Below are 279406 nucleotides of genomic sequence, written 5' to 3'. Positions count from 1 at the left end.
AATATGTACTATGTTTGTTTTTTTCAAAAAAAAATAAATTGCCAATCCTAATATACGAATATTTCGTCTTCATGTTTTATTGATAAATCATGTTTAGTCTTGAATTTTCATGCCTGATGGCAGTTTTGATTAACAAAATATGGGAAGCTCTAAGTGTTTTTTAGTAAGTAAGAACAACCATGCTATATTCCTCTCCATAATTGGCATTTCATTTAAACCAGATAATTCCAATGTTACATGCAATGTTACAGCGTCAGAAACCTCGGCTAACCCACCACTAGTACATGTAGAACTACAGAATCATTTTAAACATAAAATACATTCTCCAACATATAATTAACTGCCAAGATATAATTAAAAATAGGAATGCTAAGTTGACATTTTCATTGAATTGGCATGCCTCTGAGAATTACAAATTGTCTCAAGATGGTAATTAATAATTTTATGGTATGTAAATTCCAATTAAGTCTTAACGGTTTCTCATTGCAATAGCTATAGTGCAAAAATTATGTAATTTATTGAAAACATCATTGAACTAATCCCTTGTTAAAAAGGACACTTCTCTGCTGATGCCAATTGAGGGGAAGGTGTCTTAAGAGTGTGACTTGGCAAGTTACTACTGAAATTTGAAACAAATATTAAGAGAAGTTTTTGAAAAATATGTAGGTTATTCTGTTTAATATGTTATAAATTGTCAATCACATCTGGTTCTTTTATTAGATTCTATTGGATTCCTTATGAATATAAATTGTTAACTTAATGAAAGTATTTTATTAATATCTAAACCCATTTCTTTTCTGAGAAGATACTAAATGCATTCATTCATTCATTCATTTACTCCTTGACAACTTCATTCTTGTTCCACCAATAAGCAAGAAACAGGATGATTCAGGGGTGATTGTAGAGAAAGGTTTTCAGAAAGAGACTAGAGATTTGTCAAGAATGATATAGATTTCCTACCCAAACTGGAGGTTGAACGTGTTCTAGTCCCTTCTATATTTATTACTGCATGTTCTATATTCTGTGCACTACAGAATAGATTCTATATGCACTATAGTTTATTTCTATTGCTATTTTTACTGTTTTAAAGACAGCCCTATATTATCAAAGTTGACAATTTGTTCTTTCCAAATAGCCTGGGAGTCATCTTTGAACTTAGCCTTTTTATATAATTTTTTTAAATGATTTTTTTCTTTAACATCCCTAAGTGCTTGGTGAACAGTGTATTATCTGGGTTGATAAATTTTGCATTCAAATCTGATAATAATACTACCATTTAAGTATACATAATTGTAAATTTTCAACTTCTAACATTTGTATATATAGAGTAATTATAATATGTTATATTATATTTCAGTATGGATAATACTATTTTCCCAATTTCTATTTTCTACTTATTTTTTCTAATGCTTAATAAAATAACCACCATGTTAAAAATTATTCTATATCTATCTTCTCTTGCCCTTTTTAGAATTTCAACTCTTACTTTTTGGTGAATTTTTCCTGCTTCTCCACTGGTATCTTGTAACTCCTTTTATCATGTTTATTTAATCTAAATATTTCCTCTGCCATAACATCTATCTCTTGCTGTTGAATCTCTAGAGCACTCATCTCCAGTTCTCCCATTTTAAGGGATCTTTCTCTTTATTCTCTTTTCTCTTTTGAATTTTTAAAAAAATATTCTGTTTGTTCTGGGTTACAGGTTATTGCTATTTCTTCCATCTCTTTGTCTGCTTGTTTTTGGAATTGTCTCTTCTATTCTCTCTTTGTCTCTTTCTGGTTTCTCCTCTATTTTCTGAGATTTTTATTTATTCTTTATTGTCATTTGCTTGGGTTTTCCTAATCTCACAGTATCTTGCATCAATTCCATCATTTCCCTATGTTTCCTTGTTATATCTTCCTTAATACATTGAAATATCAATGATATTTATTTATAAACTGCATTTGTTTTCCCCTGCTGAGACATTTTGTGCTGATATACTACACTAATAACTGTTCAATATTCCGCAAAAATTTCAATATTCCAATTGTCCAGAGACTCCAAAAACACAAGTATTAATAAAATTTAACCATCCTGGAACTGTTCCTCAAAATCCCCTACATTTATAGTCCTTAAAATTTTCCAATTTGCACCCTCTAAATTTTCCAAATGTTTATGTCTTATTCAATTTTTCTTCTTTTGCCTCATAGAATGTTCTGTCATTTGTATCTTAATAATCCAGATTGGCTCATCAAATTTCCCCAAATATATTTAGCCCATAAAGTTAGATATTCAGTTTCAAGAATGTTTCTTGTTAATTGTAATTCACCTTGCCTTAAAAATCTTCAAACAGCTCACTAAGCAGCCAAAATTCCAGTAGATACGAAACCAAAATAAAAAGGTCTTCCAGGTGTTGTTTGCCTTTTACTATTTTCTTTCTTTTCTCTTGTTATTTTTGTATTATCCAATAATATTCAAATAATTAGTACTTTCCAAGGTTATTCTCATGAAGCACTAATATAATATCATCTTTGACCAGTAGATGGCACCCCCCGCTCTAAAATCCAGCTTTAAACACAGCAAAGCTCAGTGAAAAAATATAAGAAAATAAAATACAGAGTTCCTCTTTCTTTATACAAATTCTTACAACAATCAAGCAATATTATCCACAAATTAAATCACTTGTCATGCTAATAGGTGCAGTCTAGTTCTTTTCTATTTTAAAACTTCACAGTCTTTCCTTGCCAGTTAGTTTCACTTTTAGGTCTGTAATCTTTCTCTATGTAATAAATTGCCACTTTCTTAACATTTTGGACAATCTTTTTTAAAGATTTTTTTATTTGGCTTAAATCTCTAATATACAACTTGAAAATTGTCTCACCCAGTTTCAATCCCTTGCCCACAAATTGCTCCAGCACATTTTCTTCTTGTCCTGGTTGTCACAGCTTTGGTCTTGCCAAAATGGCCATCTCTGCTGCTGATCAGGAGGGTTTTCTTTGGATCAAATGAGGAAATTGCTGTTTCCTCATGATCTAAAAAGCATCCCTCCTTTCTTCACCACCCCTCCGGGTGGTTTTAGCCCCATAAGGTCTCCTGACAAGCAGGTATCAGCTGGGTATTGTGGTGATCACGAAGCGCCACTATCCATAACCATCCTGCTGTGTCCTGTTGTGATACCAACCAGTCAATCCCCATAGCTCTTGAAGGAAGGTGTTAATGTTCGAGCCGACCGAGCTGCTGCCACTGGAGCCGGACTGTAGTGGGGTTGGAATATCAGTTTAGGTTGGCTCAGGATCGCACTGGGCAGTTCAAATCTACACTCTTGTAGCATCCTCTTGATGCTCATCTGATCAAATCTCTCCCACAGGTTCTCCATAGTCTGACTGGAAAAAGCTGTCAGGTATCTCCATTCTCCAGATTTGTCTAGTTCAGAGGTGTCAAATTCAAGGGCTGGGGGCCAGATCCAGCACACAGAGTGCTTAGGTCTGACCTGCAGGGCCACCCTGGAAACAGCCCATTTTCGCTGTCAGAGCTCTTGGGCTACCCCGGGCATCCCTGACATGAGTGATGTATCCCCACCCCGCCTTCCGAGGTCAAACCCAATGCTCATGCAGCCCTTTATGAAATTGAGTTTGATGCAATTGATCTAGCTCAAGAGGCCCCCTTGCCTTTCACTTCGTCATTATGCGGTACTGAGTCTACCCATTAATGAGGGGAAAAATGAATTTCAACAATTTGTAGACTCAGGCCGCAGCAAAATTGACAAAAGTGAAGGGGCTGTGAATTTTTCTGAGTGCATTGTATAGATAGTGGGTGGCAGCCCTTCACTCACTTCCACTGAGACATTTGAGGTAGCAACAGATGTTTCCTTCCTAGGACGCAAAGAAAAAACATCTTCAAATTCTATGTGGTGTTTGTTGTACACACAAACACATGTACACACGCATACACCTTTTTAAATAACTCAAGGTGGAGAGCATATCTAATACTCCCTCTTCTAATTTTCCCATAACAATAGCCCTGTGAGGTGAAGCGGGCTGAGAGAGACTAGGCCAAAGTCACCTATCTGGCTTTCATGGTTAAGGTAAGACTAGAACTCATTCTCTTCCATTTTCTAGCCTGACACCTTAAGAGACTACACGTTTATTTTTCTAATGCTGCAATACCAGTCTTTTGGCTGTAGTGAGGATGCAGAAAAATGGTTTTATGTTGTCCATCATCAAATTCCATGTACTAGATATGAAGTTCAAGAGAATATTACCATCTGAAATGTTTAACTTTTATCATAAAACCATAAGTACATAGTCCACTATTTTCTCCCAAACTTTAGTAAGTATAGGAAATTGTAGAAATATGTCTTTATTACACCTCCAATAAAATGCTATTCTAGGCAATCTTGTTTATTCAAGTGTAATGAAGTCCAATGTTATTTTTGTGGTAAAAGTCAGCTGAAGATTCATCGGCACTGTCAGTATACAAGTTAAAGCACTCTTTCATTGTTTAGGCAATATAAGAACTATAGCAATATAGAATTATTTCAGACATACAGCCTTAGTGATGTATAGTGTATAGAATAGGTGGAACATGAGTCAATATCAATAATTTCAAGAAGGATCTTGGAGTCCTAGTGGACAAGTACTTAAATATGAGCCAGCAGTGTGCTGTAGTTGCCAAAAAGCCAATGCAATCCTCTGTATTAACAGAGTGATAGAATCAAAATCACATGAAGTGTTAATACTATTTTATAATGTCTTGGTAAGGTCACACTTGGAATACTGTATCCAGTTTTGGTTCCCACAATATAAAAATGATGTTGAGACTTTAGAAAAGAGTGCAGACAGAAGCAACAAAGATGTTTAGGGGTTGGAGGCTAAAACATCAAGTTTAGTGAAAAGAAAGATTACGGGTGACATGATAGCAGTTCCAGTATTTGAGGTACTGCCACAAAGAAGCTCAATCTATTTTCCAAAGCACCAGAAGCCAGGGCAAGAAGCAATAGTTGGAAACTAATTAAACTAATTAAGAACTAAGGATAAATTTCCTGGCAGTGAGAACAGATTGCCTTCAGAAATGTGGAGGTTTTAAAGAAGAGATTGGACAGCCATTTGTCCAGACTTGTGTAAGGTCTCCTGCTTGTGCAGGAGGTTGGACTAGAGGACCTCCAAGGTCCCTTCCAACTCTCTTATTCTGTTATTCTGCTATGGCAGCACATCCCCAGAAGGCCTTTTATCATCAAGCTGGAGAATTGGGATTCTCAGTGTAGAAAATTCTGCCTTTCCCTGAATGATAAGAGGGAAGATTCTGATAAATAAAGACAAAAGGCACCAACACCTACAACACCATCATCCCTGCTGACCTCCTAATAATAAGAGTTTAAACCATTTACCCAAGGATTGGGCTCCTTCGTGCTGAATTTCAAGCATCTGTTGGGAATGCTTTAATATGGATTTTGCACTGAGCAGGGGAAACGGGTTTGTTGACCTAAATGGCTTTTCTCAGCTCTACGGGAAAAGCCATTGAGACAGAGAGCCCCTGACTATGAAAATAACTCACTTCATACCAGTTGCCTCAAATTGGGTCATAACAAAGCTCTTTTCCTCCCAACCTTTTACCCAACAACTAATTGTTTCAGTCTGTATGGTTTCTGGTAGTATTTCCTCAAGCAAGACCAGTCCTTCCTGGGAAAGCAGACAAAGCCTTTCCTGCATGGAGTTTTTCATCAGTTCTCACTATAGCAGGCACTCAGCAAAACATTTCTTATCCTCTGAGCAAAGGGGCTTTTTTGGATTTCTAATGAGGCCTGAAAAAAGTTCTAAGCATTTTTCAAGTAAAATATTCTGATAGCAGGATGTCTGACTGGAGTGACTGTGAGAAGGCTGTGGAGGCAATCTATTCTTTTCATCCAGCAAAGGAGCAGGCCTACTGTCCCGATCATTTCATCCTTCCAACATTTTTCTTCTTTTGGTTCAAAGCCAAATTGGACTAACAGCAGGTTTTACCTTTCCTTTTCTATAGAACCAAATATGATAGCCTAGAGATAATTGGAATAAAAATTAAAAGGATAGCCTTTAGTATAAAGTAAAATCACCCTCAAATCAAATTCAACAACTAGTTGAATTCCTATGCAGTTATCTGGGCAATGTTATGGAAGTTATTTGCCATTGCCTTCTTAAAAGATTATTTTTAAGTTCTGTCTACAGCCTGGGACTCTAACTCAAAACTGGCCAGGGGTTGCCAGCTGCTGAGATGATAGGAGTGTTCAGTACACTGAAATTCCAAAATTTTGAAATACATTGTTCATGCATTTTAACATTTGTACAAGAAAAGTAGAGAAAAATAAGACATGTAAAACTACATCTCTCCATCTCTACTTATTATTGCAAACATTTCAGGTCTATTATTAGAAATTGCTCCATCCTGCTGAAGTAGAAGCTCCTTCCTAGCAATTTTTGAAGTCTCTTTAAAGGAAATGTAGTAGGGTGTACTCACTCTGCCATGATACCAAATGCAGAAATACATGTTTTCCACTTTCTTGAAAGTAATTTCACATGCCTTTCTTTATCTTTCCAAAGTAGATACATGCAGTTTATTGATGCTAAGAATAACTTTTCAAGTGGACAGCATGTTTACTTCTTTCAAAACCTACTTCCAAATTTAAATTATGATTAAGCTTCCTGGAAATGTAATTCTGAGCAATATCTAATTACTCAATGAGCCTGGCTAGGTCTGATTGGACAGCTGAGACAGATCTTATAATCTGCACCATCATCATGGGTGTTAATGAATTCTACCATTTTTTCTTTCTCGGAATTTCAAGAATCACAGTATTCTGAGAATATTTCTTAGGTAATAAATATTGAGGAATTCATGGAAACTATAGGAACCTTCTATGGGCCAACTACAAATATACTACTAAATGCTTTCTCATCTTGGGTAACAATGATAGAAACATTACAATGGAATGCTGATATGAGAAAAAAAAACAGTTTAATGTATTTATAGCATTTGTAGTTCATATCTTCATTAATAATTGGTTACCGCTTGTTATTTGTTTAAATAATATTTGTTTATGTTGTATAAATATGGAAAATCTCTCTCTAGAGTGTTAATAAAAAATTCATTTTGCATGATTTTGAAAATTAGAATAATAAAGCCTGATCTTAGTAATTTATCTATCAAAGTTATCTTGTGCTATCCAGATCCAAAATTTTCTTTAACTTGCAACAAAACTTTGGGTAAAAAGTGTATTTTCTTATGCTTGCTTATGCTTTAAAATAATTAAAAAAAACAATATACTTACTCTTAACATTCATAAATAGACAAATTTCAAACAGAAAGCAAGCATAAAACAAAAACAAAACAGAAAAATACAAGAATCACCTTGTGGAGAGATGGGCAGCCAAACAAATTATTATTATTATTATTATTATTATTATTATTATTATTATTATTAATAATAATAATAATAATAATAATAATAATAATAATAACTCCGCCGTTGCTGGTCCCAAGGAGGAGGGTTGGGGTCAGGTTGGCAACTGGCCCCATAAAAAACCCCGCCAACCCATACAATATGGTGAAAGAAACGAATAAAAATTTTATACCGCATCGGTCGTCGCACGGGTTAACAAGGGCCGCGGCGGATGTTGGGGTCCCTGGACATCCGTCGACAAGTGGGCTACAAGTGGACCAGCCAACAAAACGACAAAAATATAGTGCAGATGAAAACCGTGCCATAATGGCCTGTTACTACAACTCAGAGCTAGAAAAAAGAGGTTATTTAAAGCGAATGTATGAATTATGGAAAGAACAATATCCAGATTCAAATGTTAGTGAACAACGACTAGCAGATCAAAGGCGATTTATTATACGGAATAAAGTGTTTAGTGAAGTTGAACTAGAGGAAATTCAGGCAAATTGCAAAACCAAAAAAACAATATCACAAGCAGAAATAACTGATATTCAAGACACAACTAAAGACATTATAGTAGAACTCCCAGAAGAAGCTCTCGGGGAGGAAATAACACCACCACCACTAGAACCAGTTATCACTGAACCAACTGATGAACTAACTCAAAAACAAAAAGAATTGAAGGATAAGATCACGGAGCATTTTCTGCTTAATGAGGAAAGGCAATGTTTACCATCACTAAAAACTTTGCCTAAAAATTTTTTGGCCCCTATCATGAAAATGGTTAATGCAGTGTTTTCAACAATTGAATCGGGATCCATCTTGGAAACGAACCAGTTAATGTACAGCGCAGCTGTAATAGTCACTAATGAACTAAGCATTAAAATCAGAGTACCTAGTCACACAACAGAAAAAGCATCAAAGCCAAAGTGGAAAATCCGATTAGAACAAAAAGTCAAAAAATTAAGGGCAGATGCTAGTAACTTAAAGAACATGCATGAGCAACGGCTTAAAAACAACAAAACCATAGATCGGCTAATCAGAAGTTATAGATTGGATACAAGAAACACCAATGAAGCTGTAGAGATTGTAAAACAGCGGATAACAGCAACAGCTAGAAAAATTGAAAGATATGAGGCATGAATCATCCAATATAAACAAAACCAGCAATTTCAATCAGACCAAGGGCGTTTTTTATCAAAGTCTTAATGTAAATGGTGACACCAAAAGTGAAAAACCAGAAAAGCAGGCCACAGTTGAATTCTGGAAAGAATTGTGGGAAAATGCAAATGACTACAATAAGGAAGCAAAGTGGATACATGACTTTGAGAAAAGCATTGGCAACAAACAAATGCAAGTATTAGAAATAACAACTGAGATGGTCAAAAATCGAGTTAAAAAGGTAAAGAATTGGACATCACCTGGAAAGGACGAATTACATGGTTTCTGGCTCAAATATCTGACCAGTTTACATGCAATATTGGCCAGGCAACTGAATGAAATTTTACAAAAGGGCCAAACTGATGAATGGTTGACAACTGGAAAAACATACTTGATTCGAAAAGATGCAACTAAAGGAACAACACCTGAAAACTACAGACCAATAACATGCTTGCCAACAACCTTCAAATTACCTATAGGCATTATTGCAGATAACATGATGGATTATTTGGAAACAAACAACATCTTGCCAGTAGAGCAAAAAGGCAACAAAAGAAGGAGCAGGGGCACAAAAGATCAGCTCCTAATTGATAAAATGATATTAGAAAATTGTAAGAACAGAAAAATGAACTTGAATATGGTCTGGATTGATTACAAAAAAGCATTTGACTCACTGCCACATAGCTGGATCATAAAATGCTTAGAAACAACTGGCATTAGCAAAAATATTACATCCTTTACTGAAAAGGCGATGAAACAATGGAGAACTGAGTTGGCAGTAGGGAATGAGATCTACGGAATGGTTAATATCAAGTGAGGAATTTTCCAGGGTGATTCACTTTCACCTCTTCTCTTCATCATCACAATGATCCCACTATCAGTAATCTTAAAAAAAATGAAATTAGGCTACCAAACAGCCAAAGAAGCTGAAAAAAAATCGCATTTACTATATATGGATGATTTGAAACTCTATGGAAAGTCAGAAATAGAAATCCAATCATTGACAAACACAGTCCGAGTATTCAGCACCGATATTTCAATGCAGTTTGGCATGGAAAAATGTGCCACTGTATCCATAAAAAGAGGCAAAATCACTGCATGTGAGGGAATTGAAATGCCCAATGGCCAACTAATTAAATGAAGCCTACAAATACTTAGGCATTCTGCAGTTGGATAATATCAAGCATGGAGAAGTAAAAAACTATTGTCAGGGGAGAGTACACCAACAGAGTTAGGGAAATTTTGAAATCTAAATTGAATGGTGGAAATACAATCAAGGCCATAAATACCTGGGCAATACCAGTTATAAGATACACAGCTGATATAGTTAACTGGACACAAGCTGATTTGGACCTTTTGGACCGAAAAACCAGGAAACTAATGACAATGCACTACAGTTTACATCCACGTGGTGATACTGATAGACTATATCTGCCCCGAAAATCAGGTGGCAGAGGATTATTACAAGTGAAGCAAACAGTTGAAGAAGAAAAACATGCACTGGCTGATTATTTAAAAGAAAGTCAAGAACATCTATTAATCGAAGTAAAGAACAAAAATCTACTGAAGGCCCAACAGACGAAACAAGAATACAGAAAAGATGTGATAAAATCAAGAATGGAGAGTTGGCAGAACAAAGCACTGCATGGCCAATTTCTGGAAAAAATAAAAGATAAAGTGGACAGTGAACAAACTTGGATATGGTTAACAACAGGTACATTAAAGAAAGAAACAGAGTCACTAATCCTGGCTGCGCAAGAACAAGCTATCCGCACAAATGCCATTAAGGCCAAAATCGAAAAATCCTCTGATGATGCCAAATGCAGACTTTGCAAAGAAGCTGACTGATTATAAATTACGGCACAATTCAGTAGCACAAATGATCCATTGGAATTTGTGCAAAAATAATAATATTAAAACAGCAACAAACTGGTGGGAACATCAGCCTGAAAAAGTCACCGAAAATCAGATGGTCAAGATCTTGTGGGATTTCCGTATACAAACGGACAAAATACTGGCGCATAATACACCAGACATCACACTGGTTGAGAAAAATAAGGTCACAATCATAGACATCGCAATACCAGCAGTGGTAATTCCAGTGGTAATTGGCACACTGGGTGCTATTCCAAAAGCACTGGAATTACATTTAAAACAGTTAAAAATTGACAAAATCACCATCAGTCAAATGCAAAAAGCCGCACTGCTTGGATCTGCACGCATATTACGAAAATACGTTACAACGTCCTAGGCCCCTGGGTGGGGCCCGACTAGTAACCAATGCCAAATCCGGCGAAACAACTGGCCGCTGTGATACAATTGTATAATAATAATAATAATAATAATAATAATAATAATAATAATAATAATAATAATAATAATAAATAATAAATAATAAATAATAATAATAATAAACCCTTCAATATCCATTATTTATAAAAAATCAAAGCAATTAGTTAAAAAGACCCTAATTTTAATAACATTTAATTACTGATTATTTCAATTAATCATCAATATTAAATTTTTGCTTCAATCATTTTAGACATTGAATGTTTAATTCATTTTAAGGACCATTGAAAACCACATTTTTAAAAAGTTGCTTTTGCTCAAATTGATGTTATTAAAGAAGAGAACAAACATTTCATTTTAGTTTTACAGAAATGTAATTTTTTTTAGAAAACTTTTCCGATGTGTCTCTGCATTCTTCAAAAGTATTCAACATTTTGAAAAACACACAAGAAAAGGTAATTACACAAGTAATTTAGACAGAAATGAATCTTTTCTATCATTCATATTTTTACTACATCTTTTACTTCAAATATAATGAATTATCTATTAACATCAATAGAGAGGTGGTCTACATCTATGCTTGAAGCTAAGAAAACAGTATTATGAATTTTTGAAAGTGAAATGTGGCTATTTAATTACTCAGCATTCTTTTAGTATTATGTATATACTGATCCTTGAACAAAGGTTCTTGCTGAATACAAATCTTAAAAACACCATGAAGCAGCATCAGGTGAATGGGGAATCAGGCTTCAGATCAAAACTTTTTGCAAAACTTTTTAAGAACCAAAGCATTGGTGCATAATCAGAACTCTACCTCCTCCCCCCTCAAGAATTAAATGAAATAAAAAGAGCTGTGATGTCAGACCTGTTCCAGTCTGATCTCTTAGGGAAGGAAAACTCTCAACTCTATTTGGTTGAAGTGAAAAGTACTTTTACTAAGAGAGGGTGATTGCAGTAAAGCCAGACAGAATCTAAGATTGCCATGCAATAATACAGAACTATGCCCCTTGGTTCCCCATTACTCCCCCCTCCCCAAGACAAGTCTGTCTTTAGCCAATCTGACATCACCGAGATGTTTTGGGAAACACCAAAATGTTGAGGCTGGTGAAATTCCATTGATGATGACTGGCATGAACCAGATTCCGAAATGTTCTGCTTTTCTTCAACTGTTCCCCTCTCTCAAATTCCCACCATAGGCAGATACAGATTTATTGCCCTTTTGTTCCCCCTCCCTTCCCCAGTACTTTGATGGTAGGACACCAGTGAGGCACCAAGTCGAAGCTGGTGGACCTGACATCCATAGGTGGGTTCCTTCCAGTTCGCACCTATTCGGTAGAACTGGTTCGTCAAATCTACCGAACCGGTTAGAAGAGGTTTCACCAGTGGCCCCGGAAAGCAGTCCACACCTATAGAAGAGGTTCCAAAATTTTTTGAAACCCACCACTGGTCCTTGGATATGATTATTCTACACTATCATGCTCATATTTATAAAACTCAGTGCCTCTGTGAAAGGTAAGGATGACTACTGCGTTTGTGGTGCAATCAGAACATTGTGTGTTTTGAAGTTGCTTTAATGCAAACCAAAGATGCCTTTTAAAAAATAAGTTTACATCATATTCTTATGCATGCCACTGCTGTGTGTGAGGTAATTTAAGGTGGTTCTGACAAATGTCATCAGCATCTTCATATCCGATCACATAGGCAGCAAGCCACTCCCATCCGGTCATATGGGTGGCAAGCCACTCCCACAAAGGAGGCCACACCCACAGAGTAGGTTTGAACAATTTTTGAAACCCACCACTGCTGACATCTGATTAGTTTTGTACTGTGCATTAAATAGCACTAATGGCATAGACTGAAAATAATGCATGGTCAACTTAAATCAAAATATATTTACAGTTCAAGGCTAGACATAATAAAAGACCCACATGGAGTACAATATCTATTAAATAAAAATTTAAAAATTTCAAGAAAATTATAAAACATGTAAGAACAAATAGTTAATAACACCGAGGTAGAACAAGACAGTTTCTGACAGCTGTAGCTATTGATAAAAAAATTTGTAACTTTCTTAAGAGGTTTCAGAAGATTACCCTGAAGAAGAATAACAGCCTTCTAGTCGCAATGGCCATTGGAATAATTAACAATTGAGAATATTAAGTTTGATTGGGGTTGAGTATACAGCTGGCATTTTAACAGCACAGCTGAGACAGATTCTACCACCAAGTCTGAACAGAAACAAGTTCAGTTTTCATATTGGAAATTTATGTATCTACCAGTTGTTGCTCTGGTAGTACCAAATGCATAGCGAAGTAAGCAGTCTTATATGTGGAGCATATATTATATGAATATCTAGAGATAAGATCATGAAGATGAATAGTGGTGTTATAGAGATACTGGCAGTCTGTGGCTCTGTTGTTTATATGTAGGTCCCAAATCCTCTCCTTTACTTCAGCTGGAGTTTTATCAAGTTCTAAAAGAGGTAGTGCTGATAAAATAAGACTTCAATAACTGGACTACTGCAACGTGCTCTACATGGGGCAGCCCTTGAAGAGCATTCGGAGACTTCAGCTTGTCCAGAATGCAGCCGCGCGAGCGATTGTGGGTGCACCTCGGTACACCCACGTCACACCTATCCTCCGCGAGCTGCACTGGCTGCCTATTGGTCTTTGGATACGCTTCAAGGTGCTAGTCGTCACTTATAAAGCCCTTCATGGTATTGGACCTGAGTACTTGAGAGATCGCCTGCTGCCAATTACCTCCAACAGACCGATTAGATCCCACAGATTAGGCCTCCTCCAAATTCCATCCATTGGCCAATGCCGATTGGCTACCACCCGGAGGAGGGCCTTCTCTGTGGCTGCTCTGGCCCTCTGGAACGAGCTCCCCGTGGAGATTCGGACCCTCACCACCCTCCAGGCTTTCCGCAAAGCCCTTAAAACCTGGCTGTTCCAACAGGCCTGGGGCTGATGAGTTCTTGTCCCCGCTTGAATGGTGTGGCTGTTGATTGTTTTTAAATTGTGGTATTGTTTGTCCATGTATTTTTTTTTCTTGTTTGTCCCCCCCCCCCCCTGACTTGGTTTGTGAGCCGCCCTGAGTCCCTCTGGGAATAGGGCAGCATAGAAATACAATAAAATCGAAATCGAAATCGAATAAGACAAATCCTTGTTGGATTGCTTTAGATTGGAAGGGAACCTACCCAATAAGGTGGTGAGACTTTGTCATCTTAAGATTCTGGCTGAGGCAAGTCTAATGGGTAACTTCCTTAATTCAACTCACAAGAGAATTTTGCTTTTTGAATGTAATTCCGTTCTGATTAAAGCATTCTATCTACTTTTTCTGGAGAATATTGTGTACAAAGTATTGCTGATAATGCAATAATGCAGTGGTGAAATTCAATTTTTTTACTATCGGTTCTGTGGGCATGGCTTGGTGGATGTGATGTGGCTTGGTGGGCGTGGCAGGGGAAGGATACTGTAATATCTCCATACCCACCCCATTCCAGGAGAAGGATACTGCAAAATCTCCATTCCCACACCACACTGGGGCCAGCCAGAGGTGACATTTGCCAGTTAACTGAACCACTCAAAATTTCTGCTACCGGCTCTCCAGAACCTGTCAGAACCTGCTGGATTTCACCCCTGCTGATATGTGATATCTGCAGCCTTTGCTTTAGATAGACAATTCATAATGTAACAAGGCCCATGTTTCTGCATAAAACTATTTCTTCTCTGGTGGCAGATCTTGATTTTAATATGCTATCTGATTATTATTGAGGGGGATGGGTCTCCTCTGAGGGATTTTCCACTTCCTCAAAATAATACTTTATTTCCAGGACATTTCCTTGACCATATGAACAGATAGAGACTACTGTTAACAACTAAATATTGCTATTGCTTTCTTAAATGTATCTTCAGCTAACTTCTCTACCTTCACAGCTTATTTTGATGAATTATAATGGCCTAAAGCAGTCTGAAGCTTATTGGACCAAACAAACAATCATGGTGGCTTCCTGTGAAAAAAGTTTTATCTTTATAAAATTTTGGATAATAAACTGGAGAATTCCGTGTTCTTCTTTATTTTTGTACCTTTCTAGCTTATGGCAGAATAGTATTTGGTCATCTAGACATGCAATTTCTTTACAACAAAAAAAAGGGAAGCAGTGACTACCCTGGTTTTGGTAAGTGGTGTGTGTGTGTGTGTATGTGTGTGTGTGTGTGTGTGTGTGTAACAAAATCTTCCTGTCTGCTTATCTTCCTTTTTATTCTGAAAGTTTTATGGAAATAACTTCACTTTATGTCCATAGAAGTTAACTCTTGCACGAGCATATCCCAATTCCTTCACTGTACCTTCATCTCCTGCTGACCTTAGAAATAAAATGTCCCAATTGCTTCTCATTTAAAAAGGCTACTTATATCAGTGGTTAAATATAGATCACTGCATTCTTATATAGGAAACCTCAGTATTATATGTCAACAACCACAGGGAAGCTGTTCTCTTCATAGAATACTTTTAGACATTTCAGCAGCTATTGGCATATTTTGTTCTTCTGTGTCTATCCAGGCTAAGAATTTCTCTTTTTTTTTTTCCTAGTGAAGCTTTCTATAATTCCATGGACATTGACTTATATTAATAGTAATTGTAATGTCAGGGGAAACCTAGCAACTGCATATCATGTGAAAAAACAATATGTGTGTTCCAAAAAGTGAACATTTTTATGTTTTACCTCAAGATAAAAGTTAGTGAAAAACAAACAAACAAAAAACTCTCAAAGTACCAAAGCAATTAAGGTAAGGAACAAAATAAAAAGTGGATTTGGCTGAGATTAACATCATAAAATAAGAGAGAAATAATTTATTTTCCTCTTTCATACACATACAAAAATAAAATAGCAAAACAGGGGGTTTGAAATAAATCATCAGTTTTATGTGGTCGACTATAAATGGATAGTCATTGTTATGCTTAACTACAAAAGCATAACAGTACAAAGTACAAAAACAGTACAAAGTACAAAAATACAAAAAAAAAAAAACCATCCTCTCTCTGGTTTAAATTTTCATTTTCTGCTTCTCATCATATTACACTTAAAGTGCTGAAGAAAATATTATAAATTATTTTTTTTAAAAATGAAGTTACAAGCCTGCTAAGGATTATGGCCTAGTAACTGCCTCACAACTTTTCATTTCAGCTATAATCCTTTTATTTATTTATTCCACTCAACACCTTTGACTACATTTCACATCATCATTTACTTGTATAATTGCCATTTTTTATTCAGTTATTTCTATCCAATTGTGTGCCTAGGAATATTTTCATTTTCTACTCATGTGATTGACTTTCCTCACATGTTTTACAGAGTATTATTAGACAAAAGTGGAGTCCTGCTTTTGGACCACTGATGATAAAGAATATCTTAACTATGGGTTGGCAATTTTGAAATATGTCAATATTTCCTCATCCTTTCTGCGGATATGAATGTCTGTTTCAGAGTATTAGCTCACTCTAGAATTGACCAGCAGCACAAACAAACAAACAAACAAGCAAACAAACAAACAAAAGGCAAACAGATAATTTGTTGTGAGCCACCCAGAGTTGCTTAAATGGGTGGACATGTATATCTTTTCAATCAATCAATTGATCAATCAATCTATCAATTTTAGAATCTAAATCCTATTACTAATTTCAGTTCAATGAAAGGAGAGGAAAACACAGAAAAAGGCACCTCAGATTAATTTTAGATGCATTTTTATATTGAAAACTGAAGAACTATGATGGCAAGATTGTTGATCTGGAAGTACATTAGACAAGCAATGCAGAGTCCTTGTGAAGTGTATTGACATACAGTGCTGGCAGAATCTTTTACAATATTCCAACTGGCATATGGGCCACAAGTGAAACAGCATTAAATATGTTGGTATAAAATATGTAGAAACAGTAATGTTTCTATGTGAGCAAATATTTTTGCTTAGTTCAAGGATAAGGGGGAAGTAGAACTGTAGTACTTGCTGAGCTTGTCGATCGGAAGGTCAGCAGTTTAGCGGTTCCAATCCGTGCACCGTGTAATGGAGTGAGCTCCCGTTACTTGTCCCAGCTTCTGCCAACCTAGCAGTTCAAAACATGTTAAAAATAGGGGTCACAGATTCTTTTCAAATTGAAAAAGTACAAGGCAGGGTTGTCCCTTGTCCCCATTATTGTTTATCATAACTTTGGAATTACTGTTGAATAAAATACGGGGTTCGGAGGATTTACAGGGAATTAAGATTAGGCAGCAAGAATATAGAGTGCGTGCTTTTGCGGATGATTTGGTTATAATATTAACCCAACCGCAGGAATCTAGTAAGGTCTTAATGAATATGATTAATCAATATGGTCAAGTGTCAGGATTTAAAATAAATTTAGGGAAAACAAAGATATTAGCTACAAATATGAATACTAAACAAAAGGAAGAAGGAATGACAGGATGTGAAATAGTTAAAAAGGTCAAATATTTAGGAGTTCATATTTCAACTTCAAATGGGAAGCTATACAAATATAATTATGAACCACTTTGGCATAGTATACAGACAGAGATGAAAAAATGGGAGAAACTACAGTTATCTTTGCTGGGAAGAATAGCAGCAGTGAAAATGAATATGTTACCTAAATTTTTATTTCTTTTCCAAATGTTACCAATACTTAAAAAAGATGTGAACCTGTTAGAATGGCAGAAGGGTATTAATAAATTTGTATGGGCAGGGAAGAAACCGAGAGTAAAACTAAAAATAATGCAAGATGTGCGCGAGAGGGGAGGTTTGAAATTACCCAATTTAAAATTATATTATGACGCAGTAGTTATATCTGTAATTAGTGATTGGATTAATTTAACAAATGATAGAATACTTAATATCGAGGGGCATGATTTGGTATATGGGTGGCATGCTTACCTGTTATATAACAAAGAAGTGGACAAGAATTTTAAAAGTCATATTTTAAGGAATGCTCTACTGCGGGTCTGGAAAAAATATCAATACAAATTAAATGATAAGATAGCCATGTGGGCAATTCCCAGACATGCAATAGAAAATATTAACATAGTACAAAACCAGGATGTAATTACTTACAGGCAGCTTCTTACCCTAGAAAGAGGTGTACTACAACTAAAACCCTTGGATGAATTAAAAGAGGAAAAGGTAATCTAGACATGGTTTCAGTACAGGCAGCTACAGGCCAGATGGAAAATAGATCACAAAATTGGTTTTATGGAAGTCGAGGATAATTTACTTAAACAAATAAGAGATCAATGTCCAATGCATATAAAGAGATTATATAATGTATTAATAGAGATGGACTCGGAAACAGAATTAGTTAAAGACTGTATGATAAAGTGGGCCCAAAATATTGAAGAACCAATAATGTTGGATACATGGTAAAGGATTTGGGTAAGAAATGTAAAATTTACACAAGCCCAAAACTTGAGAGAAAACTTTTATAAGATGTTTTATAGATGGCATTTAGATCCTAAAAAGTTGGCTTCTATGTATCCGAATTTACAACCTAAATGCTTGAGATGTGACTCTGTGGACGCTACATATTTCCATATATATTGGACTTGCAAAAAAGTTAAGGCATTTTGGATAAAAATATGGCGGATTATGCAAAATGTTCTTTAAAAAAGGATAAAGTTTACCCCTCAGTTATTTTTGTTAGGTATAATTACTGATTGTACAGCTGTAGAGGTTAATTTGATTTTGCACTTAATAACTGCAGCTAGATTGTTGGTGGCGCAATACTGGAAGAAGGAAGATTTGCCTACTATCCAAGAATGGACATTGAAAGTCACAAACCTAGCCGAGATGGCTAAAATATCTGCATACCCTAAGGACTATTCAAACGAGACATATAAACAAGACTGGAAAAAATGGATTGATTATACTCAAAATAAATATGGGACTAAGAAATTCCAGATAGCTTGTGATTAAGATAAGGAATGATATAAATTGTTTAGAGTTAGCCTAGCAAGGAGGAGCTAAGTTCAATTTAAAGATGTTATTAATTTTCTACTCTCTTTTCAAATATATTTTAGACTGTTTTTGTTAAAGACTTATACCGTGTATTGGTTCTGGGAAGTCAGGGGAGGGAAGGTTGGGGGGGGGGTCGGGGGGTCGGGTGGGAGGGAGGGAAGTATATTAGGCTTGAGGAGGGGTGTTAGGTTTTAAAGTAATATGATTGTACATGTATACTGTCTTCTCTTATTTTTTTAAAACAAAGATATGTTATGTATATTGAAATGGAAGTATAAATACCATCAACACAGAATGGAGTTTGCTCAGAAGCTGAAATACACCAAGTGAATGAGAGGAAGAGTGGGAAGCAGAGGAGAGAAGATAGGAAGAGAGGGATAGGAGAGAGGGCACGGGGGGGGGGAGAATAAGGGGGAGTGGAAAGGGGAGAGAGGAGAAGGAGAAAGGAAGGGGAAGTAGAGTAGAAAAGGATGATGGAGGGAAGAAAAGAAGTAGGGAGGGGGAGGAGAGAGGCAGAAGAAAGTGTTGGATAAGGCATAAATATGGTGTATGGAGAGCGGAAGAGCCAATAATTGGTTTTTCTTTTTATTTATTTATTTTTTTCCGGGAGTTGATGGCAAGATGAACTGATGTAATTATTAATTAACACAACATATTGGCTATGTAATAGTATACATGTGATTATATGTTATGAAAATGGAAAAATAAAAAAAAATATTTTAAAAAAATAGGGGCCACTTGGTGGGAAGGTAACAGTGCTCCATGCTCCTTCGATATTTAATCATGCTGGCCATATGACCACAAAGAAGTCTTTGGACAATGCTGGCTCTTCAGCTTGGAAACAGAGATGAGCACCACCCTTAGAGCTGGAAACAACTAACACGCATGTGCGGGGGAACCTATATAGGATTGTTTTTTTTACAGAAGTTGTTTGTTCCCTATTGTGTTCAATTTGGTATTGTTCTTTATGCTCATATAGTTTTATAGCCATTTGTTTTAGAAGCTGTTTGCTCCCTATTGTATTTTATTTTGGTGGAGTCTTCTTCTTTAGATTTCTCACTTTGTTCATTGAATTTCAGAGTGACTAGAGTTACCTTTAACACTTTACCTTTTTCTTCTAATAATTCAAGTGGCGCTCTCTCTCTCTCTCCCTCCCTCCCTCCCTCCCTCCCTCCCTACACACACACACACACACACACACACACACACACACACACATACACACACACACACTTATGTGGGCATAAGCTGAAACATATGACATTAATAATTAATTAATAATTAATATTTTCTCTGTTGCAAAATGTCAGTTGTGAAGTGTTTACAAGAGTTCTTGGCTTTTGTTCTCTGTCTTGAAAAAAAATCCTTATCTTCACTGTTTTGGAATGCCTGCTCTTTTTCCATGGTTTATTATTATTTTTGTTTTAGATTGTTAAGTATTTAAACATTTCTAAAGAATTAAAATAAGTTAACTGGGTTTTTTTTCAATTGAAAAAAGAATTAAAAAATGAAAAAAGATTTTTTTTTGAAAAATTGGAAAAAAAATAAAATCGAAAAAGATTTAAAAATAAGAAACAATTTAAACTTAAAAAGGATATTTAGGAGTTGAAAAAAGAATAGAAAATTTTGAAAAAAGATTTATAAAAAGGAATTTAGAGATTTAAAAAATGTAAGGGTTTACAAAAGTTCTTGGCACTTTATAAAGTAAGATGCATGCCTTTTTTGTTGGAAATCCAGGGGTATTTTCTAGGCGATGATTTGCTCTATTCCCTGGCTTGAAAGTTAATTACTTTCTTGCCCTTCGGTTGCCTGGCTACTGCCAGGGTTTTCAGGTACAATGTACTGATGTGGACACTATACTCTGCTTAGCTGGTCTGCCACACTGCTTTCAGCCGCTGCTGGTCCACCATGCTGCTCTTTTTTTTTTAAAATAAAAATTTAAAAAAAATTTAATTTAAAACAAATACAACATCTTTCTTTACATGCTATAGGAAGTGTGTCAGTTGGTCACAAATAAACTTTCGTGCATCTCCTCCACAGTCAACAAACATAGCTCATGTTAACTCGAACATTTTAACTCAAATATTCATACATATCACCATCATCATATATCCATTTTCATTTGACTGTAATTATTATTTAAAAATATTGGTAAAAATAATAATCTTAAACATACATGCCCACACCAGTGGGAAAAGAAAAAATCAAAAAAAGAAAAAAAAAAGACAAAAAGAACAAAAGACAAGGCAGGGAAGAAAAAAACAAAACAAAAAACAAAAACAAAAACAAAAACAAAAATAAAGAGCACAGGTATATATTATATATAAAAAAAGTATATCAGCTGGTTACAACATGTTTTGGTGCATCTCTTCCATTAATTCATATTAATTCAAATATCTTAACTCAAATGTTTACCATATTAACATCATTGTACCTCCACTTTTAGTTGACTACAGTTATTTAAACATCCTTCATCCTTAACTATGCCAAAGAATTAATCCATAACACCTGCTGACATTTCATTTACTTGTTTATAAAATCCTCTATTAACATCAAATCCTCATATCCTATTTTAGCTGAACATCCATAGTATTTAATACCAAAAATTCCATCTTCCATGCAATATAGTTTATTATCATTCTCCCTTCTTTATGTAGTTATATCATATATCATAACATTTTCCCCATATTAATTAACATTTAACTGTATATATTTTATTTTATTTTTTGATAGTGATAATTATTGTGATTAATACCCTTTGTATATAATCCAAAAATATTTCCAACCTTCCTTTCTCATATCCAATTATTATTTATCATATCAACTCCACATTATATACATTACTATCAATATCAATTATTATTCAGCTATATCTATTACAAATAAGAGTAATTAGCTTTAGCTAATTTTCAATTGTATTCTTCAATCTGTCAGCCTATGTCTCTCCAATAGCAACACTTCCTTAGTCCTATTGCCATTCTTAAAACAAATTCCCCAAATGTTTTTATAAGCAAGTCCAAACAGAAATATCTTCGCACCTTTTTGCTTAGGGTGCCTCTGGTATAATAACATTGTCCTTGGCTTGTTCCACTCAATTTGTCTTTGATTTTCAAGGGTGGTATCGAAAATTCTGCAAATAATGTTTCATAAAGTATAGATTCTTTAATGCTTCTCATTCCTCCTGCAATCTGTCTTTTGAGATAAATTTTCTGTATGGCTTCCCCTCTTTCAAGCATTGTATCTCTTTCTCTTTCTGCCTCCGAAGTAGACCAGACGCCCGACGTGTCAGCAAGTTGAGAAACTTCCTTTCTGACATTCTTCATTTGAATTTCAGGAGCACTCAAACAATCAATGTTCTCACTCTTTCCTTCATATTTTAACATTAAAAACAATAGATAGTCCAGTTTTTTTTCAGATTTTTCATATGTATCAAACAACTTTTGAAAAGCGGAAAAAATCAGTTGAAACAAATCACTTGAAACAAGTAAAGACGCCATGATGTGACGCAGAAGATATTTGCAAGTAAGGACACGCTGGGAGCTATGCAATCTTATCTGATCTTAGACCAACACAGCCAAGCAGTAAAAGTGTCAAGTTATAAGAAGCCAAATTATAGTAAATTGGTTTACAGCCCACTTAAGGAGAGCCTGAGGGAGTGTTGAAGTAAAGTAAACTTTCCTTTATCCACGTAAACAGCATTCAAAACATTTAAGAAATAGGGTAACCACCAGCCATAAATCCATTAAAAAAAAACCAGTTCGCCGCTAGATTCTTCTGTTCTTTGGTTTCAATTAGCTTAGATTTTAATGCGGACCATCTCTCTTTGAGTAATAAAATCAGCTTACCAGTTGAAATCACTTCTACCATTCTTAGGGGCTACCTGCAGTTTCGGTTAGCATACAGAAATCCAGAATCCAGAAAGGGTTGGCAAAAGGGGTTGAATTCCGACCCCCCCCCCGAGACCTGCGAACGTCTCTGAGGTCACTGGATCTCCCCAAGGTCACTGGATCTCTTCAGGACAGCTAGGATCGTTTCAGTTTCAGTTTCAGTTTCACTTTATTTGTATGCTGCCTTTTCCCTGAGGGGACTCAGGGCGGCTCACAACTCAGGGGGGAGGGGAAGGACAAACAAATTACAACATGAAGACAGTACATCATTTAAAAACACACCAGTCATACCATTCAAGTGGGGGTTGGAGTCGTTAACCCCAGGCCAGCCGGGACAGCCAGATTTTAAGGGCGGCGCGGAAGGTCTGGAGGGTGGTGAGGGTCCGAATCTCCATGGGGAGTTCGTTCCAGAGGGTCGGAGCAGCCACCGAGAAGGCTCTCCTCCGGGTAGTTGCCAGTCGACACTGGGTGGCTGATGGAATTCGGAGGAGGCCTAATCTATGCGATCGTAAACGACCCGTCCAATTCCTCCGGAGTAGGGGAATTTCAGGAATGGCCTGAAACTCCGTCTTCTCACTGCTAAGCCCCGCCTTCTTCCCACCACGCTGCTCTTTGTCACTACTCTGGTTGCTTTACTTCTCTGCCACTTAGCTCTATACTGTTGCTGCTCAAGGTCTGCCGTGCTACTCACAGTCCCTGATCTGCTGCCATCTAGCTCCATTTCACCACTGCTTAATGGTCTCCATTTGCATTCCACTAGTTCCACTCAGGTGTCAGGCTGGGTCGCTGGAGTGCCTTTCCATTTCTCAGTTCAGCTGTCTCTCCTTCTCTCAGTTGGGTTGCCAGGCCACCTCTCAGTTGGGACACTGGGCTGCCTCTCAGCTGGGACACCTCTCAGCTGGGTCACCTTTCAATTGGGCCAGAAGGCAACCCCTCAGCTAGGCCATATCTCAGTTGGGCCAATTCTCATCTGGACCACATGTCACCACATTAAAAGTATCCCCCGCAAAAAAACGTTAAACATTCCAGAAGTTTATTTTCAAAGTATCCAAAATTTGGAAGATTAAAAAAAAATTAAAGTGAAGTTTCTATTCTTAAATGTCAGTCTTCCAGAATAATAGAATAACAGTGCTGAAGGGACCTATGCCATCCTGGACAAATTTCAGATTCCAATCTCCTCTCAGAATCTTCCAATGATAGGCTCCCACATCTTTTGAAGTCAAGCTGTTCCAAGCTGGTCAAATGGCTACACTGTCAGGAAATTTTACCTTTGTTCTAGAAGTTCAAATTCTCTTTTTGTTCCTTCCTGTAGTTAATCTTGATATTGCTCTCTTGAAAATAGTGATACTTTATAAATACTATTTATAGGTGAATGTTGTAAGTAGTATCAGTAAAGATAATGTCTACAGATAAATAGCATTTTTAAAGTATCACTGTTTTCTAATATGCATATTTTCTTTTTAAAGACAACAAATAGGCTGTTTGATAGTGATTCATACTCAGATGTGGTATTCAGCAGGTTCTGACCAGTTCTGGAGAACTGGTAGTGGAAATTTTGAGTAGTTCAGAAAACCGATAAATATCACTTCTGACTGGCCTCGCCCCATCTATTCTCTGCCTCTTGAGTCTCAGCTGATTGGGAGGAAATGGAGATTTTACAGTATCCTTCCCCTGACATGCCCAGCAAGCCATGCTTACCAAGCCATGCCATGTCTACCAAGCCACGTCCACAGAACTGGTAATAATTTTTTTTAATCCCACCACTGTTCGTATTATAAAAACTTCAACAATACAACAATACATAAATTATATCTAAAGTGAGATGTGTGTGTGTCTGTGTGTGTCTGTCTGTCTCTCTCTCTCTCTGTGTGTGTGTATGTGTATCGGTAAGTAAGGAAATTAATAAAAGGAAAGCCACAAGAAATAATAGTAATTCAGACAATAATAATTACTTGTCTACAACATAGTTGTTTGCATTATTGAGATTTATAACCTATCTATTCTAATACAAATGCATTACATCAATTTATTCTATAGGAAATACATCTCCAAATAAATTTTTGGTCCATTTACTTCTGTTAGTTACTTCTGTCAGGGATGTTCATCTTGAAATCAGTGACACACTGTATTAGGAAACAGAAATACTCAATTTCTAGTGACCACTTTGATTCTATTGGTCTGTATCCTCCCCCCTTCTTTTTCTGTCTGTCTGTCGATCTAATCTAATGTGCTGCAAAATAAAATACACAAGAAAAATATTATTAATGCAGGTTGTATTCTGATTGATGCAGGTTATGTGTTCAGATTGTCCATTGGCTGACATATGAATAATTTGAATGGCTACTTGCCTAGGAGTAAATAATACTGAAATTAGTGAAATGAATGAATCCATGTTGGATTAGACTAGATACACCTTTTGGCAACTGGCACATGTTGACCATAGTAATACCATTATGACTTATTGGCCAATGTTTTTTCATTAATGTTTTAGAATTCCAAGCCAACAAAACTTGTTCCAAGTGATCTTGTTCTCCTGAAGGACCAGCTATAAATCCAGAAGAGTTCATTCACTTATTCCACAGGAAACAGTCTTCTTTAGCCTTCATTTTTGTTACTAGATATAACAAGGCAAAAATAGAATTTGTCTGAGATAAGCATTAAAGGGGAAAGAAACGAGCTTGATAACTGGCAAAGTTGCAAGCAAATAATGTGATATTCCTGAAAATAACACAATATATTATCATTCCTGTTTGTGCTGGGTGAGATTTTAAAAAATTATTTATTTGCAGTTTTTGTGGGTTATAATCTAAATTGGTTTCAGGCCCTTGTCAGTTTACAGCAGGTTTTGGGGCAGGTTTATTTTTTCTTGTACCCTATTAGAATTATATAAAATATAAATCCAAAATATTCAAATAAGCAGATTAAGCTTTCATTACTGTGGAAGAGAAGGGACGCGGTGGCTCAGTGGGTAAGATGCTGAGCTTGTCGATCAGAAAGGTTGGCAACTTGGCGGTTTGAATCCCTAGCGCCTCATAATGGAGTGAGCTCCTGTTACTTGTCCCAGCTTCTGCCAACCTAGCAGTTTGATAGCATGAAAAAATGCAAGTAGAAAAATAGGAAACCACCTTTGGTGGGAAGGTAACAATGTTCTGTGTGCCTTCGGCATTGAGTCATGCCGGCCACATGACCATGGAGACATCTTTGGACAGCGCTGGTTCTTTGGCTTTAAAACAGAGATGAACACCCTCCCCACAAGAATCAGGGATGACTAGCACATATGTCCAAGGGGAACCTTTACCTTTACCTTACCACCTCCCTTCTTGGCTTCACTTGTGGGAGCATAGGAGTAGACTTCTTACAGTCCTTCTCCCATCCCTCTTCATAGCTGGCACACTGGATCTTTAGCAACCCCCTCCTTTAGTGCACATATGGGTTCCACTTCAAAAACCAAGACAGTCCTAATACAGGGGGAGGGCTGTCCAGGTCAGAGGCCACAATAAAGCCCAGAGTCTCTGCTGCCATGGGACTGGCTGCTGCTGCAGAGGTGGTTGCTCTATTGTTTGGCATGGCTGGAGTTGACTGGTCAGCAGGGTGTGCCAGCCGGGTTAGGGTTTCTTGTGCTTTGAGGTTACCAAAAGTCCCCCTCAGGAATTTATGGCTTGCTCCAGTATCCACTCTTCTCACTCCATTTGTGATCAGTTCTTTCTCCAGCTTCACTTGCATGTCCTCCCAGCAGCTGCTGCAGCTCCAATGAGTGAATGTAACTCCATTGGCTTCTTCTCCCACTCTTTATTTTCCCCAATCCTGAGGGACAATTGGGGTCTTGGTGGATCGTCCTCTCCTAGCCATTCAGATGGATCCAGCCCTCCAGGAGATTTTGAGGAAACTTCCCACCAAGCTTTAATCTCCTCCTGGTCGCTTTCTTGAACCAACATCATTTGCATGTCCTCACAGTAGAGGTGACTTCCTCTTCGGGTTGACTGCAACTGCAGTTCTAGCCTAATGAAAGATCTAATGTCAGTCCCAGTCCAATCCCTTATGAAAGAAAGACTCTCGACTCCATTTGGTTGAAGTGATGGGTTCTTTTATTAAAAAATGCTGGCTACAGTAAAGTCAGACTAGAACTAAATTTCCCATTACCAAAAGATAACAAAGGTTTTCCCCTATCCGAGCCCTCCCCCCATATGACCAATCCTACTTCAGCCAACAAGAGTCTGCCTGATTGTTTTGAGAAAACTGAATTGTTTAGGGTAATTCACCTTCTTTCTCAGGGTGCATAGCCTTGGGTACTGGCACAAACTGGTTCTGATCTTCATCAAACTGACATCCCCCCTTCCCCATTTCCAATAATGTATACAAGCAGGTTGATTGCCTATTTGTCTCCCCCCCCCCCGTGTCCTCCCCATGCCCCCTTCACCCTCTTAGCCTTTGATGGCAGGATACCAAAGATGGCAGACCTGAGACATTTGCTCAGTTGAACAATTTGATTTCTCTCTATTTAGCAACAGCACATCCACTGGGAATGTGCTGCTTAAATGCTAGCTGTTTTGCTCAGCACTCTTCCTTCTAGCTCTCCCATATATAATAAGTAAACTGCAGGAGTGGCATGGTCAATGTTTACTGACCAGTGTTTACTTCTATAGAAACTGTTGTAAAATATAACTACTATAATTACTACTACTATAAGCCAGACCTTGCACAAACAATGGCCCCACAAACATCACAGAACACTCAAACAATGCTGTTTGAAGCAGCTGAGTTTTGTCCTTTAGGCAGAAGAGAACAGCATGTTCAGTGCTTCATTGAAAGCAAAATTCCTGGAATACGTACTTCATGTCAGACTCAAAATACGTACTCATAATTGGCTTCATGAGTGCAAACAGGCTGACATATTTTTATACCCATGGTCATTAAAGGCAGAAGTTAATCATGTTCAGTTGCAGTGGAGTGCATGCTTGCACATGCATAGGAATATGGTGTTGCCTATAGCTTTCTGAAGCAGAGGTTTCTTAGGCCATTTCTCCCATTTCTTAATGCTGCTTTGTCTACATTCCCAGGAACAGCTGATTACTCCCTACCACTACCCATTCATTTACAGATAAATTCCTCAGTATTCATTGAAAAAATGGGAGAGGGGCGGGGGTTGCTATTGATTCTACCACTATTACTGCCTCTTTTCAATAGCTGGCAAAATGGCAAAGTTGTGTTTGAGCTAAATACTCTTTCAGAACAAGACTAATACCAGAAAAAATTCAAGTTGTTTTTATTATTCAATTAAGGGTTGCAGACCATGAGAGAAAGATAACTTTTTCTCTAAACAGGCTTTAACTTTCAGCTAAACGTTCATTAGGATTCATACCCAAACACTCCCCTGTGCAGCTAGGACAAAACAGGGCTATAGATAGATAGAAAGAACTCAACATCATTTCAAAAAGGGTTTTATTTTGCAACTAACTCTATATTTCCCTATTTGGCCATTTCTTTAATATTCTCTAACTCCTGTCTTAAGTAGAATATATTTTCATACTTGGTACATGCCATTCTGAAAAGAAAGACCTCTTTTTCAGTATGTCCTCAAAGTTTGTTTCCTGGGTTTTATTAATATCTATCTCCTGTCAAATTGACAGGTTTATTTTTGATTGATCGACTCTGTAGTATATTTTTAACATTTTGGGGTCTGCATTTTTCCTTCTTTCTTACACTAGATAAGTGTATTCTACCATTCTCAAGGCGTAAGAGAAATTATGGTCCCCAAAGTTTTCATCTTTTACATAAAAACATTAATCTTTTTGATGACCTTACATTAATATAAAAGCTGAAGAAAAATGTGAGAAAAAGGTTTCAGGAAACATATTTACTTCTCAAAATCCTCTAGTTAATTTGACATATTGATATTTTTTTGTTATATGAGTCCAAGAGATAAGCTTCCAAATCATTTGTAGGCTCATATATAATGATATATTACAATTTATTTTAAGGTTTATGGAATAAACTACAGTGGCTGTATTCTCCTATTCAATTAAGAATATTATAGATTTAGGGTGACATGTAAACTCAGTCAACATTTCTAGGTCCAGGTCACATTCAACTGGATTGAAAGACTGATGACAATTTCTGTAGAAACTGAGAAGTTTTAAGAAGTACAGCTAAAAACAACAGCAATAGTTTTCAAATTCAGCATTTTCCATTGTCCCATTAATTTAACCATGTTAATTGAGTAAATGAGAGAGGATGGTCTAGCCAATGCCTTTACCTATATCAAGACCTGCTGTTCAAAGACACTATCTATGTAGAAACATCAAGTAGCTACAAGACAAACCTCAATGTCATAGAATTGGAGACTGCTAGTATTTGTCTCTATATGAAATTCAGTTTTTACTGCAGCTGTGACTATTGGAACTAGAAATAAAATTGAATTACAGCATCCCATCTGAAATATGTAGAACATGATTGGCACCTCTAATGTTTATCTGCTGGAGGAAAGGATGTAAGTTTTTTGCAAATATCTAGCAAAGGATAAACTAGATTGAAAGTGTTAGATAATGTATTGTAGGTGACTGAGAGATCATTTTCATCAACCAAACGTTTTTGGCATGATCTTGTTTTAGCATTCATGACATCTGGCCTTAAAATAAAACCATTAATGAAAGATGGGGATAGGTAAGGTGCAAAAGATAGTAACTGCAACTATTTTCACCACTGAATTGCATTTTATTGGATAGGACTCATTATTCAAACCTGACAACATCTTTCTTGATTTTGATCTTATCTTTTAAAAGATGGCTAACCCTCCTGGCTTGGTGCCATTTGCTACCATATGGGGCAAATTTGATGAGATACCCTTGTATTCCTTCATCTAAATCATTTATTTGGATATTGAAAAGTACTGGGCCTAAGGATCCTTACGTTATCCCACTGCATGCTTACCTCAATATAGGTTGAAGGTTACACATTGAGTGAGGTTTTTCAGCTAGTTTTAAATCCATTGGGTTGTGATGCTATTTATCTCACATTTTTTTATTGTACCAAGAGGTAGATAGTGGTCTAATCTGTCAAATGTTCTACCCAAAACCAAGTATACTAGGTCCACACAAAATGGAACTTTTAGGCATGGACCTTGGGTGGTGCCTCCTTCACCTCCAATCACCCGCCTTGATCCATTTACAGCCAGCTTTCCTCCTCAACTGGTTCTCCACTAGCCATTCTTCATGGCCAATAGGCCTCTGGTCCTCATCCTTCATCACTGCCCATTTGTCCAGACACTGTTTGACCCAGGCTTTTGTCTGCCTGAGACAAATAATAGCCAACCAACTGGTGACAGGCAGAAGCAATGGTGCTGCAAGGGTAGTATACAATTGGCAGTGGTGAAAACCATAAAAGCATATGCATTTTTGCAACTCAAATGACCTGAGCTTTATATTTCACCCTATAAACTGGCCATCCAACTGTATGCCATAGGTGGCATGTAGTGGGCGGTAGTCAAACTTCCTGCTAGAGGTCAGGCTGGAGTGGCAATGGTGGTCTGTCCCACCGCCCCCCCCCCAGCTGCATACCATCACTGCTTGCCTGGGGTTTTGCAAAGATGGCTTCGTTCGCAATTCAGTCAGCTTTAATGAAAGGGGAGAGGAGGAACAAGGCCAGTGTGGGTTCTAGTGTTGCGAAGTGGTGGTGGCGGCAGGCAAGCAGTGGTGGCACGCAGCTTGGGGGGGGGGGGGAACCACCAAGATCTACCAAGCCCAAGCAGCTCAGGTCTTTTGAATTGCAAAAATTCAAATGCTTTTATGATTTTCATCTGGTTCATGATTAAACATGTCCCTTTCATATTTGAAAACATTTTTGATTGTTAGGACCTTTCCAAATAACAACATCCCCACTCCTCCCCTGGAGTCACACCTGGTACTGCATTCCAAATCTAAGAGGGCATATTTCCAGCAGAGGCTCCTCCTGTACCCAAGCAGGTTTCAGAGATACATATCAGATCAGCCCTCTCTTCCTGATCTGATTGATGAGGTAGGCTTTCAGTAACAACAGCCAGAGACCAAGGGGCTCCAAGGTTTCAGGTATTTGTATTACAGACTCGTGTAGTGGATTCTCTTGTAAATGATCTTGTCAGAAGAAACTATTTTGAAATTTTGGGCTTAGTAGATCTTGGCTGGCCTGTTGCTTTTGGCTTACAGGTGGAATGGAGGTGTGAGTCCTGCTTATCAAGCCTGGTGAACATGGGATTTTCCCCTGAAACCTGAGTGGGATAGATTCAGTGGGTGACATTGGAGATGTTGGTGAGAGAATAGGTACTGACATAGTCCAGGCAGTAATGCAAAGGGTCTGGGTTTAGTAAATCTTTCTGCATTGGGTAGCTAAGTATTTGAAACTTTGGAGCCCCTGATCTCTATTGTTACTGAAAGTCTATCTCATCAATTAGATCAGGAAGAGATGGCTGATCTGATATGTATCTCTGAAACCTGTTGGATACAGGAGGAGCCTCTGCTGGAAATGTGCCCTCTTGTATTTTGAATGCAGTATCAAGTGTGACTCCAGGGGAGGAGTGGAGATGTTGTTATTTGGAAATCTGCAGCGATATTTAAGGCTACTCTTTGCCCTAGAATTCTTTATAGTTGCCCCCACTACATGGAGGAGGCATGTTCATTCAGCCTGGTCCAAACAACTGGTGGATCCAGTTACATTTCAGAGACACTTTAGGGTTATTCCACTGATTTTCTATCTTGAAATCATTCTTTCTGCCTTTTTTTTAAAGTGGTCTGGCTTCTCTCTCCATGTCAAATTTGGTTCTTATCTATCCAATTTTCAGAGGCTGATGAATATGAAGACAAATTCTCAAGCCCTTTTATCTAATTTATTTTCAACACTGCTAGGGTGGGAAGAATGGCAAATGTGTTTCATGATTTGGCTGGATGAACCATGGAAAATACCAGAGGGTCCAGCAATGAAGGATCAAATGCAATGTATTTGTTTGCTGACAGGAGAAATGGGAAGAGTCAGATAAGTAATTTGGTGTATGCTTGAATAGATTTACCAGCACAAAGAGCAAGGGACAAATGGGGAAAGAAGAGTGAGATTTGTGTGCTTGAGTTTTCTGAAACTCTAAGAGAAAACATGAAGCATACTCAGGAATTGAGATTTGAAGTGAGCAGTCCTCTTAATACTTGGAATTAAGCCAAAATAGCAGTGGAGCAAGCTGAGGTCAAGGAATGGAACAGAAACTGAACCCAGGAATATACAGGACAGCTGAATGCCAAAGTTCCTTCTAGCAATTGCAGAATGACAGTTGGTTTTAAATGCTCTTCTGACTAGGGCAGTGTTTCTCAACCTTGACGACTTTAAGTCCTGTGGACTTCAACTCCCAGAATCCCCCAGCCAGCAGAGGAATTCTGGGAGTTGAAGTCCACAGGACTTAAAGTCGCCAAGGTTGAGAAACACTGGACTAGGGTAATATAACTGTGAAGCCTTTTCTTCAGCTATTGCTGTTAGCAAGGCTACGAATTATGTCAAGTCCTTGGAACACTTAGCATGTACTCAGTTGGCTATATTGGCTTAATGTGGGATCTCTCAAGAATGGTCTGTTAACATGACCAAATAATACCTTTCCAAGACCCGGAGAAAACGAGGATGCAATAGTGCCCAATCTGCTGGTGCCTCCTTCTGCTAAGATGCTGATATTATTCCTTAAGGCATGACAGTATGAGCTTTCATGATTGGAGGTAAATAACTTTGTATCAAATTTAGATGTTAGCAAAGTTAAGTAAACTTTCTGCTCACAACAAAAGGGCAAACAGCCACTATTACTTAATGGACATGCTTGAATTCTTATATTTTAATCCTGTCTACCAGTCTAAACTTGTTAGTCAGTTTAGTAACATTTTACTCCCTCTATAATGGAGATCAACTTAGTTTAAGTTTCTAGATTCAGACCATGGCATCTAAATTATTAATTAATGCCTTGTTCTAGTATAAATTTACTTTAGAACTAGAAAGATAACTAGATTAATTTGCTATACTGTCAAGGGACTTGGACTGTAAGGTTCAGCAGATGGCAAATCTTTCTTTCTCATGAACATATATAGTAGAAGAACACAGTACACAATATATGGAAGTTGTTTTTTTTTTTAAATCAGGTTGTCCCCAAGGCAAAAAAAATACCCCCCCCCCAAAGAGAACCAATAGTTGGCTTCACCTCTTTGCCCCACTGGGTGAGATGGGAAATTGTTATAGGGATTCAAGAATAATGGCGTTTCTGATGAACATGACCTTAAAGGGGGAAATATGGAAGAAGTGGAGTCAGAGCCATTTGGTAATAGCTGATCTGATGCTGGAAACTTCTGAAGTGCTGGAGCCATCCACCCCATTCTAGTATTTAGAGAATCAGCAAGCTGTCAGAATTCCTTGTCTACAGCCATCAAGACTCTCTGGATTCTAGGCAAAAGTCAAAATTCAGAAGCAGAATGCAGAATTTAATAGATCTGAGAAAAGCCTGGAAGTACTAACTGGAGTACTAACTGGAGAAAAGACTCTGCAAGCCCATGAGTAATTTATTGCATGGCACGACATAACTGCGGTAGACTAAAGCGCGCCGACAACACCGCGGCGATAAAACCGCGATGTCAAAAGCACGCCCACAACAGCGCGCCGACAACAGTGCGCCAACAGAAGAACGATTTAACTTAAGGTAAGGTTTAGGGTTAGGTTTTGGGTTAGGTTTAGGGTTAGGTTTAGGGTTAGGTTTAGGGTAGGTTTAGGGTAGGTTTAGCGTTAGGTTTAGGGTTAGGTTTAGGGTTATTTTTAGGGTTATGTTACAGCGCACTTCTGTCAGCGCGCTGTTGTCGGCGCGCTGTTGTCACGCGGTTTTGACGGTGCGGTTTTGTCACCGCGCTTTAGTCACACGCGCTTTAATCTACCGCGATTTTGTGGTGGAACCATTTATTGTACTCTCTCTCTGGGAAGAGAGCTAAGAACAACTGATCAAAACTCAGTTCTGACTTGCATGCTTTCTGATTTGTTGTGTCTGGAATCCTGAATTTTCTGCACCTTGTAGTTTACCTTTCCTCTAGATTCACTCCTGGATTAATTTAGTTGAAGAACAACACATATGATAAAAGCTCCACAGACTAAATTGTATGATGAAAAGTGGAGAAAACTAGGTATAGCTAGCCTATCAAAGAGAAGGGTTGGCGGGGGGGGGGGAGCATGTTAGCTGTCTTCCAGTACTTGAAGGGCACTCACAAAAAAGAGAGGATTTATTCTCTAAGGCACCAGCGGGCAGAACAAGAAGTAATGGATGAAAGCTTATTATAGAGAAATCCAATCTAAAAGTAAGGATAAATTTTCTGACAGTGAACTACTAATCAGTGGAATAATTGCTTCCTGGGATTGTGGTGCTCCATCACTGCAGATTTGCAAAAATAAATTGGACAACTATTTGACTGGGATTGTATGAGGATCCTTCCACCCTATGATTCTATGATTTATTTGTTTATTTGACCAGTGCCTGATCATAAGCACAGTTTAGTCCTAAGATTCTCTTTCAAAGGCTGATTAGTTTCTACTAATGGGAACTGCCTGAGCAAACTTATATTTGACTGTGTCAGATTTATAACATGCTAACTTGATTATAAATTTGACAGCCAACTGAGCCAAAAAAAGTAGAGCCAAGGTATATCAGTGATTATCATTTCAGGATGCTGAAAAGAGAGCCAACTTCTCTGGTGTGAGCAAATCTGAGAATAACATTACTCCAATAAGGTTGATAGGGTCCTTGAAGATCCTCTAGTCCAACCCCCTATCCATGGCACAAGATCATATATCATTCCAGGCTCCTTGGAATTTGATGGGATAGATACACATGATCCTAGAAAGAATAACAGAATTACAGAACAGAATGATACAGTTAGAAGACATCAGAGGCCCTCCATTTCAATCTTCTATTCAAGCAGGAGACCCTATATCATTTCAGAAAAATGGCTCTCCAATCTCTTCTTTAAAACCTCATGATGGAGCACCCGCAAATTTTGCAGACAACCTGGTTCATTGTTTTCACTATCAGGAAGTTTCTCCTTAGTTCTAGATAGTTTCTCTCCCTGATTGGTTTCCATCCATTGCTTGCTTTGTACTGCCCTTTGGTGCTTTGGAAAATAGGTTGACCTCCTCATCTTTGTGACAGCCCCTCAAATAATGGAACACTGCTATCATATCACCCCTGATCCTTCTTATCACTACACTAGATATATCAAATTCTAACTACCTTTGTTGCTCTTCTTTGCACTCTTTCCAAAATATTTAAAAAGGAGAAAAGAATAAAAAACACAATAAAAAAGACTTTAAAAAGAAAATTTGTCTTTTAAAAAAAGACTAACACATATACACGTTACATCCTCCCTTTTTGAATACTGATTAATATAATACAGCAATGTTGGTTTCCCATCTTTTGTAAAATAGGCCAAAAGAATTTTAATTTTTTAAATTACTAAATTTACTTTTAAAGGTTAATTAGATGGCTGATTTATTTCAACCCATCTGGATTCTTTTTTGCTTTCTTTATTTGTCTGCTCTTATCAATTTCTATTTTCTGTTTGTTCTTATCAATTTCTATTTTCCATATGGAAACAAGGCATGTGACTCTGGATTTGTCTTCTATTAACATGAAAAAACTTTTCTGATCAAAATAGTCAGAAAATATCTTCTATGTCTTCTTTGCATGCTCCTTGCTTTGAACAAACAACAAATGAGATTATAGACGAGGAGGCTGACATTCAAGGTGGAAAACGACTGCTTAGCAATAAGCATCTTTAGCTGGTTTTCTTCTAAAAGATACAATGAGGTTATAAAGACTGTAAAAAATATTTTGAAAAAAAACAAACACTAAATACTTAAAACCCACAATAAGAATTTGTTTTCAAAGTAGCAGATTTGTTGTGAAGAAATATAGATATAGAAATTACATAGATTATGAGACATTGAGAAGAAATGTGATTTCCCAGCTGTAAATTGGCCAAGAAGAAATACAGATTCAAAAATGCCATTCATTTTTGGGGAGCCTAACACTCTGCTTTTATATAATGGCAGAAAACTGGATGGACAAGTGGCAAATGGGATTTTTAAGGGTTTTGAAGGAGACTGGGAAATGGACTTAATACATCTAATTGAAGAATGATCTTATCTGGGTTTTTTTCAGAAAAACCTCCTAGAAAATGAAATATTCTAGGAAATATTAAAAAGTTAGAATATTATATTTGCCTGGATGAGAAAAGGAGAAACATGTTTTAAAGACAAAGCAGCTCCCTGCAGCTCCCTACCCCCCTTCAGCTTCAGGGTTAAGACACGGCCTCAGGACATGATAGGATTGGCCCTCTACCCATCTAACAACAGAACTCACCACATGGTACCCGGAGAGATTTCATCACTCAGCAAGATTCAATCAAGCATGGGAGTCTGACAACCAATCAGAATATATTTCTTACACAAAAACAGGAAGCTCCAAGGCGAGGCCCAAGAGAGGGTATAAATCTCTCTCTCTCTCTCTCTCTCTCTCTCTCTCTCTCTCTCTCTCTCTCTCTCTCTCTCTCTCTCTCTCTCTCCTCCCTCCCTCCCTCCCTCCCTCCCTCCCTCCCTCCCTCCCTCCCTCCCTCCCTCCCCCTTTCCCCATGTGCTTATTTTGCCCAGGACTCCTGTCCACCATTAAATTATCTTTCCAAAAAGCCTCCATGTTTCCAATGTCTTTCTCTCCACTTGGAACTGAACCCAGATGGACATTTCTTCCAACAATAGATTGATTTTGGAGATTATACTTATTGTATTCAATCCATCAGCAATTCATAAGAGATGGTATAAAGAAACATAGATATTTGATCTCAAATTGATTAGGGTTAATATTTGGGATGATTTGGTAAACTTTCTTTAAGTAAATTATAAGAATTTGTTAACAGGGTTCTGAAATTTCAATTGTGCCTTTGTCATTATTGTTCAAATTTTTATTACTTTTATACTTTTATAATGTTTATTATTATTGTTTTTTCTATTAACTATTTTGTTATTAATATAGTTTATAGATGACAGGCCAACAAGCAGGGACGTGCAGTCACTGGAGGCAGGGGAGGCGGGGCCTCACCAGTCTCATGAGGAAAAGGAAAGAATTTTTAAAATAATTAAAAAGGCCAAGGTAGTTGCTGCCAGACTCCAAGTCACAGTGACTCTGAGCCTGCTTAGTGCTAACTGTAGGGAGAGGTGAGAGAACTATGGGCCTCCTTTGCATAAGGAATTTTTCGCCTTTTAAGAGTTAAGCAAGGGTTAAAAACCAAAAAAATCCTTATGCAAATGAGACACGTGATTCTCTCGCCTCCTCCTGTAGAGGGCACTTTGTTTAGAAGCTTTTAAAAAACATTTAAGCAGAGTCATCCACGTGGTGACTCTAGCAGCAACTATCCTAGCCTGCCTGGCCCTGGCTAGACCAAATCTTGCATTTTTGACACAGCTGGAAGGTATGTGGGTTAGAGGGAGGGGGCAGGTGGGAGGAATTCAAAATTATTTGTAATGTAACTAATTGTAATTTATTTTTATTGTTTGTGTGTGTGTGTGTGTGTGTGTGTGTGTGTGTGTTTTATCCACCTTTGCTGATGCGCAGGCTGGCACATTAATTTTTATTTTTTTTATTTTTTTATTTTTTAAAGCCATGCTGCCTCGGCCCGCGATAGAGCAAAACATGTCCTGGTTTGTGGCCCGGAGGCACACTGGCACTTTAAAGTGCATGCTGCCACCCCATTGTATGGCCAGGGTGGCGGCATGCACTTTAAAGTGCCAGTGTACCTCCCGGCCACAAACCAGGACATGTTTCACTCTATGGTGGGCCGAGGCGGCATGCACTTTAAAGTGCCGGCATGCCTTCTGGGCTGGCCATTCAGCGGGACATGCTTGATGTGCTCCATCCCGGTGGGCAGAGATGGTGAGGGAGGACTGGAGGCGACGGGCAGGCAGGCGGGCTCAGCAGCACCGCTGCACCAGCAGAGCCAGCCTGAGGGACGAGGGGTGGCTGAGCCTCCGTGGCAGCAGTGCCCCGGCAGCAGGGCTTTAAAGCTCTATGGCAGATGGCACCGGGACTTTAAACTCCTGCCACCAGGGCCCTGCCACCACTTTAAAGCCATGCCCCCGGGCACCGACTGCTCCAGTGAGGCTTCCAGCTCCATCACAGCGGGTGGAGAGGGCGAGGGAGGACTGGAGTCGATGGGCGGGCAGGCGGCGAAGTGAGGCTGCTCGGGTGGTTGAGGCTTGGCTGCCCCTCATCCCTTATGATGGCTCTGCTGGTGCAGCGGCACTGCTGAGCCCGCCTGCCCGCCCGCCCACTGCCTGCAGTCCTCCCTCGCCCTCTCCGCCCGCCGGGATGGAGCTGGAAGTCTCGTTGGAGCAGTTGGTGCCGGGGGCATGGCTTTAAAGTGGTGGCAGGGCGGGCACCGACTGCTCCAAGAAGGCTTCCAGCTCCATCCTGGCGGGTGGAGAGGGCGAGGGAGGACTGGAGGCCATGGGTGGGTGGGCGGCGAAGTGAGGCTGCTCGGGCAGCTGAGGCTCAGCTGCCCCTCGTCCCTCAGGCTGGCTCTGCCGGTGCAGCGGCATTGCTGAGCCCGCCCGCCTGCCCATTGCCTACAGTCCTCCCTCGCCCTCTCTGTCCACCGGGATGGAGCTGGAAGCCTCGCTGGAGCAGTCGGTGCCCGGGGGGCATGGCTTTAAAGTGGCGGCAGGGCCCCAGCGGCAGGACTTTAAAGTCCCGGTGCTATCCGCCATAGAGCGGGTCCTGGTCCGGCTCTATAGCGGATGCGGCGCCGGGGCTTCAGCGGAGCTTTCGCGCTTGCCTCACCGGCCATGAAGCTCACTGCACGTCATTGCTAACAAGACTGAAGTTATTGAAGAGAATTGACCCCAAGAATTTTCTTTCCTGGTAGATTATTTCTGAAATTGCATCTGCCAAGTCCTTTAGAATTCTGGGATGTAATGCATCTGAAACTGATTATTTGAACTGGTCTAGAGTGGCCAGGTGTTTTCTTATCATTTTCTTGCCTGTTTTAATCTGAATTCCTATTCTGTCTTTTTTTATTCTGTTTTAGGTAAGTTGGGCTATTTTTTTCCTTTTGTGCAAAGAAAGAATTAAACAGCTCTGCCTTTTCCTTGCTGCCAGTCACTTCCTTGCCATCTTCTCTCACTGTTTCCTTGAATTTTTCTTGTTTTTTTACATGTCGAAAAAAAACTTTAAAAAAATATTTTTGACATTTGTTGCAAGTCTTAGTTCATTATGAGCCTTAGCTTTCCTGATTTTATCTTTGCAGGTTCAGGCTGTATGCTGGGTTTCTGCCTTTCCTCTTTAAATTTTTCATATTTATCTTTTTTGCCTTTCAGTTTATCAGAAATTTCTTTATGCAACTATGCTGGTTTCTTTTTGAATTTCTTATTTTTCTTTTTCAGCAGTATTGTGGTGGACTGGGTTTTTATAATCACATTTTTCAGAGTTTTCCAAGCTTCTTGAGTTGTTTTAGGTTTTCATCCATGGAATCTTTCCCAAGCTCTCTCTAAATTTGTTGAAGTCAGCTCTTTTAAAGTCTAAGACACTAATTTGATTTTCTTCTATTGATTGTATCTGCATTATATTGAATTCCAATATGATATGGTTGCTCGCTCCCCAGCTTCAATCCTCTCTATCATTTCATCTCTGTTAATAAGAATTAAGTCCAATGTAGCTGACTCTCTAGTTTTTTTCTCTACCTTTTGGATGACAAATAGCAATACTAATAGCAGTTAGACTTATATACCGCTTCATAGGGCTTTCAGCCCTCTCTAAGCAGTTTACAGAGTCAGCATATCGCCCCCACAGTCTGGGTCCTCATTTCACCCACCTTGGAAGGATGGAAGGCTGAGTCAACCTTGAGCCGGTGAGATTAGAACTGCTGAACTGCAGATAACAGTCAGCTGAAGTGGCCTGCAGTACTGCACCCTAACCACTGCGCCACCTCGGCTCTATAAAAGTTTTTAGCTAGCCTGCTTGATCTTCCACTTGATGCAGAGTCTGTTTCCAAGTTGATGTAAGGGAGTTAAAGTTCACCCTTACTACTTTGGTGTGTTTCCTATATACATTTGTTAACTGGTTAGCAATAGCAATAGACTTATATACCACTTCACAGTGCTTTACATCCCTCTCTAAGTGGCTTAGAGAGTCAGCATATTGCCCCCAACAATTCTGGTTCCTCATTTCACTGACCTTGGAAGGATGGAAGTCTTATTCAACCTTGAGCCAGTGAGACTCAAATTGCTGGCAGCCGGCAATCAGCAGAAGTAGCTTAATCACTGTGCTACCAGTGTGCTACCACTTTGCTTCATTGGGTGACCTGTAGTGTAGTATGCACCTATGGCAATGTCATTCTTTTTTCCTTTTATATTATCTAATAAGCATTCAAGGAAGCTTTTATCGTTGGCTTTATGCATTTCTGTAGGGATGTAATGATTTTTTTTTACATTTAATGCAACTCTACCTCCTCTTTTGGTAAGTCTGTTTATATAATCCCATCAGTGCATTCCAGTCATGAGTTTTATCTCACTAACTTTCAGTAATGGCAACAATATCATACTTGTCCTGTTCACCCTTATTCACCCTGTTTGTTCACTATCTGAGGGCTTTATGGTTGACCTTTGGTATGCTTCCTACTTCTCCTGCTTTACATTTGAGGTTTTTTTTTCTTCCCATCACTCCCTACCTCCTTGTTTGATTGTCTTGGAATTTATGCTTGGGGTTAGATCCTAAAGATTGGTCACTCCCCTCAGTTTTAGTTTAAAGCTTTTTGGATAAGCTCTGCTAGTCATTTTCTAAATAATTTCTTCCCAGTTCTTATGAAGCGCAGTTCATCCCTTGTCAGAAGCCCTTCATGTAGTGTAATGCACATTGTGATCTAGGAATCTGAAGTGCTCTTGGTAGCAGCATTCCTTAAGCAGTGGTTTATTTCTAAAATCCTTTGTTCTATCATTCGATGCTGACTTTCATTGGAAGTATAGATGAAATCACCATCTCTGTGCTCTTAACTCCTTAACTTTCTTGCCTAATTTATCACAATATCTTGATATTGACTATTTATTGGTATTATTTATTGGCTATTTATTGGTCCACCATCAGTGTTTGATAGTCTCTGATGGGTTCCAGAGGAAACTGGTGGATGTCCCAGAGGAGTTGCTGCATGGTCCTGCTGAAGCTGTGGCGGCAGACTGAAATTTAAGGGCAGCCATGCTTTGGACAGGATTTCACCTTTGTAGCCTCTCTTGACTCATCATTTCCGACCCTCCCCATAGTTTACTGAGGAGCCGCAAGTTCTGAAAACGGCCAAGAGATGCCTAGAGTACCACTGGAGGAAGACAAGAGATGACTCCGACTGGATATGACTTAGAGCCGCTATTAAGGCCTACATCATAGCAGTAAGAGTCTCAAAACAGCAGTAGTTCTCCACTCTTATTGCATTCTCAGAGAGCCACCCAGAGGTCCTGTTTCTGGTCACCTGTTCCCTCTTATATCAGAGGAGTTTGGGCAATCTTTTTCAGGGCTAGGCAGAGGAGTTTATTCAGCCTCTGATGGACCAAGTCACTTGGATTTGTTTCCAGTTGGACTCTGTGCATGGAGATACTCTATGTGAGATGGCAGGGGAGAAGTCTTACCCTGTTATCTGGGAACAGTTTGATCTGGATGGCCCAGATGAAGTGGAAGGGCTCTTGCTGCTGTAAGTGCTACCACATGTCAGTTAGATCCTTGTCTCCACTGGATGGTGGGTCCAGTAAGTGATTAATATATCACTAGAGGAGGGTACATTTCTGGATGCTTTTTAGCCCTGGTTTGCCACCTCCTTATAAAACCATGACTGGATCCTACCACCCTGGACAATTTTCATCCAGTTTTCAACCTCCTGATCTTAGGGAAGATTGTGGAAAAGGTGATGGTGTGGCAGCTGCAGAGGACCATGTATGAAACAGATTATCTGGACTCTTTTCAGTCACGATTCAGGCATGGTTAAGGGATGGAGATGGCATTGGTCACCCTTGTTGATGCTCTCTGGTGAGAGAAGATGGAGCTAGTGCAACCATCCTCACACTTCTTGACCTCTTTCGAAGCCATTGACCATGATATCCTTTTGGACTGGCTTCTGGGGCTGGGTGGCACAGTTCTTTGCTGGTTTGGCTTTTTTTCTGTGGCAGGTCCCAGTCAGTATTGAGAGGGAGTGAGAAATTCAGCCTTCCACCATTATTCTGTGGTGTACCACAGGACTCAGTTCTTTCTCCACTCCTTTTCAACATCTAAATGAAACCATTCAGTGAGATCATCCATGATTGGAAGTATATATTGAATGTTGAAGATGCCCAACTACATACTCTTGGTGACCTGAATGATTCTGTGGCCACACTTTTGTGGTACCTGGATGCTGGAGGGGGGAAACAGGCTTCAACTGAATCCTGGCACCCAATGGCTTTGGGTGCACAGGACTCCAGGATCCAGGACTTCGTTATTTTTGACTCTGGATGGAACTGCCCCAGAAACATCCAATCCACAACTTGGAGGTTCCTCTGGACTCACAACTCCTGTTCAAGAAACAGATGACAGTTGCAGGTAGGAGAGCCTTTGCATAACTTTGTGTTGTGTGCCAGTTGTGGCCTTTCTTGGACCAAGATTCCCTGTGCCAAGTTATTCAGTCCCTAGTCATTTCACAACTGGACAACTATAATGCACTCTACATGGGGTTATCCTTGAAGAGAATTTGGAATCAAATTCAAGAATCCCCCCTGTAATACCATTGCTCCATGAGCTGCATTGATTACCAATCTGCTTCTGGGTGCGATTAAAGGTGTTGATGATCACCTTAAAAGACCTTCATGGTATGGGTCAAGGTTATTTGAGGGTCCACCTCAACCCACTGGGATTGACCCACACCACTCATGCCAGCAGAAGAGGCATACTGCGGGATCCAGGAGGGCAGATCCTGTCCTCTGAAACACCTTGTCCCGATGTGAAGTTTGCCCCTCTCATTTTTTTGAAGGGCCTAAAGACATGGCTCTATCAACCACCTTGGTGCCCCAAAGCAGGAACAGCACAATGGTGGTTGATTGTGACAATCAAGTATTGGAAGACTGCTATCATGTCACCCCAAATTTTTCTCTTTGTTAGGCTAGACCAGTGATGGCAAACCTTTTCAGCACCGAGTGCCCAAACCAGAATGTTTGTGTATGCTTGTGCATGCACCGGAAACCTGAAGACTAGGTGGCTAGCATGCATATGCACACTGGCCAACTGGTCTTTGGGTTTCCAGCGCTATGGCGCACGTGAAGACCTGCTGCATGCTCATGCCAGAAACCAGAAAAGCAGATGGCAACTGCCCACATGCCCACAGAGAGGGCTTTGTTTGCCTCCTCTGGCACATGTGCCATAGATTCACCATCACGGGGTTAGATAGTCCCAGTTTCAATGACAATTCATGGTATGGTTTAGCTTCCAAACTCATAATCATCTTTGTGGTTCTTCTCTGTACTCTTTCTAGCATCTCAACATCTTTTTTTTATATCATGTTGATCAAAATTGGATGCAGTATTCCAAGTGTGGTCTTACCAATGTGGTATAAAACAATACAATCACTTCATGTGATCTTGATACTATCCCTCTGTTGATGGGAGGGCTGCATTGACTTTTTTGGCAGCTTCAGCACACTGTTCGCTCACAAGTGATTGTCCACTAGAACACCTAGAGTGCATTCAGAAAACATTCTTTTGACAATTTTGTTATGCTGCAGCCTGATTCTACAGTTGTTGAAATTCATTTTCTTCTCATTAATCTACACTCAGTAATGACAAAGTGAAAACAGAATTTTAGAAATGTTTTTAAATTTATTAAAAAGAAACAAAACTGAAATTCTTCTCACAGCTGCTGCTGTTGAGTAATTATTTACCCTCTATTCATTTTTGAATGATTTCTGATTTATTGACTGATTTCAGTCTGGTTATGCAAATTTTGTGAGAAAAACCATGAGGAGATCAAAGTACTTTCCATTGTTGTGAACGAAGGTATGAAGACTATAGCTCTCTGGGTTCTCATGTATCCTAGAAGCTTTTCAATACTATCAACTCTATCCTTCTAAATTGGATTTCATAGTAGGCCTTGCCTACTTGGTTCTGTTTCTATACAAATTGTTTGACTCCAAAGGAATAACTTTTGAATGCAACTGCTTGAACATACACAGATCTTTGCAGCCTTTTTTTTTTTTTTTACTGAACTGAGCAGCGCTTATAAAGGATATTGTATAGTTTTTTTAGTTGGAGGACTAATAATTATGAACATGCTCTCTGGGAAGACATGCCCAATATTCTATATGGCTGTTCTTTAACATAATGAGAAGACTCACAACTACAGCACTGAGAACTGGGAAAAAGACAATTGTAAACTCAGCGACAAATCCAGCGACAAAGGTATTGATTGCTTCTCCAGCATCCCAAAGATCAACAGAAGAAATGACTACAATGAAAAAACCAAATTCTGGATCGAATATTGAAAATGTGCAGACAGCACTGCTAACTATCCAAGAAACTATGATTAAGCTTCAAGAGGCAGTAGCTAAAAACCACAGTGAACTGAAAACGGATATGAATGAAATGAAAATAGAGATGAGTGAAATGAAAAATGAAGTTAAAAATGACATACAGAGATTAGATGACAAAATGGGAATTATACAACAAACACTGGAAAAAATGAACAGTCAATAAAAGCGGTAGAAAAAAGAACAGAACAAACAGAGAAGAAACTAGACTTAGTTGAACAGCAGATGAAAACATTAAGCAAAAACTTAGAAGTCTATCTCATCCACCTGGAAATGGACCATGCAGCATTTTACCTTCAATTCCAGAATGTAACAGAGACAAAAGAGGAAGATTTACCAATGATAATGTTGGGATTAATAGCAGAGATATTAAAGAGACAGACATGAGATTCTAAATGAGTTGGACGATATATACAGGGTAAGCACCAATTATGCCAGGAAACACCAATTGCCCAGAGAAGAACACATCAGATTCGCGAGCAAAAAAGTAAGAGATATAATTTATAAAATAACAAGAGATGAGCCAATGATGTACAAAGGGAAAGAGATACAAATCCTGAAACAACTCCTGCGAAGAATGAGGGAGCAAAGGAGAGAATATCGATTCCTGGCGACCCAACTGATTAAACGAGATATACTATTTAGGTGGTTGGTACCTGAAGGGATGCTGGTAACCTGGCAGGAGAAAAGGATTAAAGTTGACAATCTGGAGAAGGCACAGGATTTATATGAGCAACTAGTAGGCCTGGAAGAGGAACAGAGCAGTAAAGAGGAGATGGAATATAGAAGCCAGGAAAAACGACAATAGAGAATAATGGAAGGAGAACAGGGAGGAGGAAGAACAACAGAGAGAGGAGGAAGTGAGACCAACAAGAGCCAAAAAAGAAATGAGAAGTTAATAAAAAACAGACAGGTAGAGATTTAGGAAGATGGAAGAAGAAATTCAATTATTGTCAGTAAATATTAAGGGTTTAAATTCGCCAACAAAAAGAAAGCATATCTGGGCAAAATTAACAAAACAATAGGCAGATATAATATGCTTACAGGAAACACACCTTCAAAAACAAGATATAAAATACTTGGAATGTCCTAAATTAGGAAAATTATATACAGCATCAGCAGAAGAAAAGAGAAAAGGGATAGCAATATATGTTAAAGATGGGATAAAGAGAACTTTAATTTATGCAGACCCAAAGGGAAGAATAGTAATGATAGTGATATGGATAAATCAAAAAATCAATACTACCGGTAGCAATATATGCCCCAATCGAAAATCAAAAGGACTTTTATAAAAAATTAAAAGAAAAAATTAGAGAAATTGGAGTGAGGAATATATGCATAATAGGAGATTATAATGCCATAGTAGACAGTAAAAAAGATTATGTAAGTGACAAAAAACTAAAAATAAAAAAAAGTATTGCCCACAACCTGTTTTGAGATGATGGAGGAGCTAAACTTGATAGATATTTGGAGAAAAACGGGACCAGAAAAAAACAATTTACTTTTTATTCCAACCCACACCAATTTTGGTCACGGATTGTTATGGCATGGATGAATGGGGAAATTGGGGCAGATATACATACAATTGAAATATTAGCAAATACTTGGGCAGATCACAGCCCCATTAAAATAATCTGGAAAGGGAGAAACAAACTAGACGAAGATGGATGTTAAATCTACAAATATTAAAAGAAAAAGAATTTATTCAAAAAAGTAGAAACAAATTGGAGTTATTCCTTAAGGAAAAAACAAAAGAACAGACATCTATACAAATTGTATGGGACACCATGAAAGCTTATTCCCATGGAATTATTATAGCGTATTCAGCAAAAAGAAACAAAGAAAAATGGGCACAACAGAAGATATTAGAGGAGGAAATTAAAAATTTAGAAATAGAATTACAAAATAAGCCACAAAGTGACAAAATTAGAAAGGATTGGATATTAGCAAAACAAAGGGCCTAAAACTACCAAAACTTCTTTGAGCAAGCAAATAAATCAGAGAGGTGGCTGTCATATAAAGATTGAGAAAAGAAAGAGAAAAAAGATTAATATATCAACTTCAAGAGGAAACTGGTGAACTACAACATACAATAGAAGGGAAGAAAAAGATTGCATACAAGTACTTTGAGAATCTGTATAAAGGGGAACAAGTAGATGGAAAACAAATAAAAGAATATCTAAATGGAGAAGAAACCCCGTCAATAACAGAAGATATGAAAGAAATATTGTAAAAAAAATAAAACTAGAATTGAAACAGGCGATTCAGAAACAGAAAAATTATAAAACGCCAGGCCCAGGTGGATTCTCAGCAGAATGGTACAAAATAATAGATGAATTGAACGAATTGATAGAACCCTTGATGTTGGAGATGTATAATGAGGCACTGATGAAAGCAAAAATATTGGATTCATGGAGGGAAGCACATATTACATTAATATTTAAAGAAAGTGCAGATAAAAAAGATTCAAAACTATAGATCAATCTCGTTGTTAAATGCTGACTATAAAATATTCACAACAATAATAGCGGAGAGATTGAATGACTATATACATCCAGACCAAAATGGATTTCTCCCAACAAAACAAATCAGGAATAACACTAGAATAATAGCAAATATTTTAGAGTACTCTGAGGCACATCCAGAGAAACAAGTGGCACTTGTCTTTCTGGATGCATGGAAGGCATTTGACAATTTAAATTGGGAACTCATGATACAACAAATTAAGAATATGAAATTAGGGGACCAATTTGAAAGATTAATAGAAACGATATACTCCACCCAAAGGGCAAATATATTATTAAAGGTGGAAAGTACAGAGACCTTTAAAATAATGAAAGGAGTAAGGCAGGGTTGCCCACTATCACCTCGTTCTTTATCCTGACGATTGAAAGTCTTTTAATAAGAATTGGACAAAATTCAGAGATAGGAGGAACTAAAATTAAAAAAGAGAAGTATAAAATTCAGGCCTTTGCAGATGATTTGGTATTCATTATAGAAACCTGCTAGAAACAGGAAATAGCTTAATGTGAGAATTAGGAAAATATGGAGATGTAGCATGGTTAAAGATTAATAGAGAAAAGACTAAAGTGATAACTAAAAATTTGAAGGAAGAACAAAATAAAGAATTAGAAAGAATAATAGGACTGCAAGTGACAAAGAAAGTTAAATATCTTGGAATATGGCTAATTGTAAAGTGCTCAACTATAAAAGAAAATAATTATACAAAATTAGTGCAACAAATAAAAAAAATCTAGAATTATGGGGGAAACTACAACTATCATTATTGGGAAAAATAGCAGCGATAAAAATGAATGTACTACCCAGACTATTATACTTATTTCGAACAATCCCCATAAAATTAGGAATTTTTTTTTTACTGAATTGAATAAGATTATATTAAAATTTATATGGCAAGGGAAGAAAGCCAGGATAAAGTTGAAAGCTCTACAGGATGACAGAAGCAGAGGTGGTATGGCACTCCCTGACTGGGAGCTTTATTACAAAGCATCACTAAAATGGATCAGGGATTGGATAAATTTTAAAAATAAAAGAATAGTAACATTAGAGGGCCACGATTTTGCAAACAGGATGGCATTTTTTCCTATGGGAAGAGGGTAAAAAGAAACAAAAATACTTTCACAGACACTATATTGGAGATGCACTGATACAGGTCTGGAATAAAATTAGAGAAAAACATTACATGAAAATACTGACATGGATTTCTACTATGGAAGCCATGACACATCCTAATACATTAGATCTATCGAAAATGGTTAGATATAGTGAAATTTTAGACAGCCAAGGGAATTTGAAAACAAATCCAGAATTAAAGGAGAAAAATATAAATATAGATTGGTGGCCATATCTCCAACTACAATCGAGATACAAAAAAGATGTAAAAGAATTTGGAATATACACAGAATTACAACAAATAGATAAAATTTTAATTGGCCCGGAAGATAAATTCATAACAAAAATTTACAAATATTTATTAGAAGTAACATTAGAAGAAGAAAAAGTTAAAGATTGCATGATAGTGTGGGCCAAAAACTTTGGTTACAACATAGATCTAGTGGATTGGGAAAGAATTTGGAACACAAATTATAAACTAACATGATCAGCAGCACTTAAAGAAAATATGTACAAAATGTTTTATCGTTGGCATTTACCACCAACAAGATTGGCTAAAATGTACCCAAACATGAAGCCGACCTGCTGGAAGTGTAAAAAGGTACAAGGGACTTTTTATCACATATGGTGGACCTGCCCGGAAACACAAAAATATTGGACAAAAATTTGGAAATGGGTGCAAGAATTTACAGGAGAACAGATAAAATACAAACCCAAAATCTTTCTGCTGGGAATAATTAAAGGGAAATATACAAAGAAAATTAAGTACATATTAACACATCTGCTAACTACAGCTAGAATAGCATTTGCCCAATTCTGGAAACAAAATAATACTCCCTCAGACGAATTAGTGATAAAAAAAACTTTGGATTGTGCAGAGAGATGGACAAATTAACATTGAAATTAAAAGATAAAGAAGAGTCGGAATATTATGAAACTTGGAAAAATTGGTACAAATAGCTGCAAAACAAGAATAAAAGTAATTAAGCCGAAAAACAATATATAAATATATATAGAAATGTGTATAAAGGTGTGTAAATATAGAAGCGAAATATTATATACATGTACAGGTATGATGACATAACAATGTTGATATAATGACTGTAAGGTGTTGTAGAAGGGAAAAATAATAAAAAATCTGCTAAAAAATGATAAGACTTCCTTTTCTCAATGATTTAATTTAGCTTGAATTTTCAGATTAGCTGTAATAGATTCAGCAACATTAATGAGATGTTTTTTATTCCTCCATGTTATCTGCTTCTGCTTTTAGGAGCGTGTCTCTCTCTCTCTCTCTCTCTGTGTGTGTGTGTGTGTGTGTGTGTGTGTTGGGAAGTGATTTCCGCCTCGCACAAGGAGGCTTCAGATTTGCTTGCAAAACATTCCAAATTTAACGAAATGAGGCTAAGTTCAGATTCCAGTCCAAACCCAACCATATTAAGGAAGCCTATAATGTCCTGCGTGCTCGGTTACACTTCCAATGCCGATGCGTGCGCGCGCGTCAGCACGCGCTCCTTGGCTACGTGGGAAAACGGCACAAGCTCTTCAGTCTCAGAAAAAGTTACAGGCTCCTAGAATCCGCTGGGAGAACTCCCGAAGCATACATGGCCGAGGAGCTATCGCTTGCGACTGCGTAAAGCAGACAGAGGGAGGCGCGGTGATGGGAGGGCTTAAGGCCCAGTTAAGGGGAGAGGGAGGGGAATGTCTGTGAGTTAGGAAGAGTCAGCTGAGCAACCAAGTAAGTGTTAGCGGGCGGCGGCGGCGGCTCGGACAAATAGTCCCGATTTAATACAAGGAACTTTGAGGAGGAAAGCCAATAAACAACGGTAAATATATGTTTGCGAAAGAACAAGAAGACTTAAACTCTTCTCACTCCTACCGGACTTGCTAGGTTATTTGTACGTGGGTTTTTGTGTACGTGTGGAAGCCAGAAGTTTCTTTTTTGTTTCCCCTCGCCTCCAAGAAAGTTCCGGGTGCTGATGCAAGAGGATCTCCTCCTTGCTTGCCCCAGTTCTTTTTCTTCTTGCACGCCGTTCTTAGTCCGCCCTAAACTTGATCCGATCTGCACGGTCAGAAGAGAGTGTGGAAGGAGAGGGGGCGGGGGCGCCCAGCTCGCTCGAGTTCTCCGTCTCCCAGGAGGAAAGGGAGGCGACAGGATAAAAAGAGGGGCTATTGGAGCAGAGCTTGGAACCTGGCAGGTAAGTCTTGCCTGAAAAAGTGAGGGGCTGGGTCGTGCCTCGCTTTCCGTTTGCTGTGGTTGAGGAGCGGGCTAGCAACTGAATACAAGGCGCCTTCTCGTGTGGAGGAGCGGGGGTTGTGTAAGAAAAGCGGGGGTCTTTTTGCAGTAATTCGAGGCCCTTTGCTTATGGTTGGGTAGCTGGGAGGCTTGAGCTGTCTTTTGAGAAGTAAATTCCCTTAGTTTAATAAAGCACGCCTTCTCCTTTCTTCCTCTCTTTTTGGCACGCGCACCGCTGGTGTAGTGGGGAGGGACTATTGGAAATGCCCAAAAACGTGCTGTGTTTCTTAACTGGTGACACAAATCTTCGCTCATTTTACTAAAAAAAGAAAAAAAAAGACAAACTTTGGGGCTAGAAACTTTGTTTCTCAGCACTGGATCTCTGTCTTTTCCACATTGCATCATAAAATAAGGGTGGAGTTCATATTTCTCCTCCTATTCTCCACCTCCCCTCCTAAATAACTAGATTTGAGGGGCTTGTCCGGTTATGCCAATCACTTGTGGTTGGTAGTGCGGTCTATTCTTTTCCCCGCCCATTTTGGGGAGTCGATCAATCCAGAGATTGGATGGGAGTGGGTGGGGCTGGGAAGAGAGGATGCATCTGAAGATTTAAGAGGGAAGTGAAAGAATTGTGAAGCTAATTCAGCAACAATCTGGTAAAACGTAGTCTTTGAACTATAATTCAGAAAGATATAAATGAAGGCCTTACAAATGCCTTGTCTCCTCCGTGATATAATTCGATTTGGCAACTATTTCTTCAAAATTGCAGAAGAGTGTTATTTTCTATTCTCTTTCCCCTAAATAAGCATCATAGAACCTGCAAACAGTTAGTTCCTTTAGACCCAGAGAAAGGGACGGAATCTGTTTAAATTCAAAGTCTTCTCACGAAGGAAGGCAAATATACCTATCCCAGGATAATGTTACAGGATCCAATCTGGGTCTGTTACTGGGACCAGGCTTTTGAAGTCTCATGCAGGAATCTTGACAACTTCTCTGAAGGTGAATGTTTGGAACATTGTATTGTGTTCTTTTCTGGTTTAGGGTACCCTTAAAGTGTACTAGATACCACACAAAATTAATGCTATTTATTTATGTTTCATAAGATTTTATAAAAATATAGTCATTTACTTGGCAGTTGTATCCATAAAGGTGGTGTTGGAATACATTCTTGTGACTTTCTGGCTGCTTATTATTAGGTAAAGGAAAACTCTGGTGCCTTTTTCTTTTTGTAATAAAACTAAAGGCATAACGAATTATTTTCATATAATAAGAGTTATCGTTTCAGCAATATTATAATGGATGCAAGCCCCCCCCCCTTTATTCCCATAGGCAAATGCAGTGAGCTGTGTGTGTGTGTGTGTGTGTGTGTATTTCTTAATCTGAAGTATGCCAGACTTCTTTTGTTCCAGTTTTGATTCATAATGATTCATAATCTTATTTGGAATTTTGGTCTGGATTCTATAACTTAAGACCTTGCGGATTCAACTGTTAGACCACTGTTGTATGCATTTGGAATGGTTGGTCATTAATTATCTTGACTGGAGAAAGTATGTGGTTGCCAAAAATGAATTAAAGCTAGGAGCAGATAAAGCTATTCTTTCTAATATCAACTTTATAATGCCTTGAGGAGATCACACTTGAAATATTGTATCATGCATTGAGCATTCTGGAAAGAATGCAGAGAAAAACAAGAAAGATCATGGAGTCTTATGAAGAATGGTTGGAAAATTGTTGTGAAAATAAGGACTGGGATGACATGATAGCAGTGTTCTAATATTTGAAGAGATGCCACAAAGATGAGGGGGGTCAACCTATTCTCCAAAACAACTGAAAACCGGACAAGAAACAGTGGGTGGAAACTAGTCAAGAAGAGAAGCAACCTAGAACTATGGAGAAGTTTCCTGACACAGAGAACAATTAACCAATGGAACAGCTTCATCACTGAAAGTTTTTAAGAAGACATTGGACAGCCATTTGGTTGAAATGATATCGGGCAGCGATAGTGAACCTTTTTGGTTCATGTGGCATAAGTGGGGGGAGCGCAGGGGGGTTGTGTGCAGGCGTGCCGGACCCATAATGCAACGTGAATGCACTACAGGCGCGACCCCCCCATTTTTTGCGTGCTTTTTTTGCTCTCCCCAGGCTCCAGAGATTTTATAGGAGCCTGGGGAGGGTGAAAACACCCTCCCCCATCCCCTCCCCCAAAGCCCTCTGGAGCTTCGGAGCAGTCAAAATGACCCTCCGAGCAAACCGGAAGTCCGTTCCTGAATTTCCGGTTTGCCCATAAGGCCAGTTTTTTGCGCTCTGGAGGCTTTAGGAAAGTTCATGAAGCCTCCGGAGGGCCTCTGGGTAGGCGGGGGAGGCTCCTTTCGTTTCCCCCAGACTCCTATAAAGCCTCTGGAGCCTGGGGAGTGGGAAAAATGGCTTTAAAAAAGGGTGAACTCAGCTGGCCAGCACACACATGCACGCTGGCCAGCTGACAGGGCAGCACTTTGCGTGCCCTGACAAATGGCTCCGCGTGCCACAGGTGGCACACGTGCCATAGGTTCGCCATCACTGATACAGGGTCTCTTGCTTGAATAGAGGATTGAAATGGAGGACCTCTGATGTCCCTTCCAACTTTATTATTCTGTTTGGTTATTCTGTTATTCTTTCTGTGATTATGTGTATCTATCCCATCAAGCCAAAAGAAAGCCCAGAATGGTATAGGACTGTGATCGCGTACCTATAGCACGTGGAGCATTGCCCATTCCTCTTCCGGGTTTTTTGGTGCGCATGCACATGTGACGATCAGCTGGCCTTTGTGCATGCGGTAGTGCTGGAAACCAGAAGAGCTGGTCTTCTGTTTTCTGGTTTGAGCATGCGACCACTGACTGGCATGTTCATATGTGTGGCAGTAACCGGATGACTTGCATGCATGTGCTGGAAACCAGAAGTTCATTTTCCGGCGAGCACATCTCCCCTGGGCAGCTCCTTTTCCTGGTTGTGGCCCAGATGCGCGCGAAGTGCTCCCTTTTTGGCACTCTGTGCCAAAACGATTTGCTATCACTGATATAGGATCTCCTGCCATGGGCAGGGTGTTGGACTAGAAGACTTACAAAGTAAACTAACAGGTTTCATATATATGAGAATTGGTCATGTCATATATATGTAGTCCTCAACTTACAACAGTTCCTTTAGTGACCATTCAAAGTTATAAAGGCATTGAAAAAAGTGACTTATGACTATTTTTCACGCTTATGACCATTGCAGCATCCCCATGGTCACGCGATTTACATTGGATGCTTGACAACTGGTTCATATTTATGACGGTTGCAGTGTCCTGCAGTCTTGTGATCATCTTTTGTGATGTTCTGACAAGCAAAATCAGCAAAATCAGTGGGGAAGCCAGATTCACTTAACAACTGTGTTACTTATTTACCAACTGCAGTGATCCACTTAACAAATGGGGCAAGAAAATGGGGCAAGAAAACGAGGAAAAACTCACTTAATAATTTTCTCACTTAGCAATATAAATTCTGGGCTCAGTTGTAAGTAGAGGACTAGGATTACCGTATATATAAATGTACATATTCTCTCTCCCCCCCCCTCCTTCCCTCTCATCTCTCTCTCTCTCCCTCCCTCCCTCCCTCCCTCCCTCCATGACTATGAGGTGAAGGGTAGAGCTGCCCCATGTACCTCACACCGGCTTACTTTAGGGCCCTGCAGCCAGCTGATCCACACCATGAAACCTGCCTCACCTCATCGCCACAGCATCAATATGCTGCTTGGCCTCCATTGCAGCCACAAGCAAGCAGAAGACGTGAGCTCCTGCTGCACATGGCTGCTGGTGCTGCTGCCACAAGGCAAGTGTCAGGGCATGGATGGCATGGCTATAGGGGCTCTGAGTCAAGCTCTACCTACCTACCTACCTACCTACCTACCTACCTACCTACCTATCATTTTAAAAAGTAACTTTGTAACTTCCAACTCCCAAAAGTGGACAACAGCAAAAGTATATGTACACTACAGGTAGTCTCAACTTACAGCTACTCATTTAGCAACCATCAGATATTACAATGGCAATGAAAAAAGTGACTTGTGGTCATTTACAATCGTGACAGCATACCCATGGTCACATGACCAAAATTCAGATGCTTGACAACTGATATATATGTATGATGGTTGCAGTGTCCTTGGGTCATGTGATTGCCATTTTCAACCTTCCCAGCTGGCATCCAACAAGCAAAGTCAATAGGGGAAGCCAGATTGACTTAACTAAAACATTATAAAATGAAGCACAATTTAATAACTATCTTGCTTAGCAATTGGAATTTTGGGCCCAGCTGTTGTCATAAGTCAAGGACTACCTATATTAGAAGTACTTCCTCTATTCCATTATTGTAAATGTGTTAAAATTCTAGGTTGGGTGCATGAATTCATTAATATGAGAATTCCCTTTTCATGCATCATGTACTATCATTTAATTTATTACATAAACTGAAGGGCTTCTGATATTCTCCTGAGCGACTTAATTGATATTTTAACTGTATTAAGAATTACAGCAAGGCTAATCCCAGAATTAGGGGCAGGATTAGCCGATGTGGTTGCAGTTAAGGAGGCAGAGATTTTGTGTGAATGAAAGGAGTGCAGAGGTGAACAAGCTACCATAAATAATTTGAACTATTTATTACTTCTAAGCAAAGGATAATAGAAAGGTAAACTCCAAATAGATAATAAGGACATTCAGAGTTGTCACTTGAGGCACACACATGGCTCGAACTATACTACTTTGAATACATTCTGCAAAACCTAGCTCCAAGGAGAAAGGACTAGTGCTGGGAAAGATGAAAGGAAAGAGTAGAGGATGATCAACAACAAGGTGTGCATATTCAATTACAACGGCAATTAATCTGCCATAATCTGCAAAAGACCAAATTTGGGATGGATCATCGTAGAGATCACTAGGAATAACAAAATAACATGATGGTGCATGATAAATCAATATGTGGCTAACTTAGTGTCTCATAATAAATGTCAAGCTTTCAAAATCACAGGCTTCCTTATGAAAAGTTCATAAGAAAGATGGCAAAGAAAGTGTACATGTTTTTTTAATTAAAAATGGGAGTAAAGTAATCATGATTCGCTTTTTGCAGTTGTAATAGAATACGAGATAAGGTTGCAGATATTTTAATTAACCTCCTTAAAAATACTGTATGAAAGGGAGGGGGGAAATGGTTGACTTTGGTATTTTCATGCAACACCTGTGTAACTTTATTGGAAGGTATATGGAACAGACTGCTACTATTTTTTTAATTTACTTTTTATAGCTCTGATAGTTCTCATCCAAGCAGAGATCTTTAGTGTTTGCAGATAGGTTTGTTTACTGTATCTAACTGATAAATGACCATTTATTTCCAGGACTTCTTTAAAGAATACAACTGACAGAGCTGCTTGAAAATTAAAGTGGAGAGGTAATGTGGGTTGATGTTCAGGTTACTCGGATTTTAAGTCCATTTTCAGAAGCTCACTGGGTGACTTTGAGCCAATAGCTGCCTCTCTACCCAGCAACATTGTGTTATGGGGGGAAAATGAGAGAAGAAAAATCCAGGTACCTGTGATATATCCTTTTACCTACAGATCCTCTTCCCCCAATGAACTCTTGTCTGTCTTGTGTATGTAAGTTTACAAGATATATTTTGGTTTGGGATGGGAACAAAGTATGGATCTTCCTAATTGCCAGTGCAGATTGGTCAGATCAACTTCTTCTCAATTATCTTAAAGGTTCTTTTTGACAGATTTTGATGCTGGCCGTAGTGTTGCTTTTATAGTTTGTACATATGTGCTTAGATACTGAAAGTTTATAGATAATGTTTTTTTTGTGTGATATTTTGTCCTGAATGACTTGTGGGCTGCAGATAAACAAATAAATACACCTGAGTAATAAATAGAAGTTTGCATCTTTTCACATCTGAAATATCTAATAGCACAAACAAACCCAAGTATACATAGGAATGTTTTATAAAGTATTGATGGTAATATTTAATAATGTATATATAATATTATATAAATGTTCTTTGGTGTTTTCATAATATGTGATCTGGGCTGATGTCTGAAAGCCTCATAAAAGCTTTTGAAATTACTTTTATTGAAATTGAAATTACTATAAGGCAGGGGTCCTCAACCAGGCTGCGGCCAATTGGGAACCAGCCTGCACAAGTGATGAGCGTATGAAATTTGTGCCAGTAGTGCATGTGAAACCATGCACTTCTCCTGCTGCTATCGCTAGTCTGCAGAGCTGGAAAAATTGTGGACTGCTGCTCTAGGTTTATGGATTTTTTCATAGAACAGAAAAAATGAGCTCATGATTTGCAGTTTTAATGATTAAATAGGGTGTCTTATAACAAGAAGAAAATCATAAAGAGATTAACATCAGAGAAAGAATAAATTTATAATTGTACTTAAAACTGTACATATAAGAAATTACTTCTTTGTATTTTTTCTTTCCTATTTTTCTTTATTGCATTTTTATCTCTCACTGATTTATTTTTCTTTTTGCTTTCCTACTCTAGAATATGTTTATATTATTATCCTTGTTTTTAAAACTTTTAAAACTATAAAAACTTTTATCGTTTTTAAAACTATATGAAAGATGGTTCCATATTATACCTATTTTTTCAAGTATTAAAAGAACCTTATTCAAGAGATCATAACGTGGACAAAGCATTTATTTAGTTTCAATTATTAGTGGACAGCAAATGTTTCTCTCTCTCTCTCTTTCTCTCTCATTCACACACACACACACACACACACACACACTTACGAGAGACTTTTTCACAGCAGAGTCTAGTATTAGGACAGCCTAAATACTATCTTCTAAGCATTTTATAAAATAGATTAGGTTTGCAGCAGCATCGAGTGGGGTGTCAGCGTCATTTCACTTGGCACGAAGCGGATCTCACACTAGCCTTCCCTGTTGGGTCCGGTCTACCAGGATGATAGCTTCTGCCGAAATTGGAACCGTGCAGCAGCAAGGCCCATTAGGCTAATTCAGTCTGGTGCTACAGAGATTACCATTGGGACTGCTGAGACCCCCCTTCAGCCACCAGTCCTCAGATTGCCTCCTGCTGACCAGATCTTCCCTGGCTGGGCCTTCTGTTTTGGCCAGTGATGGGTTCAGTACCAATGGACACCAGCACTGGTCCTACTGCAAGTAGCAGCCCCACAACCAACCCTGCCAGCCCCTCCTCTACAATTTACAGTTTACAGTTTACACACAGATCATAGTGCCAGAAATAGGACCTTACAGAGAGGTAAAGGCCATCATAGACACTTCCCGTAGCCCAACAGCTAGGAATAGGCACGAAACCGCTAACATACCCCATCTATTTTGAGCAGGTCAATGGGATGCTGATAGGCGGAGCCCCTGCCATCTTAGTCACAAAGCTTGTTAGAGATGGGGCACCACCAAGAGCCATCTGATTCTTCGTAACTCCCAAAATGACAGACTCAGTCATATTGGGCCTCACCTGGCTAGACAAATGGGGACTGACTATCATGTGGGAAGACGGCTACCGAAGGCTAAAAATGGGCATTTGCCCACTGCTGCTCATCAAACCAGATAGTTGCCAAAAGGTGGTGAGCCCCAGCAAGTGGGAAACAGTGGCACCTGCCATGGAGAAGCTTCCTGGTAGCCCAGAGGTGCCAAGAGAATACTGAGACTTGTCAGTTATATTTAGGGAGCAAAATTGCAGCTTTCTCTCTCTCATTGCCCAACCAATTGTGTGATTGAGTTTGTTCCTGGAGCAAAGCTGCCTAAGTATTCTATGACTCCAAAAGAAATGGCCAAGCTAAGGAAATACATAGACACCAACCTAGAGTGTGGTTTTATCCAGCCTGCCATGTCCAGAGTGACAGCCTCCATATCATTTAAAGAGAAAAAATATAGAGGGGGGTGGAATGAGGCTTTGTGTAGATTTTCACTGAATTAATGCGTGTGAGAGGAGTACATCTCACCTTCCCGCTCATGAAGAACATGCTACGTCATTTGGCCAAGGGCATGGTGTTCACCAAACTAGACCTGAGAGAAGCCTATTATCGCACACAGATTAGAGAAGGAGACAAACAGAAGACCGCTTTTAACTGTCTGCTTGGCAGCTTCCAATTCAAAGTCATGCCATTTGACCTACAAGAGTCCCCCGTAGTCTTCATGCAACTGATAAACAAGGTGCTGCATGAGCATCTATACAAAGGAGTCCTAGTTTACATAGATGACATTCTCATATTCACTGAGACACTAGAGGAGCATGTAAAGCTAGTGCAAAAGTGCTGAAAAAACTCCTAGCCACAAAGCTTTACCCAAAGCTGTCAAAATGTGAATTAAATAAAACCTCTCTAGATTACCTGGGCTACAGAGTGTCAAGCAGAGTGGAAATAAACCCAGGGAAAGTGAAAGCTATGCACACGCATAAACAGCTCCAATGGAACTTTGAGAAACTTCAAGCCTTGGAGTCTTCTTTCATTGGAGGTGTTACTTGGAACCCTGTGACTGCAGTGCCCATGTGACTGCTTTTCTCAATCACTGTAATCCCAATATTCTAGATTGCGATCATTGGGCAATTTGTTGGGATGTTTATCAGTTGCAGCAAAACAATTACCTCTCTCAAATTCAGATCCTATATCCTCCCCCATGCACAAAAACGAAAAGGCAGCAGTTGCAATCTTCCCTGTCAGCTTCCCCATTGACTTTCTGAGAAAATTGCAAATGGCAATCAAACAGTAGTGGGATACGACTGGTACGTCCCGGTATGAATGTACCGATGCCTGCTGTTAGCCCCAGGTACCAATGCACCAGAGGGCCCATCTGTCTGCCCACTCTCCCTATCTGTATTTGAGCCGATCTGAGCTTATGCACATGCGCACGGAGTGTATGTCGCCTGCGCGACGTTCCGCCAAGCAGCTGGAATGTCACATAGAGTCACGGGCGGTAAGTACGCATGTGCGTACTGTGCATCCATGTGGTGGACGCCAGGCCCCATTGCACCATACCGGTTGCAACGGGATCTGGAACCCACCACTGCAATCAAATGCTGGGGTGCTGGACAACTGGTTTAAGTGTGAACAGGTTAACAATAACCTTGATTGCAATCGGTGGCTGCTCCGACACTTTGGAACCAGCTCCCCCCGGAAATCTGGACCATACCCACTCTGATGGCCTTCAGGAAAGCCATAAAAACCTGGCTGTTCCGGCAGGCCTGGAGCTGTTGACCTCACTGTTGAGGTCCAGCCCCAACTAGAATGAATTTATGAGGGATGACTGTTGTTTTAAATTGTATTGTTGTTATGTTTTTAATATTTTCTTGTAATCCGCCCGGAGTCCTTTGGGATTGGACAGCATATAAAAGCTTTAAATAAAACAAAATAAGTAAGTAAGTAAGTAAATAAATAAATCACCTGATTTAAGGGGTCAGGATGTAAGTTTTTTCAGTGGCCAAAAATGTTAACTGTTCATAAAGCATCCTTTCCAAAGCTGCTGTCATTTCAGATTGTTGCTAAATGAACAGTTGTAAATCAAGTTCTACATGTAATGTTAAAATTTTCAGATGTACTGGGTAGAGTTAACTCACACAGGAAATCAGATATGCTGGAATGATTGAATAGGAAATAAAAATTCCACATTATGTTTTCCTCGTATTTTTGTGCCTTCAGGAATCTGAGAACATAGAAGGATGAATGAAATTCACCCTTTCTTTGAATCTCAGACATCAGTACAGGTAGTCTTTAATGAACAACCACAACTGGGAATCTCAGTTGTTAGGGAGTACAGTGAGAAGCCCATGTGACTGTTTACCTCAATGGCTACAATTGCAACGCTTCTAGATGCAGTCGTTAAGTGATCTCCCAGGTTGTTAAATAGATGGAAGGATACTATTCCAGAAGGCTGCAGTAATGGTGCTAGTATTGTTGGGATCTGTCCTCCTGTTCTGAAGCCTTTCAGAAGAGTTCCTTTTCCCTTTGTTAATTGAGGGGAACTTTGTTGACGGGCTGCAGAAACACAACTCAGATCTTCAGGATCTGACTTCCATTTCTTCAGCACATTGAAGAATGCGCAAATCTGGAAAAAAAAATCCATTGATTTAAGTTGGAGCTGAAGTTTCTTTGGAGGACTGACTATTCTCCATGTTGTGACACTGGATACATTTCCAATTTCCAATTGTCGTTTTTTAAAATCTCCAGTTTTTAAGTCATTATTTGCTTGTTTGATGTAGTGTCCTTGGCATTATAATAATCAAAATTTATTTTTCTCAGGGGACTATGGCTTGATTCATTTTTTTCTATCATTCTGTCCTACCCATTTCCTTTCTTCCAATCTTGCATTATGATAAGAAACTATGAATTTTCAAGTTGTTAGTTTATAGGATTTTCCTCTTTTTTCTTGCTGGTATTTGCAGTATTATTAATAATTATATTAATACTACAATAAGAAGGAAAATATAATTGTAACCAGTTAATAAATGCATACAAGCCTATTCCATTTACTCCAAGACTTTGCAGTAGCATGAACAAGGATTTGTAGCCTTGTAAGCACAAGCATTATATCCATGTTTTTAAAGGAACAGAATTGCAGTTTTATAGAAAATTTATATATATACATACATACATACATACATGTATGTACCGTATTTTCACGACCATAAGGCGCACCGGATTATAAGCCGCAGTATCAGTTAACGTTAATTTTTCAAACTTTTTTCATATATAAAGCGCACCGGGTTATAAGCCGCACGGTTTTTTTGCAACATTTCCCCCCCCTGCCTGCATTCCGTTTCCTAGCCTGCCTGGCCACTCGTTCATTTCATTTCCCCCCCCTGCCTGCATTCCGTTTCCTAGCCTGCCTGGCCACTCGTTCACTTCGTTCCCCCCCCTGCCTACATTCCGTTTCCTAGCCTGCCTGGCCACTCTTTCATTTCGTTTCCCCCCCTGCCTGCATTCCGTTTCCTAGCCTGCCTGGCCACTCGTTCATTTCGTTTCCCCCCCTGCCTGCATTCCTTTCCTAGCCTGCCTGGCCACTCATTCATTTCGTTCCCCCCCCCGCCTGCATTCCGTTTCCTAGCCTGCCTGGCCACTCGTTCATTTCGTTTCCCCCCCTGCCTGCATTCCTTTCCTAGCCTGCCTGGCCACTCATTCATTTCGTTTCCCCCCCCCCACCTGCATTCCGTTTCCTAGCCTGCCTGGCCACTCGTTCATTTCGTTTCCCCCCCTGCCTGCATTCCGTTTCCTACCCTGCCTGGCCACTCGTTCATTCCGTTTCCTAGCCTGCCTGCCTGTAAGATAATAAATGACAGTAAAAATATAAAGCATAATTATTCTTTTTCTTTGCCATTCTTATATTATTATTATTCCATTTGGAAGGTTATAAGGTATAGTTTAAAATGCTTTGAAATCCCCATTCCCTCCCCACTCCAGGGGAAGGATACTATGAAATCCCCATTTCCTCCCCACTCCAGGGGAAGGATACTATGAAATCCCCATTCCCTCCCCACTCCAGGGGAAGGATACTATGAAATCCCCATTCCCTCCCCACTCCAGGGGAAGGATACTATGAAATCCACATTTCCTCCCCACTTCAGGGGAAGGATACTATGAAATCCCCATTCCCTCCCCATTCCAGGGGAAGGATACTATGAAATCCCCAAATCCTCCCCACTCCAGGGGAAGGATACTATGAAATCCACATTTCCTCCCTACTCCAGGGGAAGGATACTATGAAATCCCCATTTCCTCCCCACTCCAGGGGAAGGATACTATGAAATCCCCATTCCCTCCCCACTCCAGGGGAAGGATACTATGAAATCCCCATTTCCTCCCCACTCCAGGGGAAGGATACTATGAAATCCCCATTCCCTCCCCACTCCAGGGGAAGGATACTATGAAATCCCCATTTCCTCCCCACTCCAGGGGTAGGATACTGCAAAATCCCCAATTCCTCCCCATTCCAGGGGAAGGATACAATGAAATCCCCAAATCCTCCCCACTCCAGGGGAAGGATACTATGAAATCCACATTTCCTCCCCACTCCAGGGGTAGGATACTGCATACGACGTGTGCGTGCTTCAAGTTTGAGCATAAGTAAAATCGGGAGGGAGAGACCCAAGGGACGTGTGCGTCCTTCAAGTTTGAGCATAAGTAAAATCGGGAGGGAGAGACCCAAGGGACGTGTGCGTGCCTGCTCGCGGTCATTCGCTTGCGAGCTTCAAGTTTGAGCGTAAAATCGGGAGGGAGAGATTTTCTATCTTTTTCCATATATAAAGCGCACTGGGTTATAAGCCGCACTGGCGGTTTTTAATCAAATTTTAGGATTTTCAGTGCGGCTTATAGTCGTGAAAATACGGTATGTATGTATGTATGTATGTATGTATGTATGTATGTATGTATGTATGTATGTATGTTGTGTTTGTGATGATAAATAAATAAAGGCACAAACACAACACAAATGTAACAAAGGCAACAGTAAAAATATTGGGTTTCTGTCTGGATGGTCTCTTATGATGAGCTGATGGACAGAGAATGGAAGTAGTGACCTTCCTCCCATATTTGGGCATACCAGGGGTTGTGACTTTATATATATATATATATATATATATATATATATATATATATATGTATGTATGTATGTATGTATGTATGTATGTATGTATGTATGTATGTATGTATGTATGTATGTATATATGTATATATGTATGTATGTGTGTGTATATATATATATATATATATATATATGTATGTGTGTGTGTGTGTGTGTGTGTATGTATGTATGTATGTATGTATGTATGTATGTATATATATATATATATATATATATATATATATATATATATATATATATATATATATATATATATGTTTTTTATTTGTGCTGATAAATAAATAAAGGGAGACTAGTATAGATCTATTTCAAGCTATTTAGCTCTCATCAGCTAGCCATACCCTTACTGGGATTTGAACCTGGGCTATATTACATACTAGGCAGACTTCTTAGCCATTAGGCCACAGGCTCTTATCCGTTATCAGCGAAGCCAGGGTGAAAGGTATCTATTAGATTTTACAACCCCTGGTAAGCCCCAATTATGGGAGGAAGCTAACTGCTTCCATCATCTGTCAATCGGCTCGTCACAAGAGTCCATCACGACAGAAACCCAATATTTTTTACTGTTGCCTTTGTTATATTTGTGTTTTTTATTTGTGCTGATAAATAAATATATATGTGTGTGTGTGTGTGTGTGTGTGTGTGTGTATGTATGTATGTATGTATGTATGTATGTATATATATATATAGTTGTATTTGTGCTGATAAAATTTGTGCTGATAAAAATCTAATATATATATTAGAATATATATGAATGGAAGCAATTAGCTTCCTCCCATAATTGGGGCTGTGACACTAAATATATACCTACCTCCCTGGACTCAGCTGATAAGGAGGAGGACCTGTGGCTTAATGGTTAAGACCTTTGCCTAAGATGTAATACAACACAGGTTCGAATCCCAGTAAGGGTATGGCTAGCTGATGAGAGCTAAATAGCTTGAAATAGATCTATACTAGTCTCCCTTTATTTATTTATCAGCACAAACACAACACAAAATGTAACAAAGGCAACAGTAAAATATTGGGCTTTCTGTCTGGATGGTCTCTTGTGACGAGCCGATGGACAGAGAATGGAAGCAATTAGCTTCCTCCCATAATTGGGGCATACCAGGGGTTGTGACACTATATATATTATATATATATATATATATATAATAAAAAAAATATAAATATAAAAGGCACACTTGTTACATAAAACATAGATACGGTCAGAACCACCAGCTATGGCTTGGCACCTTGCCGGCATTCTGTTATCAAAGGGAGAGGGAGGGAAAACAAATGGACAATTTGCTGTATGCCTTTATGGTGGGAAAGTAGGTGGGGGGGGGATTAACAGTTGAAGAAGAACAGAGGCAATTGGAATCTGGTTCGTGCTTGCCTTGGCATCTTCAAAGCTGTTTGCTCTGAGTGTGGCATTTCACCAGCCTAAACACTGCAGCATTTCTTACAATACGTCGGTGCCAGATTGGCAACACATGGACGGACTGCAGGGGGAAAGACTTGGGGAAAGTGGGATTAGTTCTGTATTAGAAATGAATGTAAGTGTTTAAGAAATTTAGAAAATTTTCAGAGTTCATATTTGAAGCAAAAGATAAATAAGATAATTATAAATGATTGTAAGAGTGGTGTTATAATTAATGAATCTATATAATTCAGAATAAGTACATAATTGTTTTCAAATCTGTATATTAAGAATAGGTAATAGTTGGAGAGAATCTGAAACAAACCTTTCTATACTATGTGGCCATGTGTACTGTTTTTCTGAATTTGCAGCTATTTTATCATTATATGTACAAATGAATTTAGAAATATATTGATTTTTCTGAACCGGGAAGGAGGAACATATCTTCCTTTTTGTAATACATAGAATATATATTTTGTGTTGAAGGACAGAGATCTATTGAAGAGGTAGACTCAGAGATGGTATGGTCTTGGACTTTGTTTCATCCCAATGTATGGGATGGTGAATTATAAATGCTTATTTGATGTACTGCCAGTTCATATGCAGTTCATAAAAGGAGCAAAAAGGATTTAAAATTAAATTCCCTGATGCAAAGTTTATGCAGAAGTAACTACTCTTACTGCTTTTGAGAAGTATAGATATCTGCTAAAAATGAATGCAACCCTTTTTGCATCAATGTTTTTTTTTTTTTACTATAAGGCCCCAAAGTATTGGCAAAGGGGAGAAAATTGTGTCACAGGCTTATATATTTAAACAATGTTAGCAATATGGTACTATTTGATTTACATATAAAATATTGATTCTAATTATATTAATGTATAAACTTTGAAAATGTCTGTAGTTTTGATTTCTTATCAACAGATTTGATCATGATCCCTAACAGTTACTTTCTTTCATTGTAAATGCAGTTAATCTAATGAAATTGGGGAAAGTTCCTACCTATATGATTTTCTAGCTCACTGATACAAAAAATATAATGGTATTCTTTCTCTGTAGTGATGAAACTATTTCAACTAAATTCGTACTGCCCCCTCTGCTCCTTAGCTTCATTGAGACAAATAGGTTAGGAATTCAGTGTGTTCCAATTATAGACCTACTTCCTTAATAAATGTAGATGCCAAGAATGTACATTTCTTGGGCCTGCAGATTACATTTTGTTCTTCCGACTATTGTGCATGCAACTTGGGCTGGATTTATACAAGACTGTGAAGGATCTGATAGTATGAGGTTTCTGATTGATGTACTTGGTTTAACTCAATATATAAAAAATCCAACAGCTGAAGTTTTTAGATGCTGACAAAGCTGTTAGTATGTTCTTTTGAAAGTTTCTAAAAGATTGTAGTTGATTTAAGTTTTCTCAATTGTTTTTTAGAATGAGCTATTTTCTTTATCTTTTAATTATGATTTAGTTGTGCAATTGTTAATTATGGCAGGGATGGCTAGATATAATGCAGTTATATATTTCATTGTTCAGCTTAAAATGCTTCATTTCTTGCCTAATTTCTAATACTTTAACTTGACATGTAGGTTTAACGAAAGCTTAAAATGAGAGCTTCATTTTTAAATAACTCTATTGAAGTTTATTTATTAAATTGATTAAATTTACAAATACAAATATAAAATACTAATGCAAACCAAGAAAAATACAAAAAGAAATGAAATATGGGAAAAAACCCACAACATATAAAAGATCTCTCCCTTCCTTCCTCTAGTATGAACAATGTCAGTAATATAACATCATTTCTGGTATTCAATAAAAAAAAATCTCATATCTCATTCCTTATGAATAATCAAATTTTAAAAATGCATCATTTATCCTTATCAGCAAAAATCTATTAAGAGCTATTTTTAATCCTGACAAACAATGTCCACAAGTTGATTTCTTATCATTTTCTCTTTGTCTCCTTTCAGGAACAATTTCAAGTTTAATTTTATAAAGCTAAGTTAAGCAGGCTTTCCAAATCAGTTTTTTGATTTTTTATTTGTTTGTCCCCTTTAGTTGTTAAGACAGCAATTTTCACATGGAAATCCATTATGTTTTCAATATCACATTTGTAATCTGTCATTTTAAAATCCATTTTCAGATTAATACCATCTTTCATATTCCTCTTATAACCTGGCTTCCTTTAAAAAAAAACATTTTCAAATCCATATTCAAATCAGCTCAGTCTTATTCAGTTTTATTCAGTAAAATCTTTTTCTTTTTTGCATCCTCTAATATAGGGATGTTGAACTTGATTTCATTGAGGGACACATCAAGGTTGTGTTTGACCTCGGGGGGCCAGGGCTGGCATGGCCAGCTCAATGTCACTCGTGTCAGGGAACCCTGTGGTGGGCAGAGCTCTCTGCCAGCAAAAACTGGCTCCTGGGCTCTGTTTTCAGCTGTGATGGTCTCCTGCAACCCTCTGCCAGCGAAAATGAAGCTGGGGAGGGCCGCATGTGGTTCCCCCAGCTCCATTTTTGCTGGCACAGGCACTGAGGGCTGGTCCTTTGCTGTTTCCAGGGCGGCCCTATGGGCCAGTTCTAAGCACCCCATGGGCCGGATCCAGCCCCCAAGCCTTGAGATTGACACTCCTGCTCTAATGGATCCATTTTTATAGTGTCAGACAAACTTGAAAGTGATCTGAGTACATTGATCCTAAACTGCCTTAATTTCTTCTATAGTCAAATAGTATTGCTCCATTGCAGTAATGGGTACTTCTCCTCTATAATTATAATCTTTAGTTCTCTCTGATTTCCTTAGGTCAACTTTCCAAACTCCATCATATAATATGTTTATTTTTCAATCAGCAAAACTTTCCATAGGAGGATTTCTTGTAGTTGATTTCAAAATCTTCATGCATTCATTTATAAAAATGTAAACATCCCACTGGAATTTCAAGTTCAGGTAGCCCCTTAGTGTTCCAAAAATCAACATCGTAGTCCCCATTTTGCTGTTTTTCAAAAATAAAAGTTTTTCTTTTTAACCGTTAAGCTTATATGAACTTTTTTCATCCGGGATAGAAGAAAACTCTCCTTGCAAGATGAAATTTGCCATTCAGAAGGTTCTTACCATCAGAAAATCAATAACAAGCAGATTTCTATAGTAGTATTGGGCAAACCCAGCTCCAAATTTTAACTTCTTGAATCCCACTTGACACTATAGTGGCATTCCAACTTTAAGGGTTGCCTGGGTCTGGGCTTGTTTACCCCTTTTGCTCTTAGTAAGTTAATGATGGGCAAGGCAATCTCAGCAAATATAGGGATGAACTGCTGGTAAAAGTTGGCAAATCCGAGGAGTCCCTCCCTCTATGATTCCCTTGGGGTCCATTTCTATGCTGTTCTGTAAGCTTCAATCCACTCTAGTCCTATGGAAACTCCGCCTCTTGAACTTCTTGAAGGACCACCTTGACCAATTTTACATGCTCCTTCATCATTTCAGTATAGATCAAAATGTTATCCAAGAATACGAGGACTCCTTTATATAGATGTTCATGCAGGAGCTCAGTTGCATGAAGACGGCCATGTCTCCATGCAGTTGAAACAGCATCACTTGGAATCGGTAACAGCCCAGTGGGCAGTGGATGCCATCTTTCATTAATCACCCTTCCTGATCCTCACTTGTTAATATGCCTCTCTCAATTTTGTAAATATCCTCCTCTTTTGAAAATGTCTTAACATGTCCATCAAGGAGAAGGGGTACATATTCTCTGTGGAAATACTGTTTATTGAAACCTAAAGGACCCATCTTTCTTTTCTTTGAAGAGTACTTCGCTGGCTGAATAAAATCTTATCTACAAAGGTTCTTATCCACAAAAAACTCAGAGTTCTTCCATTTCCCTGGTCATCAGTGAATACAATTTTGGCTTTGGCAGTTTGGCCCTGGGCACAATTTCATAGCACAGTCTGTGGAGTGATGGGGCAGGACCACATCGGATTTAATCTCACTGAACACCTCCACCAAATTGTGATTTTCTTTGGGAATCTCTTTCCTCTTAAGTTTTTGCTTTCACTTTCTCAACTGCAGGCTCATGGTGGCTCTTTTATCATTTTCATTATTGCCTTTCAGCTTATTTTGCGCAGCATCTGCTATCCACTTCCATCCCAATTAATGGAGGGGTTCCACTACCTCTACCATGCTAAGCCTAAATGATGAATTGAATGGTTTCTATATGAGTCAGACATAATTGGCATTTGACCAATCTAGGTAGGAAAAAGAAGTTTTTCAACTTCTCTGCCCCATCCCTAGCTTCTCCACCACTTGATGGTTGATTGGCACCTGGTATATCCCAAGTCCAATAGGGCCATTAAGATCTCTTTACTGCCTGAAGAAACTACAGTGACCTTGATCCTAGCAGTAATGGGGATGATGGGGCTACTTACATTGGGTCCTCTTCTCTCTAACTGTTGCTCTTGTACATGACAAGACCTGTCTTGGTAGGGGTTAGATTTCCCTTCTTGCTGTATGGAGGGATGAACTCTATGACTTGTCCCATGTGGGTCCACTCTTTTGTCTTTGGGAGATTCTTATGCTTCTTTGGTTGGCTATGAGGTTGGTGGCAGACATTGGGCATGGCACAAGACACTTGGCTGCCCTGTGGTCCTTTTTGCCACAGTGGTAACTTCCAGTAGGGCTTGGATGTGGTTTTCTCATTTTGATAGAAGGCACCCTCTCTCTTCCCCCTCTCTGAGTTCCTCATTTATCAGCTGGGCAGCAGCTGCGACTCTCCTGTGTGATGACCTGGAACATGGCATGAAAGCAACACAGCCAGAGAACAAGTCTAACTTCCTTTTGTTTCTCCAACTTTCCCCCAAACATCCCCACATTTACTACAAGTACTGGCGCAAAGCTCTCACACGCAGTAGCCTCTGGCTGTGAGTAGTCCAGTAAAAGCAAAGTTAGCCAACCAGCAAGAAGTTCAGTGAAGCAGGCAAACTCTGCAAGCCCCACAAGACAGAGCACAGGCATTGGCAGGTGCACACAAGGCTCCACAGATTCAACTTGTTCCCAATAAACGCCCCTCCCACCGGCACCTCCTTACTTCTCAGTCCCCAGGTGTGCCTTGCTTCAAGGTATGGATGTGGGAATCTGTACATAGGATTACCAAGGGATTCTTGAAGGACTCCCGTAAGGCCCACATAAAGGCATCAAGGTAGATCAGCTCTGGAGCATCCTCATCATGCAGCAACACCAGTTATTCTGAGGTGGCCTCCTGCATGTTGGCGGCAGTGGCATGGACCTGAGTCACATCATCTGGGTACATTGTTCCATAGTTCCATAGTGCTCCATGTGGTGCCAAGCTTGAATTGAGAAGTGGGCTGGGTGATTCAAGTGTCCATCAAAGCGAGCCATGAAAGGGGGTTGGCTGACACTCCTCATGACATTGCTTTGGGAGCTTGATATGATGTGATTTTCCAGATTGAGGCCAAATTTGATTGCTTGAATGAGTTGTATCGACTGGCTTGCACTAAAATACAGGTTAATTTCCTGGAGCTGTTTCCTTCTAAATAATGAAAGGAAAGAATTTGTAAAGTAGGTTTTATCTACAAATTATTCCATAATTTCTAAACCTATGTTCTCTGCTGAAAGAAAAAGTAATTTTGCTTTGTGAGTTTTTTGGGTGCAAGGAACTGGTTCCATGGAGGGCAGTTTTTCCATGGACTGTGGATGTGTGGTTTTGCATGTTGCCTGGGTACGCAGATGGGGCTTCGCTCACTTGCATGGCCCGGTTCCTGACAGGATGCAGAGCATTGATTCACATGCCATTTCAAAAACAAGCTTAAAATGTTTCAGATGGAAAACTCTTTTACTTTTGGACATCTGCATTAATCTTCTTGGATATCTCTCATTTGGAAGGAAGAATTTTGGCATTTGGAGATCTGTCAGTTATATAATTTATAACAATTATAGTTCTCGTTTAATTTGTTTATACATTTTTTGGTTGTGATTCATTGATAATAAAGTCCAGTAGAGGCTGGAATAATATATTTCTGGGGGGATAATATAAGGTTAATATAAATATAAAACTTTAGCAGTGGTCTTCCACCACCTACTATTCTCTTATAGTTTCATAAATTAATATGAGGCAACCTGGTGTGTTCAGAACTGTGCCCCGTAGCTTTATTCTGAAAGATTCTTAGTTAGTAGGTCAAATGAATTGCCTAAACTGAAATCAAATTTGTGGTCAAATACTGTTTTTTTGTGCTAGCAGCTGCACTGCTGTAATTTGAGCACAGCCTGTTCACAGTCTTGCAGCATGAGATCTTGAACAGGAAATGCCAGGGATTGAACATGGGAATTGAGCCATAATCTTTCTCCTAACTACACAGAATTGATGGCTTTGCTTTTTCTGCATTTGCTTTTTCTCAACATATTAGTGACTTTTCAGGAAATTTTCTATTGGAGATACATGTAGCTATTGTGTCCTCTTGCTTTGATCTGAGTCCCCAATAGCAATAATCCTAATTTTACTGTTAATTAAGTTGTCTTAATGAGAATAGAGAATGAACTTAACTTTCCTGATAAGCACGATGGGGTGGTCACTGACCTCAAGCCAGACATCCTAGAATGTGAAGTCAAATGGGCTTTAGGAAATCTGAGCAACAACAGCTAGTATTCCAGCTAAGCTATTCAAAATCTTAAAAGACGATGCAGTAAAAGTGCTACACTCAATTTGCCAGCAAATTTGGAAAACCCAACAGTGCCCACAGGATTGGAAAAGGTCAGTTTACATTCGGATTCCAAAGAAAGGCAATGCCAAAGAATGTTCAAATGATTGCACCATTGCCCTCATTTCACATGCTAGTAAAGTTATGCTCAAAATCCTACAAGCTAGTCTCCAGCAGTATGTGGATCGAGAACTACTATAAGTACAGACAGGATTTCAAAGAGGCAGAGAAACTAGAGATCAAATTGCCAATATATGCTGGATCATGGAAAAAGCTAAGAGTTCCAGAAAAACATCTAATTCTGTTCATTGACTATGCTAAAGCCTTTGATTGTGTGGATCACAACAAATTGTGGCAAGTTCTTAGAGAGATGGGAGTAGCAGACCATCTTATTTGTCTCTTGAGAAACCTATATGTGAGCAAGAAGCAATAGTGAGAATTGGACATGGAATCACTGATTGGTTCAAAATTGGGAAAGGAGCCTGGCACGGCTGTCATCCTGCCTATTTAACTTATATGCAGAGCACATCATGAGAAAGGCGGGGCTAGAGGAATCAAAAGTTGGAATTAAGATTGCCTGGAGAAATATCAACATCCTCAGATATGCAGATGATACCACTCTAATGGCAGAAAGTGAAGAGGGACTAAAGAACCTCTTGATGTGGATGAAGGAGGAGAGTGCAAAAGTTGGCTTGAAACTCAACATTAAGAAAACTAAGAAAACATCCGGCCTCTCAATTCCTGGCAAATAGATGGGGAAGCAATGTATGGTTGTGAAAGTTGGACCATAAGAAAGGCTGAGCACCAAAAAATTGAGGCCATTAAACTATGGTGCTGGAGAAGACTCCCACAAGTCCCTTGGATTGCAAGGCGATTAAACCGGTTAGTCCTAGAGGAGATCAATCATGACTGCTCTTTAGAAGGCCAGATCCTGAAGATGAAACTCAAATATTTTGGCCATCTAATGAGAAGAAAGGACCCACTGGAGAAGAGCCTATTAATTCTGGGAAAGATTGAGGGCAAAAGAAGAAAGGGACCACAGAGAATGAGGTGGCTGGATGGAGTTACCGAAGCAGTAGGTGTGAACTTAAATGGATTCCAGATGATAGTGGAGGACAGGAAGGCATGGAGGAACATTGTCCATGGGGTCGCAATGGGTTGGACACGACTTTGCAATTAACAACAACAATGAGAATAGAAACTTTCCAAGATTATGTAATTTTGAAATTTGACAGATTATTTTATTAGAAAGAATGGATTATTATTGAATTTGTAAAAAGCATGCCTTTAGCTTCAGCACCTCCATGACTACCATTTAAGACAAGTGATTTGGAGCTATTGTGTGGAGTCTTTAGTGTCAGCTGTCCAATTGGTAAACACAGCAAAAGAAACTCCTGGGACATTATTTTACCAAGAGTATAACTTTACTGGTAATTCCATATAAGCATAGAAGTAGCAAAACTAATTCTAAAGTTTTCGTGTGAAAACCAGCATAGCTAAAATTCCCTTTCCCTCCTGGACCTCCACACAGTTTATTGTCCACCAATCAATTATATTCATTTTGTCTTGGGAACATTATGAGCAGCTCGGAATTTCCCCAACATTTGATCTTGGGATGTTTGGACTGTTCCGGGCTGCTTCATCAAGGCACAGATGGGACAACTGGCCAGTTAAGCTTCTATATGCTTTTTCATACTTGGCCACCAAAACTGCCTCTTTATGAGATGAAGGGTCTTTACAAATCCAAAATGCCCTGCTGCCCTAGCATCATGGCTCTTCTGTAAAACTAGCGTTCTCTGGCCAGCTGAAATGTATAGTTTGCTCCCCATCCATGCCAGCCTGTTCCTTAATGACAGATCATCTTTATGTTGCTGGAACCAGTCATCTCCCGCCAGAGCATCTTTTAGTGGTTGCATTAGAGCTTCAGCTAACAGCAGTGCCAATGTTCTTTGCTGTCTCATAAGGGCTGGTGGTGCAAATTGTCTGGATGGAATGATGGAGTTAATGACTTCCTCTCAGGCACTGTTGTACTATGGCATTGGGAGAAAATTTCCACCAAGAAATTTTCCCATTCTAGTAGGCAGCAGAGGGTGAAATTCAAGTGGTTGAAGTATTGGCCCATGAAACCTATTTAGGAGACAGTTTTCAGGGAACTTTCAATGCTTCTAGGTTCTTGTGCTCCGTCCACATTTCAAAAGGAATCTTACTGCCTCCAAGAATTGTCTCCAGGTTTGGAGAGCCCAGCAGACCACGCAGGCTTCTTTCCCCCAAATAAGCCATTGCCTGTCAGTTTTGGAAAGCTTGTGGGATGTATAGGTGCATGGCTGCAGCTCTCCCTAGGCATTCCTCTAAAGTAGTACTGCTGCTACAGCTGCATCAGCTGCATCACTAGCACCTGCCTGTATCACAAAAAGCTCATCCAGGTCTTTTTAGGACCAGTTCCATAGTGAAAATGTGCTTGACTTTCTCAAACATGGCTTGGCACTCATGTGACCAGTTCAAGGGCTGTCTGGGCTTGGACTTAGTTTCTTCTTTCATTTTCAGCAGGTTGATCTATCAGGTAGGGCTATCTAGGCAAACATGGGGATGAATTGATGATAGAAGTTTGCAAATCTGAGAAAAATCTTCAGTTACCTTCTTGTTCAATGGAGTTCCCTCCCTTATATTGCCAGAACCCTACCAGGGTTCATCTCCATGTCCATTTTCAAATTCAAGTACCCCAGATAGTTTAGGCTCATGGAAGTTGCACTTGGATAGCGTTGCATAAAGTTGAGTCTTCTGCAATTTCTCGACCAGTTTCACATGTTCCTCCTTTGTCTTGGCTAACCTGTTTGTTGTTGGGTGCCAAAAATGTGATGGCACATGCTCAATAGCATGCATGTGTGCCAGCACCCATAATGCAAAGCGTGCCCCCACATGTGTATGCATGCACAACCTCCCCATGCTTCCCCCCACACATGCCACGCTACTTGCCTCCAAGCTGAGCTTGGTATTTCTTCCAGAGGAAAGCTTCTGGAGTCTGGGGAGGATAAAAAACGGGGCCAACAGGTCAACCGTAAGTTCAGAAATGATCTGTTACAGGCTTTTGGAGGGCCTTGGGGCGGGGGAGTGAGGCAAGTTTCATCCTCCCCAGGCTTCAGGAAAGCCTCTGGAACCTGGGGAGGGTGAAAAATGGGCCAACCCAAAGCTGAAAACAGATTGTTTCTGATCTTCCAGTTGGCCTGTTGGGCCTGTTTTTCATTCTCCTCAGGCTTCGGAGGCTTTCCTGAAGTCTGGGGAGGGCAAAAACGGCCCCCTTCAGCCCTCTGGAAGGCCGAAAATCAACTGGCTGGCATGTGCATGTGCACTGGAGTTGACAGCTTGCGTGCCAGCAAATATGGCTCCATGTGCCACCTGTGGCACACATGCCATAGGTTTGCCATCACAGGATTCAGCTCTACCAAGACCTCTTTGTACAGACGCTCATATAAGACCTAATTTTCTCAGTTGCATGAACACTGCAGATGATCCTTATAATGCAAACGGCATCAAGTAGCCCAGGGAATAATTAAACATTGTCTTCCATTGTCCCTTCTGTAATTCTCACTCAGTAATATGCCTCCCTTGTCCAATTCGGTGAAAATTCTCCTTTTAGCAAATGCCCCAGCATGTCATTCATTAATGGGAGAGGACAAATATTTTCTATGCAGTTATAGTTCAGCCCCCTATAGTCCATGGACAATCTAAGACACCTATCCATATTTTTCTTGAAGAGCAGAGAGGTTGCCTTGCTCAATTTTGCCAGTTGAATGAAACCCCTAGTTAGATTTCTGCCTTAAACCTGTGAAACTCCCCCATGTCCCTGGGTGTTATCAAGTACATCTTCAGCTTTGGCAGTTTAGCTCCTGGCACAATCTCAAATCGCACACTCTGTGGGTTGATGGCGTGTGCCCAATTCCTTCTCACTAAAGTTGTGGTATTCCTTTGCAGTCGTAGCTCTAAATCATTGCTTCCCTCCAGTGTACCAGCTTTTTCCTCTCCAACTGCTGGTGCATGGTACACTGTACACTCTGCACTTTCACTAGCTCTTGCTGGTTGGCGGCTTTTCTCTGCATCCAGCACTTATTTTTGCCACCATCCATGCAGGAGTTCAAGTTTCTTCCAACTATGCTAGCCCTACGACCACTGCTTCTGTCATTGCAGGAGCTATGATAAGTCTAATAGTCTCTACATGGATCCCAGCCCTGAGCTTGACATGTTCAGTCAGGCAGATCTCTGGCAGCCCTTTAATCAAACCATCCACTGGGAAAACACCATAGGCTGCCTTAATTTTCTCAGCATCACCCCTAACTTCTCTACTACTTGGGAGCTAACCAGGCAGTGGGCAAATCCAATAGGGCAATAAAGATCCATCCTACTCCCGAAGATGACACCTTTCTACCTTAGCTATCGTATGGATGGTGGTGCTACTTACCATTGGATTGTCTTCTCCTTCACTGTCACTTTTGTAAAAGACAGGTCCTGTCTTGGTGGGAGTTGGAGTTCACTCCTCCCCATAGACTGCGGGAGAGAGAACTCCATGACCTACTGCCCTACATGAATGTTCTCCTTCAGCTGGCCTAGTAATGGGAGATCATTTACTGAACATGGTGTGAGGCATTTGGCAGCTTAGTCTCCCTCCTTTCCACAGTGGAAGCAAACTCCTGGACTTCCCTCCTCTGATTGGAGGCACTTGCACATTCCTTCTTCTGGAGGTCACTTGCTTCTCCGCCACCCACTGGGGCCAACTCTCCTGCCTGGTGTGTTCATGGTATTCCATCAGGTCAATCTCTACTTCACTAGTCACCTGTGGTATAGCTTTTTGTTTAGTTCTTCTCTTAATTGGTAGACTAGCATATGCTCATGCCAGTCTCCCAAATAATTGTGTCAAAAGTCCAACTGCAGCCACTGGCATCATTGATTCCAGAAGGGGAGGAGAAGGGGTAGACAGAGTCACCAATGGCTTTACACCATCTGACCTGGTTATTGCGGCCATGATTTCCATGTTGCAGTTGCATACATCTCCATTCCCCTGAACTTCTCTTTCAGCGGCTCCAAGGAATGGGCTGTGGTGATCTAGAACTTCCACTCAGCAGGATTGTCCCACTCAGCCAGGTATCTGGCTTTCCACTTCCATCAACAGACGGATGAGGGGTTCTTCAGCCTATGCTACCTTGCCCACATTTGTAGCCCAGCAGGTCTTTGGTTCTAGGTATGCCCCCTCTCTCAGGGCTGCACATTGTTGCTTGGACCTCTCAGCCTTTAGTTTTAGGCATGCACCAAGTGACTACTCCAGTTTGCAGTGATGCCAGAGCTTCTTATCCAGGACCTCTCCCTGGCTTTTCCACCTCCTCCAAATCTTTGCCTGCTTTCAACATCTTGGGGTTGTTGACCTCCTAGTGGGATCTATGCAGGTTACTATTATGGGAATTGAATTAATGTCAACTGTCCCTTTGGTAAATGAATCAAAAGAAACTCATGGGACATTATTTTATCAAGAGTATAACTTTACTGATAATTACTCATAGACATAGAAGTAGCAAAGCCAATTCTAAAGTTCCTGCATGAAAATCAGTTTAAGTAAAATTCCCTTTTTACCCTGGACCTCTACACAATTCATTTTCCACTAATCAATTGTATTCATTTTGTTTTGGGAACATTGTGAGCAGCTTGGAGTTTTCCCAGTGTTTGACCTTGGGGTGTTTGGACTGTCCCAGGCTGTGTCAGTTCACTTGAATTCCTCAACTCCCTTCCAAGTCTCCCTGCATTACAATACTTCCCCATCCCTGTTTCTGTTGTCTGGTTGCAAGTAGGGGTGAATGGCACCTCAGTGTATGACTTTTATTGCTGCTTTTGAGAAAGATCGTAGGCCTTTTCCTCAGAGCCAAATTATCTTCACAGTAATCAAAGCATGTGTTTGACAGTCATGAAATAATGGAATAAAACTCTGGAATGGGGATGCCCTTTTTCATCTCAGTCAAGAGGCAGTCACAGACAGAACATTAGAGTTTAGGGGAAGTAATTGCACAATTGAATAGACTACTTTTCTCCTGCCTCTTTTTCGGTCCCATATCTTTCATATCTCTCATATCTTTGCCTATACTTTGATTTCCATGGTAAGTAAAATAATATTTATTAAGAAACATTTATATAGACACTTTTTCTATTCTCAAAAGCTGTTTTCCTCAGATAATCCACTATAATTGGATATGTAGAGAAAATGTCATGATACAAATTAGATACACAATTATACTCCAGTCCCAGGAAATGGAAACGAAAATGTCATGCCTTGATGCATTATTAAAATTGCTAAGACTGTTGTCTCCTATTATCATCAGACTGGAAGAAGCTGCTTATTCCCTCTTCATGAATCTCAGAAGATTAATGACACATGATGAAGCTAAACAGAACCCTGCTGTAAATGTTGAGTAGGTGTTTCTTGTTCTCAGAGCCAAAAATAGTCCAATTTCCATTGACGGAAAAAGTTGAGATCGAAAAGTCTAGAATTTAAAACCTGGAGCAGAATTTATACAGACTAATAGAATAACAGAGTTGGAAGGAACCTTGGAGGTCTTCTAATACAAGGGTCCCTCAACCCCTGGGCTATGGCCCACTACTGAGCCACAGCCCATTAAGAATCAGGCCATACCAGTGCAGGTGAGTGCATGTGCAGCTCCATTAGTGCAAGTGGAGGTGGCAAACACTTGCACCCCACTTGCGTGAATGGCAGACTCTGGCATTCATGGACCCATTTGTGCGAACAGTTGACCCTGATGCTTGCAGCCTCACTTGTGTGAGCAGTGTGCACACCTCCTGCTGACACAAATGAAACCACCCTTGCACATGCTTGCTCCTCTCACAAAACCATGCCCTCTGCCGCACTGTGCCAGGCTGGAAATGTTGGGGAATGTTGTTCCAATACAGCCCCCTGCTCAAGCAGGAGGCCCTATATCATTCCAAACAAGTGGCTGTCCAATCTCCTCTTAAAAGCCTTCAGTGATGAAGCACCCACAGCTTCTAGAGGGAAGCCAGTCCACTGTTCTCCCAGTCAGGAAATTTCTGCTTAATTTTAGGTTGGTTCTCTTCTTGGTTAGTTTCCATTTATTGTTTCTTGTCTTGCCTTCTGGTACTTCAGAGAATAGGTTGAGCTCTTCTTCTTTGTGGCAACCATTCAGATATTGGAACACTGTTATAATGTCACCCCTAGTCTTTCTTTTCACTAGACTAGACAAACCCAATTCCTGCAACCATCCTTCATATGATTTAGCCTCCAGCTCCCTAATCAATGTTGCTTTTTTCTGTACTCTTTCCAGAGCCTCTACATTTTTTTTATAATATGGTGACCAATACTGAATATAATAGTCTTAAGTGTGGTTTTAATAAGGCTTTATAAAGCAGTATTAATACTTCACATGATCTTGATTCTAGTCCTCTGTTATTGCAACCTAGGATTGTATTGGCTATTTTGGCTGCTACCTCACACTGCTGGTTCATATTTAAATGATTGTTCACTAGAACTCCCAAGATCCCTTTCACAGTTACTGCTGTTGAGCCAGGTTTCACTTAATCTATACCTGTATATTTGATTTTTCTTCTAAATGTAAAACATTAGTTTTCTTACCATTAAATTCATTTTGTTTGATGCGCATGTGCGAGAATCAGGATGGCGGCCAGGGCTCCTTCGTCGCAGAAGCCTTGACGAGAAAAGTTCCAGGAGCCCGTGAAATCAGCTTTTTGCCGCCCTTGCCAGGGTCCTCCGGGATGATAGGAACTCGGAGGACCTGCACGGACCGTGAACGGAGGGAAACCAACGCCCTTCGCCGATCCGGGGCCTTAGACCTTGCCGGCGAGCGCAGCGGCCGCAGCGGCAGCGGCCGCATGGACATGGTGGAAGTGGAGGTGACGGAGGGCGTTCCGCGGCGGCCCCGGCGGCTCCGGCAGCCTCAGCAGCGGCTGGGCACCTTCGGCGGCAAGTACAGCAGCCCCACGGGGGCACTGGGAGCGGAGACGATAGTGGGTGTTTTGCGGCGGCTTCAGCAACGGCGGGGCCTTTCGGCTCCTTCTTTACAATCTCTGAAGCCTGGCAAACAGCTTGATGGACAGCTTGGAGACTTTGGGGAAACTAAGGTGACTCTGACGAGGCTGACTATCTATCATCGTTGTCTGGAGTTGGGGAATTCGAACGGGGGCTTGGTCCGGTCTAGGCGAAGCGGGCGGCTAACTGGGTGTGCCGTAGCTGGAGCCTCTTCCGGATGCCCCCCCCATCCCTCCATATTGAACTCAGCTTTACAGCGACACCATTGTTTCCAACAACATTGCTCCCCTTACCAAGACTGCCCCTTTTACCAACGCTGCTACTGGCATTGTTACTATTCTTCCCAGCAACATAACCTTCTGTTCCAACATTGTTTCCTCTACCAATGCTGCCCTATTTTTCGACGCTGCCTCTTCATCAACGCTGCCTTTTCTACCAGCATTGGTTCCCTGCCGCTCCGGATTTCGCTTATCAGACTTCCCTCACTTATAGACCTGGGCCCTATGTTCCTGTTTGTCTTCGCCCTAACTATCACCATCATTACCACTGGTGCCTATCCCAAAAAGGAAACTTTGGTCTGGGCTGTGGATGGACAGTTGATGGCAACAAACTGAACTCGCACTTTAAAAACTTTTAACTAATTGCGCAACTAATTTTAACTCTTATTCTCCCTTTTCTTTCATCTTTTTCTTCTCCTTCTTTGTATGGGCTATGCATGAGGTACGTATGAGATGAATGAATGTCCCACTTTTATGATTATATTGTTGTAAATTTGTGTTTTTTAACTATTACGTGGGGATTGTTTGGGGGAGTGTATGAGTATGTGTGATTCGGAGGACCTGCCGGGAGTTGCGGGGGCTGTGGGGGTGGGTGAGGGGACCAGAGACACGGGAGAGGGTCGGGGTATTGCGGTCGTAACAGGGAGGGGCAGATACGGCGGGGACTTCAGGGCAGGCCATTACCGGGGAAGGAGGGTTCGCTACATTACAGAGATCCCTCCTTCCGGCCCTGGGAGTCCCACTCCAAGACCAGATGGCGTGAGTAGTCAGGACCCTGGTCTCAGGCTGTTGTTGCTAAATGCCAGGTCTGTTGTTCATAAAGCTCCTCTCGTCCGGGACTTAATTATAGACGAGAGGGCAGACCTGGCATGTATTACTGAAACCTGGCTGGGCCCAGAGGGAGGAGTCCCCCTTGTAGAGCTGTGCCCAGAGGGATTTCAGGTGCTGCATCAGCCGAGAGCCCAGGGAAGGGGTGGGGGTGTGGCCGCTGTTATCCGGGAGTCGTTAGTTCCTCGCAGGGTCCCTGCTCCGGAGATTGTCGGGTGTGAGTCTTTGCTGCTAAAGTTGGACCTCAAGGGTCAAGTGGGTTTGCTGCTAACGTACCTGCCTCCCAACAGCGTTGCAGCAGCCCTCCCCTCGCTCCTCGAGTCGGTAGCCGAGCTGGCGATTGAGTTCCCTAGGCTGATGGTCCTGGGGGACTTTAATCTGCCATCGCTCGGTGAAAACTCTGATGGGACGAGGGAGTTCATGGCTTCCATGACAGCCATGGGCTTGACCCAAGTAATTCGAGGCCCAACCCATACAGCGGGACACATGCTTGACCTTGTATTTCTCTCGGAGCAGTGGATTTATGATCTTGGTCTGAGGGGGAGTGACATCATACCCCTGTCGTGGTCAGACCATTGCCTGCTGAGGCTCGACTTCCGGAGGCCAAACCCCCACTGTAGGGAGGAGGAACCGACCAGGTGGTTCCGCCCCAGGCGTCTTATGGAGCCATCAAGGTTCCAGACAGAGCTTGGGGTTATTCCTGACACTTTCTCCCACAGTCCGGTGGAGACTCTGGCTGCTGCGTGGCACTCGGCAGCATCAGAGGCCCTCGACCGGATTGCGCCACTGCGGCCCCTCCGAGGCGGCGGATCCCGGAGGCCTCCTTGGTTCACCGAGGAGCTCCGGGAAATGAAGCGCCGGAGGAGATGCCTAGAGCACCGTTGGAGGTCCGATAAGTCCGAATCGAACCGAGCAATGGTAACCACCTGCACCAGGGAATATACTAGGGCACTTAGGACAGCTAAAAGATCACACATAGCCTCCCTGGTTGCATCCGCTGAGTCCCGTCCAGCCGCCCTGTTCAGGATAACCCGCTCCCTATTAAACAAAAGGGAGACGGGGGAACCCCTGCAGGGCAGAGCGGAAGAATATGCCCAATTCTTAGCGGACAAAATTGCTCGGTTTCGGTCGGACTTGGACTCCACACCCGCAGTTCCAGCCGAGGCACAGGGGGACCAAGTAGAACAGCTCTGGGTTGAGTTTCAGGACGTTATCCCCGGGGATGTGGACAAGGCCATGAGAGCTGTAAGTTCCTCCACCTGTGTTCTGGATCCGTGTCCCTCATGGCTGGTTGCTAACTGCAGTGAGGTGACACGAGGCTGGATCCAGGCGGTTGTAACCGCCTCCCTTCGGGAGGGGAACTTCCCCGCCTCATTGAAAGAGGCGGTGGTGAGACCCCTCCTGAAGAAACCATCCTTGGATCCAGCTGTTCTTAACAGCTATCGCCCGGTCTCCAACCTCCCCTTTCTGGGGAAGGTTGTTGAGAAGGTGGTGGCCTTTCAGCTCCAACGGTCCTTGGAGGAAGCAAACTATCTAGACCCCTTCCAGTCTGGCTTCAGACCCGGTTACAGCACAGAAACCGCTTTGGTCGCATTGATGGATGATCTTTGGAGAGCCAGAGATGAAGGACATCCCTCCATCCTGGTCCTCCTTGACCTCTCAGCGGCTTTCGATACCATCGACCATGGTATCCTTCTGCGAAGACTGCGGGAGGTGGGAGTGGGAGGCACCGTGCTACGGTGGTTCTCCTCCTACCTCTCGGACAGGTCGCAGTCGGTGTTAGTGGGAGGGCAGAGATCGTCCCCAAGGCCCCTAAATTATGGGGTGCCGCAGGGTTCGGTCTTATCCCCCCTGCTATTCAACATCTACATGAAACCGCTGGGAGAGATCATCCGCAGGCACGGGATTAGATACCATCAATATGCGGACGATACTCAATTGTATCTGTCCGCCCCGTGCCAAATCAATGAAGCGGTTGACGTGATGGGCCGGGGTCTTGAGGCCGTTATGGACTGGATGAGGATTAACAAGCTTGTGCTCAACCCAGAAAAGACCGAGTGGCTGTTGTGTTTCCCTCCCAAAGATTTGGCCAACATTCCAACACTCAGGCTGGGGGGTCAAATTTTATACCCCTCAGAGAGGGTTCGCAATCTGGGAGTCCTCCTGGATTCACAGCTGTCATTCGACCACCATTTAGCGGCTGTGACCAGGGGGGCATTCGCCCAGGTACGCCTGGTGCGCCAGTTGCGACCCTACCTGAACCGGGAGGCACTCACAACAGTCACTCGGGCCCTTGTGCTCTCTAGGCTGGAATACTGCAATGTGCTCTACATGGGGCTGCCCTTGAGGAGCATCCGGCGACTTCAGTTAGTACAGAACGCGGCCGCGCGAGTGATCGCGGGTGCACCCCGATTCACCCGCATAACACCTATCCTCCGCGAGCTGCGCTGGCTACCTGTCGATCTCCGGATGCGCTTCAAGGTGCTTTTACTCACCCATAAAGCCCTACATGGCAGTGGATCTGGATACTTGAGAGACCGCCTTCTGCCGATTACCTCCCTACGACCTATAAGATCGCATAGACTGGGCCTCCTCCGCATTCCATCGGCCAGCCAGTGTCGGCTGGCAACTACAAGGAGGAGGGCCTTTTCAGCAGTCGCCCCGACCCTTTGGAACGAGCTCCCCGTGGAGATTCGTGCCCTCTCCACCGTCCAAGCCTTCCGCACAGCCTTGAAGAACTGGCTCGCCTGTCAGGCCTGGGGATAAGGACCGTTACCCCCCCCGAATATTGAATGCATGGTGTTGATTTTATTATATGTTGTCGTCTTAATGTTGTATTCCCCCTCCCTTGGTTTTCTGTGAGCCGCCCTGAGTCCCCTCAGGGAAAAGGGCGGCCTACAAATGTCAATAAAACCAAAACCAAAACCAATAAGGCCCAGAGTTCAAGGCTGTTGAAATCCATCTGGATATTGACCCTATTTTCTCAGGTGTTGGCTATTCCTGCCAATTTAGTGTTGTCTTTAATTTTGATGAGTCCTCCTTGTATCCCCTCATCTAAATCATTTATGAAGTTTTTGAAAAGTACTGGGACTAAACAGAACCTTGGTTTACCACACTACTTTCTTCTTTCACGTAGATATAGTTCCATTGTGGACTAGGTATTGACTGATTTGTCAACCAATTACAAATCCATCTGGTGGTGATGATACACGTTATGTTTTGGCTTACTAAGAAATAGGTTATGGTCTACCTGTCAAAAACCTTACTGAAATCCAAGTATACTATGTCCATAGCATTTAGCTCATCTTCTAATTTACTTTGTCCAAAAATGAAATGTCAAAGAATGAAATAAGATTTGTTTGGCATGATCTGTTTTTGGTATATCCATGTTGGTTCTGGTTATTACTTTGCTTAATAATAATAATAATAATAATAATAATAATAATAATAATAATAATAATTATTATTATTATTATTATTATTATTATTATTATTATTATTATTATTATTTAATAAATTTATATGCAGCCCAATTCCGTAGGACTCTGGGCGGCTTACAAATACAAGAATAAAATAAAAACTAAAATATAGGGAAAAGAGAAAAACAGATTTAAAAACAACACACCATGCACTCAAACCTAGATGGGGCTGGACCTCATTTATGGGGTCAACAGCCCCAGGCGTGCCGGAACAGCCAGGTTTTAGTGGCTTTTTGGAAGGCCGAGAGAGTGGGAAGGGTCTGGATCTCTGTGGGTAGATTGTTCCACAGGGCCGGAGCAGCTACAGAGAAGGCCCTCCCCCAGGGGGTTGCCAGCTGGCATTGCCTGGTCGACGGTACCCGGAGGAGGCTCAGCCTATAAGATCTTATTGGCCGTTGGGAGGTATGTGGCAGGAAGCGGTCTCGCAGACAGCCAGGTCCTAGGCCATGTAGGGCTTTAAAGGTAATAACCAGCACCTTGAAGCGCATCCGGAGACCAATAGGAAGCCAGTGCAGCTCGTGGAGGATAGGTGTAACATGGGTGTATCTAGCTCGCGCGACTGCATTCTGGACCAACTGTAGTTTCCGAACACTCTTCAGGGGCAGCCCCATGTAGAGCGCATTGCAGTAATCGAGCCTTGAGGTGACGAGGGCATGAGTGACTGTTCAAAATGCCTCCTGGTCCAGGTAGGCCGCAACTGGTGCACCAGGCGAACCTGGGCAAAAGCCCCCCTGGTCACAACCGACAGATGGTGTTCTAATGTCAGCTGCGAATCCAGGAGGACACCCAAGTTGCGGACCCTCTCTGAGGGGTGTAAATTTTCACCCCCCAGGCTAAGGGATGGAATATCTGGACTATCCTTGGGGGGCAACTTCAATAGCCACTCGGTCTTGTCTGGATTGAGTGCCAGCTTGTTTACTCCCATCCAGACCCTGACAGCCTCCAGGCACTGGCACATCACTTCTACTGCTTCGCTGAGTTGGCACGGGGCGGACAGATACAACTGGGTATCGTCCGGATATTGGTGGTATTTAATCCCGTGCCGGCGAATGATCTCACCCAGCGGCTTCATGTAGATGTTAAATAGGAGGGAGGACAGGAACGAGCCTGTGGTACCCCATATTTAAGTGGCTAGGGGTCGACCTCTGTCCTCCAACCAACACCGACTGCGACCTGTCCGAGAGGTAAGAGGAGAACCACCGTAAAACGGTGCCTCCCACTCCCACTTCCCCCAGTCATCACAGAAGGATACCATGGTCGATGGTATCGAAGGCCACTGAGAGGTCAAGAAGCACCAGGATAGAGGAATGTCCTCTATCCCTGGCCCGCCAGAGATCATCGGTCAGCGCGACCAAAGCAGTTGCTTGCTTTTAGATGGTCACAGATCTGTTGCTTGATTGTCTTTTCCAGGAACTTTCCAGCTTCTCAACTAATGCAGAGTTGACCAAGCATCTGTCCAAGTCCAAGAGGGCAATCAGGCTTTCCTTATACCAAGAGGAATGTACTATTTTTTCTAAGTGGATGGTCACCGGAATTACAGGGTGACTTACCAAGAGGTCATCATTCATATCCATTTTGCTCCCCAGTGGTTCTTGGATCGGAGTAGTCAGAATTCTTGTACAATCATTGGGGGATGGAGTGAGCTCGGTGATTTTTTACTCCCCCCAAGGACTGTTTTGCTGGTTCTTGGTTGGCCCTGAGATGGCGTCTTGAGTTTGGCATGCAGTTCGGTAGTCAGAGGCTTGGTATCCTCCCTTCATGCACTTGAAACAGCCAGTGGAGTGTCTTTGTGGGCTGTGGCATGGGCTGTGGCTTGGAACTTCTTTCTTTCTTTTCTGAGAAGGAACTCTGCAATTCATGGATTGGTAACAGGATTGGGTTAGATCAATCTCAATCTCTTTGGCCATGATATACCATCCACAAAGAGTGTGCAGGGCATCTCTGGAGATACCCTGTGTTGTAGACATCATTATTCAGCCTATCCTAGAAGCATTAGATCAACATGTATTGTGGCCAGTCAGTTAGCAAGCAGTCACAGGTTGATGACCCTGGTTTATGGTCTTGATCCTTGTCTTTTGCAGATGGCTAAAGGGTTTGGCCATCTGCAAAATGCTTGGTGAAATGCTTTCTGGGCGCTGGCATAAAGCAGTAAGAGTTTTGCAGCTCTGGGGCATAGTTGTGGAGAATCGCCATCCACTCCACTGCAGTTCCATCCAACACCATGAGTATGTTGGGCCCCTCAGTTGGTAGGTCCAGACTTGGGCCAATTGTTTAGTCAACTTCATTCTGAGGGCCAGTAGCCTCCAGTTTCTCCTTGATTCCGTAGCCTAAGCTGGTGGTGCTGGTTGGATTGCTGAGGTGGCTGCTGGTTGTGGTGCTAGGGCATTGCCGATGCCAAGGGAGCAGGCATGGACATGGTGGCAACTATGGCCAAGTCATTGTCAGCTGGGACCTGCCTTGGTTGATTAGCTGGCAGGCCCCTTCGAGCCAGGGCCTTGCATAACTTGAGGTTATTAAATGCTCCTCTTAGGCACTCTATGGCTTGCTCTAACATCATGTCTTCACCACCCACTTCCCCCAGAGTTGCTTCCTTTTCAATTTCTAAATGCAGTTCCCTCTGGCGGCTCCCTTGGCTTCCATGTGTGAAAGTCATCTTGGAGGGCTGCTCATCCCAGTCTTCTTTGTTCCTGGACCTCAGTGACCATCAGGGTCTTGGCTGATAATCACAGGTTTCTGCCTATCCCAGTCATTCAGGGAGGTCACTCTGCCATGGGAGCTCACTGTCGCCACTTCCCCTCAAGTTTTGATCTGGTTGCTCTTTCGCACGGTCCCCATGGTAGAGGTATCTGTCAGGATTGACCACTATAGCTCTTTTAGCCTAATATCAGGCTTACCCCAACTAGGCCCCAAAGAAAGAAAGAAAGCCCTTTGACTCCATTTGGTTGAAGTGATAAATTCTTTTACTAAGGATTAGTGTCTGCAGCAAAACCAGGCTTGTCTTCATCCCTTGGTGTGCCATATAGGTGTTTTAGAAACTGCTCAGGTGTTTGGAGCCACGTGGTGCAATTCTCATTCTTTTTCCAGACTCTGCAGCTTTGAAAATTGGAACAAGTTGGTCTCACACCTGTGGCTTCCGCCAAGCCTGTCAGTCCCCCCACCCCCTTAGGCCATCTCTACTCTCTCTATACCAATTGCCTACATCTGATGGCAGGATGCCAGTGAAGCACCAAACTGAAGATGGCAGACCTGACAGAAGGTGATGCTGGGAATTATTCCTTTATTGGGAACTTTTCACATGTAATTTATTAAGGTATACCTAAGTCTTACTAAATAGTCCTTTTTATTCAAAACATGTCACATAAACAATATTTATTTCCTCTTCCTTCTTTAAATCATGAAATCATCATCTATGTGCATAGTCTTCAATGGGGAACATAGCACTCTACATGTGAAAGATTCTGTGTTGTAGAAGTCACATTGTATGGATGTCACAATGGATGGCAAGCACAGCATAATTTTACATTGCTCATAATTATTTATGTGGCCAGTTTCCTATGCAAATTTATTACCCGAACTGGCCATTAATAGTGAAGTAGAAGTAATGTATAATACTACTCTAGCTTTATCTCCTTCATTTGTTGTCATTCTCTATAAGAAAACACAAATCACAATTGTCATATATGAGCAACTCTTCACATATAGGATGCTTTTACAGGTGATGGATCGTACATGCAGCTAGCCTCAGTTTGTGACAATGTGTATGTGGAATCTGAGTGGCCTCATTTGGGTTTCAAACAATTGGTATCCTAAATGAAAGTAATATGTGAAAAGGAGCTTTTGTATATGTTTCTATTTTCATCCTCTCCTAATTAAGAATATCTTCAGCTATGAATAGGATAGAATCTAGGGATAAGAATTTAACTAGAAAAACATTTCCTTTGATCTGAATAAATCTTCTCTAAAACTTCAAATGGACCAAAGTCATAAAAGCTCAAGGGTAGGATCTACTACACAATTGAACTTCATGTTTCAGTTCTCTTTCATCTATTCATTCCACCCCCTGCCCCTTAACAGGAATAATGAATTTAGCTGAAAAGGTCCACTTCTAAATGCATTTCTGGAAGTGTGCTCCTTTGTATTGTATAGCTGGATATTCAGAATAGTTTAACGTCTCTGTTGACATATTGCATACTATTCTCTCAGCTTCAGCTGAGAGTGGGGCAGCGTCTGTAATTAGTGGAAGAAAAGTTGTGCTCAATCCAATTAAAAGTTCTTGAAAAGCTTATCAGTGAAACTTGAGGTCTTTCTCATGTTTCTACTATATAAAGTTAAGAATAAGACTTCAAGGGAGAAGCTTTCTCCCCCCCCCCCCCCCCCCGGCATGTCTTGTGCAACAAAATATGCTTTCCTTTGGGACACACCTATAACATTTTATTTTTTGGATCCATCCTAGGACATTTATCCTTTTATCTTAGGCAAAGGTCTTCTGCCTTGGGCAGGGGAGACTAGAAGATCTTTAAGATCCCTTCTAGACCTATAATTGTGTGATTTTTCCCAGGAATATCAGACTTATAATTTGTTACTGTTTTATAAACAAAGAAGTAGCATTAAGGGAATTATCTAGCCTGTATTCAAATCATTAAAAACCTTCTAAATTGTCATTGCGTAAGCAAAACTAGAATTGCAGCAATTTTCTCGTAGTGCTTCATAACAAAAATGAACTATCAAAACAACAGCTGTGTTTTTTAAAAGTTCTGTCCTACAATATGTACCCCAATTATATAGTCTCTCTGTAAAAAAGAGACAAATATCTAGATGGCTATCAAAGGGGAACTGTTTTGCTGAAATAATGTCCCTAATTATGTCTATTCAGTGCCACTGACTTCCAGGTAAACCATACTTCAGTGGCATCAGCCATCTCCTAAGCTTGCATGACAGGAGTTGTCCAGTTTAGTTAGCGCTTCCGCTTTGTATTTAGGAGGAATATCTTTCTTGGTTAACATTCCACACTGGAACATTCTGAACATTTTTTATATACCACAAATTTCCTGCTTCTTTCTCCATGTGGAAGGCCACAATTTAAAGAAGTACACTACAATCAAGAATTGAATTTTCCTTTCGTGCTAAATTTGAGCTAACTATATGTATTGACACCCCTTTACCCCGGAGATCTAGAAGACTGCAGTACTTTTGTCTTGTTCTGCTTTTGGGCGGAGGGCCACTGGGTACCAGGAGATAGGGAGGATACAATATAATACAACACACATTTTTGAACAATAAAGATTTTGATCTTAAGTTGATTATAGTTTTAACCTGACTAAGGTCTCTGCTGCATTATCATTGAATATTTGTCCATGTTGAAAAAAAAAGATAAAGCAAATTTGACAATGATTAAAACATTGGGGGGAGTAAAAGAAAAGGGTTAAGGAAGAAGAAAAATATTCAGTTTATAAGCTCTCTTTTTCTCCTTTTGCTAATATACAATTTTTATAAACATTTGGGCATCCTTCGAAGCTAGACCCTAAATGTTTGTTTTTGCCATGTTGCATGAGAATTCTTATGCATATGAGAATTATGATATCATTATACTTAACCAAATTCCTATTGTGAATATATACTGTTAATTTTGGCATTGCTGCATATTTTCCCAATTTAAGTTCCCAATCAAATATTGCCAGCATTGTAGCTTGCTTCTGGTATTGGATGGATAAAATATCTTCTCTCTGTGAGGATGGATCTAATTACCATACATTATGATGATTTTTCACCCCTCCTCCCCCAGGATTAATTGTAGTAAAAAGATATAATGTTGCATTAATTTTTCTAGACTCAGAAAAAACCCTTATATCATAAGTGGATGTTTTCTGGCTGTATTGAATACAATAAATTCGAGAAGCGATTTTCAAGCATGGGTTAAAAATATATAGCAACAGCAAAAAGCAAAGATTATAGCTAATATAATGCTTTCTGCAGATGTTCAAGTCAGAAAAAGTACAATGCAAGGTGTCTACTCTCACTTTATTATTCATCATCATGTGAAAACGGCAGAAAAAGTTTGAGGCAAATATCAAGTAATAAAGAAATAGTAAGTCTCAAAATTAATGGAGACAAATATAAGCTGAAATGTTATGCATGTGATGTGGTACTAATCACTACAGAACCAGAAAAGGCAATAGAAGAATACATGAAAATAGTTAATAGTTTTGCAGAATTCTCTGAATATAAAATCAATGTTGAAAAAAATAATTACAATATATTTAACACTAGGAGAAATCAATCATTGGGAGGAGGAATTTGGAGCTCAGATAACTCATTCACTGAATTACTTTGATTTCATCCGACAGCAACAGTCAAGAAATATATTTAATAACACTTAAATTATTGTAAGACCTCAAAAGGGCCTTGAAAAGGAAGGAATCTATGATCAATTCAATTATCCAATGAATGTGTTATCCAAACTATTCCCCATGTGCCAATCAGAATTTCAGAAATGAAAAAAGAAATTGTCTGTAAATAGACATATAGAATCAGTATGGGAAAAGACCCAGAGTTAAATTAGAAAATTTACAAAATTCAAAAGAGCACCTCTGCTGCCCTTCTCAACTTTATGTTGCATGACAAAGCAATTTGTTTGGCATGGATATAACTGAATAATTGAATGGCAGTACTATAAATAGCCATCTTATCCAATGGATTTGGATAAGTATTTATGTTATCAAATGTAAGGGAATAATAAAACAAACAATTTCATCTCTAGCTTTTCCACAAATGCTTTCCATGCTGGAGATCATTATAATTAGAAAACTATAGTTGCATATGCAGACATGATTCATTTAGATTCTACTAATAGATTAATAGAACACTCTATCTGGTTATGGAAATATAGATTCTGCTTTGTCTTAATACTATTTGTTTCAATTCATTCATCAACATAGTAATTTGTTTTAATATGACTTTCTTTGTGGTTGATGCCAAACAGTGGGTTCCAGATTCTGTTCCAACCGGTATGGTTGGAACAGCCCCAGAGTCACCCACATGCATGCGCGTGGCGCACACACGCACAGCGCATGGTTGTAGCATCAAATGACGCTTCTGCAAGCCTCTGCAATGCTCCAGCTGCTCAGCAGAGTGTTGCGCAGGTGGGGTACACGCCATGCACATGCGCAGAAGCACCAAAAGCTTTAAAACATGGTAAGGAACATGGGCGGGCGGGTGGACCCTCTGAAGCACCGTACCGGAACGGTACTCGGTTCTCTGGGCAGGCTCCAGTACGCCCATACTGGGGCATACTTCCTGCAACCCACCACTGATGCCAAAGAAATAAACTGTGTGAAATATTTTTTCTTGAATTCCATATTGCAAATAAAGGAAAATCAGTAGTTAGATTGTTTAGAGGAAATTGCTTAGTTTGTGTTAATATCTCAAGTAAATAATATAGTTCCGCTCTCGCTGACCCAGCCTCAGGATGCATGGCCCAGCTCTCATTACGGAGCCAGGGCACCTCCGCCGCCATCCCAGCCTGGCTTTTCCCATGGCTCCAACCCGAGTCTTTCGACAGTGGCCGCTCTGGGCACATGCTCTATGGTTGTGGGCCAGCTGCCTGCAGAGCATACAACCATGGAGCGTGCACCCAGAGCGGCCGCTGCCGAAAGATTCGGGTTGGAAGCCGTGGAAAAAGCCAGGCTGGGATGGCGGTGGCGGTGGCTGAGGTGCCCTGGCTCTGTAATGAGAGCTGGGCCATGCATCGTGAGGCTGGGAGATGGGTGAGCGAGAGTGGAACAGCTGCTCGTGCAACCCCCTCTCCAGCTGTGCAGAGCGCCATTCACTGGCATTTGGAAGGCGCCAAGCTGCGGGAGCTGGGCGGCGGCGAACATGCGCTCATGTGGCTTGGCAATACCCCTAGGTCAGTGAATGGTGCTGTGCCCAGCTGCAAAGGGGTTTGCCGGGTGGCTGCTCATGAGCTTGGTCCCTTCATGGCTGTTGTGTTGTACTGCTGCAACAGCGCAACACAGCCATTCACCCATGAGATTGTGTCCAGCTCTTTGGGAACCCGCTCGCAAGACAGCAGCCACCCGGCAACCCCCTTCTTCAGCTGGGCACAGCATTGCTCACCAACCTAGCGGTATCCCGAAAGCACCAAGCAACACAATCACCTTTGCCTCCCCCCATGTTCCTGCGGCTTGGCACCTTTGTGATATTTCTAGGTTGGTGAGCGGCGCTCTGCCTGGCCGGAGATGGGGGGTTGTCCAGGGAGCTTATATGTGGGAGCGGGCTTATATTTTTGCCCACCAGAAAAATGTGGCATCGCTATATTATGAGAACATGTCGAATTTTCGAGAAAACACGGTATTACAGCAATGATAACTTCCTCTCCTTGTAAATCAGACCCAAGATTTATAAACTTTTATAAGTTTATAAGATTTCTAAAAAATTATAAACATCTATTTTAAACTAGTTTACCTTGGCATTGCGCATACACACACACACACACACACACACATGAAAATTAAGTTAATGACACATCAATTTCATTATCTCTGAATTTCTTGTATTCATGCCCCTTTTTGACCCAGCATGAAATGAAGTTCAACTGTTACTTGTTGGCTCTGAATAAGTTCTAGGATTGATTCATAATGTTTGCTAACTTAATAAAAATGCTTTAGTAAAGTTTTCAAATAAGACTTGTAAGTTACAGGGCATTTTTTTCCTAAAGTTTTCCCAGAGAACTATTTCTTTTTAGAAACATTTTAAAAACAATATTTCTTTCTTTAAAGCACAAGAAAAGTAGATATAGCATAACAAAATGTCCACAAAGTTGAGATAAAATTTCCTAGAATGAAAAGTAATGATAAGAAAAGGAATTTTCCCATCAAAAGTTTTAAAAAAGATTTAACTTTTGAAAAACTAATAAAACCAAAGTCCTTGTAGTAGAATCCAGTAGAGGTAGTTCTCAGCTTATGACCGCAACTGAGCCCAGAATTTCTGATGTTAAGTAAGACATTTGTTGAGTGAGTTTTGCCTCATTTTATGACTTTTCTTGCCACAGTTTTTAAGTGAATCACCACAGTTGATAAGTTAGTAACATGGTCAAAAGAGTGCAAAAGGTGATCACAGGATTTTGGAATGGCAATGGTCATGAGTCAGTTGCCAACCATCTGAATTTTGATCACATGATCATGGGGATGCTACAAAGGTCATAAATGTGAAAAACGATCATAAGTCATAAAAATCCAGCAAGGATACATCAGCCTTCAAGTAGTTGGGTCAAATGAGATAAAAAAATAAGAAAAACTTTATAAATAATTGAATTAAAATTTAGTAATGCTTAAAAAAAGAAGCATGCGGAAGGATCATTAACCAGCATCTGGAAATCTAACATCATTGAACAAGTTTCATGAACAGATTAATAAATTACTTTTTAAAAAGGTTTTCTGTCACACCATGTGTCTGAGAGGATTCAATAGCAATGATTGCTCTAGAACATTTTTAGAAATTTACTAGAAATTCTTTTGGATAATCCAAATTTGTCTACATTTGGGGTCATTGTTACTCATATCTCCGCGGGCCTCCCCCCGCCCCCTTGCAGGCTGAAATAAAGCTTCTGGGGGCAGATCCGCCCCCCCCCCAATGCTACATTTGTCCCTCCGGGAGCCTCCCCCAGCCCATTACAGGCAAAATGGAGCTTCCAAGGGTCAGATCCATCCCTCTGATGCTCTATTCAGGCCTCTGTGGACCTCCCCCAGCCCGTTGCAGGCTGAAATGGAGTTTCTGAGGGCTGGATCTGGAAACTCCATTTTGGCCTGCAATGGGTCAGATGAGGCCTCTGGAGGCCGGAACAGAGTGTTGGAGGGGCATTACCTGTAGTAGTTGCTATACAGTGATAAAACAGTTTAGCTTTTTAAATTTATTCTTGTAATTTAAGATATTTTGTATGCAGAGGTTGTGATAACACGAATACATTACATATTTTTATTAAATTATCCCAATGCTCTGGGTTAACTTCTGAATTACTAGCTATACAAAGAAATAGTAATAAATTCCTCTAAGATTATTTTCTCATAGTCTTGTTTTTGTATTGCAGGTACTGAGAAACAGTAGATGTAATTTTGGAGAAGCACTGTCGGTAAAATGGCTTTAGCTGGCTGCCCAGATTCCTTTTTGCATCATCCTTATCGGATAGTAAGTTATAGTTTAAATAAATTGTCTATACTCTGATTGAATGTTCTCTCAGCAGATTGCTTTGTTTGATACAGTGTTTCTCAGTATGGGCTAGTTTAAAGTGTTTCAGCTTCAATTCCCAGAATATACAAGAAGAATTTAACACTGGATAATATGAACTTTAAAATTGCAGTCTAAAATGAAAATACTGTACATATAAATATACATACACGTGTGTGCACGCACGCACGCGCGCGCGCACACACACACACACACACACACACACACACACACAAAGGTACTCCTTCATTTACAAAAGCAATTTAACCAAAAATTTCTCTTAGGTAAGACATTTTATTAATATTTTACTACCTTTTATGTCTCAGTTTTAAGTGAATTATTGCAGTTGTTTTAAGTTAGTAACAGGTCATACTCATGCTCAAAGTGAGATGTGCTAAAGGGAGAGCATTATATTGGGCTAAGGTAAAACTCATCCTCTGATTTGGGAAGTTAAGTTGTGCAAGATACATAACTGTTGCCAGAGATATTTTGTCTAAGATACACAGCTGGTGTAGTTTCTGCTATCTGCTGTAGAAACCTGAGTTATATCACTAGCATCCAAGTGTCAGCCTGTGTCAAATAGACATTGCTTAAGTGTGACTCTTTTTGCTCATAATCCAAAAATAATAAATGGGCAGAAATCCTAGTCAGTGAGCTTGTCGTAAAGTGCTTGTTTGCTTGTTTATGTCCACTTGAAATCTGTCTTATAATATCAATGGAGCTAAACTTATAGGGAAGTGTCAGCTTCTAACAGTAGTGTAACATTCTAGCGTCATATTCTAGTTTCTACTACTCTCACATTTTCAATCACATGCATAGTGAAGCATTAGAAACACAATCCTAGATTTGTACTTGTGATGAAATTTGGAAGTAACTCTTTAAATGTTTTTTTTGTTATTTTTATTTTTTCTTGTTTTTTCCTTTCCTCCTTTCTCTTATATTTTCTATTCTGTCTTACTTTATTCTTTACTTTCTGAGATTATTTTTCAGTCTTTTATTGTTATTTGAAAATGATAAAGATGTCACAAAAAATAAAAAAATGATAAGCTGTTAGAGGAGAACAGCAATTTTGAGATTAATCTGTCAGATTGCTTTGCTCTATTGTAAAATTTGGAAGAGATGAACATTATGGACCAAAATGAACAAATAGTCAAAAACATCCTTAAATTTTCTATATGTATAGCCTCACCAGAAAAACACTTGGTACAGTAAAAAGTCTTTGATGAAAGTATTGATGTAATAAAAAATGATGGACAATGAAAAGTACTGGAAGTTTCACTAATAAATTCGAATACATTGAACTTTGCAAGACCATAAGAAGATGTATCCAACAAGAAATCTGTCAGCTTAATGTGAAGCTTGTGTAAATGGTAATTGAAGATAACAAAGGGATTGATAGAGCAAAATGGAAACTTATAAATACAAGAAAGAAGGGTTTTCCATTAAAACATACAGATGGCTCTGTTTGTAGAACAAGACAGGAAATGTTATAAATAATTGGTAATTCTATTCAGAGCTATACAAAGATTAAGATCACTCAAAAGTAACAACATCCATAAGAGAGGAAATGCCAGACATTCTAGTGGAGGAAGTATAAAAGTATGAAAGCTGATGGTCACAGTTACCACAAAATACTAGCAAAACTATAACTCAGATGCCTCAGAAAAGAAAAGAAAAATTTGATACATGGAAAATGCTGAAGTGGTTCTTATATATAAAAAAGGGGCTAGATGATTTAAAGAACTATTATCCAGTAAACCTTCTTTCATTCATCTACAAGGTTTTCACCAAGATAATTGCAAGAAGAATATGGAGAACATTAAATGATGCACAGCCAAAGGAGCAGGCAGGGTTCAGAAGTGGCTACAGCACAATGGATCACATCCAAGTTGTTCTGCAAATCATTGAAAGGCATAACGTGTACATGTGCATGGCTTTTATTGTCTGCGAAATGGAATTGTGGCTCAGTATTCCAGCAAGCAATAATTAGGACATTGTTCAACCAACGCTTACATATACATACTGCAATCAATATGTGAAAAAACAAAGGTGACAATTTGCCAAAATATGCAGGGGCATCATGAAAAAGAGATGGGTTACATTTAATGAATTCACCAAAGAAAGAAAAAACAATATATTTGGAGAAGAAATAGACGTAGTAGGCCACTACTTATATCTTGGCCAATGGATCTTAATCAAAGGTGATGCAATAAAGGAAATTGAATTGCATGTTAAATGTGGCTGGCAGGCATTCAGCAAGCTAAGCATAATTTTAAAAAACAACTTCCTCCTATGTCTGAAGATAAATGTTTTCGATCAGTGTGTGCTACCTGCTCTAACATTTGCTTGTGAAACATGGACATTAACCTTACAATTGATACAAAAGCTACGAGTGGTGCAAAGGACCATGGAAAGATATGTGCTTGGAATTACAAGACAAAATAGAAAAACCCATGTGTGGATTAGAGAACAAACTAAAATATACAATATCATCAAGAGAGTAAAAGAATTGAAATGGAAATGGGCTAGTCAGGTGAGAAGAACTACTGATGGCAGGTGGACCAAGGTAGTCATAGAATAGATCCCACTTGATAAAAAGGATCCATGAAAGAGATCTAAAACAAGGTGGATCAACATCGACAACATCAGCAAGTACTGTGAGCCCAGTTGGCAAAAGAAAACTCAGGACTATATTGGTTGGAAACATGCAGAAAAGGATGGCATCCAGCAGGGGTTAAACAGTAGCTAAAATGATGTATTTTTCAATAAAAATTAGAAAGCAAAATAAGAAAACAAAATGTGTGTGACAATTTCTTAATATATAAGGAGTGTATGCATGTATATATGCATGTATATATGTAGGTATGTATGTATCATCCATCCATCTATGAATGTGTTCCACTCTGATATGATATTATCATATATATTAATTGTTGTGGAATAATTGTTTGGATGAAGCAAAGGTGTAATGTTGAACCTAAAATATCATAGGGAAATATCAATCTATGTATTAATCTACGTATTGGAAGTATTAATCTATATATTAGAACACATACAGAAATTGCAGTACTCCAGTGCTAGGTCTGAATGTTAGTTCTTCCTCTCCATCAGGCTAAAACACACTTTAACAAAATTCGCGGTGATTAGGATAAAGCAACATTATTCATTTTGGACCTCTGGGATCCTCTGGATATCTGCAGTAGCAGTCACTACTGGCACAACTGCGCAATTAGACTCCATGTTTGTGCAATACACATTAAAAAAGGTTTAGTTGTCCACTTTTTTTTGAAGGGAGAAATTCGTATTGTGGTGGTCCCTACTTTAGACAATGATCTGGTCAAATTGTTTTACATTTTGTGAAGCTAAATTTCATTTTGTGCTGTATCTCAGGATCAAGAAGATGAGAAGATATTTGCTAAAGAATATTTGCTTGTAAAATGCTACTATATTTCTATCAGTGTATTCACTCTTTAGCCATTGCTCATTCCACATTCCGTAACTCTGGTATCAGTTGAGTACAACACAAGCGCTCTTAAATTAATTAAATGTTTATGTTGTGTATGCCATATTCTTTCCTTCAGGTGAAGGAATGCATTACCTCCTTTGTCCTTAAACAAATCAGCAATGTCTATGCCTAGAAACATGGAATCATGTGGCTTGAAGGGACCTTGGAATCTTGTAGTCCAATATCCAACGCAAGACTGCTTATTCCATCCCAGACAAATGGCTATCCAATATTTCCTTGAAAAACACCAGCAACGAAGCATCCACAACTCTGGGAGACAAGCTGTTCCATTGGTTAATTGTTCTCACTATCCATTAGTGATAGTGGTTGCATCTCTAGCTCCTACCCATTGCTTCTTATCCTCAGGTGCTTTGGAGACTAAATCAACCCCTGTGCCCTGTGAAAGCTCTTCAAGTATTGGAAGGCTATCATGTCACCCCTAATCCTTCTCTTTGTTAGGCTAGTTTCTTTAACCATGCATTGTATGATTTACTTCCAGTGCCCTTATCATCTTAGATGCTCTTCTCTGCATTTTTCCTAGGGCTTCAGCATCTTTGTATTGTGAGGACTAGAATTGGATACAGTATTCTAAGTGTGGCCTCACTAGTCCAGTACAGTAGTACTTTCACTTTTTGTGTTCTTGATGCTATCCCTCTAGACTGCATTGGCATGGGGGGGGGCAGTTGCAGCAGACAGTTAGTTCATGCTTAAGCAGTGGTCCACCAGGACACCCAGATTCCTCTCACATGTAATACTATTGAGCCAGATACTGCCTTTATCTGTATGTTTGTTCCTAAGTGCAGGGCCTTACTTTTCTCACTTTTGAATTGCATCTCTTTGGAAAGGGCCGAAATCAGCCTATCTAGTTTGATATCTGCTGTTTGGATTGTAGCTCTTAAATTATTGGCTAATGCTTCGCAATACCTTTCATGTGTTGGTGGATAAGGTACAAGTGATAAACTTTGAAATGATTTGGAGTCAGGTCACCTAGGATTGTATTTGTACTCTGTTGTTCTTCAGAGATACTTACAACTCCATAGTCTCACCATGGAATGTGTAATTTCATTGTAACTACTCTTGTAATAAATTTATGGGATAGATTATTCTGAGACAGAGAATGGCCCTGTGAATGTACCTCTCTGAACTGCTTCTTCATAGGCATTGAAAGCAGATCTCTGTATATCTTGTATAATGTTATACTATAATCATTGCACTATCCTAGTCCTCACTCAAATTTTAGAAGCTAGCAAAGTTGCAATTTCCAGTACTTGACCTAATTATCCAATTTCTATTACTTGGGTAATCATAGGCTTCTTTCATTAGTTCTGATTTGTGCATGTCTTTCTGTAGCTAAATTTTGTTTTAAATCTTCAGCATATAATGTAGATGTTAAAAGGTTGGTCCAATTTCTGCTTAATTTTTTTGTTTCACTGCCTAAATTTAAGGCCTATATGAAATTTTTATTTTTTCATATTGAAGAATTATATCTTTCCCCAGAAAGGTTTAATTTCTTTGTCATTCTGTTTTACATTTCATGTTAGATAAAATGTAACTTAGTTGGAGCAAAGAATTTTAAATGTTGATGTTGAAAGAAATAATAATATTTTAATGTCTTTAACATTCAAATGCATCCCTTGGAAACTATCCCATATCTTGCAGTGCCTCATACTACAGATGCTTCCAGGAAACTATTCTAAACTTCTGTCTTTCTCTGGTTTTAAAAAAAATACAACAGTGAGAATTGGCAGTGCTTACTTATGTTCCTGGAAGTTCAGATTGTAGTTCCAAAATTTCTCAGAAAAATAAGATGACTAACTGCATGCACTTCTATTCTTACGCAATCAGGAGTCACAGCAGTAATCTGGCACAGTCACTTGAACACTTTATTATGTAGTGACATAGTCACTGGTATTTATTCCAATAGAACAATTAATCACGAAGAAACTGATAGAAATCTATGGAAATAATCCACTTGAATTGATCAAAATTGACTTTCTGCTGTCATTCTAATTATATAAATAACAAAATAAATGCACTGGATTCTCTCTTTTCTTAATGTTAGACAAAATACATGTACCTGTGAATAGTTAAAATATCTTGTATACAGGGCGGGGCATAACCTTTTCCTAGGGGGTCACAGCAACACTTGTAATAACAACACAAATAATTCATACACCATTCGAAAGCCCATCAAAAACTGAGTTTATTGACACGATTTAATAGTCAGTATGACCACCATTAGCCCTTCGAACAGCATTCAAACGAGGTGGATAAGAATACAACAAATCTTCAAACAGTTCCGTTCGATTTTCCAGATTTTTCAACACAGTTTCCAAATTCATTCTCAAAGTTTCAACCGAAACAAATTTAACATTTAATAGCTCATTCAATTCAGTTTTTTATGGGCTTTAAAATGAGGTGTCGCGGAAGTTGTAAACTGCTGTCGATCTTGCTGTGACCCCCTAGGAAAAGGTTATGCCCCGCCCTCTGGAAAATCTGGAAAATCGAACGGAACTGTTTGAAGATTTGTTGTGTTCTTATCCACCTCGTTTGAATGCTGTTCGAAGGGCTAATGGTGGTCATACTGACTATTAAATCGTGTCAATAAACTCAGTTTTTGATGGGCTTTCGAATGGTGTATGAATTATTTGTGTTGTTATTACAAGTGTTGCTGTGACCCCCTAGGAAAAGGTTATGCCCCGCCCTGTAGATAGGAAATGCTTATTTAAAAATAAACGTGATATTTAAAAAGTTACTGCTTTTAAGACAAAAAGACCAACTCTTCACAAATGTTTACATTCCCATTCTATAACACATGCTGCAGAAATTGTAAGCTTTATGTATATACACTATAATGACCATTTTGTCAGGAGAACCCACTACTTACATTGTATCACTCTGCAGCAACACTATCAATAGTCCTTGAGGTACAACAGGCCTTTTAATAACTGTTCAAAGTTATATCCCCCCCACTCCTTAAAGCTACATATGGTTTCAAAGTTACAATGCTGCAGTGCTCCCATGATCATTTGCCTGACAACCAACTACAGAGACTCTGCAACACACCCACCCACTCACCCACCTATCCCCCCCCCTTCCTCTTCTTGCCCTGCTAGATCCCCAGAGGCACTGGGATTGCTTTGCCATTCTATCAGCTTCTACACATTCCTCCCCATCACCAGATACCTGTTGTGGCGGAGCTGGCAGCAGATTCGGACAGTGAGGAGGTTGGTGAATATGGGCCAGTCCTGGAGTCTGGGGAAGGCACTGACGAGTGTTCTGCATCGGAGGCAGAGATGGGGCCAGGCCCGTCTGACAATTATCAGCTGATATCGGAGTCAGACATCAGTGAGGCAGATGAACAGCTTGAGCCTTTTCCCAGTGTGCGCATGCACAGAGTTGCCAGATGAAGGGAACAGCTAAGGAACATGGGTCGACTTGAGAGTAAGGCCACAGGTAAATGGCCCCTCCCATAGAGAATAGAAGAGGAGTGAAAGGGGAGGGATATTTGCAGGAGACAATTAGTTCATTCCTGCGTTCTTGCCAAGTATTGTGGTGTCTGAAAGATATCAGCCTGGCTACTCTCCAAGCCTAATAAAGGTTGGTCATTGTGAACTATTTTGAAAGACAGTGGGAGATGAAAGACTTTGTTGAAGAGGAATTCACTGTAAATTAAATAAAAGGGATTTATTGGGACGAGGACTCGGCTTCATGCTGCTGGGGAAGCCTAGGTCAGTTACCCTTCGAAGATATCCAGAGCTCAAGAAGTTGGGGTAGGAGGGCCACACTGAGTTGGACTGTTGCTGGGCCACATGGCACAATCGAAAAGCAGTCTTCTGATTTGCTTTCCTCACTATGCTTTTCTCCTCAGAACCAGAACCACTCACTTTACACTAGTGTGCTGGCTCTGGGGAGCAAAGAATTTCAGGGAAGCAAAACCACAGGAATTCTCCTCGATTGTGCTACATGTCTCAACTATAGAGCAGCCTCCCCTACCTTGACTTCCCAAGCTCTGGATATCTTTGAAATGTAAGCGTGCAATTGTGACAGGGTGGGGAGTGATGAAATCCAGAGAACTATAAAGAATTCCCTACTTTGAGGTTGATTTTATCAAAAGCCTTATTGAAATCCAACCACATTATATCCTCAGCATTTCACTGATCCAGTAATATAGTTAGTTTGTTAAAAAATAAGACTTGTCTGGCATGGTCTGGTTTTGACAAAGCCATGTTAGCTTCCAGTTATAACTTTGCTTGCCTCACAGTTTAGTTGTTTGATTGTCTTTTTCAGGATCTTCTCAGGTATTGATGTCAGGCTGATTGTTCTGTAGTTTCTTTGGGTCCATTTCTTTCCTTCTTTGAAGATGGAAACTATATCATCCCTTTTCCAATCATCTGGTAGTTATCTGATGCTTTAGGATCTTTGAAAGATATGGTTCACTGGTTCTGAGATAATGCCTGACAGCTTCTTCAGAACTCTGGGATATAGTCCCACCCGGATCTGGGAATTTGAATTCGTCTAGAGTAGTTGGGTGTTCTCTTACCATTTTCTTGCCTATTTTGATTTGTATTTGTAATCTGTTCTTTATGATACTGTTTCTAATAGGTTGGGCTATTTTTTCCTCTTGTTTAAAGATAAATGCAAAAGCAGTTCCACTTCTCCCTGCTGCTTGTCACCTCCTTGCCATCTTCTCCCATTAGTGAACAGTAATGGCCATTAGTATTTTACCAGTTAAGGATAATGCTGTCTGCATTTCTGATCCTTTCCAGTATGTGTGCTGCACTGATATCCAGGCTATTTATAATAATGCGTGACCCGTCAAAAGCGCGGACGGCAAAAGCGCGATCGACAAAATCGCGCCTTTGACGTCATCACAGCGCGACGAAAAAGATCGAAAAATTCAAATAAAAATTAATAAAAATTAAATTAAAGCAAGCCGATTCACATAAAGGTAAGGGTTAGGTTTAGGGTTAGGGTTAGGGTTAGGTTAAGGGTTAGGGTTAGCTTTAGAGCGTTAGCGTTAGCGTTACGGTTAGGTTAAGGGTTAGCGTTAGGTTTTTCGTTACTTTAACGGTTAGGTTTAGGGTTAGGTTTAGGGTTAGGTTAAGAGTTAGGTTTAGGGTTAGGTTTAGGGTTAGATTTGGGGGGCTTAGGGTAAGGTTTTCGCTTTATTTTTACATTTTTCGAACTTTTTCGTCGCGCTGTGATGACGTCACAGCGCGCTTTTGTCGAGCGCGATTTTGTCCTACGCGCTTTTGTGGTGGAACCATAATAATGCACTATATGCAACATTGCCTTTAAAGATAGTTTGGGAACCTCAGCTACTGCAGACGAGGCTGTCAGAGTTTGGTCATGTGATATCTATGTTGGTTTCTAGTTATTTCTGAATCCAATTTTTAAGTAGTTTTGGGAAAAGTGTTTTCACCCATATCAGCCTGCTTATTACCAGCCTGCTGATAGCGGTGGAAAGCTAAACAGTTCTTCAATTCTGGCACCCTTTTACAGACCTTCAGGGAAGATCTTAATTCTGCTTAACTTTCTTTTCAATAAACAACGTCTGTTAAGTTGGTTTAGTATCAGCACTTATTTATACACTATATGTCAGTGATAGCGAACCTTTTTTGGCTCAAAAGTGGGGAGAGGCAGGGGGGTTGTGTGCCACACCCATAATGCAATGTGTGACCCCCAGTGCACATGCGTGCATGACCAGCGTGACCCCCATTTTTAACATGCTTTTTTCACCCCCCTAGCTCCAGAGGATTTATAGGAGCCTGGGGAACACGAAAACACCCTTTCCCACCTCCCCCTGGAGGCCCTCTGGGGGCTTCAGGAGCTTCCCTGAAACCTCCGGAGTGCAAAAAACCAGCCCTATGGGCAAACTGGAAGTTTAGGAACAGACTTCCGATTTGCTCATAGGGCCGGTTTTAGCCCTCCGGAGCCTTCAGGGGCCTTCCAGAGGCTTTCCTGAAGGCTCTGGAGGGCAAAAAAATGACCCTACGAGCAAACCAGAAGTTACTTCCGGTTTGTCTGTAGGGTTGTTTTTAGACCTCCAGAGGGTGCCGGAGGTTGTTTTTGGTCAAGGCCAACCATTTCGCATACCAACCTGATGAGGCTGTTTGAAGATGCACCCCACATGACACCTTAGGGAGTTGCAGATTGGACACTGGGTTGGGGAATGGGGGGGAGGGTGCTGGGTAAACGTTTGATATGTATATGTTCCTGCCTTGCTGGCTCAAATCTTACTTTCCTTTTTGCTGTTTTCACATCATAGCTAGTAAAAGTACTTTATCTCTATTAAAATGGAGTTGAGGTTTTTCATTCTTGGATATTGAAGGAGGCATGACTGACACCAGGCTCCTATAAAGCCTCTGTAACCTGGTGAGGCCGAAAAATGGCCTCGAAAAAAAGGCATGCGCGCTGGCCAGCTGACAGGGCAATGCCTCACAGGTGTGTGGCACATCTGCCATAGGTGTGTGGCACACCAACAGGCATGTGGCACACGTGCCATAGGTTCCCATCCCGACTACATGTAATATAGTTGTGTTTTCTATTTGTTGAAAGCCGCCCGGGATTAACTTTATATTTATCATTAGAACATATAGCTTTTAAATAATATTTTAAAATATTTATAAAATGAAATGGACCATTTCATTGGGCACATATATAGAACACAGTGCTCATTTTTATGGAGTATTGCTTTTGAATTTGCTTATAAATGATCTGGTGTCAGTAATGAGGAAGTTTTACTGCTGATATTTTACTGATATATATATCTTGAACTAATTGCTTTGTAAAAAATCGAGAAATCTTATATAATAAAAATTCACTTTCAACTTTTGAATACTGTGATAACCGTGAATGGCAATGATCAGTAATATTTTTCTTCTTTTTTGATGTTTATTTCTAGGACCCTGTTGATCAGACTTCGGCACATACAGGTCGAGATCTAGTGGAACCTGGATACCAAAAACAATCAAGTCACATTTCATTAAATCACCAAGGAGGTAAGGGAAATAAGATACAGACATTTTTATTAGGCATATAAGGAAAAGAAAAAAAACAGCAACATAACAACAGCATACAATTTTAAACATTATAACATTTTCCTGTTGGCAAACCAGAAGGGTTCAAAATACTTCGTAGTTGAAATGTCCTGTTTTTGTAGTTCAGAACAGTTGCTCTGTCTTTATTCAAAAGGTTTGAAGTTGAACAATCCAGGTTTAAGCTTGAAACTTTTCTGGCCATGTTCAGAACAAATCAATATCAAGTTTGAATTTGTAACATTTCATTCTGCATCCTTCTAGGGCTGACTGGGTTTTATCCATTTCTTTGAATATATGTTAAAAGAAAATATGCACGAAGAGATGTTAGGATTTTTAAAACTCCCAAAGTGCTATATGGTTCAAATAAATGAGATGAAATGAAATGGAATTGAAGTAATTTCATGAAATACAACAGAATAGATTGTCACATAGTGGTAGCTGACTATGTCAATAGGACAATGTGATAATTATAGTATTTTTATTCTCCTTGTTGAAATTTTGATTATCTTTAGCAGAAAGATAATTCTCTTCCCAAATATGTCAAATCAATTATTAGTTCTCTAATAATCTCTATACCTCTTCCACAATCCATTTAGAAAGCTTCAGTATTTGAAGCCTCCCTGGATCCCTGGTTATTATTATCATCACAGCGGTCATCATTTCCTTCCTTTGGCTGATGTTTTTGGATTCCAACTGGGAATAGCCATTTGTTGCAAAGCAATAAGCTAATAGCAGAACAGCATCAAAAGGAAAGGCAGGTCTCATGATTTCCCCAGTTAATGGTTTACACCATTTGTCCCAGTTTGCCACGAATAGATTACCAAGCAGGAAAAGAAAGAATTAAGAAAACTTCTGAATTGCTTTTACCTGATTAAAGTTTCTCTTCAACCTTTGGCAAAGGTAGTAGAGATGTAACTAGCTTTCAAAATTTTAGAATGTATTCTACAAATCAATATATGTGGGCATTAAAAGGATGGCTGTTCCTTAGGTATGGGAACTAGTTGACTGCCTGTAGCCTACATTTTTTCAGCCCTAGATTGGAAAACCAACAAATCTCTCCCCCTCCCTCTCTTTGTCTCTGTCTCTGTCTGTCTGTCTCTCTGTCTCTCCCATCTCCCTCCCCGTCTCTCTTTCTTCCATCTCCCTCCCTCCCTTCCCCCCTCCTTCTCTCTCTTCATCTGTTTTTTAAATATATTATTATTTTTAAATGTAATTTAACTAAAGGTTTTTAAATAGAAATATATATGTAAATATGGTTTATCTGTATGTGTTTATAATGGCTGATTTGTCCAAGTGCCAAACTTCCAAGATTTCCACAGTGGTTTTGGAAAACAATATCCTAATGAAAGAACTACCAAAGAGAAACCCATACCAACTCTAGGAGGGCCAAGAAGGGCCAGCCTTATGTTACCTAGTCAGATAATGCATTGTTTGTAAGCAAGCAAGATTAGAGACCATCAAGCAGCCCAGTTCAACCCTGAGCTATATAGATTCTCTTTCATTGTTTTTTCCAACTGTTGTCCATCAAATATATTTTTAAAAATCCTCTGGATTCAACAGTATATTAATCTTTTAAATTCATCAGAATCAATGCATGAATTTGGACTCAAAATTTTCTAGGAAAATGGAAACCAAACATAAAATTTCCCTTATTCAAATTTCTAATACAAATTTGAAGTGCCTTTCTAGATTCTAGATAAGTTTTCTGGTAACATATACCAAGAGTACATCATCTTATAAAAATTCTCCTTAAGATAATATAAATTTCAGTCCTTTCAAGTAGATAACTTCTCATTCTTCTATCTGTATATTATAACCAATATTTTAACTCACTTCATCATATATTATTTCATTTATTCCTCTTCTGTTTCAAATTTCAATTAAAAATTATACATTTTGGCAATTACATGTTCATCATTTGTGCACAGTTCTATTCCAGACCCAGACTTAAAATGTTTAAAAGCTTAATTCTTTTATTTACTTTAAATCTTTTTATTAATTTTAAATAAGAAAACCATTGGCAATTATATTCCTCTGCCACTAGTTCTTCTCTTGATTTTATTTTACATTCCCCTTGATTCTAGTATTTAACCATATGTTATCTATTTGTGTGCTTGCCTATTACATCTCATCTGTAAACTGCTTCCTGTGCCAAGTACTACAGAAGTGTTTTCAGGCACAGCCTGAAAAGAGCTGGGTTGGTTTTTATTCCATATTCTCAACAGAATAGAGCTAACATAATAATTTATAAAATCCAGATTAATCTTGTTATTTGCCTTAGGACATAGTCTAACTACAAATGCCATTTGTTTCTCAGGATCCCGTTTTCATCCAAAAGAAACACCAAGCTGCAAAATACAGTTTCAAGTCAGATAAACTCAATCCTCCTCTTTTTTTGCATCTTGTAGCACCTTATATTTAATTTGTGATTTCCCCCCCTTCACACAAACTTCGATAAATGCTTCTGCTGTTATTTAAATGGTGCATGAGTCATCAAAACAGATAAAAGAAAATTTGATTCTTTAAATTTTAAATTTTATCACAGCAATTCTCACAATGACAATTGTAATTTCTCCCATCTTAAAATATCTTTTTAAAATTTCATTCCTTATCTTAATTAATTATTAATAAATAATTATTATGAAATAACATACCATATCTCTCTCTCAGTGATACCCAAGCACTATGCCTTCTTTTCATTCCTAAAACCTGTTTCAATCATCAGTTCTGTTTAATCTATTTTCATTTTTTGGTGAACATCTGTTTCTTGTTTATTAATCATTAATTGCAAATGGAACAAATTCTTTTAATTTCCCCATTAATATTCCTTTAAAAGATCTTCCAGAATAAACACCAAGTCATCTGCAAAAGGCCTTAATTTCTAAATTTCTTTTTTTTATCTTTACTCCTAAATCTTGTCTTATAACTCTAATTCAGTATTTTCAGAATCAAAATAAACAAGAGAATGGACAGTGGGCATCCCTTCATTTTTGTATCTCACAGTTTTAAAGATATTCCTTAACCATTATGTATGCTTTTTGTAAAGCAGAGATAGATCTCATTCATTTTATGAAGTTTTCCCCCTGAAATTTTGTATGTTTCAGAACCTGAAAAAAGAAAACCAAATATCAAAGGCATTATCTGTATCTATTAAGATCTCATTTCCTTTAAGTAAAGAAATATATAGTCTTTTACTGTATATTACCCAGTCCTTCTGTGAGGGAGATTAAAATATGATAAATAAATAAATAAATAAATAAAATAAAGATTTAGAAATCAGTCTTAAGCATATCACTGAAGCAAAAAGGCCCTACCCATATATAGGGAGTGATCCAATAACTTTTGCATATATTAGTAGCATTCTTAGCTAACACTCAGTTGTTTATGGGCACTAAATCATCTAACTAATAGACAGCATATGATCTTTATATGAAAATATAATAAGGATCTTATGCTGTATGTTTACTTTTTATGTTAATTTCTTTTTTTCTAAAAAAAGGCATTGACAATCAGTAAGTATTGGCTGCTTGTGCTTACAAAGAAAGGAAAATGGAATACAAAGTATAAAACACTATTATGGAAATGGGCATATGAACTTAATAAATAAATTAAAATACATCAATATTTTGCAGAACATTTTACTTCAGTTTTTCAAAAAAGTGTGTATTTTATTTTTCATTCTTTTTCTTCATTTATTTTCACCAGTGTCTTAAAAATAATAAAAATAGATTAAAAACAATATGTCTATACACACACACACAAACACAAAGACACACACATATATATGTAAGTTTATTATACGTTTTACAAATAATAATATTTAATATATTTTAATATATTTTATTAGGATTTATAGGCCGCCCTTTTCCCTGAGGGGACTCAGGGCGGCTTACAATCATAGGGAAGGGGGTGAAATGCAAAAACAAACAATATGTGAATAAAATAAAATGATAAAAACACAACTTGCATTCAACACTCAACACTCAACACTCGGGCGGGGTGAAATTGGAGACCTATCCCCAGGCCTGTTGGGATAGCCAGGTCTTAAGGGCTGTGCGGAAGGCCTGGACGGTGGTGAGGGTGCGTATCTCGACGGGGAGGTCGTTCCACAGGGTCGGAGCTGCAACAGAAAAGGCTCTCCTCCGTGTAGTCGCCAGTCGGCATTGACTGGCGGATGGAATTCGGAGGAGGCCCAGTCTGTGCGATCTAATCGGTCGAATAAAAATTTACAGTACTTTTTAATTGTAAAATTCCACTTACAACATGATTTAATTATATATCAAATATATAATTATGTGTTTGTATATTTGTATATACAAATATACAAATTTGTATACACAAATACACAATATATTTAAATACACAAATATTTAAATATTAATGTAATTGCATTTAGACACAATTATATTTACAATCCTTTGGCATGAAAAACCTCAAAATATAGTATAGTACTTTGTGAATGATTACTGTGCTGATTTCAACATTAATTCTAGTTAAACAGCCTCAGAATCGCTAAACAGAATTCTAAAAAACAAAGGCCACTGAACTAAGGATTCATTGATAAAAACACAGTTTTTCAAGAGTTCAAGAGTTATTTTAAAATTATTTTCCACCTGCAAACAGTGATTCTTAAGTGCAGAAAAGAAAAGCAGACTAACCTGAAGTGAGATTGGCAGATTTAAGGTCATAGATGAGGTGGTGGTGAGAAGAATTAATCAATTAACAATGAAAGCCTTGCCTGTCATCAAGAAGACTTATTTTTTTGAGCTACTCTGACAACATAAATGGCCCATGTGATGTTGTATACACACCTCCTCTTACTTTTCCCTTCCCCATTTCATTCTCTTGAAGTTGACAAGCCTTGAAGGAAGATGATTGAGATGTATATTTCAATGGCTGTATGTAGTATTAAGTTTTAATAGTGTCTGTTTTTAACAACTGATTGCAACATTGCGGAAAGTTTAACAATTGCTTCTTATGATCAAAACGAGCTTCTCCAAGACATCAATTATTTCTGATATTCTCTACCCAAATACTCCCCACATATAAGACTTTGCTCTGAACAGATTTAGATGACACATGTGTTTTAATGGCACATCTAAGGATAGAATTCTTTACAATGGATTATTGTATCGTAAAGTTCACCAGTCTACATTTGAACTGAAGAACCTAGAAACCATTTTTCTGTAGTTTGTAGGAAATTTAGTTGAATGACAATCAGCTGATAGTACTTGAATTTCAGGACCTTTCCTCTTCTGCAAGCTATTTCTGCTAATGGTTACATTGGGTATATTTGAGTTAGCCATGAATTAATAATACAGGTAAGTATAGGTAAAACATTCTAAATATCACTTTTATAAATTTTTCAAAAATTCCCAGGTTTATTTTTTTTACTTGAAGTATGTAATTTTACTTATCTTGCACAGCTTAGCTTTGGACAGTAAATTTTACTATATTGTACAGAGTTTCAGTAACTTAGTTTCTCTTATCTTTTGGTAAATGCAAGACAGATTAAATAATTTTCAGTATAGTGCCCCCAAGTTAATTTATAGTATTTAATGAAGATTAGTTTCAACATAACCTTAGCTAATTACGAAAAGTTAATTGAAAATTGCTTGGTTTTTAATTATAGATAGTATGGAGAGGGGTGCAGTCTTTTTGTTCTAAAGGAACCGGTGCCATCTGGTGGTTTTAGGTTATGATCTAGCCAAATAGTGTCATGATAAAGATTAATCATTACAACATACTTTTTAGTGTTGGAAGAAATATACAGGATTGCAACTTTATATATAAATAATTTGCAAATTACAAATGGTAAAATCAGTGGGAAGGGAAAGTGCAAATATTTACTTTACACAAAGAGGGGGAGGGTCAATCTATTTTCCAACTCACCAGAGGGTAAGGCAAGAAACAATGGGTAGAAACTATGGGGCAGAATTCGTTCCTGTCTTCAGAGACTGGTTCTGGTATTTGTATCTAGTTGATACTGGGTGTATGTTCTGGTTTGAGGACCTATCTTATCTCCCTGATCCTGTCCAGGGTGGGCTTTAAATTATTGTAATTGGCAACAGAAAGCCTATGTAGACGCATCAAGATTGGAGTGCGGAGTTTTCCAGACAATGAACAAAGGCAATTGAAACAATTAACAATGGTACATGGTTCCAATATCCTGTAGGTCAGCTATATATTAAAACTGTTGGCTTTCAGTTTGAACACAGTTGAATCTGCAGTGTCCTTTGGCCAGCAGGAGTACTAAAAAAAATCCACTGTGGATGCTCTGATTGGAAAAAAGTGTTAATAGTTAACTTTTGCCATTCTCTTTTCATCACAATATTCTATTATGAGCTGATGTATTTCAGACAAAGAAGTCTGTTTGAGAAGAGCATTGAATTAAAAAAGTAAATAAATCAGTTAGGGTTAATACTGAGAAAGCTGAAAGAATCTAAATGTCAGTAGTGAGAAGTGACTGTCCCTGAAAAGGAAACAGACTTAGAGATCTGATTACAGAACATATCAGACGTGACTGAAATAGCAATTCTGGCTTGGGGTTTTTGTGATATTGAAGGGAGTTCCTTTGTTTAAAAGCAATATTGACATTACTTATAAATTACGATATAGATTTTAGAATACTTTGGGATCTGCCACAATATACTTGTGAAGTTTGAACTGGCAAATGTCTATGTCAACCACAAGTGTTATTTAGTTGTTTTTTTTTAACTGGAGTCTGTTCTGTAGCAGATTATTTTTAGATAGGTATCTAGTTCTGTTGATTTGATTTTTCACTTCTTAATGGGCATTGTAGATTGAGAAATACCTCATAAAATCTTTAAAATAGCTTGTTATTGCCCTGATATCTGTTTATACATATAGACATTATTAATAATAATAATATACTTACAATACAAGAAAATAGATTTTAATTTTAGCTTTTAAAGTTTTTTTTATTGTGAGATAGTGGTGGTAACCAGAAAGAAAGCAGATGGAGAAGATAATACCACATGTTCTTTTTTCTAAAACAATGCATTGAAACAGCAACAATAGTCCATTATGTGCCTGCTGTTGCTATTATTTTAGAATGAATGGAGTAATTTAAAAAGTCCTAATACAGTTAAAATTGTAAATCATACATGGAAGGACAATGACTGGTATTTTGTTCATTCTCTGTACATGCTCTTACGAGTTGTCATCTTAAACTTGTGTCCTACCCATCCTATTAGATGTGGCAGGAGAGGAATGTTCAATTTTAAATTGTAGGAGCCAGATAATTGGTAACAGTAGCAAGATCAGATTGATCCTGACTGGGCTGGCTTTCTGGAAAGCGCTGAAGACTTAGTAGTTTGGCTGGGCATGGGGACGAGTGATTAGATATTATCTTGTGTTTTTTTTTATTCTTGGCTACTGTCATTTTTGGATTGTATGTTATAAGTTTGTTATAAGATGTATGTATGTATGTATGTATGTATGTATGTATGTATGTATGTATGTATGTATGTACGCTTTTATTTTTATATCTTATCCAACCAGATGTCAACATGGGTTTGTCAAAAAAAAATCATGCCAGACAAATGTTATTATAGTCTTTGACAATGTGACAAAGTGGAGATGCTGTGGACATAATTTACTTGGACCTCAGTAAAATATTTGATAAAGTAGACCATAGTCCCGGGATGGCAAACCTATGGCACCCGTGCCACAGGTGGCACATGGAGCCATTTGTCAGGGCGCGCAAGGTGTTGCCCTGTCAGCTGGCCAGCGCGCATGTGCATGCTGGCCAGCTGAATTCAACCTTTTTAAAAGGCATTTTTTGACCTCCCCAGGCTCCAGAGGCTTTATAGGAGCCTGGGGAGCGCGAAAAGAGCCTCCCTTGCCCCACCGGAGGCCCTCCGGAGGCTTCAACAGCTTCCCTGAAGCCTCTGGAGTGCAAAAAACCCCGGCCCTATGGGCAAACCGGAAGTTCAGGAATTGACTTCCAGTTTGCTCGTAGGGTCGGTTTAAGTCCTCCGGAGGCTTCAGGGACCTTCAGGAGGTTTCTCTAAAGCCTCCAGAGGACTAAAAAGGACCCTATGAGCAAACCGGAAGTGACTTCCAGTTTGCTTGTAGGATCTTTTTTAATCCTCCAGATGCTTCAGGGAAGCCTCCTGAAGGTCCCTGAAGCCTCCAGAGGGCTTAAAACGACCCTACAAGCAAACATGATTATATAGACATATATAAGTTACCTCCGGTTTGCTTGTAGGGTCATTTTTAATCCTCCAGAGCTTTCAGGGACTTTGCTCATAGGGCTGTTTTTAGTCCTCCAGAGGCTTCAGGGGTGCAACTGAGGTGCATGTAGCACCAACAAAGGCCAGAAGAAAAGGCAAGTACAGGGGTGCTTCTCTCCTGCTCTGGAATATGGAGCAAGTCTTCATCCCCTTCCACCGCCCTTATCTTCTCAGGTGAGGAGTCACTGGGAGGGGAGGGCAAGGGGTGGCGCCAGCCAATGGTGAGTTCAACAGGAAGCCAAAACAGGAAGAGCTTCATTTATCTGGGAACCTGAAGTGACTCTTGATTTAAATCATATGATAAAAAGCAACCAAAGAAGAAAAAAGAACATCAGCAAAAAAAACCCAAGACTCTGTTTTTGGAAATGGTTCAAGAAGGAACACACACACACAAACACACACACACGAGACAGAGGGGGGGACAGAGGAGAAAGAGAGAGATGAGAGGGAGAGAGAGGTGTGTGTGTGAGAGAGAGAGATGAGAGAGAGAGAAAGAGAGACACAGAGAGAGCGAGAGATACCTGTTTCCCAGAGAAAAGAAAATACTTAGAGCCTAAGAATGCGTGACTGGATGAGTCATGTGACTGGGTGGGAGTGAGTGATGTCAAGTTGGCCACGCCATGCCACCCCAGTTTTGTGGCTCCCTGTGTTTTCTGTTCTGGGAAACAGGTCCAAATGGCTCTTTGAGTGATTAAGGTTGAAGATCTCTGGACTAAGAGATGTCCAAGGTCCCTTTCAATTCAGTTATTAAGTTATTCTATTATTCATCATACTGTGTTCACCACCAAAAGTTGTTTTAGCAAGTGAGGAAGCTGTAAAAATATAAACAAATGAATATTTCTATATCTCTGAACAACAGTCCTCATCTGCATAATCCAGTAAATCTGGGGAAATGAATGCCAAATGGTAGATAATTGTTATATTAGAACTGTCCAAATATGTGTAGCTCTTTATATAAAATGAATGTATATTTTGCTTCTGATCTTCAGCGTTCATCTCTTTCTGTCTTTCAGATGATGATGTGGATTTGGAAGCTTTAGTTAACAATATGAATTCCTCATTTGAAAATCTATGTTCCACCTTCTGTGTGCATTCAGAAACTACACCACTTCTTCAGAATGGCAGCCAGGTTTTAGCTTCAGGAACTAGTTCTCTGCATCCAGTGTCTCCAAGACAGAAAATACAGAGGTCTCAACCAGTTCGCATCATGGCAGTCAGGTATATAACCAGTACAATAATTCAGAATGCAATTGTAACAATAAAATTTGGGATCTGATAAGAACTTGGCAGGATGCTGTTATATCTCTGTTTGAGTGGCACTCAACAGTGGCACTGTTGCCACTGGTCATATTTGAATTCTTTAGGGTGCTAGGGTTCATCATATATAAACACACTTGTTTAATACAGCTGTTCCTTGAGCCTATTGGTTACAGTATGCATTTTCCTCTGAAAACTTGTTTTTTTTAATGTTAAGTTTTTTAAATTTCAAGCATTGACAACTTTATTATTTCTTTAAATAAAAATTTATTTTAAACAAACATAAACAAACAAAACATATAACATAAAAACAACTTCAATTACATACAGTGTGTCAATTGGTTACAAGGTTTTTGTGCGTCCTTTCCATAATCATCAGCTTAAACTTTATTTAAAGTCACGTATCATCAATCAAATATATTTGTATACATTATTATTATAGTACTCCATTTGTTTGATTATCACTATTGTTTCTTCATTTTAAACAAGGCATTCTAAATATAAATTCATTTATATAATAATAATTCATTATATCATCTTCAATATATCCAATAATAAAGTATTTTTTATATCCTATTCTAAGTTATTCTATTATTTTAGTATTGGTAACATTCTCTAATAATTTCCAATTCCATGTTTTTCCCTTTATTAATATCATCAATCTAATATATATGTATACAGTTATAATTATTAAACATTAATTGAGTAATAGCTGCTATTAAATTCTTTTTATGTGAAGCATAACTACACTTAAGTAAATTTATATTATGGCGTTTCATTACATCGTCCTAAAATCATCCAATGATATTACAGTATTTTTCGGAATATAAGACGCACCTGAGTATAAGACACACCTAGATTTTAGAGGAGGAAAACAAGAAAAAAAGTATTCTGAACCAAATGGTGTAGGAATAAATTATTTAATAAAATGCCACTATAGCAGAACTTTTACAACGTGTATCCCATTTTACAACCATGTATACTTTTTACAGCAATGTATACTTTTTACAGCAATGTATACTTTTTACAGCAATGTATACTTTTTACAATTCTGTAAAACCAACAGCAGTATTAAGAACCATCATCACTGTCATTAACAAAAGAGGAGAGACTTGAAGGTTCAAGCACTCCTATAATTTTCTGGAAACCCCAAGAACTCATCATTGCCACTTATGTCAGAATTAGGAAGCTCAGTTGCTCATAATCACTTTCTCTTCGCTACCTTCATAAATGATATCATCTTCAGTTCCATCTAAGGCATTGCTAATGCCACATTTTTGAAGGATTGAGTAACAGTTTCATCCTTCAGTGAGTTCCATGAGGTTTTCATCCATTCATAGACTTGAGTGATAGTGGGCCTCCTCCTTAATCCAGAGGGTGTCAGAGCATGATTACCAGCAGCCATTCATTTGTTCCACTCTTCTTGCATGTAAACTTTGAATGGCTTGTTGATGGAAACATCAAGAGGTTGTAACTGGCTGGTAAGACCTCCAGGAAATATAGCTAGATTGGTCTTCACTTCTTTGAATCTTTTCTTAGTGTTGTCAGTAATATGTGCTCTAAACTGGTCAAGCACTAATAAAACTGTTTTTTTCAGAAGCCCTCCAGGACGTTTGGACCACACTTTTTCAATCCATACTTTCATACCATGCTCATCCATCCATCCTTTTTCATGGACATGCACAACAACACCTCCTGGAATTACTTCTTTTGGGAAGGTTTTCCTTTTAAATATTAACATTGGTGCCAATTTGGTGCCATCTGCACAGCAGGACAACACAATTGTGTAATGGGTCTTCTCATGTCCTGTATTTTTTACAGTTATGCTTTTGACATCTTTGATATCAACAGTCCTGTTTGATAGCACATCAAAAGTTAGCGGGACTTCATCCATATTCCGGTTCTGGCCAGTCTCAAAGTTATTTTTCCTCCTGGAATCTATCACAAAAGTATGAAAAGACCTTAGCCTCATACTCTTTTGGCATTCTTTGCGCAATTCTAGTTTTGGTGCACATAGCAAGGCCACATCGCCTCATAAATCTGAAGCACCACGATGGTGTTCCACTAAAATTATGAATGCCTTTCTTATAGCAATATGTTTGGCTTCATACATCACTGTTTTTGTGGTGACTGCGAAGCCTCTGTTCCAGTGACCTGTGATCCAGTCTCTCATTTCCTCCTCTAACTGGCCACTTTGCAGGAAGCCCACAAAAGTTGTGCTTGCTTTTATTTTTTACCTTTTGCAGTTTATCCACCTGTTTCTTCCACTCTCTCATCATCTTTTCAGTTGTAGGTGGTCCAAAATATTCCTCTGCTGCTCTATTTCCATGTTCCTCAGCATATTTCAAGATTTCCAACTTGAAAGAGATTGTATATGCCTGCCTTTTTGGCTTTGGCATTTTTCTGCAAGAAAGAACAATAATGTGTCATTTATAACAATACAGTGCACTGTAGCTGAAAACACATTCATACACACACATTAGATCATTACACCCTCCCCCTAAATAATATGCCTTAGCCTTAACCCTAACCCCAACCTGCAAACAGGCAATAAGCCTTAAACCTTAACACAATAACCAAACCCATAGCAAAAGTGCTGACAGCTTTAAGACCTGTGGACTTCAACTCCCAGAATTCCTCCTCCAGTTATGTTACCTTAGGTTTTCTGGAACTTACTGGTAAAGTCCACAGGTCTTACAGCTGCCATGTTTGAAGACCCTTGCCATCCCTAACCAGTGCTTACCTATGTGGTGTCTCAGGAGCAGGTAGTAGGCTTCTCCAGGCAGCGTTGTGTAGGATGTCGGCCAGGAAGCAGGTGAGGCAGGCGGCTTATCCAGGCAGTGGTGGGGCTGTGGCTTTAAATTTTGCCCGGGAGCAGGTCAGGCTCCTTGGGCAGTAGCAAGGCAGTGGCAGTGGCAGCTGTGGCTTTAAATTTTGTCCGGGAGCAGATCAGGCTCCTCGGGCAGAAGAGAGGTGACAGCAGGGCTCCTGGGGCAGCAGAGAGGTGGTGGCAGCAGCAGCAGTGGCTTTAAATTTTGCCTGGGAGCAGGTCAGGCTCCTTAGGCAGCAGCGAGGCGGCAGTGGTGTGGCAGCAGTGGCTTTTGCCCAGGAGCAGCGGGGCAGCTCGTGTGGTAGGTCAAATTCCTTTGTGGCAGGGGTCTCCACTAACAGCTCAACTAGAGGTTCGCTTCAATTTATAGAAACTGGTTTGCTAGAAAGTTTGAATTTTACACCTCTGATTGGCGGTTGGATTAGCTTTCCAGAATGCTGCCAATCAGCTGCCACGTTTGAAGACCCTTGCCACCCCAAACCAGTGCTTACCCATGTGGTGTCTCAGGAGCAATGTTCCCTCTAATTTTTTTTCAGGGTGAGCGGAAAAGTATAGTGTTTGAGCGGCACAGTTTCATGCCTGAGCACCTAAGAGAGCAACAGTTTGAACTTCTGTCTCGTCTGCTGGACATTTGCGCAACATTCCAAGCGCCAAGCACCAATTGTGAGTGAGGTTTCAGCCTGATGAATGCCAGGCATGAAAAGTGCCACTCAAACACTATACTTTTCCGCTCACCCTGAAAAAAAAAAGACTTCTGCTCAGCTTTTAGATCATTAGACTGGCTAGAGAGAGACATGGCACCAACAGGTCCTGGATCCTGGCATTTTGCAGGCAACCTGTCCTCTCACATTCCTTTGGAATGCAACCCATCACATTTGAATTAGATTTTGCCAATTATCCTATTAAAAGATAATCCTATTATTCTAAAATATGACTAACTCGATATTAAAAATGTAAATATTTAATGCTGATAAATAATAGCAGTAATTGTTATTTAGTATGATTAAAATCAGTATTGATATATCAATATATCTATCAAAATTGACAATAAACACTAAAATAACAATACAAATATATAATGTGGAATATAAATGTAATAAATATAATATATAAATACAACATAAATGTAATAAAATAATTTATCATGAAACTCTCCCCCTTTAAAGTAGTAAGATCAATTAAATAGTCTAGCAAGTTTGGACAATATGCTATATGTTATGTTACTTAAGAATATATATGCCTCAGAATCAGATACAACATCCACATCATTTCCAACTGAGTCAATAAAATCATATGCCATGCCAAAACTATTTTAAATAAAGATATGAAATTAATCAAGTATTGCATTTATTTTTCAAAATGAATGTAGAATTTTTTTTATTATTTAAGTTTTGTACCCTATCTTTTCTAACTAACGTTAACTTTAAAAAGATGTTACATCAGACTACAATACAAGTAATTAAATGAAGACTAAAATAAGTGTTTTGGCATATTGAGCTTTTTATATTTCTTTCTAATATTGCTTCCTTAGTTGAGAACTTGCTCCTCAGCTTACTTACGCATTAACTGTTTGTTGCTTTTATGGCTTATTCATTCACTGCTCCATCTTCAGTTTTTTTCACAGGGGGCAGGGCTTCCTTCCTTCCTTCCTTCCTTCCTTCCTTCCCTCCACTCCTTTGGCCACCAATTTTGATCCAACTCTCTCTCTCTCTCTCTCTCTCTCTCTCTCTCTCTCTCTCTCTCTCTCTCTCTCTCTCTCTCACACACACACACACACACACACACACACACACACACACACACACAGAGACACGTGTTCTTTGGGGGGGTTGAATTACTCCGCCTCACTGCGCAAAGTCGGCTCAGCATGTGTTCGGCCCCTGCTTACGCTGAATCAAATCTGCAGCCGGCGGGACCATTTCAAAGCCGCCAGTCCTCTTGCTCCTTCTCCTTCACCGGCAAAGCAGCGGGTGGTGCCTCCCCCTTCGCTCGGAGCACCTCAGCTGGGCTCTGGGTTATCCCTGCCATCGCCTCCACCTCCGCCGCTTTCCTACTAGCTCCCGCGGCCTCAAGCACGGCAGAGGAGGAAGGGGGAGGGATAACGCGGGGGCCAGCTCAGGTGCTCCGCGTGGAGAGAGAGGCACCACTGCGGGAGCTTTGCTGGTGAAGGAGAAGAAGCAAGAGGACATCAAAAGAAGTCTGGGGAGGTCCTTTGCGGGAGGCCAGTTCTAGCTGCCTGCAAAGGACTTCCCCACGTTTGCTTTGGTAGAAAGCTCTGCGCGGCAGTTAGAAACCTCTGCGCGGAGCTTTCTAGCGACGTGCGCGGCCGCGCACGCGCGCACCTTAGAGGGAACAGTGCTCAGGAGCAGGTAACAGGCTTCTCTAGGCAGCGTTGTCTGGGGTGTTGGCCAGGAAGCAGGTGAGGCAGGCGGTTTATCCAGGCAGCGATGGGGCAATGGCTTTGAGTTTGCCCAGGAGCAGGTCAGGCTCCTCGGGCAGTAGACAGGCACTCCCTCCATTTTTTGCATGTTTTTTTTTGCCTTCCCCAGGTTTTAGATGCTTTATAGGAGCCTGGAGATGGCGAAAACAGGACCCTCCCCCCTGGAAGTTCTCTGGAGGTTTCAGGGACCTTCAGGAGGCCTTCAGCCCTACGAGCAAACTCTCTGAAGGCTCCAGAGGACTAAAAACAACCCTGTGAAGTCACTTCTGGTTTGTTCATAGGGTTATTTTTAATCCTCTGGAGCCTTCAGGGAAGTCTCCTGAAGGTCCCTGAACCTCTGGAGGACTTAAACTGACCCTACGAGCAAACCGGAAGTCCGTTCCCGAACTTCCGGTTTGCCCATAGGGCTGTTTTATTGCACTCCGGAGGCTTCAGGGAAGCTACTGAAACCTCCAGAGGGCCTCAAGTAAGGAGCCTGGGGAGGGCGAAAAATGGCTTTAAAATAGGCTGAACTCACCTGGCCAGCACGCACATGTGTGCTGTCCAGCTGACAGGGCAATGCCTCGTGTGCCCTAACAAATGGCTCTGTGTGCCATCCATGGCACGTGTGCCATAGGTTTACCATCCCAGGCATAGATTATTTCAGTTTCCAGAACAAGTCTAGGTTCTTTTCTTATATAACAGCTCTTTTCGTAAATAACTATTTGCCCCAGCATTCTATTTAGAAATGATAAAATATAATTGGTAGGAAATAAATCTCATGGAACTCAAACCAGAGGTGGGTTTTTACCAGTTCGCATAGGTTCAGTGGTACCGGTATAGAAATGGTGACTGGGTTTCCAAACTGGTAGGGACAACTTGCTCGCTACGCCCCTGAACCGGTTCCCTGGTCGCTGTGACATCTTTTTTTGACCTTTTTAAATGTTCTGCACATGTGCAGACCTATTCACAGGGAACTGTGCACGTGCGCAGAACATGTGTCAGGTACATGAGCGAAGCAGGAGTGCATGTGCAAAATCATGCCCGCACCGAACCATCAGGAATGCCAGGAAAAATCCACCCCTGACTCAGATGGCTTTGTTTCTAAAGAAATGTTAATATTGCAGCATTACAGATGTTGAGAATTTTTAAAAATTAATATCCATTGTATCAGATTAGAAATAGATTTGGGTCTAAGTAAATTAAATTCAAGGGCAAAACATAGGTAATTTAAAAATAAAAGAATAGTATAGTTCAAAATACCTTAGTTATGAGCAAAGTTAAAATAATAAGTAGAATATGAAGGGGAAAAATAGCTATTCTGATGCTGATGAAAAACCTTTAAAAACACAAGTTTAAATAATTTTATTCTGTGAGAGGCTAAATCACTATTTATAAATTTCTAGAAATTGCTATTTTTTCTATATAGATAAATGCTTAGAAATCATGAAAAAATATTTTTTTACATTTCTTCCAAAATTGTATATCCATAGCTTAAATACAGTTATTGAATTAGCTGTCATTATGATGCTGCTAAACAGAATTAGCAAGACATTAGAAAATACACCGGACCTAATTAGATATTTAAAAATAAGAATTAAAATATGTGTCTGTTGTTCCTAGGTCACAAATGGATTTCTTTTGCATTGGTAAACTTTACCATGTTTATTTGAATTTTATTTTATTTTATTCAGAAAGTTAAGAGAAAATACAGTACAAAAAAGAGAAATTTTACAAGAACAAAAGAAAATTAGACAAAACATTAAAAATGAAAAAAATGTGTATTAAAAAGGACAAAAGGCAGAAACATATACATATATTACCTCCCTTGTTGAATATTGACAAATATTTTGCAACAATATTTGTCACCTCCCACCCCCGCTGTTGAGAAGCAGACCCCAAATAAGTATAAACTTCTACATCTATTTGCAACCAATTTGACCTGACATCTATCTACTATACATAAAACCAAAGTAGTTAACAGAGGAATCAAAAGCAAAGTTGAACTTCAAAGCCCTCTGTTAACAATCTATTATTGTATTTAACATGGAAAGTTTACTGCAGCTTCTTATTTATCACAAATGATCACTATCATTATCTCTGATAAATATCTTCATTTGATCTTAATAATAAAACTTTTCCTTAAAATTTTGGTTGAAAACTTTCCCAGAATCATAAACTTCTATGGTCAATCCATCTTCCCAAAAAAATCCAATCCGAATTGTTTTTGAGATAGATACAGTAAGTCCATTCCCCGATTGCCATCAATCTTCTTAAAAAAATGTGTTTCATCCCTCATCAATTCCGTTAATCTGTAGACTTCATCTCCCTTTCAGCCCAACAACCAGCAGTTTCTAAATCAAGTTCCTTCTCCTTTAAATCTGCCAATAGCAGTTTCCAGATCCAATCCAACCAATTGTGAGTTTTATTTGACCATAATTCCTAGTGTGTGGATATCCTCTTTAGGTTGATTTAAAATCATTGTTATTTTATCTAACTTTTTACCAAAGTTTCCTATTTGAACTTGTAAGTTAAAAAGTATTTTTTGAAGGCTTCGCAGAGGGCTCTACCCTTAAACTAATGGCTTGTTGCATTGCCTGGGCATTCACCAGACATAAATAGTTCCTTTCAAGTAAAGGGGAGTCAGATAAAGTTGCCACAGACAATGTTGAGATAATATTTCCCACAATAAAGTAGGCTGGGAAAAAAATTTCCATCAAAAATTTCCGCTCAGCAAAGAATCTTGGAAAATGGCCCCATAACCATGGTTTTTATTTTGTCCCACTTTAAACCCAAATCCACTGCTGAGGTGGTGCAGTGGTTAGAGTGCAGTACTGCAAGCTACTTCATCTGACTGCAAGCTGCAGTTCGGCAGTTCAAATCTCACCAGTTCAAGGTTGACTCAGCCTTCCAGCCTTCCGAGGTGGGGAAAATGAAGACCCAGATTGTTGGGGGAAATATGCTGATTCTGTAAACTGCTTAGAGAGGGCTGTAAAGGCACTATAAAGCTATATATAAGTGCTATTGCTACTACTATTAACTACTAACTATCCTAATCAAAGTTCTATTTGAAAATATCTGTATGTTTTATATCTGTATGTTTAAAGTCCTTTTAGACTTTTGTTTTATATATACTTTATACTTCGAATTTTTTAGCTTTTTATCATTACACTGATGTACAGGTAGTCCTTGACTACAATTGAACCCAAAATTTCTGTTGATACAGGAGACAGTTGTTAAGTGAATTTTGCCCCAATGTATGACGTTTTAAGTGAATCACTGCAGTTGTTAAGTTAATAGCACATGTTATGCGTATCAACTCCCCCATTGACTTTGCTTGTTGGAAGGTCACAAAATTTGTTCGCATAACTCTGGGATACTTCAATTGGCATAAATATGAGTCAGTTACCAAGCATCTGAATTGTGATCACGTGACCATGGGGATGTTGCCATGGTTATAAGTGTGAAAAATTGTTGTTTTTTCAGGACTCTTGTGACTTCGAATAGTCACTAAATCAACTGTTGTAAATTGAGGACTACCTGTATTTTAATGCTTTTAAAATTGATTGTATCTCACTCTCCTTATGTTGGACTTTGATTATAATAAAGATTTGATTTGACTATAGACGTCTGCAAGAGGAAGAGCAACAATTCAGAACATCCTCTTTGCCTGCCATTCCAAATCCTTTCCCTGAACTTTGCAGCCCCACAAATTCACCTGTGTTGGCACCGGGATCTCTACCTCAGAGTCAACCTATGAATAAACAAGTGAGTGAGACTTCCTTTGTGTTTTTGAAAGTGGTTGGTTTTAATATGGATATTTTGCAAAATTTCTTGAGATCACTGATCACAAAGAAGAATCATGATACTCTGTAGTTGATCAAAGGGTGCCTTATTTTTAGCTTAAGTATCTTAGTATATCTGCATGCATTATAATTGCTATTGCTCAGGATTATGAAGTAAAGAAGTTATTGCTTCTGAATTGGTTTTATATTCATAATTAATTACCAAAATCAGAGTGTAATCAGAACTGGACTTTTCAGTCCAGTGCTTTCAATTTTAATGGGCAGTAGCACTCAAATGCCTAATAAAGAACTATCCTTAAATTTTTTTGATTATTTTATTTTATTTTTATTGATTATTACTTTTGTAAGTAAGTAATATTAAAACAGGAATTATGAAAGCTTTTGCCTCCCCCAAATCCCTGTCTCCAGTTGGATTTGTACCAATGGAATGAGTGGGAAGCAATTTTGTTAAAAATATTTTTCTCTCTTGCTGTGATCATTGAAGAGCTATATATTTATGCTAGCACTTGAAAGTAGCATGAATATTTGTCTTGCTTTTAGCATATGACAGTGGGATAGTTGCAACCCAGTTCCTTATGAGAATTCTCCTCCATCTATTGATAGAAAAAATGTTTTGGTAGCTTTAAAAATGCACCCTTGGAATATTTCATAACATTCTGATTTTCTACTAGATTGGATAAACATAGCACCATTATAGGCAATTATCTTAATGTTGTTAAAGTTCCCAAGATTGAGAAAGACTGCCATAAAATGTATACATTTCTGACAAATAGGTCTTTGCAATCTCCCACTTCACTGTGGGCCATTTATTGTCAACTGGCTCTCCGCTGGTGTTTTTCCTCTGCTACTGGTCGCTCACCACTGGTCCCCCACACCCTCATCCTGGCCAATTTTCAAAGAGACACTTGTCCCAGGACAATAGGCTGCATAGAATAAATAGCTACATACTGGCTGCACCTCATGGTATCTGCCATTGCCACCTATTGAGTTCCTACTTGATTCTGCTCTGCACCCAGATCTGAGATGCTCCAACATTTCGAGGAGGGGCGTGGTGCAGATTGGGTCCAGGCAAGGCATAATAAGTGGCAATGGTTGTTGCCTCCTGAAAAACATGGTCAACTTTATGTTCTACCAACCCAGCACAGATGATTTTAAGGGGACAGGGCACCAGCATCACAGCCAGCTTCCAGTCTGGCTAGCTTCAAGCAAGAACTTGACCTTGCTTACTGAGCTAGATCCCAATTTGTCAAACTGATGGGTTTGGTGGCCTTGTGACAATGCTTCTGGGTTTGATGTTTTTCTGATCTTTTGTTTATGAAATACGCATCACACATCTTTTTCTAAGTCACCAGAGATGTGGGAGCCAAAAGGGATGGAGATAGATGTAGGAGATTTAGCTATCATTGATGTGAATGGGGAGGGTAGTGATATTTGACAGTGATCTCTCAAACCTAGATAACACATTCGTCTGCCATTTGCTGATTCTATTCAGAAAGGAAACGAGGTCTCCTGTAGCCAATGATATTCTTCAGGCTTTTCCATTCATTTGCTGGCCTCCCAGTTGTCTAAATGTCTATACCTACAGAGCGTTTATTAATAGCTCCAATTCAGTTTTGAGAGTAGTGCTGAGTGGAGTACCGCACTATACACTGGTTCTAGTGCTGTTCAACAATGATTCAGAAATTGGATGAAGTAATTGAAGAGTGGCTTTTAAGAGGTGACATAAAACTAGAATGAGTTGCTTTAGTTGAAAGATAATTTTTTTAGAAACAAAGTAACAGAAAACTCTAGATAGACTCACGTCTCTTTTGGGAATCATAGTTCAAAACAGTTTGCTAAATGGTTTATGACACAAATTTAGGGAACTATCAAGAAAAAGGAACTGAAACTAAACCACATGAAAAACGGTTACAAGATATGTTTAGCCTACAGCAACACAGTTGAAAAGAATTATTTTAAGAGTTTTCAAATATCTAAATATTTGTCATACAGAAAGACTTACTCCCATCATCAGAATTTAAAAGTTAAAATTACAAGAAAGGAAGAGAAGGCTAGCTGTTACAAAGAACATCTTATCTGTATTAGCTGTCAGACAGACAAGTTGCCACATGAACCTGTGAGTTCTCCTTTACTTCAAGAGGCTAGGTAGTCATCTGTTTGATGACTTCTGTATTAAGTAGGGCTGGACTATATTATCCAGTTTCTTCCAATGTTATGATTATATGAAAACTAATACATACACACTGAAATGCAGAAATATTTAAATCAATTAAGTTAAATTCCTGTATGTAAAATTGTAAGATTATAATTTGAACATAAGGATTATTGTAATTAAAAAAAAAGATGTAATGTTTGGTTTGTCCAATTTACTTATTATATGATGTAGTGTAAATATTCTCTCTTTCTTCCTCTCAACAATAAATGTAGATAAAAATAGTATTTCTTTAAAAAACACAACCCTGAGACATAAAATTAATTTTAAAGACTGATCTCCTGATATAGCTGAATGTATTAAAATAGTCACATTAATTGGGCATTTTTTAATCAGCTTTGAAGATTACCAACTAGGTTAGTATTGTATTTGGAGTACAGTATTTTGTATTTGGAGTTGTCAGTTATATGTATATATCCTTAACCAGGTTTTCTGTAAAAGCTTTTGATAGAACTCTTGCTTTCTATTAAAAAGAAAAAACAATTTTAGATCACATTTTCTTAAGGGAGACAGTATTTATTAGCTTGATAGGAAGTTTAGTTCCTCGTAGTTTCACATTATGAAGAATATTAAAATAGAGTGCAATATAGATGTAAGATAGAAAAACAGATACCAAAAAATCCCACAAATCAACAAGAAAAAAACCAACTAAAATTAAATATAAATGGGAGGGAGAAAATTCTGTACTTTCAATAATAAAATTTAATTTATCCCTGTATTCTCAAATAACATTTTTTATTTAATTTAGGTAAAAAAATTGAAAGAAGAAAAAATGAATTGATATATCTGCAGTGACCAAGTGATTTGTAGTACCAAGAATAATTTCAAGATGCAAATAATTATACAGTGACAGGCAAGACTATAATTGGCCAGAATGGAACCAAAACAATCAAACAGTTCAGCATAATTGAATTTAGGAAAGCAATGCACAAAAATAAAGTTTCATTTAAAGACAAATGTGACTAAAATATTACAAATAAAATATGTAAATTTTTACTCCCTAATCAGCTTCACTATATAGAAACACTTTATACTTCTGCCACCTTAATTTTTTACTATGCTTTGAAACTAATTTGATGTGAAAATGATCTTCATTCTATATAATCACATCTTCGTTATATATGTGCCACGTTAGTTTTCCTTATCTTCCATTTACAGTGAATGGCTGAGGGCTTTTGATAGGATTGCTTTAATGTGAATTCTTCTAATCTTTAAGTGGATAAAAAATATCTGAGAATAATCTGTACAGCTCTGATGATCCAATTCTAATCTGCTTTAGTAAGAAGAGTTGTGAGTGGCCCTATCCTCATAGGGTTATACCATTGGGCAATTCAATGGTAATGATTGGTAGATTCTCCTGCTTTTTTCCCTTCTGTCCAGCAGAGTTACTGATGGGAAAAGTGCCATCAATCCAGTGGTGGGTTGTAGGCAGTACATCCGGATACAGGCGTACCGGAGTCAGCCTGGAGCACTGGATACCATTCCGGTACGGTGCTCCGGAAGGCCTACCTGCCCGCCCAAGCTTCTTGCCTGTGTTTTAAAGCTTCTGAGCTGCCGTGCACGTGCATGGCGTATATAGTGCCTGCTTGATGGTCCGTGGAGAAGCTGGAGCGTCACGGAGGCACTAAGATGCATGCGCGTGCTGCGTGCATCCATGACGCTGCCCTCTGCCCCAAATAACCCAGATACCAAATTGGAAGGAGGGAGGAGCAGAATGGGGTGAAGCAGGAGACAGCTCATATGGTGTATTGAAAGAGCTCCTTACTTCATCCTGTTCCAATGGTCTGTGATGCATTCCATTGATCCTTCTGCTGGATTTGAGGTTCTAGAAGATTTATTGGCCTTCCTGTCACTAGGACCAGAAGATGAAACTAGCAGAACCTTTGTCAATTTTACCACCTTCCAAATATTTCAGTAATCACTCCCATCATGAAATAAATGCAGCATGCAGAAGTATCTTGTGGATAATGCAAAATGGCATTGCCTGTTTCCTAAAGAAATAACATATTGGAAAGCATAGCCATGACTTGTTAGCAGGAACCTCACAAAACTATCATCAGTGCACTTAACACAGGACAGAATCCTGTATGACTAACACATTCATAGTTTAAATTGATCAGGAGCCTTTTTAAAAAAAGACCTACCAATGCAAAGATTGACATACTAAAAGTGAAATTGTAGTCATTAATTAACTAACAAGAGGCCTAGTGGTGCAATGGTTAGAATGCAGTAGTGCAGACTAATTCTGCCCACAGTTTAGAATTCAATTCTTGACAAGTTCAAAATTCAAAGATTCAATCTTCCATCCTTCTGAGATAGATAAAATGAGGACCCAGATTGTTGGGGCAATATGCTGAGATTGTAAATTGCCCATTGTAAAGCACTGCAATGTGGTATATAGGTGTTATTGCTATTGCTAATCATGACTGTAATTTCTGTGTAGCTTGGTAGGTATGTGGTTTTCAATTTTTCCCTATATAACTAAGAAACAGTGATTATCCCAAGGTTCCCCAGCCTTTGTGTTTAAGGGTGAAGGGGACTATACCTTGTGTCTTGCTACTCTTGAGTTCAGCATCACAACCATATTGCAGTGGACCTCAATGTGTTTGTTTGTGAAATTATATTTGTGCTGTCTGAGTCACCAAAGAAAAACATAAGATGTTTTCAATGGACTAATAGTTGGTAATGTCATAGAAATAACTAGTAGAAGGGAAATAGAAATATTGTAGATGAAGAAAGGTAAATATACAGTATAACTGAAAAATAGTAGATAGTGGTAAATAGAAGCAGGCCACCCCTGCTTTTCCACAGCAGTTTCTCCTGATGGGGTGGAAGGAAGAAATTCTCTAGAGGACGAGAAAGGACAATTAATATAATCCAACGAAAGGAGAAGGCGTAAATATTTTGACAAAAAATTTTCCTCCCTCTCTCTCCCTCTCCCCCCTTCAATAGTGGATCCTGTGCTCCTTCTTCACAGCCCACATCTGCGGGCGCCTGTAAAGCCAGGCAGGAAAGGAGGAGAAAGGGGGGGACTCTCCTGAGGATGAGCAAATAAAAGGACATGCTGAAACATCTGCATCTCTCTCCCTCTCCCCCCCTCTCCCTCTTCCTGTCCCTCCCTCCCTCCATCCCTCCCCCCTCTCTCCACCCCAATGGCTCAGCATGAAGAACTGGGAGGAGCCATGCAGATGAAAAGGAAGGGGAAAGAAATGGGGGAGAAAGAGAAAGGAGGGGAGAGAAAGAGTGACACGCAAAGGGGAGAAGTTGGGAGACTCTCCTTCTAAATACTAACCTCCTCTGCTTTTTTGGGGAAAGGGGCAATCCCAGGAGGGGAAAGGAGAGGGGAGTCCTTGGGGAAGCTCTACCCTCTATTCCCCCCCATCCCAGTTAAGCCAGCTCAGTTTGGGACCCTGCCTTTCTAACTTCATTTGGGATCTTTTGACATAGGATCTTCCTTTACCCTCCTCGCCCCTTTGCTGGCACTTTCAGAACTTCTCTTTGTTGGGTGGGCGATTGGGGGTGGGGGTCAACCTTGTTGTATAGCTAAAGAAAGTCCTCGCTCTTGCGAATGACAGCTCGGTAGCAGCCAGGCACGTCTTAGCCAATCAGACGCGCCTGTCAGTTGCCGAGCTGTCAAGCGCGAGTCTGCTGGAATATAAAAGGCAGGCTCTTTCCAACCGCCACCCGATCTACTTCGCAGCAGCCGAACATACCGGTCTACTCGGAGCTGCCGAAGGCATCGGTCTACCACACAGACCTTCCTATCTACTTCACAGACTACCCGGTCTACTGTTATATTCATTTCCAGCCGAACATACCGGTCTACTCGGAGCTGCCGAAGACACCGGTCTACCACACAGACCTTCCTATCTACTTCACAGACTACCCGGTCTACTGTTATATTCATTTCTGTTTACCGCGCGTCCAGCCTGGTCTACTTGCGTTACTAGTTACAAAGTTAATAGTGAATTAAAGTGGTTACAGTGTTACCGTTACAACGAGCCTCTGTCTTCATTCTGAAGTTACAATACTGGCGATGAGGACTGGGGACCTGTAACCAGAAGATAATCAACACTAGACTTTCTTCAATTTTATTACAGATCTAAAATTAACTGTGATGGCTGGCATGCCCATTTTTGCCCCTTTTGGGGTTGGAGGTGAGACTTGGGAAGCATTCCTAGAGAGATTTGAATGCTTCCTGATTGCGAACAACCGCCAGGGCTACTCACAAGCAAGAAAATGTGGCTTCTTTTTAACTGCTTGTGGACCAGAGATGTTTGCCATCGCAAGGTCCTTTGCCGCCCCAAGAGCAGTCTACGACCTCTCCTGGCAGGAGCTAACGGACGGCCTCCAAGCATATTATGCACCGACTCCCTCACAAATTGCCAGACGTTTTGCTTACCGCAGGCGGGTGCAGAAGCCCGCAGAGACAGTTAATCAGTTTCTGCAGGCTCTGCGAGTCGCCGCGGCGCAATGCGAGTTCCCTGATTTAGAGGCAAACCTCGCAGAACAGTTTGTCTGTGGCCTGAAAGATATCTTCCTTAGGTGTAGATTATTAGGTAAGCCTAAGGTCACTTTGGTGTACGCTATAGATGAGGCTCGTGCCGCTGAGTTAGCAGACTCCTCATCAACGGAAATAGAACGTTACCTGGCACAAATGACCGTTACCGGCGGTTTACCCGCCGTGGAAGCCTCAACCGCCATGGCACCTCCTCCGCTCCAACAACCATCGTATATAACTAATCTTATTGATGAACTCGCCCCTCTGCCAGAACATTTAATGCAATTCCAAGTGGACAGACTTGGGGCACAACCCCGCTGACAGCAACCTCGTCCAACTCAAGCCATCAGCCGCCCTCCTGCAAGTTCATCTATCTGCATTGGCTGCGGCGGAGCGCACGCCCGAGCTACCTGTCCCTTTAAGGCAGCCATTTGCCGCCGCTGCGGAAAGAAGGGACATCTAGCCCAAGTCTGCAGAGCCTCCCTGCCTGTTCCTGCCGCATCTTACGAACCACCGCCTCCATATGGACCTCCACCTCCGCCGAAAAGCTCTCAGCCCCGCAAGCCTACACAGCGACAAGAAGAATGCTACAGCATCAACCAAGCTTCCTCTCCTCTTCCAGAGATCTCCATCAACCTGGCCTCAGAGGGTATGGACAAAATTAATATCACCCTGCTGATTGAAGGGAAACCGTGCAAGATGGAAGTTGACTCCGGCTCCTCGAAATCTCTTCTTTCCTGGGACAAATTTTCCTTTCTGTGCCCCAATGTAAAACGTTCCCATCTGTCACCCCCTGATGCCATCCTGAAAGATTATCAAGGCTCCCATATTTCTATCCTGGGTTCTTACAACTTGAGGGTCTCCTATGGCAAGCATTGTGCCATTTTACCTGCCCTAATTGTTCTGAAACCATTACCCTCAATTTTAGGGTTAGAGTGGTTTACTCCATTAGGGCTTTCCCTGCAGGGAATTCATTTCACTGCGGACACGCCCCCTCCCGATGTGGCAGCAGTCTTGTCAGACTACGCTGACATATTCGATGGCCAGCTGGGCCACTACAAGGGCAGCCCCATTTCCCTTAACTTGGATCCCCAGGTTGCCCCAATCAGACTGAAGGCCCGCAGGGTGCCTTTTGCCTTAAGGCCAAAGGTTGAAGCCGAGCTTGACAAGCTCGTGGCGCAGGGAATACTGGAGCCTGTTGACCACTCATGTTGGGAAACCCCCATTGTCATTCCGGTGAAGGCCGACGGCTCCATTAGGATCTGCGCCGACTATAAGTCGACGATCAACCTTGGCCTTCAGGCAAACCCCTATCCAGTCCCTGTAGTACAGCACCTGCTCCATTCATTGGGGCAGGGCTGTATTTTCGCCAAACTGGATATGGCGCAGGCCTACCAGCAGCTTCCTGTGGATGACGATGCGGCGGCTGCCCAAACCATCGTCACCCACCGGGGGGCTTTCCGTTGTCGCCGCCTCCAATTCGGCGTATCCGTTGCCCCGGGGATCTTCCAGAGCCTCATGGAGCGATTGCTCCATGGGCTCCCTGGTGTTGTACCGTACTTTGATAACGTCCTGATCACTGCAAACAGCCGCTCAGACCTCATCAAAGTCTTACGGAAGGTCCTTGACCGTTTCAGGGGCGCGGGACTTAAATTAAAACGCAGCAAATGTTTCTTTGCTGTACCTCAAGTGGACTTCCTGGGCTTCACAATTGATGCCCAGGGAATCCACCCCACCCCTTCAAAATTAGCAGCCATCAGGAACGCTCCAACTCCTACATCGAAGGCGCAGCTACAATCGTTCCTGGGGCTTTTAAATTTTTACGCGCCATTCATTCCCCACAAGGCATCACTAGCCGAGCTGCTACATCGGTTGCTCGACCGATCTGCGGCCTGGCAATGGGGCAGCCACGAAGCGCATGCGTTCGCAGTTGTCAAATCCCTGCTGACGTCAGAGGCAGTCTTAGTGCCCCGTGGGTTTGGGGGCTGTTCTGAGCCACGTTCTGCCCAATGGCTCAGAAGCTCCCATAGCTTTTTATTCCCGGACACTGTCCTCTGCTGAGAGGAACTACAGCCAGATTGACAAGGAGGCTCTGGCTGCAGTGTCAGGAATTAAAAAGTTCCACGATTACCTATACGGGCGGCATTTCACCATATTCACGGACCATAAGCCACTCCTTGGGCTTCTGGCTGGTGATAGGCCGACCCCTCCTATCCTATCCCCAAGGATGACCCGCTGGATGGAGTTCTTAGCGGCATACTCATACGCCTTGTGCTACTGTCCGGACAAGCAAATAGGGCATGCAGATGCCCTTAGTCACTGCCCACTTCCGGACAAGGAAGTTCAAGCGGTTCCTTGCCATTCAGTCTTGGCAATCGCACAACTGGAATTGCCATTGACGGCTACAGATGTGGCCGCTCACTCTCGGTCTGACCCACTACTGTCACAACTAATGAATTGGGTCCTGAGAGGCTGGCCTACGGATGCCTTGCCTCCGCAGTTCAAACATTTCAAAAATAGACAGCTAGAGCTATCAATTCATTCAGGCTGTCTGTTGTGGGGAGACCGTGTGGTCATCCCAACGGTCCTCCGACAACAGATTTTGCAACGCCTTCATGAAAATCATCCTGGAGTCAGCAGAATGAAAGCTCTAGCTCGCAGTTTCGTTTGGTGGCCAAGATTAGATACAGAGATCGAAGCCTGGGTTGCCAAATGCGAAACATGCCAGCAATCCCGGCCATCTCCCCCTTCCTCTCCCTCCCGGGAATGGGAAATGCCCCGTGGACCCTGGTCAAGAATTCATATAGACTTTGCGGGCCCCTTCCACGGACAGGTTTTCCTCATAGTTGTGGACGCGTACTCTCGATGGGTGGAAGTATTGCTCATGCACTCCACCACATCTGACAGTACTGTGCGAGCCTTGCGACGTTTGTTCGCAACCCACGGGTTGCCGGACACAGTAGTGTCCGACAACGGCCCGCAATTCACTTCCACAACATTCCAAACCTTCCTGGCCGAGCAAGGGGTCCGCCACGCGCTGGTTGCCCCTTACCATCCGGCCAGCAATGGCCGGGCGGAAAGGGCGGTTAGATCGGCCAAGGAGGCTTTGGGCCGTTTAAACCGAGGGGACTGGCAGGCAAGGGTGGATGTGTACTTAATGGCACAGCACTCCACACTTTGCCCCCTAACACAGAAAAGCCCCGCGGAGCTGCTGATGGGCAGGTGCCTGCGGACCACCCTGGATAGATTGCATCCCATCTATTCAGGAATTCAGTCTGGCAACCTGGGGCCTCTAACTCCCTCCCGAGCTTTCCAACCTGGTAACCTGGTGTGGGCTAGGAATTACGGTGGGGAAACTAGATGGGTTCCTGCAGTCATAACTGAAGTAACAGGACCCGTTTCCTACAGGGCAAGAATACCCGATGGATCCATCTGGAGGAGACACTTGGATCAGCTAAGGCACAGGCAGCCATCCGGAACTACTCCTCAAGCCAACACGCAAGGGTCTGGCATAGGCGCAGCTCAGCCAGCCCTGAACCCGCAACCGCTTTTAAATGTTCAAAATCCTCCAGCCTTCCCGAGTTCAGGCCAGCCTAGCCCATCATCAAGGGTAGAAAACCCTGATGTGTCCGTCACTGCTCCTCAATCCGTGATCGCAAACCCCCGCCCAGTTAGTTTAGGTAAATGTAGACCTAACCATCTCCACTCGCAGGCCGCCTACCGGCCTAATCACATTCCATCAACATCCTCGGCCGCGCTCCCTTCGCCCAGCTAACATTCAGTTGCAGTCTTCCATTCAGAAATTCAGGGCCTTCAGACGTCACCTGGAGCTCTACTCCCCGTAGGGAGGAGCTCAGACAGGGACATCCTTCCGAAGATCCGCCTGCAATGCAATTGCGGCGGTCGGGGCGTGTCCGCCGTTCTCCTGCGTACTTAGATGACTACGCGTGCGCAAATCTCACGCATGCGCACCGCTGGGGGGGAAGAAGTGTTGTATAGCTAAAGAAAGTCCTCGCTCTTGCAAATGACAGCTCGGTAGCAGCCAGGAGCGTCTTAGCCAATCAGACGCGCCTGTCAGTTGCCGAGCTGTCAAGCGCGAGTCTGCTGGAATATAAAAGGCAGGCTCTTTCCAACCGCCACCCAATCTACTTTGCAGCAGCCGAACATACCGGTCTACTCGGAGCTGCCGAAGACACCGGTCTACCACACAGACCTTCCTATCTACTTCACAGACTACCCGGTCTACTGTTATATTCATTTCTGTTTACCGCGCGTAAAGAGAAGATGGTGGGAGGGGAAGGGGAGAGAGAGGGAGGGGAGTAAGGCATTTTGGCAAAATCTTTTACATCTCTCTCCTTTCGTTGGATTATATTAATTGTCCTTTCTCGTCCTCTAAAGAATTCTTTCCTTCCATCCCCTCAAGAGAAAGTGCTGTGGAGAAGCAGGGGTGGCCAAGAGTAGGAGACAAAAAGTCCTAGAACCCCTCCTGAAGTCTCCAGAAGGAGAAAAATGGCCTAACGTGCAAACCGGAAGTCTGTTCCGGTTTGCGTATTGGGTTGTTTTTCGCCCTATGGATGCTTCAGGGAAGCCTCTAGAGGGAAAAAATGGCCAAAACCGAAGGCTGAAATCAGTTAGCCAGCGGGTGCATGTGCACTGGATCTGAGACAGGGCAATGCCTTGCGTGCCCTAAGAAATGGCTCTGTGTGCCATCTGTGGCATGCGTGCTATAGGTTCGCACTAGGTTAGGGAGCTTCTAACCCGACAAGACAGATAACTATACTTCTATATTTACAGGAAATAAGGATGGTGTTAAACTGCTGAAAAGAAGCAGTATTAGCTTTTGTCTAATGCTATAAGTGGTTCATAATTGCTGTTGATAAAAGGATGAAGACAACTATCTCATATTTGTTTAATGTTAGTTTCTGGTTGGGATTAATTTAGTCACAAATTCCTTGGCTCCCTGCAGTGAAAATATGCTCTGGTGAACTGTGGGTTTTCTGCTTCCATCCTGTATACCTGGAGAGGAAGAGGGTTTTAAAAGTTATCATTTGGAACAAACTGTAATTACTTGTAAAACAGATTGCAACTTGTTTAAATGGATCTGGCATTAATAACCTATATGATGTAAGAAACTCTAGGATTTTTTGAAATAAAATCTGGATGCTTGGCATTTCTTTCTTCACAGTTCCTCTTTTCCTCCAATAAACCTAAGCTTTTCCATGATGAGAATTATGATTAAATCTGATCACTTGTAAATTCCTAACATGTAATACCTGCATTCTATAAATAACAATGACATACAGTTACCTTTCTTATATGAGAGGTGAATAATCTTTTTTAAGCCTCTGGAACCTATATATTGTTGTTTTTATCCTGCTTTTATTATTTTTACAAATAACATATCCAACACACCTTTCTCCTATTTTTCTCACTACAACCATCCTGAGAGGCAGTGACTGGCAAGTGTAACTTGGTGCCTTAACCACTACAATAAACTGCCACAAAAGGTGGGGACAAATGCCAAAGATGAGTGCCTCATATAAGCAAAAAAAAAAAGAAAAGAGTTCAAGGGATACCCTACCCCCATTTTTTCTTTTATCCTTTTGTTTCTGCCACATATTCATATATAATCCCATAATGCACAATTTAGTCATTCTTCCTCACATATGCTTTATGTCTGAATCCTCATTCCTGTATAATAAGGAACTGGTAAGGAAAGAAGCTTCTACATTGCTGGATGGGATGAGATGTTAATCTGGAAAATGGCAATGAACATTAACCTCCATTCCTCACCCTCTTTGCCTTGTTATGATGCAGTTTAAGATTCTGAACTGATGGTCTCTTCTTTGATGCCATTAAGCCTGAATGTGAGCTTCATGTACTGCCTACTTACTGTGCAACAAATGAAGCACAACCTGCAGTTCAGTTAAGGAAATTTCTTGTGCTACTTACTGTTCATCTATATTAACTGCTACAGTTCTCACAAAGATGGCAGGTTTCCAACAATGTTTTAGCTCTGAAGCAGTTGCAGCTAAAGTCTTCTACAAAAGTTCACATTATTTCTTTGAGATTGGTGAATGAATGAGTGTACTGTGAGTCCCTGAGTTCAAACCTTTCTCAGATGTGACCTCAATAGATAGCCACTGTCTATCATTCTCAGCCTAGTAATTGTGATAGAGCACTGGTGTCACACTAGAGTGCATCACGTGACATCACATGCCATATCGCGAGGTTTTTTGCTTTTGCGGAGCTGGGGTAGCATGGCCTGCAGGTGATGCATTCAGCCTGTGGACCACCAGTTTGACATCCCTGTGACAGAGATATAATATTTGCAAGTGGCTTGCAGTAACATAAGGATTAGGAAACAGTAGGTATAACATGTTTGGTACTTTTGGAATCTATTTTTCATCTCTCGGGCTTCCTGTGGTAGAAACCTTTATTCATATGTAATTTATGATGGAAAATTTGAGAAGCAATTGATTTTATTAGGTTATATCTAGATGCATGGCATAATCTGTTGGTTACTTGAAAGTTCTGTAAAACATTGGAGTTTTTTCCTGCATTAAGTTTATTTGGTCACTCTTCTGAAATGAATTCACATAAGGGAAAGAAGGGGACTAAAAAGGAGGCTACTGATGTTTGCTACTGCTGCTAATGAATAGATTTTTTAGGAAACACAATTGTTCTTTAGCTGCCCACAGCAATGACAATTGAAGTAGTTGAACCTGTCTTAGTTGGGTTGTAACCAGTTGAATATGAAATATTCTACCATTAGACTTTGGAAAATAATATACACAAAACTTTGAGATCCACTTTTATTTGTAAGCTAGGATTTTTTGGGGGGGGTGGTGTCAGGATATGTAGGAATTTTATGAAACTAGATCACTTTTTAGAGTTTCTTTAATAAGGACTCCCCTTCCCCCTTCTTCTGAAAGAGCTAGCTCATTCTGCTTGTCAAAAGATGCTGTTTTCCTGAATGCACCAGCTTTGAGATGTGTTTTTTTCCTTCATATTTAAATTTTAACTCCTCCCTAATCATGCCTTTCCATGCTATTCTGTGCTGCTGATTCAAAAGTGAGCGGAGAATTGGTATTACACTAATATGACACTGTGGAGTCCCTTTCTTAAATATACAGCATAATACAAGAATGGACAGATGAAGCTTTTGAATTTATGATAATTCCTCAGCTCTCTTTGAAAGCCTTTATTAAGCTTCGGAGAAGCAGAGAGGGAGGGAACGATCCTTGCTGGTGTGTGTGTGTGTGTGTGGAGGGGGAGAGAAGTAGTAGCATTAAAAGCTTTGGAGAAGTTCAAGGGTTTAACTTGCAAACAAATGACATCAGCTGCTTCCACAAGGTGGGGAAAGGAAACGGATTTGGCAAACAGACCAACAGTTCAAGGAGCCAGTCGGATTTGGGCTGCAGAGTTTGGCTCTTTTAAACTTTGGTGATCCTGGTGAATGATTTCTGGGCTGTGTGCTATTCTCTTTTAAAATGCATGCGGGGGGTCATAAAGGAAGAAAATTCTTCCTGGGGTCATAATTTGGATGTCTGCGAGTTCTGTGGAAATGATTACATCAGTCACAAAAAGGGCTAGGATTGGTCTGTACAGTGTGGTTTGATTCACTACCTAAAAGATTGTGTGTAACCCTTTGAGGGAAGTTCTGCTTCCTCCAGAAAATGGTGCACACACCACCAGGACTTGCTGACACTGAAATAACCATTGAAATAACCTGAGTTGCTTGAGCTTGGAATTTCAAAGGGCTGGAAGGGGCAGAGAACAATCTTTCTGAACAAGAAATCTATATTTTAAAATGCCTTCTTATTCTCCTGATTGCTGCTTTGTGCACACTGGTGAGGTAAAATGCTTTCTTTTTCTCTCTCCTTCCCCAAATCAGAATATAAAGTTAACATAGGCTTAACTCTGTATTAAATCTTATTCTAAGGTTAAACTTGTGAATGGGATACTTTTTGCAGGATTAATACTATTTATTATTACTGATTAAGACAATAGTAATTGGTAATGGGAATATTTTTTAATATTCACAGGTTGCCAGGAGACTACAGTCTCATCTTAATTAATGATTAAAGATAATAATTTGTTTATTCTATTTTTATTCTTGTCAATTATTAGTATATTTTGTGACAAGAAAGGATGAGATTTTATGATACAAGCATGGAAGAAGTGTAACTAGTGCTTGCAACTGTTTTAAATTCAGTTCTAAATTAGACAAACTTAATACTAATCAAGAGAGTTGTAAAAAATATTGCTTTTTTATTTCATGTTTTTGAGTGTTAAAACACTCCAGAGCAAAAAAAAAATCCTGAAGTGGAGAATATGTGATTAATATTGCTGTCTCTTTACCTCTGCCAATTGTTTAGACCCCTTGTATTAGGGATTTAATATTTATATTAACATTTAATATTCATATTAACATAGTTGTAAGATTTTTCTGAGAATCCTAGCTTGTTGGTTTTCTAGAAAAGATGCAAAGATACATTGTATGTAATGTGTGTTGTTTATAGCTTTCCTTTCTATGGCCCCAAAATTAGATAAATTATTCAAATAGACTTAATCTGAACAGTGCCTAGGAGGCAGCATTTTATTGCATTAGGGTATATATAGGTTCATTATCATATGCCACAATGTGCCAAATATCAATTATTTATATTATTTGGTGTTTTTTTCTTTTAATGTTTTTTGGAATATAGTGCTGCTATCAATAAAGTGTATCATTTTTTTGTATTGCAGGATATAAAAGTTTTTAGTGAAGATGGGACTTGCAAGGTAGTTGAGATCTTAGCAGATACAACAGCCCGGGACCTCTGCCAGTTGCTCGTTTACAAAAGTCATTGTGTGGATGACAACAGCTGGGCCTTAGTGGAGCATCACCCTCTCATAGGATTAGGTATGAAGGAATACAGAAAGGAAATTATATTAAAAACCTGAATTTCAATAATAATGAAAGATTAGCTTTATTGGGGCAATCTGCTTATTATATGAATTATCATCATTATATAATATAATTAAACACATTTATATATACTTACATATGATTATATGAAAAGAATTCCTACCAGTAAAATAAAAATATAAACATTTAACAGGCATTTAAGTTACTTAGGAGATGTGTGTTTCATAAATAACAAGACTGCTACAATATAATCATATTGATACATGCATGACAGTTCTAACGTGCACATTTTATCAACATGTGTATATGCAGTTAAATATTTGATTTGTATGCTGCCAATCTTTTATAAGCACTATATATCTGACTTCTTCCATGACATTAATGGAAATTTGATCATATATTGTAATATATATGATCTTGATGATTTATTGGGGGAGGGGTGGATTTTGCAGCAGTGTACGTGTTTCTATTTAGAGTCAGATTTCCATGTAAACCAATAACTAGTGGAAATAATTTGCCTGTTTCAGCATACCACATATTTAACATCCACTTAAGACTAGTCCGACACTAGCTAGGATTGTGCTTCCTTAAAATTAATTTTATGGAAGTGGAAATGGTGGTAGATTTCATGTTGCGTTATATGGGGATTATGCATAGATTTGGAATCTGCTTTTAAGCAGCTGTGCCTGCGTGTAGTGAAATTAAGGTACCATGGTTACAAGAAGAAATCAAGAATTAAGAATATTTTTAATCCCCTAATAGTTGAAAAATACCTTAGATTGTGATTTCTTTCTTTCTTTCTTTCTTTCTTTCTTTCTTTCTTTCTTTCTTTCTTTCTTTCTTTCTTTCTTTTTTCCATTCTTTCAAATACAGCGGTGATGACATATTATTCAACCAGCTTCTCAAATTCTATTTGATAAAAATGCATAGTAGGACTTTTAGAAAGATCCTATAAACTGGATGTACCCTGCACCAGATCCTCATAAAATGAATATGAGGATAATTGTTGCACTTAGTATTTTTCTCTCTCATTCTCTCTCAAATTAAAATTGGTCTTAAAATTCAAATTTTCTTTTACAAGTTTTTCCCATTCAAAATTACCAAGACAGTGTTGAAACTGAAGTTTTGATCCTTTGTATTCAATATTTTTTTCCAGATTCATCCAGTGATGCACTAATTCAATTTCTGTGACATCACAGTTGTTTCCATGGTGATTAATAGTATCAGATTCTATAGTGTGATATTTTGAATTAATCCTAGAAATAGTTGATTAGGAAATCAAAAGCTTTTGTTCATTCAACAATTGTATTTAGCAATGATTGGTATTTTAGTCACTGTCAACTGCATCCTCAATTTTTTTTAAAGTCTCTGATCATAGCAAAGCTGTACAAATTCAACTTCCATTTTCCATTTAATCATAGTTTGAGTTATTGTGAATTATTGAGTCAGGCATAATAATCTATGGTTTGAAGTTGGATGCTTTAATAAACCATACTTAAACTCACTCTCGGTTTTTCAAAATTTGTGCATGCTACTTACTAATTTGCAGTTAGGGTTAGCTAAACAATGTTTGTGAAAGCTTCTGGTCTCCCTATAAGAAAGTAAAAAGTCAATTTGACAACATGTTTGGTTGTAATGACAAACACCAATTTAGTACTGTATATGTTAACATCCAAGCCGTTTGTTTTCTGTTGCCCTAAGATCATTTTGATAAGATTTGCATACATCTAATAATTTAACATGTTCAACGAACATAAAACATTTATCTGGGGAAATCCTATACCTAAAATATAACTGAACATTACTAGGTTTCTGTTACAGACGGGAAATTTAGGGCTAAAATACAATGACTTGCTTGTGTCCATTTAATGAATCCACTAGAGTCAAGTTTTGAACTGAGGATTTCCTTAATTGCTATTCTGCATTACTGTCATACATTTTAAAAAGATATATAATTTGTGTCCCAGTTGTAAAAGAATGAAATTCAAATTGTCCTTATTCTGGCATAAGAATCCAATAGTTCAAATTCCAGAAATCTGCAGGCAGCATAGATATTGCTGTGAATTCTGGAAAACTTGAATTAATTTGGCTGTGGGATTCATTTCCTTCCCTAAGGGAAGACATATTAATTCGCTTTCTTTTGCCTTCCACCACAATTAGTTTATTTTGTTTTTAGATGCCACTTTACCAACCTAAGTTGTCTTCCACTTCATCTCACACTAGTTTTATTCAGCCTCTGGGAAGGAATGGGTTTAAAAAGTAGTTTCCAACGCCAAAGATACAGAAATTATTGCGCTCTTTTGAGTACTAACCTCACATATTTTTCATAATACATCTGGAACGCTTGCATATGTTCTAGAACAGTGTTTCTCAACCTTGGCAACTTGAAGATGTCTGGACTTCAACTCCCAGAATTTCCCAGCCAGCTATTTGCAGTGGTAGCAGGTGGTGAGGGATTCAGTCCCTGGTCTACAACTGACTTGCAAGGGCTCCACCAGAGTAAGACGACAGAGCAAGATCCTCAGGGGTTAGAGCAGCCGGGCCCATCTACCAGGCAAGCTGGCAGGGCAGCTGTTTCACCTTAAGGCAAACTTGACCTCTTCCAGACAGGGCAGAAAGCAAGCCCAGAGTCAGGATAAGGATGCCATCCATTGCCAGAGGGTGCTGGAGAAGCAGTTTTCTAAGGCCCAGTGTCAGGCTGCAACCCCTTCTCAGGAGTCTGACAGAGAGGCCTCTCTAGTGGCTCAAACTAGACCCTCTCCACCTATCTCTGACAGTGAGGATGGGGAACAGGAATTTTCCCCTGGGGCTTCCTTGGTCACAGCAGGTTCCCCCAGGCCCTCGGTGACTGAGCATGCAGACCTTTTTGATTGCCATCAGGGGTGGAGGAGGAGGTAGCACCAACAGGTCTCTTAGCCCCTCAACAGGCCTTACCCCCACCACCGAAAAGGGCCCACCCTGCAGAGGATTGGGGCCCCGAGCTCTCCATAGAGATGCAGGAGGTCATTACCGGGGCCATTTCTCAGGGAATTGAGGCTGGCATGCAGCGCAAGGCCACGCGTGCACAGAGGCCTAGGTCTACCCCTGGCCCCTCGGACCTGCAGAGGGCAGACCAGGATCAGATACCAGTATCTCCGCACTCCTTGATGGACAGTGGGAAGTCGGATTGGGAGGAGGACGTCCTCCCGGGCCCGGAACCTGAATTTTCGGGGGATAAGGGGACTTGTCCCTGATAAAAACCTGTGTTTGCTGGTTTGTTTAAACATGCCAACTTCAAGACTATCTTAAGTAAGGCTAAAGCCTTGACATGCTTGGGTTCTTCCACCCCTGATCAGGCAGCTCCGGATCCCCCAGATCTCAGTGAGGGCCTTTTTAAGGAACCGGTTCAACCGCAGGAAATAGTGCCTGTTCCCAAATTGTTCCTCAATGTAGTGCAGAAGCAGTGGGCACAACCGGGCACCCTTGCCACCCCCAATGGTAGTGACAGGAAGCTGTACACTGTAGATGCTAGTTTGGGGGATCTATTAAGGTTGCCTCCTGTGGATGCGCCAGTGGCCATGCTCACTTCCTCTTCTGTCCTTCCTCCTGATCTCCTTGAGGGGCTCAGGGTGGAGGGCAAGAGAGCAGAGAAGGCCTGCCGCAAAATGCATCAGGCGGCTCAGTCCACTTCTGCGTCTTTTCTCTCCAGAGTCTCTCTTCTCTGGCTGAGACAGTTCCGGCTGGGGACAACAGGCTTAGGCAGGATGTCAACAAGATCATTGCGGTGACAGAATACATGATGGATGCCACGTTGAAAGCTGCCAAGTTTGGGTCCAGGGCCTTAGCCTTCAACGTCACCACCCATCGCCTTTTTTGGCTCAGACACTGGAATGTGGACATGAGGTCCAACTGGAAGATTGCTTCCTCTCCCTTTAAAGGGGACAAACTCTTTGGGGAAGCCTTGGACCCTGTTCTTATAGAAAACAAGGACAAGAAGAAGGTCATGCCTTCAGTCATTAAAAAGTCAGAGCATAAGGGTTCCCACTTTTATAGGAAGCAGTCTTTCGCTCCTCAGAGCAACCCTCTACATTAGGCTCCTTCCAGCACCCCTATTCCCAGGGTGCTGACGGGCCCCAGGACCGTCAGTCCTTTCGGGACAAAGGCCATCAACAGAATTTTTCCAAGCACCCCTTTCACGGGGGTCTGGGTCCAGACCCTTCCGGCATTATAAGTGACCACCAATGGACAGCTCCCATCGGAGGGTGTCTTCAACTGTTCCATGCCCAATGGGAGCGAATCAAATCAGACCAGTGGGTTCTACAAATTGTTCGCATAGGTCTGACACTAGAATTCATTTCACCTCCAGCTCGTCATTTCATCTGATGCCCAACCCCTACCTGCCCAGTCAAGAAGGCTCTCATGGAAAAGGAGATCATTCATCTCAGGGAAATCAGGGCCATAGCACCTGGTTCTGCCCAGTCAAGAGGGGACAGGGTTTTATTCCATTCTATTCCTTGTCCCAAAGAACTCAGGGGGTGGGTGGGTGGAGGGGAATACTGGACCTAAAAAAGCTAAATTACCATCTAGCATACAAAAGGTTCAAGATGCAGTCCCTCCAGTCAATTCTAGGCTGCATCAGACCAGGAGATCTACTAACATCAATATATCTCTAGGACGCATACCTCCAAGTCCCAATTGGCAGGGCTCACCACAGGTTTTTGAGGTTCTTTTACGCAGGCCAGTACAGGGCTCTGCCGTTCGGCCTGCCATCGGCCCCCAGAACGTTCACATAGATCCTCGCAGCAGTAGCAGTGTTCCTCAGATCCTGTCCAGTATGGTTCCAAGCCTACCTGGACCACATTCTCATCCAGTCATCATCCCGCCAACAAGCGACACAAGACCTGCACTACACAATGAGAATCCTCTGAAACCACGGGTTCTCTGTCAACCTGGAGAAAAGCCATCTCGAGCCGACCACCAGGTTGCAGCACCTCGGTGCCATCGTAGACACTGTGACCTGTCAGGTCTCTCTCTCTCTGGAGTGGATGGCGAGCATCAGGACTCTTGAGCAACAAGTACAACAATCACATCAGGCTTTGATAGTGCAGTTGTCCCAGCTCTTAGACAAAATAATACACTGCCTATCCATCATACCTTGGGCAAGTCTTCATTCTTGACAGTTCCAGTGGCATCTATTACTGCACCAACGTGCCAACAACAGCAACTCTCCAGCGCTCATTCCGGTCCTCCCTCGAGTGTGTCGCTCCCTCCAATGGTGGCTGTCCCCCGCCCTGGCAAAGGCCACCCTTTTCAAGGAGCCGGACTGTCTGACCATCACAATGGACGCCAGCCTCTTTGGCTGGGGGGGGGGGGGCTCATTTCCACAACCAAATAGCTCAGGGCTGGTGGTTGGCAGCCAAGGCAGCACACAGCATCACTTGGCTGGAATTGAGGGTGGCGAGACTTGCTCTACTCCACTTCCACAGCAGCATACAGGGGCATCACGTGACATTACTCACGGACAATGTGGCTACCAAAGAGCACATAAATTGCCAGGGGGGCACTCGCTCCAGGTCCCTGATGGCAGAGGCCAACTCCCTGGGAAGGTGGGCAGAAAGGCACCTGTGCTCGATTCAGGTGGAGCACATCTCTGGGGTGAATAACATCCAGGTGGATTGGCTAAGCAGGGCCACTGTCGATCACTCAAGAGTGGCATCTGCATCTGGACCTATTCCACTAACTGTCACTGAGGTTCAGCCGACCGCTAATCGACCTGTTCACCACCCCAGACAACACGTACCTTCCCAGGTTCTTCACCAGATTCTATTCCCCGCAAGCAGAAGGGATCAACACTCTTCACTGCCCCTGGCCACCAGGTCTGCTATTTGCGTTTCCACCATTACCTCTTCTGTGTGATTCGGAAGATCCTGACGGAAGAAGCGGAGGTCCTGCTCATGGCTCCACCATGGTAGATTCCCCAGCACGAGGTGTCTCTCAGGGGGCTCTACAACATCCGGAGCCCCAGTGGCTACAACTGGCCATCTGGCACTTGAGAAGGACCTCATGACCGGGGGCAGCCTTTCCACCAAGGTCATCCGGACCATTCAGGCATCCATCAACGACCAGGATATATGATGCAACCTGGAGGGTCTTCGACAAGTGGTGCACAACAAATGGAGTGTGTGCAGCTGCCACTACCATCCCGCAGGTACTGGACTATTTACAAGATGGACTCGACCAGGAACTGGCATCTGATATCCTCAAGTGCAAGGTAGCTGCCTTGTCCACGATCCTGGCATCTGCAGAACACTCATCTCTTGGTCTCCATCCCATCATTCACAGTTTTCTCCGGGGTGCCACCAACCTGAGGCCCCCGGTCATGCATAGATACCCTTCTTGGGAGCTCGAGGTTGTATTATGGGCCCTGGTGGGTCCACCATTTGAACCACTATGGTGCGCCAGTCTGAAACATCTGACATCCAAGACCACCTTCTTAATTGCCATCACTTCTGCACAGCAAATCTCAGAGCTGGCAGCCTTGTCGGTAAGGAAGGACTTGTGCCTAGTTTATTCTGACAGTGTTGTCCTTCGGTTGGACCTGGTATTCATTCCCAAGATCAATTCTTGGTTTCACCGGGCCCAGGAGGTCATCCTACCAAACTTTTGCCCGCATCCCAAACATCCAAAGGAAAAAAGATGGCTCGATGTTCGGAGAACTTTACGCAAATACATCAAATGCATGGAAGTGTTCAGATGTTCTGAGTTGCTCTTTATGTCTTTTCAACCAGCATCCCAAGGCTGCAAGGTTTCTTTATCTACTATCAGGCATTGGCTATGCACATGCATTGCCTTTGCTCGTGTCCTGCAATCCAAACCGGTGCCATGCCATATCACTGCATATTCTACAAGAAGCGCCGCTACCACCATAGCCTGGGCAACCCAGGCACGAATAGAGGAGATCTGCAGGGTGGCTACTTGAACTTCCTTGTCTCCGTTTGTTCAGAATTATAAATTGGATAAATTTGCTTCTGCAGACGGGGTTTTGGGGAGGCGAGTTTTCAGGGCATTCATACCAGTGGAGAGATCCTGGACTCATCATTTCCCCACCCTAGTGAAATTTAGCTTGGGTATGTCCTATGGTTGGACTCTACAAGCAGCGCACAGGAAAATGACCATTGGCTTACCTGAAGGGTAGTTTTCTGTGAACTGCGAGGAGAGTCCAACTCCACCCTGGGGTCTTTCTCCACTATTACTTACAGATCATGTTGTTTGGCACCTTTTTGTTTTTATAGACTTGGTTGGTCTACATTTCAATGCGCAATGGTTCCATGCCTTCATTGAAACAACTGGCAGTCAAGGCAACACTAGAGACATGGCTAACATTTCAATTCAGTCCTGGGCAGATTGGCTGAGTTTAACCCATGCTTGGAGACTCCTCGCAGTGCACAGAAAATGACCCTTCAGGTAAGCCAATGGTCCATCTCTTTCTGAAAGCCTCCATTGATGGAGCATCCACAACTTCTGAAGGCAAGATATTCCATTGGTTGACTGCTTGGAACATACATAGCTGGTGCACTTCCGGTTTGCTCGTAGGGCCGGTTTTTGCCCTCCGGAGGACTCTAGAGCTTCCCTGAAGGCTTCGGAGGGCAAAAACTGGTCCTACGAGCAAACTAGAAGTCACTATTCCCGAACTTCCAAGTTTCCCTAGGTCTGTTTTTTGCCCTCTGGTGCCTTCAGGGAAGCTCCAGAGGCCTCCGGTGGGCATCCGGGGGGGCAGTTTTTGCCCTCCCCAGGCTCCTAGAAAGCTTTTGGAGCCTGAGGAGGGTGAAAAAAATACAGCAAAAGCAGACAGGGTCACTGGTCGCATGCGTGCGTCATGTTCATGCCAGCGCATGACCCCCCTCTGTGCTCCCCCCGCTTTTGGCATGGCAGCCAAAAAAGGTTTGCCATCTAGTGTCTACTCTCACATTTCCAACCCCCATGCATAGTGAAGAATTGTTTCCTTGTCTCCCAGTAAGATACATCTAACTATGCTTCCACTCTTCTTTTTTTTCTTACTGGGAATTGATTGTGGGAAAGGACCTGAAATAAAAAGGAATTATTAGCAAGCAACATTATACCAATTTTGGTATAATGGAAAAAATACTCTATCTATCCAGGTTCAGAGGACATGGTGATTTCTGCCAGTGGCAGCCATTTGTACAAGTATGGTATGTGTTTAATGTAAACTTTTTGACATGACTATTTCTTAAACTATATGCATTTAGTTTGTTCTTCTATAAATTGCCTAGATATCTGGTAAGGCATAATATTAGTTTGAATAAATGAAGAAAGGTTAAATAGGGTTAATTAAACCTCAGCTTTTTATTTATGACTATTCCTCAGACATCTCAATATTGCATAATAATTATATGCTGCTGATTATTTTATTTATATATTGGTAGATTTTCACGGGTGTAGCTATGCTGGTCTTGTTGTATTCGGGTCTTTTTCCGGGTAAGATTGAGATTGTCTTGGCAACGTTTCGACCACCCTTTAAGCCGAAAACATCAGCCTGAAGATGGCGAGTGAGACTTCGCCGAAGTGATGCCAAGACAATCTCAATCTTACATGGGAAAAGATCCAAATACAACAAGACCTGTGTGTGTGTGTGTGTGTGTGTGTGTGTGTGTGTGTGTGTGTGTGTGTGAGAGAGAGAGAGAGAGAGAGAGAGAGAGAGAGGGAGGGGGAGAGAGAGAGAGAGAGAATTCATAGGAGTGAATTGCGTAACTTGACCATGATTACTCCCTCGTGTTGCCCACACATTTGCTATCGAATGTGCAGATCGTTAAGGTATCTGAAAGTGAGGAAGGCCATGGGGGTGGGCCTGGTGATGGGACAGACCATCTGCTTAAGCTGACCCAAGGCCTCCCCGGACCCACTGAGATACATACCTCTTGTTCCCACAATTGCTTTCCCCACCAATCCTGCCAGACTGGGTGTCCATAGGCAAGCCTGTGAAGACACATCTTTCTAAGATCTAGTGAGCTGTCTCCTCTCCAGCCTCTTTCCACTTCTGCAGAGAATGGGTGCCTGAAGTACCGCAAGATCGGGGCACTCAGAAGTTTCCAGTCTGCATAAGAAAGTTGTTTGCATGCCAATGAGAGGCTTGAAGCTACACGATTTCCCTGCCCAAAGTCTCCCAACAGTATGGAAATGCTTTTCCGTGCCAAGATTGGAGGCCTTTGGAGGAGACTCACCGAGACTATTGCCTGCCGCTCTAGAAGTGACAGGCAACCTCAGGGAGTCAAGGAAGCAGAACAGAGCACACTCTCGCTCTGCTCTTACCATTGGCACTGAGGCTGGAGAGGAGACAGTTTGCTAGATATTCGAAAGGTAAGTGAGTCTCCACAGGCAGGGGAAGGGAATAGGCAGGGCAAATGTTGCAGTCATTTGTAAGATGAATAACTGTCGTGGTGCTGCAACATTTGTAATCTTGGAACTGTTTTGTAAGTACTTGGGGAAGGGTTATGCCACAACTCTGAATGGTCGCTAAGTGAACTGTTGCAATTCGGGGATTACCTGTAAATTATCCATGCCCAGCCACACTGATAGGGCAAACTAATGTATATAGTAATCTTCAACTTATGACCACAATTGAGTTCATATTTTCTCATTTTGCTAAATGAGTCATTTTTAAGTGAGTTTTATCCCATTTCTTGTGGCTGTTGTTAAGTTAATTACATGGTTGTTAAGTGAATCTGGCTTCCCCATTGACTTTGCTTATCAGAAGGTCGCAAAAGGTGATCATGCAACCATCGTAAATATGAGGCAGTTATCAGGCATTTGAATTTTGATCATGTGACCATGGGTTGCTGCTGGTCATAAGTGTGAAAAATGATCATAAGTCACTTTCTGGGACCATTAACTTTGAATGGTCACTAAATGAATGGTTGTAAGTCGAGGACTACCTGTATAAACAAAGAGCAATCCTCACTGTCTTCTAGTGCTGGCAATGTTACCTAGTCAGATGACAAAACATTAGCAAGCAAACAACCAAGCTTAGAAAGCTCTAAGGTCTCTACAATTCAATCCTGAGCTGCATATATCCTTTTCCTTTGAAGTGTAAAGATCATTTAATGAGGGTTTTTGATAAGTACCAAAATAATTAGTTTTATTATAGACTTGTAAGTTTTGGAATATAAAGCCAGTTTGGTGCAATATTAAGACACCAGGCTGGAAACTAGGAGACTATGAATTCTTTTTCCAATTTAGGCATGAAGCCAATTAGGTGACCTTGGGCCAGTCATGTTTTCTGAGCCCTATGAAGGAGGCAATGGCAAGCCATTTTTGAAATCTTGATAAGAAAACTGCAGGGACTAGTCTAGGCAGTAATCAGGACATGAATGAAACACACACACAAATTTGGAATATGTTCTATGAATGTTCTAGCATGTGAGTGAAGATGGTGGCGATGGCAGCAGCACTCCATCACAGCAGATAAAAACAGCAACCCACCATGGGACAAAGAGGTGGAGAAGGTATAGAGTTAAAGTTCAAACAAAGTTAAGTGAAATTAAAGAAGTAAATGAAGGAGAAGGGGAAAGAAGTGGGGCTGGAGAAATGTTGCACAGAGGAAGAAAACAGCTGCATAGTACAGTTCTTCAGAAGAGGGGAAGGAGAATAAATAGAAGAAATCTTAAATAAAATTTAAAAAAGTAAAGGAAAGAGAAGAAAAAGGAGGAGGACAGGAGAAGGAAAAGGAAGATGGGTGCAAAGATGGCACTAAGTGCAATCAATAGCATCGGTGCTGGACACACCAATGGGTACAGCATGCTCAGTCAGCAGTAGTGATGGCAGCAACAGCCAGCAGCGGTAGCAGCTGACTGGTAGCAGCAGTGGCGGTGGATACAACAAAGCCCTTAGAGTAGAGAAGAAAGAAGAGGAAAAGTAGAATTTAAAAAGTTTAACAAGCAGAGGAAAAAGAAGGAATGCCATCAGTATGGCAGTGAGATATGCAGCACTATGGCTGAGAATGACAGAAACTGCATCAGTGCAATAGAAAGCAGCACAATATAAGCCCACAATGCAAACGTTAAAATAAATCAGTGGAACAATTGAGAGAAGAAAGGGAGAAGGAGGTTGGCAATGCAGGAAGGAGAATAGAAGGACATATTTTTTTTTACAATGTTACATTAAATGCAATCTATTTTTTTATTTTTTTCATCTGTGGTTTACAGATTTTTTTATTTCAAAACTAGCCACAAGAGGGAGCAGAAGATTATTTTTTAAAGTATTATTTCATCATTGGTCTCAAGAGGGAGCAAAAGATCAATTTCCAAAAGATGGAAGGAAGTAAAATATTGTTAAAAAATAAAATCCTGCATAAACCCAATTTTATAAATAAATAAATAAATAAATTTTAAAAAATTAAGTACTTTAATTTTTAGAATCATTAAAATCTTTAAAAGAAAAGACTCCAAAGACTAAAAATCAGATTGACCAATGTATTGTCTTAAAATGTCTTAAAACAAAATCCTTCATAAACCATTTTTAAAAATATTTAAATTTTTATTTTTTAAAAATAATTGAAATCTTTCATATTTTAAAAAACTTTAAAAAAGAAGGCATCCAAAGAGCACTAAATTATACTAAATTAGACAATATTAGAAATACTACTAAAAACAAGATTCTGCTTTTGAACTGCTCAAAACAGTTGAGAACTTACTATTTGTATATATCCTTTTACTATAACTATGGGCTGTCAGACTTTTTTTCTTTGATTTCTTCTTAAACATTGTCTAAATCTTTTAAAATTTTTAAAAGAAATAAGGGACATAAAGGCCACTAAATTAGAATTAGAAATACTGCTAAGAACAAGAAATGGCTTTGCAACTGCTCAAAGCAATTGATAACTTACTATTTTGATAGATCCAGGTAAATACAGACCAATCAGTCTGACAATATCTGGAAAATCCTGGAAAAGATAATCAAGCAGCAGATTTGCACCTAGAAATGAACAAATCAATTACTTGAAGCCAAAATGGATTGGTTAAAAACAGATCACCCCAAACAAACTTTATTGTCTTCTTTGACAAAGTGTTTAAAGCAGTGAATCAGAGAAATGCTGTAGGCATAATTTAGATTTTAGTAAGGTGTTTAAAAGTAGGGATGCGGCGGTGGCTCAATGGCTAAGACATTGAGCTTGTGGATCAGAAAGGTCGGCAGATTGACAATTCAAATCCCTAGCGCTGCATAACAAAATAAGTTCCCGTTACTTGTCCCAGCTTTTGCCAACCTACAGTAGCAGTTTGAAAGCACGTAAAAAATGCAAATAGAAATATAGGGACCACCTTTGGTGGGAAGGTAACACCGTTCCGTGTATCTTCACTGTTTAGTCATGCTGGCCAAATGACCAGGGAGACATCTTCAGACAGTGCTGGCTCTTTGGCTTTGAAATGGAGATGAGCACTGCCCCCTAGAGTCAGGAACGTCTGGCACATATGTACGTAGGGAATCTTTACCTTTATCTTTAAGGTATTTAATAAGGAGACCACAGCCTACTTCTTGGTAAGATAGAGTAATGTGGGGTAGATAGCAGTACCACCAGATGGTTTCACAACTTGCTGACTCAAGATGTAATCCTCAATGGAACTACCTTATTCTGTTGTTAGTTCCTCTAACCCCCATACCTTTTACTTAGTCTACCATGGACCATACACATTTCTTAAAAGGTCCCTAAGGGGGTGTGCGTAAGCGCACTAGCATGCCAACCGTCCCTGTCCTCCTGTCCCATTTATATGTACTCTTTTTATGTGTTTATGGCTATGTTTTGCAAATTTATATCCCTTTATTGTGCATTTTTCCATGTATTTTCATGCATGTTTCCTTGAACTTGTTGACAGATAAAAAAAGAAATACATGTAAATGAAGGGAAGCATGCAATGCAGTACCTCCAGCCTCTGTCTTAGGGCCAGGACTCTTCATAGAAATGAGACATCTTCATAAATGATGGGGATGGAAGGAAAACAGATCAGATTTCCTGGCAACACTAAGCTGGGGGAATTGCTAACCTTAGATACCTAGGAAGGTAGGTAGGTAGGTAAGTAGGTAGGTAGGTAGGTAGGTAGGTAGTCGGTCCTATCTATCTTCAGCAGAGGGATAGTGTTAAGATCATGTGAAGTATTAGTACCACTTAATACTGTACTGATGAGATCACACTTGGAATACTGTATCCAGTTCTGGCACCATGATAGAAAAAAGTTGCTGAAACTCTAGAAAGAGTACAGAGAACAGCAACAAAGAGTCTAGAGGATAAACTGGGAAGGAGATATGTCACGTCTAATGAAGAAAAGGACAGGTGACTTGATAGTGTTCTAATATTTGAGAATCTGTCAAAGAGAAAAGGGTCAATCTATTCTCCAAGGATAAGGATAAGAAGTAACAGCTGGAAAATCATTAACAAGTGATCCAACCTAGAACTAAGGAGAAATTTCTTAACAACAAGAACAATTAATCAGTGGAATGATTTACTTCCAGAAGTTATGTGTGCTTCATCGCTGGAGGTTTTTAAGAAGAGATTGGACAGCCATTTATCCAGAATAGGAAAGAGTCTCTGCCTGAATAGGGAGTTAGATCAGAAGATCTCCAAGGTTCTTTCCAATCCTATTATCCTATATTCAATGTATTTATATATGGAATATACATTATATATGGAAAGGATTTTGTAGGACAGCGGTTCTCAACCTGTGGGTCGTGACCCCTTTGGGGATCAAATGACCCTTTTACAGAGGTCGCCTAAGACCATTGGAAAATTGCAAAATTACAGTTATGAAATAGCAATGAAAAGAATTTTATGTTTGGGGGTCACTACAATATGAGGAACTGTATTAAAAGGTCGCGGCATTGGGAAGGTTGAGAACCACTGCTGCAAGAGATAATGAAAAATATCTGTTTTATCTTCTGTCTACAGAGAGATGCCTGGAAGATCATGAACTGCTTGCTCAAGTTGAGTCTACCATGGGAAATGGAAGTAAATTTTTATTCAGGAAGAACTATGCAAAATATGAATTCTTTAAGAATCCTGTGGTAAGCATTCTATAATTATCCTTTATGTAATCATAATTGTTGACCTGAAAAGATTTCCTTTCCTTTTGTAAATGATGCAGTATCGATTCTTATAAATATTGTGGCACTAGTATGAAATAATTTTACTATATATGATTGGAACAATTCTCAGTAGAAAACAATATAACAATTCTTTTTTACTTTATGAAAAGATAATTACTTTCTATTTTTTGCAGAAATCTTTTGCCTGCAGCTGATACTTATTTATAAGCCAGTCTTGCCAACAAGTATCCATTTGGAGAAGAGATCATTACTATTTTGTGGAGCTGTATACTCCTAGATTGTACATCTTGAGTTTAATTTAGAAACACTTAACCATATTTTTCAGAGTATAAGACACACCAGAGTGTAAGATGTAAGAGGCAAATTAAAAAAAAAGTTTTTTGCAACCTGCAGATCTCCCCAAAATGGCCCATTTTTTGCAAAATGACCCCCCCCCCAAATGGCATGAATAGCCTTTAGGAGGCTTGTAGAGTGCTCCTGCGGGGAGGGGTGGGCAAAACAAGCCCATTTTTTCACTCATTTCTCCCCTCCCCAGCACCCAGGAGCACTTCTGAAAGCCTCCTAAAGGCTACGCACGACCATTTTGATGAAGGGGCGGGGTTTCGGGAGGCAAAAAAATGCTGTATTCAGATGCATCCAGATTTTCAGCCTCTTTTCTGAGGGAAAAAGGTGCATACTCCAAAGCATACAGTAAATAACCTTAGCAATTAGAACATACACCATAAGACAGCTATGCAAGAAACTTAGATATTTGCACCAGATATCTAAGAATGGACAGTACAGATGTTTTTTTTTTAAGTATGTCGTTATTCACAGTGATTGATGTGTGTTAAAAGGTGCAGTAAAATTCCCCTGAATAAAATGAAAAGAAATAGAACCTCATCTTTAGAAAACACTCAGTATTCTCCAGCTGATGGCGCAGGACGTTCCAGAACTGGTTTGTTCAATCCTTATTTGCCCAAGAGACTGAGTCATAGTTGAAGCCTCTAGCTCCTTCCTGCTTGGCTCCATTCCGACTTAGTCTTGCCTGAATAGAGATGTAATTTTAACTAGCTCATGAGTTGGATTGTTTGTTTAGGTTATCTTTTTACTTGTTTTTTTTCCTTTTATTTATTTTTGGTGTTGGTTTTTTTGTCTTGCTCTTTGGGGTTTTTGCATGGCTCCCTTTGGCATGGGGGGAGCACCGTTGGCAGTGCCGGCTATCGGGGCTCTTTTGTGGCTGGCTAACTGTTGCTGGGCTGCTTTATTGCTGGACTCTCATCTGGGGATGAGCTGATGATGCCTAATGTTGCCGCTGGTGCTCGGGCAGGGGCAGGCTGTCGGCGGTGTTGCAGTTGAAGAGTGTTGGTACTTCCATGTGGCAACAACAATGATCAGTGCGGGGCAGGCAGTGATGTTCAACCTTTCTGAGTGGTCTCAGGGCTCTCTGACTGTCCTACTGATCAGCAGGTGGCTGGCTGCTTTCCGTGAGTATTGTGGGTGGCCATTTTGGTGAGATCCACCAGAGGGTGGCCATTTTGGTGAGTTCCCTGAGGCTGCGGCCATTTTGGTGAGGTCCCCTAGGTGGCTGCCATTTTGAGAAGGTCCTTGTGGTGGCAGCCATTTTGTTTAGTGCCACGAGGTGGTGGCCATTTTGGTTTCCCCTGTTTGGTGAGTCACATGGGGGGTGGCCATTTTGTTTGCCCTTGTTGCTGGCAGGAGGCTCATTGCAGCTGCTGGGTTCTGGCCGTGCAGTTGCATTCGGTGTGAGCAGCAGCTGGGCCATGTTTCTTCCCAATTGGGACCATTTCTGTGACCTAGTGTGGATGTGCCTGTGGTGGGTGTAGCAGGATGGCTGATTCCCCTGGTGAAGGGACCTCCAAGGCTGCCTCGTTCTCCTCTTCCAACAGGAGTTCAAAGAAGAGCAAAGCTTCCTCGGCTGACCCTCCATCCATTTCAAACCAAGGTACCTCCAAACCTAAGGTGAAAGAGTGACCCGATTGGGGGGGGGACTGAGAAACCCAGCTTGGTGGTGATGTTCCCTTGTCCCTCCCAAGGTCCCCACCGCTCTTGAGGGCGGCACAACTGTCCCCCTCCCCCTGCCCCCAGGCTCTCTGATTCTCCGAGGGCTAGTTCTATTTCCCCTCCTCTTTCGGAGGTGGAAGGGGAGGAGGGAGCTGAACATCCTTTTGCATGCTTGGAACATGATGCAAGGTTTGCAGAAAAGCAAAGACCGGCTCCTAGACCTGGTCCCAGCCATTTTGCAAGTGAATTTGATGATTTGCCTGATAACATCCAATCTCTTATTCATTGGGCCATTGCCCATGGCATAGCTCTTCAGGGACAGTCTCCTGACCTGACTGATGTGGAACTGATGATGGCCTAGCATAAGACAGCCCAGCAGCAGGCCGCTCCCTCTGTCAGGGCACAGAGGGCTGTGTCCCCCTCACTGAGGAATGGGATGTCTATCCAGGAGGAGGAAGAACAAAAGGAGATGGAGCTCTCTGTTGATGAGGGTTTGGAACTTTATATTCCTGTGTTTGTGGGCCTGTTTCCCCCGGATTTGTTTCGTTCCTTGCTGTTCAAGGCCAGGATCACAGCGGTGGTTGAAATGGAGGCTGAGAGGCAGAAGGAGAAGGAGCCGTCGGTCGTGGCCTCGACTTCCATGAAGGTCCTACGCAAATGGAGATTCTTCGCAGAATCTGCCAAAAAGGAGGAGATTCCTTCGCAGAATCTGCCAAAAAGGAGGAGATTCCTTCGCCCAAATTGTTCCTGGATGTAGTCCAAAAACAGTGGGCCAAACCAGTTACTTTCCCCACAACAGGTGGGAACAATTGGCATTTCTTTAATATGGAGCCTGATTTCTCTCAAGCTCTGCAGATCCTGGCAGTGGATGCTCCTGTAGTGGCCTTGGCCTCTCCGGCTTCCCTAGTCGCAAATGGTGTGCTGACAACTTGAAGGCAGAGGATAAAAGGACTAAACTGGCTTTACGCAACACCTTTCTAGCTGCCCCATGGGCGATTTAGGCTGCCTCCTCGGCATCTTTCTTTAACCATGCAATGTTGATGTGGCTGAACAGATGCAGGAGTGCATGCCATCGCACAATGTGAGGTTGTTGCAAGACATCAGCAAAATCATGGCTGTGACCCAATTTTCATCAGACGCCACCTTGAATGCTGCTAAGTTTGCCTCCAGGACTCTTTCTTCCTCTGTTTCAGCAAGGAGGATGATGTGACTGAAATTGCCAGGTGGATGCTAAGGCGAAGTGGCAGTTGGCGGCAGCCCCGTACATGGGGAAGAACCTTTTGGGCGAGGTCATGGACCTGATTCTTATTGAGGATAAGAACAAACTTAAGGTTTTGCCTGCCACGGCTAAGAAACAGGAGCACCGTTTTACAGCTTATACCCATAGGCCTAACTATAGGGGTTCAGATAATGATTATCAGTACCAGCCCAGGGGTTTTCAGCTGCGCCAGGACAGGGGGCAGGATAGATCTTCCTACAGGGACAGGTCCTGATTTCAGCCTGAGACTAAGCGCCCCTTTCAGGGGGGCGAGTGGATGCCCTTTCCGCAGAAACAAATAAATTGGCACCGGCGGCTCCCATAGGTGACCAGTTGGCATTTTTTGCCGACTGGTGGGAGGGTATTATTTCTGATCTCTGGGTCCTGAATACCATTAGATTTGGCCTGTGGTTGGAATTCCTTTCCACACCCCCGAATTTCTTCTGAACTTTCACATCTTCCAAGTGTGAAAGGAAGAGGGAACCTATGTGTCAGGCGATTACACACCTGGTGGAGATTCAAGCTATTGAGTTGGTTCCACAGGAGGAAAGGGACAGGGGGGTTCTACTCCAACCTCTTTATCGTTCCAAAGTCTTCGGGGTGGTGTGGAGAGCGATTCTGGACCTAAAAAGATTGAATTATTATCTGATATATAAAAGGTTCAAGATGGTTTTCCTTCACTCTATCCTGGAAGGCCTTAGGGATGGCGATTTCTTGGCTTCCATTGATTTAATGAAAGCCTATTTACATTCTGATATTTCACCAACATAGGAAGTTCCTTAGGTTTTCCTGTGCTGGTATTCACTACCAGTACAGGGCTCTGCCCTTTGGACTAGTGTTGGCCCCCAGAACTTTTACAAAGGTGCTGGTGGCTGTAGCGGCTCACCTCAGGTCCATCCCAATCAAATTACAATGCTACCTGGATGACATTCTCCTCTGGGCAGAGTCACTGGATTCTCTTCAGGACCTTGGCCGGACTTTGGAGACCATACAGAGGTATGGATTCTCTATTAATTTTCAAAAAAGTCACCTGAGTCCCACGACCAGGTGGCTACATCTGGGGGCAGTCCACAAGAATGGCTTTCTTGTCCCAGGATTGCAAGGCTAGCCTGGTGAAACTGGTTTGCGAGGTGCAGAAGCGTGTGCCCATTGTCACCTTATCTCAGTTGTTAGGCAAGATGATCTCATGTATAGATCTTTTTCCCTGGGCAATGCTTTATGTTAGGACCCTTTAATGGTTCCTGCTCTGGTACCAGAGGAGCAAACGTAGTGCCTCTCCTTTCCCTGTTAGGGTTTCTTCTCAAGTGCGGCTCTCCCTGAAATGGTGGACCTCCTCCCCAGCCTTGTCTAATGGGTGCATGTTCAAGGAACTGCAGATGCTCACGCTGACTACTGATGTGAATCTTTATGGCTGGGGGACTTGGCTGGGGAACCAGCTGGCCCATGGCCGTTGGTCTCCTTCTGATCTTACACATAATATTAACTGGCTGGAATTGCGGGCAGCTTATCTGGCCCTTCACCACTTTCAGGCTCTTGTAGCACACAGTCACGTCCTGCTGCTGACAGACAACATGGTCGCAAAGGCACATGTGAACAGACATGGAGGGACGCATTCCAAGGCCCTCTGGGAGGAGTCTCAGGCTGGGCTGTTGGGCGGAGAGGCATCTGTTCTCCATCAGGGCGGAACACATCTCCAGAGAAGCAAATCACCAGGCGGACTGGCTCAGCAGGGCCATGGTGGACCAGACAGAATGGCAACTGGATCCAGAGCTGTTTGAGGATATTTGCCAGAGTTCAGACAGCCAGAGGTGGACCTCTTTGCATCCCTGGAAAATGCCCAGCTCCCCAGGTTTTTCACGTGGTTCCCGACTCAGGGGAGCAGAGGGGACCATTGCCCTGTGCAGCAAGTGACCTCAGGGGCTGCTTTATGCATTCCCCCCTCTTCCTTTCATAACAGGGGTGCTGGGAAAGATAGTGATGGAAGGGGAGGAGGTCATCATGGTCTCTCCATATTGGCCATACAGACCTTGGTTCACGGACCCAGAAGGTCTGTCCACTGCCAAACCCTTGAAGATACCGCAGGAGAGGATCTCCCTTCACCAGGGGGTCCTGGTCCATCCGGAGCCTGGTGTTTGAAAGGGAGCTCTTGAGTGAGGTGCATTTCTCCTCAAGGGTGATCCAGACCATCATCGCATCTAGGTGCCCCTCCACGGCCAGGATTTACAATGCCATGTGGTCTGCATTTTGCAAATGGTGCCATACAGCACAAATGAACCCCAAGGGCCTGTCTCTGCTGCACATCCTGGAATTATTCCTAGATGGCTTGAAGAAGGGTCTCTCTCATAATATGCTCCATAGACATGTAGCAACTCTGTCTACTGTTCTGGTGAATGGAAGGCTGGGCTGACACCCAGTTGTTAAAAGGTTTATCCGGGGCGGCCAACCATAGGTGTCTGGTGGTTCACAAGTTCCCATCCTGGAACTTGTCCACAGTCCCCTTGGCTCTTGTTAAAGATCCCTTTGAGCTATTGAGGACTGTTTCCTTGCAGCTTTTCACATTGAAGGTGGCCTTCTTGGTTGCCATCACATCTGCAAGGAGGATTTTGGAGCTGGGGGCTCAGTCAGTGAGGGAGGACCTCTATGCCTTTCATCCCAATGGTCGTACTGAGACTTGACCCCACTTTCATTCCCAAGGTAAATTCATGCTTTCATAGAGCTCAGGAGATAGTTCTCCCGGATTTTTGTCCCAATCCCATTCATGATAGGCAAAAATCCTGGCATATGTTAGAAGTGTGGAGCGCTCTCCATACCTACATCAAATGGACGGCATCCACTAGGAAGACGGAGGCACTGTTTGTCTTGTTCCAGCCATCTGCTATGAGCTCTAGGGTATCACCTTCCACCATTGGGAGTTGGCTGAGAGCTTGCATTGCTCGGGCCTATGAGGTGCGAGGTAAACTAGGAGCATTGCTACCACGGCTGCATAGAACACTCAGGCCCCAATTAGGGATATTTGCAGGGTGGCTATGTGGGCTTCTCCATCGCCCTTCATAAAGCATTATCGGTTGGATGCTTTTGCGTCCACCAAGGCATCCTTCAGACAAAAGGTGCTTCAAAGAGTGCGTGATCCATTGGGAACTATGGACCAGTGAGTTCCCCACCCTAGGGACTGTCACTTTGGTATGTCCCACTTCTGGAACGTCCTGTGCCATCAGCTGGAGAAGGAGGGTTGGTCCTACCTGAACATTCTTCTCAGCGTGGCACAGGACGGTCCAGATCCCTCTGTTAGTTAGGTCCGTAGCCCACAGTTCTGGGTGCGCTGCAGGGCAGGGTCTGCTTTTCTTTTGTCCTCTAGTTGGAGCTGAATTTCGTCAGAATGGAGCCAAGCAGGAAGGAGCTAGAGGCGTGGCTTCAACTATGACTTAGTCTCTTGAGCAAATAAGGATTGAGCAACCCACTTCTGGACCATCCTGCGCCATACTCAGAAGAACGTTCAGGTAGGACCAATGTTCCTTTTATTACTGTATTTCAAAAGTGGAAAGCAAATTGATTATATCTGTATCTTAATCATCACATTTGCATAGAGTTATAGTATCAGTTGTAGATCCTCTTGTGGTATTAATCATGTGAATATCATGACTCAATCTATGATATTGCTCTGATGTTGAGTTTCAAAATCATCTCTGTGGGAGGGGTTACATAGGTATGCAAGATACAGCTTGTTCAATTAGATAGCTATTTTAATTTTTTTTAGAAAGATCTGGGCAAATAGACAATGCTACTATGATTGAAAAAATACAGAACACAATGGCAAAGTATATATCAAACAATAAAAAACTCAGCAAAAATGTATTCAGATTTTTAATACATAGAATTATGTGTTAAATTAGTTAGATGTATGTTAACAGAAAGTTATTACCAACATATATTTCTGTTTTTCTCCACTCCAGAATTTTTTCCCAGAACAGATGATTGCTTGGTGTCAGCAATCAAATGGTTGTATTCCACAATCACAACTTTTACAGGTAAGCCTTTAAGGGAATGCAGTAGCCTTCTAAGTTGAGCAAAGGAGATAATAAATACATTATTGTCAGAATAGATTTGACAAAAGAAGGAATATGTTAAGAATAGATGAGCACTGAACTAGCATAGTATTGAGTTTAAATTAATCTAGTCAAACCTTTGAAATACCTTTTTGAATTTTGATTTAAAATACTTTGTAGCTTTTCTATATACAATGTGTGGCCAAATATTATTTTCCTTACACAAAACACAAGGAAAAACAGACTTTTATTTGGTTCTTTTAAACACTTGTAAAAACCAATAAAAATAGTAATTGTTAACCATGGCTAAGTGGAATTGACAGATCTCATGACAGTCAGAATGAAAAGTAAACTGAAAAAGAAGTGATCCCTCCTCCCACTCCCACCAACAACAACAACAGCATCTTATATGCAGTGTTGTCATATTACTGCATTCTGATCAGCTTTTGCTCTCTCTCTATTTTTTTTCTTTCAAACAATTCTATGTCAAAATGCTCCAATTCAGATATATTTATTTATTTATTTTCTGAGTTCAGGAGGAAACCCCCACTACCCCCCAAAGGCTTTTTGATGTTCTGGTGAGGGAAGGATTTTCCACTGGTAGTATTTCCAGTTTACCCGGGGTATGGCCGACTACTGAAGGTTTCATTTTAACTGTAGTCTTTGAGGAGGCTCCTTCAGATCACATGACACTGTATACGTAATTGTTAACTAGTTGGGGTTATACACCTGCATTTGTACCAGCTATAAATTGTAAATTGTCTTAAAGAACAGCTTTGCCTAAATCAAATTAATCTAGCTGTGAAGTAATATGTGCAGGAGTAACAGTTGGCTAGAAATGGGGGCAATTTGGTACACCAGTGAATCAGGGTGAAATCTTTCCTGGCAATGAAACTTTTTCTTCAGAAACAGCGCCATCTCTTTCAAAGCAAAGTTAAAGCAGGACACATCCTTTGGAAAAAATATTAAAAGCAAACTTTTGTTGAAAACTGCCTTTAATTATGAGATGTTAATCTTTCCTCTAACCCTAAGATTTTGCAAAGAAGGATAAATTACATGTTAGCTAATAAAATTTCAGTTAAAAATATACAACTATCATATTTCTAATTCATTTCCAAAATTAATTTAAAAGAAGAAATTATATAAGAAGAAATTGTATAAATTATGTAAAATAATGTTTTTCCCTAAGAAAAAATTGGTAAAAGTATAGATTAAATGTGTGTGTGTGCGCGCGCGTGTGTGTGTATGTATGTATGTATGTATGTATCTATGTACTTAAAATTACAAAATAATTAAATATTTGCTGTAATATATATGTTTAATAAAAAGGGATGCGGTGGCTCAGTGGCTAAGACACTGAGCTTGTCAATCGGAAAGGTTGGCGGTTCGAATCCCTAGCACCGCGTAACAGAGTGAGCTCCCGTTATTTGTCACAGCTTCTGCAAATCTAGCAGTTCGAAAGCAGATAAAAATGCAAGTAGCAAAATACAGACCAACTTTGGTGGGAAGGGAACAGCGTTCTGTGTGCCTTCGGTGTTTAGTCATTCCGGCCACATGACCATGGAGACGTCTTTGGACAATACTGGCCCTTTGGCATTGAAACAAAGATGAGTACAGCTCCCTAGAGTCGAGAATCTCTAGCACATATGAGTGAGGGGAAACTTTATCTTTACCTTATATGTTTAATATCGTCTCCTCTGTATTTTTCATGCCTTTGAATCAGTCTTGACTCCTGGCATCTAACTTTAGTTCTAGTTTCAGAAATGGTTTGCTATTTCCTCCCTTCCAAGGCTATGAGAGAAAGTGATTGGCACAAGGTTACTAGATGAATTTCCCAATTTTTAGCCTCATGCCTTAAACATCACATCAAACTGGTTCTCTTGTGTGTTTGTGTTGTGTGTGTGTGTGTGTGTGTATGCATTTGTGCAGTTTTTTTGCCCAGTTCTGTCAGAAGTGATTTGCCATTGCCGCCTCCTTATAGTTGAGAAAAGTAACTGACCCAAGGTCACCCAGCTGGTTTTATATCCCTAGTGGTATTAGAACACGTAATCTTTCAGTTTCTAATCAGATGCCTGATCACTACATCATACTGGTTCTCAGTAACCCTGTGGAAATGTTTATATATAATAATATATAAAGCCTAGCAAAGTTACGTTTTTTCAAGTCTGGTTCTGCCAAAATATATTGGGCTAGAACTCTCAGAATTTCAAGATAGTTGATTTGCATACTAGATGTTTTGAAGATTAAATGTTAGTAATACTTGCAGATATCAGGCTGCAGAAGCTAATGATGCAGGAACAGTATATCCCTTGTCAACATATTTGTTGCTTTGTTTTTAAAACAAAATGAGGGAGTGTGATCAGCAGAGATTATATAGATTTGTTCATTGTAGAATAACGACTTGCTACTATATTGTATTCATTCTAGGGGGTTATGTCATTAGCCATCTTTGGAATGGTACTATGCCCCTATACTTGCAACCAAAGTAGCTTTTGATTATAATATGGTGATTTTATTTATCAGTAGATTTTAGAATTATTTATTTAAATATGATAATATTTTCCTAGAGAAATAAATTGGAAAATCTCTTCTCTGTTGAAGTGCCTGGCTGTCATGTTAAGGTGGCACAATTTTTTAAAAAAAATTTAGCCTGAATATTTGCAGTCGTACAATAACAAGTTAGTAAGTAATAGCTATTGTATGTACCTATTTCTTTGTAATTGTAGAATTCAACATTTCCGTTTATCTTCAACAGAAATTTTTAAATTCAAATAGTTGTCCAGAAATTCAGGGGTTTTTACATGTGAAAGAATTGGGAAGAAAATCATGGAAGAAGCTGTATGGTTGTCTGAGGAAATCTGGACTTTATTGCTCTACAAAAGGGTCTTCAAAGGTACTTGTTAGTTAGACTAGTTTAATAAAGATAACCATTAGACTTTGAAGGCACTGATATCATTGTCAGTAATACGCTGGAGTGTAAATTTCAATTATTCTGTGCTCTGGATTTCATTGTAAGCTTAATTTTGGTGTATAAATGCCAGTTAAGAGGTTCTTAAGGTTTTAGATTATATCCTTCTAATGAGTTGTGATCTTTATAATTACAGTGTTGATTACCATCACTGAGTTATAACTTCACATGAAAAACCCTATGGGTGATCATCTGCATTGTCTTCCTCTTTGCACAAGAAAATAGCAGTGTCTGTTTTCTAAGCATTCTCAGTTCCAAATTCAAAATAGAATCTTCACAAAATGAATGTCCAGATGACCAATTCCAAATATTTAAAAGCTTCATGTATTCTATGTGATTCCAATCAGATAGTATATATGCCGTTTGAGATGCTCGGCAATATGCAGCTTATTTGTCTTTCCATTTGTATAGCCAAAAATATGTCACTGCTCAATAGGAGGTGAGAATTGATGGGATCTCCCCAGACTCCCCAGTATAAGTGAAACAAACACCACCAAGTTGTGATACAGTGGCACAGAAAGATATTTATTTATTAGTTTGGATAAGTAAAATATATTTTTTTCTGACTGGCTTAATATAATTATAAAAGACATAATTATAGAAAAAAACATTAACAGCATTACTGTTTAACCCCTGGCCATTAGAGTGAGACAAGTTAAACACCCCAAATATTTCATAAAGATATATTGACATAAAACTGCTGAATTAAAAATAGATGACGCTGACCATTTGTAATGTTTTTCTCCATAATTTATCCCTGGGAATGAGTTCAAAGTTCTACATTGAAATCTCCAAGGATACATTTATCTTGTTCAAGATTATTCACTTATTCTTCCTGGTACTCCATTAAGATTATTTCCTGTTTAATCCAATTTGTCAGTTTCTGGAATAGGTATCTTACAGCAATGGCTAGTTTACTTATAAATAGAGACCAAAAGCTGGTGCCAGTTTTAATCCTATATATGATTCTGCCTTTGTGGATCAATAAAGCTGCTCAAATGAATATTGACCTTCAATACATTTTTTAAACAATTCAATCAATAAATAGTCCCTTCTCTAAGTTTTTTTTTTTGCTTCCCTATTGTGTAAACAAATTTGCTATGTCAGAAAGACTAAAAGACAGTTAAAGTAGATTAAAGTTCAACATTGCATAAGTTGTTTCCTGGAGTTGTGGGTGCTTCATCATTGGAAGTCTTGAAGAAAAGATTGAACAGGCTGAAGTGAGGATGGAGTAAGTGAATCAGGATGGAGTAAGAATTCCTGTTTTGGAACTAAAAGTCCTCTATGGTCCTTTTCAACCATATGATTCTATGATTCAAAATAGGCTTGGGAGTTATTTAAAGAAATAGATTTATCAAAACAGAGTGAAAATATAAAATATCTGCAGAAATATGACAGAGCAAACCCATAGGAAGATCTGAAATATAATTAAACTGACCTTGCCATTTTCTTTTTATTAAGAGATGAGCATTTTGTAATGAAGTTTATCTTTCTCCCATTTGTCATCACTTTGAAGTCATCCCTGAAAACCTCAAAACCTGTAAAGGAGCAGAACTTCACTGAATGATCTAAAACGTTAATCAGAAAAAAGTGTTACCAAATATAAATTGAGATTGTGAGGGATTAGTCAGTTTTTAAAAGCATTTTATAAGGTTTTTAACATTTGGTAGAGAAGAAATGCTATGTCTTTAAGCACATATTAGGATTTTATATATATGGAAGATAGTATTACTGACCAAATTTATTGCTGCTAGATGTAACAAGTAAGAAATTTTAGTGTGCTTTTATTACCCTTTAGTGGTTCTTCTTTTTATTTTCAGATAATATAAAATAATAGTTTAAGACTTTTTTTAAAATTGTTACAATTTTTCCTCAGGAACCAAGACACCTGCAATTGATAGCTGATCTTGAAGACAGCAATATCTTTTCATTAATAGCATGCAAAAAGATGTACAGTGCACCGACTGACTATGGCTTTTGTATAAAGGTAATAATGACTTTAAATCTTATAAGATTTGTGGTTCATGATATTAAAATTTACAGATTTTTATAGGACTTTTAAAATAATTGTGATTTTGATTTTATGCTAAATTTTATCCTAGATAAAGAAAAATAATTCAAAGTTGGCTTTTGTCAAATGGTGTGGCAGGCAGTTATTAACTACTAAATTGATATAATATTAATGGCAGATATGGCGGTCCCCATTTCTGACTTTTACCAAAACAGTAAATTCATTAGATGCATTTACACTACCTGTTGTTGCTATGTTTAAGCAATTCTCCCTCTGGTCCGCACTGCTGGGGGTGCTGTGCCACATTCTGATTGTTCGCCTGTTTGACAGCTCAGTATATAAAGAGATCCCAGCTGTTGGAAAGAGCTCAGTCAAGAGCTGGAACAGGTCACTAAGAGCCGAGTCACTAAGAGCTGAATAACCCTCACTGAGGGGAATACTTCAGGAGAGGTCAAGCAAAGAGCCAGGAGAGGAAAAATTTTCCCTCACGCTATCAAGCCAACTGAAGAGAGAGGGCTGGCATGGCGTCAATGAACACACTCACAGAGTTTAATGCTGCCTCAGAAACTTGGGACTCATATATAACGAGGTTCAAGTGTTTCTTGGAGGGAAACGACTATACTGGGCTGACAGAAAGTAGAAAAAGGGGTTGCTTTTTACATTTGTGTGGCAAAGAAATGTTTAAAATTGCATGCACATTAGTGGCACCACAATCCGTCTATAACGTGCCATGGGAGGTGTTGATGGCTAAACTAAAAAACCACTATGCCCCAGCACCGTTTTGCATAGCCCGACAACATGCTTTCCACAGAAGAAACCAGCGTGAGGGGGAATCATTTAATGATTATTTAGCTGCCCTGAGAGTAGCCACCCTTTTCTGTGAGTTCTGGGATCTTGACACTGTCCTGCTGGACCAAGTCATTGCTGGTGTTCGAGACCTCCACCTACAGCGCCACCTCCTGGCCAAGACTGAATTAACCTTGCAGTCTGTGCTGGATGAAGCCCACGCAATCGAGATGTCGAACAAGTCGATAGAAGAAATCCAAAGAAAGTCAAATCTGCAAACTGCAGGAAAACAAATAGATGTCCACCATGAAGATATCAGCCCTGACAATGCGACTGCTGAGGAGGAGGATGTCCATCACATATGGACTGGGCAGGTTAGAGGTCAGCAGGGTAAGCCCCAGAGTTTACAATCTAAGTGCCCAGGGTGTGGGTGTAACCATGGAAGAGCAGACTGCCGTTTTAAAACTGCTGTTTGTCTCAAATGTGGCAAGCGAGGGCGTATAGCTAGAGCTTGCAGGGCAGCCCTACCTGCTGCAAGGCCCCCATCTAGTTCACTCACACGGTCCAGTATGTATCTGAGGAGGCAGAATATATTTCAATCTCACAGAAGGGATAACTGTTATTCTGTTCACGATGAGGGTAGTGAGACATTAGTGGACCAAATTGTCCATAAGACAAAGGGAAAGATTTTTGTTACTGTTTCCTTAGAAGGAAAAACTTGCTCAATGGAGGTGGATACCGGCTCCACTGTATCCATAATCTCATGGAGCACTGCTAAAAGAATCTTGCCTAGGCTGTGCAAAGCAAGACTGCATCCCTGTTTGTTAGGACTTAGGGATTTTCAGGGCAGTTCCATTCCGGTATTGGGAAGCTACCTCCAGGAGTAGTTTTCAAGCAGTTCCATAAGAAGTGGCCAGTGGTCATAGTGCAGGGAAACTGCCCCAGTCTACTGGGTTGGAATGGTTTGATGCTCTTGGACTGAGAGTGACTGTCATTGACCAAGTTCAATTCAGCTCAAAAGGGGAGTTGGAAGCATTGGCCCAAGAATTTCCAGCAGTATTTAATGAGGGACTTGGTTGCTATACAGACACCCCAATTTCATTTTATATCGACCCCCAAGTCACCCTGAGGCGCTTCAAGCCACGGCGAATTCCGTTTGCATTAAAGCCCACCGTAGACACGGAGCTCAATAAGTTGATAGCCCAAGGAATATTAGAACCTGTAGATCATGCACCTTGGGAGATACCTTTGGTGATCCCATTAAAGACTGATGGATCTGTGCATTTATGTGCTGATTACAAATGCACTTTGAACCACAGGTTGCAGCAGACTGCATACCCCGTCCCTGAAACGCAGCACTGCATTCCTTAGGACAAGGGTCAATTTTTGCTAAGCTTGACCTATCTCAGGCTTATCAGCAGTTGCCAGTAGATGAGGCAACCATAGTTTACAAGGTTTTTTTAAATGCCGATGGCTCCAATTTGGAGTGTATGTGGCTCTTGGCCTGTTCCAGAATTTAATGGAACATTTACTGCAGGGGATACCAGGCATCATCCCTTAATTCGATGATGTCCTGGTATCTGCCACCTCCCATGCTGACCTAATGGCCCAGCTGCACATAGTCCTTTGCTGGTTCCAGAGCATCAGGTTAAAACTTAAACCTACCAACTGTTGCATAGCTGGCCCTAGCGTGGAATTTCTGGGCTATATTATTGATACTGCCGGCCTACATCCTACACCATCCAAGATTCAGGCTATTCAGAAAGTCCCAGCCTCACAGAACAAATCAGAGTTCCAGGCATTCCTGGGGCTGCTGAACTTTTATAATATGTTTCTACCACGTAAGGCATCAATGCAGCACCCCTACACTGCCTCCTGGATTGATCGGCTAAATGGGTGTGGGGAAAGACAAAAACCACAGCACTTAAAGCTTTCAAATTGTTGTTAACCTCCGACTGTGTTTCTGCAATTCAATGAGGAGCTTCCCTTACTGCTAGCATGCGATGCGTCTCCATATGGAGTGGAAGCAGTACTCAGTCATAAACTACCATCAGGACTTGAGGCACCTATTGCCTTCTTTTTAAGGACGCTCTCCCCTCTGGAAAGAAACTATAGCCAACTAGATAAGGAGACTTTGGCTATAGTTTCTGAAATTAAGAGATTCCATGAGTATATGGCTGCCATTTTCACCTAGTCACAGACCACAAACAATTGCTTGGACTTATTGCTGGGGATAAGCAATCCCCACAAATTCTGTCACCTCGCCTCACCCGTTGGACTTTATTCCTGGCAGCTTATAACTACATGCTGCATCACAGACCAGGAAAATATTTATGCCACACCGATGCACTCAGCTGCTGCCCTTTGCCAATAGAAGTAGAAGAGCCTGCCACGGTTTCCTGTATTTTGCTAATCAATGACCTCGCCCTCCCACTCAACACAGCAGACGTCACCAAACACATTTTGAAGGACAATACATTGGTCAGGGTGTTAGAATGGGTACCTAGGAGGTGGCCTATGGAGAATTTGGAAAATACCTACAAGCCTTATGCTGTCTGGCAGCATGAGCTATCATCCCAGAAGGGTTGTCTGTTATGGGGGAGCCAGGTGGTGATTCCATCTACTTTGAGGGGCTCGATCCTATCCTTGTTATCTGAGGGTCATCCAGGCATATGCAGAATGAAGGCTTTGGGCTGTAGCTATGCCTGGTGGCCAAATGTGGCCCAGGACATTGCTAGTTGGGTGTTCAGATGCACCCCATGCCATGCCAACTATTCAGACCCGCAGACCCCAGGGCATGAGTACAAAATTGAAACCAACCTAAAACACTGTGGTTGTGAATCCATTTAGATTTTGCGGAGCCGTTTAGAGGCCAAATATTCCTAATTGTGGTTGATGCATTTTCAAAATGGGTGGAGGTAATAATCATGGCTTCCACAACTGCTGTGGCAGTCATAGGGGCCCTCCAAAAGTTATTTGCCACACATGGAATACCCAACGTTCTGGTAACTGATAATGGGCCACAGTTTACTGCTGCTCCTTTTGCAGGGTTCTTGGCAGGACTGGGAATGTGACATGCTTGGGTAGTACCCTTCAACCATGCAGTAAACGGCATGGTGGAATGGGCGGTTCACACCACTAAGGAGGCCTTAGGCAGACTGGAGGGAGCTAACTGGCAGGAGAAGGTTAATAAATTCCTCATGTTGCAGCATGCCACCCTGTGCCCAATAACTAACCTAAGTCCAGCGGGACAATTAATGGGTCGGAAAATTAGGTTAGGTTAAAAATTAGATTAGACTGGCTTCACTCAGATTACCCTCTGGACACCCCCCTAGGCTCGATCCGACAATTAAGGAGTTTTGTTATGGACACCCCAGTATATGCCAGAAACTATGCTGGCCACCCTGTGTGGTTAATGGGAAGGGTAGTCAGAATTACGGGGCCCTGCTCCTATGAAGTGCATCTAGAGGATGGAAGGGTGTGGAAGAGACACATAAATCAGCTAAGGGCCCAACAGTTCACGACTGACATGCAGACAAAATATCAGGGCCCAGCCCAGCTCGAGGCCATGGACCAACTACCAGCAACAACATCATGCACCGCAACATTTGACAATAATAGTGAACCACAACAAAAAGATATACCTGTTCTTCTCCAAGAGAATCCAGTGATGGTTGTACTTTCAGACTTTGCCTAGATTTTTTTTAAAAAAAAGATAATGCCTATATGTCTATTCAGACATTTCTCAGTTTATACGAGCACTCTGAATTCTATAATATAATAAATGCTTAGGATTTGAATATTACACCTAAACTGTAAATTAATTTCATAGATGAAAGACAGAATTAATATTTTATTGTTCTATAGCCCAACAGAGTAAGGAATGAAGCTAAAGAATTAAGATTGCTGTGTGCTGAAGATGAACAAAGCAGAACATGTTGGATGACTGCCTTTAGACTACTCAAGGTACTGGATAACCAGAGGTGATATTCAGCAGATTCTGACCAGTTCTGGAGAACTGGTAGCAGAAATTTTGAGTAGTTCAGAGAACCGGTAAATACCACCTCTGACTGGCCCTGCCCCCATCTGTTCTCTGCTTCCTGAGAATAGTCCCAGCTGATCGGGAGGGAATGGGGATTTTGCGGCAACCTTCCCCTGCCATGCCCACCAAGCCATGTCCACAGAACTGGTAGTAAAACTTTTTGAATCCCATCACTGTGGATAACTATAGGGCTAGTTCATATTTATGCTGTGTGATTTGAGATCCTGCATTCATCTTTCATATGAACTCAGGCACAGTTAAGATCTTTCTAAGAAACCATTTTATTTATTATTTAGATTTAATATATTATTATCTTTGCAATAAAGGGAAGGTACATAGAAAAAATCCAGGGCTGAATCAAGTGATATTCATTTATTCTAAAATAAGGATGATAGAAGTGAAACTGGTATAAATAATTGTTACAAAACAACTGGGACAAAAATGAACAATTTCCAGGATGTGTTCAGCAGTCTATCCAAAGCTATATGCCACTGAAGAGCCATCCTCGCTGTAGACCAAGCAGGGGGAGTTAATACAATCAGTTTTGGGAATGCCAGATGCTTCAGTATAGAATGGCTTCAAAAGGTTAATAGGGGTTCTAAAGATCTAGAGATAGTTCAGAGCAGTTGCTGTATATATTTATAATATCCCCATGTTTGGTCAAAATATTTATGAAAGTAGTGGCCAACAAGTTTTGTGCATTGAAGTATATGAATTCTCCAGAACTATTCCGTTAGGTTTTTAGACTGAGTTTTAGCAATGAAATAGTCCTTGTCACCTGACAATTGACCTGCTCAGTGGAAAAAGAAATATTTAAATAATACATCAGAAGGCCTTCAGAAGAAAAGAAAAATACTTCATCAAAATGTCTGTGGAGATTCTCAGTCATCCAGGTCATAGTTGTCTCAAAATGTGCTTTTTCAAAAAGCAATTGGACTGTATTTTCCTTGATGAAGAAGAGTAAAATGTTACTATTCTCATCCAAGAAGCTCCATCAATTGTGATGGGGTCTATCCACCACCTTCACAACCGATGATGTTTCTTGGATGAAAACCAACCAGCCAAATAATATTTAGGCTAGTCAAATCATATTTAGAATCAGGCACCTGGAGGATAAAAGAAAGATATATTTTCTGAGCACTTTTGTAATACTTCAAATCAAAAGATAGAGATTCTCACCTAGGAAATAGAGTGTACATATAATCATGAAGGAGAGATAGCATTTGACAACAGTTAGAAGGAACTGTTCTGACTGAGATTTCCCAAGAGCATGAAACAAACACTTTGTCCCTGCAAAAAACCCTTTTATTAATTTGCAGTGAATTCTGCCCATTTACAGCCAGCAAAGTCTTTCAAAGGAGGATTTACTGTCACACCTTATCTGGCTTGGAGCGCTGACAGGCTGATATCTGCAGAACTTGGCAAGGAGTCTCAGAGAGTCACTAATCAATTAGTGAACCAATTGTCTCTTGCAAACTCCACTCCTCTTTCACTCCTCTCTTATTTCCTCTGGGAGAGGCCATTCATCATTTGGCCTTACTCCCAAGTCGACCCCTGTTCTTTAGTTATTCCCTTCATCTGGTAACTCTGTGCATGCGCACACTGGAAACAGGCTCCAGTTGTTCGTCTGCCTCACCCAGTCCCTCTGGGAATAGAGCGGCATAGAAATGCAATAAATCAATAAATCAAATCAAATCAAATCACCGATGTTGGACTCTGAAGGCAAATGATAGCTGGCATATGGCTCTGGCCCACTCTCTGCCTCTGACACAGAGCCTTCCTCAGACTCCAGGACTGGCCCATGTTCTTCCCCAACCTCCCCACTGTCCAAATCTGTTGCCAGCTCCACTGGCCACTGGCGGGCCGCAACAGGAACAATTGGAACTATTTTGAAACCAAGTTCTAATGAACATAACTTATACACTGCAGTCCTGATTAATAAAGCAAAAAAACCTCAATGAATGTTTGGATAAAAGAGCAATTTTAGGGTTTCAGACTATTACAGGTAGTTCTTGCATGTGAATGCCTTGTTCAAAATTAGAGTTATGTTGAAAAAGTAACTTTATAACTAATGTTCGCATTCATGATTTTTGCAAGTTGTAGTCATTGCAGTCATGCAATGTTCTCTCCTGATTTGTTATCCCCCCCACAACTTTGCAAAGGAAAATTGTTGGAGAGGAAAGTATTACAAGAGAGTAGGCACATAATGGAGGATACATATCAAAGGGAATGTGCTGATGTGCTACAAAAACAGCAAGTATATTCCCCAATGTATACCTGTTTACTCTCTCATAATTCCTTCCTTTCTAGCCTCCACAATGCGAGGAAGGAGGAGAAAAAAGAAGGCCGGGCACAGGAGAGATTGTCTACAAAAATTGCTTGTCTTCTCCCCTCCCCTTCCTTACAGAGTGGAGAGATTACATGTAAACCCTTCCTACCCAATGAATGAATTAATAATAAGGGAATGTAATTCCCATGGTTAATTATCCCAGGACATAATTTTGTCAGTTTTAAACTAGAGTGCACATTCCAGTTCACTGTCTGTAGAGATTATTGGTCATCCAAGTCATGGAGGCAACTGGACTTTCTTGTTTTTTTCTTTTCTTTCTTATCCAAGAAGCTACTTAAGCTCTGACAGGCAGTGAGGAATGGAAGAATTTATATTCCTTGCAGATAGCTGGTAATCTTCATCCTTTTAGAGGGTCATTGAGTAGTGGTTCAGGTGACACCTCTCCCCCAAAACACAGATAAACCTCCAAAAGTGCTTCAATAATCCTCTAAAAGGATGTAGATTACCAGCTTTCTGCAAGGAATGCAAATCCTTCCATTTCCCCCTGTCAGAGCTGAAGAAGCTTCTTTGATGAGAAGTAAAACACCTTAAAAAAAAAAACAAAGTCCAGTTGTCTCCTTAAAAAGGCACCTTTGGGACATTCCAGGTCACTGTTTTCCCACTTAGCAACTACTTCATTTAGCAATAAAATTTCTGGCTCCAGTTGTAGTCATTAAATGTGGATTATCTGGATTGCTCTGGATTGGGTAAATAATGAAAGCAATAGCCATTTCTTGAGAATAGTATGAGGAATAACAGAGTTGGAAGGGACCTTGGAGAGCTTATAGTCCAAGGGTATCGATTTCATTGAGGGCCACATCAGGGTTGTGTTTGGCCTTTGGAGGTAAGGCAGGTGTGGCCATGGTGGATGTGACATCACTCATGTTGGGGGAAGCCTGTGGTGGCCTGACCACTCTTGTCAGTGAAAACGGGCTCCCGAGCTCCATTTTTGGCTGTGACAGCCTCCTGCAACCCTCTAACAGCAAAAATGGAAGTCAGGAGAGCTGTACCCTTGCAAGCTCCATTTTCACTAGTAAAAGCACCGTGGCCAGTGTTTTCAGGGCAGTCCTGCAGACCAGATCTAAGCACTCCATGGGCCCGATCCAGCCCCAGCGCTTGAGTTTGACATCCCTGTTCTATTCCACCCCCCTTATTAAGCAGGAGACCCTACACCATTCCAGATAAATGGCTGTCCAGTCCCTTCTTTATTTTTTTATAAAAAGTTTTTTAGTTTATTTTTGTTACATAATAAAAAAATTCTTTTGTAAACAAAGTGTTGTCCGGATTTCCCCTTTAACATTCCCACAAAATTCATTCTACATTATATATTCCATTATTTCCAATTTTAGCCATATTACTTTTCTTCTCATATTTTCCCATTTCTCATTTACATGTATAAACAATATCATTTTTAAACAATTTTTGTACAGTCAGCATTAATTACACATTTAAGAGTATTAATATGTTTGTTGTTGTTGTTTATTAGTTTTGTATGCCGCCCACTCCCGAAGGACTCCGGGCGGCTAACTGTAAACAGGGAAAGGGAAATAAATAAGACAATACAAAGAATTTAAAAACAATTGAGGCGAGGCTGGATATTTCAACAGCCCCCAGCCTGTCGGAACAGCCAGGACTTGGTAGCTTAACGGAAGGCCGGGAGGGTAGTAAGGGTCCGGATCTCCACGGGGAGCTCATTCCAGAGGGCCGGCACAACAACAGAGAAGGCTCTCCCCCGGGGGGTTGCCAGCCGACATTGGCTGGCCGATGGAACCTGGAGAAGGCCAAGCCTGTGAGATCAAATCGGTCTTGGGAGGTAATTGGCAGGAGGCGGTCTCTCAGGTACCCAGGTCCGATGCCTTGCAGGGCTTTATAAGTAACAACTAGCACCTTGAAGCGTGTCCGGGGACCAATGGGTAGCCAGTGCAGCTCGCGGAGGATAGGTGTAATGTGGGTGTACCTGGGTATACCCACAATTGCTCGCGCGGCTGCATTCTGGACCAGCTGAAGTCTTCGAACACTTTTCAAGGGCAGCCTTTACAGTAATCCAGTCTTGAGGTGACGGGGGCGTGAGTGACTATCTGAAGTGCCTCCTGGTCCAGGTAGGGTCGCAATTGGTGCACCAGGCGAACCTGGGCAAAGACCCCCCTGGTCACAGCTGACAAATGGTGATCTAAAGTCAGCTGTGGGTCCAGGAGGACTCCCAAATTGCGAACCCTTTCTGAGGGGCGTATATTGTCACCCCCCAGCCTGAGAGATGGAATAGTTTGCCAATCTTTGGGAGGGAACATCAATAGCCATTCAGTCTTGTCGGGATTGAGCGCAAGCTTGTTCGTTCCCATCCAGACCCTAACAGCCTCCAGGCACTGGCACATCACTTCTACCGCTTCACTGAGTTGGCATGGGGCAGACAGATACAATTGTGTATCGTCCGCGTATTGATGGTAGTTAATCCAGTGCCGCCGTATGATCTCACCCAGTGGCTTCATGTAGATGTTAAATAGGAGGGGGGACCGGACCGAGCCCTGTGGCACCCCATAATTTAGGGGCCTAGGGGTCGACCTCTGCCCCCCAACCAACACCGACTGCGACCTGTCCGAGAGGTAGGAGGAGAACCGCCGAAGAACGGTGCCTCCCACTCCCACCTCCCGCAACCGTCGCAGAAGGATACCATGGTCGATGGTATCGAAGGCCGCTGAGAGGTCAAGGAGCACTAGGATAGAGGACTGACCCCTATCCCTGGCTCGCCAGAGATCATCGATCAGCATGACCAAAGCAGTTTCCATGCTGTAACCAGGCCTGAAACTGGACTGAAAGGGATCTAGATAATCGGTTTCATCCAAGGACCGTCGGAGTTGAGAGGCCACCACTTTCTCAACAACCTTCCCTACAAAGGGAAGGTTGGAGACTGGACAATAGTTGCTCAAGATGGCTGGGTCCAAAGACGGTTTCTTCAGGAGGGGTCTCACCACCGCATCCTTTAGGAGGAGCGGGAAGGATCCCTCCCAGAGGGAGGTATTAATTATCATTTGGATCCAGCGACGTGTCACCTCCCTGCTGGTCAAAACCAGCCAGGAGGGGCACGGGTCCAGTATACAAGTGGAGGCATTCACCGCTCCCATGGCCTTGTCCACTTCCTCAGGCCCAACAAGTTGAAACTCAGTCCATAAACTCCGCTCAAGATCTTCCCCCGGTACCTCGGCTGGTACCGTGCAATTGGAGTCCAGGTCTGTCCGAATCCGAGCGACTTTATCCGTTAAATACTGAACAAATAATATAACTCATACACATCCTATACTATATACTGTTACCTTGTTTACAATATTTCATTTCATTCTACTAGTTCATATCATTCTACTAATCTCCTATTTCTCTTTTTATATGTCTTGTATTTTTTCTTTTTTTCTATCGCTTTTCTATAGGTTATTTGAGTATCTCTTCCCCAAATTTCTCTTTTCATTTCCCATGATTTTTCTCTTTATTTTTGGCTAATGTCTTTTTCGGATACAATTTCCCTTTTTTCCTCTCTACTCTTTTTGTTCCTCTATAAATCTCACTAGTATTACCCCATTGAGTTTTCTTTTCCATTTCTTTTTCTACCTTGTTAACTTTTTGTTCATTTATGTTACTTGCCTGTTCCCCTCCTGTTTCCAGTTTCAACAATTTTTCTGGTTCCTTTTCTTGCCTCTTTGTTACCTTTTAATGTTGCTCGTGCATTTTTTAACATTTCCAACAATTCCTCAAACATCCCACCCTCCATGATCAGTTTTAATATACTTTTAATATTTTTCACATTTTACCACAATTAAATCAACCCCTCTTCTTATTTCCACTCTTTAATATCAAGTCCCAGGATAGTTCCAGTCCTTTTTGAAAATTCTTTATTTTCTTCCAGTGTAGACAAAATGAAGTCAGAAAAGATGGACCACATCCTCCTTCAAAATGCTTTGTTTCAAAATGCCAAAATGTTTCTTCTCTCCAGTAGATGGATTTTGTTGTTACTCTGTACGATCAAATTACTAATTAGTCAAAATTTGCCAAAAGTCAAACCAAAGGCTCAAAATCCATACACAAATTGTCCAAATTTTCCCTTGTATAGTTTGGAATTTTTCCAGTTCCAGTTTTATTAATCAAATTTTCCTTAGGCTTGGTATTTTATCACCAATAGCTTTTTTCTCCTTTCCGCCCTCTGTGTTCCGAGGGATGTTAGCCACTAGCTTAGCTCCGGAAAATTTTTTCTTGTTATTAACTGTTTTATTTCATTTTCATTTTCATTTTATACAATCACTTATATACTGTGCAATAAAAAAAAAACAATAAACACAATTCATCTTCTATTCCACTATAGAAAACCAACATAACACTTCATCCTCCATACACCCTTTCTTCTCCCCCTCCAACTTTCATTTCTCCCCTCCAGCATTCCCCTCTTCTACTTCCCCTCCCCCTCAGACATTCCTTTCTCCCCTTCCCTCCATCTCACCCTCCTTACATTCCCCTCTCACTCCCTCTCTACTCCTCCCTCTTCTTTCCCTCTACTCCTCGCTTCGGTGTATTTCTACTATTCATTAATCTATTCGATTTGTATTTTATACTAAAATTGAAAGAAAAGAAAAAAAAGGAAAATAAAAGGAAAAGAGAAAAAAAAGAAAAAAGTTGAAACTATATTTCCCCCCTCCCCCCCTCCCCCCAGTAAACCCCCCTCCCAAGCCCCCTTCCGACTTCCCAGATCCCATACCCGGCATAGCTTTTTATCAAACACAGTCTAGAGTATATTAAAACCAAATAGATTAAAAATTAAAAGATAAGAGATAAAGGGAAAAAAAGGAATTAAAAAAAGGGAAAAATCAATAAACTCTCTACATTGAGCTCAGCTTCCCATCATTATTAAAACTTAAACAATGTACATCATTCCTAATCTCAATTAATTTATTACTTGCAGGATTTCAAACTATATTGAAACCAAATAGGTTAATCCAATAGAATTCTACTCTAGCTAGGGGCCTTATCTCTTTGTCTAAATATCTGTCTATTTCCAAACCTTTAATTTGTCCCTTTTACCTCCTTCTCTAAAAAGCAGTTTAAACACATCTCAAATACTTCTCTCGGTTTCCTTTTCCAACTCTTCTCATCCTACCTCACCCGTGTCCATATATATATTTTATTTTCAGCCGTACTCCTCTCATATTTGCTCCGCCTTCCTGCACACTCCCTGGATATATCCTTCCAAACATTATATTCCAATAACAGTTTATATAAAAATCAACTTACTTTCTGGCTCAAAATAAGCTCTAATTGAACCTTCACTACCCTCCCGTCTACACCAGGCGTCCCAACTCTATTCAACCTAAACCACAATCCAGGAACATCCCGATCTCCACCTTCCTCACCCTAGAAAATAAATCATAAACAATTTATATAAAAGTTCAGAGTTATCCATCAAGTCTTTTTTAAGTCCCATACAATATATTTTCCGAGGAAATCAGCGTCACTTCTTTCAGCCTTAATGTCTCTTCATCGGTATACAACTACACCATTTTATACAAGACAGAAGTCACAAAGTATTATTCAAATTAAAATTAAGCAAATGTTATGGAAGCATAACTAAATCCTTGTTCTCTGCTTTTCTGCCCTTCCAGAGGGGGAAAACGATACCTCCCGCCTTGTAGTTGTGTGTTTTGTTGTTTCTCTTCTACTTCTCCTTGTCTTTCTCCAAGTCCGGGTAATTCAGGAAGTCCCGCCTTTAGAATCTTATAGTAAAAGTCTCGGGCTTCCCAAACAGAGTTGAGGCGGTGTTTTTGGTCATCAAATGTAACTGTAATACCAAATGGCACCTCCCATCTGTACTGTATCTGATTATTTCTGAGTTCTTTAGTTAGAAAAGCATAGTCTCTCCTGGCTCTTAACATTTGGGGTGGTATTTCTTTGAAAACGATCAAGTCCTGTCCATCAATTCGCAGCCTGTTATTGTAAAACTCTTGTAGTATCGCATTTCTGGATTCTCTTGTAGCAAAATATATAATTATATCTCTCGGAAGCTGTCTCTGTTTTGCTGCCCACGAATTATGGCGGTAAATTTTTTGGATCTGCCAATCAAAGTTGAGTCCCGGACTTCCCACCAAACGACTGAAAGCCTCAAAAAAGGTCTGTTTCAAATTCTCCTGTTCATTTTCACACATTCCCCTAACTCTTATTGCAAACGCCGTCTTTTTATAATTTGTCATAACAAGTTGTCTTTCTGCGTTTTCAACTTCCTGTTGCAATATTTCAATTTTAGATGTCAGATTAGAATTAGCTTCCTCCAAAAGCTCCAGTTTATCTTCCATTCCTGCAATATAATCTGTCATTACAGTTATGACCCCGATCATATCCTCCTTTGTTTGAGCAATCTTGGCATCAAGCTTGTCACATAAGTCCGAAATAAGTTGCTTCATTTCCTCTCTAAATTCTTTAAGAGTTTCAAAAAGAAATTCTTTCATTAACAAATCTCCAGTAGAGGGCGTAGAAGGCAAGAGCTGCGGCTTTATAGCAATTGCTTGGGATGTATTGTTAAAAAAACGTTTAGACTGCTTTGATTTGGGAGCCATTATAAAAAGGAAACAAACAAAGTCTCTGCTCACCTTGATTTAAGATAAAATACTTTCAATAAACTTTTGGCAATTAGTAAAGAGAAGTCTTCAAGAAAACAGGGCTGATTAAATATATCATATATCAAATGCGGAAGCTATAAAATCGCCATTTTGAAAAGCAGTTAAGCAAAGGAGTTTTTTTATAAAATTGAAGCTGGTATTTTGAATAATAATAAAAAAAAAGGTTCTCAGGAATGGTTGCTGCTCGGATTGATTTTAAATAGCTTAGTTTTGTCCTGAGGGGGGGGGCGACCTGCCTTGAGCTGAAAAAAAACAGCTGAGAAGATTTGGCCGGAGTAAAAAAAAAAAAAAACTCAGCTTTTGTTGAACCTCTTCTCCGTTCACAGCTAAAAAAAAAAAAAGCTGTGAACTACAAAGAGGATTCTAACGACTGAGTTCCTCCCTGCTTCTTTCTTGCCTGAAAGAAGAGATATCTATAGATCTTGTAGATATACGAACCAAAACTCTGAGGGCAGCTCCGTTGAGCCACCGGCGCCGGCAGGCCCCTCCCCCCGGAAGCCGCTCCGGAAAAATTTTTAAGCACCAAAATTAATTTCTTTTAATGTTAACATCGCCCAATCTTCCTCCAGATCAAACACTCTGTCTCTTCCTCTGCTCCTGTACCAAACTTGTTCCAGCTGCCCCAGCTCCAGAGCAGTCATTCGAAGATGGCTGCTACCCCATTACCAATCTTTAGTGAGCTTTGAGTTGGACTTGCTGGGGAGTTTGCCTCACTCCTCACAGTTGCCTGAAATGCCTCTTGTTGTGCCTCATCTCTTCAGGACGGTTCTGGTCCACCAAGGACCTCTGGGCAGTGGTTTGCTGGCTGGGTTTTTGTGTAGCACAGCAGAGCTCGCTATTTTCCCAGCCATTCTCGTCACAACACTTACGGGTTGTCCCCCAGTCCCTTCTTAAAAGCTTCCGCTGATGGAGCACCTACAGTGTTTCACAGCAAGCTATTCAACTGATTGATTGATTTAAAATCAATATTATTAATTAAATGAAACAAATCTGTTTAACAAAAGAGAAGGACTAGAAACAAAAAAGAATAATTGAGGTTACCCCAGCATTTGGATCTAATTGAGTGGATTTTTCTTTTGGTTGTTTAGTTGTTATGTTTGGTTTTCAAGTTATATTTTAGATAGTGGGTATTTTTTTTAAAAAACTACATACTTGCTTTTCTTTGTACTTATTTATTTTGTTATATGCCACACTGTTTTAAGTTATATAAATCTAATATATATAAATAAATAAATAAATAAATAAAGTAGGGTATTATTTCTATGCTATAATGATCTTCTATATATTCAGTAGTAATATATTGCCAATTTCAGTATGATTGTCCTATTTTGCTACCTCTGTAGAAATAGAAGGGTTATTCTTTTACTGCAGTTGCCTTCCTCTGAAGAAACTGAATACTGAACAGAATTCTTAGGCCAAAGTCTGTGATTTAAGCTGTGCCCCCCCCCTCCAACCCAAAACAATCCATGATCACAATCGGAATAAAAAAAAACAAATGCTTTTTTTCTCTGTCTACTTTTCAGTATGGGATGTTGCTATACCAAAATTACAGAATTCCACAACAGAGGAACAATCTGCTTCCTCACTTTGCCACTCCTGCGGTAAGTTAATTTAAGATAGAGATTATTTGTCTAATATACCAGGAGTTCAAGTTGCTTTTTCTCATTGAATGACAGAAGCTAGCTTTTAACTACCCAATCCTGACATTCCCAACACTATTTTTTCTCAACTTTCAGAATGTCTGGATTTCAATTCCCAGTATTCCCCAGCCAGAATGAAATTGAAGTTCCCTCATCCTAAGATTGCTAAAGTTGAGAAACACTCCCTACACTTTTATAGAGTCAGTATGATAATCCTGTTACAGTCTTAGTAATTTACATCATAAGAAAACCAAAGAAGTAAAAAAAGAATATCACTAATCAGTAAAATGAAATAATGTGTAAATTGCACTAAAGGATGGGATTGCAATGCAAATCCAATTTGCCTAACTACATTTAATTATATACCAATAAATGAGATGGCTAGAAGTTCTACTCTACTATTTATCTCAGAATTTTATTGTCTGTCTTGTCAGGGAGTAATTAGAACAGTGTTTCATTTTAGTGTTTTTGGCTAGGGAATTTTGGGAGTTAAAAATCTATATAACTAAGTTCTGAGGTTGAGAAACACTGTTCTATTTGTTGTCCTTTGGAATTTATTTTAAATTTGGTTGGAGGTCTGTTCTCAATTACAGTGACCCAATATACCTCACCTGACATGCTGTTGGGACCATTAAGAACCATAGTTTCCATACCCATTATTTAATGTCTGCTTGATTTATTTCATCAAGTTTTCCTTTGAATGAGTGATTGCAGTCATATTAGCAGTTATTTTATATATTCTGCCCAGGTGTTATTTTTCTAACATTTCAGTTTTCATGTTATTGTTATTTTAATGATCTTTTAAAAAAAATCTTTCAGAGAAGTGTTTCTGAAAATTCATTAGTAGCGATGGATTTTTCTGGACAAATAGGAAGAGTGATTGAAAATCCAGAAGAAGCACAGTGTGCAGCTTTGGAAGAAGGTCATGCATGGAGGGTAAGAGATTGCATTCTGCTTTGCCAATTGGCAAAACCTTTCTCTGTAAACATATATGTGAAACAATCACAAGTTAGAAGAGCACTTCATTATTGTTGTAATCTCTTGTATCTTGTATTGTAAGCAATCCCAAGTCATGGGACTGCACAATAGATGGAGCTATCAGCTATGGGACAGGGGCTGTTGTACTCATGTTTTTAAAAGAATTTGAAATTTGATTGAAGAAAGACATTATTTACTATGCTACTGTTAATGGTTCTTCAAATATCCATTAGTAATGAGGTGGTAATGACATTTCAGGATGTGATTCCTCTGATATGGGAATGATTATTAGGAAAATCATTACAATCCTTTGGGTGGCATTTTACAGATGTTAAGAAATTGTTTCACGTTAAGAAGATGTACATGGGCCAAATCTAGAAAGATATGTCAGGCTATGCCCTCTTCATGCATTAATTGAATGAAGGGGCAATGGATATTGTTACATATTGAGACTGGAGCAATAGGCTCCACCAAGGGCCTCCATTCGGCAGGAGAATACTCAAAACCGATTGGCTGTGCCGTCTGACAGCTCCCTTTAAAAGATCTAACTGTTAGACAGACCAGTGCTGGATTTGTACATACCATATAAGACACACCTTTTTCCCTCAAAAAAGAGGCTGAAAATCTGGGTGCATCTTATACATCAAATACAGCATTTTCTGCGTCCCAAAACCCCGCCCCTTCACCAAAATGGCCGTGCATAGCCTTTAGGAGGCTTTCCTGGGGGGCTGGGGAGGGCAGAAATGAGCAAAAAACAGACCATTTGGGGGAGGTCTGCAGAGTGCAAACACTTTTTTTTTTAATTTGCCTCTTCAAAATCTTGCTGTGTCTTATACAGTGTCTTATACTCCAAAAAATATGGTAGTTGCTGAATAAAGAGCTATTGTTATCACTGAAGCCTGAGTCCTGTCTCATCTGTTCACCCTATCTAACAGGTATAGATAGGTGCAGATATTTTTATTCTGTTCTTCGTTCATTGATCATTTTATACAGATGCTTTTCTCTTCAATCTACCTGCCACATTTCCATTCTTAGATAGTGAATATCTAAAGCTCTGCTCCTTAGTTTCTTAGTGAAACAATAGGCTAGGGATATCAAAATCGCAGCCTGTGGGTAGGATGCATCACACACTGGCTGAACCCATCTCTAATTTAGCAAAGGGGGGAAAAGTCACGATACATCACGGAATGACAATGTGATGGCACTACCCCTGTAATAGGTAGTTTTTGGGAATGGAAGAAAAAGTCCTGACTTTTTATGTACTTATTTTTGATCAGCTAAACACAAAAATATACCCTAAGTCCTTTCTCTTATTTTCCCTATAACAACAATCTTATGAGGTGGGTTGTATTGAGAGAGAATGATTGGCTCAAGCAGACCTAGAAATGATTTCTGAGCCAGCACTTTTATCATTGAACTAAACTCACTCTTAAATTATTAATTAATATATAATGTAATCTTATATATCAACATATTTATATGTTATATATAAAATAAAACACACCATATTTTTTTGGACCAAAAGATGCTCCTGACTATATGACGCACCTAGCTTTTGGAGAGAAAAACAAGAATTTTTTTTTTGCCTTTGCGCAGTTTGCCTCCTTGCAGCAAAAAGCAAACAGTCTGGTCAGCTTCAGCACAGCCTGATTTAGCACGAACAGCTGATTGGCAGTTGGATCTGTTTCCTGGAATACCAACTATCAACTGTTCCAGGCTGCAGGGATCGCCACTGCTACCATCACCACCCATCACTGCTGATGCCTATTGCCTCCTCCACATGCTCCGTTTTCAGCCTCAGTGTGTCTCATTTTCGGCCTCCCTGTGCCCTATTTTTGTCCTCCCAGATGCACTTCCCTTCCAGATGGTGGGGATTGCCACCTGGAACTGGCAGAAAATGGGCACACGAAGGGGGCAATAGGTGGCAATGATGATGGGCAATGGCAATCCCCGCAGCCTAAAACAGCTGATAGACAGTATTCCAGGAGGCAGATCCAATCGCCAATCAACTGCTCATGCTAAATCAGGCTGTGCTGAAGCTGACCAGGCTGTTTGCTATTTGCTGCAAGGCGGCAAATTGTGCAGAGGCAGAGGCTGAACGATGGGGGCCGATGGGTGGGCAGGGCTTTGGCAACATTAACTGTATAAGACACAAAGAGATTTCCACCCACTTTTTTTGGGGGGGGGGGTGCATCTTATATACCAAAAATACAGTATATCAAATTGCCTGTTATACACTATTTGTCCTATAACTAATTGTAGAATCACTGTTTTCACTATTCATATCAATGGATATTCAAAATTATATTATTTGCTTTCTGTGAATTGGTTTTATCCTGCCTTTCTACCAGAGAGCTCAAGATGTTGTTCGTGGTCCACATCCCACTCCAGTGAGCTTCATAGATTTGCATCTGGGTTTCTTTTTCCTCTCAAGAGTACCAGGTCGGACTTTGTGCTTTTTGCTCCATACAACTGCTAATGCTTAATGATTCTATGCTTTGTTCTGCAGAAGCGAAGCACAAGAATGAACATTTTGGGGAATCAAAGCCCACTTCATCCTTCCTTGCTGAGCACAAGTAAGAAGAATGGCAACTGCTAATTTCACTCTTTTTATTTCGATGTGAAAGTTGAGTCACGGCATTTTGATTTCACATTTAACTTGACTCAGACCAGTAATTGTTCTATTTTAAGTCAGATCATCTTTCTTATTTGCCTCTCCCTCCTACTCAAAAAGAGGTAATTCACAGCAGGCAATATTTGAGTTTTAGATTCTTTACATTGTAGACCTAAGAATCACATTTTAAACATAGGGAATACAGACCCACCAAAAGCAACTGACTTTTAAATAATTTAATGTAAATTACATTATGTGTACTATTATTAGGCAAGTTGTATTTTGGAGGATTAATTTTATTATTGAACAACTGCAGTGCTCTCGGTCATTCTGAAGTGTTAATAAACATCAAACCTGACTATTTAAGAAAGTAAAAGTAAGGTTTTGGCTTAGGAGAATATCTATGAGTGCACAATTATTGGGCATATATTATATGCAGAATTATTATGCAACAAAATGAAAAATTTCCCATCACACTTTGTTTATTTGTTTATTAAAGTGAGAATAATAAACAAACAACTCAACATTTACAAATAAACATTTCTGATATTAAAAAAAAATCTATAACCAATGTAGCCACCCTTCTTTTTAGTAACAGTCATAAGCCTTCCATTTATGGTGTTGTCAATTTCGGTTGACAATCAACTTTTTGTGCAGCAGCAACCACAGCCTCCCAGACACTGTTCAGAGTGGTGTACTTTTTTCCTTCACCATAAATCTCATGTTTAAGAAGGGAACACAAGTTCTCAATAGGATGTAGGTCAAGTGAGGAAGGGGTCCATGTCCTTTACTGACTAGTCACACAATGGAGTACTTCGAAGCATATGATGGAACATGGTTTTGCATAAAAATCACGGTCTTGTTGAAAAATGCAAATTTCTTCCTCTATCACTGCTTGAAGGAAGTGTAATCTAAAACATGGCAGTAGATTTGAGAGTTGATTTTGAGTCCATCTTCAATCTGAAAAGGTCCAACTAGCTGATTTTTAATAATACCAGCCCATACCAGTACCTTCCACTTGCTGGCATCTGAGTCGAAGTGGAGCTCTGTGCCATACTGATCCAGCCACGGGCCCATCTATCTGGTCTGTCATCTGTCCATAACACCTTTGAAAAATCTGTCTTGCCATTTCAACTTATATGTCTTGTTCAGTGGTAGATAGGTTTCAGCCTTCCTCACCTTAGCCATGTCTCTGAGCACTGAACACCTTGTACTTCTGGGCATTCCAGGTAGGTTGTAGTTCTGGAATATGACAGAACTGGAGAATAATGGGTTCCTGGTAGCTTCACATTTGATTCTTCTCAAATCTTTAGCAATTAAAGTGTGTCCTTTTTTTCAACACATTTCTTGCAATCCTGTTGAATATTTGCTACAAAACATTTGATGTTTCTGTGATCACCCCCAATATCTTAGCAATTTCAAGAGTGCTGCATCCCTGTGAAAGACTACAATTTTTGACTTTTCAAAGTCAGTTAAATCTATTTTTTGGCCCATTTTGCCTGGAAAAGAAGCTGTCTGGGTTGGTTTCTTTAGGCCACACCCTCCCTCCTTCACATCACTGATATGCTTATATCCACTCAGCATTCAGGTTTATACAGCTTGAAGGTGGAAAATATACATTAAAGTGATGATATGGTCAAAATACTCATTTGCCTAGTAATTGTCCATACAGTGTACTTAATTTTCAATGTAACAATCTTCACTAACCTTAAAAAAGCTAAGAAGGAGGTTGGATAATAGTCACCATAAAATCTAAGGATAACAAGCTAGACCAAGATGTTGAAACATCTGGGAAAAGGTAGTCACCAACTATTTCAACATTATTGTCAAGACTACATACAGTAGGGTTATGTAGTCATCAGGAGTTAAAGAAGTCTTTGTATTTTAAATGCCTGTCAGTGTTTACTTTACACCCGATTAATGCTGAACTTAGCCCATGAATCAATAGTAAACATGGTAGTATGGCAAATCACTGAGTTAAGAATACTCCAGTGTAAGTTTGACCCATAATTAAGGATATCTATTGTAGTAAAATTTGAGTTAAATATACAGTGCTTTAAGTTCAATTTTACTTAAGCAGTGTTGTATAATAAAACTGTTCTGGATTACAAATTCAATTTAAGGACAGATCTTGGAAAGAGAACTCATTCTTAAACTGGGGATTACCTGTACAGTAAATGGCTTTTCCAACCTTTAAATATTTGGGTCCTGGTTGGGTTGATTACTAAACAGGTTTTATTCTGTTCAATAACTTATAGTACTTTGTGTGTGTGTGTGTGTGTGTGTTTGTAATCTTAATGATACTTAAAATGTTAAGGTAATGGACATAAAAAATGAAGTAATTCATTATGGTTTATGTACTAAGAAGAAAAATGTTACTTCATTTTTTTTTAAGAAAAACTCTTTTATATTAGAGACATTTATAAGAACCTGTTGTATATGATATCCATAATTTACATAATTATTTGTTCTGCTGAAAATTCTACTTTCTGGTTTATGATTATAAGATTGATCAGGTTAAACAGATCCAAATGCAGAAACCTTCCTTACTTTGAAGTATTTCTGAATTTATTTCACATCATTTTAGAGAAGCTTGTGTTATATCCCATCTTTACTACAGTGGTGAGACCAGCAGACTGACTAGATAAATAAATAAAACAAATCAATGGAGATATGCAAGACTTCATTTATATTAAAGAAAATTAATATAAATAAACACAAAAATCAGTTGAACCTGTTTTGTTTTTAGTCTGTGGTCTGTCATCTGTATTTGCAAAGTTTGTGTTGGTCAGCCATATAAATTCCTTAAATACATACATTTTTGATACTTAAAAAAAGATGCATAGTACTTCTAAAAGTATAAAACAGACCAGTCCATAATAAGTACAGTGGTTAGGTAGGAGATGGGGTTTTAAAATGTTATGTAATTCTCATATCTGTTCTATCTATGCATCTTTCTATCAGTCAAATTTATATAATCACAATCTCACTGAAAGTAACTTTGGGGAGCTCATAATAGCTTAAAAATTGATATATAATAGAAAATCTAATCACTGTAATTGGGCCAACAACGTATGAGTACATTTAATATAAAGAATATTTTGTGTGTATGTGTGTGTTAGTGTGTTAGAGATATATTTCATTGAAATTCAATGCAAATTACATTTTCACAAGTCATTTGTGGCTTGGCATCAAGGTAAATAGAGGGCCACTTTTCTTATACAGAAAACCTCCAAGAACTTACTCTCCATTATCAACTTCTGCTAATGGCATCTGAGCCCATGATGCCAGAGGGTCTAGGGTCCAAAAGGTTTGTTTCTGAGTTACAGTGCCTCATATTAGAGAATGCTCTCCCTCTAAAGTTAAATGAGCAACTTCATTGTTCAGAACCAATTTTTTAACTGCATCGTGATATTATTTTTATTTTATTTTATTAATACTATATTTTTGTTTTGTTCTGTCTTTATAGCATGAACCACCAGAAATCCTAATTTGAATTCTTGTAGTTAGGAACATAATAAACAAAGATAAAACATATACTGCAATGTAGATATATATTTTAATACGTTAGCTGTAACCATTTTTTATTAGTTATTCATAGGACACAACACTGGTTTCATGGCAGGATCTCAAGAGAAGAATCACATAGGATTATTAAACAGCAGGGTCTTGTGGATGGGTATGTATTTTTTAATTGTGTACTATTTATTCTATAGCCTATAAATCCCGGTAGAAGCCCTGAAATGAGTGTGCTAATAAATTTACATAATGTTCACCTTGAGTTAAATCCTTGGAAAAACAAATAGTAATAACTGTTCTTTGCTAATTCAGATCTTCTATACCACAGCTTTCAAGACTCAAACTAAGCCCTTTGCATGAACCATGTACTTGCTTATTGAGTTGGAATACTCCAAAATTGGTACGGTTCAATCAATTGGCAGGATTATGTCCAGGAAGCTCTCTTTGGCACTCGCTCAGCTGTCAAACAACTTTGACATCCATACACTGTGGAAAGCCAAATGGGCTACTGAACACCAGGATACAGGCAGTTACATAGATGACCCTATATAAAAGATGCCAGGTTTTGACCTTCCTCGTCAGCATTGGTTAACTCTGAACAGGACATAGTGTCTGCCAGGACTCAATTGTTTAAGTGGGGTCTTGTCTCAGTGCAACTGTGGTGCTCCTTGACAAAATATCCACCACATTGTGTCCGATTGTCCATCAAGCTTACACTGGCTCAATGTCTGATTTTTTCAACATACACCATTTTATCCTTGAATGGTTGGGTGGACTTGACATTAACATTTGAACTACTATAAGTCCACATATTTTTCATATGTTAAATAAAATAAACTCCAAAATTACTTTAATGCTCAGATTGCAAGAAATCAAACAATTAATATTGCATCTTTGAGAGTCCCTGGGTGATGTCACATTGGAGCAGTTGCAGGGGAGTGAGTCTCTGCTCTCCCTGTCTGATTTTCATGTCTGGAAGCTGTCAGCAGCAAAGCTGAGCCTTGGAGAGGACAGCGATAGTGAGGGGAATACCCAGAGGTGACGAGGAGAAGAGCAATCTCCCCATTGCGAAGGTTGGATCCCTAAAATCCGACACAGACGAGACGAGCTGTTATGGCTTGGTCATTGCCTGGTTCGGAGATATGACAGTCTGATTAATGGTGGAGGAAACAAAAAAGTGAGAAGTGGCAGAAGTATCAGTGGACAGTGTTAAATAACCTGAAACTCCAAGACACTTCTCTAAGTTGGTGGAATTTACAATAGAGCAATTAAGTGAGTCTCCAAAGAGAGAAAATCGGTGCCTGAGTTGGGGAGCAGAAAGATGAAGAAGACGAATTACAGAATCTGTAGAGAGAGTTTTATAGATGGCATTTGCCTCCAGCGAGATTGGCAAAAATGTACCCAAATTTATCCCCCAAATGTTGGAGATGTAGCCACAAGTCTGGAACATTTTACCATATGTGGTGGACGTGCCCCATCACAAGGAAATACTGGTGCAAAATTCGGAAATGGTTGGAAGAAATTACAGAGCGAAAAATAGAACTGAAACCAGAAGCATTCTTGTTAGGACTATCAGATCAAAAAATGGATAAACAATCTCAATACATAATCATACACATACTCACTGCAGCCAGAATTGCTTTCGCACAAAACTGGAGAAAAATCAATACACCTGCAGATGAAACAATAATCAGAAAAGTACTCAAATGTGCAGAGATGGACAAAATGATAATAGAACTAAACGAAAGAAAAGAATCAGATTTTTATAAAATATGGAATAAAATTTATAAGTTGCTAAAAAACAGAAGCCAAAACAGAAAATAGAGAATGTAAATATATGGCGATATAAATAATTAATATTATTGTAAGTGTTAGCATTACTGTTGTTATATTATAGGACAAGGTTAAAGCAATAGGAAGGCAATGCAGAATGGAGAATTATAAAGACTAAACAGGAAAGCTGTTAAAGAAGGCTGTATAATTACTTTATATTGTTATGCATGTTTTGTTTTTTGTTCTTGTGGTGTTTTTCTTTCTGTTTTTAAAGATTAAAACATTCAATAAAAATTATTTTAAAAATATTGTATCCTTGAACATACATAGAATATCAGCTTATGTATAGTTTTTATTTATATTATTTTTATCAATGAAATATTAGATTATTTATGAAAAGACATGGAATGTGTTATGTATTGATAATATCATAAACAGTGGAATTTTTTGTTTATAAGAACTATATAGTCAATTTGGTAGTAACATACAATGTTATTTTGTAGATTATTTCTTCTTCGGGACAGCCAGAGTAATCCAAAGGCATTTGTACTTACATTGTGTCATCATCAAAAAATTAAACATTTTCAGATTTTACCAGTAAGTATAACATTCCACCCAGGCAGTATTGGGTGGTGTGCATTTATTTCTGTCCCCTTAATTTTTCTAAAATATTAACAATTACCTACTTAAGTGTAGGATTGTCAGTCTCGGATACATGGTTTATTCTGTATAATATATATATATATATATATATATATATATATATATATATATATATATATATATATATATATATATATATATATATATATATATATATATATATATATATTCATATTTGTATACTAGCTATACAATGTCTTATATTAGCATATGCAGTGGAGATTGAAAAGCAAAGATAAAATGTCTAGTGAGGAATTAAAAAAAACTAGAATAATGTGGCTGCATAAGTGTTATGCATACCCTCTTATAAGTGGGGATGTGGTTGTGTTCAGAATTAAACAATCACATTCAAATGGATGGTTAATAGTAGTCTGTGCATACTTGTCATTAATTAAAGTGACTCTGATCAAGCCCACATAAAGTTCATCAGCTGTGCCGGTAGGATTTTTCTGGTTATTTACTCAGTTGCTTCTTAGAACAACAGTCATGGTCTGCAAAGAGCTTTCAGACAATCAAAGGGATCTCACTCTTTGAAAGTATCAGTCAGGAGAAGCAATTTCCAATCAATGGAACAAAGTAAGAAAGCCATCAACAAGTGGAGAAATATGGCAGATACAGGTTGTATATTATGTGTGACAATAATCTCCTGTATTGATCATATCTCGGCTGTGAGCAACACACACACACACACACACACACACACACACACACACACCTAATTGAATACTGATTAATACATTACTATGAAATTAGTTCTCCCCCCATGCGAAACAGCCCCTTCTCAAATTTTTTAAACTATAAATCTATTTTTAAATTATTGATCTGTCTTTAGTATATTATATCCAATCCTGGTTTCATTTTGCAAAAATGCACAACAAATCTGACAAAAGCATATGGGAAAATATGGTCTGATGAGACTGAAGTTGAACTTTTTCATCATAATTCCCAAAAGTATGTTTGGGGCAAAAATAATGCTATGAACCCACCATGAAGCATGGTGATGGCAGCATTATTTAGGGCCACATTTCTTTAGTTGGAAATGGAGCTTTAATTAAGATGGAGCAAATTATGGTCAATTCCAAATATCAGTCAATTTTGGCACAAAATCTTTAAGCCTCTGCTAAAATGAAGATGAAGAGGAATTTCACTTTTCATCACAACAATTTCACCAGAAGATCAAAATTCCAGAATAGCCCAACAAGACTCCAGACCTGAATCCAATGGAAAATCTGTGGGTGATCTGAAGAAATCCGAGTCTAGAAGGTGCCTTTGCAATCTGACAGTTTTGAAGCACTTTTGTAAGAAAGTAAGGGCAAAGATTCCCAAAGCAAGATGTGCCATGCTATGATAGGCTCCTTCCCCAAAAGTCTGATTGTGTCATACAATGAAAAGATGCTTCAGCAAAGTATTAGTTTAAGAGTATACATACTTATGCAATCTCATTATTGTAAGCTTTTTATTGTTAATTTTTTTTCTCTCAGATTGTTTCAGTTTGTTTTTTAATTGAATTGCATAGTTTATATGGTACATTAAAGGTGGAAAGAATTATAAAGTGATTTACCTTGGTTTGATATTTTTTATAGGTCAAAAACCTATAACTTATAAAACCTATAAAAAAGATCATTCCTGGCATTTTATCAGGAAATGTAGACTTTCTACATCCACTGTACTTCCTTTTATTTCTTAACTTTAAATGCTGCATTGATTTACTGGAATTAATTGATCTTAAGTTGCTTAACCTGTTAATACTTTGGAAAGAGATATTATTTTAATTGATATTCTGCCATCAATTTACTGTCAACTCTCAGTGTCCACACAGATATATTTTCTCCATGATGATCTATTCGTAATGTGGTTCTTCAGGTATTCCAAGGGAGCACCCACTGTTGCTGTAACTGAGTCCATCGACCTGGCTGATGTTCATCCTCTACTTAGCTTTCCTTCCACATTTCCCAGCATAAGAGTCTTCTCTAGACAACTGTGCTGTGGGCTGATGAGATTGAGGTTGAACTTTTTCATCATAATTTTTTAAAAAAAGATTTTGGATTTGCACAGGTCTTTGCATAATGTGTTCAAAATAGAGCAATTTGAGCCGGGTCATTTGTGCTTTGATTGAGAACTCTGATTTGTTTGACTTAACTGTGATTCCACAGAAATCTAAGAGTTGTGGAATTTATGTAGCTAGGAGGTAATGAAATGAATAGGGAATAGATATACTGGATGAGATATTTTAACACTCCTTTTTGAATAATCTGTTTTCTGTCTTTAGCATTTTATTTTTGTTTCATTTTCATTTTTCAAGTGTGAAGATGACGGACAGATATTTTTCAGTCTAGATGATGGCAGCACCAAATTCACTGACCTAATACAACTTGTTGAATTCTATCAATTAAACAAGGGAGTTTTGCCTTGTAAACTCAAACATCATTGCATCCGGGTGGCCTTGTGACCTCTGTACCAGTCCATGCTGATAACTGATTTGTTTCAAGACTGGAGATGGAAGAAAAGTTTTGTTGAAGAAAGTTGACCTTGGGACATTAAGCCAACTTGTAATTGCTTTTGAGGAACAAAATGTATCATCAAAATTAGGGGACTTGGAAAGGGATGCTTGAGCTGGTGCCAACAGTCCAAGATTTGTTTTTTTTTAATCATCTAAATCTTATGCCTGATTCTGCTGAGTGTCCCAGCAACTGCCCCCCCCCCAAAAAAAAAAACCTTGGGAAAAAATATGTAAAAACACTAAACAAAACTGGAAATTGTCCCTTGACTTGCCACATAACAGAGTCTAGCTTGTGAAGCAAAATTAGTGAAATGAACTCTTGCCCTGGATAAATCTTGACAATTTAAAACTGAGTATTTTCTTTTTTTTATTGTTTGCTTTCTTTATATTCTCCTTCCTTCTTTCTCTTTCAATTTTTTTGCACTCCTTTTGAAAATTATATTAGATGATACAGTTTTTAAATTGATGCCTGATTTGGGTGTTCTAAATCATATATTGAGTAATTTGTTTCAGCCTTATTATAATCTATAAACAAAAAATAGCTTCTCCCTTTTGAAATTAAGCGCTCTACCATTTGTGTTGAAGAAGCAACATGGAGAACAATTCTGGGAAGGAAAAAATAACCCACTAGTGTATGCTTTATAATATAATGACTGTGTGTCTGAAAGAGGATTCTACTTCTATGCACAGATGATTTGAAATGTTTCAGTTGTCCCGCTCCTTCCCAATCTGCTGGAAATCCTCTTTTTGCACAGATGCCATGGGAAAATCCACTGTCAGTAGCCAGTTTAGCATTGAATGATTATTTCAGTATTTGGAATCATCTGGCTTTTTTTCTTTTTATGTTTTGATTGGGAGTGAATTGATTGTCATTTATGTAGTATATTTGGTATAAAACAAATCAGTGTTTTCTATTTTTAGCATTATTTCCTTCACTCTTCAGAATGTATGATATAGCTCCATTGCACATATTAACACTGCCTAGTCTTCTAACCATGGTTAGGAATTCAAGAGTGCTCTGTAAGTCTGCATGTTCCTTCCAATTATTTTTTCTCTGAATGTGTATTTTCTAATAACCGAAGCACAGTTCTGATTTTATGTTTCTTAGCTTAATGAAAATACTATTGTTGGAGTTGCATAAATTATCAATAGAATCAAAAGTGAAAGCAAAGAAGGAGGGTTCGTGTAGCATTCTCTATCTTCTAATTATAACTAGATATTGAGTCCTCCAGCAGCATGAATATACTTTTCCTAAATGATGACATGATAAATATGATTTTCAGTAAAGTAAATGTGAGAAATGCAGTCTGATTACATGCTGCTGGACTGTGAGCTTGGTCAAAACTGTGGAAATCATCCCTCAAGCACTGCTTCACATTATCTCCATCTATTTCAGTCTAGCTGTAAAAGAGAGAAATACAGTGTAGCAGTATAATAACTGGATAAATCATTTTCATTTGGAAATTATATGCTCAGCGGTCTCTGCCACAGAAAGAAATGCCATTGACAGTTCAGACAATTGACTTTTTTTAGGATTTATGCTCTAAAATTTACATGCCAGTATCCGTAACAATTAGAGAAACCTTACTTCAAGTCCTAGTTCATCACCTACTATGAGTTCTGGTTTAGGCTTCCTAAAACCATATACTTAGAATGTTAATTTGTACATAGCTATGCAGAACAAATAATGCTTTATTTCTCTTGAAAGGCACAGCTTTCTAGCTGTAAATGTGGCAAATAAAATTAAATGCCACAAAAGTGAGATACCTGTCAATGTAATGATATTGGCTCATGTTTTCTAATTCTGCATAACTGTGCGCATGGAGATATACCATGTGAGAATTTAATAACAATGGAATCAAGGCAATGCTTGTTAATATTTCAGCTTTTCATGTTTACATAGCAACACTTCTTTCATTGATAGCTTGCACTTAAATAAGGTCCATGATTATGATTATCGTCTTTTGGGGATGCTGGTTAAGTGCATATAGGAAGTGCTTCATGTTTTATGTATCAAGAAATATGTTCCAGCCTATGAATGTTCAGAATTACTTGCGAGTGAAATATCTTCTCTCTTGCTCCAGGAATCTTGAACCTTTATATTGATTAATATTAATTATTGCATGTGATTAATAGCAATCTGAACAGTTGAAATTGTGTACAGTTATTTATTCACAAGGTAATCATATACTGTTAAGAGTAGCTTAAAACAATATAACCAGCTTGATTTTCCATAGCAGATGAAAAAACACTGTATTTTAGTTTACAGAACAAATCTAATAGGGGTTTTCCTATGAAATTTCTATATATACAATGAAGAAACTTGATTTTTGTTAGAAATATTTTGATTATTATGTTTTACATATTTTGTAAACATCTATAAAGTAATATGAGTTGACTTGTAAAATGGATTTAAACATTTTTTTTTCAAAATACTGATTTTCAAATATAAGTGAAGTTGTTTGAGTTTATTAGAAATTAAGTTATTTTTCAGTATCTTGGCTCCAATTGTTCAATTTCCCAGACATAGTTTCATGTTATAAAAATTGCATGTAATTGAATTTGACAATTTAAGTTCTTACTATAAATTTGAATGAAGAGGGCAAACTGTTTTGTACTATCTTCAGAATTACTTGAGCATGTAATTATTGCATTTCTTCCCTTTGTTGGAAATGTACAATCTAACCCATCTTAAAATTACTAACAGATACAGCTATCTGACAACTTAGGAAATAAGGGGTGAAGGAAATTTGATTTTTTTAAAAAAAATATTTAAATGACATGAATGTAAAGAGGAATGCTCAGGGTTGTTTCTGGAGCCTGTTGATTTTATTTTATTTTTGGCTGTGATTGTTTTGTAAATAAAATATGTCATATAGCATCTTGTAATATGTTAAGAAGGAAAATGCCAAACCATTTGGTAATTTTTTTTAAAAAAAAATAGATAAATTATTTTCTGTTTTTAAAAAAAGGACAGCTTTTTATTTGTTGAATTAATCTTGAAGAAAAATGTGCCTCTATTTTTAGATTGTTTTGTCTTAACTTTTCTGCACTAAGTACCTGACCATTTTGACCAATCAATGCACCTTTCCAGTGGCAAGACTTGCTTAGCATAAACTATATTATCATACCACAAGATTTTATTGTGACTGTAAAATTAAATAAAAGTTATCAGGGAATGCAAAAATTATTAACTTAAGGGACACAACCTCTTATTCAATATGCATTGCTTCATATTGTAAATAGCTTTTTTTTTTTTTTAACTAGTGAACTTAATTGTTATCTTTCAGGTATTTTTGTACAAAACGGGATTTCTTACACTTAAATGTTTAGAAATAAACATTCAAACAATGGTATTCATTTTATACTGTTGGTCAAGTTTCATTTTGTTTTCTCAAAGGGGCAAATCTACCCAATGCAATACCAGAGTTGTAGGCAATTGTACTGCCTATGGAATATTTTTCAATTAACTGGAGCATATTAGAAATTTACCTGAACGTTATATGTATATATTCATTTTATTTTTTTAATTAAAAGGGTTAAGCTACTGCCATTAAAAGATACAGAATGTATAAGAAACTATCAACTTAATATTCATATTATGCAACTTTAAATGAACAATGCATTTTGATCAAGATGTAATAAACACTCAAGTATTTCATGCAAATACTTATTCATTATTAAGGCCTGCCAAGCCAAAAACAAGTATTTTATCATATGTGGAGAAATAAATAGGGAATCTTTGTTACAAGAAGAGAATCGGTATTATACTCTTAGAGTATTCTTGCTACCATATTTGGATTGTTTGAAATTTAGAACGAAATAGAATAACAGAGTTGGAAGAGCTTGGAGGTTTTCTAGTCCACCTCCTATAACATTTCAGACAAATAGTTGTCCAATCTCTTCTTAAAAGCTTCCAGTGTTGGAGCATTCACAACTTTTGGAGACAGGTTTGTTCTACTGATTAATTGTCCCAACTGTCAGGAAATTTCTCCTTAGTTCTAGGTTGCTTCTCTCCTTGACCAGTTTCCACCCATTGCTTCTTGTTCTGCCTTCAGGTGCTTTGGAGAATAGTTTGACTCCCTCTTAATTGTGGCAACTCCTGAGATATCAAAACACTGCTATCATGTCACCTCTAGTCCTTCTTTTCATTCTGACATACCCAATTCCAGCAACTGTTCTTTATAGGTTTTATCTTCCAGTCCACTAATCATCTTAAGGTAGTTTCATATTGAGTGTTTATAGCAATTTAGTTCAGATAAAATCACTAGGTGTATTTTTATAATCCCAATTACGGGTAGTTCTTCACTTACAATCATTTGTTTAGCGACCATTCAAAGATTAAACTACACTGAAGAAAGTGACTTATGACCATTTTTCATATGACTGTTGTAGTCACATGACCAAAATTTGGATATTTAGCAACTGGTATGTATTTATAACAGTTGCAGTGCTTCAATGTATCGTGTTCACCTTTTGTGACCTTCTGACAAGGTCAATGAGGGAGCCAGATTCATTTAACAACATGTTAATAACTTAACAATAAAATGCTTTACTTATTATTATTGCAAGAAAGGTAGTATGTAAAATGGGGCAAAACTCAGTTAACAACCATCTTGTTTGGCAGTGGAAATTTTGGACTCAGTTATTGTAAGTTGAGGAGTACCTATATATAATCTTAAAAGTATTGATTTTTTTATATTTGTGATAGCACCTTGAATTTTAATTTTATTAATTATTCCTGCAGTATGTAGATTAGATCATTGACACAAATAATAGTTTTAATTTTAACATTGAATGTAAATTTGTTGGTAAGCGAAAAAATTATGATGATGATACAGCTACCAAGACAAGATCGGTTCTCCAGAGAAGATGAAAACTAGTGAGTCAATTAAAGATGGAAACATGTATTCTTGACCATCAATGATACCTGCATTGCGGTCCAGGAAAATCTCTAACTCCTTCATGAAAGATTAAGAAATGAATGTATTATTTGTCTCCATTGGATTGAAGTTTACCTTGTTAGCATTCACCAATTCCCAATAAGCCTTCACATTACCAGCCCAAAATTTATTCAATCATATTAGATAAAAGATGAGGAAACAATATGTCCTTTGCATACTGATAAATTGCAATATAAACTGTCTGATAAGTTCTCCTAAATGTCAAGAGCAGTCATCCCTGATATCTATCTTTTGGAATTGTTAGCACTTTCCTCTGAAAATAACAAAATAGCAACAATATTTGGAGAAACAAAGCTACATATTTTAGAAGAAACCATTTAGAAGCATACCATGATCAATCAATTAAAAAAAAACTAGAAAAAGGGGAATGAAAGGTTTTACCTTTTCTTGGTAGAATTTACAAGTTGAGAAACAAAAGATTTGAGAACTTCAGTGTGCCAAATATTTTGTCAGTCTTCTCAGATTGCAGAAGATGAAAGTCCAATGTAATACTGGATGATGCCATAGTGGTGTCTATCAGGGCTATGGAAATCTTTGAAGGGATATTTTGCTTCAATAAAGTTTCATGCAAAGGGCTCTGTCATAGATGCTTTGTTAGGCAACATCGCCATTCTGAAAGGCTGTTAATACTTGCATGGTAGGCATGCTACTCATCAAAAATGTTGATGAAATCTGTTGATGCCATGCTGGTTGTTTGTTCTGACAAGGCTCATTAAATGTGACACTGCTTTCTCCAGCATGCCCTCAACAAAATCTGAAGAGAGTCCTACTGAAACAGAGTCACTCCATAATAGCCTCATCTGACTTTCAACCAAAAGATAGAAGACCAGGACAAGTTTCAAGGCAATGTAAATGTTTTTTTTCCAAATAAATTGCAGGGCCTATTTGGTATAAATTTACCAAATTATATGTTCAGGATAGCACATATAAGAATGCTACTCCAAAAACTCAAAATAGTACTTTCTTCAGTGGGTCTCTCTCAAAAATTTTCCCATTTGTTAAAGGGAACATCTTGGCTACTCACGCTTTCCAGTATCTATGTATTAAACAATGTGTATTTATATGTACATTGAAGAAAATTTAGCTACATGCCAATGTAAGTGCACTGAGCAACTCTTGAGTTATGCCCAGGATCTCTCTGTCTGCATTGAGGAGCTCATGTATGTATATTGATATGTGTAATATGAATAAATTTTTTTCAATATTCCTATAATCTATATTGGACTTTCTGTTTTAGCTGATATGTTCTAGAAAAATGAAACAATATCATGGCATTATTCTTAACGTGTTTTAAAATGGAAGAAATATAACTGTTTTCTCAATAATTAATTTTAGGACAGGAGGTTACATATGAAACAATCCTAACTCTGAATTCACTATAGTATTCCCAAGAGAAAAGCCTATGTGAAATAATGTAATCTTTCAATTTATTGCCATCATAAGTGTTAATTGCTACAATTTAGCAATGGAGGTTACATTGTTCTGCATATGCATGTTGGACAGAATCTGACATGAATAGAGCACATGCACGCACACACACACACTTTTATCTCCCCCACCCCAGCACTGCTGTGCTGCCTCATTGTGGTGGAGATTGTCCCTGGGAGGAATATATTTTGGGGACAGACAAAACTACTTAAAGGCTTCCATGCCTGGAAAAGACAGAGGAAAGTGACCTTAGAATAGCACTCACTTAATAAGCAGGTAGAATGACAAATAGAAGAAGCCTAGAAATTCTTAATTTTGCTTACATCTCACTTTATGTGGTCTAGAAATTATGAGGGGGTGAAGGTTCAGTGTTTGACCCATTTCCAATTATTCTGGAATTTAGTATCTTTTCCCCCCTCTCAATAATTGGATAGATGCTTAATCCTAAACAACACTCTTTTTAATAACTTTAATCACTTTTTATTGACATTTGTTATAACATAAAATACAATGAAATGAAAATAAATAAATATTAAGGTGTGTGTGGGGAGTGCAGGATTAAAAAAGAAAAAGCTATTGATTTCCAAATCATGTATATAAGTACACACTATTCAATATTAACTAAATTCTACATTTCATTTTGTTTTTTTCTAGCACAAAAGCCAGAAGCAATTTCCCAATAGAAACAGGACCAAATAACATCTTTATTTATAATAAAGGCATTTTTTTAAAAAAAAGTATAACAGATTAAACAGGCTAAAAGAGACTCTTCAGGTAGTAGAGATAGTAAAGTGTTTTAAGAAATGGAAGACCTGATTTAATATCTTCGAAGATAAAAAACAAATGATTGAATCCCTGCCTCTCAATTGGATGCTTGAGGCTAATTTGGAATTGCCTACAACTGCATGTAGGCATCACCACATACCTATCTTATGACGGGGTTGAAGGATAGCGGTAGACCGGCTGATGAGCATACCTCCCAAATCCCAACAGCACATTGTATGGAGGTGTGCATTCTGCATGGTGATTGGTTGATCAGATTTCTTGCTCTCTCTTTTGCTGTTCGAATGCCCCCAGTTGGAATGTTACATTTGCAGAAATACAAATGGAACATCTATCTGTCCTTGAATAACAAGGTCCATATATTCCCTGACATCAGGGGTGGGTTCCAGATTCTTTCACTGCCGGTTCACTCAATGCTTTGGGCATGCACTTGATGCACGCTATGTGTGCTTGATGCATGGTGTGCATTTGATGCGCACCATGCGTGCATGCATAGTAGTTAAAATTGCTTTACGCATGCTCAGAAACAAAAAACAAGATGGCACTGCCATAGGCACAGCCAATAGAACTGTTTCGGATGTGTGAACTGTAGAGATACTACCTACTTGGCTGAACCTGTCCAAACTGGTAGGAACCCAACTCTGCCTGACATGCAATGCCAAAGAAGTCTGCTTAACCCTTCACCTGACAACTTCAGAGCACTATTCTAAGGGAGAACAAACCAGGCTCAGTTTATCCCATGCTTACATTTCATGGGGGCGCCAAGAGACTACAGTACAGCAAAACTGTCAAAAAGATGGCTCTGATAGTTGATGCAACAGCTTTAGCATTTAAGAATAGAGGCTAGTTGTTTTTCTATTAATACATAATCCTTAAAGGGGCTCTCCTGTACGGATTCTGCAATGGTATAATCCAGACTGGAAATATAGCAAAGGAAACTATTTTTCCCTATTTGCTTTGTCCTATTTTCCCCACTGGAAATAGCTGTTTGCAACACACAAGGAGGGGATACTTTCCTAAGAGCTCCCAATTCAAGAATACTAATGTGCACATGAGGTATCTCAAGTTTGGGAAGGACATGGGGGGGGGGGGCAGGGACGACTAGTGATAGAACAGACCAGAGGTGGGTTGCTCCAGGATTGGGCAAAGTGGGAATAGAGACTCTCGCTGTCTCCACCCACCTGCCCAGATGCTTATGCACATGCCCGAAAGAACCGATAGTAAAAAAAATTGAAAACCCACCACTGGAACAGGCCCTCAAGGCCTCCCCAACCCACTAAGATACCTCATACTTCTTCCTCCCTTCCTGCCACAAGGACTCACCTTGCAAACATCTGTCTCCTCTCTTGTTTCTCTGTTTCTCTGCCTTTGAGGAAGGGAAAGGAGAGTTGGCATGGAAATGCTTTTCGTGCTGAGAATGGACACTCCTGGTGCTATAAGATCATGCGGATTCAGGCACACATCCTCTTTTGCAGAGACTCAGGGTCCCATAAACTTTTATTCTAGTATTTGGTGGTGGTCTGCTCCTCCCCTCTCCCACAGCTACTTTCCACTTACCTACTTAATGAGACCTCCCATGGAGCAAGCTTGAATGAAAATGAGAGGGACACACACACAACACACAATCCAATTGTGTATAAGTGTGTGCGTGTATTGGGGAGAGAGTGATCTATACTTCAGCCAGGGGCACCCAAACTGCTGGCAATGGTGTGACCAACATCTGAACAGTGAGACAGCAGGAGGGGGGTTGAGTACGAAGCAAGATGAGGTTGCAGAGCTCCCCCCCCCCCGGCTTACCTGAGCAACCTGCCAGCCAGGAACTGAAGCATTGCAACTACTGCCACAGTGAGACAGAAGAGGGGGGGGGCTCTCCAAACTCTCTGTGTGTGTGTGTGTGAGAGAGAGAGAGAGAGAGAGAGAGTGCAAGTGTACAATCCCTGCTTTAGTCAAGGCACTCAAGCTGTTGGCAATGGCGGCCGGGTGTGTGTGTGTGGAGAGCCAACTGAGCAGCCATTTTTCTCCTTGTCCTACACTCAAGCAGGCCCTGCATGACAGCAGGATGTCTTATTTCTCCCCTGGCATGGTGAACTCCAACTTCAGTCAGAGCATTTAAGCTGCTGGCAGCAGCAGCCACCTAAGCACCAGGATTGCCCCCTCCCCAACCAGCCAGGCCTGCTCCCTCCCTGCTGGTTGGTGCAAAGCCTCACCATTCTTCTCCTCGTCTTCATTGTTGTCTTTGCCAAAGCACTAGTGGGCTCCACAGGATAAGGTCTCATTCCTGCCCTAGTGCAGTGAACTCCATTGGGCTGGATGTGAGTGTGAAGGATTGCTTCCTTGCTTAGTTGAAGGCTTCATTTAGCCTTCAAACAGTAAGGCTGGCGCATGCAAGTAAGCAGTGCAGCAGGGCCACAGGGCAACGGGAAAAGGGGGTTGGCCCCACTGAACCTCGCACACCCCGCGTGTCTTTGCTGCACTTTGGCCAAGCCCAGACACTCACTTGAGTATCCCTGCTTGTGCGCACCCTTCTGGCCCTGCAACAGCCAGCCAGAGGGTTGCATGAGGAGGAGGAGGAGGAAGCTGCTGCAACAATTTGTGCTCGCTCATCAGTTGCGGGCCTGTCCCCCTTTCTATCGTACCTTCCTCCCAGATCCCGTTTCTACCCTGCCAGCCCTCATGTTCACTAGGTTGGCATCAGCCATGGCCAGGTTGGGCCAATGTCTCAGGGCGCAGCAATGCATGCCCACAGAGAGGGCTCTGTGTGCCACTTCTGGCACTCATGCCATAGGTTAGCCATCATGGCTCTACATATTAAGGTTCTTGAGCAAAGGAGGACATTATGAATTAAGCTGAGATGAATAATGACAGAAGTATTTACAAATTGTGAATAACATCCCACATTCCATATCAAATCATTTTGCATATTGTAATTGAAAAGCAGGATAAAAATAAAGAGAAATTGCATGAGCAAGTTGGTAGGATAGCAAAACTGAAGTTCAAGTTAACTGGATGATTAAGAATTTTTGAGGAGATAATTATGGACATCGCTTCTGCATCTTCATCTTTTTAATTGTAAATTATTATAACTATTTTTCTAATATTTTATTGCCTTTCAATGTTAGTTAGCCGACCTCTAGGCAGGATAGTTGGCAAACAAAGTCTAAGAAATAAATAAATAAATCTTCCAACGAAAGTTTATTTTTAAGCTTATTTTACTTAATTCCATTGCAGTCAGCACAAGATAATTGATATTCAAATTTCCAAACCTGATAGTTTAGGATAATTTTAAAAAGTGCTTACAAACAAAAAAATAGTAGAAATACAATTTGTGTCACAGAAAGTTAATGATTGTTATGTTCAATATGGGTTAGATGTTATAAAACAGAATGACCTTTCTTCTGATTAGAGCTCTTAGAGACTTTGAAGTTTGTTACTGAAAAAAATTATACAGTACTATCCCGTTTAGCTAGAACACTTGAGCATTATAGGAAAATAGTAAGTAGAATTTAAGCTTATTTCTGTACTGAGATCAGAGTATTCTCAATTAACCTTTGTAGTATTTTTTTCTGAAAATTTTAATACTACATTAAAACAGATATTGAATGTTGTACTCTGTTTTCAAAACTGTCATGGATGAAGTTTTATTAATTTTTATAACCATATGTTGTTTTTTAAAATTGTAAATTTGCTTTATAATAATTATGATATGAGTACCCATATTAATTGATTTTTGCAGTTGCAGCTGTTATACAAAAAATATTGCATTTTAAACAAGAGAGAGACATTCCAAATGTCCAAGCATTTTGCATTGCTTTCTTACATTTTAAATGTATTTTTTTATTTATTAGATTTTTGCACTGCCTGTTACACCTAAGAGGTTCTGGGCAATTCATAATAAAAACATAAAAAGAGGTATAAAAGCATAAATACAACAAAGTTAACACAAAGAGTTAAGACCAAAGTTAAAATTGAGAAATTGCAAGTTAAAACAGGCAAAGAGAGCACCCTCGCATCACAATTCACCCCCAGGGTTGCCTAACACTCTTCTACCTGTGACAATTGGCAAAGTCAGGTTTTAACACTCTTTCAGAAAGTTAGAAAAGTGGGGTTCACCTCAACTCTAGGAATAGGATGTTCTAAAGGGCAGGAGAGATGGCAGAGAGGGATCTATATATGGAGATAAATTTATTTTTATCTAATTAAATTAAATTAATAAAATGTAACAAAAATAAAAATATACAGTACATATTGTAGATATATGTAAAGATATATAGAAGTAGAATATAGGTTAAGCCTTCCCTTTTATTATTCAGAATTCTGTATATTAAATTAGCCAAGGGAGCAAAATACTGGATTCATGTTTGACACCTCCCAGGGCAATGTCCCATGTTTGCTTAACTGCAAATGAACAACCAAGAATAAACATGGGCAGCTGAGAGAAGCAGCACTAGCCATTGATACTGCCTCAAGAAATGTGTAGAATCACATTTTTTAAAGTTTTGATAAACAGTAGGGCAGAGAAAGTGTGGAAAAAGTTGATCAACGTTAATGCTATCTAAGGAAGATACTGCACCGTCAGACTGTAGATCATGAAAATTAAAGACACAAGGACCTGCTTCAGTGTTTGACTTTCTGAATTATAACTTTTATTTTTCCAATCTGATGGAATGTTGGGAATAAATTATGCAAGGGACTTAGAATTCTGACCTTCTGTTCATCAGCAGGATAATGCTACAAAAGTAGCACAGCACAGTACCAGATGTGATATGCCAGAAAAACTTGTAAAATAAAGTTTGAGTTCTAAAATGGAGCTGGAAGCTGCACATGATTCACATACACCCACACATAGAGAGACAAACACAGAGAAGGGGAGCAATCCCCTATGTATTTACAAAGCAATTAGCAGTTGGAATACTGGCAATTCTTATATTCTTAAGCCCCACCTTTCTTCTGCCACAGGACCCAGAGCTGAACTGCTATTAAAGAGCTGGAATGATTCCAGGACTGCATGCTTCCCTACATTATTCTTCTTCCCAGCTCTAAAGATTATTGAAAAAATACATTAAGGGGCAAAAATTGAACAAATCAAATACATCCACTTATAATCCTCATGATATGGTTGAATCTGGCATCTAACTTGCTTCTTTCACAGCTGTTTCAGGGGTACAGTATTCTGCTGTGGAATAGATCAACCCTAGCTGATCTAAGGTGGCAGCTGAAGTTCCCCATTTAGTTCCACATAATTTCTGAAGTATGTTGTTGATTTTTGCAACTGTATTATCTAGGTGTTTCTTGTGGAAGACAGTTTAATTCAACGTTATTCCAAGGTACATTGGATGGGGATCATAGGGGACTAAGTTGTTGTTTAAATAGATCTTCAATGCTTCATAAGCTAGTTTGCTGTTAAGGTGAAAGCACATAGTTACTGCTTTGCTGGTTCTAGGAGTGAGTCTCCAGGCAGTGAAGAATTTCCCCAAGATTTCAAGGTCTTTGGATAGGAGTCTGTCACCAAGGCTGTGAAGTTAGTTCACCCCCTCATGGTGCATCCTGGGAAGCATGACAGTGTGAACTAAATGTCCTAGCAACTGCTGGCAGCCAGACTATTCTGTAGACTTTCCTGGCTTTCAAAATAGATGGAAACAAAAGCCCCTGCACTCAATTAGATGGTGACAAGGTCCAAAAGGCAAATGGGCATTAACTGCTTTTGAAAGTGGTGGCAAATAAGAGAAGCACATGGAAGTGACTCAAACTATCCTTACCCCATCAAAATGGCAGGCAGTTTCACAGATCAGCCAAGGAAGATGAAGCTTCACTGTGGGTCTCTTTAAGATTGTAAAGGAAGTGAGAATGGCCTATATTATATATAAAATAAGAAGGACCAAATGCCTGCTGGCTAGGCAGTGCTGACAGGAAACCACCAGTGTCAAGGGAGTGCTCTTTGTTCCTGGAAATAAGTCCTTGAAGGCATACCAGAGAGGGGACATGCTGCAGTTTCCCTTGTGGTCTTCTGCTCCCGTTGTTCTCCCTTCCCCAGCAAAGTGCCAGGCAGAGCTGCAAGTAGTAGTAGTAGAGGGGATTTCACTGGCTGTCTCCTGAGAGTCATGAGGTGAGAGACATGCAAGCCTATATTATATGTGGAAATGGCTCATCAGATTATACGTTATTAGGTTATGAACTAAACTCTGGATAATTACCCGATGTGTTGGATTTAAAAACAAAATTAAGCATAAACAACTGATAAAATTGTTGTCTTCACTACAAGAGGAACCAGATTGCCACAACATCTTTAGTTTGCTAGGATCAGCTACATCATCGGTTGTGCTAGTTGACATGAGCTTCTGAATTACTGTCATAGGGAAGCAAAAAGAGAGAAAAAAGAAAAAACGTAATTTACTTTATTTCTAAGCAATGACTATTTGAATATTTGGCACTTAAAGAAAGCATAGAATCCTTGAAACAATCCTTTACATTTTTTAATCAAAAAGTTCAAACTAAGAGTCTGTAGTAACACAAAGTTCTGGCAATACTAATAAGAATGAAAAAGGGGACCAACAGGGAAGTTTGGAAATAATTCTTCAGATATAGTAAATATAAAGGACTTTCAAACAAAAAGGATAATGTATTAACTATGCCCAGGGGTGGATTTCAATTTTTTTTACTACTGGTTCAGTGGGCGTGGCTAGATGGGGGACTGTGACAGAGTGGATGTGGCCAACGTGACATCATTCATGCACACTTAGTCACATGGCCCCCTCACCAAGCCATGTCCACTGAAACGGGGGCAAAAAGTTTTGAGAGGTGGGGCCCCTCCAGCCTCGCTAAGGGAGTGCCTGCAAACTACCCAGTAAGGAAAAAAGGTTTTTGTCCTCCCCATCCCCCATAAGCACTCTGCAGCCTTCAGCAGGCTGGGGAAATGCAAAAATGTCTCATCTTTTATGAAAAACACTCATTTTTCACAAAAACAGGGTATTTTCCCCTTCCCCGAGCCCTTCTGAACCCTGCAAAGTGCTTCTGAAGGCTGCGGGAAGGCAAAAATGCCTCAATTTTTATGAAAAAATGGCCCATCTCTGGGATTGGCATGTGCACACCATTAAAAAAAGGAAAAATACATTTTTAAAATGAAGATTGTTTTGTGTATGTGCAGAACAGAAAATAAAGATGGTGGCATCCGGGATAGAACCAGTCATGTGTCCGGCTGAGTTACTACCTATTCAGCCAAACCGGTAGGAACCCACCTCTGACTATGCCCTTGAAAGAGAATTCCCTAGATAAGGAGATTCAGATAACAGGTCTTTAAAAAAAAAACACACACAGCAGATAAACCATCAGAAGTTATGAAGAGAACCCAGAAGCATAGTGGCGGAACAGCAGGGGAAATAGCAAGCTCTGAGGAGTCTCCAGCCAGTGAACCGTTGTTGGGAGGCTCTTTGGGCCAGAACCATCCTGAAGTGACAGTGAAGAAAGAGAGGCATTTTTGTGACCACAAGGAGCAAGGCAAGCTCCTTGGCAGGTCCGAAACAAAGCTCTCTAGACTGGCAGTGGGGGTGACAGCCATCTTCAATGACCGCTCTGAAGTTGGGTCAATCCAGATCAAGTTTAGAGCAGGAGCAATGATCAGACAGAATGTGGAGACCGGGCAGAAAGCTGGCTGACCCAAGGGTAAAGAAACATATTTAATTTGGAACTTAATTTTTTTTTAGCGATCTAAAGCAACGGCTAAGTGGCATTTGGAAACAAAGAGATGGGAAGAGAAGAAGGAAAAAAATGGTGACTGCCCAAGAAGTTTATGGCTAAAATATTTGGATTAAACATCTAAAAAATGGAGGAAGGAAGGATATAGAGAAAGTAGAAAGATCTATATTGAATGGATTTAAAAATTTTGACTCTTGACAATATTGACAATTTACTGATTTGACTGATTGCGAGATTGTGAATGCCATCTACTGGAGGGAAGAGGGTATAACAACATCTGGCAATAAATAAATTCCAAATAACCGTATTTCTTTTTTCCTCATTAACTTCTTAATTTTTACCCTGCTGCTTTTCTCAGAATTCATTTAAATGAACATATGTGTTGTTACATGTAATATGTTTGATTCCATGTATGATTTTCTCTGCAAAGGAGGGGTTACTTTTGTCCTAGTTCATTCAACTTTTCTGTTGAATTTTCTTTGACTATAAAAGGGATTGAAAACTGAGAGTTGAAGTTCTCTCTTTGAATGAGAGGAATCCTTTTTAAACAGATCAGTGTCCATCCCGTCTCTCCCCACTCCCTAACCAGACTGTGGAGAAGAACTACAATGTTGATCTGGTCCTCGAAGAAATCTAGTTTGACACCCCTGATATGGACTCTCCTGCTTGTGCAGGGAGTTGGACTAGGTGACCTCAAAGGTCCCTTCCAATTGTGTTATTCTATGTTCTAGATGAGCATTAACAGGATCATGGTAAGCATGTGGAATTGTATATATGGAAAAGCAGTGGGCAGGTACAAAAATGTCAGTGATGTGTCAAATTACTGTAATGAATGAATAAACTCATTTTTTTCTCAATTAAAAACATAAAAATCTTGGTGCCTGAAAGCAAATTGTGTTGTGACTTCTTTTTATTTATGTGTATAAATAAATAATACTTTTTAAGATCACCTTTCTGACTCTGAGTCTACTGGAGGGCAATAAACCACCAGCTTTTCTGGCTAACAAAATTTTATGCTTGATTTAAAAATAGTTCATTATTTTTACTTTGAAGGCTTCTGATTTGAAAAGGTCATATTAGCTAACTTACAAAGCAGATTTTATTGTTGCTTAGAGAATTTAATCCCTCCTAATCTGATTTCTAAAGAAATGTTAATATGTTATTTCTGCTTTAAAAAAGAAAGGGAAAAATAATGATCAAATATATGTTTTTTATTTCTTTTAATGCACAATACTTCCCATATTTGTAGCTCAGAAATGTTTATGCAATGTTTGCAGTTAACAGAATGGCCTATAGGAGGAGCAGTTATTCTGCCATATCAAGGTCTTATAAGTCAAGTTTTCAAGGGCCTGAGTGTTTATCAGATCTCTGGTTTCTTCTCATAACAATGTAAATAGTGCTATATTTATTATTTATTTATTTTTTAAATACAACTATTGATATAATGGCAGTATGCACAGTAGCCACATAGCTAATGATTATTAATTGTTTAAATCCAAATATAGTGATTCAAAAATTAGATAGTAGAATGACTAGATTAATTTTTTTAGTTCTTTTAAAAATTATGATATGTTTAATTGTAAATTATAAAGCAAATGCCAATATTTTGTAGATCAACAAAAATTTAGTAGGAGTTTATTCTAGATCTCTATTTTTCCCTAAAGGAAGTAACAGGCTGTAGAGAGAAAGCAGAATTGCTTAACTCATTCTTTGCATTGGGCTTTGTGCAAAAAGAAACTATAGCCCAACCTACCAAAAACATAACTGTAAAAGACAGTTTTAGAATTAAAAATTAAAATAAGGAAGAAAATAGTAAGAGAACAACTGTTTGATCTTGATGAATATAAATCACTGGGCCTTTACATATTATATCCCAGAGTTCTGAAGGAGCTGGCATATGTTATCTCAGAACCATTGTTCCATATCTTTCAATAATACAGTGCAATAAAAATTGTTCTGCACATGTGCAGAAGTGAAAAACAAGATGGTAGTGCCTACAGCGCCACCTGGAGAACCAGTTCAGGTGTGTGGTAGGCCTGGATCACTGTCAGTTCAAGCGACCCAGGCCGCCAAACCACTGCTAGTTTGGTCAAACCGGTCCGAACTCGTAGGAACCCACCACTGATTTGGTTCCCAACTTCAAAAAAAGGGAAGGGGAAACAGACCCAGGAAGCTTCAGAACAATCAGCCTAACAATATAAATACCTTTGAAGATACCGGAAAAGATAATTTAAAAAAACAGATCTGCAAACATCTGGAAATGAATAAATTTATAACTGGAAACCAGTATATTATGCAACAGGTCAACTTATAATTATACAAGACAATTTTGGCCAAATTCTTAAAATTGGGTTCAGTTCTGCTGTAAAGGATTCTGAGAGAGAACTAGCTGGAAAATAAACATATTGTTTAAAAGAGGATATCTGAAACATATTTAATAAAGAGGCATAGTCACTCTCACCCAATGTTCCTATAATTTCAACTCCCTCTATCATTTCTTCTCTGTTAGTAAGAATTAAGTCCAGTATGGCTGTCCCTCTAATTCTATCCTCTATCTTTTGGATGACAAAGTTGTCAGCTAAGTGGTTAGGAATCTATTCAAATTTAAGAATTAATTCTTAAGAATTAGTTAAAGTGGTTCCAATCATCAAAAGGGGGGGGCAGATCCAGGAAACTACAGACCAATCAGACTAACCTCAATACCTGAGAAGATACTGTAAAAAATAATTTAAAAAAAAACAGATTTGTGAACATCTAGAAACAAATAAAGGCATAACTAGAAGCCAGCACAGATTTGTTAAAACAGATAATGCCAAACCAATCTTATTTTATTCTTCAACAAAGTGACTAAATTAGTAGATCAGCAAAATGCTGTGGACAGTATATTTAGACTTCAGCAAGGCATTTTACCAAGTAGATCACAACCTACTTCTTGGTAAGCCAAAAAAATGTGTGATAGATTGCATCAGCACTAGATGGATTTGTAACTGCCTGATAAACTCTATTGAAAGAGTGGTCCTTAATGGAACTACATCTACAAGGGAGGAAATAAGCAGTGGGATACCACAAAGTTCTGTCTTAGACCCAGTACCCTTCAACATTTTAATAAATGACTTAGATGAGGAAATAGAAAGGGAACTCATCAAATTTGCTCATGACACTAAACTAAGGTGACCAGACATCCCGCTTTTGGCGGGACACCCCCGTTTTTTAATGCATTTTCCCGCGTCCCGCCTGCTTTTTTAAAAAGCACGCTTTTTTTGGCGCTCGCAGCTCCTGCCCATCAGCTGCTAGCTTGCTGGGCTGGCTCATCGTTCTGTTCTCTATCCTACCTACCTACAAATTTAAGCCAGCCCAGCCTGCCGCTCACTGATTGGATTGGCCTGGACTCCAGCCAATCAGTGAACTGGCTGGGATGGGAAATTTTCAGCACGCCACGTGCTGAAAATTTCCCATCCCAACCAGCTCACTGATTGGCTGGACTCCGCTTAGCTGAGCACGCCTGCGCGAGTCTCCATTTCCTTTCGTCTTTTGGAGTTGCAGCTGCGATTACTCACTGGTGAGTAATCTAATCTATTCTATCTAATAATCAGAGAATTTTCCGCTCGCCGCGGCAGGAGGAAAGGGTGGGGGCAGCTGCAGCCGCCCGCAGAGAACCTCCACGTGGTTCAGGGGCTTCTGCCGGGCGGCGGGAGCCCCGGAAGCGAGAGGAAGTTCTCTGCGGGCGGCTGCAGCTGCCCCCACCCTTCCGCGGAGTCCGTTCGTGATTGGGATCGCCACCTCCGAGAGGGTGGGGGCAGCTGCAGCCGCCCGCAGAGAACTTCCTCTCGCTTCCTGGGCTCCCGCCGCCCGGCAGAAGCCCCTGAACCACGTGGAGGTTCTCTGCGGGCGGCTGCCGCTGCCCCCCCACCCTCTCCTCTTGCCGCGAAGTCCGTTCGTGATCGTGCGCCTCTGCTCTGCAGCGAAAATGCCACCGCCACCCCCTCCGGCTCTTCCCACCCAGACACCTGCCGCCCAGGAGCTGCCCGAAAACCTTCCTGCCCACCACCGGCTGCACTGCAGCTGACTCGCCCTGAGTGGGCTGGAAGGCTTTGGGCATCCAAAGAAGAGGCGCGAGCGGATGGCAGTGGGATCGCCGCCCGGGAGCCGCCAGAAGCCTTCCCTTCCTGCCCAACACGCTTGTTTTGATGAGCGCGGGGCGACTGACGAATCAGCTGAGTGATCTATTTCCCGGCTGCTTGGTTTGCTCTCTTTCTTGAGGCGGTGAGAAGCGGGGGGGGGGAGGAATCTCCGGATGAGGTGAAGACGTGTTTTCTCTTTAAAATTATTTTTTGAATAATTCTGTAAGATTTCTTTTTCTACTTGGAAGTTGGGAGGGCAGGATGTGTGTGTGTGTGTGTGAGAGAGAGAGATAGAACATGGAACATGCATAGAATAACCAGAGCTGGAAGGGGTCTTGTCCTTGGAAGTCTTCTACTCCAATCCTCCGCTCCCTGCTCAGGCAGGAAACGCTATACCATTTTTGATCAATGGCTGTTCAGTTTATTCTTTAAAACTTCCAGTATCGGAGCACTCACAACTTCCAGAGAAAAGCTGTTGCTCTGGTTAATCGTTGTCGCTGTGGGAAGTTTCTTCTTACTTTTAAATTGGATCCAGTTTGACTGCATCTGAATACTTTCAAAGAATGCAAAGAATTTCCTTTAACAAGGAGCTGGCTGTGTGTGTGTGTGTGGTGTGTGTGTGTGTGTGTTTTGAATGGAGACCTCATGGTTTCGATTGCCAAGTTTCGATTGCTGCATGGCAGCGGATGGCAGTGGGATCGCTGCCCGGGAGCCGCCAGAAGCCTTCCCTTCCTGCCCAACACGCTTGTTTTGATGAGCGCGGGGCGACTGACGAATCAGCTGAGTGATCTATTTCCCGGCTGCTTGGTTTGCTCTCTTTCTTGAGGCGGTGAGAAGCGGGGGTGGGGGGAGGAGAAGGAATCTCCGGATGAGGTGAAGACGTGTTTTCTCTTTAAAATTATTTTTTGAATAATTCTGTAAGATTTCTTTTTCTACTTGGAAGTTGGGAGGGCGGGATGTGTGTGTGTGTGTGTGAATCCAGAGGAGGGAAGAAAGAAAGAAAGAGGAAGTGTGTGCACAGGAGTGGGGATTTTCTAAAAATCCCATTGAATCCAGAGGAGGGAAGAGAGAAAGAAAGAAGGAGTGTATGAGGGTGGGAGATTTCCTAAACCCCATTGAATCCAGAGGAGGAGTGTGTGTGTATTTGTGTGTGTGTGTGTGTGTGTGTGTGTGTGTGTGTGTATGTGTGTGTGTGTGTGTGTGAGAGAGAGAGAGAGAGAGAGAGAGACTATCACTGTGTTGTAGCTTATGATTCTTGATGAATGTATTGTATTTTATTTTATTTATGTACACCTAAGACAAATTCCTTGGGGGTTCCAATCACACTTGGGTAATAAACTATTGTACTCTACTCTACTCATTTCTATTTCAATTCTAATAAGGAGTTTAGCTTCTCTCTCTTGAAAATGTAAGCTAGCATAATGCAAGCTAGCTTTAGCTTTCAAACAGTTCATTTAGTGACCAAAGTTACAACTGCCGATGACCATTTTTCACACTTAGCGACCATTTTTCATACTTAGCGACCATTGAAGCATCCTCATGGTCACGTGGTCCAAATTTTGATGTTTGGCAACAGATTCATATTTATGATGCTTTCAGTGTCCTGGGGTCATATAATCGCCTTGTGTGACCTTTTGACAAAATAAATTTTTTTTATCAAGCCGCCGCCCCCCCCCCCCCCCGCGTCAATGGTGTCCCTCTTTACCAATCTGAAAATCTGGTCACCTTACACTAAACTGGCAGAAATAGCCAACATCCCAGAAGATAAGCTCAGGATCCAAAAATATCTTGACAGACTTGAACAGTGGATCCTGTACAACAACATGAAATTTAATGTGGAAAAAAGTAAGGTTCTCCTCTCCTCCCCCCTCCTCCCCTCCCCTCCCCTCATGAGATTAGTATTTGGTGTGTTCCTTGAACTTAGCCAGTATGTGAATGTATTTATTTTGGAGGATTGCCCTAAGGTGAGAAAGGAAGGGCCTGCATTTGGTTCAGCAAACACATAAAGTATATAGAGTAAAGTAGAAGGCATCCCCCAAAGAAGACAACAGACAAAAAAAAACCTGAACTTTCTATGGTATTTAAAGCAAGAAGCACAGTATACTTTACAGAAATACCTACATATTGGATGAAGCTCCTTGGTCTTTAAAATATTACAGTCAACTACACAGTCTGGTTAATGGCTTATTTCCAAATTAGTTTGCTTAATATTATGACTATTTTCACTGGAATAGTGATCTGGTAAAAAACATTTAAAGTGAAAAATCATAAGCATCCTTAAACAATCCATATGGTTTTCCTTCTAAGACTGTTTCCCAGAGATAACTGGAATGCAAAACTGCATAATAATAAAATAATAATAATCTTGCAATGCACATCTGCAATGTTTGAAGAAAAATTGCATGATCTAACATCTGTTTCTGAGTTTCATTCTGTTTTGCTTCCTTTCTGTTTACAGTTTTTCCATGTGTGTTCAGTGGATTTATAAATGAAACACAGTTTTCATAAAGCTTTGAATAGATACAGCTCTATATTAATCCTGTGTCTACAGATAGGCCTTTGATTGATGTGTTCCCAGCATGATGCTTAGAAAGCTATTCTCCACACGCTCAAATATAACAGTGTGGGATACTAATTGTGCTCAAATATTTTCTTAAATGAATATCTGTGTGCCCATTTAAAACAGTACATTTAGAATCTCCTGCAACAGTGAAAGACAATTGATCAACCACAGATGAATAGTGCATTCAATTTCCCAGCAAATATGAAGGCATATTTATTTGCTTTAGGTTTGGCATAGTGTTTGTGTTGAGTACAAATGAATGGATGAAAAACAGGAGAGAAAGTGTGATGCTCAGAATATTAAACTGCAAAGCATTCTCTGATTGGTTGATGGAAACTACTTACTCTCAATATAAACGGACAAGAGCATCCTCTTCTTATAACTGTCACAAAGAAAGCAGCTGGGGAAACAGAGAAAACAAAATCTCTCAAACAGTAAGTAAAAGTCTTTATCATTTAAACTTAGTTATTGAAATCATCTTAATGTAATTATCCCCGGCTTGGATCTTGATGAAAAACATCTCCCTGATAGCAGAATTTCAGTGAGGATTCAGTTAGTCAGTATACTAATGTTAGCATTTTATTGTTCTGCTTGGGCTTTTTAGTATCTTGTAAGATGTTTGTATCTGAGGAAGAAATAGGTTAATATTTCAAAATATACTGATTTTCTGTACATTACAGAAAAATTGTATAGTAACTGTATAGTACAGAAAAATTAAGCTTTAATATAGTAAAATAGATATGGTGCACCAACATTACGTCTAATAATAACAAATATACTCTTAATCATGCTTTAGCAATACTGGAGATTTATAGAAGGATATAAATGACTGCTTAATTATTTGTTTTATGTTCACAATAATTGAACTTGATCTTAGGCCTAACCTATATATTTCAACATAAAGGAACTTAAGCAGAACACATTCTCAAATAAATTAAAAACTTTAAAATGAAAGAAGAAAAATTTACATTTACTAATGTTAGTAGAACTATTAGTATTATTACTTGAAGGCACACATAAGTGTGGAAATTGTTTTATTAAAAGAAAGTAAGTATTTTAATTACAAAAATGAAAATAATATTCATTATTTTGACATTTCTATTAAAATAAATTTTAATATATTCTTTCTCTTGTTTTATCCTAATATATCAGATGAATCTGTTTTATTCCTGTTTAGGCTGGTTTAATTACTGAACTATTAAGTGTGATTATGCTGTAGATAGTAAGGAGGTTATTAATGTTTTTAAAGTATTCTTGAAGTAGTAGTAATAGTAATATTGGAAAGTCATATTGAGGCAGGAGGGGGTACACAGGTAAACCCACCAGGGGTCTGCCAGGCTGAGAAGCCTTTAATACGCTGAAAACTATAACTTCATATTAGCTTGACATTTAGCTTTGGTGCACTTTACTTCAAACTTCCTCATAAGTATTACAAATATTACCTGAACATGTCACAAGCTACTGCACAAGGATAGCACAGGAAATCAACATGGGTGTAAGATACTGAGAATAGCAAAGTTACAGAATACTGTGGACATAGCATCAGCATTTTACTTACTTGTTTTTAAGATTTTTGTATTCATTTCTGCTTTTGTACTTTTCCAAAATGTACTTCCCTGTCCTAAGCAAGGTCTTTGATGTTTTGTATGAATACGCCTCTTGTAACGCCTTCTGATTGACGAAGTTTGATTAAAGGTATAAAATCACTGCCCTGGGTGTAGCCCTGGCAGTTCAGATTTTGGTGTGTGAACACGCTGAACTCGATGCATCAATAAACCTGTTTCTCTCGCACCTTCGTGGTCCTGGTCATTCGTAAGTAGATTGATCAATAAACCCTCAATCTGCTGCAACAATATTATCTCATCCTTTCAATTATTTTTATAAGAGTTTGGAAAATATCATGGAAAAATGTATTACATAATTATAAGGTTGGAAACATATCAGAAAGTGGTTGATGAGACCCTCCAACAGGGGCTGTACTGTTATATTCTTTGTATAATAATGAAACAATTGAATTGAAATTTCTTTAATATGAACATCAATCAGATTTCTAGTCATAATTGTATTAGCATCTGCTCTTTCAAAATAGTTAAGTTATAGGAGTTGATTGCTAGTGTATTTACTTCTGTTGTGCTTACGGATAATCCTCTGTCTATCTAATTTCAGTAGAAATGCTCTTTTCCTAAGAAGAACTTTCAGTCAGTAAGTCAAGTTAGTTATTTTAAATTGTTTTGATGAGAGTATTAGATACCTCTCCTATTAACTCATTAATTCAGTGTTTTATGTGGTTCTTAAAGTAATGAAAATGAAGCAACAAATAATGCTACACAGAAAAACTATTTTAGACATCTTCACAAAAAAAGTGAGAAAGATATCAATAATTATATTTGGATAGTTAGCCTATACATGTCTATGAAACCTCGATATCTTGGGCATGTGTGATGTCAGGTGGTGGTGTGGTGACATGTAACAAAACTTAAGTGCACTATTGACTTCATTGCTTTTTGACTGAGTATTTGTCTATAATCAAAATCAATTCTTTTACATATTATAGAAGAAAAAGCCTTGACTTGGCTGGAGCCTAAATAACAATTGTCCATGTATTTTTTTTGGTAACAGTGTAGAAGTAGTTTCTCTGCTTCTAACCACTACCACCTGACATCACACATGTGGTTGGTTTTTTTTTTGTATTCCATTTTAATCTACTGCTCAGGAAGTTTTTGTGTTATAGTCATTTCACCCACAACACTCCATTACAGTATAAAGAAGAATATATATATATATATATATATATATATATATATATATATATATATATATATGTGTGTGTGTGTGTGTGTGTGTGTGTGTGTGTGTGTGTGTGTGTGTGTGTGTGTGTGTGTGTGTGTGTGTGTGTGTGTGTGTGTGTGTGTGTGTGTGTGTGTGTGTGTTGCATTTGTGCTGATAAATAAATAAAGGGAGACTAGTATAGATCTATTTCAAGCTATTTAGCTCTCATCAGCTAGCCATACCCTTACTGGGATTCGAACCTGGTATGGCTAGCTGATGAGAGCTAAATAGCTTGAAATAGATCAAGCTAAAGGTAAATAGCTTGAAATAGATCTATACTAGTCTCCCTTTATTTATTTATCAGCACAAATACTACACAAATGTAACAAAGGCAACAGTAACAGGGTTTCTGTCGCGATGGACTCTTGTGATGAGCCGATTGACAGATAATGGAAGCAGTTAGTTTCCTCCCATAATTGGGGCATACCAGGGGTTGTGACACTATATATATATATATATATATATATATATATATATATATATATATATATATATATATATATATATATATATATATATATATATATATATATACACACACACACACACACACACACACACACACACACACACCTCAGGTATATATATATATATATATATATATATATATATATATATATATATATATATAACCTCAGAAAATATATATATATATATATATATATATATGTATGTATGTATGTATGTATGTATATATGTATATATACATATATATGTATATATGTATATGTGTGTATGTGTGTGTGTGTGTGTATATATATATATATATACACACACACACACACACACACATACATATATACATATATATGTATATATACATATATACATACATACATACATACATACATACATACATACATACATACATACATATATATATATATATATATATATATATATATATATATATATATATATATATATATTTTCTGAGGTTTTCACGGGTGTTAGTATGTAGGTCTCTAGTTGTTCGGGTTTTCTCCCGCGTAGAATTGGAGATGTCTTGGCGACGTTTCGACGAAGTCTCATTCGTCATCTTCAGGCGGCTTCAGACTACTTCAGGTTTGGTGTTTCCAGGAGTAGTCCTGGAAACTACTCCTGGAAACACCAAACCTGAAGTAGTCTGAAGCCGCCTGAAGATGACGAATGAGACTTCGTCGAAACGTCTCCAAGACATCTCCAATTCTACGCGGGAGAAAACCCGAACAACTAGAGACCTACATATATATATATATATATATATATATATATATATATATATATATATATATATATATATATATATATATATATATATATATATATATATATATATAATCATTTGTTTGTTAAATGCAGTTATTTTGATTTTTTAAAAAAATCCTATTTTTCTATGTGTATGAGGAATTAATTCACTGAGAGGAACAGGTTCATAAGCCTTTGTGGGACTTAAGGAACCCAACTGCACCCCATGCCTATATTGTGCCTGCATTTATATTAATATATTTTGTCCAATTATGTTTATATTGCAATTTATGGTAAATGCATCATTTATAGAGGTGTTTATTTTGGTAGGAAGACTGGCAAATAATAGATATATAGCAACATCAGAAGTTTTTAAAGACAAATATCTATCTTTTTCATTTACACAAAACACATCTATATTATACTACTTGAATTGCCACAATGTTTCCCCAAAATATACCAGAATTTGTAAATTGCTGTAGTGCTGATGCTTTTATTCTCATTTAAGACTTTCTTCAGGTAAGAGAACTATCTGTGCATGAATAATTATACACTAAATGACACTTATGATAAAGTTCTGAATAATACCTCCAGCTCTTGTTAACACTGCTGTTTTCTGCAGTTATTACACATTTAGTGCAGTGAACACGCAGTGTTTGGTGAGAGAAAACATAAATAAATGCAATTTGCATTATCATGATTCTAACTTATATGGAAGCCTAACAATGTTGTGTGCATGTAAGTTTCCGTCATGCAAATTTGCTTAATGCCTCCAGGAGGACAATGTCATCTGAGTGACATTAAGAGTTAAAATATAATCTGCATTTTTGCTATACTGTAGTTAGATTTAATGTTTTTCAATGCTTGCATATTATTTTAAGAAACTTTTCATCCATCCTAGTTAAAAAAGGTATAGATAAATAAAGCCTATATGGCTATTGTAGAAGATGACCAGGCAGAACCCAAAAGTAGGGTCAGATACATCTTCAGTTTGCAGTCACTTACTACCACAAGAGACCTAAGTCCAGGCCATCTATGAATTCCAATAACTCTTTTCTACTACCAATTTCCCTTGACTGTTAAGTAAACCAGATTTGGTGTATAGGGAGCATATAACAAACTTTTTAGTGGAATTAGAGTTCCTGGTTATTTGTGCCTGATATTTATATTGCATTAAATATCCTTAATTTCCTTTTCTCCCTTTCCCATTGTTTTCTTATTATGCAGTGGTAATAATCCTATATTGGCGAGAAAGAATTTGTATTTCTATGGCTCTTTCCAGAGGTTAATAAAATTCTATAATTTCATAAAATAGTTGGAAAATGAAATATATTTAAATATTTAACAGACTCAATCAATAGACTTGTCTAGCCTTTAATATGAATCACTGTCCCTTCCATCCTTGGCTAGAGCCCCCTGGGAAAACAAGGCTTTGTTCTTTGCCTGGCCTTGTTCTAGGGGTAGATAAGCAAAGCCTATTAAGGTTAAGATATGATAAACTACTTGCTCTTCGCATAAGAGAAAGCAGATATATACAGGTGTGCATATTGTACATGATCAGGATGAGTCAGCAACAAAGAGATAATCCTATCTGAAATTTGGCTCTTGGTTTGCAATTAGTTTCATATATAAAGAAGATAAGACAAATATACCTGTGCATTTTCTCCAAAATGTGTTTCTTTCCAATGTGTTTCTTTTAGGTTGCTTGAAAACCTAAAATGGATGCCACAGAATTTCGAAAAAGAGGAAAAGAGATGGTGGATTACATTGCAGATTACATTGAGAAGATAGAGGAGCGACAGGTCTATCCTGATGTAGAGCCAGGTTACTTAAGAGCCCTCATTCCAGAGTTTGCACCTGAAACACCTGAGAGATTTGAAGACATCCTTAAAGATGTTGAAAGGATAATTATGCCTGGGGTAATATTAATTAAGCAGTTTTGAAGATTTTATTTTTAATACTGATGACAAGAAAGTTAAGATAAGAGTGGAAGTCCAGCCTCCAATCTTGTGGGTTGGTTTCCAAATATTTTGTTACCAGGCTAGTAGCTGAATTTAGGGAATGTCAGTGTGATATTCTTCTGTTTATAAGGATTTTGTGTGGTCGTTAAGTCTTGTGATGGGAGAGTCATGTCAGGGGATGGTCTAATGATGGGTCTTGTGGTGGATCAGGTGTGTGGGTCACATCAGGTGAAAGTCTTCTGATGGGTCAAGTGAGGATCTTGTGATGGCTCTTGAAATGGGGAGGTCACATCAGGTGAGTGTCATTGGGAGATGAAGTTTTGGCTGGGGTTGTGAGTTGATTGCGGGTTTGTGATGTCATAATTGGTTGTACAATTGATTCGAATTCTCAGAGGTTTGTAGCCTGTTTGTAGATCAATGTGTCTGTAGATGGAATTGTTTGTGGAGTGCCAACCGTCAATAAACTCATAGGTGTGGTGGGTGATAGCATGGCCAATGATTTTTGTATTTTTCCAATTGAATTGGTGCTGTTGAGTCTCAGTATGGGTAGAGATTAAGAATTTGGGATCATGATTTTTACTACAACTGATGTTCATGGATCCTGGTTTTCAATTGATATGAGAAATAGACAAAAGATTCCCATTCCTTGACATCAATATAAGAAGACAAGACAACAGAAAACTGGAAACCCGCATCTACCACAAACCCACATACATGGACCAGATCAGCTTTGAAGCACACAAAAAAGAAGCTGCATTCAGACCCTCTTCAGAAGGGCCAGGACATACTGCAGCCTTACAGCAGTAAGAAAAGCGGAGAGAAATGGCTGTTTGATGTCTTTCTCTGAAAAGGCTATCCAAAAAACTTTGTATTCTGCCACATAGTACCCAAACCACCACAAACCACACAGTCATCTATCACGCAAAAACTAAGCCTATCACACACAAAAGGGATGTCAGAAATGACAGCCAGAATTCTCCAAGCTCTAAGAATAACAATAGCCCACAAACCCACAGCCAATTATCTAGAACCAAAGACAAGATACAGAAGGATGAAAAAAACAATGTAATTTACAAAATCAACTGTAACAATTGAAAACAATTCTATGTGGGACAAACATCATGTCTATTGAAAACCAGGATCCATGATCACCAGATAGCAATCAAATGCAACAATCCCAAATCCCATTGAACAGCACCAATTTGATTAGAGTAATACAAGAATCATCAGCCATGCTAGCACCCACCATGCTCACAAGTTTATTGAAGTTTGGCACTCCACAAGCAATTCCATCAACAGACAAAACAACTACAAGCTTACTATCTTAAGTTTGCAATAATGGCAAATATATGTAGCTCAGATAAAGAATGAGAGTGAAAGTCCAGTCTTGTGAGTTGATTTCCAAGTATTTCATTACCAGGTTAGGGAACATTTGTTTTAGAAACTCAAAAGTTCAGTGCTTTATGTTAAGTGCCTGTAACATTGCAATCACAAGATATGTCAGTTAAAATGTTAGTAGAACTAGCTTCAAACAGCAATTGCCATATTTTTCAGAGTATAAGATGCACCTTTTCCCCTCAAAAATGAGGCTGAAAATCTGGGTGCATCTTATACACTGAATACAGCATTTTTTGCCTCCCGAAACCCCTCCCCATTCACCAAAACAGTGCATAGCTTTTAGGAGGCTTTCAGATTGCTCTTGGGGACTGGGGAGGGCAGAAATGAGCAAAAAAATTGCCCTTTTTTTTGTTCAATTTGCCCACCCCAGTGTCACTATATAAACCTCCTAAAGGCTATGCATGCCCTTTTTTGACAAAAAACCAGGCCCATTTTTGTGAAAAATAGGCAATTTTTTGCTCGTTTTTGCCCTCCACCCCCCAGGAGCACTCTACAAGCCTCCTTAAAGGCTATTCATGTCCTTTTTTGAAAAAAAAGGGGGCGCGTTTTCTGCAGAGTGCCAAAACTTTTTTAAAAAAATTTGCCTCTTCAAAACCTTGGTGTGTCTTTTACTCTGAAAAATACAGTACTATTATTGTGATAGCTTGTTTAGAGATATCAAATGTATTTTTGCTCGGCAGACTTGATCTGAAACTGATTCAATTGAATCTTTGATTAAGTTGGAAAGTCATATAAAATGTTTGAAACAGAAAGAACTATAAAGAACAATTGAAAAGATTCTAAACAACAAAAATAAATTTTTAGGAAATATTTTATTTACTAGGCATTGGCTTTAGTTTTCTCTGCAATATCCTTTTAGCAGATCTTTTTCTCTTTCATTGGGCAAACAACACAGATTTTCTATCTATCTATCTATCTATCTATCTATCTATCTATCTATCTATCTATCTATCTATCATCTATCTATCTATCTATCTATCTATCTATCTATCTATCTATCTATCTATCTATCTATTGTCCATCTGTCTATCTCAGTATGGGTTATCAGGCTCATGCCAACAGTTTAATTTCCAGACTTCCCTTGGATTTCTTATAATAGTTATATTTTTCATTTAACAATAGGCTGAGATCATTGGAAATCATTCATCAATTTGTTGTGTCAGAAGAATCACATACTCATTGAAAAAAAATTTGTTTGAACATTTTGTGGACTTGCATACTTTAAATAGAGAGAGTGAAAATTATTTTGTTAAATTTTGTCATTTACATTTTAAATAGCAATGTAAATTGAAAAATGACCTATATATCTACTTGAAGTATCTATCTGAATTCTTTGCAAAAACAACTGGAATAATTTTATCATTGTCCCTTTGGGTGATATTCTAATAATGAGCTAAATATTCTCTAATAAACATTTCACTAGGGAAAAACGTCCTCAATAAAGGATGTTTTCCAGGCTATTTGATCAGATCAGATCATTTAATTTACTGTACATTGTCAACTCCTTCTATTTTTACAGTAGCTTATACCAATATGTTATAGGGTATATGTGATAAAAAAAGAAATACACTGCAGATTCCATCAACATAATCAAAAATATAAGTGTTACAAAGCTCTATAATATAAATTTCCCCCCAACAATTTCTATATCCATCATTAATTATGGCATGGAATTATTTTTGTTTCATTGTTAACAACCTGAATATGAGACCACAATGATCATATTTGCAATTAGAGACAAATGTGATTAGTTCAAGGGATTGGGTATGTTTCAGAGGTGGTATTCAGTAGATTCTGACCAGTTCTAGAGAACCAATAGTGGAAATTTTGAGTAGTTCAGCAAACCGGTAAATACTACCTCTGACTGGCTCCGCCCCATCTATTCTCTGCCTCCTGAATCCCAGCTGATGGAGAGGAAATTGGGGATTTTGCAGTAACCTTCCCCTGGAGTGGGGAGGGAATGGAGATTTTACAGTATCCTTCCTCTGCCATGCCCACCAAGCGATGCCCACAGAACCTGTAGTAAAAAATTTGAATCCCACCACTGGTATGTTTATCCTTTATCCTGAACTAACTTGATTTGCCAGTGATATTATATTGTTAAAATTTAGTTTTAGAGGCTAAGAGGCTTCTTTTTAAACATAAAATGAGACAGAACCTGACTAGGGCTCTAGAACTCTCACAAGTGCTGATTTGTCCTGGTCCTGTCCTGCTCCTCTCCCCTGCTCTCCCTTATGTTTTTGAAATTTTAGTAAAAGACAAAGATAGGTCCTTTTAAAAGCCATGTAGACATAACTTGCCAAAAGTATGAAAATTGCTTCAATTTGAATTGCTCACTTTGACTTCAGGTAAAAAAGCTTAAGCATACTCCATGCCAGGAATATTAATGCAAACTAGGAGACATAGTTATCTACTTGGTTCTGTGTAGCTACAACAAAATAATTAGCAACGAATGGTCTGACATTTGGACAATATCAGCACTTTTTAAACATGCTTGTTAAAACAAGGCCTTGTGACTTTTCATTCTGATAAATCTTTGTTTATATTCTTTTCCACAGGTGACTCATTGGCACAGTCCCTACTTCTTTGCCTATTTCCCTACTGCCAATTCTTTCCCGGCTCTTTTGGGTGATATGTTATCTGGGGGCATAGGATGCATTGGATTTTCCTGGGTAAGTTCTATGTGGGCATGAAAGAACTAGTTTCTAAAAGCTACAATTACTACATATGCCTTTTATTTAAAAAGTGTTAGATATCTATGGATTTTTGGCGATATTTTCTTCTCACAGAAGCCACAGATCAGCTACACGGCTTTCAACAATTTAGTTTTCACTGAAGTGGTAGATTATGAGAGAGCTGTACCATTTCAATACAGGTAGTCCTCAATTTATGAACACAATTCAGCCCAAAATTTATGCTGCTAAGTGAGAAATTTGTTTTACGACTTTTCTTGACACATTTGTTAAGTGAATCACTGCTGTTCTTAAATTAGTAGCACAGTTGTTAACTGAATCTGATTTCTCCATTGACTTTGCTTGTCAGAAGGTTGCAAAAGCTGATCCCATGACCCTGGGACACTGCAACCTTCATAAATGAGTCAGTTGTCAAATATCCAAATGTAAATCATATGACCATGGGGATGCTGCAATGGTCATAAGTGTGAAAAATAGTCATGTCACTTTTTTCAGTGCCATTGCAACTTTGAACAGTTAAACGAATTGTTGTCAAGGATTACCTGTACAAATATAGGGTTTAACATAACTGCATGTACAAAAGTGTTTCCTTTGCATAAAATAAAAAACCTAAAACTCTCAGTAGTTTCTATTCTAAGTTACAAACTAATCCCTACAGTATATCTATGTGGAAACAGTTTCCTATAGGAAGACTTGTATCAGAGAAGATGAAAACCAGAACATCTGTTATTAGGCTGCCTCCATGGCAACCTTAGATCAGACGGAAGCAATATTTTGGAATATGTCCTTCAACAATGATTATGAGGGTAATTCGGTCTCAGAATATTGAAAGCTGTATAAGATTAAGCAGTATTCTTTCCGTATTTAGCTCCTCTAACTGCCTTTTTGAATACTGATAGTAATCATATAAAGAAGATTACCAGTGAGAGAGGTTCTGGTATACTCAGAAAGACATACTTACCTCTCTCCTCCCCTCTCTCCCTCCCCCCCCTCTCTCTCTGTGCGTTTGTGTGTACATATACCTGCATACTCAATTATATGTATATGTATAATAGCTTGATAAGGTGTGATTTCAAATTTTGATATGCTTTTATCTATAGTTTAAAATTGTATTAGGAGAATGAGTTAATATACCTGTCATATGTAGTAGTTATTCAAATGGATCATTAATTATCACTTTTTTTCACTCAAAAATTAAGTAACATTCTGAGTTATACTTGAATCATCCATGCTTCAATTCTTTTTTATTCTGTGCACTCTTCTGAAATGTATAAATATCTAAATAAATCACTGGAGACTTTTCTTTCCTTTTCACCATGTTTTCCCATTCTAGGCATCAAGCCCAGCTTGTACCGAATTGGAAGCAGTCATGCTGGATTGGCTAGGAAAGATGATCAATTTGCCTCCACAATTTCTGGCTGGGAAAGATGGAGAAGGAGGTGGGGTAATCCAGGTAATTTAGAATATTTGCTGCTGAATTTGATCTGTATTGTATCTAAAGTGGATAGAATATTATATTGTATACATTGTCATATTATTTCTTTTTAAATATAATATTGTCACTTTCTCTCTTTCTGATTCAGTTACCGGAATTCTGTCCAAAACAGAATTATTACACAAAGTGAAAAAATATCTAAAGATTTTTGGGGTAAACCCAGATTTTGCAGTGATGGAGAAAACATTATCAAAAAAAATATTAAAAGGAATGCTTAGAGAGGTCCAGTGGCTATTTGGAGGGAAATGAAATCCAGATCAGATAGAAAAGGGAAATAAAAGACATATCTGGGAGCACAAAGAGGAATATTTTAAGGATAAGTCTACATCAACATTATTTCATATGTCAATTTTATTTGATATAGTTCTCTGGATTGCAGGTATACCTGAGTGTGTGTAAATTAGGAATGGAACAACTATGACTGAGCCATGGTTTTAAGTTCACTCATCAGTTGTTATTTTGGCTTGATTGACAAGGGGTGTAATTTGTCAAAATATGAAGGGCCAAAAGTTTTAATTTAACACCACTAACTCAGTGCTAAGTACACTTCTATTTATTGAAATCAGTTTATTAAAATTCTGTGTTAGATTATGACTTAAATTATTAAATTCTTCTAAATTTAGTAATTCAATTCAACAGCCTGCTAAATTATCATTATGGAAGTAGATCGGTATCCACTGTTTAAAATGAATTTGTAGAAGTTTGTATTATGATTTTTTTTCTTCTGTTTAATCATGTCTGATTATCGAGAGTTTGCTTGGAGGAGTTCCTGCAGTCTTCTTGGCAATATTTTTCAAAAATGGTTTGCCTCCCTCCTCAAGCTGAAAGAAAGTAACTGGCGCAAGGTCACCAGCTGGTTTTGAGCCTAAGACAACAGTAGAATTCAGTTTCAAACTGATGCCTACACCAAATTGGCTCTCTATTATCTGGCAAAGTGTAAATTGTCATGCCATAATTATGACTCTCCCTGTATCTTCAGATTGAGATGCCAATGCATCTCAAACTATAGTCGCTGATGAATAATGAAATCAGATAAATATATGAAATCCAAGTTTCAAATCCTGGATTTGCTTACCTCTAAGTCTGGCATGATTTCTACTTTTAGTACTTCTGTCTGATTTGTTCATATCGATCATAAATGAATAAATAAATTCACACATGATTTTTCTGTGCCTGATTACTGCATTTTTGATAAGTGATAAAAATGTTAGCTGACTGAATTATTCTTTAATTTCCCATTCACACATATAGTTACCTTTTGAAGTTTCAGTAGTCAAAGGACTGTGCATATGTAAATGAGTCCTAAAACGTTTTGTTACCCAGTTCATTACATGCAAATGTGATATTCTTATGAGGATAGTGCCCAGTAGAAAAATATCAATCTCATACTGGAGCCACTTACAGATTCCTTCTTTGCTACTTTGTTAAATGCTTTTGTGCTTCTTTGTATTTTTTTCATGTCAGCTGAAGTTTTAGAGTTTTGTATTTTAACAAAGTTATAAATGAGTCTTGCCAGACATTGAATCTTCTGCAGAAATATTCAGACACCTTTTCTCTAGCTTTACATTATAGTGCCATGTATTTATATGTTATATTTATAAAAACTTGCAAAAGTATCTTTTGTGCTGATGATATGGGGCATTTATATCTGTTTATTAACTCATTTTTAGTGACAATACATGATTGCCAGTAATTGTAGATGTTATTTTCATTGTTTATCTTTAGGACAGAAGGAGAATGGCTTAAGGACTCTTCTGCTATTATCAGAGAGGAAGCAATTTGTGCAGATGGTTTTCTTTTTCCACAGTCATAATAACAGTGATAGAAACAGGAAAGGACATGTGAAACATGGGTTTTATATGAAAACTGCCAACCTTTCCTAGATTTAAACCCAAATGATTATTTGCACTATTCGCTTATGAAAATTGGTGCTTAATTACAGCTGAAAGGATAAATCAATATGAAATCATTGCCTGCTACTTCAAATGTGCCACTTGAAACAATTAAAGATGAAAGAAAATGTCTGCTGGGGACTTTATTTGGCAATATATATGCCGGCTCTTGAGTCTGTTCACCATAGTAACCTATGTTTGTAAAGAAAAATGAAATCGACTGTCCTCTTAGTATTTGTCATTTTAAAAAGCAAAGTTACTCATAAGCGCCTTCAGCTTTTTTTGCATTGTCATTTTATTAGGGGTGCATCCATATTTAAGAATGCAACCCTGTTAATTTTAATTAACAATATTCTGATTTAGAAAGGTGAAATAAGATGGATTCTGTCCTTAATTTAAAAAAGATCGCTGTATACTATTGCTTTTGCCTCTTTGCTGTTTTTCCCCCTCAGGCTGTCTTAGAGCACTTTCACATAAATGTATTTACAGCCTATTGACATCTAAAGCAAGCATGGATGACACACTGTGTTGTATACATTTGTGTCAGGAAGAAAGAATTCTTATTTGATTAGACCATCAAGATGATGTTGCTGTTGTGTGATTTTCAGTACCATCAATTGTACTATATAAGCAATACCAATGCAGTGGATACTCCTTATTAATTTAGGACAATTTTTACTGGATACTCTTATCCAACCTGTCCAATTTTCCATCACAGGGAACTGCCAGTGAAGCTACTTTGGTTGCCATGCTGGCAGCTCGAACCAAAGCAATCCATCGTATTCAGTTAGACAATGAAAATCTGACTCAGGGAGAAATTATTGGCCGACTGGTAGCTTATACTTCTGATCAAGTGAGTACATTATTCCCTGCATTACTGTAGATATGGAAATAAAATTATACATAATACTCATTCAACATAGATTAAAATTTCATTAAGATGTCATGCCTTTCATTTTCAGATTTTTTAAAATCATTCTCAATAATGCAGATACTTGACAGACAAGCAATACTTTTGATAAACATAAATTTTGATAAAGATACATTTTGGTGAAAAATTAGCAGTGCAGGCTGAATTGTGTCCTGAATCAATATTGGAGAACTGTGGCATTTACAGCTGATCCTTGGTGAGCCTTGGAGGCAAAGAGCAGCAAGAAACAAGCATCTTAATGCTTTGAAAACACTTGTTTAGTCCGATTTGGATTATGGAGCTATTTCTGTCTTTTCCACCCCAATTCTAATTTTCTGTAATGCCACAGACTATCTGTGTCATACCATCTATGACATTTTATAAAATGACTAAATTGCTTAAACCCTTCTCCTCCTCCTGTACTCCACCTGGGACCCTGCACTTGTCAGAATACCTCAGCTAGCAGGTCCCAGTCAAGTAATCTTATTTCTCTTCTGACATTTTATTGGAACTGATTCATCTATATAGGCATTAGGACTTGTTAACTCAAAAAAAAAATAGTTTCAGTAAGTGAAATCAATGTAAATTACGAAAGTTCACTTTAGTGAATTGTGTCTTCAATTCTTTAAAAGATTTCTCATGTTATAGTTATTTTATGGATTTATATATTTTTGTAGTATGTCAGTATTGCTGTTCTGTTCCGTTTCCCTCATTGATTCTAATTGGAGGTTGATGGTAATTTTTTATTCATTTTGGGATATACATCAGTATCATTATATGAACAGTGAGGCATCTGGGTATAATTCATTTAAATACAAATAATTAATAATATTACTATTATTAATAATATTTGTTTACATTAATGATACTTACGTAATTGTGGTGTTTATATATGTATTTGTATTAGCGTGTGTTCATTGTTTAATTGTTCAAAGTTTTTGTGCACTATTCTAATAACAATCCCATGGACACGCATACATGTAAGGGGAGGAGTGTATGCAGGGGGCCATGTGTGAATGCAGGGGGCCACAGGGCACATGCGGGAGCTGCAAATGCATATGTGTACCATGCACATGCTAGGGAGTACATTGCAATTTGGAGGTTCTGGCATGCACACGCTTTGGGCACTCAGTCTGGAAAAGGTTAGCCATCACTGGTCTATGACCTCAGAAAGCCAGCTTGGAAACCATTTGCTGAATCCTAGTGCTGGTCCTCAGGGGAATGCAATAATTCTTTGTGTTCCACAGCTAATCAATTAGTTCCATTTAGGTAATCCAGGAAGATTTCCAAATGTCTCCTTAAGTTCACTCTGTCAGTTCAGTCATAGATCCTGGCATTTCAAAGTACCTTTCTTTAAATGCCTTCCATAATCTCCAAGTTAAACCTCAAATAACCATGAAGGAGAAAGATATAGAACAGTAGATAGCACAGCAGTCCTACAGGTATTATTTATTTCCACTTTTTTCCCTTTGTCTTAGCAATACTTCCCAAGGTTGTAGGAGTTCAGTATATATTCCATTCATCAGCAGGTGCCTTCAGCTTGAATTTCAATGTCGCACCAAATCTGACAAATATTTATTTCAGTTTTTTGCAAATAGTACATATTCAGACAAATAATTCCAGCATTTTAAAATGCCTTACCAAAATATCTAATCTTTCTATATTTTAAATATTTTGTGCTTTCCCCTTTGTTCCTTTTCTTTTGGGTCTATAATTTTTCTTTCTGTAATTATTTGCCACTTCAAAGAGTCTCTTTTTCAGCTTTTATTTTCTTTGGGGTTAAGTTGTAGGTAAAATAAATAATCTTCTCACCCAGTTCACCTCTCTAGCATATTCTTTGTTTCTCCAGCTGCCCCAGCTTTACAGAAACCATAATAGCTGCCTCTCCTCTTCATTGTTAAATGGGAGGGAATCCCTGGTTCCAGCTGGAGAGCCACTGCTCTCCATAACCTGCAGGGTGCCTCTCCTTTCTTCATCACCCCAACAGGGTGACTTTAAACCCTTGGAGGCCCCTCCAATGAGGAAGATTTGGTGCAAGTTCACAGAGCCCCACTTTTTATGTCCGATCTTGCCACGATGTCAAACCAGAAGTACTGGAGGCATGTTATTCCTGTAGTGTGAGGGACATGCTGCAAGGGTCAGGGAGGATGTGTGGGGATGAATGAATAATAGGCAAGTAAATATTTCTGAAGTTTATTATTATCTTTATCTATCTATCTATCTATCTATCTATCTATCTATCTATCTATCTATCTATCTATCTATCATATATATATATATATATATATATATGTGTGTGTGTGTGTGTGTGTGTGTGTGTGTGTGTGTGTGTGTGTGTGTGCGCGCGCATTTGTGTATGTATGTTCCAGCATAACTCTGGAACGCCTGGAGCAATTTCGACCAAACTTGGTACACAGATGAATTACCCTTTGGAAACAAATATTGTGGGGGTAAGACATTTCTAACACTGTTAAGACGCAGCCTATTGTGCCTTAAAATGGCTTCTACTATACAGCGCTGTGGAGTTACCATAATAATAGCTTCACAGTACTCCACAATGGGGCTCCCTCTGGTAAGGGGGAAAATCCAACATTAGAAATTGTGGCAATATTTATGGAAGAAAGGTTGGGATAAATAAATACCTGGGTAGCGCTGGGTTATCAGCTAGTAATAAACAAAACAAAAAACTCTTTTTAATGTATATACTTTTTCTTGAAAATCTTAACTGTTTGTGAATTGATAGCTTTGAAAAAATAAGCTCTAATGCTTAAGGTTACAAAAAAGTGTATTTATGCAAGCTTTTTTCTTACTTTTTAGCATCCCTGAACTTTCAATGTACTATTCAAGTATATAAAAAAATAGTTTGCATTGTGTTTGCATTGTGAATTCAGTTTAATTAAAATTGTAATTTCTGAATGTACAAGAGAACTACATCACATTTATGCATTTACAACTTTCTCCCAAAAAACTACTGGGGGAAATCACCTGCAAAAATGCATCTACTAGGAAAATACATACAAAACTATGCAACTTGAATGTCAGGGGATTCTTTTGTCTACACAAGGATTTGCTGTAAGATATTTTTGACCTTTTAAAGTAATCTGTGAAGCAAGAATCAAACAAGGGAGGAGGGAGAGAGAAGGCAACCTTAGGAGAAAAATGAGGTCTGACAAGGAAGCAAATTTCTGGAACAAATGTCAAATAATTCAAGCATATGTTTCATCCTCTTTCCCTCCAAAGTTTTTTTTAGGACAACAATGATGATGATAATAATAATAATAATAATAATAATAATAATAATAATAATAATAATAATAATAATTGAAGCAAACAGTTGAAGAAGAAAAACATGCACTGGCTGATTATTTAAAAGACACTCAAGAACATCTATTAATCGAAGTAAAGAACAAAAATCTACTGAAGGCCCAACAGACAAAACAAGAATACAGAAAAGATGTGATAAAATCAAGAATGGAGAGTTGGCAGAACAAAGCACTGCATGGTCAATTTCTGGAAAAAATAAAAGATAAAGTGGACAGTGAACAAACTTGGTTATGGTTAAAAACAGGTACATTAAAGAAAGAAACAGAGTCACTAATCCTGGCTGCGCAAGAACAAGCTATCCGCACAAATGCTATTAAGGCCAAAATCGAAAAATCCTCTGATGATACCAAATGCAGACTTTGCAAAGAAGCTGATGAAACTGTTGATCACATACTCAGCTGCTGTAAAAAAAATCGCGCAGACTGATTATAAATTGCGGCACAATTCAGTAGCACAAATGATCCATTGGAATTTGTGCAAAAATTATAATATTAAAACAGCAACAAACTGGTGGGAACATCAGCCTGAAAAAGTCACCGAAAATCAGATGGTCAAGATCTTGTGGGATTTCCGTATACAAACCGACAAAATACTGGCGCATAATACACCAGACATCACACTGGTTGAGAAAAATAAGGTCACAATCATAGACATCGCAATACCAGGTGATAGCAGGGTCGCCGAGAAGCAACATGAAAAAATCTCAAAATACCAGGACTTAAAAATCGAAATTCAACGACTATGGCACAAACCAGCAGTGGTAATTCCAGTGGTAATTGGCACACTGGGTGCTATTCCAAAAGCACTGGAATTACATTTAAAACAGTTAAAAATTGACAAAATCACCATCAGTCAAATGCAAAAAGCCGCACTGCTTGGATCTGCACGCATATTACGAAAATACGTTACGACGTCCTAGGCCCCTGGGTGGGGCCCGACTAGTAACCAATGCCAAGTCCGGCGAAACAACTGGCCGCTGTGATACAATTGTATAATAATAATAATAATAATAATAATAATAATAATAATAATAATAATAATAATAATAATAATAATAATAATAATAAAACCACCCTACTTGGAACAGCTTATATCCTCCGATGTTACCTTAACAATTCCTAGGTATTTGGTTAGGACTCAAGCTATTGAGCTACCAACCAGCCCCAAAGGCTGTGAATCTCACCAAAGATTAATAAAAGAAGAAGAAGAAGAAGAAGAACAACAACAACAACAACCTGAATTTACCAGACTTGAACATTCTGCTTCTACAAAAAACCACCCTACTTGGAACCGCTTATATTCTCCGATGTTATCTTAACAGTTCCTTGGTCCTTGGTTAGGACTCAAGCTGTTGAGCTACTAACCAGCCCCAAAGGCTGTGAATCTCACTAAAGATTATACTTTGATGAGATTCACAGCCTTTGGGGCTGGTTGGTAGCTCAACAGCTCGAGTCCTAACCAAGGACCTAAGAACTGTTAAGGTAACGTCGGAGGATATAAACTGTTCCAAGTAGGGTGGTTTTTTGTAGAAGCAGAATGTTCAAGTCTGATAAATTTAAAATTTCCAAATAGTGAGGTAGCTCTTTAGGTATTGCTCCAAGGGCTCCAATTACAATCGGGACAACACACGATTTCTTTTTCCATAGTCGCTCAACTTCAATTTTCAAGTCCAGGTACTTTGTGATTTTTTCTTGCTATTTATCTTCAATTCGTGCATCTCCAGCTATTGCAATGTCAATGAACCATACTTTTTTTCTTTTCAACTATTGATATGTCAGGTGTGTTGTGGGCCAAGTGCCTGTCAGTCTGAATTCTGAAGTCCCACAAGATCTTGACTTTCTCATTCTCTAAAACCTTCTGAACCTGATGTTCCCAGTGGTTTTTGCTGTACTCAAATCCAAACTTTTGACACAATTTCCAATGAATGATCTTAGCAACATGGTCATAGTGTTGTAGGTAGTCAGTTTATGAAATTTTACTGTACCCACTGATCAAGTGGTCGACTGTCTCATCTTTCTCATTACAGAGGCAACATTTGCTGTTGGTGGTAACATGTTGAATTTTTGCCTTCATGCAGTTTGTGGCTAAGGCTTGTTCTTGAGCTGCCAAAATAAACCCTTCTGTTTCTTTTTTCAGTGCTCCTGATCTTAACCAGTTCCAAGTTAGCTTTTGGTCAGCTTTGCCTTCAATACTTTTCAAGTATTGGCCATACATAGCTTTCTTTTTCCAATTTTCAGCTCGCTTCTCAATTACTTCTTTCTTCTTCTTCTTATTATTATACAGTTGTATCACAGCGGCAGTTGTTTTGCCAGATTTGGCATTGGTTACTAGTCGGGCGCCACCCAGGGGCCTAGGACATTGTAACGTATTTTCGTAATATGCGTGCAGATCCAAGCAGTGCGGCTTTTTCCATTTGACTGATGGTGATTTTGTCAATTTTTAACTGTTTTAAATGTAATTCCAGTGCTTTTGGAATAGCACCCAGTGTGCCAATTACCACTGGAATTACCACTGCTGGTTTGTGCCCTAGTCGTTGAATTTTGATTTTTAAGTCCTGGTATTTTGCGATTTTTTCATGTTCCTTCTCAGCGACCCTGCTATCACCTGGTATTGCGATGTCTATGATTGTGACCTTATTTTTCTCAACCAGTGTGATGTCTGGTGTATTATGCGCCAGTATTTTGTCCGTTTGTATACGGAAATCCCACAAGATCTTGACCATCTGATTTTCGGTGACTTTTTCAGGCTGATGTTCCCACCAGTTTGTTGCTGTTTTAATATTATAATTTTTGCATAAATTCCAATGGATCATTTGTGCTACTGAATTGTGCCGCAATTCATAATCAGTCTGCGTGATTTTTTTACAGCAGCTGAGTATGTGATCAACAGTTTCATCAGCTTCTTTGCAAAGTCTGCATCTGGTATCATCAGAGGATTTTTCGATTTTGGCCTTAATGGCATTTGTGCGGATAGCTTGTTCTTGCGCAGCCAGGATTAGTGACTCTGTTTCTTTCTTTAATGTACTTGTTGTTAACCATAACCAAGTTTGTTCACTGTCCACTTTATCTTTTATTTTTTCCAGAAATTGGCCATGCAGTGCTTTATTCTGCCAACTCTCCATTCTTGATTTTATCACATCTTTTCTGTATTCTTGTTTCGTCTGTTGGGCCTTCAGTAGATTTTTGTTCTTTACTTTGATTAATAGATGTTCTTGACTTTCATTATTATTATTACTATTATTATACAATTGTATCACAGCGGCCAGTTGTTTCGCCGGATTTGGCTTTGGTTACTAGTCGGGCCCCACCCAGGGGCCTAGGACGTCGTAACATATTTTCGTAATATGCGTGCAGATCCAAGCAGTGCGGCTTTTTGCATTTGACTGATGGTGATTTTGTCAATTTTTAACTGTTTTAAATGTAATTCCAGTGCTTTTGGAATAGCACCCAGTGTGACAATTACCACTGGAATTACTATTATTATTATTATTATTATTATTATTATTATTATTATTATTATTATTATTCATTTTTGGTAGGACCCTAAAGAAATATAAACATTTAAGTTCACACAACTTGTTTTTGAACTAATTGTGGACATTATATTACCTTTACTTCAATGTTTTTTATATAGTGCTTTATTTCCATATTTGGAATAAGCATGCATTTTTTTGGATCTAGAGTCATGCTATTACAAGATGATTTTAGTATTCAGATTTATCCATTGGATTCTATTTTCTGATTCCTATTTTACAATAATGCCATGATGAATTTAATTTTAAAATTATATTTTAAATCTTACCCTGAATTTCTTAACATTTTATTTCCTTCTCATTAAGTGACATATCTTCACATAAATTATGTTTATATTTTATGGCTAGCAGGCTGAAGTAGTATATTTCTGTTTTAAAAAGCAATGTACCTAGAAAGGGGCATAGATTTAGTATTTTATAGCTGTAGAACATCAGGTGAGTTTCTTGAAAAGGTAACAAATGACATTATTCAAAGAAATTATACTCAATACTTAAGAGTAACACTTTTTTCACACATAGAAACATTATTATACATACAGATATTTGAAACATAGGGTATGATTTACTAGCTCATTAATTGTACTGTACTTTGTATTGTTTAAATTTATTGACTGGTATAATAGTAAAAAAAAATGGTACAATTGGTACATTTGGTGCTTAAGTAATGTTATAATTACCAAATAACAAAAGTGTAGGATTGTGCATAATATTTGTTGCTGTTTATTATTTTTCATTTACATTAGCAAGATTTGATTATATCGACTAGCAATTGTAAAATATTTTTGAGCACCTAATTGATACACAATTTAAATTTTAGAATAAACTTTATCCCACTTCATGCAGGCTCATTCATCAGTTGAAAAGGATGTCTTGATTGCTGGAGTGAAAATTAAACAAGTTCCCACAGATAACTCATTTTCTGTCCGTGGGTCAACTCTAAGAAAAGTTATAGATGCAGATAAAGCTGCTGGTCTTATCCCATTCTTTGTGAGTACTAATATCCCAATTTTTGTTATTGTACAAATAAAATTACTGGTGGTTAAGTAATCTGATGGTCTATGTTTTAAATCATAGTAGCTATATTCAGTCATAACATCTATAGTAAACACTTTTTGGTAATTTCATGGACATGGATATTTTTGGCAATATGAAGTTAGTTTAGTTTTCAACTACCCAGTCTAGCCAAAACGTCTATATTTTTTGGATTTCTCATCCATTTAAGTCTGAAGCTATTTACAATAATTGCCGCAGATAATTTATTCCCAAAGGAAAAAGAAGGTAGCTAGTTCAAAAACTGGCAGTCTAATATTATTTTCTTATTAGTTAAGCTGATCTTTTAATTACAGCTGATACAAAATGTGATGGGTGATGAGTGTTTCCTGCCATATTTGGGGGAACACACTGCTTTGGAAGCTATATTGGTTACTTCCAGATACAATTCAAGCTGCTTGTTGCCATTTTTAAGGCCTTAAAGATCTAGTTATTTCTGAGACTACTTCCTCCTATGTTGATATATTATCTGGTTAGATTAAAGAAGCTCAACTCCCTCTAAATCATGTCTAATTGAGGATGACAATTAATTGATGAGGAGCTAGGAAATTGTCATTTTCCCAATGCTTGCTTTAGAACTTAATCTATATGGAGATTTTCCTTTTGATGTCTTCCCTCTTGAGTTTCAGAAGAGCACTGAAGACTTGACTTTTTCCACCTGGCTTAAGCATTTCTTCTTAAGGAAGAAGAAAAATAGCCTGGCAGTCTTCTAACCAGTTGTTTAGAAATAGGTAACCTGGTAGTTTTCTGAAATCTTCATTATTAGACATCAAATAAATTAAAGCTAGAATCCTATTTAGAATTATTTACAACATGCCTTGTTGACCACAGTGCCATCTTGTTAATGTATATAATGTACAATTATAATAGAACTTCAGATAGAAAGGCTAATGTTTTTACAAGTCAAAGGCTTGTAAAGGCTGCCCTAGGAAAGTGATACAATTGCAAGGCTTATAGACAGAGGTACCTTAAAGTATGGTCAGAAAGCCAAGATGGCTGCCATTTGATCATCAAACACAAAAATGGTTGAAGCCTTGATTCCACTGGCCACCATATTGACTTTTTTTAACATTGTCTGCAAATACCCTTGGGCATGGAAGGGAAGCAGGCTACATTGGGATTGCTAATGTTTCTTAATTTTTTAATGGATCAAAATTATTTTAAAAAACACTCCATTACTAGGTTTTGAAAGTCATAAAAAGGTTCAAGGGTGGCTACTGAAGATGATTACAAACCCCTACCTTGGTGCATGTGTTTCCTGGCGTTTTAAATATAAATAATCAATTGAGGCATTAACCTTTTATGATCTATGACTTGTTTTCCTGAAATTGCCTGTTCACATAATGGATATAAAAATATGTGTATGATAAGGCTCATCTCAAGCTTTACTCTTTTACATTATTTTATGTTTTACAGCAATTTAACATGGTTTTTTTGTGGTTTTAGAAGTTGTTATACTACAGCATTTTTTTCTTTTCAATTCTGAATACATCTGATCCTATTCTTAGGATTCTAAATGCTAAACACCTGGTTGATTGTGGTCATTGTGTTATACAACTGACTGCTTAGTTCCCAAAATAAGAGCAACAGTGCTGTGTTTAAAGATGGAAAGTCTGGAGTGGCCTGTAAGCTGTCTGAACAATTTTCAAGGGAGACAATATGTCCCTGTTCCAAATGTGATTACACTGTTGTAATGGGGATTTCAAATTGGGTTAAATGCAGTATTAGATCTCCCTCATAAACACACCAGCTGCTATTAGCTTGAGTATCTTTTGAGAATTGAAATAAGGAGATTTCAAATTGCTTAGAAAAGGCATTCATAACAATGATGCAGCAGAGTTATATCACAGGCCACCATCTTCTTTTATAATAGCAAAAAGCCAGAATGAATTACTGGGATTTATGAATCTCTGCATGTAAATGATACTAGGACACAGAGACAGAGATGCTATATCTTTAATCTAACCATCGGCAATACAATGAGTATTTGCTATGGCTTTTATCAGTCAGAGATACATATCCTGGTAACAACTAATATGCTTAGTCATTATGCTGCCATGCAGCAATGGCAAAATATGTAAAGCCTTAATTATGAAGCTTCTTATTTGTAAAGTTACTAAGGAGGAGAAAAGCAATAACTATGGGCCAATGAAGTCAGTTGGTAAACTGCTATTTATAGCTTTTATACTTACATTGAATAAATGAATGTCATGAGAATAAATAGTGATAAGTGAACCCTTTTTCTTTAATTGGATTTACTCTGTAGCTTTATTTTAATGATGGTGTAGTTTTTGTTATGACAATATGGATCACCTTATAACCATAATTGAGATATAAAATTGCATTAGGGTAAACAAAATCTAGGTTTGTGTAGTTTGTGTTTTAAGTATGTACAAAGTAATTTTTGGAAAGATCATGACTTGAGTATCATATTTAGATGTTCATGACTTATTTTATTGGTAACATAACTGTGCAAGTTTTCTATATATATCATTATATTTGAAAAGATTTGAAATTGTTTTTCACAATGGTTCTATTCCTCTTTCTCTCTCGGTGTATAATATAGTTTTTCTTTGAAGGGACGCAAGGCAGTGTCATGGTTCTTTCTTTTGTAGTTCTCAACATCCCCATAGACAGGCACAGTAAATGCCTGAGACAACCTAAGAAGATACATTTGAACCTGAGTCCTTTACAGAAACAGTAAAATTATTTTCAACATTTCCAGAATCCAAAATTAATGAAGCTGTTGAACGTTCTGCAAAGTTATTCTGTGCACTGTGCTTTTGGCTGGTGACAATATTTATCAGGAAATTTTAAGTTCCAGGATTATTCCAAAGCTAACTGCTTTTGATAACTTTGCCCCAGTGTGGCTCTGAAGGAGTCTTGGCATAGATTAACTGCATCAGTCAAGACAAAAAATACATCCCTTTTTGGTATATCACTAGAGGATTGGGAAAATCCCCTTTACCTCCATCTAATCAGGTACTAATTCATGTCTGGGAAGAATATTTTAGAGAGCTACAGTATATACAGACCCTGACTCTGTAACCAATGAGAGCCAAATAAGTTTGGACCAAACCCCTTATTGTCCTCCTGTCACACCAGAAGAGGCACCCTGGCTTATTGGCTGATCCCTCAAGGCTAATAAGGCACCAGGCGCTGACAATATTTTGCAAGAAATAATTTAAAAGAATGCCAGTTGGTGGACACCTTTATTAGCAACTCTTTTTACATATATAGATAAAACGGGCCATATGCCAAAAGATTGGGGATTAGCAATCATTATACCAATCTACAAAAAGGGTAACAGAAATGACCCAGGCAATTATAGACCCATTAGTCTTCTGAGTATTGTTAGTAAATTGTATGCCAAATACCTAAATTATAAATTTCAGGATTAGATAATTTCAGGGGGGATAATCAAAGATGAACAAGCTGGATTTAGAGAAGGAAAGTCAACAGTGGATCCAAAAATCACATTTAAAAAAATCCTCTCTTTTTGTAGCCTTCCTTGACTTTAAGCAGGCCTTCAACTCAATATCCAGAAATACCCTCTGGGAGAAATTAAAACTCACTACTATTGATAAACGCTTCCTCTATCTCATACAAAAATTGTATGCCAATTCCACCTTGAATGTGAGATGTAACCCTCGAGGGACTTTATCTGGCCCAGTAAGGGTACAAAAAGAAGTACGGCAGAGTTGTATTCTATCCCCCTTCCTTTTTAACTTTTACATCAATCTCTTGATCAATCTTTTGCACTGACCTATACTCTCCTAACTTGGCACAATATAAAATCCTGATACCAGCATGGCTGGCTGGTGGCCAGCATGACTACAGGCCAAGAATACTGTAAACTTCCCACCAAAATGGTATCTATTTAACTACAAGCATTTGCATGCTTTTGAACTTTTAGGTGAGCAGGAGGTACCTATAGATAAGCTTTTGTTAACTGAAAATGTTTTGTTGTCTTTGATAAAATATGCCTGCATAATCATAGAACACCCTAAAATGGCTGCATGAAATTAGATTACTGGCTTTGTTCCAATTGTGAATATACTGAATGTTATGTTTATTGATTGTGTATTATCATCACATTAAATGCTATTTTTAAAATGTCTATTTTTGTTGTTTTTTGGATTTGCAGTTGTGTGCAACTCTTGGAACTACAACATGCTGCTCCTTTGACAATCTGCTAGAACTGGGTCCCATTTGTAAGTTAACAAGTGATCCATTTTATCTGAACACTGAAAATCTGCTTTTGGTATGTCTTGTCGTATTGTATTAAGCCCTGTGGAGGCTTAGTAGAGTTCGAGTAAGAGACCAGCTCAGCAGAAAAACTTTGTATTCTTGCACAATTTTATCTGACAAATACATTTTTGGCATCATTTCTAAATCTGGTTCAATTTTTTAGCTGGAAAAAATGTATTTTACTCATTTATATGCCACCCAATCTCAAATCACTACAATATTTTAGCGCTTATATGTAAACATTAAAAAGCATATATGAAAATAAGAAGTATAAAAGCCTTAAAACTCTAGAAGTATGGACAAAACAGATCAGTACTCCACTCCCTCCTAAACTGGAGGACAATAGTATCAACTCTAACATCAGTTTGTTCCATGATGAAAGGTCCAAGAAAAAAAATATGTAATTGATGTATCCACGATGAAGCCTGCCAAAGATTATAGCAAATCTGTAGCAAACTGTGCAGGAATAGGCCTCACTGAAGGTATCCTGAGTCTAGCTCTATGCAGCCTTATACCTCAAATTGAGAATTTTGGATTGAGCTTGGAAAACAAGGGACATGTAGAAGAGCTGTTTCAACACAAGTGTGATGTAGACCTCCAAGGTGTCACATTCTTGGTTAGCTATAATTCATCTTCAAGGGATGTCTTGTAATGAAGTTACCATTGTCAGATTTTTTTCCTTATCTTTTTTCTAGATAAGGGTGCAGCTGATTTATTAATTGAAACTAATAAAATCTTCTTTATCTAAGCAATGCTTGATCCAGGAAGATTGTGATCAGAAAGGTCACTGGCAGGGCAAGTTACTAGACTAGAATATAAACTGAGAACAAACACCACTCTTTACTAGCACTGATGTTTCCTAGTTTGAATAATGAAACATCTGCAAGAAAACAACCAAACTCAGAGAACACCATTTCAACACTAGAGCTAAAAATATTATTCTTTATTGATTATTTGGAGATCAGTATGATTCTCTCCAGGTATTGTCTTAATGCCCCTATATCTACCTGCATAATGATATTTTATAAAAATGACCAGTGATCAAGGAAAAGGGGATAATATACAGTCTGTTATGGTAGAAGATACATAAGAAATTAACAAAAGCATTAAAAAACCATTGAAGAATGAGGATCCCAATCTAGAACAGCAGCATCAGAAGATGAGGTGTGATTTAATGCCTTTCATATTGGTCATTAACTAAATATTACCCATGATGTAGAAAGTATTGAACACAATGAACCTATAGCATGCATGACTTCCATAATATTTTTGATATAATCTTTCCTCTAAGTGATAAATTACAGGTTCTGTAGATTACTACATTCTTGCTAGGCAGCCTCAGGAAATCAACAGCCGAGAAACTTCCATAGCCAGTGGAGAATGGTCCAGATAATCCTTTTTTGTGTGTAAAACTTCAGATATTATATGACTGTTATTGTTTGGTACCATTCCCCAAAAGAGACATTAAAGACTGGTCAATAGTTGTTAAGAATTACTAGTACAGTAGTGGGTATACTTCAAGGGATGCAGTGGCTCAGTGGCTAAGATGCTGAGTTTGTTGATCAGAAAGGTTGGCAGTTTGGAGGTTCTAATCCCTAGCGCCGCGTAACGGAGTGAGCTCCTGTTACTTGTCCCAGCTTCTACCAATCTAGTAGTTCAAAAGCATGTAAAAATGCAAGTTAAAAAATAGGGACCACTTTGGTGGGAAGGAAACAGCGTTCCATGTGCCTTCAGTGTTTAGTCAGGCCAACCACATGGCCACAGAGATGTCTTTGGACAGTGCTGGCTCTTCAGCTTTGAAATGGAGATGAGCACCACCCCCTAGAGTCGGGAATGACTACCACATATGTGTGAGGGGAACCTTTACCTTTTATAGGGTATATTTCAGGACAATTGACAAAACTTTATTGATTTATTTATACTGTTTTTCTTAGACAGCTGCTTCTATAATTCATGGATAGAATTCAAATTAAGTTGCTTATAATTAACTTTCTTGAAATTTATGGGAAATAAATTAAATAAATTATATCTAATTGCCTCAGGGATTTCAAAGGCTCACTTTAGGAGTAGTAGACCTTTTCCCTACTGTCAAGCTATTGTACTTTGTACCTTTCATTGCACAAACTGATCTTTGTACTGGCAGAAAATGTATTTTTCCCAGTGTTCATCCTGATCATTTTCCTATAGCCTTCAATCAGGCTTGTCACTGGGTGGTGGTGTCCTAATTTTGGAAGTGAAAAGTATATTTAGCAAGACCATGGATTAAACCCTCCCTTTCTGACTGTCATCATCCGGCATGCCAACTGCATTAAGACATGGCTAGTTTTGTGTCTCTCCTGTTTTATGTGGGGCAACTGCCAACTGATCATTCTCCCCACCTTGGAAATAATTTAATTAGGTAAAAATATATTACATCTAAGATATTTTTTCCCTAGGTAATGAGGAGAATATTTGGATGCATATAGATGCAGCCTATGCTGGGAGTGCTTTCATCTGCCCTGAATTTCGTTACCTTCTCAATGGAGCAGAGGCAAGTCAAAGTCCTATAATTCAGAATGTAATACAACCGGACCATTTAGCTGGTGCTTTTACAGTCACATAAGACATTGTTTGGTATTAACATCAGTTTTCCCAACATATCATCAGTGATTCTTAACAACTTGACCCACAAATGAAGTTAATTGTCCACAGCAAAACAATGGATTGCTTTGACCTCCGCCCAATAGAATGGTAGGAAAGTAGGTCCTCCGTGGTATAGAAATGCCATACTGTCTCTTTGATGCAGATAGAATAATGGCAAAGAAATTTTCCCCCATAATCCTAACCCATAAATTCCAGCTATGGTTTTACCAATTAAGCTGATTGGACTCTTGGGGCAAGAAAGAGGGTCAACTAAACAGACTATACACTAATCAGAATTTTGAATATAAGTCTCTTTCAAATAAACAGCCTTAGTAAAAAATATGTGGGTAATTTCCTAGAACAAGAACACTGGGATGATCTCTATCAATCCTGGTATCACTTTAGCTATTGTAAGAAGGGAATTAACAAGTACTAGGGGAGATGATATATCAATTGTCAGCCTACACTGACCCATCACTCAACCATAACAGTATATATTCAATCCTAAAAGACACCTGAATGGACTATTTAATAAATGAGGTTGCATTCCTGTAGCCCTGAACTCCATATCCAATCTGCATTCCTTATTGCAGAGTAATATTGCTGAAACATCCCTTCCCTCTTTTCTCTAACCTAAACCTTTATAATGTGGCTTTTAAAATTTAAAATAAAATCCTGGATAACACAGTGGAGACTGTTACTGTATTAATATTATTCAGGATATTCTTACCCAATGGAGGGCAGTGCAATCTCTCATTCTTGAAGTAGAAAAAAGCATTTTTTGTTGCAGAGAGTGATCCTTTGTTGTGTTTATGTGTTGTGTATGTGCATGTGCATGCATGTATGAGTGTTTAAGAGCATGGGTATGTCTGTGTCTATATATCTGCCATTCTCCATTTGCATTGTTTTGGTTCATATATTTACATATGTATAGCCTCTACCAATTTCCTAGAATTGCAGCAGATGCAGGAATAATGGATTTCATTTGACAGGAATGTTGTCTCTATTGGTTTTGCTCCAAGCCTTATTATCAGTTAACTATATTCTATATCTTTTAGCATTGGAAAAAAGAGATTCAGGCTTCGTGGGTATCTTTCACACCTGCTTCTTGACTGGGATACACAAGATCTGCTAAAAGCGATAGAATGGTACTTTGGCACTCATCATTAATTGATTCTGGGAGGTGCAATAAGTACCAAAAATGATGAGTACCAAACAAAATTTGGTACTTGTAATGAATCACAAGGCAGCTGACATAGACAAGTCCAAGCTTGTGCATTGAGAACCCAATTAAGTACTGAGACAAAGTTTCAAAATGTGTTGAGTATGAAATTCAATGAGTTACAAAACAGATGAGTATCAAGAAACCATTGCATCTAGATAATGAAAATGTGGTCTTACTGTAAAAAAGACATGTAACTGGTGGAGAACAGATAACAAGGGAGATGTGCTCCTTCTTCCCTTGATTATTTTTTTGCTAGGACACTTCATTAATAAAGTGTTTAACAATTGTCAGAAATTGGCATGCCCTGCAGTCCCTGGGCACTGCTTTCCTGGCAGGGGTAAAATCAGATCCTTTCACACTGTACTCTTTCCCATACTGGCCAGGTATTTCAACTGCTCTCTGGCTCAGAGACCTCAGAGCAGCTGCTAGCTTGTGAAACCAGGAGGAAAGGGAATCAGGGGAATCTGTTTCATATTTGTTAATATTACATGCAAATCCTAATATGCATTATTAAAATTTAGGTGACAGGGAAGCAGTAGGTTGTTGGGAGATTTCTAAAGAAATGCTGAGAAATATGTTTCTCCAGGGGGTTATAATAAAATCCCTCAATTTATCTCTTAGCTGTTTTCTTTATCCTATTTTTAAAACAGGGAGCCAAGATTTAAAGCACTAGACCTTTGTTTGAAAAGAAACCTGAGAAACATTTAATAGACGGGTGGGAGATAGCTTGTGTATGGTGCAGAGACAGCTTGTATATGGTGCACCCATCATCCCTTGCTGTCAGCTAGGCTACTGTAAACATTAATTCAGTGCTCTTTTCAAAGAGCCTTACGTTCATGTTTTTAAACAGTGAAAATGCTTTTCTTTCAGAAGAATAGTAAATATCAAAGTTTAAAAGTAGCTCCTCAAATAGCATTCTTTGGGGTTGACATGGTGAAATAGAATTTCTCCTGTTTCTCCATGCTTTTTCTAGAGCATCTGTTGGTTATTTCTTGGGATGGTTACAAAAAGCTGGCAGATGATTTCTCCAGTTTTCCTGGGACCTTGCTCAATTCTGGCAGCTTCCTGCCAAATCTGGTAGGAGTGATAAGAGGACCTGGGGGAGACTGCTTTTTGCCCTTTACCAATCTTTCCACAAAACTCTCCTGCCAGATTGAGGAAAGGCCTCTCCTTCACTGTCTTGGTACTAGGCCATCTCAGAATCCATGGGCATAAACCTCTATTAAAATTTGCTGCTTCCCCTATCTCATGTTAGGGAATAGTTTATCCTTACTGGTGAGTAATCTTTCCCTTTTCCTACATATTCCTCATCCTGTCCAGATCCAGGGGGCAGCAGAAGAGTCATTTGAAAAGTTATGTGTGTACCTGTCTGAGAGGTTCTCTAGTGAGAACTATGCTACATGGAAAGAGCCGAGGTGGCGCAGTGGTTAAATGCAGCACTGCAGGCTACTTCAGCTGACTGCAGTTCTGCAGTTCGGCTGTTCAAATCTCACCGGCTCAGGGTTCTCACAGCCTTCCATCCTTCTGAGGTGGGTAAAATGAGGACCCGGATTGTTGTTGGGGGCAATATGCTGACTCTGTAAACCGCTTAGAGAGGGCTGAAAGCCCTATGAAGCGGTATATAAGTCTAACTGCTATTGCTATTGCTAAATGTCCTTTTTGGCTGATAGTTTAAAAAACTCCTTTGTAAATAGTATAAAGTAGTCACAAACCCTTGGATATAGTTGTGTGTTTCTGTCTTTTTTGCCAGCACCATTGCACGTGACTGAGCCATGATCCTAAAGGAATCATAAATCAAGACCCCTTTGGGACTTTTATTTGACTACAGGAAAATAGAAATGAAACCAACTAACTAACCAAGTTCCTTTGATGTTCTTTCTATTCAAAGGAAACAGCAAAAATGAAGTGATGAGCAAGGCTGGCTTTCCTTTTTCAATAGCCCTACAACTATAGATTGATACTGTCAATTTATTTGAAATACATAATTCCATTTAATTACCATCTTTCCTACCTGCATTTATTTGAAAATCAAGGTAGAAAAGTTCTTGCTTTGTTTCTTCAGTTCACAACAGAGCATGGGTGAGAAGAATTTGTTTAACATTTCGTGTGTAATATTTTTCTTTTATATTCTTCCCCCTTTTCAATAATGCCTAGCTACTTTCCCTGTGCTTCCTTAGATAAAGGCAATGCAATTTCCTGGGCTTCTCTTCAGCTGTCAGATAAATTCTATGTCAACAGAAGAAAAAACAATATTTGGAGAAGGTCAGTGCCTACTGGCTACAGACTAATAAAGAAAAAGGAGGGGGAAAGCTAACCTGTAAAGCATCTCTTCTTTTCATTTTATCAGCAAACAAAGCCCACCGTAATTTCCTGGGTAGGTTTTATTGGCTTTGGAAGGAAATGAATCATCACTTGCAGGGTAACACAGCATTTTTCAGGGTAGAAACCATTCAATAAGTGTGAATAAATTTCCTACTTCTACTATTACTCACTATTCCTACTTCTACTATCTACGCACTATTCCTATCAAATAAGTTAAAGCATTTGTTTTATATAACCGCACAGTAACCTGATAAAAAAACCTTTAAGATGCAGGGAAAGTCTAGTATTTCCAAACTTTTCCTTTCAACAGGAGTTGCTGGGTCATATCTCTAGGTCTTTTGCCATTCTTAACACCATTGGGATGAAGTGAGGACAGTGTGCCAATTCACATAGCATTAGCTGGTGGTTATATTTGGTCAATAAAATTAAGTAATTTTGTCAAATTAGTCCAAGAATAATCTTTATTAATTGTGTGAAAAAAGCCAATTAGGTATAGCAGTTAAGGCACCAGCTATAAACCAGGAGATTCTAATCCTGCCTTGGGCATAAGACCATATGGATGATTTTGGGCTAGTCACCCTCTCACCCCTAGGAAGAGACCCAATACCACTTCAGCAAGTGGCTATCCATTTTCTTCTTAAAAGCCTTAAATGATGGAGCATCCACCACTTCTGAAGGCAGAAGTGGTTAGTTTTCTCACTGTTAGGAAAGTTCTCCTTAATTATGGGATGCTTCTCTCCTTGACTGGTTTCCAACACTTGTTTCTTGTATTGCTTTGGATAATAAATTGACTCTCTTTTTTGTAGTAGGCCCTCAAATATTATATTGCCCCATATACATTCTAGGAGGCTTTGATTCTTGTTTTTCTGCATTTCTATAGATATATACCGGTAGTGATTTTTTTACATATAATGCAACTCTACCTCCTCTTTTGTAAGGTCTGTTTCTTTTGAATAGTTTATATTCTTCCATCAGTACATTTAAGTCATGAGTTTCATCCCAGTAAGTTTTGGTAAATGGCAACTATATCATATTTGCCCACAGTAATTGATGTTCACCTTGTTTTTCCCCAAACTTTGAGCATTTGCACATTAGGCATTTTGAGTCCTTTAAATCTGACCTTGGGTATGTTTCCTATATGTCCTATTTTATATCCTATTTTATAGTTTTTCTTCCTTCCTATCACTCCTTACCTGATTGTTTGGTTGTGTTGAGGTTAATGCTTGTGAATAGGTCCCAAATATCATAAGGGTTGGTCACCCCCCCCCCCAGTTTTAATTTAAAGCCCTTCTAATAAATTGAGTCAGTCATTTTCCCAATACATTCTTCCTGGTTCTTGTAAGGTGCAGCTTATCCCTTGTTAGATGTCCTTCATGTAGGTAGTGCAGACCATGTAGATAATACTGACCATTCATGTAAGTAATACAATACATGCATCTTTTATGTAGGTAATGCAGACAATTACTACAGTCTTCATTATTTTTATGCATAACTCAGGATAGTGAACATACTTAGTAATCCTTCCTCCACCTATTTTTCCCACAGCAACGCCCTTGCTGAGTTGGAAATTCAAAGAGGTCTTTGAACATACCAATATTTATAGCATTTTAAAGAATGACATTTTGGAAACTATTTCAGGTCATCCTATAATAGTTGATCTGTTTTCTTTTTTTGGTAGTATGCAGATTCATTCAACTTTAATCCTCATAAGTGGCTCCTGGTCAACTTTGATTGTTCAACTATGTGGTAAGAAGGAATGCAAGAATTATTAATAGTGTTATCACATGACATTTCTCTCTAAAGGAATATGATAGTAGGCAGACTTATATGGAGTATCTATGTGCCATTACTCTAATTTACTCTACTGGTTTTACCAATTGATTGCTCCTGCTTGGTTGCTTAGATCAAAAGTGACTCAACAAATTTTAAAACAAGCTGCTTATCATTCAAAGTAGTTCAAGATCCCTGAGTTGCTTCTTCTTAAGAAGGAATTGCATGTATTCAGACTCACTCTTCCTAGAAAAGCAAGCCATAGGGTTAGTTCCCACATTATGATTTTTAAAAAAAACAATCCAGAAAAAGAATTTCCACAATTTGTTGATATATTTCCATTGGCATAAGGAATCAAGAGAACATAAGATAGTATGCATTTCATTCTGGCTCATTCATGATAAAGAAAGCCTTGTGCAGCCAGAATTACAATTTTTGGCAGAAATCCCCCACTCACTGTGTTAATCCAGATTCTATATGATGTATTACTCTATCCCCAGAATATACTTGAAATTTTAAAGGAAAGCATGCAAAATACATGTTACAAAGTGTTTACTAATGGTTAGGATATATGTAATGTCATATTTAGGTTTGTTACATTCAATATTTATAAGATAAGGAGATTGTACATTTACGTGACTTAAACACTGATGAATTCATTAATCTTTGTAGTTAATTCTTTTTATTTTTTAGAACTGTAGACTTGGAAAGGATCCTAGAAATTATCTAAAGCAACTCTAATTAATTAATGAGATCAAAGTTTAATCTCCAGTTAATACTTCTCCATTTATTAATCTGAATTGATTTAAACTTATATCTCTATTTCTAGTTTTAATAGAAATAGGTAAACTTTTAAATAAATCAGTGACCATCTATATTCAATATTGGTGCAGGGTGAAGAAGAGATCGGATTTAACATGTGCCTTTAAAATAGATCCTGTTTACTTGAAGCATGATCATGATGAATCTGGTAAAGTGCCATTAAATAATAATAACAATTTAATTTTTCTTAATGTAAATAATCTTGGCCCAGTTTAATGAAGTCATGTAAGACAATGAGAGTTAACAGGATTCACAATATTTCCCTACTGTTTCTGTTTGTTTTCTCTCATTATTTTTGAGAGGTACTGAATTGCACTGTCATTGAATTTTGAAGTTTGCACTCATAGTTTTGCTTTTTGAATAATCAAAGGAATGGACAATAAGTAGCATATTGTCAAGATATTTGAAAAGCATGCTGGACTATGGTGGATTCCACCAAATGGAGTTTTAGACTCAGTTTAAAATGGAGAATCTGTACTCAAAAATCTGAATCTAAAGCAGCTATACAAATATTTGTTCAGTTTTTTCCTAATATAGTTAGTAAATATTATTTTCTAAGCTTTGAACTTTCTGAAAGATGTTTATTCAGAAAAATAACAGAGTTGGGAGGGACTTTAGAGGTCTTCTTGTTCAACCTCCTGCTCAAGTAGAAGACCCTACTCTATGTTAGACAAATCACTATCCAATCTCTTCTTAAAAACTATCAGGGTTGCATCATCTCCCACTTGATGCAGTTTGTCTCCCAGTTGATATCAGAATAGTTAGTCCCCCATTACTTACTGTGGTGTGTCTTAGCTAAATGATTAGTAAAAAGTTGATCTATTTCCTCTTTTTGGTTGAGCTCCTGTAGCATATAGCTATGATAATGCCATTCCTTTTTCCTTTTATCTTAACTCAAATGCATTCAAGATTTTTATCCTTGTTTTTTTGCAATTCTAGAAGTTAATTAATTCTTACATATGCAACTCACCCTCCTGTTTTGTTAAGTCTGTTTCTTTTGGACAATTTAAATTCTTCTAATACTAGGTTCTAGTCATGGGTTGTATCCCACCAAGTCTCAGTAATTACTGTAATGAAGGAGGACTTCTAGTTTTCCCTGTTTGTTCCTCATACTTTTAGCATTAGTATATAGAAATCTAAATCCTTTTGACTGACCTTGTGTATCCTTTCTACATTTCCTTTTTTATATATATTTGGGTTCCTCTTCTTTCCCAGCACTCTTTATTTCATTGTTTACAATATCTTGGAACAGGGTCTTAAAAATTGATTTTCCTTCTTTTCCAGTTTTAGCTTAAATTGTTTCAAATAAACTAAGCCAGTTATTTCCACGCACATTTATCCTAATTCTTGTGAGGTGTACCTTATATCCTGCCAGAAGGCCAATCATATACACTATATTGCCAAAAGTATTCGCTCACCTAATAATCAGAAGCAGCTGTGAGCAAATACTTTTGGCAATATAGTGTAGGTAATGTAGACCATGGTCTAGGATTCCAAAGTTTTATCAATAGCAGCACCCATTAAGACATAGGTTTACTTCTAAATTCTCCATTCTCTTATTGGATGTTGACTTTCCATTGGAAGAACAGATGAAAACATCATTTATGGTCCTCACTCTTTGGCTTTGATGCCTAGCTGCTCATAATGCTTGATATTGTTTTCAGGCTCTTTGTTGTATCTTTCATCGCCAGATAAAAGAGGAAGAAGGGATAATAATCTGTGGGATTAATTATTTTAGTAAACCACTCATCTCTTCCTTGATCTTTGCTTCTTGGAGCAAAGATCATGCTTCCCCAGACTGATTGTCCAAGCTACAAGTTGCTGATTCCATTCGTCAGAGAATTGAGTCTTCTATCAGCTACATGTGCCTATTTTTTCTTGGGAAAGCCTGGTCTCTACTTTTTTTCTTATCATCAATACACTTGATGATGTCACTTCTCCAGATGTCTACACACTTTCTTCTAGGGAGAGGATATGAAATCAATTGCCCAGCTCCAGTGGGATTGGACTGGACTGCAGAAATATTGTTTTCAGTCCCCCCACCCCCCGGTCTAAATCTAAAAGTTCATTTTTTTCTGGTATTTATTTGTTGTTCAGTTTGGATACAATCTTCATTCTTTACTTGTTTGAGTGTCAGATTTGCCTCTGGTCATTTACTTTTTCTTTGATTATTCGACCATTAACATGTAGAATATAGTGTGTCTTTCAAAGGCAATCTGTTCATACTATGTAGTTTCACAATGGCCAAGCAGTTAATTGTGTTGCAGAAACAGAAAAAATACTCCTTATTTTGCTTGGTTCTGTGATTTTATGTTAATTGATATTCTAATATTCGAGGTTTTATTTACTACCTAGCAATTACCATATGGCTTATAGTATTAGAAAGATACTCTTTTATACCCTATATACAGCATGTGCAACTTTAATTAAGTTCATCTGGACTACAGAGAAATAAGACAAGTTTATAATTATAGTGACAAAGACTAAGAATAGACTACATTATGCTGATCAGCTTCTTTTCAAGAGGTTACTAGTGTATCATTAGCCACATGGTGTGATACAAAACATGCAATTAGTTATCCATCACCAATTGCCTCCAGCTTTGCTCTTGCCCTGCAACTATTAAATCAACACTTAGCGAGAGAGAATAGTAGGCTTTTCAGCTGCTTATCTGAGGTTCTGGTTCAATTCTTTCAGAAATCTACTTGGTTCACTGAAATGGGATACACACTCTCAATTCTATCTGATGATATTCTGAGCAAATTAGTGTTTTACAAATGCATAAGTAAGAATATTAACCTCACACTATTTTGCTGATTATGAATCTTGATATCAATTGGTAAATATGTATTCCAATCACACATTTGCTAGATTAATGGGAATTAAAAGGCAGGCAAGTATGGGAAATAAATAGGACAGTCAGATTTTTCCCACTAGAATACTCTTCTCTGTTGTAGCCCCCAAACTGTTTTCCTCAATTTAGTTTGCATTCTAGTCTACTATCTTTTGTGCAGGGAAATACCTAGCATTATTACGAACAATGTTATCTCTCCTACATTGGACTGGAAAACTATTTTTAAAAAGTTATTGGGAACTATAAATAAAGTACAGTACCATTGGTGGCTTTTAAAGAAAAAACAAAACATTTTGGATTATTATGTACTGGAAATAATATAGTTTCATTAGGAATAGATTTATTTTATGATATGTGGTTTGATCTGTGACAAATCAGAACCAGTAGAAGAAAAAGAGAATATATTTGAAAATAGGTAAAAAGATCCATTCATCCTGCATTCAATGTAATACATTGTACACATTTCTGCCTTTCCAATGCACCTTGAAAGGAATTAACTCCCAAGTGGCTGTTTTGTAAACTAAATGATTTCTGTTAGAATGATGTTGCTTACTGTGCACCAGAGAAACACCATAACTTACTTCAGTGGTGGGTTCCTACCGGTTCAGACCAGTTCAACCAAACCGGTAGTGGTTTAGCAGCCTAGGTTGCTGGAACTGGCAGCAACCCAGGCCTGCCAAGCCCCTGAACCAGTTCATCTTGGTTTTTTTAATAAAAGTTTTTATTTTTAAACAATCATAAAACAAACAAACATACACACACACAAAGTATAAAAACCATCCTCAAATTTCCTACAGTGTGTCAATTGGTTACCAAGCTTTTGTGCCTCCTCACAATGGTCTTCACTTGCAATTTACATAAAATCTCATATCATCAATCTAATATATATGTATACAATTATTATGATTATTAAACATTCATTGACTATAGCTATTATTACATCCTTTTTATGTGAAATATTCTAAATTTAAAATAAATTTATATTATGGCATTTCATTATATCATCCTGGAATCCTCCGGTAATATTACATCTTTATATTCTATTCTATATAAAATTGTTTATCTTTTATAACAAAGCTTTTCAACATCATCTCCATAGTCCTCATTATTAATCTAATGTATTAGATTAGATTAGTTAAATTAATTAATTAAATTAATTAATTAATTGAATTAATCTAATATATATATGCATTATTGTCATTGTTAATCATTTATTTTACTATAAACTATTATTACTTTGTCTTATACATAATACTCAAAATTTAACTAAGTTTAACTTAATTTTTATTAAGGCATTTCATTTCATCATCCTGTATCCTTCCAGTAGTAGTGCAGTCCTAAATCTCTTCCCATTTGTAGAATTTGGATTATAATTATTTTCTTGAAAAGTCTTATGTGGACTTCTCTTGGCAATTTGTTGTTCATTGCATATCTTGTAAGGACTCAAAACCCTTCATTTGCTCCTTCCATTAGCTTGCCTTTCGTTATCACTGGTGCTTCTGTCAAATTTTTTCTCATTATTTCTGCCAGATTTCCTCCCTTTTCTTGTTCCATATTTTGAAGTATGAGATAGAGTTCCAGTTTGTCAACCTTTCGATATTCCACTCCTATCATTTCCCTCCACACTAGATTTACTGTCAATGTCAACAATTTTCTTATCACTTTGTTCATATTTTCCTTCAATTTTTTGAACTTATCTTCAAATTTCATCATAGTTTTGAAAATATTCTCAAATCTTCCCTCCATTCTTTCTGTTCTTTGTTCTATAATCTCAAATCTCTTTTCAATGTTTTCTGTACTTATTTGTAGTTTTTGAATTTGTAGCATAATTATTTGCAATGTTAATTCTTTTTCTTCTTCATGTTGTGCAATTTTCCAAGTTATAAACACTGCCATTAAGACATCCAAGGCTTTTTGCTAGGCTTCAAACAGATTCACTGTAAACTTTCAAGTCAAGGCTTTCTCTTTACTCCAGTCTAGCTACTGATAGTACTCCAAAAGAGCAACCCGTGCTCTTCCCACTGTACCATTCAATAAACAAAGTTAAAATCCTTGAGATATAAGATGTTTCCAAGCCTCCAGCCTCTAGGTGGCAGTATTACTTCTTTTTCCTCTGTTTTTACCCTTCTCTTTAATGTCTGAAGTTGAGAAAAGAAAAAAAATGCTTAAAAGGTATGATCCAGCCGAGTGTTGAAAAGAAAGAGATTCTTGATCCACAATACAAAAAATGAGGAAAAATAGAAGAAGAAGGTGGGGGAGACCAGTCCAATTTAAAAAGTAAGAGGCATTTGTAAAAATTCCATCCATTAAAAAAATGAAATTTAAAAAAAAGAAAGATAACACACTGATTTTAATCCAGGCTTAATTCAGCGCTTGCTTTCTTCTGTCTTCAATTTTAATTTTACTCTAAATCTTTTTGGGTATTCTCTTCTCTAATTTAAAATTTATCTCACCATTTCGACACACTCTCTCTTCTGCTTTTCTTCCATTCAGGGGCTGTCCTGACCTTGTGCAGCTTCAATGGCTGCTTCTCTTTCGCTGGAAAAAAGGGCTTCTCCTGGATCAATCAGAGACTTTGTGATGTCCCTGAGTTCAGCAGGACATGCCCTTCTCCATCGCCATCTCTATGGGATGGTTTAGGTCCAAAAGGACCGTCCAGCAGCAGAGATATCAACAGCAGTCCTGGAGCTCCAAGATTGTATGTTATGTCATCACGACATCAATCCCCGCCTTCCTTCATCTTGTCTTTTTGCTTCTGCGCATGTGCAGAACAATTTTTATTGCACTGCACAAGCACGCACAGTGTGCATCAAGTGTGGCACACACATGAGCAAACCGGCAATAGTGCCTGCCAGAACTCACCCCTACATACTTACTCCAGTGTTTTCAGTCTAAAGGATTTAATATTTTCCAGAATTATCTTCCAATATCTGTCAGAGAAGAGGGGGTTGACTTACTCTTCAAAATAATTGAGGGCAGGACAAGGAGTAATGGATGGAAAATTATGAAAGAGAAATGCAACCAAGAATTAAGGAAACATTTCCCAAGTGAGAACAATTGATCAGTGGAATGGCTTGCCTCCAGATATCATGGGTGCTCCATCGCTGGAAGTTTTCAAGAAGAGATTGGATAGTCTTTTGTCTGGAATAGTATAGGGTCTCTTGCTCAAGCAGTGGGCTGAACTAGAAGATCTCCAAGGTCCCCTCCAACTCTATTATTCTGTATTCTAAATATATTGCATGTGATTGCAATAAGCCAATAGGCTTACTAATAGAACTGTCTTTCTACTGAGTAAAGGATTATACAAATTGTCTAATAGAGAAATATAATGCTGGAATTAGGATTAGAGTTTTATATCAAATAAAAATATGTAATTGTATAGTTCCTTAATTTTCTTGATAAAGTATTTTAAATACTTAAAACATTTAAGTATTTTAAAGTTTGGATACGTATAGGTTCAGTTGCAGTGGAAGGAAATTTTCTTAAATATTATTAACAATAACTTCAACTATGCAGAAAATTTGGCATGGGATCATTTACTTGTATATACTGTTTCCCCCCAAAATAAGACAGGGACTTATTTTGATCTCCAAAAGAAGCGCTTGGCCTTATTTTTGGGAAGGTATTATTTTTGAGGTGCAGGAGACGGTGAGCATCGTCATCTCATGGCTGCTACATGTTGCAATATTTTCAGGAAGGGCTTATTTTTAAGGAAGGGCCTATTTTAGCGCATTGGGCTTATTACCTGGGGAGGTCTTATTTTCAGGGAAACAGCATTTGTGGATTTTCTATGCATGTATTTCATACAGTCTGATTTGCACTTTCTACCAAATACATAGACAGTCGAATTACAGGTATTATACAGGTTGCGTATTATACTGGTTGAGTTTTTCATTGAAGATGAGGTGTATTTGCTGTATAAGATTTTGGAATATATGGATCAAGCTCACTGAAGTATCATAAGGAGAATAATGAGTTCATACTTACAATAATATTGAATTCTTTCTCTTTCACTCACCCCCAACCTTTTACAGGATGCATTACAGATTATAGGGTAAGTACTCTTTTCCCTGCAAGAATAATATTCTACATTCTACAATTGCCAAAGTAAAACAAATGGACTGGATACAATCAAAACTTCGCTCTTCAGGTATTGGAAAGACTAGAGAAAAGATGCCTGAGACAAGAACACAGTTGTGAACACAGTTTGTCTGGGTTCTCTGTATCCTGCCTGTGCCATAGCTCCTTCCTTTGTGTCCTACACAATTTCAGCTTGACAGAGCATCTGCTCTTTCAGATTCTTGATTCTTCCTTATTATTTTAACTTTTCAAAAAAAGAAATCTGACAATGTTTAATCCATTACTCCTCTTGATGACAATTCCATTCTGAATAAAAGTCATTTGTGTTTTATCTCCAGCACTGGCAGATTCCTTTAGGTAGAAGATTCCGTTCTTTGAAAATGTGGTTTGTATTCCGAATGTATGGTGTCAGTGGATTACAAGAATACATCCGCAAGGTGAGCATATTTTGTTTTACCACTAAAAACTCAGAAAGGAATGGGGCAGGAAGAAAAATTGCTTAGTTCACATATTATCTAAAATTAGTTTAATGCAGACTCCAAATGTAATATGTCCATCAAAAACAGTTATATGCTGATATTTATAGTTCTGAATTTTGAGATGCAATTTTATAAACATGCAAACAAAGATGCGCTGCTTGTGGAAAAATACAGATAGTCCTCAACTTACAATCAGTCACTTGAAAGTTATGACAGACTCTGAAAAGCTACATATGACTCAGTCCTGAGGTTACAGCTACTGCAGCCTACCCATCTTCATTTCTCCTTATGACTGATGGCAGGGATGCTGCAGCACCTTCCCAACCTATATTCCCCCCTACATTGTATTCCTGCAAGCATCCCCCCCCACCAAAAGTTCCCTGCTGGTCTTAGGACTGATATTCACTACACACGCTCCACATGCTCCTCTTCACTTAACTTTTGAAAAGTTCTGAAGCCTTTCATAGTGGTTGAATGGGTTACTTTGTAATTTGTGTGCATGACACAATTCTGGAATCACATTGTATGGTCCAGGGACAAACTTGGGGCTTGGACATTTCCAAAAGGCTGTATAGACTATGTTAGCAATACATAACAGATTGCTTTGTGCCTTGACTGCATGGTGCAATTCTGGAAGCAGCCGCCACGTTACCTGTGGGTGAATTGCAATCTGGTACTTGTAAATATTGCCACCACTTCCAGAATCATGCCATATAGCGATAGGACAAAGTAGTCCATTCCAGCATTCTGGAAGGCCTTGGAGCTTTTTAGAAAGCAATCAGAAAGGGAGCTGAAAGAGATGAAAATTGGGATGAAAATTTGACCTAAGGCTTGGGGATATCTGATTGGGCAGGAAAAAAGGCTTGTGGGGACCCAAGGGGCAGGAAGTGAAGAATGGGGTGTCTTGAAGGGGGGGAGGCCTAGGGAAGCCCAGGAGATGGTTAGGGATTAGGGTTAGGTTAGATACAGTTAACCCTAATTCTTCCCTATCCCTGAGGCACACTGTGCTGCACTTAATGATGTGCACATTCATTTAACAATTGCATTGGGGAAAGCAGAGATAGGAGAATTATTAAGTAAGATGCTTAATTAAGGTGACCAGATTTTCAGATTGGTAAAGAGGGACACCATTGACGGGGGGGGGGGGGGAGACACACAAGGAATTTGTCTTCGGTGTACATAAATAAAATAAAATACAATACATTCATCAAGAATCATAAGCTACAACACAGTGATAGTCTCTCTCTCTCTCTCTCTCTCTCTCTCTCTCTCTCTCTCTCTCTCTCTCTCACACACACACACACACACACACACACACACACACACACACACAAATACACACATACTCCTCCTCTGGATTCAATGGGGTTTAGGAAATCCCCCCACCTCACAGACTCCCTCTTTCTTTCTCTCTCTCCTCCTCTGGATTCAATGGGATTTTTAGAAAATCCACACTCCTGTGCACACAGTCCCCCTTTCTCTCTCTCTCTCTGTCCCTCCCTCCCTCTCCCTCTCTCTTTCCTTAAATTCTGAAGCCTGAAGAGGGAAGGGGGCTTGAAAATAGTAAAGATCCTCAAGGATAAATTCTTCTGCTTTTGATTTGCATTACTACAGCATATTTCTACTAAGCTCCTGTAAATCTATGCTTTTGATACACATACTGCTGCATAGCATTCACTAAAGGATTCCATGTGTTATCATTTTTCCTAGCTGGGTCTTTGGTCCAATAAGTAAAAGAATTTGCAAGCATGTAGGTATGACATATGGTGAGCTCATGTAACTTGAGGCTGCCACTTGTTCCTCTGAAGCCATAGCCATTTCTTCCTCTGAAATCTCTTCTCTTCAAATCAAAGTCCTTTAAACATTATGCCAAGCAAATTGGAGTTCTACAATTCAGATCCTGTTTCAATCATGATAATTGGCCATTTTTTTTACTACAACGTGCCCTGCATATTTCATTATCTGGAACGTCATTGGAGGGATCAGGATGGGTCTTCAGCATTTTAAAAACAGGGATGCTGGAGCTAAAAACCTCAGTGTAAAATACTTAGAGCTGGAGAGAAAGAGTTGGAGAGATCCGTGCTGTTTGTGAGCTTGGAAAGCGGGGGATTATGCCGTCTTGGCCAGCCGATCCCCACCCCCACCTCCATCCCCGTGCCTCAAACCCTGTTCCTCCCCTCCACTCCAAAACTCCTCGGGGCAGAAGGAGGGGTGGAGGTAGAAGCGTTCAGTTTTTAAAAAAAGACTGGGGAAAGAAAGAATTGAATTGAAAACAGTAACGAGAGTGACAAAAATTAGAGTATCAAAAAAAACCCCAACCCAACGCTTTTTTTGTGCTTTTTTGCGCTTCGCTCCAGGATCCAGATGGGGTAGGCTACGGCCGTTCCCAAAATTTTTCCCCTCTCCCAGTCTCCCTCTTTCTCTCTCTTTCCCCCCCACAAAAAGCAGGACGTAATAGAGCTGTTTTGAGTCCCGATCATTCGGGATCCATTCAGAATCCTCTCGCTGCCAAACTCTTAAAAGCTTTATCAACTCTACAACAAACCCCTTTTTCTCCCCTCTTCTCCCCTCCTTTTCTTCTCTTTTTTTCCTTTCTTTCCTTTTCCTTACTTTTCTTTCTCCCGCAGACACACGCCCCAAATTTTTGCTGATTCTTAACCGCCATTGGGGGGAATGGAAAAAGTGGAAAAGGCAATATTCTATCCTATCTGGAATAACACGGGGGATTCTCAGTCATCCTGGAGCTCCTTGGACATCGCAGCAGCCCCAAGTGCGTGGGATTTCAGCGTTTTTCGCATCGGGGCGTGCTGCAGGAAGAGGGAGTGAGCTTAACATTTCAGGCTTTGCTGCCCAGCGCTGGCAGAGAGGGTGGCTCCCCCCCTACTCAGAGCACCTGAGCTGGGCACCGCGTTACCCCTGCCCTGCCTACTCAGACCAGCTGAGCCTCCCTGGACATCGCAGCAGTCCCAAGTGCGCGGGATCTCGGCATGGGGGCGTGTTGCAAGAAGAGGGAGTGAGCTTAACATCTCAGCTTTGCTGCCCAGCGCTGGCAGAGAGGGTGGCTCCCCCCCTACTCAGAGCACCTGAGCTGGGCACTGCATTACCCCTGCCCTGCCTACTCAAACCAGCTGAGCCTCCCTGGACATCGCAGCAGCCCCAAGTGCGTGGGATCTCGGCATCGGGGCGTGCTGCAGGAAGAGGGAGTGAGCTTAACATTTCAGGCTTTTCTGCCCAGCGCTGGCAGAGGGGAATCCCGTCTCGGCCTCGGGTGGCTGCGGCAGAAGCAGCGAGCTTTCCCCACTGCATAGGGATGTGGGGGAAGGGCTCGGGCGCAGGGAGGGGGAAACAGGCATCTGTCAAAACCCCGAATCCCGTCTCAGCCTCGGGTGGCTGCGGCAGAAGCAGCGAGCGTGGGGGCAACACTTCACTGGGAGTGACCTCTCTTTCCCCGCTGCATAGGGATGTGGGAAAAGAGCTCGGGCACCCAGTTTTCTCTCCCCCCCTTCCTTCCTTCTCTCTCTCTGCTCTGAGAAAGGAGCAGCGTTCTGGTGAGCCCCGAGAGATTCCCCCGTTCTCTCTCTCTCTCTCTCGCTCGCTCGCTCGCTCTCCTGGCTCTTCCAAGCCGAGGCGGCGGGGGCGGGAAGAGGAGTCCGGGGAGGAGGGAGGGAGGAAGGGGAGGTGGCTGCGGCGGCTGGGCGATGGCCAGCAGCGACCGAAGCAGGGGGAGGGAGAGCTAGATTTTGGCGAGGCGGCCGCGGGAAGGACCGAGGGAGGAGGAGAGGACGGGGCTGCTTGGGAACGGAGAGGCAGGAGAGCGAGGCGGCTGCCGGCCGTTTCACCCCGCGCAGAGAACTTCCAGTCGTTCCGCCGCCGCAGGAGAGCCGCAGGGGAGGGTGGCGGGATGCTACCACGCCTCGCGGACTCGCGGTGTGGTCGCTGGGAACCGCGCAGCACAGGCGCCGCCACACCGGCAGAAGCTCCGTGAGTCCGGCGGGGGCTGTTTCACTTGTGCAGAGAAATTCCACTCGAGTTCCAGAGCTTCTGCCGCCCGTGGCGGCGCAGCACAGGGGCTGGCTGTGACGCGAGGAGGTGAAATGAACTCCGCAAAGGGGGAGAAGGAGGAGAGGAGGGCTGTCTCCTCCCCCCAGTGCCTCCCGATTCCCACCGGTACCAATTCATAACATGATTACTCACCAGTGAGTAACCTCAGCTGCAACCCCAAAAGATGAAATGAAATGGAGACTCACGCAGGCGTGCTCAGCAAAGCGGAGTCCAGCCAATCAGTGAGCTGGTTGGGATGGAAAATTTTCAGAATGTGGCGTGCTGAAAATTTTCCATCCCAGCCAGCTCACTGATTGGCTGGAGTCCAGGCCAATCCAATCAGCGGGCGGCAGGCTGGGCTGGCTTAAATTTGTAGGATAGAACGGAATGATGAGCCAGCCCAGAGAGCTAGCAGCTGATGGGCGGGGGAGCGAGGTAGCTGCCAGCGCCCAAAAAAGCGTGTGTTTTTAAGAAGCGTGCGGGACGCGGGAAAATTTATGAAAAGGCGGGGCTATCACGCCAAAAGCGGGATGTCTGGTCACCCTATGCTTAATGGCCATCATGACATTAAAGGGTAAATTCCATTGTGATTGTATCTCTAGGATATTGAGATGTACTGTATTCATGAATACAATATACAAATGCATTGAAATATATTTCATATACATAAAATACATATACAATTATTTATAAAGGTATGGTCCTCTTAAGTAAAATTGCTTTATCCATATTTTATCCAAAGGATTATCCAAGTCCAGATCAAGGTTCCAAAGAGATAAAGCCCAATATAGACTAAAAGAACTGTCATGGAAATTATTCAACCAATATAGTCAGATGGAATTTTAAATGCTGGAAGTCAAGTTGGTATATGTCAGTTTGGAATGCAGAAAGGGACTGTGCATGGAGTATGACATACTTCCATGTAGCAATAGCAATAACATTTAGAGTTACATACCACTTCATAGTGCTTTACAGCCCTCTCTGAATGGTTTAGAGTCAGCATCCTCCTTTTATGGACTTTGGAAGGATGGAAGGCGAAGTCAACCTTGAACTGATCAGGACTGAATTATTGGCAGTCAGCATAATTAGTCTGCAATACTGTATTCTAGCCACTGTGCCACCACAGCTCATGTAGCCAGATCTGTCTAAAGACATCGCCATGCAGTCACCATCCAAAATTCTTTATCCAATGGTTTTCCAACTCATAGAGACATGATTCAGGCTGGGCAGCAGCTGAGAATTAGGAGCACTGGGGTCAGGTTCTTCTTGTCAGATCTGTTTGCTGTTTCTTCTGGTTTCTCTTCTGCCTCATTGATTGATGATTTATATGCCAAAAACAGAACAGCATGGTTGAAGTATTATTTAGTCCCATGAGAATTATATAACTATTGCATATGCTTTCAATGAAGCAAGTTTGTATTCTGTAACCAGTCGAGCTATAATACAGCCACTAAACCTCAGCAAAAAATCAATCTTCCTGTTTTATGTAATGCTTTTGTGCCTGGATATAGTAGCCCCAAAAATACAGTATACAAACTGTTGGGCTTCATTGTTTTAAGACAGGAAAAGTAAAATCTGCTCTTCTCTAACTCTCTGACACCATGGCTGTTGTCCATGATTTTTTGAACACATAGAAAGGGACTTTTAAGGTCTTGTTTTGGAAAGTTAGATGCACTTAAGTTACCTTGATTTGCTATTCCTTCCTTTTGCCAATTGTTCTGAATTGTTTTAACAGTTCCCTTTTGGAGAAAAGATGAAGTAAAATTAGCAATGAAACACTCTGTTCTCTCCCTATATATTTTTTCTTGCATCATTTCCACTCCTTATTTTTTCTTTTATTATTAGAATAATAATATACATCTCTTTTAGTTGTGTTAGGTGTGCTTCTTTTGGTCTTTCTAATATTCTTCTTGCAAAAGTAGCAGTCTGCCTACTTTTTCAGACTTCATTAGAAATTCTTGTTCCATTTTCTACACTTGCTGTTTTTATCTTTTTGGTTAAAAAGTTCCTGGGCATTTTACAGGTTTCCTAAACTGGCCCTTCTTTTTCTTCCTCATTGGAATGGTATGCAAATATATTTCCAGTATCATATTTCTTAGACATACCCAACCCTTCTAAAGTCCATTTCAAACCAATATTTATATATTTTATTCATAATTATAAAACAATAGTTCTTTTAAATAGCAGCTATATACATGTATTTATTTGTATATGACCTTTCTTTATGCAGTATATGAACATTGTATCGTCCTATACCTATATAGTATTGTATATCTTCAGTTCTCATCCTGTGTTGCAGTATAAATCTTCAAAGCTTTGGCGCCCTCCCCTGACTTTATTAAATACTGCTCATTATAATTGATTGTACTAGATTTTAAAAATTCAGTGCAATTAACGTTCAAATAAAGCAGTTACATGGTTTGAAAAACAGGTCAAAGAGGCCATCTATGTCAAAATCGAACAGCCCTCTTTCAACAGGGTGGGGGAATATGACACCATCTATCTCCAGTCTAGCACACAGTCTCTTCAACAGTTTCAACAATGCTCCACACCCATTTGCACTACTCAGATGACCCTGAGGACACAGATAAACCTCCACCTGGCCTCAAAGACTGACTAAAACAGTGCAAATGACCAGTTGTCTGCAAGGAGTATAAATCCTTACATTCCCCACCATCCATCCACCAACAAATAACCACATGTAAAGTATTACATAACAACGTCATATTATATTGTTAAATGTTTACATCAATTCGTGTTACCATCAACTCCCAAAAACAATTATTGGCTCTTCTGCTCTCCATACACCATATTTGTACCTTATCCATCACTTTCTTCTCCCTCTCTCCTCTTCCTCCCTACTTCCTTTCTTCCCTCTGTCATCCTTCTCTTCTCTACTTCCCCTTCCCTTCTCCTCTCTCCCCTTTCCATTCCTTCCTTCTCTCCTCCTCTTCCCCCCTGCCCTCTCTCCTATCCCTCTCTTCTTCCCTTACCTCTCTCCTCTACTTCGCACTCTTCATCTTATTTACTTGGTGTATTTCAGCCTCTGAGCAAGCTCCATTTGATGGTATTTATGATTTCTTTTCAATATACATATTTAATTTTAACATATATTTTATTCCTTCTTTATATATACACACATACATACACACACACACATATATATGTACACACATACACACACATACATACATACATACATACATACATACATACATACAGCCAGCCAGCCAGCCAGCCAGCCAGCCAGCCAGCCAGCCAGCCAGCCAGCCAGCCAGCTTCTTGTGCAGCCAATTCAGACGGCAAATCTCCAATTTACGAGAGACCTGTTGCACTCCATCTGGGTCTGATGAGATGCTGCCCCTTCTTCATCCCCCCCTTACAGGGAGGTTCTGATCCAAAAAGGATCTCAGCACTGGTTTGTCAGACAGAGTTCATGTGAGACACTTCAGAGCTCATACCCCCTCGTCTGTCCAGAGGAGAACTTACGATCAAATCCCACCAATTAATTGCTTTGTCAGGAAATTTCCCCTTAGTTCTGGGTTGACTCTCTTTTTAATGAGCTTCTACCCATTGCTTCTTGTCCTGCCTTCAGGTGCTTTGGAGAATAAGTCGATCCCTGCCCACTTCTCCATGAAAGCCTCTCTATCACTGGAAGATTGCTATCATTCATCAATAGTCCTTCTTTTTGTTAGACCAGTTCCTGCAATTGTTCCTTTAGCTTCCAACCCCCTAACAATTTTTGTTGCTCTTCTCTGTACTCTTTCTAGAATCTCAGCATCTTTTTCCTATCATGGTAACCAGAACTAAGTGCAGTATAAATCAGCACAATCACTTCAAATGTTTTTGATACTATCCCTTTGTTGATTCAACCTAGGTTTGCATTGGCTTTTTTTGGCAGCTGAAGGACAATGCTAGCTCATAAGTTACTACTACTTATGAGTTATGTATCACCTATATCATTGCATTTGAGATTTTTTTCTGGTTAAGAGCTTACATTTTATACTACTGAATTAAATTTTGTTGGATACAGCCCAGTGTTCAAAGCTGTCAAGATCTGTCTGTATATTGAATCCATCCCGCCAGCTTGCTATTTACAAATCTGATGAGTTTCTCTTCCATCCCCTCATCTAAATCTTTTTATGAAAAAAGTATTTGATAGCTTGGAAAGACTTTCTCCCTTCAGAAACTGAATAGGTCCCAACCTATTAAGGCCTCCAAACTCTGAAAAATTCCATGACCGATATCCAGATAAACCTCATTCAACTGTTCGCTAACTTACACATTTTGTGTGTGTGTCCCTGTCCTCCTCTTCTTCTTTTTGCATGACTAACATCTCTATCACAAGGGGGGGGGCGGGGAGGATGTAAGGGCAATAAAGCTATGTGTGTATGTGATAAGAAAAGGTGGGGGGAATGATAGGTGATAAAGGCCGGAACAGCCTGGATCCAGTTTGTACCAGCAACCTTGAGGGATAGGATGAATTCTACAATTTCTATTCCCTTCAGGGCAGTCTCATAGTTTTGCTGTGGTGGTTTTACTGATTTTTTTTTGGGGGGGGGGACCATGAGTTGCCTTTTGTGTTGGGCATGCAGCTCAGCAGTTGGCAGCTCAACGCCCCTTCTTCCCACAAGTAAAACAAGCAGTGGATCATCGACATGGGCTCTGCTCATGTGACTGTGATTTTACAGCCTCTTTCTTTTCAGGGAGGGATCTTCACCACCCACGGCTTGGTTGGTATATGGATCAAACAGGTTGATTTCCACTTCCTCTGCTAGCACATACCAGCCACGGAGGGGTGTGTGTGTGGAAATACAGTTGTTATAGTCCTTGTCATTTAGCCCATCTCAGAAACATCCGATCAAGATGTCTTCTGGCCAGGTAGGCAGTTGCAAGGCCAGGTTGTGAAACTCCCGGGTGTACTTGGCCACTCTCTGCACCCTTGGATGATGATTTTTAAGCAGTCTCTGGCTTTACGATTGACTATCAAAGTCTTTGAAGCACTTATGAAGTGCGGTCATGAAGTGGTCAAAGTTTCTCAGCTCTGGGGCATCATCACTGAGGAAGGTGATTATCCATTCTGCTGTGGTCTCCTCCAATGCCAAGGTCATGCACCACACCTTAGTATCTTCGGTGGTGTATTTCTGGACCATACTCTTACAAGTATGTCCAAACATACACCAGGAAGAATCCAAATACTTGGAGTCTTCATCGAATTTTACTCTCAGGGCTGATGTCTTGTGTCCTCTCCACCATGCTGGTGTTTCCCCTGTAGCTGGTGCAGGCTGGGTTATGGACCAGGTGTTGGGGCCTTTACTGCTGCTGGGAGGCTGGATGCAGCTACTATTGTGGCAGCAGAGGGAGTTGCCCCATTATTCACTGTGGCTGGATTGGCTGGTCAGTGGGGTGCGCTGCCCGGATTAGGACCTCTTGTGCTTTGAGGTTACCAAAAGCCCATTCAGGAACTTTATGACTTGCTCCAATATCTAGTCCTCTCATTCCGGCTCATAGCACATGATTGTTCCTCCAGTTCCTCCAGCTCCATTTGCAACTCTTGCTGGTGGCTACCAGGTCCCCCAAGGATGAATGTCATTTCTATGAGTTTCTCTTCCCATTCTTCCTTTTTCTGATCCTGAGGGACCTTGATGGGTTGTCCTCTCCTAGCCACTCAGATAATTCTAACCCTCCAGGAGATGGTTTCGAGGATGCCTCTCCCCAGGCTTCGACCTCTTCCTGGTTGGTTCTTTGAATTAACATAGTTTGCATGCTCCCCATGATAAAGGCAATTTTTTCTCTGGGTTTACTACAACTGAAGACTCACCTAATTTCACATCTGCCCCAACCTGATCTCTTGGGAAAGAAATACTATTTGATTAAAGTAAATGGTTCTTTTACTAAAGGTATTGACTGCAGTAAAGTCAGGCTAGCTCTGAATTTTCCTGCACTCAAAAGATACAGAAACACCCCCTGCCCAACCCTCCCCACATGAGCAGTCCATTTTCAGCCAATCAGAACTTGCAAAAATATTTTGAAAACATTGAGACATTTGGGGGAAATCTGCATATTTTCTCAGGGTGCCTGGGCTTGGGATGCTGGTACAAACCAGATCCAGGCTGCTCTGGTGTTTATCACCTGTCATTCCTCCTCCCTATTTCTCCTTCTCTCTCCCTCCCTCCCTCCCTCCCTCTCCACCCTCTCTCTCACACACACACCTTTATTGCCCTTACATCTCACCTCCCTTTTTTTTCTTAGCCTTTGATGGCAGGATGCCTATGAGGCACCAAGCTGAATCAGGCAGAACTGACAGATTGATTGAGAACACACATAGACTCACATGTAAAACCTTTGGTGCATGGCATATAAAAGAATAGATGGAGAGGATGTTCTTTCCAATTCTGTAATTCTTGTTTATGTTTTGGATTAACACCAATTTCATAACTGACATAACTTATCTTTATTGTTTTAGCATGTTAGGATAGCACATGAATTTAAGGACATGGTGCTAGAAGATGATCGATTTGAAATTTGTGCTGATGTCATACTGGGGTTGGTATGCTTCCGATTAAAGGTAAATGTGGATAATTTTTCAATTCCTATAACCCTTGCTTTGTTTTAACACTTTGCTTGTACAATAATTTGTAGATAATCAGAGTTTCTTAATGAGAGCTAAAGCTAAAGCAGATATTTCTATTGTCTGACTTGCATATATTTTGATTTATAGGATTAATGTAACGTTCATACAGTTTAATTAATCAGTTTTTATATTTAATCACTAATTGAATATTTGGATTTCTCAGATCTCTGTAGAATGCTTATCTTAGTTATTTCTAAAAGCTTATTTTACACTTCAAAGACAATTGTATTAGCCTTTATGACATTCTTTTTGCTTTTTTTTTGAAATGTCTTAAATATACTTGGTGATCAGAGCTTTTCCAGATGGCTGATGTCAAAACTATGAAAAACTGCAGCACCTTCTTTAGATGAGTGAAATTGTTGTCAGTCATGAGTGAGGCTTTTCTATATTTTCAGCACTGATTGAGTATGAGTTTTTATAGAATGTTTCCAGTACTCTTAAAAATATAATCAGCTTTCTTAATACCAATTATGACAAGGAAGATCAAAAAACATCCCTTAGACACAGTGACCCTTAACCATTTTTTTTTCATTTTGAGAGATAATAGTGTGTGATCATTAGCTTATTGCTTGAGTAAGTGACACACTAAGATTTTATATGATTAAACAGGTGAATACAGTTTATAAAAAGCAAAGAAAATTAAGGAAATTAACCTTTCGACTGCCCTCATTATTAAGCAAAGCAGCTTTTTCCCCCCTGGCTAGATATCCTTCTTTTATGCAATTTTCTATTTAATCCAAGGCAATATACATGCACTATATTGTCAAAAGTATTCGCTCACCCATCTACATAATCAGACTCAGTTGTGAGCGAATACCTGTTATAAAAAAATTTCCCTCTATAAGAAAACATTTTGATGGGAAAGGTGAAATAAAACAATTAGATTGAAGAATGTGGAATGGATAGTACCACTACCAGAGAAATTTCCAGTTGACTGGCCAACAGCACAAAGTGGCTAGTCCTCAATGGAACTGTATTTATGTGGAGGGAAGCATGTAGTGGGGTACCTCATGGTACTGTCTTGGGCCCATTTAGATCTCTATAAATGATGTAGATGAGTGGATTGAAGAGGTGCTCATCAAATCTGTGGATGACATAAAGTTGGAGGAAATCACTAACACTTTGGAAGGTAGACTTAAGATACAGACGGATCTTGACTGAGTTGAATTGTTATCCAACAAAATGCAGTTCAGTGGTGAGAAAGATAAGGTCCTATACATAGGAAAGGAAAACAGTAGCACCTGGCTCAATAGTAGCATCTGTGAGAAGGATCACTGCTTAAGTATGATTCTGAATTGGATGTCTAATTTCTGCTTGGAGAGCAGAGATTAGAGACTTTAGATAGATAATCTGTCCATGTAGAGTAGTAATTTGTCCAAAGGAAGAAAACATCTTTCACGAACTTTGTTGCTCTCCTCTCATTTATCTTCTTCTATACCTCAACCTAGGCATTTCATTTGCATTATAAAACATATGCAAATCATTCTTTCTATGGGAAATAATACCATTTTACACAGCAGTCTTGAGACCACACCTGGTGTCCAGTTCTGATTATTATTATTATTTATTGAATTTATAGGCCGCCCAATCCCGAAGGACTCCTGATCACCACAATACAGAAAAAAATGCTGAGGCCCTAGAAAGAGTGCAGAGTAACACAGATTATTAGGAATCTGCAGAATAAATTATATGAGGAATGATTAAGGAAACTAGCTATGTGTACATGATAGCTGTCTTTTGGTACACAAAGGGTTGCCACAGACATATGGGTGTCAACTTATTCCCCAAAATACCTGAGGGTAGAACAAGAAGCAATTGGATGGAAACTCACTTAAGAGAGATGCAACCTGGAACTAAAGAGAAACTTCCTGACAGTGAGAACAATTAACTGATGGAACAGCTTGTCTAGACATGGGTTGGGCTAAGAGACTGTGTGTGTGTGTGTGTGTGTGTGTGTGTGTATACACACATACATACATACATACATACATACATACATACATACATATATATATATATATATTTAAAGTCACAATCCCTGGTATGCCCAAATATGGGAGGAAGGTCACACTTCCACTCTCTGTCTTCGGCTCGTCACAAGAGACCATCCAGACAGAAACCCAATATTTTTTACTGTTGCCTTTTTGTTACATTTGTTATATTTTATGCTGATAAATAAATAAAGGGAGACTAGTATAGATCTATTTCAAGCTATTTAGCTCTCATCAGCTAGCCACACCCTTACTGGGAATCAAACCTGTGCTCTATTGCCTCTAAGGCAGATGTGTTAACCATTGAGCTACAGGGCTCGACTCCTTATCAGCGAGGCCAGGGTGAAAGGTATATATTTAAAGTCTTTCACCCTGCCCTCGCTGATAAGGAGTCGAGCCCTGTAGCTCAATGGTTAACACATCTGCCTTAGAGGCAATAGAGCACAGGTTCGATTCCCAGTAAGGGTGTGGCTAGCTGATGAGAGCCAAATAGCTTGAAATAGATCTATACTAGTCTCCCTTTATTTATTTATCAGCATAAAATATAACAAATGTAACAAAAAGGCAACAGTAAAAAATATTGGGTTTCTGTCTGGATGGTCTCTTGTGACGAGCCGAAGACAGAGAGTGGAAGTGTGACCTTCCTCCCATATTTGGGCATACCAGGGGTTGTGACTTTAAATATATATATATATATATATATATATATATATATATATATATATATATATATATATATATATATATATATATATATATATATATATATATATATATATATATATATATATATATATATATATATATATATATTTCCAGTAAATATGTAATGCATTGTGCAATGACACTGCAATTGAAAAAAAATCACAATTGAATAGAATTTACTTTATATTACTATTTGTAGAATATAAAAAAAGTAGATATGTTGCAGTGGTTTCCATTGCTGATGCTATAATTTAGACTTGCCTTTCACATTTCCTCTAAGAATCTAGTGAGGTTTATATACTATTCTTTCCACCAGTTTTTTCCTCCAGGAGCAACCCTATGAAATGGGTTGATATAAAAACCAAGCCAAAAGGCCTGCTGGATCTGAGTCTTCCTATATCCTAGTTTATTCAGCATTATACCACAGTCTTTTTTATTTACTAGTGGAGATTGAAATTTGTATTTATTGAATAAAATTATCTTTATGTGTGCTTGGAAGAAGCAAGATTCCCTGCAAAGTTGAAGGTCTGCTATTGAATATGTGTACAAAAGGATATTCTGCTTAATTTGTTTTTATAAGATACTATCATAATAAGCTCCTTTTAAAATGAATGGACTGAAACTGTGGCATGAATTTGGAGTACACCAAGCTATTTAGAGCAGTAATCCACACAAATTATATATGGATGTAATTTGAGAATATTTTCTCAGGACAGATTCAACCATAGTTTCAACAGGATAATTGTGAGCATCCTAGACCAAGCTAAATTAAAAAAAATGCTACAGAATTCCTGGAAACTTGGCTTTCAGAGAAATCAGCTATCAACAGACACAGAAATCACATTTACACACCATCCAAAAGAGACAATAGAATATCTAAGAAGATACAAAAAGATTACATGACATCCTCTCCAGCAGCCTATCCTGAGATAAGCAGGGATTAACAGGGAGCAAACCCCACATTCGTTTGCACCATGGACATTAAATCCTTGACAGCCTCTCAGCATTATAATGCCTCCTTGTGTCCAGGGGTTATATGATTCTGAAGAGTCAGTACTCTTGAATTTAAACTTTCAGCAATTTATCTGATATACTTATACATTTTATATTAAAGGATCATCAAATAGTTTGCAATAAAAACAGTAACAGAATTCATAATAAACCAAATTAATTAAATCAACATAAAATAACTTTCAGTAAAACCTATTCATTAAAAAATAGGATTGTAAAGAGGCAGAGGCTAGGAGTTGATATTTCTACTCTTGGATATCTCTTGAACTCCATTGACAACAATAGCAATAGCAATAGCAGTTAGACTTATATACCGCTTCATAGGGCTTTCAGCCCTCTCTAAGCGGTTTACAGAGTCAGCCTATTGCCCCCACAGTCTGGGTCCTCAATTCACCCACCTCAGAAAGATGGAAGGCTGAATCAACCTTGAGCTGGTGAGATTTGAACCGCCGAACTGCAGATAGCAGTCAGCTGAAGTAGCCTGCAGTACTGCACTCTAACCACTGTGCCACCTCGGCTCTATAAATCAATTTAGGAGCATGCCAAATGATATCCATGTTATTTTTGAGTGATTATTATCCCTTGTAGAACAGGTAAGTCTTTCAATATTGAACTCTGAAATTGTTCATTCAAAAAGTTTCCATCTTACTGGGATTCTGCTTTAGCTTTATTGGCTTTCATTCACTCCATTACTGCATTCAAACACATCCTGCATTTAGGATGTGCTCAATTTCTGCTGATTCAGTTCATCAGAAAAGTAGAGATGTCATATTTATATTAAACATAGAATCATACTGGGAATGATAAATAGTACTGGACATAAAACAGTGCCATGGGCCGAGGTGGCACAGTGGTTAAATGCAGCACTGCAGGCTACTGCTAGATCAGCAGTTCAGCGGTTCAAATCTCACCGGCTCACGGTTGACTCAGCCTTCCATCCTTCCGAGGTGGGTAAAATGAGGACCCAGATTGTTGGGGGAAATATGCTGACTCTCTGTAAACCGCTTAGAGAGGGCTGAAAGCCCTATGAAGCGGTATATAAGTTTACTGCTATTGCTATTGCTACCCTACAGAATAATATTTATAAGATCATCCCTTCAACTAGGAGTAACCCATTATCCCTTCAACTTGGAGTAAACCATTGTAGCATGTTGACCTCCCCAACCACTTCATCATAGAATATAATCTAGGAAATGTTATTGATCCAACAGGATTAAAAGAGTTGCATTCCTTCTATTTCCTTTTTTTCAAGATATCAGGGTGACCATGCCTAGTTCTGTTCCAAAATCAGGCTTAAGTCAAATTGAAGGGGAAAAAAAGGAATAATTAGTGTCTGTGCAGATATTATCTTTTGTCCCAAGAAAGGACAATATTAGTCAGAAAAAATTCTGGATTCAAGATTCCCCCCCACCCCCAGAAGTGGGTAAATTAAAAAGTTCCATTTCAATGTGCAAAAATGCTTTCTCCCCTCTCTGGATCAACCAGTCAAATGAACCTAAAAGGTCAAGGGTCAAGATACCATGTAGAAGGCTAAATGATTACAAGTCTACAAACTGTTCTTTAGGCCTCGTTGGATGAAATAAGCTGGACCTAATGGTATTCTGGTATTCTGAGTACCTCAATATATATATTGCTTGAAAAGCAGTCTACATAAATATGAACAATGTTGTTCTTCTCTTATAAATTGTAACAGGTCCACAAGGGCTTAAATGTATCTCTGACACAAGTTCAAGAATGGCATGTATTAACATGAATAACTATTATTCCATATTTAATCATTATTCTAGGGCAGCAATGAACTTAATGAAGTGCTTCTTAAAAACATAAATGATGCTAGGAAGATTCATCTTGTTCCATGTCATCTGAGAGGAAAATTTGTGCTGCGTTTTGCAATTTGTGCCCGCACAGTGGAATCTTCCCATATCCAGTTTGCCTGGAAGCACATCACAACAATGGCAAGTGTACTTCTGAAAACACAAAAACAGAGTACTGAATAAAAGACAAAAGGCTGGATTCAATTCCAAATGTAAAGGATAACATAAATTCTGTCTTGTCTGATACTTGTCTGTCACTACCAGGAACATACAGTGCTGTAATTAGATTGAGTGGGCTTATAGATAAAAGCGTAATACTGATAATCTTCATTTAATGATCACTTGTTCAGTGACCACTTGAATTTGTGATAGCATGCACTGAATAGTAGTTATGAGTGATCCTTATTTTTATGCCTGTCACAGTATCTTGTGCTCATGTGATTGCTGTTTGCAATCTTATTTGCCTGCTTCTGACAATCAAAGTCCATTGAGAAGTCGGCAGAATGTTGCAAATGGTGACACATGACATCCTTGCTTAACAATCTGTAGTTATTTTCATAGGAACCAGAGCATCAGAAACACTATTGCTAAGTGGCACGGTTATGTGACATCAAGCTTTATGACAATGCTGCTTAGTAACAAGTTCCAATTATTGTTGTTAAGGGAGGGTTACCAATAATGGCTATTGCTGTTGAGAGGCCAAATGCCAAAAACCTTATCATTGTCCCAATAATTACGAACTGACTGTAAGCCCTGACAACTATGATCTTCTCCTGTTTGGCCCCAACATCTTCTAGGTCAGGGCTATTGGCAGAATATAAAAGTGAATCAACCTGCCTGCAATAATCTGTCTTTTTATGCCAGTGATGATGCCTTGTAGCAGATGATACCAAATCATAAAGATCAGAACTATCAGATAAATGTTTGCTCTGCTAGAAGACTCTGTTGTCACTGGTTGCAGTGCAGCAAATTAAAAAAATGATATTTGGAGGGATGGTAGACAGTGCCATGGCTTCCTTTCTGATAACATTCACCTTACCTCTGGCATTGCAATTTTCATCTCAGCCTTTAAATATTTTCATTTCTAGCATTCCTTTTTTTTCCTTTTTGATAAAGAAAGGGGGTTTTCTGAGAAAAAATGAGCTTTATTGCTACCTCTTCATAACTTTAGTTATTTAAACAAATGGGCTTTTAATGAACTGAAATTATTTGAAGACAAATTTAATTTTTTAAAATTAAGAATCTGTTGGTCAAACAAATGATAATTGGGGTAAAATTATGTAATCTTGCCCAATCATGCTTTCTCTTGTTATAGGTTTGCAAGTGTGGAGAATTATTGATGATACATTAAAAAAATGACAAATATATTGATAACTCATTTAGTCACTTCAAACTGGTCTATAAGAATAATAAATAAATAAACTCAAATCTAGTCACATGATTCTAAATGAATTACAATACTGTTCCAAGTTAATGTTTCTGTGTAATTTTGTTGAAGTAATTGTGCCTTGCATTATATCTACTATGTGACAGATCCTGATTTACAATTTCTACTGTTATATAATCAAATGTTCTAGAATGTATTTTTTTCTATATAATGCTTATTTATTTATGCCTCTAGAATGTTTCCACTGAATGGGATCTTAGGGCTTGCTTGATCCTATAAAGCAATGATGTGAAATTCAAATACAATATTAATTTAGAAAACCACCACATGTGTCCATTTCTTTTTTATTAATACATCAACACATTGTAATTATGAATTAAATATTATTAATACACAAAAAGAAAAGCATTATTATGAATTTGACTATTTGTTTTCAATATTTATGGCTATATAAATTTCCTCATCACCTCACTGAGCTTCCTCCTGGACTATTACCAAATTATTGCACAAATCATCTCCTCACTTCTTATTACTACCTACTTGCTTTTATTTCATGTGCAAAAAAGATTATTTTGTGAAGCTTTCCCAAACCAGGTACACATTTGTGTACTATGCAAGAATATGTATATACATATATACATATTGTTATATTTGTGCTGACAAATGTAACAAAAAGGCAACAGTAAAAAAATATTGGGTTTCTGTCTGGATGGTTTCTTGTGACGAGCCGAAGGACAGAGAATGGAAGTGTGACCTTCCCCCCATATTTGGGCATACCAGGGGTTGTGACTTTAAATATATATATACATATTGTTTATATATACATATAAATTCATGTTCTTGCACAGCACACACACATACGCACACACACCATTGACCCAAGGTCATATTATGAATAGGCTGGTCTGGATCTTTTAATAGGCACAAAATATCCATCTCTAAAGACTTCAGGGTTTTGGTTGAGGCAGCTTGAGTTCTCCTATAGCAGGAAGACCGGGACTTTCTCCCTTTAAAAACATGTTTTTTCATTTCTCCTTTGGGGAAATATAATATTCTGTCTCTTTTAATATTCCCCAAAATATTTCATTCTTGGGGGAGAGGTGTTTCCCACAGCTTCTTTGTACACTGGACACAAAGGGAAACAGGGATACTCAACTATCAACGCATAGCTCGCTGTCTGCTGTCTGGAAATGGTACAAGCTTGTTGCCTTAGATTTTTTACAGTATCACAGACATTTGAGGCTGCAACAAAGAAGAGGACTCAGAGAACAGGCTCTTCTTATCCCGCCCCAGGGCAACTATGAGCAATCTGTTGCTCCAGCAATTAAGCTGAGGCAGTGTGTCCATGCACGACTTCTCAAACTGAGTTGACAATTTGTCCCTAAATTTATTATTATTTTGAAATTAATACTATCTATGTTGTCTTGTATTTTTATTTTATTTTATTTTATTACATATTATTCAATTGTGCTTTAATGGAAAAATTAAACTGAATTTATGGTAAAACAATTCTTCCTCAAAGCGCAATCTCAATATTTGAGACGTTTACAGCCATAAAACATGAATTGGAGACATTGAAAACAGATATAGTTGTTTTTCTTCAAAAGCCTCTGTAACAGACACAGTCAAATCTCCCACTCCAGGCAGTAGCACTTAATCTTACCACTTCACAATGCTTTATAGCCCTCTCTAAGCGGTTTACAGAGTCAGCACATTGTCCCCAACAATCTGGGATTTTACCCACCTCGGAAGGATGGAAGGCTGAGTCAACCTTGAGCTGGTGAGACTCAAACTGTGGAACAGCTGGCAGCTGGCAATCAGCAGAAGTAGCCTGCCGAACTGCATTCTAACCACTGTACCACCACAGCTTTCTAAGTGTGCTAATAAGGTCAAGTGTACTAATAAGGAGCAGAGTGAAAGAAATAGCTAAAGGACTTGTCAAAAGCCACAGCTCTCTAAGAATAATTCTCTGTCTTCTGATAAAGCCCAGAAAGGGGGAACTTATAAATGTTAAAGATTCCTTGGAAGCAGTGACGTGCAGTCAGGGGAGGCAAGGGAGGCAGGGCGTCACCACTGTCATCATGAAAAGAAAAAAAAAAATTAAAAGGAAAAAGGCTGAGGTAGTTACTGCCAGAGTCACAGTGGATGAGTCTGCTTAGTGCTTAACTGTTTAAAAAAGCCTCTAAAAAAAGCGCCCTCTACAGGAGGCAGCAGGAGAACGAGGTGCCTCATCTAGTCTGACTTTATGATCACTCGAGCAGAGTTAAGCAAGTGTTAAAAGCCGAAAAATTCCTTATGTAGAGGAGGCACGTGGTTCTCTCGCCTCCTCCTGTAGAGGGCACTTTTTTTAGAGGCTTTTTTTAAACAGTTAAGCAGAGTCATCCATTGGAGACTCTGGCAGCACCTAACCCAGCCTGACCTCAGCAGCTCTTGTCTTTTTCCTTTTACATTTTTACATTTTCATCATGGCAGACAAGAGCAGAGTTGAAATCCTCTGTGAAACAGCTGGAAAAGGTATGTGGGTCGGAGGGAGGGGGACGAATTCAAAATTAATTTGTAAGTAATTGTATTATTGCAAGTAATTTGTGTGTGTGTGTGTGTGTGTGTGTGTGTTTTACCCGCCTCTGCTGGCACACAAGCTGGCACTTTTTTTATGTTGGACATACGGCAGGGCTTTTAGACATAGCAGCAGGGTGGCTTTTGCCTCTAGCGCTGGGGCGGCATGGTGGCTTTGGTTCCATCCAGCATTGATTCTTTGAAGCTTTCCATTGGTCTAAGGAAGTTTTTCCTCTATGGTGGACACAGCCACAGGGTGTCCAAAAGCCTCTATGGTGGACACAGCGCCGGGGCTTTTGGACATCCAAAAGCCCTACTGCTGTGTCTGCCATAGAAGTGGGACGCATCCTGCCTCTATAGCGGACACAGTGGCAGGGCAGCCAAAAGCCTCTATGGCGGACACAGCACCAGGGCTTTTGGACATCCAAAAGCCCTGCCGCTGTGTCCACCATAGAGGTATCCCACATCTATGGTGGACACAGTGGCGGGGCATCCAAAAACAGTGGAGGGTGAGGGAGGCTCCTGCAGGGTGCCGCTGAGCCAGGAGCGCTGCTGCATGGCTGCTGGGCTCACTCCTTATGCGGGCGGTGGCAGCGGCATCTGCGCTCTGCTCAGGCCAGGCAATTGCAATGTCGGAGGTGCAGCTGAGCCCCCATGGGGAAACGCTGGGCTTCGCCTGCCGCCTGCAGGACATCAGTAGCTTTGGGCCAGGGGGCGCCGGCAAGCATGCCCCTAAACTGGCCCAGATTGGACGCAGCAGGTGCGGTGAGAGAGGCGGGGAAGGAGGGAGGGGGGAGGAGATGACCCACCCCACAATGGCCCCTCTGCAACTTTGCCAGCAGGGGGGGGCTTGAGGCTGCCCCCTTCCTCTCCTCCTGTGGGATGCCTCTATATCGCACACAGCAGCGGGGCGTGTGAAAGGAGCGGAGGGTGAGGGAGGCTCCTGCTGGGCACCACTGAGCCAGGAGCGCTGCTGTGCAGCTGCTGGGCTCCCTCCTTTTGTGAGCGGTGGCGGCAGCATCTGCGCTCCGCTCATGCCGGGCAACCGTGATGTCAGAGGTGCAGCTGAGCCCCCATGGGGAAGCAGTGAGGGAGTGCCGCTGGGCTTTGTCTGCTGCCTGAAGGACACCAGCAGCTTTGGGCCGGGGGGTGCTGGCTAGCATGCCCCCAAACTGGCCCAGATCAGACTCAGCAAGTGTGGTAAGAGAGGCAGGGAAGGACAGAGGGGGAAGGAGACGACTCCCCCCCCACAATGGCCCCTCTGCAACTTTGCCAGCAGGGCGGGGGGCTTGAAACTGCCACCCTCCTCTCCTCCTGCAGGATGCCTCTATGTCAGACACAGTGGTGGGGCATCTGAACGCCCTGCTGCTGTGTCCGACATAGGGCGGCTTTTGCCCGCTTGCCTCACCAGCCATATACCTCACTGCACGTCACTGCTTGGAAGCCAGAAAAGTATCCTCCATTAAATTAAATTGTTCATTGCAAACACAACAGATTGCTCTCCAAATTTGCATGAACAAACTTAATGGATGTCGAAATACCAGGAGAGCAATCCTAGCTTCTTTAGGTCAGCTTCTTCACTGCCAAAACAGGCAGATTGCTCTGTGTGCTGTTAAATGGCTCCCAGATATCCCAATTTGGAAGTGAATACTCCTCTCCTTTAAGCAGTCTACCATTTCTTTGATGCTATTCAGGATGAGAGCATATCTAGCTTTCTTTAAAAATTTTCTTACCAGAGTCTCTTATGATGAAAACATTAAACTTTTAATGGCTAACATGCTAACTCCCAATGTCACTGTTTCTTCACTCCCAATCTTGAGAGAGCAAGAGTGTGGAAATCAGTCAACCGTACTTGTTGAAGATGTTCTCAGCATAGAAGCTGGGCTTTTTAATGCTTTTGGCTCCTTACCACAAAAAGAACAAGACAATATAATGTTTAAACTAGAAAATCTGAAGAAATCCTTGTTGTTCACAGTTGCCACTTATAGATCTTGTACCTCCAAAAACTAAGTCTCTCACTTTCCCCTCAGCAAATAATGGATTACTGTATTTTTTGGAGTATAAGACGCACCAAGGTTTTGAAGAGGCAAAGTAGGTAGGTAGATAGAGTGATAGAGAGGGAGAGAAAGAGAGGGAAATTCAGTAGGTAGGTAGGGGGAGAGAGAAAGTATTAAGTAGGTAGATAGATAAAGGGAGAGAGAGAGAAAGAGAGAGAGAGAGAGAGAGAGAGAGAGAGAGAGAGAAATACAGTAGGTAGGGAGAGTGTGTGTGTAGGTAGGTAGGTAGGTAGGTAGGTAGGTAGGTAGGTAGGTAGAGGGATAGAGACAGAGAAATAGAGAGAGAGAGAGAGAAATACAGTAGATAGGTAGAGAGGGAGAGAGAATAGGTAGATGGAAAGAGAGAGAGAAATATAGAGAGAGGGAGAGAAATACAGTAGATAGGTAGGGAGAGAGAGTAGGTAGGTAGGGAGAGGGAGAGGGAGAGAGTGAGAGAGAAAGAGAGAGAGAGAGAGAAAGAAAGAAAAATACAGTAGGTAGGTAGGGAGAGAGAGTAGATAGATAGGTAGATGTTTCCATGTGCATTTA

General features: G+C 39.5%; 2 protein-coding genes across 10 annotated transcripts; both read left to right on the top strand.

The window, feature by feature from the left end:
- Nucleotides 1-49634: 49634 nt before the first annotated feature.
- On the top strand, nucleotides 49635-198579 carry GRB10 (growth factor receptor bound protein 10). 8 transcript variants are annotated; one of them, XM_087713173.1, is made up of 18 exons: nucleotides 50052-50161; nucleotides 86657-86828; nucleotides 93654-93751; nucleotides 104203-104299; nucleotides 113610-113814; nucleotides 122729-122870; nucleotides 138373-138529; nucleotides 152466-152581; nucleotides 159836-159910; nucleotides 162684-162821; nucleotides 164773-164883; nucleotides 169561-169659; nucleotides 180235-180312; nucleotides 181171-181287; nucleotides 183839-183905; nucleotides 187535-187622; nucleotides 189739-189832; nucleotides 192201-198579. In XM_087713173.1, the coding sequence occupies exons 3-18, from the start codon at nucleotides 93701-93703 to the stop codon at nucleotides 192345-192347; spliced, it is 1782 nt and encodes a 593-aa protein (XP_087569299.1). In that variant the 5' UTR covers nucleotides 50052-50161; nucleotides 86657-86828; nucleotides 93654-93700; the 3' UTR covers nucleotides 192348-198579. The 8 variants fall into 8 exon arrangements, with proteins under 8 accessions (XP_087569298.1, XP_087569297.1, XP_087569301.1 ...); XM_087713174.1 differs by having other exon boundaries at nucleotides 86657-86882; XM_087713175.1 differs by lacking the exons at nucleotides 50052-50161; nucleotides 86657-86828 and adding an exon at nucleotides 49642-49789.
- A 4410-nt stretch (nucleotides 198580-202989) lies between these two features.
- DDC (dopa decarboxylase) lies at nucleotides 202990-274588 on the top strand. 2 transcript variants are annotated; one of them, XM_014053615.2, is made up of 15 exons: nucleotides 202990-203065; nucleotides 214173-214380; nucleotides 219703-219921; nucleotides 223920-224033; nucleotides 225388-225507; nucleotides 228160-228294; nucleotides 236051-236194; nucleotides 240405-240471; nucleotides 242944-243038; nucleotides 248356-248423; nucleotides 249341-249417; nucleotides 256158-256177; nucleotides 256542-256640; nucleotides 267190-267291; nucleotides 272852-274588. In XM_014053615.2, the coding sequence occupies exons 3-15, from the start codon at nucleotides 219721-219723 to the stop codon at nucleotides 273059-273061; spliced, it is 1452 nt and encodes a 483-aa protein (XP_013909090.1). In that variant the 5' UTR covers nucleotides 202990-203065; nucleotides 214173-214380; nucleotides 219703-219720; the 3' UTR covers nucleotides 273062-274588. The 2 variants fall into 2 exon arrangements, with proteins under 2 accessions (XP_013909090.1, XP_087569296.1); XM_087713170.1 differs by lacking the exons at nucleotides 202990-203065; nucleotides 214173-214380 and adding an exon at nucleotides 216113-216148.
- Nucleotides 274589-279406: the final 4818 nt, after the last annotated feature.

The sequence above is a fragment of the Thamnophis sirtalis genome, unplaced genomic scaffold (assembly GCF_051295495.1).
Source record: "Thamnophis sirtalis isolate CommonGarterSnake01/CBP01778 unplaced genomic scaffold, rThaSir2_p1.2 scaffold_4, whole genome shotgun sequence".
In the NCBI taxonomy this organism is placed as follows: Eukaryota; Metazoa; Chordata; class Lepidosauria; order Squamata; family Natricidae; genus Thamnophis; species Thamnophis sirtalis.
Note: the sequence above shows the minus strand (reverse complement) of the source record. Positions and strands in the feature narration are given on the sequence as shown.

Coding starts and splice junctions, on each gene's coding strand:
- DDC (XM_014053615.2), top strand. CDS start 219,721: ATGGATGCCACAGAATTTCGAAAAAGAGGAAAAGAGATGGTGGATTAC. Junction 225,508..228,159: donor AAGGAGGTGGGGTAATCCAG/GTAATTTAGAAT, acceptor TTTCCATCACAG/GGAACTGCCAGTGAAGCTAC. Junction 240,472..242,943: donor GCTAGAACTGGGTCCCATTT/GTAAGTTAACAA, acceptor TTTTTTCCCTAG/GTAATGAGGAGAATATTTGG.
- GRB10 (XM_087713171.1), top strand. CDS start 49,943: ATGCAAGAGGATCTCCTCCTTGCTTGCCCCAGTTCTTTTTCTTCTTGC. Junction 122,871..138,372: donor GTCAACCTATGAATAAACAA/GTGAGTGAGACT, acceptor TTTGTATTGCAG/GATATAAAAGTTTTTAGTGA. Junction 152,582..159,835: donor AATTCTTTAAGAATCCTGTG/GTAAGCATTCTA, acceptor TCTCCACTCCAG/AATTTTTTCCCAGAACAGAT.